The sequence below is a fragment of the Cetorhinus maximus genome, chromosome 25, assembly GCF_964194155.1.
Source record: "Cetorhinus maximus chromosome 25, sCetMax3.hap1.1, whole genome shotgun sequence".
NCBI lineage: Eukaryota > Metazoa > Chordata > Chondrichthyes > Lamniformes > Cetorhinidae > Cetorhinus > Cetorhinus maximus.
The window spans coordinates 34,418,477-34,657,911 of NC_135903.1; the positions used below are offsets into that span (position 1 = coordinate 34,418,477).

At 44.1% G+C, this 239,435-nt stretch overlaps 1 protein-coding gene across 6 annotated transcripts; it reads left to right on the forward strand.

Annotated features, from left to right (window-relative positions):
* Positions 1-21,284: 21,284 nt before the first annotated feature.
* Positions 21,285-229,955, forward strand: LOC144668049 (rho GTPase-activating protein 27-like). 6 transcript variants are annotated; one of them, XM_078529796.1, is made up of 18 exons: positions 21,285-21,616; positions 76,353-77,396; positions 171,602-171,994; positions 174,859-175,089; positions 176,855-176,935; positions 179,717-179,848; positions 185,881-185,967; positions 186,477-186,544; positions 190,290-190,377; positions 193,836-193,940; positions 194,936-195,034; positions 198,215-198,311; positions 200,263-200,391; positions 203,083-203,181; positions 206,105-206,182; positions 209,749-209,883; positions 217,374-217,479; positions 222,594-229,955. In XM_078529796.1, exons 2-18 carry the CDS (start codon positions 76,410-76,412, stop codon positions 222,790-222,792), a joined length of 3,114 nt encoding a protein of 1,037 aa, XP_078385922.1. In that variant the 5' UTR covers positions 21,285-21,616; positions 76,353-76,409; the 3' UTR covers positions 222,793-229,955. The 6 variants fall into 6 exon arrangements, with proteins under 6 accessions (XP_078385922.1, XP_078385923.1, XP_078385924.1 ...); XM_078529797.1 differs by having other exon boundaries at positions 198,215-198,308; XM_078529801.1 differs by lacking the exon at positions 21,285-21,616 and adding an exon at positions 117,324-117,398 and having other exon boundaries at positions 77,285-77,396.
* Positions 229,956-239,435: the final 9,480 nt, after the last annotated feature.

The following is a 239,435-nucleotide window of genomic DNA, read 5'->3' on the forward strand; positions in this document are numbered from 1 at the left end:
TATACAAACAAACAAAAATGATGGGCAGGAACTACTGGCCATTCAGGCTGTCGCACACAGTTATGTTGCCATATGTATCACAATACATATATTCCCCAATCCAACCACAGCCATATAATCTCCTGGAAGAGGCAACAAACATTAAAACTGACCCCAGGTCAGTTAGGAGGAAAGAACAGGAAAACTCCTCTTCAACCCCCCTTGGGCAATCAAAACTGGTTCAGGAGACCACATTAGCCCTGACTTATATACAGGATACTGAGCTCTTCTACAAGGTGACCTCAACCCAAGCCAGAAACAGGTCCAGCGTAAGCAAATCAACATTCATTGCACAAACTGACAATCTGTAATCATTATTCTCTAGGGAAAGAAGAGCCACCTAACATCCAATCTCGTTCTGCCCTTCTACAATTTGATAATATGATCAGAACAAAGAACAAAGAAAAGTACAGCACAGGAACCGGCCCTTCGGCCCCCCAAGCCTGCGCCGATCATATTGCCCGTCAACTAAAAAAATTTTTTTCACTTCCGGGGTCCGTATCCCTCTATTCCCATCCTATTCATGTATTTGTCAAGCTGCCTCTTAAACACCACTATCGTACCTGCTTCCACCACCTCCTCTGGCAGCGAATTCCAGACACTCACTACCCTCTGCGTAAAAAACTTGCCCCGCACATCTCCTCTATAGTTTTCTCCTCTCACCTTAAATCTATGTCCCCTAGTAATTGACTCTTCCACCCTGGGAAAAAGCTTCTGAATATCTACTCTGTCCATGCCACTCATAATTTTGTAAACTTCTATCAAGTTGCCCCTCAATCTCCGTCGCTCTAGTGAGAACAATCCGAGTTTCTCCAACCTCTCCTCATAGCTAATAACCTCCAGACCAGGCAGCATCCTGGTAAACCTCCTCTGCACCCTCTCCAACGCCTCCATATCCTTCTGGTAATGTGGCGACCAGAATTGGACGCAATATTCCAAGTGTGGCCTAACCAAAGTTCTAACGTATTCAGTTGAAATAACTGATCTGCAGAAAACAATCTACATCCTTAATTAATTTATTAACCTCAATCAAATCGCCCATAAGTCTAAGCTTCTCTGAAGTATAGGCATCCAGTTCCTTGAGTCTATTGAGGCAACCAAGATATTTTAAACTGGGAATTAATATTGCCCCCTCCACTGCACCCTTTCCAAAGCTGCAATATTGCCCACCATATGAGGACAGTCCACCAGGCACAGAATTCTGACTGAAGCTTACCCAAGAATAAGTGTTGCCAAAAATTTTTGCAGATTTCTGATCAGTTTAAAATCTACATTGCATGTGTAGGATGAGGTGACATATTTCACTCCCAACACATATGTCCATCTTTACAGTTTTGATAAATACCCTTGCAGTGTGTGTGAATGAATTAACCCCTGTAATAGAAATAAGTTTTAAAAAAAACAAATTATTGAGCTGTGAAATGTTTGAAGCACGCCGGACAATGGGAGGTGATTGGATTTGCTCAATTTTTACAAAACATTTTGGCAATCTCTCCAACATCCAACTAGCTGCTGCTAGTCTGTAGTCAGCTGGCGCCATCATTTGGCTGAAAATGATACCTCCACTTTGGTTGTCAGGATTGATCAGTAATTGGCAGATGAAGCACTAAATAACTGGTGGCACTAAATAACTGTTACCCAGTCACGCCTCTTAAAATTGGCTGCGAATTATTGGTGAGTTTACATCAGTAAACCAGCCAATCACATCTCACACTGTGTAGCTTATGCGAGGAGAATTACCTAAATGCAAGTTGTTGTCAAGCATACACCAATACTGGTTCCCTTCATTCTGACAGGTTGTCTTCACTTCAGTCTTTACATCTCCATTTGTGCAGTCTTTACATCTCCATTTGTGGCTGTGAGAAGAGCTTGTGGATTTTGACAACCACAAAATACAGCTAAAATATGAGTCCAGGGCAATGGTTTAATTTATTTCAATGATAGTTGAACATTGAATTGAATACAATTTCTTAGTGAGGTGAAATCATGAAAAATGTATGTGATTCAAAATAATGATACACCACATGATAAGTAACATGTGTGGTTTCCAGAAGTTCCCACAATATCTTGACTTTCATTCATTTTGCAGATGAGGGGATTATGACGTATAACGCACAAATCTTACAAGTTAATTGGTTATTTCTGAAAGTGGATGAAATTGATAGAAAAGGCTTTCCTAGTTACTGAGCCATACAGAGGAAGGATTGCCAGATTTTGATGCTTGTTCTATGCTGGGTTAGCTGATCTCAGTGGCTGGTATCCACCATATCTGAATATCAACTGAGTGTGGGTTGAGGCTCAGATATGATATCCCTTGCAATCTAACTCATGCCAACAGTCACTCTATAGACTGCCAGCATTTGTCTTCTCAAAGACAATTAGGGACGTGCAATAAAAAAATGCTGGCGTAGCCAGCGATGTCCATGTCCCATAAACGACTATTAAAAAAAATTGTAGAATTGTAACCCAACAAGCAGTCAATGCCTTTAGGAGTGAAGAGGGAGGACATAAAATTAGCACAAAAAAAAACTTGCACCAACTGATTTAGTTACAGTAGCATTTTTAGAGCAATGCAAATTAATATCAAGTCATACTGCCTCATCCATACCACTCACTGCTATAGCAAAGCAGAGTACTGCACATGTGGACTTAAAAATATCTGCATTCGCTGGTTTATGACACACAGTTAGAAGGCCATAAGGCCTGTTTTCTTACTCGTATGGCTAGGGAAGCAGTTTATCGTTCAATGTTGAGGTTAACAATCCATCCAACAGCTTCAGCTGATACAAGGTGAATGGTCGTGATGCCACCAGGAATGGAACCCTCATGGCAGGAGTTCAGATGTGGTCGATGGCCTAACTTGGATGGTCACAACCTGGACTGTTCCTCATGTTCCACTTGTGGAGCAAGGGGCCACACCTTGCCACACCATCCCCAAGTAGTTAAGGGTTGTCCAGATTTTCTGTGAAAGGTTGAAACCAGGGACTTTACCACTCGGGTCCATTACCAGGTTGCAGTTGGTGATGTTTGCTGCCCTAGGTAGTGCCTGACAGATTCTGTATGAGATTCGCCCTCGTCTTGACCTTGGCTCCGGTGTTCTGGAGGTGTTGCTGGTAGGTCAATGTACAGTCAAGAATGATGCCAAGGTATTTTAGCATTGGGTCATGGGTGAATGGTTGGCCACAGAACTGGTCATGAAGTTCCTCCCTGGCCTTCGGGGTCACATGGAAAGCTGGAATGACAGTCTTGGCAGCGTTTGGTTGAAGTCTCCATGTAGGCTCCTGAGAACATGGGTCTTCAGTGAGTGTGTTCTCAATGTCCTGGAGTTCTTTAGTCTGGAAAGCCAGGGCCAAGTCAGCAGCACATGTGTAGATCTGTGACTTTGTGGGAGGGAGGTCACTGGTATATATGCTGAATAGACCTGGTGTGAGGACTGATCCCTATGGGAGCCCAGTGTTGGTTATGCATGGGTGGCTGATTTAATCGCCAAGGTGCACATGGACCTCTTGCTTGCTGATCATGGAGTTGATAAATTGTAGGTTTTTCACACAGCGGGTGATTTTGGAGAGCTTCAGCAGCATGCCTGTGCACCACACCATGACATAGACACGGGATAAGAAAACAAAAGTGGTTCCGAGCTTCAGGCCTTTCTGGAAACCAGCTTCAATATGTGAGGACAGTGTCAGAACCTGCTCGGAGCAGATGTGGCCTGTGCAAAAACCTGCCTGTTGATTGGAGCTGGGTGGGGGACTGGTGCAGGGTGTGGGGGAGGGGGCTTGCTGCTTCCAAGGTAGGACTCAGTCCATTTAGCAGAAGGCATTCCAGGAGCTTATGTGTTTGTGAGAGCAGGGCGATGGGGCGGTAACTGTGTGGGTTGTTGAGTGCCTTCCCTGACTTGGCAATGGCCACGATCTGGGATTGGTGCCGGAGGTTTGGAATGGTGCCTGTACTGTGAATGTTGGGAAACAGCTTTGTTCGCCACTTCCTTCCCTGTGATTCAATGTTCTTCTGGAATTGTGGGTAAATCCCATCAACTCCTGCTGCTTTCCCTGACTTGGTTGCTGTCAGGGCGCCATCCACTTCCTCTTGTGTATAAAAGATTGAGAAGTCTGTCTGCTCTGGAACAGTCTTGAGGGACTGCATCAAGCCTGTTTTTACCCTTCGCTTATCTTCCCTGCTGGCCGGTATCTTTGAGTTATTAGGAGCTGTGGAGAGACGGCATCAGTGTTGATTTATTGATTTAGATGTCGGAATATGGAGTAAAATTTCAAAATGTGCCAATGATACCAAAATTGGAGGAGAGACAAACAGTCAGGGATTAACTTCAACAAGACGTAGATAGGCTAGCAGGATGGGAAGACAAGAGGCAGATGGAATTTAATGCCGAGAAATGCGAGGTGATGCATTTCGGGTGGGGAGAGGCAATATAGACTAAATGGTACAGTTCTAAAATGTGTGCAGGAACAGAGGGACCTAGGGGTGCATATGCATTGGTCTTTGAAGGTGGTTGGATATATTGAGAGAGTGGTTAGCAAAGCATATGGGATTTTGGGCTTCAGAAATAGGGGACCAAACAGGGGAATAGGACTGATTGGATTGCTCTGCAGGAACCAGCATGGACTTTATGGGCTGAATGGTCTCCTTCTGTGCTGTAAATGACTGGGGTGGATTTTACGGGAGGACGGATTACCCACGCCCCCATGACCTAAAAGTCCATTGGCACTGCACCAGCCAAAAACCCAGCTGCCCCACAGTGACAATATGCTGCAGCTTAATTGGTTTTGGGTGGGACTTTCGCCTCCATTGGGAGCAAGTCCTGCCTTAGAGAGCCGCTGGCCAATCTGATTGCTGGCAGCGTTGCTGTGCTTATCAGATATCCCTGGATCACTTGCTGAGAGAGCATCTGTAAATCTTTGTCTTTGCTGATCTCATTTCTAATTTGAGTCAGATTTGGTGGTGTTACATTCACTAGGTGATGGGTCTCTATACCTAGATTTTTTATCTCGTTTCTTCTGTGGCGTAAACAAAGACATTTGCTATCACCATCTCCCTGGCTTGTATTTCCAAGTGAAATCATAACTCTGAAGCCTCACGTGTATCCTTTGCAAGTCTTGCTGGTGCTCTACATAGATTTTCTGGTAGATCTGCTCTAGTGTGCGATGATCACTCTGCACTCTGAACTTTCTCCCATACGAAATTTCTCACATCCATACATGACTGCCAAAATCTCTTTTTCTACATTGGCATATATGGTCTCAGCTGATGCTAGAGCTTTGGATATGAATGCTGTTGGTTTTCCCTCTTGTGCTCCCGGTCTTTTTGTAGAACATCTACAGCAGAGTGACTGGTTTCTCTTTGTCATAGCAAGAGAGACTTGTCTCCTTGCACATTATTGTTTTGAGTCTGTTGGAACTCCTCTCGTGACTCCGATCACTGGTACTCAACATCTTCTTTCATCAACTTTCAGAGTTTTGCTGTATGTTCTGACGTGAGGTATGAAAATACTCATGTACTGGATCAGACTAAGGAAACTTGTCAGCTCTTTCTTGTCTCTTGGAACTTTCATCTCAGGAGGTAGCTGTGATTTTTTTTCAGGACTCAGCTTCACTCTGTCAGGTGTGCACACCATTCTGAACAACTGGCATTCTGTCACATTCACAATGCATTTGTTTGTGTTTTGTTTAATCCCAGTTTTCCTGGTTTTCTCCATAACTTCATATTGCTAGTATTCATGACTTTTCTCATCTACACCATAGATCTAGATATCATCAGCTATGCTGACTGCTCCTTTACATCCTTGGCACGTCGCTTCTACTTTCTGCTGGGAACTACACCCTGGATCATTTTAAGGCCAAAAGGTAGATGCAGGAATTTGTACTGACTAATTGATGTGTTGAATCTTGTCAACAGTGAAGATTCCTCGTCATGCTTCACATTGAAGTAGCCATTTCTGGCATCAAGCTTGCTGAAAACTTCTGCCCCTGCCTGTGCTGGCATCACCGAATCACACAGTGCAGAAGAGGCCCTTCGGCCCATCGAGTCTGCACCGACACGTGAGAAACAACTGACATACCTACCTAATCCCCTTTACCAGCACTTGGCCCATAGCCAAGTAGGTATGGGGTGAGAATTTCTGGCCCCGCCCACCACTGGGATCGTCCAGTCCCACTGACAGTTAATGAACATGTGGCTGGGCCGCCGTATCCCCACAGCAGGTCCCACCATGGTGGGGCCAAAAATTCTGGCTGTGACCTCTTCCAGTGTTGGAATTGGGATAGAGATTCCTCTTTATCGCTTGATTAAGATCTTTGGGATCCGGGAAATTATTAGCTGTCAATTTGGCTTCTCTCCTACTCCGATGGAATTTACCCAATCCATAAGTTCAGTGACTCTGGCAATCACTTTCTTCTCTTCCATCTCTTGCAGTTTTCAGTCAAGCTTTCCATTTAGTTCTTTTGGTACTTTACATGTGGGTTTCTTTGCTGGATCAATAGTGCTACAGTATTCAAAATCTTCAAAGCATCTAACCATCTCATCAAATCACTCTGGATACATTTGTACTAGATCTTCCTTGCTTCTAATTGGAGGGCACATTACAACAGGGTGTGCTACCTTCAACCCTCAGTGTCGCCTCCTTCACCTCATGGTTTACTGAGTTAAGCTGCAGCTCTTCGTTAACTGCTCAGCTCCAGGATAGCAGGACCATCTGTGGAACACACAGTTAACATCTTTTACTTTGTGTATCAGTCTGATTTGGGTTATTCCTAGCTGTTGAATCTCAGTTCCTCATATGCTGTTGATGTTGTTCAGTTTCAGAGCATCTTTCCTTAGGTAAACATTTTCTTTCAAATTTTCAGCAAACATCTCCTGGTATAGTCTGAGTGGGATGATGTTAACCTGTGCTCCAGTATCAATTTTCATCTTCAGATTTATGGTTGTGGGCTTATTTCTCACCATCTTCCTGATCTGAATGATTGTGTGAATTTATTTTCTCTGGGGCCTGACACATCCAGCCATTTCATGCAGTTGTATGGTTCCTCTACAAAAACAGAATTACCTGGAAAAACTCAGCAGGTCTGGCAGCATCGGCGGAGAAGAAAAGAGTCGACATTTCGAGTCCTCATGACCCTTTGGCAGAACTGAGTAAAGTTAGGAGAGGGGTGAAATATAAGCTGGTGTAAGGTGAGGGAGGAGAGAAGTTGGGGAGGGGGTGTGGTTGCAGGGACAAGCAAGCAGTGATAGGAGCAGATAATCAAAAGATGTCACAGACAAAAGGAACAAAGGGGTGTTGAAGGTGGTGATATTATCTAAGAAAATGTGCTAATTAAGAATGGATGGCAGGACACTCAAGGTACAGCTCTAGTGGTTCCTCCATCTGTTGTGTTGTCAAACTCAACAATCTTCTAGGGTATGGATCTTTTGGTTTCTTTTCCTTCTCATTTAATCTGTTGCTCTGCCTCTGATGACTCCTTTACCATCTTCTTTCTTTGTTCTGCACATCTTTTCCCAATGATTGGGCTTTCCAAAACCCCTGCAGTTTGATCCATATGTAGTGCATTTCCTTCTGTGAACTCACGCGGTCGTCCACAGCTCTTGCACATCTTTCTCTCAGTCTGGTGTGCATTCTTTTGTTGTTGTTTCACTGCATCAACTCATTCCTTTCTTGTGACTTAACTGAAGGCTAGTTGTTTGGATAATCAGCGCCTCCATTGGTCAACTCATGGCCTTGTCCTCTGGCAATGACTACAGAGCCACAATTTTGTGAGCTTGTACTTTGCAATCAAATCATTTTGTACTTCAGAATGTGCAAAGCCCTAAATAAGCTGATATATCAGCCTTTCATCTGTTTCATTGAATTTACTTGTTTTGGCTGCATTTTTCAATCTTTTTAAGAAATTGTCAACAGGTTCACCTGGTTCCTGTAACAGGCTTGGAAACTCATATGGTGGATCTAATGATTTGACTTTGGCTGGAGATGTGTGCTGAATTTTTCGAAAAGATTTTCTGGGTTTTTATTGTCATCCTCATTCATCTCCCACCTATTAAACAAATGTAACCCTTTCATTCCTGCCCACAAAAAGATGTAGCTGACCCTTTTCTCTTCACTAGTGCCTTTTAGAAAGCCACTGAATGTCAGTCTGCACTGTTGCTTAAACATCTCAAACTCCTCTATGACATGATCAGCCTTCTAACTTATCATGGGCTGTAACTGTGCATTCATCGCTGTGGCGTTGGCCACATATTTCATTTTTGCACGATTCAATCAGTTTTTCTCTCTCTGGCACTAGCTCAGGTTGAATTTTCTCAATCTAATTCAACATTAATTCTGTTTAAACTGTTTGCGTGTTACTCACAGGCACCTGCTGTCACCATATCATATCTTCTAGTTCCCGGAAGTTCGAAATAACCACACTTTAAACTCAAATTGCTAGAGCTTCAAGTGTATTTCTTACATCTCCCCATGTAGTTGGTGAATTAAAACATTGTTGCTTGGCACGTGACTGCAATACAGCAGTAAATGTGGCATCCACATAACAATTAGTTCCTAGCTCTTCATAAATAATATAACAGTAGACAACAGTCCAACCTGCAACTGTACAGACAAGTGGCCTTAGAAGTTGTTTGTTTAAGAAGGTGTACCTTGTGTGTTCCTATTTAAGCTGCAGCTTGTTGATAAGGGCTGTATTGAGGCTGAATTGCACATTTGCAGTGTGTTCCTGGTGTACGTGGAAACAAATTCTGGTCAGAAGTGAAAATGGGTGTAAAAGTGCAAAACTAATCATTATATAATTTTAAAAAGTAACGCATCATAAAACTTGCATTGAAATGGCAGTCGAATAAAATCATGATAATTGGAAAAATTACAAATAAAAGACTGAAGAATTAAACTGCGGTGAATGAAATGCTAGCTTCTTCTTCTTTTCTTTCTGCCTCAAGTATTTTTTTAACCTTTCCCTCACCGATATTCTCTCCCCTTTCACTCCAGTATTAGAAACTATACAGTACTCTATATTATACATAGGGTCACCTGACCTGGGGATTGAAGGTCAGATGGCGCAAGTTGGTGCCTGTCTTCATAGAGTTCAGGTACTGCAGATATGTGTTCATGTTAGGAAAATGTGTTACCAATAAAGTTAGCTCAGCTACAATGCCGACGGCCCGTGTGAATCACTAAAAAAAGAAACAAGAAACAAGACATGGTGTCAGAAGTAAACTAAAAGCACCAATGGTTTCTGAAACCACCAACAGAGCTCAGTTTGGAGGGCAATCTTGCCGAAAACTGGAGGAGATTCTGGCAGTGATTCGAGCTGTACCTCACAGCAACAGGCAGTGATAAAAAAGACCCTCAGGTACAGTCTTCCATCTTTCTTCACGTAGCAGGGGCAAAAGTCTTAAAAGTCTATAACACATTCACGTTTGAAAGTGATGAGAAACAAAATGACTTGAAAGAAATAATGGAAAAATTCGAAGCCTGCTGCAGCCCAAAGAAAAATATCATGTATGAAAGATGCCGATTCTTTACATGCATGCATGGCAGTGACAACATTAGTCAGTATGTAACTGAGCTGAGAAAATGAGCTAAATCATGTGAATTTAGAGAGCTTGAAGAATCACCCATCTGAGATAGAATAATTTGTGGGATCACAAATGACGCTCTGAGAGAACGGCTTTTGAGAGAAATTGATTTCATGCTGGAGAAAGCGATAAATATTTGCAGAGCGGTAGAGGGAATGAAATGCCAGATTAAACAGATGCCAGAAGATGATAAGCCACATACGGTCAAGCAGTTAGATGCGGTTAAACAGAAACGGTTCCGGGAAAGAACAAATAGACAGCCTGAAGGTAAAAAGAACAAAACTGCTAAAACATTTAAATGCAGCTGATGCAGAACAGAACATTTACCACATTGCTGTCCAGCCTACAGAAAGCAGTGTAAGAACTGTGATATACTAAATCACTTCACTAAGATGTGTAAATTGAAGAAAGTGTGCTTGATTGCAGATGATGACACAGACACTGAAACTGAATATTTCATTGATGCAGTAACAACAAATTCCAAAGATGATTGGAAGTTTGATTTAAAAATTGCCAACATGATGGTGAATTTCAAGCTTGACACAGGTGCACAAGCAAATGTCATTCCCGTAAGCCTGTATCGTAAGATAAGCAAAGAAAAACAGCTAACTAAAACAACGGTGAAGCTATTTATACAGATGAAAAAATGGCTGTAGAAGTCAAGTGCACACTTAAAGTGAACTAGAAAAAACAGTCTCAAGCACTTCCATTCATAGTGGTGAAAACTGATGCAAAACCCATTCTTGGAATTAAAGCTTGTGAAAATCTGAAGCTAATCAAGAGAATAATGACTGTCATCACTGGTGACATCCTGAGCGAGTATAAAGATGTGTTCCCGGAGCAAAAACAGAATTACCTGGAAAAACTCAGCAGGTCTGGCAGCATCGGCGGAGAAGAAATCAGTTAACGTTTCGAGCCTTCATGGCCCTTCGGCAGAACTGAAGCATAGTTAGAAGAAGGGAGAAATATAAATTGGTTTAAGGTGGGTGGGGTGGAGGGGGGAGACACATTGTGGGTGTGGTGATTGTGGAGATGAGCAGATAATCAAAAGATGTCACAGACAAAAGGGTCAAAGAGGTGTCGAAGGTGGTGACATTTGTCTGAGAAAAGTGCTAATTAAGAATGGAAGACAGGATATTCAAAGTACAGCTCTAGTGGGGGTGGGGTGGAAAGACTAACAATGTTTTAGTTTAGATTTAAAAATAATGGAAATAGGTGGGGAAAGAAGAATCTATATAAATTATTGAAAAAAAAGCCTGGGGGGGGGAGAAACAGGGTGGGGATGGGGGGAGGGGGAGTTTAAGATCTAAAGTTGTTGAATTCAATATTCAGTCCGGAAGGCTGTAAAGTGCCTAGTCGGAAGATGAGGTGCTGTTCCTCCAGTTTGCGTTGGGCTTCACTGGAACAATGCAGCAAGCCAAGGACAGACATGTGGGCAAGAGAACAGGGTGGAGTGTTAAAATGGCAAGCAACAGGGAGGTCTGGGGTATGCTTGTGGATAGACCGAAGGTGTTCCGCAAAGCGGTCGCCCAGTTTGCGTTTGGTCTCTCCAATGTAGAGGAGACTGCATTGGGAGCAACGAATGCAGTAGACTAAGTTAGGGGAAATGCAAGTGAAATGCTGCTTCACTTGAAAGGAGTGTTTGGGCCCTTGGACGGTGAGGAGAGAGGAAGTGAAGGGGCAGGTGTTGCATCTTCTGCGTGGGCATGGGGAGGTGCCATAAGTTGGGGTTGAGGAGTAGGGGGTGATGGAGGAGTGGACCAGGGTGTCCCGGAGGGAACGATCCCTACGGAATGCCGTCAGGGGGGGTGAAGAGAAGATGTGTTTGGTGGTGGCATCATGCTGGAGTTGGCGGAAATGGCGGAGGATGATCCTTTGAATGCGGAGGCTGGTGGGGTGATAAGTGAGGACAAGGGGGACCCTATCATGTTTCTGGGAAGGCGGAGAAGGCGTGAGGGAGGATGCGCGGGATATGGGCCGGACACGGTTGAGGGCCCTGTCAACGACCGTGGATGGAAAACCTCGGTTAAGGAAGAAAGAGGACATGTCAGAGGAGCTGTTTTTGAAGGTGGCGTCATCAGAACAGATGCGACGGAGGCGAAGGAACTGAGAGAATGGGATGGAGTCTTTACAAGAAGCGGGGTGTGAGGAGCTGTAGTCGAGGTAGCTGTGGGAGTCGGTAGGCTTGTAATGGATATTGGTGGACAGTCTATCATCAGAAATTGAGACAGAGAGGTCAAAGAAGGGAAGAGAAGTGTCAGAGATGGACCATGTGAAGATGATGGAGGGGTGGAGATTGGAAGCAAAATTAATAAATTTTTCCAGTACCCGACGAGAGCATGAAGCAGCACCGAAGTAATCATCGATGTACCGGAGAAAGAGTTGTGGGAGGGGGCCGGAGTAGGACTGGAACAAGGAATGTTCTTCCGGGCTGAATACTGAATTCAACAACTTTAGATCTTAAACTCCCCCTCCCCCCATCCCCACCCCGTTTCTCCCCCCACCGGCTTTTTTTCCAATAATTTATATAGATTCTTCTTTCCCCACCTATTTCCATTAGTTTTAAATCTAAACTAAAACCTTGTTAGTCTTTCCACCCCACCCCCACTAGAGCTGTACTTTGAATATCCTGTCTTCCATTCTTAATTAGCACTTTTCTCAGACAAATGTCACCACCTTCGACACCTCTTTGACCCTTTTGTCTGTGACATCTTTTGATTATCTGCTCATCTCCACAATCACCACACCCTCAATGTGTCTCTCCCCCCCCACCCCACCCACCTTAAACCAATTTATATTTCTCCCTTCTTCTAACTATGCTTCAGTTCTGCCGAAGGGCCATGAAGGCTCGAAACGTTAACTGATTTCTTCTCCGCCGATGCTGCCAGACCTGCTGAGTTTTTCCAGGTAATTCTGTTTTTGTTTTGGATTTCCAGCATCCGCAGTAGCTTTTAGCTTTTTGTTTTTATCTTTGTGTTCCCGGGGATTGGCTGCCTAAAAGGAGAACACCCCATCAAGGTTGATGAAACTGAGACACCTAAAATACACCCGCCCAGGAAAATACCAGCAATGCTGAGAGACCGACTGAAAGCAGGGTTGGACAGAATGGAGAAACTTCACATCATCAAGAAAATTGAAAAACCTATAAAGTGGGTTAATTCAACTGTAATTATAGAAAAATCAGATGGGAGTCTGCGAGTCTGTCTGGATCCCAGAGACCTATGCCAGGTGGTATAAAGAGAGCATTACCAGCTGCCCACAGTAGAAGAGATCACGTGTAAACTGGCTGATGCTAAATACTATTCAGCTCCTATCTCTGTACCTTCAACACACCATACGGGCAATACAGGTTTTTATGCTTACCTTTTGGTATAAGTTCAGCTCTGGAGATGTTCCACAGACCAGGGAAGCAGTTGTTTGAAGGGTTAGAGGGCGTGGAAAGCTATGTCGACGATGTGCTGGTCTGGGGAGTCTCACGAGAAAAACGTGACCACAGACTGAGGCAGGTGCTGGCCAGAGCTGGAGAAAGGCACCTCAGGTTGAAGAATGAAAAGTGCAAAATAGGTCTTCATGAAACCAAATACCTGGGACATGTGCTGGACCAGAGTAAAATTGAAGAAGTCGTGAACATGCCACCCTCAGAATATAAGAAAGACTTAGAGAGGTTTTTGGGAATGGTGACCTATCTTGGGAAATTCATTCCGAACATGTCAGACCAGACAGCACCTCTCAGAGAACTTCTACAAAATGATGCGGAATGCCACTGGGAACAAATTCACCAGGAAGCTTTGACCAGTTTGAAGACAGCAATGATCCAGGCACCAGTGTTAAAGTATCACGATGTCAGTCAGCTGGTCAAGATCTCAGTGGACACTTCAAAGACTGGCCAGGGAGCTGTCCTCTTGCAAAATGGGGCACTAGTGGCATACGCTTCAAAGGCAATGACTGAAGCACAGCAGCACTATGCCCAAAGAGAGAAAGAAATGCTAGCAGTTGTGTTTGGTTTAGGACACTTCCACCAGTTTGTCTATGGCAAAAATGTGGAGGTAGAGTCTGATCATAAGCCTTTAGAAGCTATACTTAAAAAGCCCCTGAACTGTGCACCACTAAGAATCCAAAGATTACTATCCACAGGTGGCAGTCACTCTCCAGGAACTCACCCAGTGTGCAAGTCTTGACATCAGACTCTTCCTCCACTTGGGGCTTCACAGCAGAACTGTGAACAAACACATTTATATTGTGGGTCACTGAATAGTGGTGAGGAACAGGATCTTTGATGAATAATTCTGCCCCTAACCAGGATGTGGAGGTAAATTTGAACTCCCCTGGTGTCAACTCCAGCTGACATCAGCTAACTCAGCACTAAGAGGGGACCTTCCTGATTTGTGTGTCTCAGGTGGGTTCTCACTGGATCTATTGGGGAACTATAAAACAATGCAACCTATCCTTGGATTCTAATACAGGGATTCACCATGCCTCAAAATCCTCAAGAGATCACACAGCCCTTTCAAAACAATGTCGTAGATTTTCCATCCATTTGAAATCAATCCATGGGTTCACTGTGAAACTCTGTTTTTAAACTTAAAACAAAGTCTGCTGCCTACCATTCATCTTTCAATGATGAAAGAGAAACTAACACTCAACAGTTACTTCCGACCTTACAAATCACACTGGAAATCTGACATATTTCACTCCATGCGTGTGTTTGAATAACTGTACCTTCCTTAGCTTCACAACTACGCATGGCCTGTGTCTGCATCCCTGTCAAAACAGAGCCAAGCGTTAACAAGCCGGTTGGTGGAGTAAAAACCGAGACATCAAAACCAAGTCAAAACCAAACCAAGGCAGTGGCATAGTGGTATTGTCACTGGAATGGTGATCTAGAGACCCAGCATAATGGTCTGGGGGCCTGGGCTTGAATCCTACCATGGCAGATGGTGGAATTTGAACTCAATAAATACTTGGAATTAAAAAAAGCCTAGTGATGACCATGAAACAGCTGGAGATGGTGGCGTAGTGGTGTGGTCACTGGACTAGTGTTCCAGAGGATCCAGGGTAATGCTCTGGTGACCTGGGTTCAAATCCTGCCATGGCAGATGGTGGAATTTGAATTCAATAAAGAAAATCTGGAATTAAAAGTCTGATGATGACCATGAAACATTGTTGATTGTTGTAAGAGCCCATCTGGTTCGCTAATGTCCTTTAGGAAAGGAAATCTGCCATCCTTACCTGGTCTGGTCTACATGTGACTCCAGACCCACAGCAATGTGGTTGACTCTTAAAATGCCCTCTAAACAAGGGCAATTAGGGATGGGCAATAAATGCTGGCCTAGCCAGCGACACCCATATCCCATGAACAAATAAAAAAAAAATCTGTAAATTTATAATCAGTGCCAATTAGCCTCGAGAAATGTACCCGAACAGTTTGGTTGCCATGCTGTAAAATTATTGTTTTTCCATCACTGCCTGTAACCTTACCTGGGCTTTTCCACTATTTTTGCCCTTCTCTTTTGTAATATACCATGTCCCCAGATTAAAATTGATTTCTGATCGACTTGTACAGTGCCATAAGGTTTGCTGAATATTCTCTGAAACCTCAGCCTTGATAAATCCTCTCCTTTAAGTGCTCAGAAAAAATTGAACTAATTGTAGTCCCTTCCAAGGCCGGGAGATGATCCCACATCACTGAAGGTATTTTTGGATATCTCCTAAACTAATTGATGGGGACTGTAGGCCACAGCTATTTGAAGTAAATTCTTCAGATGGACTGCCTACACTGGGGCAGATATCATTTTTCAGCTCAGTTGGTCAGCTAAGATTTTGTGAAGCATCTCATCAATTACTGTGTGATTTCTTTCACAAACCCCATTGCTAAAGGGATTTTCTGCATTACTACAATGTTCATATTCTCACACAGGTTGGCATTTTCCCCTACCCCCTGCCAAGTCAGTTAGGAATTTAGCTGGTGTTCCCAGTACAGTTCCTATCCATTTCTCCACAACTACCTTTTTCTCTTTACTATGTATTACTCTTGACAGACTGAATCTAGTAGCCATGTCTATGGAGTGTAAGAGAAAAATGTTTTTGTCTTTATCCCATTCCTTCAAATCCATTGCTACAATTTCATTAAAGTCTCTTGCTAATGGGAGACTCATTATGGACCATGATAGTGTCCTCCTACATTTTTTACGTACATTGCATTTCTCACTGATCTCTTCTATAAGTTTAGTATATTCATCATCCATTACTCCTGCATCCTTTATTATGATTTTTAACCTATCACAAGATGGGTGGGAAAACTGCCAATGTAGTTTTAAAACAATTTGCCTTTTTTCCTTCAAACTCCTACCCCCTGATGTCATCAACACTTCTTCAAAAGTGTGATGAGAAATGTTAAGAGGATACAATAATGTCCTGACTGTGTAAACTGTAAATCTACAGATTTTCCAAAAAGCAATTGGCTTCTCATGTTCCATATCTAATTTCATTTGAGCCTTTTCTTTAGATAGCTTATTCAACAGTAAGGACATTTTACTGGATACTACATCTGTGCTGATAAAATGGTTTATGTGGCTATTTTACACAAATCACCACTCTCTTTCGTGACTTTAACATGGACCTGAAGTAAGTAGAATTTTCATATTCCTTAACCTTATTTCAGTCTTTACTATTTAGAGAATCCAGGTAATGCTTTAATCAATCTACCCCACATACTGTGGATGTGACCCACTGCCTATCACAGCACAATTTAATGAGTCTACAACTAGAACACACATTACTGGATTAAAGCTTCTGGAAACCAATGCCATTCCTTCTGACTGATCAGTATCATCATCTTCCCCTTCCAAAACTTCCATGTCATCTGTCATTTCAAAAACCCTCTTATTCCGTTTTGGACAATTCACCGCATTATGATATTTCAAGACACATCTGAAACGTCTGTTGATGATTCCTCGGTTATTCCTGGGGTTCATTCTTCTGCTAAAGTTACCCAATTTCCTTTGTCTGTTAGAGCCACCAAAAGGCTCCCTATCCTCATTCCTTTTGTTTGTGGGTCGTCCTTCATGTTGATGCCTGTACCCCATATTTCAATGGTCTTGAAATGCTGCTAGAATTGAATCTGTTGTGTTAGCGTTGAAGGTCCCACTTGTGCCATGAAAGTGGCTGGAAATGAATGTTTCTCAAAATTTTTTTTAAAGCTTCAGACATCTGTTCCAAAAACATATCACTTTCTGAGAATTTACCTCCAGTCAAGAGCAGGAGCCTATCCATATTCGATACTTTAGCACAATCCAACCATTTGAAGGCAAACATTGAATTAGGGATCTCCAAATATAACTTCTGCAATCTTGTACATAATGTGTTAAATTCCATTATAGAATAACTGTCCATCCTCCTAAATTTATCAAAGTCTGACCATGCCTCATGTGCATTTAACAGATCATCTCTCTCAAAAGTTTTGTCCATAACTTTTAAGAGATTATCTAAACCTTCCACAGTATCCAAATGATGAGCCTTGAGCTCTGAAAATACTTTGCACTTGATCCTGCCTCTGGTGGGAAGCGAAAGTGCCAAGGCCATACCTTTCTTTTCCTTTGGTAAGGATGTAACCTGTGTCCATATATCCACTTCATTCTTCCATTGGTCACAAGGTTCAGCTTCACAGAGCAAGGGTGGAAAATCATACCCTAATACTTTACACTTGGTTTCTGCCATTCTTTTCCAAATAACTCCAATAACAGCATTCTGTCTGAAAATACATTTTAGTTTCCATTCTTCTCCTTTAGGCCAACCATCCTTTGCTACCAATGTTAGCAGGATCCAAGTTGGTTGGTGAAGTCGAAACCAAGACACAGAGCTTTTCCCTACACAAACACACGCACACTGTCCCAGATGTCCCTCATTTCTATGTGTTCCAAATACTTAATTAAACAAAGAGATAAAAGCAAAAAACTGCGGATGCTGGAAATCCAAAACAAAAATAAAAATACCTGGAAAAACTCAGCAGGTCTGGCAGCATTTGCGGAGAGGAACACAGTTAACGTTTCGAGTCCGTATGACTCTTCAACAGAACTAAGTAAAAATAGAAAAGAGGTGAAATATAAGCTGGTTTAGGAGAGGGTGGGACAAGTAGAGCTGGACAGAGGGCTAGTGATAGGTGGAGATAACCAAAAGATATCATAGACAAAAGGACAAAGAGGTGTTGAAGGCAGTGATATTATCTAAGGAATGTGCTAATTAAAGGTAGAAAGCAGGACAAGCAAGGTACAGATAGCCCTAGTGGGGGTGGGGTGGGGTGAAGGAATCGAAAAAGGCTAAAAGGTAGAGATAAAACAATGGATGGAAATACATTTAAAAATAATGGAAATAGGTGGGAAAAGAAAAATCTATATAAATTATTGGAAAAAAAGGGGGGGATTGGAAAGGGGGTGGGGATGGAGGACAGAGTTCATGATCTAAAATTGTTGAACTCAATATTCAGTCCAGAAGGCTGTAAAGTGCCTAGTCGGAAGATGAGGTGCTGTTCCTCCAGTTTGCGTTGAGCTTCACTGGAACAATGCAGCAAGCCAAGGACAGACATGTGGGCATGAGAGCAGGGTGGAGTGTTGAAATGGCAAGCGACAGGGAGGTCTGGATAATGCTTGCAGACAGACCGAAGGTGTTCTGCAAAACGGTCACCCAGTCTGCGTTTGGTCTCTCCAATGCGGAGGAAACCGCATTGGGATAATAATTAAACAATGCCTTTCACTTGTGTATCTTAACAACATAATTAACGTACTGTTAACACCAAGAACCACATCTGTCATGCTTATCTTTTTTCTTAGTATCTCTCTTTTTCTCCTTTTCATAAGAAAATCAGAATATGAAGGAAAGTGGAGATAGGTAGAAGATCTTATCGAATAGCGGAGGAAGCTCAAGGGGCTGCTCTTGCTACTATTTCTTATGTCCTTATTTTCCATTTCTGACTTTGAAGGCTGATATGGCTGTTCCTCTTGTTTTCTGTCACTGAAGACTGATAGTAAGCAATAGAATATATTTAAGGCAGCACTATCCTAATATTCACGGAGAAAATGAATGTGCTCTCTCTCTCTCTTTTGGTCAACCAAGTCTCTGACACTTGAGTAAATCTATCAGCAAGCTCCAGATTCTCTAAAGCAAGCTATTGCAACATCTATTCTGGCAGAGTTCCTACTTGTTTGATATAGAATGCACACGCTTTCCCCTTAGGGATATGTCCCACTTACCTAAGCCCAAAGAAATTAAACACAGGTTGGCAATAGCCAAAGCTTAGATTCCTACAATTATGTAGAGGGGGAATTTCCAAAATATAACTCATTAAAACTGCAGTTTATGGAGTGCTATAAGACTTCCCAGTGCCTCACCATCTAATGGTATCCTGCTCACTAGGGCACTGCCCTTCAGCAATATCTAGAGCCAAGTAGAGAAAAATTCCAGCCCCCAGTGACAAGTCTTCTCCTCAGGTCCAGCCAATGACCTCATCTGGCTGGTCAGTCTGGCTGGATGGAGTGCTGAGGTTCCTGTTAGGTCAGATGTTGCACAACTGAGTGTGCCATGGAGGGCTGGCTTGATTCTACTACTCCACCAGCAGTCAATTCAACATTTTGCCACTCTGCACAAACCTCTTGGAATCTAATGCACCAATCTTCCCTAGCAACAATGAGTTTTGCCAGGCGTTTCACTCTCAAGTGGGTAGATGGATTTTTATGCAGTAATTTGTCAAATTTAAACCCGACAGTAGACCCCAAAGTTTTAAAACATGAAAGTAACTTATTTTGGTTGTTCCTGTTCTTTGTACATTGGGTTATTAAAAGTTTCACTTCATTTTCATGATTAACTAAGAGACACAACACGAGATTCCAGCCTGGTGATAGAGGTGGATCCCTGTTATTTAAATGCTCCGGTGTTTACATACCAGCCATGGCCAGCACAAAAGTATTTGCCACCCTAAACAAAACTTCAGCCTGGCACCACCCCACCCCATATTCCAGGAGACGTCAGCAGAAGTAACGTCACAGAAGGCTGGCAGCAAGGTGTGAGAGGGTTCTACGGGGAAGCAAGTCCTGGGAACCTGGGAACGGGCTTAGGGGGCGAGTTAACAGGGTGATTCACCCCCCCCCCCACCCCCCCCCCACCCCCCCCCACCCCCCCCCACCCCCCCCCCCCCCCCCCCACCCCCCCACCACCATTGGGAACTCAAACTGGCTGCTGTGTGAACACACCTGAGCAACGAGTGGGCTGTGGGTTAAAGCTTTGCTGTTTAACTTCCAGTTGCAGTCAGTAATAGAAATAATGCAAGAACATTTGCATTAAACCTTAAAAACAAATCACTGGCCTGATCAGAAGTGAAGTGATTCATACCCCTCATGCCCATTGCAGTCGGACTAATGCTTGCTGCTTGCATCTTATTCCTCAATGAAATTCAAATCCCACCAATCCCATTGCAGCCTGCCAAAATACCAGCCAATCAGAGTCCTCCTGGCTTCTTTTTCAGCTTAAGGAGGTTTGAGTTTGATTGGGCAGCGCTGCACTGTATGTTGTGTCACCATGTGACAATGCCTCATGATGATGGGGGTTGGAGTTTCCTTCCCCTTGGTTACCGATGATGAATTATGGGACTGATATGTTTAAAACATTGGGTTTCATTTCTCATTAAAAAAAAAGCTGACAGTGTTTTGCTACCACCCCCCACACCCCCGCCAGTCTTGCTGCCCTAGGTGAATGCCTAGTTCGCCTAGTGGTAGCGCCAACACTGGAACCAGCTCACCTTACTCTGGCTTTGCCTCAATTGTTCAATACTTGTAACAGGATAATGGAAGGGGTGGTTGGGAATACATGTCCATTTTGGGTATCATAGGGGTCATTATTTTTCAGGAAGATTTAAATGAAGAGATTATCCTATATCTCACCGCTGGTTCCTCTGCCCAGTCTTCCTTGAACCTGAACGTAAGCTCTTGGGCAGCAGTTGGATCCAGGCCAATGCTCTGCATCTCTTGGCTGCCAACTGGAGTGTGGTCGACATTCACATCCCCCAGGGAACAGCACACCTCCAGCTGGTCATATCCAGCTGAATCTCCAGCCTCCAGGAAGAGTCATTAATGAAAAGGCTAATTGTAACTTCAACATTCATCGCAGTGGGTGCCCGTAATTTGCACTCACTCCTAGATCCTGGATTCCCTGTGGTGAACCAGCTGGAGGGAGCAGGATGTGTGTTACTGTCTGACAGGATCCTCCCCATAAAACAAGTATTAATCCAACGATCATAACTAATAACTCAATTTAATTATTACTAGTCAACTTCTAACCTTTATTTAAAAACTCATAACTATTAATTAACTTGGAACTTACTATAATGACTACTACTTAACTTCTAACTTATTAATTACAGTACTATTGCTCAACTTCCTACAATTAATTACAGTTAGTTTATACTTATTGTAGGCATGACTATTTTACATTACTGAAAACCTTTTACAATAAAAATTAAACTGATTTTTTTAAAAACTGTTAATATTAAGATTAATTACCTAGTTTGCAGAAATGCTGATAACCCCTCACCCCTCCAACCTTTGTCAGAATGAGACTGAAACTGGGCGACTGAGGAAGTTTGAGATTCAGCTTCAACAGGAAACCAGAGACAAACAAGTGAAGGGTAGAGAGTCACAGAACAAGTTCTGACCTGCAGAGGGAAAGGGAAGCGAGCGAGTGAGTGAGAGAAAGAAAGGCAGAGGCAGATCCGTGGGTCGACTGGAACGTGCCATTAAAGATCATCGCACAGCACAGACCTGCCAGGGGACACTCCAGTCCAGGGGGAGGTTACAGCAAATTTCAAGGGCACGCCGACCATAAACACTCCACACAGGGAGGAGAAAATGCAGGAATTCCAGCCACGTTCGGGAGAACCTGCTCGCTGGACTAAGGCGTTTGAGCACAGCCCTTTCCATAAGGTGTAGTAGATTCGCCTTAGAAGCTGAAATTTCAGGTAAAAACAAACTTAATTTTTTCGAATCAAAGGTTAATTATTTATAATTTGCCAGCCCGTTTTAACGAGTTCTTTTTTTTTGTATTTAAGAGTTACTGGAGGAGTAGTCTCTTTTTATTTAAAGTTTAAAAAGAATGAATGTTGATTTTTTTTGTGAGCTCGGAGTGATGTTCATTGTTTGGAGCGCAGATTGTTGCTCGTTTAAAATACAAGAGGTTTGGAAAGTGTTGTAGACTTGAGGAAGTGTTTCCGCGCCGCATTGTGATGGGTTGGTTGGCACATATATTTACATTAAGTAGGGCAGTGCTGGAAGTTTGAAATGAAGACATTTTCCATGAGCCTAGTTGAATTCAAAACAAACCGATAGCACTGCTTAATCAGGTCACCCAGGAAAGGCTTAAAGATAGTTACAAGTGACCTCATGTTTAATGCATAATTTATTTATAAATATAATTTAGCATTTTTAAACAAAGGAAATAAAATGATCTATTCATTTTGTGCAATTTTATCTTTGCAATTGATGCATAAATTGTTCTCATGCAATTTCATAGTAATATTTTATTACCAAGTCACAGTAATAGCATTGACAATAATTAAATCTTCAATGTGAACGCCTTTACACGTCATGAACTGGAGTGCACTGATGATTGCTGTGTCCACACTGACAGTTCCTGTTAACATAAAGTGCAAAATAGAGACAATACATATTTTTTAAAATAACTATTGGTGGGAGTGCTTCCAACATGATGTAATTTAAGGGTTTAAGTAATGACTGAACAGCCAACATCATGTTAAGTGTGACATTTTCCCTCCGAGCAAGTGACACAAGGTTGCAAGCCCATTCAGAGGTTTGAAGCTGTTTATCTTCTATTAAGAACGCCATCCGTCAAAGTAGGCACATTTTTTTATTCCAGAATGAATGATTGGTGCTCCAGTCCCTTGACATTCCTTCAGTCAGTTTGGTGTCACTCAAAAGCACTTTTAGATCAGTTACCTCCAGGAATCCATTTTCTCTGTATTTCAACTGATGTGCCCAGTATAAGCAGCATGGTTACAACTCCAGATTTTTTAATGAACTTTTTTCTTTAGTTGCTAATTTGAATATATTCTAAGGAGGAAAGTATTAAATATAACAGTGCACAATATGACAGTGCCGAGGCCTAAAAAAAAGCAGTGATTCTAATATGGTCTGATTTCTGCACAACATTTTATCAAATTTACTTTCTGTCTCCATTCAAAAGTGAATTTCTGCAAATAGCAGCATTCTTTAGTATGAAATGGGCAGAGTCTCTATACTGTTAGTATTCACTGAGCAATGTGGTGACTGCCTGATAATGTTATATTGACTCTTCAATTCAACATTTTGGGAGGCATTGTTTTTTTTAACCCATTACGTACAAAAGGAGAATTTATTACCAGATTGGATATTTAAGTAGTGAGACCCAACACCTAGTAGGTAAACGCACCATCCAGTATAGCACTAAATCTTATAGAACAAGGTATTCAATTCCTGGGCTATGCTCTGTAATCGATATCAACTAGGAGTGAAGTTCGGGGTGTCTCTTGGCAATCGGGTAGAGAGGAAAACAACTAGAGGTTCCTTGCTGGAAACTACGTATGGAGGAGGATTGGGTTTGGTTGTGATGCCCTCCATGGCCCAATAGCCTACTGACAATCACCTTTTTTTTGGCTCACACGTGAATAATGTCCACTTGGGTGAGGTAGAGGAAGGCTGCTGGTGCAACTGGAATCCTTGCCCATGAGTCATCACCTACAGAAGAGGAAAGGAGAGCACTGAAAATAAACACCAAATGTATTGGAGGAATGTTGTTTAAACCTACTTATCACTGGTACAAGTAAAAAAATATTGCTGGACATTGCTGCCAAGATACCTAACAGAACAGGGTAATATAAGTCAGAATACACTTTCCACCAAAAGTGAAGATGACACTTCTTGTCCAGGCTTGCCATCTTGGAATTCTTCCTGGATTTGGACATTAAAGTATCTTGTAGCTTTACCAAAAACCATTTGTTCCATCCCCTCTATGCTTCAACAGAACATCTGCAATCCATGTAATCTCCTTGATGGAAAATTCTAGATACATATTTCCAATCTCCAACATTCACATTTATTATTCCGTCCTGGCTTGCTGCCATCTGCAGATGATATTTCCTGTGGTCCCAGCAACTTAAGGAAATTATGTCCCATTGAACATTTGATCTGCTTGATCCTGCGTATGAATGTATAATTATTATACTTTTTTTAATGTAATATTTCTTCTCTGGACTGATCCCCATCTGCAAGGTGTGAAAGAGAGTTCCAATTATGATAGATACTGTCATTTAAAAAGGATGACACAAGATCACAGCTCTTTCAAATGTATTTGCAGACTATTGTGTTAAAATTGTTATAGATCCTCCTAGACTGTGCATTATAACCATCTGCATCAAAATAGAACAGAAAATCAATATGAAAGATTTTATGTGAAAATTAAATATTAAAGAGCTTTCAATACTCTTTAAAATCACACAGTACAAGAAGCTATGATTGCTTCTTGTAATATTTCTATTGAAATAATGAATGCTGCTGAAGATCCAATCAGCAAAGTCAGCTGATTACCCTGAAGCAGCTGTATTAATATGGCAGTTATTAACTGCAAGTGCTTCGAGAATCTCCCCACCGGTATTCCAGTCAAATTGGCATCCGTGGAGATGCTTCAAAGTCAGTTTTCCCTGATGTTGTACATAGGAGCAGGTATCTCCCTGAGTCCTGCTCTGCCACTCTTTTAGACAATGGCTGACCTGCATTGCAACTCCATTTACCCGCTTTTCGCCCACTGAGTTATGTTCATTAAAATAAACCTTTTACAGGTGAAAATTTTGAGTATAGCAAGCAGCAATTTCTAATTTATGAATTTGGGAGCAGAGTCCATTGTGATCTTTTCAATAGGTGTTTTTACATTGCAGCTTCAGTTTTTGGAGAATAGAAGTTATACCACAGTGACAGCCTGTCCACCTGGAACCCCATCCATCGCCTTAAACATTCACTCCTTCCACCACCGACGCACAGTGGCAGCAGTGTGTACCATCTACAAGATGCACTGCAGCAACTCGCCAAGGCTCCTTCAGCAGCACCTACCAAACCCACGACCTCTACCACCTAGAAGGACAAGGGCAGCAGATGCATGGGAAAACCATCACCTGCAAGTTCCCCTCTGAGCCACTCGCCATCCTGACTTGGAAATATGTCGCCGTTCCTTCGCTGTCACTGGGTCAAAATCCTGGAACTCCCTCCCTAACAGCACTGTGAGTGTACCTACACCACATAGACTAGCTGTTCAAGAAGGCAGCTCGCCACCACTTTCTCAAGGGCAATTAGGGATGGGCAATAAATGCAGGCCTAGCCAGCAATTCCCACATCCAAGAACAAGTAAAGAAAAAAGTGGGGGGAGTTTGGGGTGAGCGCTGTGAGCCAGTGCACCAGTGCACCTCCAACATTTTACACATGAGCAGTCTGTACTCCTTGAAATCTTATTTCTTTCAGAAAATAACATTTTGCGGGGATAAAGTGGATGAGTAATTTGAGACATAGCATCTAAGTACGGCATACTTAGGACATTTCTATCACTGGGATTTTGTTTGTGCCATGTCTGGGTATTTTGTAGATTGATCGATGGAACTGATGCTATGATTAGTCTCAACAAGTTGTTATCATATGTGACTACCAGAATGGCAGAAGGCTAGATGGACCTGGTCATTTTTCATCAAGCAATTGCTATGATATAATTTCTTAGGTCCTTTTAGCAGCCCTGATTTGATGCCGTTGCTTTGCTGAAGCAACAGAGAATCACCGTAAACCGTGGTTTACAGGAGTTACAGTAGATTGTGTGCTGGTGGCATAATGGATCATTCTCAGCTAGAAATGGAAGTTGTCATTCCTATTACTGTACATTTAACAACATCCATTTAAAGAACATGGTAGAAAAACATACTCCAAGGTGCTTCACAGCAGCAAGGAGAATGGATGCCAAACCAAAGAAAGAAGAGATTAGGGGGAGGCCTTAACATAGGGTCAAAGGGATGGGTTTTAAAGAGGGAGAGGCAAGAATAGTTCAGGAAGGAATTCCAGAGCAAGTTCAGGAAGCAATTCAAAGAGGGTGTTTGGCATTTGGAAGTATGGCTGTCAGCAAAAGGAAGGGGAGGAGACTAGAGTCAGAGGAGTGTAGAATTCGGGAGAGTTGCAGGCCTGAGGACAATGTAAAAATGTAAATTAAAGGCACTGAGAGCCAGTACAGATTAGAGAGAACAGGAGTTCCATGGCAGCTCTCCTTCGCTGTTTCTATAATGAACCTAGTGCTATGTTAGCACCACTGCTTGTCAATGGGCAGGTCTCACACAACAGGTGGTAGTGCCACAGTAAATTTTCCAGATTGGATAAGGCTAACATGAGCCTTACTGGCAGCTGGCCTTCGTGAATCCAACATGTTTACTTTGGTACTGCCACCAGCTGCATAAGAAGTGCACTTGGATCTGTTAACACTAGCTGACATGAGGGAATGTGCCAACACTGTAAATTGGGCAGATGCCACAATGTCAGGAGTGCCAACTCAGAAGTGCTTTTCCAATACAAGGCAGTCAAAACCACCTAAAACGCAAGTGTTTCCCCAAAACAGAAGCACTTAAGATTTCTCTGAATAGAATGGCGATTGAAAGTTTGTGGTAAACATGGTTTCACCACTCTCGTTGTTGCAGGTGTTTGCCATAGTTCAAGTTCAGGGAATTTGTATTATCACAAAAACCCTGATGGCCATTCCCTTTGAAAGCTTTCACTCCTGAACTGCTTTAGTTTCATCTCATTGCAGCCTGTTATCTACTGACCTTGCAACCACATGCAATCCATCCATCACCCAATCCTAGCCAACATAAAGACTTCAGAATACATTAACAGCCTATGTCCACGAGTCTACAGGTGACATCATCTTACTTCCACAATGTAGATATTTTCTGTGAAAAGTGGATATCATGCACCTTGTTGAAAGGCCTTGGGGTAGATCTTGTCTGTGCGATTGTGTAAAATCTTTTCCCACTGTTATTTCCATGTTGACATCAGGAGATGTAAAATGGGCAGCTGACTCGCTATCAGCCATTTTACACCATCACTAAAAGTTAACATCTAGCCCATTATGTTTGATCTTTCTTAAAACTACAAGGATGGTTCCTGTTGCTATGTATGAAGGCATCATAAATGAGGAGAAAAAGATTTTCCTAGTTGGTATTTGTAGTGCAAAACTCATCCAGAAGGGCTGTCCTATATTTTAGTACATTTACAATGGAGCTATAAATCCACAACAGTTTATATCCTCCTCCTTTAGCATGTTTGACAAGTTTACTTTGGGGCTGGCACTGGCTTCTCTCAACCCTCCACTGTTTCAGTGTAAAAACCACCTTTGTCTTCAGTTCTACCAGGTTTGGATCAATTCATAACAGTGAGAAGGGAAACCTGTAATAAAAAGAAAATGTTATCCTTTTGAGACAAATGCACCATCATCTTAAAAGGAGCAAGCTGTTGTGACCTAGAAAATGCAGTTGATTTATTTTTGGACATAATTTGTTTCAGTACTTGGGTATCATTTCTGGTTTTCTGTTCTCTTTGGGCGCTTCTACATATACGCAGGATATGCACGAGCTCCCACATTTGAAGAGATCTTGATGGAGATTTTGTATTGAAGCATTGATGAATGAATGTAAGATCAGTATATAAAAAAAAACTGAAACTGCTGGAGATACACAGCAGGTCTGGCAGCATTTGAGGAGAGGGAAACAGAGTTAACGTTTCAGGTCAGAGCTCTGATTATATGTCATTGGCTTGCAACGTTAACTCTCTTTCACTTTCCACAGATTCTACTTGTCCTGCTAAGCATTTCCAGCATTTTCTGTTTTTATTTCAAATTTCCAGCATTTAGCAAATAGCAGTGTTTGCCTAATGTGAGGTCAGTGTTTAGGGCAGGCATACTTAGAATCATTGGATACTCCATTAATGTTAACTTTTATTTCTCCCCTACATTATTTTCTCAATGTGTTGCTAAGATACATGTTGCATTGGTAACCACCTAGTACTTGGCCCAAGTGACCATTCTTTATGTGTGAGTGAGTGTTGGCTATTTGACCATGCGAGTCACCATGGCTGGGCGCAGTCTCCTCCTCACTTGAAATTCACATGTCCGCACCCTCCAGCAGGAATCACTGGATAGCAGTCAGGAGTGGCTAATTATTCTCCTCCCTAGCGCAGCAGTGCTGAGGCTAGTTTCAGCACCTGTACTGCCCGGAGCAGCTACCACAGCTGTGACAGGAGATCAAAGCTGAGGCCTGGCATGATTTGTGTGACAATGAGTGGCTTTCCTTTCTCTTTAATCCCTACAACCCTCCAAGAATGCTATGCTCCTCCAACACTGGCCCCTTGTGCATCCCCCACTCCCTTTCCCTTTCCACCATCATTGACAACCATGCCTTTAGCTATTTAGGCCCTGCAATTCCCTCGCAAAACCACTCCATCTCTTTGTCTCCTTTTATGATGCTGCTTAAAACATAGGAACATAAGAGCAGGAGGAGGCCAATCAGCCCAATGCTCCACCATTCAACTATATCATGGCTGATTGTCTACCTCAGTGCCATTTCCCCACACTATCCCCATATCCCTTGATGTCATTGGTATCTAGAAATCTATCGGTCTCTGTCTTGAATGTACTCAATGATTGAGCTTCTGCAGCCCTCTGAGGTAGAGAATTCCAAAGATTTACCGCCCTCTGAGTGAAGGAATTTCTCCTCATCTCGGCTCTAGTTGGCTTGTCCCTATTCTGAGACTGTGTCTCCTGGTTTTGGCACTCTCTCTGGCCCCAGCCAGGGGGAGCATCCTTTCTGCATCTACCCTGTCTAGCCCCTTAAGAATTTTGCAAGCTTCAATGCAACCAAGCTTTTGGGCACCTGGCCTGAAATCTCCACGCGTGGCTCAGTGTCTGATTTTCATTTGGTAACCCTAAGCACCTTGGGGTGTTTTACTTAAAGGCACTGTTTCTATGCAAGTTGTTTCTGTTGAGTCATGCGTGCACCAAGTGAATCACTGGAGGAGAGGTGAAGCTCCATTTGTTATGTTATTCATTGGGGCTAGGCTGAGTGGTGCTGCGACAGAGAAGACAAGCAGCCAAGGGCGTTCACAGCTGATGAGATGAGCTGTCAGTTAGTGCGACTGGAACACGAACCAGCAAGAAGTGGAGAAGTGAAGCAATTGAAGGAACTACGCAAATGTCCGGAGCTGACTAGGATCAGCTGTTCTCCTTATTGGTTGCTATTTACCTCTATGATTGGAACTGCTGTTGCCAATAATTCAGTTCTAAAGGTAATGAGGTAATGCAGACTGTGCTGGATTCAAACAAAGCTCAAACAATGATTGTCTTAGAAAGTGCTTTGTGCAACATATCACAGGGCAGGAAGCAATGTTCGAAATGCATCAAAGTAAAACGATGGTCACTTTCATAACCTCGGGGCAAATATTTTAGCACAATTAAGAACTAGTGGTATTTTCTACTTCAGCCTGCACAGCTGTCTGTTCATGAACGAGATGCCATTAATCAATGTGTTATCACACAAAAGGAATATTTGTGCAGCCCACGTGTAACCATATATATATTTACAATACACAGTAAGTTAAGGGAACTCTCAATCGCTGGATGAAAGGACAGCAAGGGCTGTGTTTATTTGTGCAAAATGGATTTCGGAGCAGTGAATGCAGAGTTGACATGAAACATTTTAAAGTTAAAGATTATTACTGGCAGTATTGGTAGGTGAACAATTAGGGCTTTTATGCGGTATTTATATGTCTGCTATTTTAACAGAGGCATTAACCACTTAAAAGGATCAGTTTAACAATAGTTTTAAATTATCAGACGGAATAATGTCCTGTAAATACCCTGCAAACATTTGCCTAGTGTAAGTTGCTACATTCAGTTCTGGACACTATGGGCTGAATTTTCATGGGGCTTGTTCCCACCTCCGGTGTATTTTCATGGAGCTGCAATGGCAGGGTGATGGCTACCTGCCTGCCACAGCCGGGTAGTCGATGAGTACGATTAAAGTGCCTACTGAGGGCACTCATCAGGTGCCACCTGAAATTTTACAGACGGCAGGCAGGTCCTTCACTGACACTGAAGCCCAGCCAGTGGTTGGGAGCAGCCTCCTGGTGGCAGGCCAGTGATACCTCATTTATTTTCCCCTCCCCCTCACAGTTGCCAGCTGGTTACAGCTGCAGCGGAAGGCCGCCCCGTGGAGGGAATTCCCCTCCAGAATGATGGTCTTGGCAGCTGGGGCCACTCTCTAATTTTAAACATCGAAAGGTCTTCAGGGGGCACCTCCATCTTGAGGTGCCGCCTTGTTCTTCTACCTACGTCAGCAGTGCCTACCTCTGACAGTGCGGCTGCTCTTCCTTCAGCGTTAGGGAAAGCGTCCTATTGGCCCTCCAGCTTCAGGAACCCACCTGCCACCCTTCATTCCATGGGGTTTCTGAGACCACCACTTGATTGGCCTTCTCCAAAACCTCCCTCAGGGTTCCCCTGACTGCATTTGGGTTTCTGACCTGAATTTCATCCCAACAGTGAGATAGGGACCCAGGAACGAAAATTCAGCCCCGTATCGCAGAAAGGATATATTGGACATGGATTGGCCGTGGCCCAATCTCATCCGAAAAATCTCCCTCTCTTCATGTAGCATTCTCATAGAATGAGCGTTGCTGATCGTCGTTTATGCTGTGATGTCACTGTGGGGCAAGATGAGGAGGTAAGCCCCAAGAACTACCTCAGCCAGTACAGGGATTGAGCCCAAGCTATTGGCGTTATTCTGCACTGCACTCTAGCCACCTAAGCTCCCAACAGAATGATACCTGGGCCAAAAGGGTTAAATTATGTGGGCAGATTGCGTGCACTAGGTTTGTATTCTCTTGAATAAAGAAGATAAGGTGCGATCTAATTCAGATGTATAGCTGATTAAAGGAGATGATAGGATAAATACAGAGGGCGGAATTTTACAACCCCTCCCGTGGGCAGCATTCTCCAGTCCCGCCGAAGTCAGTGGATGTTTGAACAACTCGCTGCATTTTCTGGCCCCGCTGTCTCCCCATGCCTTCCTTTTTAAGGATGCTTGTGCTAAACACATAACAACACAGTGACATGACAACCTGAGATACTCCAGTAAAATTCTGCCCAGAGAAACTGTTTCCTTTGGTGTGGAGTCGAGGTGGCATAACCTTAAAACCAAGCCATTCAGGATGAAATTGGGAAGCGTTTCATCCCACAAAGGGTAGTGTCAAGAAACCCTCTCCCTTAAAAAGCTGTTGAGGCTGGAGCTCAATTGAAAAATTTTGAAATTGAGATTAATAGATTTTTGTCAGGGAAAGATGTGAAGGGTTATGGAATCAAGGCAAGTGGGTGGAGTTTAGATGCAGGTCAACCATAATCTCATTGAATGGCAGGAGAGGCTTGATGGGCTGAATGGCTGACTCCTAAATTCTAGTCTTCCTTTTTAAGGAGTACTTGTAGCGCAGTGACATGATAGGACTGCCTGAGGTACTCCAGTCCAATGTAAATGTCTACTAATTATTTTGTGGATAAGAATTTCATCCCAGCAGTTTAAATAAAGACAGAGAGTAGTGACAAATTTGCTTTTGATGAGTTTAGGCAATAATTTCCACTGTTTGCTAATTTTAGTGTAAAAATTAAATTTGCGTATCAAATGAGTTTTGGCAGTTTTAATAATTTCTTTATTGATCATGGAGAGTTGAAAACTTTTTCTATTTTTTTGGCTGATTTTCACCTTTCCTCACCTCTCCTGAAGGTGTTGATTTCTTCCTCGGACAAAGTTCTACAGGCCCCAGGGGATGGGGCGGAGCCGTAAGATGTAGCAAGCCGGTCAAAAGTCCATTGACTTTGCCGGACTGTAAAATCTCACTGGCATAAAAGTCTGTACCAGGTGTTTTCTGGTTTCTCAGCCTATTGATTGACCTTTGTGTTTGAACCTTAGCAATGAGTGTCTGCAGGCAATTCAACCATGGGGAGCTTCGCAGCTGAGCTTGATCCCATCTTCATGTTCAAAATGGGTGCTGTGCAGTCTAAATTCTAGGCCCAAAACGCTATGGAAGCTTCAAGCACCTCATAGTCACTATTATTGCTATGCTTCAAGTGTTACTTTTCCCTAATAAAATCGTAATTGTCCCAATATAGTGTTCTCCAATTTCCATTCCCTTTGTTCACTTAGTGACAGAACCATTGCACTGAACAATTTTCAAACAGGTCATATCCTGGCTGACCTCCAGCTTTGGACACTCTGCTCAATCACAGGACACAGCTGATGCAAACAGTACAACATTGAACATGTAAATGCATTGGACTGTCGCCTTGTGTTTCCTTTGCTGGAAGAATGCTATCTTTTCAACTCACCTTTTCTTGGGTTGGCATTGTTATCCTTTCTATTTAAGAAAAGAGCTGACAGCGGGAAACTGTGCATCAGCTCTTGGCTATATTCTGCTGATCGGAAGCATCTTCCAAATTGGGAGAATTTTCAGATTATGCTAACATTTGAATTTGGCATTGTGTGTAAACATTTGAGAGCATCCATTGTCCAAAGTTGCCCATTTCCACCACTAAAACATTCCGCTGCCACTAACTCTGCTCAGACACCCTGTTCCACGCTTTGTCACTTCCTTGTTCGACTTTTGCAAAGTTCCTCCTCGGCTTGATGCTATCCAACTTATCCATAACTCTGACTTGTATTGCATTGTGTGGAAATTTGAGCTCACTTCAGTCCTCCCCTGGCTCCCCATTCTCAATGTATTCATGTCAAAACCCTCATTCTCATTTGCAGATTTGTTCATGGGCTGCTTCCACCCTAGTTCTGCAGTCTCCTCGAGTATCTCAGTTGACATGCTCCACTCTTCCAAGTCAGAGCAATATGTTTTTCCATCTCCCAGCTACACTGTCACTGTCATCATGGCCCTCCGCTTTGGAATTCTCTTCCTAAATTTCACTAGCTTGCTGCACCATCCTGCACCTTCACAAGCCTCAAAGCCTACTTCTTTACCCATAAAGAGATAGTTGCATGGACAACACTTTGCAACCAATGAATGACTTTTGAAGTCTAGTCGCTGCTGTGTAGGACATATAGCAGCTAATTTTGCACAAAGCAAGATCCCGCAAACAGCAATTAAATTAATGGCCAGGTCATCCTCTTTAGGTGTAGGCTGAAGGATAAATGTTGGTAAGGACACTGGGAAGAACTCCCTGCTCTTCTTCAAACAGCAGTCATGGAACTTACACATTCATCAGAGAGGGCAGAGAAGTCTCAGTTTAATGCCTCATTTGAAAAATCATACACTTGGTTACCTCCTTGAACCCTTCACGTGATCTCGCACTGCCTCTCATCTACCCTTTTGTGATTTTTTTAAATGTTAAAGGTATTATATAAGTGTAACGTACTGTTGTAGGGAGGTACACATTTCAGATTTACTGACTTTAATATTCTTGGCACCTACAATATCAATTTCATGTAACCAGCCCCAGTGTTCAGAAGAAGGGCTGTATTAAATATATCTTTATTTCTTCCTTTTTTTTTAAAGAAGTGAAATCATGTAGTTTCCTTCATCTGCCAGTTCATCTGAAACTGGAAAGGGTTAGCGACAAAGCTTTTTTTTGAATAATACTTGATTTTTATCCACCATTTTAATAGTTTGAAACAAACTTGTTTACTCCACAAAAACTTTCATTGCTTTTGTTATATCAACTGCGTTCAACCCTTTGGGATGATGACAATGGACATGAAATTGATAACCTATCTCTCCACCTGCAAAGTGCTAATACGATGGATTTGGAGTGGGAATGTCATTTTCTGTTGAATCAGGTTTTGTGGTTTGGAAGCCTTTAGCCATTTTTCTATTCTTCATGAAATCTCCAGTGTGTATTCCACTGTTGTATACAAACTGTAGCTATTTCTAATTTTTATTTATTCTAGTCAGTTGTCCATGGCAGGGGGTATCAACTGATGACATGAGACACATGTGGGGAGGCAGTTGTGTACCATCATATATCATGAGATCATGGCCTAACATGATTGCTGGGACTTGCATCCTTGCAGTGAAATTCATCATGCCATTAATGCACAGTCAGACTAGTGACAGGTACTAAGATGGGAAAGGGAAGAATCAGCTGTCAGCTACTAGAAGCCTAGGGTTACACAAGCCAGCAGCCCTAGAGTAATATGGAAGCAGCTTTGGGAGTGTCTCTGCAGGTTCTCCTGATGTGGTTAAAAGCTGCATAACACTAAACCAAACAGAAGTCACCAGGCAAGATTTCCAGCATAGCTCTGTCAGTGTAGATGTTAGGGCTCCACAATTACCTTTGAGGCCCCTGGAGTTGCGTTGGAGCTCCTGCTCCCCTCCTTTGTCCTGAAAAATGTGCATGTGGAGACATTGGGATGAGAATAAGATTGTCTGTGTCACCTTCATGGTGGAATATCCTAGTCAAGGTACTAGAGGTCTTGCTAGAGGTTGCAGGAGCCTGGTGGCTTAGGAGAAGATGGGAGAAAGTTTGGCATGGAGCATGAATTTAAATGCTATAGCAGCTCATAGCATTGCACCATTCAGGTGTGTCAGTTGTGCCATGGTTTGTGGTGCTTTTGCCACTGATTTAGAACTCCAGGACCTGAGCACAAAAGCCAAGACTGATACTCCAGTGCAGATGAGGGAGTGCTACCTTTAGGGTGAGATGTTAAACTGAGGCCTCATCTGCATGTATATTGTAAAAGATCCCATGGCATGATTTTGAAGAAGAGCAGGGGAGTTATTCCCAGAGTTCTGGGTAATATTTATCCCTCAATCAACATCACAAAAACAGATGATCTGGTCATTATCACATATGGGAGCATGCTGTGCACAAATTGGCTGCGGCATTTCCAAATTCAATAGTGATTATAGTTCAAAAGTACTTCAGTGGCTATAAAACACGTTGAGACATCCAGGTGGTTGTGAAAGTCGCCAAATAAATGTAAGTTTTCTTTCATTATTAATAAGATAAAGAGGTCTTTCAGTCCTTTTGGTAAATGGATTAAGTACTTGAGGGGATTTAAATGTTTTGAATGGGCTTTCATGAATAGGAGTGTTTTCTTTTACTATAGTAAAGGCTGTGATGAGGTCCTGTGGTGCAATGGTAATGACCCTGCCTCTGAGCCAGAAGCTCCAGGTTCAAGTCCCACTCCAAGACTTGATGGCCAAGAAAGGTACCTAAGCAGGTATTTAAAAGGCCTGCCTCAGTTCTCTGGGACTCTCTCCCAGCTGTATTGTTAAATATTAGGCTGGGACCCACCTGACTGAAAGCCAGGCCTGTCAATCAGGCTAGGTCCAGGAGGGGAAACCTGTCAATGATGTTAAACCCAGTCTCCCGGCTTCCCTGAACTCTGCCGGCCCTTCCCAGTGGATCAAAGGTTAAAATTCCCTCTTTATGTCAGCGAACTAGCTCTTGGAAATGCTCAAAAATGACAAACATCAATAATCTGTGCACTGGGTAACTGCCGCTTAATTTGATTACAGTACAGTAATGTTTTGGTTGATAATTTGCAGAATACCTATTTTAAAAACATAGAGTAGAATGTTTCTTTTCCACAATCAATGCATTTCTGATGAAGCAACAGAGGAAGACTGTTCGGCAGTTTCTGGTCAGAAGTAGATGTTACATTTCCTGATTATTGTTGTGAAAATAAATAATTGAAGAGTGGGAGGAAGCTACGTTTATCTCATTTCCTAACATAGTGTTTGCTTTTGAGGTGTGATGTAACATTGTTTTGTGAGGAGTCAAATGATTATGTAGTTTGCTAGCCAAATCTCATAGTCCCATAGATTAACATGTCTGCATTTATATTCTGCCAGTCACCATTACAACATCTTAGAATTCACACAATTACTAGTTGATTTTACATCTGAAGGTTAAACCCTCCCTGCTGGTTGAGTAAAAAAACTCTGGATTCCATCGGGAGAAGCGAATGAAAGAAAGGAAGAACTTGCACTTATGTGGGCCCCTTGTCCTCAGGATGTCCAAGTGTGGTTTACAGACAATTACGTTCTTTTAAAATGTTTTCACAGTTTTAACAGTTAGGTAACATAACACCAGTAGCCAAAATTTGCACAACAACCAGCAATGAAATAATGACCAAATAGTCTACCTTTCGTGGTTTTGTACATGCTTTCAGCTTCAGAATACCAAGATTGCTAATTAGAGCACTGGAAGTAGAGACTTGTCCCAATAGCTTGTGCAAAATGGGCTGTTAGATTGATTCAGTTGGTAGTACTGTAACCTCTGTGTAGTACAACCATGGCTAAGTATTGCACTGTTGCTGATGCTGCCTTCAATTGAGACATTAAACTGAGCTCCTGTCAACATGTTCTATGGTTGAGGTGAATGTTAAAAATCCCATGGTACCATCTGAACAAGAGTGGGGTGTTCTCACAGTGACCTGACCAACTTTCCTAACCAACACCAACACAAACAGATGAATTGATCATTCCTCCCATTGCAGTTTGTGGGATCTGGTTGTTGCTTTTACTTGAGTGACAACAGTCACTGCACTTAAGAGTAAGTTATCAACTGTTAAACTCTTCAGTGTTTCTTTCATGTGGCCATTTGCTACACAAATGAAATCTTTTATATAGTGATGGTGGTGAGGCAGAGGGAGCAGTGTATGGGAACAACAAGGCCATTGTAGGCAACTGGATTTCCATCAGTGCTTCTGCAATTCCAACAGGTGGCAATCCCAATCAGATACTTCTCCTCCACTGTGGCTACTTTTGGGTCACCGACAATGTCTTTCAGACATTTGAGGACTACTGATCGGCAGGACTATATCTGATTTTTCAGCGTCCTCCACACTTGAGAACCTGAATGGCATAGACTAGATTGATTCATGAATGTGCATCCCTACCCTTCCCTTATTTGAGATGGAAATCATATGACCAGGACGTATGGATGCATAGCCAATACTGGACCGTCCAGGGTTGAATCCTTACATCCACCACACAGCACAGCTACATGGCCAGAATTAGAATACTGGACAGCACCTTCTGAACTATCTGTTGCATTAATAAAGATCTTTGTGGATCAAATGTGTACAATGCTGCTGAGCCAAATTGCAATGTTACCTCTGTTGTTGGGGCAGAATTTTTCCATTGTCATGCGGGGGCAGGCCCTGCTCATCTGCACATAAAATGACGCGCGGTGACGTTGGGCGAGTGTCCTGATGTCACCACGCGCCATTGTGATATTTCATTGGATGGGTGTGTAATGATGTCTGACGCACGCCCGCCATTAATTAATGGGCCACTTAAGGCCCTAAAGTGTTCAAATGATGCTGATTTTTCGGTGCCCGTGCGATCTTCGGGTCGGCGCACGGTCACAATGGGCAGGCGGGTAGGACACATTTGTATTAACCTCATCCACGGGTGGGATAAGAGGGCTCAGTGGGGTCTCGAGTGTGCACAGTCAAGTGTTTATTTTTGAAAGTTTTTCAAACTTGCCTGTGATCTGCAATACTTCAAAACGCATACCAGCTGCTTTTTCTGGACTCTTAACCTTCAGGACAGCACTCTGCAGTGAGGAATCTTTTCTGGGCCTGCAGGTTTCAGGAAGCCTTCCCTTAGCCTGGGAATGGGAGCTGAACTCTCCACTGGAGGCAGCTCCTCTGAGGAGGAAGGGAGGGCTAGAAGGGGGAGGAGGCCAAGAGTGCACATTCAGCCTCCAGGGGAGCCACCTTTGGGAGGACAGGCGCAGGCACAAGGGACGCAGGGCAACAGGAAGTCCAAGGTGCAAGGGGCCACAGAAGACGGCACTATCCTGCTGCCAGGGTTTACAGGCAGCGACGCAGCTACCTCAATATGTTTGAGGTGCAGTGCCGAAGGAGGCTCCGTCTCTCAAGGGAGACAGTCAACTATATCTGTCTGGCCCTGAGATCTCTGCTAACTGCGTGGGTGGACAGCCCACGTCAGTGGCTCTGAAGGTCACAGTTGCCCTCAGCTTCTATGCCTCTGGCTCCTTCCAGGGCTCGGTGGGTGATCTTTGTGGTGTCTTCCAATCAGCTGTCCACACTTGTGTCAAGCAGGTTACAGACGCTCTGTTCGGACGTGCATTGACCTTCATCCACTTCCGCTGGGACCAGGCAAGTCAGGCACAGTGAGCCAGAGGCTTCATGGCCATTGCTGGCTTCCCCCGCGTCCAGGGTGCTATAGACTGTACATATGTGGTCATAAAGGGTCCAGTAGGTGGGCCCGGTGCCTTCGTCAACAGGAAGGGCTTCCACTCCATGAACGTGCAGATAGTGTGTGATCACAGGATGCTGATTCTACAAGTCTGTGCAAGGTACCCAGGCAGCTCCCACGACACCTACATCCTCAGACACTCCCAGGTGCCGGGGCTCTTCAGTGCTCCAGCCCGGCTGGATGGTTGGCTGCTGGGCGACAAGGGCTATCCCCTCAGAAGGTGGCTCATGACGCATCTCCGGCATCCAAGAACAGAAGCTGAGCAGCGGTACAATAGGAGCCACGGCCTGGACCGCTCAGGGGGCGCACTCCAATACCCCCCAGATAGTGGTTGAATGCTGCACTCTCCACAATCTTGCGCTGGAAAGGGGGGATGCAGTGGATGATGAAGATGTCGACACAGTGACTGCGGCTGCACACGATGAATCCTGCAGTGAGTGCGAGGATAAGCCAGGGAAATGCTGAGAGGGTTGACGCTGACCCGGGTATACTCCAGGGAGGCAGGGACACCCGGGAGGCTTTAATCCAACGAACCTTCAGCTAGCACAACACAGATGGACCTCCAGGACAAGCCTGGGCTGCAGGCTCCATACTCAACCCCTAAGCGCAAACTCTGCCAGGTTAGCAACAGTAACTAAGGGCCTTATTAATAAAGCTGAATGTCCAATAAAGCACTCAGTACAGTTTTGGAAACCATACACATGCAGAAAAAAAGAGGCACCCTCAGCCATGGTGACATATCTGAATTTAATGTGTCAAGCAAAGCAACTTATTCCAAAAAAAAGACAACAGTGTTAAAAATCAAATAAAATCATAATCGCCTCATCTCAGCCAACACAAAAGCACCAGTGAAAAACCCGTGGTGTGCCTAAGGTGCCTTATGCTTTTGTTTACAGGTGCTATGTCTTGGTGCTGCCCCATCACTTGGAGTGGCATCTGAGCCAGCCTGCTGACTCTGCTGTCCTGTTGGCCTCGATGACCTTGGCAGTCGTCCTCTGGCCCGTGGAGCCTGTGCTGGCCCCGCCTGGGAGGGAGCGGCCAGTTCCGCAGCTGGCATCTCCCCAATTGTCACAGCCTCACCGGATGATACAGTCACTGGGAGAGGGGCGGAGGAGCTGCCGCCCTCATCCGGAGAGCCCTGAGAGGTGCCCGCAGAGACAACAGGCAGCTGCTGCACTGACGTAAGGTTGCTTCGGACCTCCCTGCTCACCGTGGATGGATGTGCAACAAGCTGGGAAATTTGATGCCCACACCATCTCCCACACTGGCACCAACCACCTGAGGTCAATGCCGATGTGAGGGCTTGCTGGTCAGAGCGCATCCCCAGGAAGCCCTGACGGGTCTCCTGGAGGACCCTCTACACAAGAGTCACCACTCTCTCCATGGAGGATGCATGGTATTTGGACATATGGCTCATTATTTCGACTAGTGTCCGCATAGACTCCTCCACTAGGGAGACCAAGCCAAGGTTAGCCTCATGTATCTCACCCAGATGCTCCCGCACACCCGGCCGCATTTCCTGCACCTGCTGCATCGCGGACGACTCCAGAGGCACATCATCAGGCACCGACTGAGCATGTGCCTGGTACCCAGCAGTCCTCCAACTGCTGGCGCCATGGGCACTTTGTCTCTGCCAGCTCCTCCAGCAACTGTGAAGTGCCATCACCGCTGTGACCCGGGGCACTAGCCATTATTCGAATTCCCACCGAGGTGCTAGTATCTGCGCTGGTGCCTGCCTCACAGAGATGGTGTGACACTGGTGAGACTTCAGGGCCCTCAGGTGTGAGAGGGGGCATCTGCTACTCCTCCTCCCGGCCCTGCTCCGATGATGCTGAAAGGAAGAACAAGGACAGTGGATCACTTAACGTGGAGACAATGACAAAGTTCACCCCTGTCCCCCGGATCATTATGCGCTCAACCTTCCATAACCAATGGTTGAGCCATGTTGCAAAATTAAATCATTTAACATTCAGCAGTGCTATGGCTGTTGAGAGGACAATGCTGACCTCACTTGGGCAAAAATACCTGCCTATGGCACCCCAGCCTCACTGACACCAGTGGAAATGGGCGCATGGCGTCTCTCCAAATCCAGGGCCTCCTGCTCAAACCGGCTGAGAATCACTAACTGCGCCTGGCTGCCGCCAGTCCTCATGCGCTCTGCCACGTTAGTGCAAATTGCACATGGACTCTGTTCGTGCACGGCCCACCCCAACCAGAGTGGGACATATCAGGGCTCCAGAGTCTCCTCCCCCCGCTGCTGCTGAGCACTCAGACAAAGATGCTAGGCCCCCCCCCCCCACCTCCCGGACACATGCTGCCTACATCACATCAGGCACCACACGGTATATCCTTCCATAGCAAGGAGGCACAAGCACGTGGAGCACAGAGTGCAGTGGATGGCTCGTTGCCACGCCAACTTGAAGCTCCCCTCCCAGCATCTCATCACCCGGACTTGGACATGTCCTGGAGTTCTAAAATGGCGCCTAGGTGCAGCTCCTTCAGGTTGCCCCCCACACCAGTCATGTGGGACTCAGCGTAACACATGCTGCAGGGGAAAACACATCTCTTCATCACCCTCTCAGGCTGACCTCAGCATGGGCACTATCTGCTGGCCCACACAGCGAAGGACACATGCCGGCAATGATTCAATCCCGTCACGACACTTGGACTTGGGTGGAGGATGGGGGTGGTGGTGGGTATTGACAGCGGTGGGGGGGGAAAGCCAACTCGCTGGGTTAAATGCCCAGTGCCAACATGGTACTCACCCTGCCAGGGCGCAACAAGTTGTTGAAGTACTTGCGACACTGGATCCAGGCACGCCGCACCACATCGCGGAAGCTCACCACATCCACCACCTCCTCCCAGGCACGTTTCGTCATGTGGGGGATCTCCTCTTCCCGTCCTGGGGGACCAGCACCTCCCGCCGTGCTGCCACCTCCTTCAGGAGGGCAGCAAGGCAATCGTCTGAAAAACAAGAGGTACATTGCCTCCCCGCCCCCGCTCCCCCAGCCCCCGCCCCCCAGCCCTACCCTCCGGCCTGGCCTGCTCACCAGACATCCTCTGCTGTGGCCTTGCACTTGCCATTGTGAGCAGCCTAGAAGAGGCTGCCAGGTCGCCATTGGACCCGGTGGTCTGTGCACGCCTGCTGCTGCTGGCGCACCCCCACTATCCTCGGGAGTCGAAAAATGCACTGGGTGGGCCCTAATTGGCCTGTCCGTGTAAAATGGCGGCGCGGACCCGATCGCGGGCAGTGATCAGTCTGTGCCCGCCTGCTCCCGCTCCGCCCCCACCGCCAACCGGAAAATTCAGGCCTTGGTTTTCAACCGTCTACTCCCATAGCACATATCGCCAATGGTGGTTGGCCATATTGGAATGAATAAATCTGCCTGATGCTTTTAGACCAGAGTGGGGTAGTGAGCCTACGCCTCTGACGTCTGGGCTACAGCAGTTTAAATGATGTTACAATTTGGGATAATTTTCCACTACCCTTTGCTGGTTTGCCTGTTGAAATCAGCTAACACGGCGCTGGTCAGTATTTGAATCTGGAATCTTCTTGGCTGCGTGGCTCAGTGCTACTCCAATCAATGCCTTCAGCTTTGGGACTGTGGACCTCACAAGGACAAATTTTTATACAAATATGCTGCCAATAAGTTTTAAAGCATAGCTCACTGAGATAAGCGATGAATATCAGTACAGTGCAGATTCCCTTGGCCCTGTAGCTACTAGGATTATGGGGAGGTTTGTTGTAATATAAAAAAGAAAGACTTACATTTATGTAATGCTTTTCATGATCACGGGATGTCTCAAAACACTTCATAGCCAATTAAATATTTCTGAAGTGTAGTCATTATTGTAATGTAGGAAACATTGCAGCAAATTTGCACACAGCAAGATCCCACAAGCAACACTGTGTCAATGACCAGGTAATCTGTTTTTTGTGATGATGATTGAGGGATAAATATTGGCCAGGATACCAAGGGTAACTCCCCTGCTCTTCTTTGAAATAGTGCCATGGGATCTTTTACATTTAGCATGCAGACGGGGCCTCGGTTTAACAACACACCCTAAAGGCACCACTCCCTGAGTATTGCACTGGGACATCAGCCTTAGTTTTTGTGCTTAACTCCTGCTCTTTAAAATAGTGCCACCTTTTACTTTTACCTGAGCGGACAGATGGGGCCTTGGTTAAACACCTTATCTGAAAGATAGCACTCCCAACAGTGCAGTGCTCCCTCAGCACTACACTGATGTGCTAGCCTTGATTTTGTGCTCCAGGCCTGGAATGGCCCTTGAACCTAAAGGTGAGACTGAGAGGTGAGTCATCTGAGCCACAGCTGACAACTTTACATTTCTCTTTTAATAGAGCCAATATTGTCAACGCAATGGCACGTTTTAATGTAGTTTTTCTTTTCTAAGATGGAGACTGATTAGAAAAGAAAAAGGGACTGGTATTTTACACAACATCTTTATGTGCTTTGCATGACTTCAGGTTGCCCCAAAATGCTTTACACCCAATGAATTGCTTTTTGAAATGTAGTCATGGCTGTCTTGCAGAAAGGTTGTTGAGCGTTTATTCTGCACAAAAGACGTCAGTGTCGGTTTGCACACATGAAGGTTAAAATGCGGCTTTGGACAATTGCTAATTGCATGGCAATAAATGTACATCTGTACCTAGAACGAGTTGAGAAATAACTGCTGTGCAGATGAACAAAAAGTGGGTCAGGCATGCATTACTATATCAAAGTTTTAGCAAGACAAGACATCTTACAACCTTCAGCAAACCACATTTTTCTGCACCACCCTATATCGCAGACCGCACCATTCTTGATGGCTTTGAGTCCTGAGAGTTGCAGTTTGTTTGGTTTTATGCCACAGTTTTAAAAACTGTGCATTGCAACAACTCCATTCTAATGGTGCTGATCCCATGCAGGAATATTGCAGAGAAATTGAATCCTACCAACGTGACCGTGCCTGTAATGGACTAAGCAGTTATTCTCCTCCAAGTCAAGGCCCTGATTATTGCTGAGCCTAATTTACAGGAGTGCACTATTTTAACAGAGGTTGATGGTGGTTTTGCAACTTCACGTTACTTCTCTTGGAGAACAGTGTTTTGCAATGGAAGGATTTGCAGGCTGATTAATAGTCTGAAGTGAACACTCCTTCCATGGCCATGATCATCTTTACACCAGCCCATAGGCTGGGTAGACCTATACAGTGGAAGGGATCTATGCTTGTACAACCCATACAGTGACGGGCTTGGGGACAGGCACCCACACCCATGAGGTAAATATTCCCTGTTAGTAGATCTCAAACTGGAGTTCAGAGCTGGACTTACTGGCACACTCTGGTGTGAATTCTACCTCCTGATCCAATTAACTTAAGCATTTTATTAAAATACATCAACTGCCTACTAGCCATACTGAGATTCGAACCTTCTTATATACATTACCGTTGGGCCAAAACTCTGGAACTTCCTCTCTGACAGCACATTGGATGTATCTACACCACATGGACTGCAGTGATTCAAGAGCTCGCCACCACCTTCGCAAGGGCAGTTAGGGATGGGCAGCAAATGTTGGTGTTGCCCATCACACCACATCCACCTCACAAACACGAATTAAAAAAAAAAGTCATGTTTGATAAAGTTCAGGTAGACTACAGCTTATTTTTTAGTGTAACTCTGGGGCTGACCAGCAAACCTTTATTGGCTCTGAGGAACAACTGTTTCAAAATAGTGTTGTTTTATTCAGTATCCTATTTTAGGGCTTTGACTGGGTTTCCCATATTGTTATACATCAGGAGTGGATCTATTTGTTAATCAGTCGAATCAAAAGGAATTCTGGAGTTTTACATTGGCCGGGAAGCTCAGAATTGGAATGTCACTCGCTCCGCTTTTAATTTATGCTGAGGGGTTTGGGAGAATTGGTGATCAATCAGATACCTACAACCTCCGTGTTCTGCCTTTCCTATTCAGCTTACCTGATGCTGCCACAGCTGAAAACATATTGGGGAGTTGATTGATTACCATTGAGTTATGATCTGGAATGCACTACTTCAGGATGATGGAAGCAGATATTAATAATACTTTCAAAAAGGAATATAAATATATATGGAAGAAGTTTCAGGACTGTGGGGAAAGAGCAAGGGAGTAGGACTAATCAGGTAGCTCTTTCAAAGAGTCGGAGCAGGCACAATGGGTTAAATGGACTCCCTCTGAGCTGCAAGATTCCATGATTGAGGAAAACAGGTGAATATTCCTCCAGCCACATCCCAACATTGTGAATCAAGCTTTCACTAAATAAAGCGAGGTTGCTGGGCTGACCTAGGCTCAACTTTAGAGACGTTTGCTGGGAAGGTGTGTTTAATGGCAAGTCATGCTGGAGGGTTGCACTGCATTGATAAGAGATAGATGCTGAAGGGGAGCGGCTGGGAGAGAAGGGAACAAATGATAAAGAGCATCAAGCTTCAAGAATGAATTCTGCGCAGCCTTCATCATTTGGCGCTGTGATTTAAACCTGCTCTATCTGTGACGAGGACGTGCACTGTAGAATTGGACTCCAGCTACTCAGCATGTTGCCGTGTGGCAAAGTAACCAAACCACTTTGTTGTTCAACTATGGTCTTTTGATGCAGACGCTTGATGTAAATACAAACAAAGCAAGTTGCTTGCATCACTGATGCCAGATTTCATGTTATCTTTTGAATTCACTGCCTGATAACCGGCACCTTAAACCATCCTCAAAATTATACAGTTTCCTGAGAAAATCCCACAACAGAGGAGGAAGACTCGGGATCACCACTTGTCCTACCATCTTTCACCAAAGATTCGCTCAACACAAGAACAACCAAACTAATAAAAGTGAAAGGGACGTCTGTCACTAAAAGCTTGCATGAAAAGTTCTTTAATACTTAACACAAATTATATAATTTAAAATATGATCTACATCTTGTTCAACAAGAGATAATTTTAAATGTAGCAGTAGCCCACAAAAACCGCACTGTAAAAATGAACGCTGCAGTAGACTTTGCACCTGGTGTGGTCAGTTTTGCAGCCCATGATGCTTACTGAACTGACATGCATTAGTGATTCCATTCTCAATAGAACCTGTGCAGTGTTTCCTGATTTATTAATCTGATATGTAATAGTATTGATTGATAAAGGAGACCTGCATATATATGGTACATGTGTAGTGTCAGTGGGTGCTCTCTCACCTCTTGAGAAGAAGGTTGTGGAATCTAATTTTGTTTCTGAGACTTGAGCACAAAATCCAGGCAGACACTACATTGTCGGAGTTGCCGTCTTTTAGCTGAGATGTTAAACTGTTTTTCATCTCAGGTAGACATAAAAGATCCAATGGCATTATTTCAAAGAAGTCCAGGGGAGTTGTCCTGGTGTCCTGGCCAATATTTATCCCTCAGCCAATACTAAGAGTCATTATCACATTGCTGTTTGTGGGATCTTGCAGTGTGAAAAATATCTGCTATATTTCCTTCATTGCAACATTTCTACATTGGGTGTAAAGTGCTTTGGGATATCCTGGGTGTTGTGAAAGGTGCTATATAAATGCAAGTCTTTTGTTTCCCTTTATACTGTTCTCAGATGAGATTGTTTTGTTGCCAAAGACTTGGCTTGACTGACTGGGTGATATCTTGGCATAGTTGCTAACCATCTGCTTTTCAGGCACCTGATTGGCTTATACATCCCCTATTCACACTGTTCTGCTACTGAAACATGCCTCTCCTCTGAATGACTATTTCAGGTAAAATCCGTGTCTTACAAAAAAGCACCGTTGCTGCCTTGATGGATCAGGAGGGACTCAACAACATAAAAGAAAGACGGACTTGCAATTATATAGCAAAGTAATTTGCTATAATTACTTGACTGCAGGATGTCCCAAGTGCTTTACAGCCAATGAAGTATTTTTGAAGTGTAGTCATTGTTGTAACGTTTGTGCAAAAAGCAATGAAATATTGATCAAATAACCTGTTTTAGTGATGCTGGAGAATAAATGTGGGCCAGGACACTGAGGGAAACCCCCCTGTTCCAGAATGTGTCTCCTCCATAGTTGTAGCCTGCTGTGCCTTACACAACTTCAGTCGGTCTGGACATGGACCACTTCTTTGGAGGAGGATCAGCGTAGTGGAGACCTTCACTCTTAAGGACTTTTTAATCAATGCTGCAAGGGGCATTAGAACACAACCTGTCAATGGTTTTCTGTTTAATGTAATATACCTTTGTCACAGCTCCAACAACGCCCATCCAGGACCCTCCACCCCTTCCCGTCCCTCTGACCCCATCCCGCCTTCTAATCCCAGCCCCGGCCGTGTATTCACCATACCCCCTGACCTTCCCCTCTCTGATGCTGAACGTTCAGTGCTCAGCAAAGGATTTAGTTTCATACCCTTATGCCCTCACCTCAATGAATTTCGGGCTCGGCACGATGCTGAACTCTTCTTTCACCACCTTTGTCTCCATGCTCACTTCTTTGGGCAGGAGTCCTCTCCCCGTTCAATGGATCCTTTCACCTGCCTCCAGTATTCTCCGTCCACCTGGACCCCTCCCTCTGGCCTCTTACCTGCTCTTGATCTTTTCATTGAGAACCGCCTCCTCTTCACCATGGACGTCCAATCCCTCTATATCTCCATCCCCCACCAGGATGGTCAGAGGACTCTCTGCTCCTTGAACAGAGGCCTGAACAATCCCCATCCACCACCACTCTCCTCCATCTGGCTGAACTTGTTCTCTCACTGAACAATTTCTCCTTAAACTCGTCTCACTTCCTCCAAATAAAAGGTGTGGCTATGGGCACCCGCATGGGCCCCAGTTACGCCTGTCTCTTTATGGGGTATGTGGAACATTCCTTGTTTCAGTCCTACTCAGGCCCCCTCCCACAACTCTTTCTCCGGTACATCGATGACTGCTTCGGTGCTGCTTCATGCTCTTATTTGGACCTGGAAAAATTTATTAATTTTGCTTCCAATTTCCACCCCTCCATCATTTTCACATGGTCCATCACTGACACTTCCCTTTCCTTCCTTGACCTCTCTGTCTCAATTTCTGATGATAGACTGTCCACCAATATTCATTAAAGCCTACCGACTCCCACAGCTACCTCGACTACAGCTCCTCACACCCTGCTTCCTGTAAGGACTCCATCACATTCTCTCAGTTCCTTCGCCTCTGTCTCATCTGTTCAGATGATGCCACTTTCAAAAACAGTTCCGCTGACATGTCTTCCTTCTTCCTTAACCAAAGTTTTCCACCCATGGTGATTGACAGGGCCCTCAACCGTGTCCGACCCATCTCCTGTATCTCTGCCAGCACACCTTCCTCTTCCTCCCAGAACCATGATAGGGTCCCCCTTGTCTTCACTTTTCACTCCACCAGCCTCCGCATTCAAAGGATTATCCTCTGCCATTTCCAGTAGCATGATGCCACCACCAAACACATCTTCCCTTCAATCTCCATGTCGGCATGCCATAGGGATCATTCCCCCCGAGACACCCTGGTCCACTCCTCCATCACTCCCTACACCTCAACCCCCGCCCACGGCACCTTCCCATGCAACCGCAGAAAGTGCAACACCTGCCCCTTTACTTCCCCCCTCCTCACCGTCCAAGGGCCCAAACACCACTCCTTTCAAGTGAAGCAGCACTTCCCTCAATTTAGTCTACTGCATTCGCTGCTCCCAATGCGGTCTCCTCTACATTGGAGAGACCAGACGCAGACTGGGTGACCACTTTGCGGAACACCTTCAGTCTGTCCGCAAGCATGACCCAGACCTCCCTGTCGCTTCCCATTTCAACACTCCACCCTGCTCTCATTCCCACATGCCCGTCCTTGGCCTGCTGCAATGTTCCAGTGAAGCTCAACGCAAACTGGAGGAACAGCACCTCATCTTCCGACTAGGCACTTTACAGCCTTCCGGACTTAACATTGAGTTCAACAGCTTCAGATCATGAACTCTCTCCTCCATCCTCACCCCTTTTTGATCCCCTTTTTTCAAATACTTATTTTTAAATTTTTTCCCCCACCTATTTATTATTATTTTTAAAATTTATTTTCATTCATTGTTTTATCCCCACCTTTTAACCTATTTCGATCTTTTCTCCCACACCGTCCCCTCCCCCCCACCCCAGCCCCAGTAGGGCCATCTGTCACTTGCTCATCCTGCTTTCTCCTCTTAGTGTCACCATTATCTCCTCCTTTAGCCAGTATCGCCACCATCAACACCCCTTCGACCTTTTGTTTGTGACATCTTTTGCACTCTCCTTTTCCTCTCCTATCACTGGCCTTCTATCCAGCTCCACCTGTCCCACCCCCCCTTAACCAGTATATATTTCACCACATTTCTACTTCTCTTTAGTTCTGAAGAAGAGTCATACAGACTCGAAACGTTAACTCTGTCTTTCTCTCCACAGATGCTGTCAGACCTGCTGAGTTTTTCCAGCAATTTTTTAGTTTTGTTTCAGATTTCCAGCATCTGCAGTATTTTGCTTTTATCCAACAACTCTTTCTCCAGTTTCAGATTTATGGGAAACTCCTGTCATGCTTGGCCAAGTTCTCTTATCATTAAAATTAGTGGTGCACTGACTGTTTCTTGATATTCACAATTGTCATAAATGTTCAGTCATTGAATTTCACTTTTCCGCTAAACAATAATAGTAATTGTCACACGAAAGTTGCAAATGCAGCAGGAATCTGTGGTTGGCAAAAAAAGTTTAATGTGCCCAGATATGAATTGTAAGCAGATAGTCACTTTTGGGATGAAACCTCATACCAGAAACAGATGTTAATGTATTTGAATGAAGCTCCCCTCTTTGCCATTTTAAAGCAGACAACTATTAGCAGATATACGTACTTTGTACGAGCATGTTACCACAGAATAAAAAGGTAGAACCAGTAAAGGTGACCATGAAGCTATGGAGTTGTCATAAAAAACTCAACTGGTTCACTAATGTCCTTTTCAAGGAAGGAAATCAGCCATCCTTACCTAGTTAGCCCGTATGTGACTCCAGACTAACAGCATTATGGTTGACTTTTAACTGCCCTCCGAAATGATCTAGCAAGCCACTCAATCACTACTAAAAGGTATAATAAGAATAAAACTGGACAGAGTGCCCAATGTCAATCTAGGCATCAGATTTACTCACGGCAGATTTACTCTTTGCAGCAATATCTAGAGACCTGTGCCAAAGTTGGGAGGGATGATCCACAGACTGGTCAAACACAGCCCTACTTGCTGAATCATACTTAACAACCGATGTCCAAAATTTATCTATCACCATTACTGAGTATGTCGTGTCACACTGGCAGGACAGATGCACTGGAGGTGGCGGCACAGTGGTATACAGTTAGGAGGGAGTGGTCCTGGAAGTGCTCAACCTTGATTTCAGACCACACAAAGGGCTGTATTTTTGTGGAATTGTGGAGACTCTGCAGAACTTTAAAAAATGGCAGACGGGACCTGGATCCAGAAGTCCCACCCCATTTCCAAAAGTTCCCATTTTCGCAGGGGAAAGGGATTGGGGCATGACTCATACAGGCAGGAAACCTGAACTCAACAAGGTCTTTTGAATTCAGTGCTGATTTCATACAAACCCAATTTTCACTGCAGCAAGGGCCTTGGCCCACAGGGAATTTTTAGAGTAGACGTAAATGCTTGTGAAATACACTGGTAACCGGCCTTCTCTGGCTCTGGATCAGCAGAAGAGAGATGTCGAGTTGTGCCAACTGCCTCATGAGCACCTTCAAGAACCATGTGACTTCAAGTTGGCATACAAACTGGGCCAGTAATAGTCAGCCATTGCCTGAAACTTACCTTCATCTTGTTGCAGGTTAACCCATTTATTGCATGTTGCTGTGGAACGGCACTGAAGACAAACTCCTCTGGTCGCTATCAGCAACCACCAAAGAGGAGGTCGAGTGCTGAGTTGCATGCCTGTTGTCTGTGGCCTTGTTCCTGCACCTACATGCCCCTTTCCTTTCATTCTGCCCTGTCATATTCTATGCAAAACATCTTAATTCCCGGCTCATTCAGCCTTGATATAAAGGTTGTTGGTGAGTTGCCAAGTCCTTTTAATGTTTTCTGAAGTTTTGGCTCTACCCTTGGTACGCTCTGCTCCACTTCACTTGCCCCATCCCACCAAACATGACGCAACATTTTATTTTTTTTAATCTGTTCACTGGGTTTGAGGATTTCTGGTAAGACTGGCTTATATTGTCCATCCCAAATTGCTCTTGAGAAGGTGGTGATGAACTAGTTTTTTGAATAAAACAGGGAGGCTTGTTAGGCCATTTCAAAGGCAGTTAAGAGTGAAACACATTGCTGTTGGTCTTTAGTCACAGACAGGTCAGACAGGGTAAGGATGGCAGATTTCTTTCCCTAAAGGACGTGAGTGAACCAGATGGGTTTTGACAATAATTGGGTGGTTTCATGGCCACCATTTCAGATTGCATTTGATTAATTCACTTGAAATTCCCCTGGTGCTGTGGTGGGGTTTGAACTTGTGGGTGGGCTGGATTTTCATGTTGGAGTTGGGAATTGGGAGGCAGGACCAATCCCGCCATTGCAATCCCAACCCAGTTGCCAAGCTGCTGGGAGTGCAATTTTGTGACCCCAGGGTTTTAATTGGCATCAAGATGTGTCTGCCACCTACTTTGGCAGACCTGAGGTGTGAATGGAGGCATCCGACTTCAGAAGGGCATTCCCGTGTAGGGACAGAAGAATGCAGCACAGAGAGATTTTGAGCACTCTGACCTCCCCCCACCCCCGAAGCAGATATGAAACTTGCATTTAAATATCACCCAATAGACCCTCTAGACATCTCAAATCACCGCACAACCTACTGCCAATTTAAATGGTATTATTTTGATTTTTGGAAGGAGTCCTCATGGTGAAAGCCCACTTTCCTCTCCAATTGACACTTCCCCTCCTTCAAATATGATCTCAACTCCCCAATCTGTCATTATGTCCATGGCCTCCCTACTGAGCATCAGCAGCATTGAACTTAATCACTATTATATATCAGTGGAATTCTTAGCTACTATTTGCTTCTGTTAGAGACAGCTTATCTAACAAGCATGCTACTCTGACATTAGGGCAGCATTATCATTACATTCATACTACAATAACAACAAAATAAGAATTTCCCTTTTCAAATATTACAACGATTATTGGTGTAAATTAAAAAAAAAAAATCCTATTTGAGATTTTTCATACAGATCCAGTTCTTTGGAGAACCCTGACCTATTAACACTTTTTTTACTGGGAGCATTACTCGTGCTTTATGGCAGTCTTATTTTCCATGGATCAGCTTTTTCTGGACCCCATATTTCCCTCAAGTTGGTTATCATGACGTTTACTAAAACTAAGACAAAAGTTAAATTGGTTTGCAGCAGACGTGCACAACTTTCTTAATTCTCCTTTCATAAACGAGGCAAGTAGATTGCTACCCTGTTTAATATTTGAAATTAGAACAAGTATTCAGATGCTTAAATGGGACCTTAAACTATATAGGGCTAAGCCCTTTAAACTTTAAGAATCAATTTTCACTTGCCATTTCTAACAGTGTCCGTCTCTATGCCATGTTCTCCCACCTCCCTCCCCCTCCCCTCCCCTACCCCCGCATCCAGCTGGTTTGATTCCTGAGGGCTCCTGAAGTTTGGCCGCCTCAATTAAAACCCCCAAACCTACCTGGGGCAGGTTCTTAATGAGCCCACCATGATGTTAAGTGAGTCATTAATAGGCGCTAGTTCAGTTTCTGCCCGCACTCTTTCCCATGCTGCACAAAATGGTGCTGGGCAGGAATGGAGGTGGGATTCCCGGCTGCTGTACTCCGCGGTAATTTTTTTTGCAATCCTGCCTCCATGTGGTATCATTTCAGGACCGCAAAAGCTGGCCCCCTTATCTCCAGATTATTAGCTTGGGTCTTTCAATTACTCATCCAGTAATATAATCACTATCCTAGCAAAAGTATCAATCTTAGACAATTCTGAGTTTGCAATTGGACTTGTGAATAATAATGCAAAGTAGGTTAGAAGATAAAATTGAGCATTAGCATTCAGACAGATTGTAAAGTAGTAGCAAGCTAAAGGAAAACTGATTTACACTTAAAGACAAAAATCGACCCCATTCTAGTTTGTTGCTTGATGTCAACAGGGACAAATGATACAGTTCAGAATATCTTTCAGCATCCCACTTATTTTGTTCTCATTTTATTCCTTTGCTAAGTTGAGTTTGTTGGACATCTTCAACTGGGAACTCACCGTGATCCGCTTTTTGAGTATAATTCAGTTATCATACATAAATGGAATGAGTGATTGCTTTTTTCCAAAACAGTGTAGAGCTGATGCAAGGAGAATATTATAGCAAACCTCAGAAAGTAAGCGTGCTGCAACAGAAACTGAAATTAAAAATTGAACTTTGAGTAACCACACACAAGAAGGTGGGTGGGGGGAAGGAATGTAGGCAAGCTATGTCACCATTTTGACAAGGATTGATAGCTTGGCGATGTTCATTAGGTTCTGCTGGGTCAGGAGGATATCAATGGCCCAGACTACAAAGAGAGGCTTCTTGCAGGGTTGCTCTATGTGAAGCTTTAGGAGCTAAATCAAAAGGAAGAAAATCTGCACTAGTTTATGGTATTATTCTTAGTTATTTCATGCTTTTCCCCTTGATGGGTAGTTTGGTGTATGGATGGGATTTTTGAATCTTGTAAGCGTCCAGGAAAGGGCTGCAGGCTGCATAATCTGAACTGCTTCTCCTTACACTGTCCAAATGGTTAATTTATATCTTGTTCCAACAGCTCATTGTGATAATCACTTAATTACTGTGCCCCAAATTGCTATCATAGATTCATACAGCACAGGAGGGGGCCATTTGCACATCATGCCTGTGCCGGCTCTTCGGAAGAGCATCTCAATTAGACCCAAACCCCTGCTCTTGTGTCATAGTCCTGCAATGTTTATCCCATTGTTGTGAAACTATGCTTTATTTCAAAAATTGATTTTTTAATTTACTGGCAGGAAAGCTCTAATTATTTTTTTAAGACTAAAGCCGCATTCTAGCGACTTGGGATCATAGTCAAAGATGGCTGTACATTTGCATCACTGTACCTTCTGCATTCCAAAAAGTGATGAAATGGAGACAACCTGCCTGAAAAGCAGCACTAGGAGTAATTTGCCATTAGCAAAGCATCCAGATAATCACCTGAGTACTCAACTGGGTGGAGACAAACCATTAGGCATAATCACTTGGAAAATGGGGCCCAACTGAGCGAAAAATTCCCAGCCATTATCTAATCAAATTACAATTGGAATACACTAGCCATGACCTTTCTTGGATCACTTGGCAGTGGTGGGCGAGAGAAGGTCATGTGATGAGCCAACCCTTTATATGTTTTAAGCACCTCCTTACTCTGCAGTACTGGACAAGCAACTGAGATGTTGAAGGAACAAGACCCTGAGTGAGTTCTCTCTCTGCCTTTTGAGCCCTGTCTGCTGATTTTTGACTTTCCAAGTGTTGGAAACAGAAACTTTAAAAAGAATTCAACCCAGTGCTGTTGCCTCCAGAAGAACAGATAAATCATCTGTTTACAGCTTTAAACTGCCTTGATGTCAAAAGCAGAAGGAAAACCAAGTGAAGGCTGTAGGACCACCTAATTCAGCCTGGAGCCAGCCAAGTCACCAACCTTAAAGAGCCATATACTCCTTTAATTTTACAGGGCTCTAAAGTACTCAGTCTATCTTCCGCACTCTGTAATCAATTTGTGTGTGTGTGTGTGTATATGTGAACTTTGAGTGCATGTTTGTGAAAGTCGGAGCGTTTTGTGTATTTGTTGGTCACAGCACAAACAGTTAAACACCCAGTGAATTGGCAAGTATATCATTTTTACACAAAAATCCTGTTGTAGTCAAGCGAGGAAAGGGATAAGAGTCATTTGACCATTCAACCCCTCCTCACTTGATCATAACTTTTTATCCAGTTCTGTTTTGAAAGTTACTGTTGCAGCTGCTTGCACCATTCTTTCAGGAAGTGTGTTCCAGATCATAACTGATTGTGTAAAAAAGATCTCCCTTTCTCACCTCTGCTTCTTGCCAATTACCTTAAAGCTATTCTTATAGCTAGGAGAATGCATCCAAATGCAGTGATAGGAACGGAATAGATGGGTGATTTGGCAGACAATTAAAGGCAACTTGCAAGAATTACCTAATTAAAGCTGAGTAGTATTGTGCAATTATTAGAAATTATCCCATTTAAATATACATCTGGCAAAGTGAGTAGAGGTGGGGCATCTTTAATAGTCTTTTGTGTAGGAGTTCCACGTATGCTTGTGGTGATTGTTGCAGGTAGCATATTTAGAGATTTGAGAAAGGTGACAATTTGTTCCTAAACTGGCAATTGCTGGCTTGATATAACATATGTAAAGGATGAATCCATGATCCTGTGCTTCTGTAGGAAATTGCAGGCAATTTTCCATGCTTTTTCCATCCATTCATTTTAGTGGTAATGAGTGGAAACTTACAAATGACATTCCCACCCTTTACAAATATGCACATTCTGTGAGCAAGATTCCCCACTGCTGCACTGGATCACAGAATCATGCTATAGTTAAATATATGGTTTAAACATGAAATTATAAGCAAAAGCATAGCCCAATGCAAGAGTAATTACACTGCGGGATATATTTGTACTGAAGCTCAGTGGATTCATTTGAATGGAGGAATTAATCCATATACTCATTCATTAATGGGTTAATACCACCATTAAAGGATGGAAGACTTGGCTATATATAGTGTCTTTTGTGATTACAGGATATTCCAAAGTGCTTTATTCGGTATATTTCAAAGTGTAGTCATTGTTGCAATGTAGAGAAATCTGGCAAGCACTTTGCACACAGCAAGGTCCCACAAACAACAATAAGATAAGAACCAGATAATCTCTTTTAGCTGAGCAACACATAGTGGCCCGGACACTCGGGAGAACTTCATTGCTCATCGAATAATGTTATGGTATCTTTTATGTCTACCTGCAAGGGCAAATGGAACCTTGGTTTCACATTTCAATAGAAAGACAGCACCTCCAACAATGCAGCATTCATTCAGTACTGCATTGGAGTGTTAACCTGGATTTTAGACTCAAGACTTTGGAGTGGGATTTGAACCCACAACTGTGTAACTCAGAGGCAGCAGTGTTACTGATTGAGTCCTAAATGACAAAGTAGTGAAATACTGGGCAAAGGAATCTCTTAAGATAATGTTTTTTTTGTGCACAAAAATCCTGTTGTGTCGAAGCGATGAGGGGAAAAGAGCTAATCGACCATTTGACCCCTCACCCCAACATAACACCATCGAGTTATTCATCCAGTTCTGTTTTGAAAGTTACTGTTGCACTGCTCTTTCAGGAAGTGCATTCCAGATCATAACTGGTTGCGTTTAAAAAAAAGTGTCCCTATCTCACCTCTGCTTCTTTTGCCAATTAACTTAAAGGTATTCTTATAGCCAGGAGAATGCATCAAAATGTTATGTTGTTAATTCGTAGCCACATACTGCACAATTCTGGAGAGCAAGCATTAATGACTTGTAAAATCCTGAATGGGTAGCCACACATGCATGGGAATGTTCAGTGGGGCATATTTCATATTTTCTCACCCCACCTCCCTTTTTGGAAGGCAGCTCGACTCAGTGCCCTTTTTTTTTGCATGAGTCAAATCAACAGTCTGGATTTTCATCCTCGAGGTGGGTAGAGGGAGTTGGGAAAATTCATGGATCAGCCCGCCCGCCTTGGGGGTAATTGCCCGCAAGGACAGGATTTGCAATGTTGAGGGGTTGGGGCGGTGGCTTCAAGCTGTAGTCGGGCCAGCCGACCCGGGAAAATGTCTGGAAGCAGCCACAAGAGCAGCTGGGTGCTAAGGTGAGCTGTTTTAAAAGGCACGCCTCAGTGCTGTGGGACTTCGTCTCAGTTAAAAGAAAAACAGAGGCCCCCCCAGCCCTTGCCCCTCACCCCCACACATTCGCTGTGCCCCATCTAGGCCACTCCCCGCACCAACACCCTATTGCCCTCATGCCAAGCTATGCCCCCAAACAACCCTATAGCCCCTCATGTTCCCCATGCCATGGAATGCCTCCAAACAACCCTTATGGACACTCATGCTCTCCATGTCAAGCTATGCTGCCCATGTGCCCCCATGCCTCCCATGCCAAAGTGTAGTCACTATGCCAAGGTATGCCCCTCACCCAACCCCCTCATTCCCCCCATGCCAAGCTGTGGCACTTCTATGCCCATTCAGCCAGTATACCCTGTATAGAACCAATGAACCTAATAGCAACAGTTCCTCCTCCTTGTACCATGCCCTAAGAGGGCATTGGTGACCATGGACTTCTATTGGATTGGTCCATGATTATGCTTGACAAAGTACTGCAGCATGGCTAACCAGGAAATTCTCCTGCTCTTAATGCTTGCTATCAGGGGCATTGGAAAGATTTACAGGTTGATAATCAACCTTTTTGGCTACGTGATGAACACACATTCCATGACCATCAAGTCCTGAAGTGGGACTTGAACCTGGAGCTTCTGGCCCAGAGGTGGGGATGCTACCACAGCATCACAAGACCTCCCATATTGTGACGGTAGGATATATTTTTTAAAAAAAACTTCAAAAAGTCATTCATTGATAACTTTCCACTTTCTTAAAAAAAACTCCAGCCCAATAAAAGTGTCAATCATCCAGACCCTCCAACAGTTGAAACATCTTTATCTTGTGCAGCTAAACATTGTGAAATTGACAGCATAGATCAGGGAGCCAGAGCTGTCAATCAAGCATTTTTTTCCCCCAGGGCTCAGGGGCTTCAACAGGCTCGTGGATTCCTGGGCTCTCAGCCAAGCCTCATTACATATGCTTAGCTGAAAGCCCAGAAATCCAGTAGCGTGCTGAAACACCTAAGTCCTAGGTAAAACATTGCTTGGTTGATTCAAATTAAGTATACAGTAATTTCAGAGGACGCAAATCAAATATTAAGTTAAATTTTAGAAGAGCTATTACTGAAAGAATGAAAATTATTTGGAATAACCTGGAGTGCTAATAGGATAGGCTTCAATGATTGGAGTAATAAAGGAATGAGGTTCAGTTGGGCAACTAGGGTGCAAAAGCAATGGACTTCAGTGTGTCAGTTAGGATATTAGGAAAGTGCTTCAATGGGAGAATTAAGGTCCTTGAAAGCGATGAGTTTCAATGGGAGATTGAGATAACTGGAGGGATGAGCTTTGAACCATAGAAAAGTTACAGCACAGCAGCAAGAGGCCATTCAGCCCATCGTATCTGCGCCGGCTGAAAAATAAAAAAAATTAAAAAACTAGCTGTCCATTCTAGTCCCACCTTCCAGCACCCAGTCTGTAACCTTGCAGGTTACAGAACTTTAGGAGCAGATCCAGGTACCTTTTTTAAATGAGTTGAGAGCTTCTGCCTCCACCACCAAACCAGGCAGTGAATTCCAAACACCCACCACCTTCTGGGGTGAAGAAGCTTTCCCTCATGCTATTTACTGGAAGTTCGAATTTCTTTTTTTAAAGTTATTGGTCTCTACAAGGATCATATGTGTAGAAACTGGAATCTAATCCTTCTACCAATCACCTTAAATCTGTAATGGGAAATTGAGTTATTTGAGGGATAGTCTTTACTGGGGGATTCAGAGTACTGGAAGATTCAGCTTCATGTGGCCTTTCCTTACCTTTAAAATGCACTGTTGGTGCATGTCTATTTCTGACAGTAACATTAGGTGTTGATACTTGTCAGGATGTTCATAGTGATATTTCCTGTTATGTTTCTTTGTGGGTTGAACTACCTGCCAACATACACTAAGTTGTCAGTCCAATGTAACCAGGAAGAAGGCAGAGATAAAATGTGCATCAGAATCTGAGACACTTACACTGTTGCAAGTGTCTTTATTTAAGCCCATGTTATTTCCCACCTCAGTTTTTCTCGTATGCTGTCACTATTATGAATACATCAGAATCGCTAATGTTAACTATAAAGCATAGCTGATGTGGTTAGCATTTTGGATATTTAGCAAATTATAAATTATGGCACTTTGTTCACCACACTTTCTATCCAATATTCTGAGCAAAGATCAGATTTGTTGTGGGGGAACTAAGTTTGAATCCATGTATTTTTCCACCATCAGGATGTTTCTTGTTGCTTCTTTGGTCCTCAGCAAATCCAGTAAGGGCCCTAAAGTAAATTTCAGGAATGTACAACCCTGGCCCACAACCTTACCAGCTGGGATTCTCCATAATGGGCATCCTGACATTTCCCCCACAGTTTTCCTAAAAATTCCCTCATTCTACGGGCACAGTCAGAATTTTCCAATGTGTGCTGTAAATGGGAGAGACACCATGGGCACATTGTATTTTTGTGAATAGAAGGCTAATTATCAATGTAGATGTCAATGATAGTATAAATCAAATCTATTACTATGTTATGTTTTGGGACTGTCTTTAATTTAGGATAAAATGAAGGGAACCATGTGACCTGTTTGGAAGTCTGCCTAACAACAGATTTGGATCACATAGCTGTTAAAGATTAAAGGGATTCTGGGTTGTTTTGCTGGAAAGAAGGTGTAAGGTGTTCACACTTGGAGACAATAGCAATAGCAGCTGCATTTACAGGTTTAGGCTGCTAGTCTCAAGTCCCAGGAAGGTGTTGAAAATGTCAGGTGGTAACAGTTGTGCTTTAAACTGTTCTTTTACTTCCAAGATTAAAAGAAAAGTTAGAGTCTCTAGGGTAGCTAATCAGCATTTCTACCTGGATACAAGGCCCATGTGATTCACATTGCCATGGCGACGGGCTTTGAGAGGGGTAGGGTTTCTATGATATCCTTGAAAACTCTCAAACACAAGAGGTCTACCAGGATCTGGAAGAGAGGAAGCAGTTAGAGGTCGAGGGTTTCAAATGTTCAGGAATGGGGTGGGGCTCATGCTCAGATTAAAAAGGCCAAATTCATGAGATCCTAAAGTGAAACTGGAAGATTTGCCTTGCTTGCGCTAGAGGGAGAATCGCCAGGAAAAACTCCCACCGTGAAAGACAGTAAAGGAAAGGAATGGAAGTAAAATCTTGGGAACTAAGATTCACTTTGGGAAAATGACTACTTAAGGGACAATGTAAAGTACCCCTGTGAAGTGGGTTTTTCAGTTGTATTAAAAGTAGAAGGCGAAAGTTTTCTTCTGTATTTTAAAGAATAAATTTCCTACAGAAATAGTGATTAGTCAAGTTGTTTTTAATCTGTTTAATACAGTAAAGGTCTTAAAATGTAAAGTTATCAGTCTCTACAAGGATCATAAGTGTAGAAACTGGAATAAAACACTGAAAATACAGTCCACAATTTAGATACTACATTAATCATCCTTACATTTCAATTGTGTCCAGCCTACTTCTGATTATTCAAAGTTTTTTTTGCACTAAACTAATTGAATTAGCTGCTAATTTCAATCACCTGACTCTAGATCAAGAGGAAACTGTCTTAATTCCATACCCTTCTTGCCCCTGACTTAGCTCCTCTAGCATTTTACATTTAACACCCTTAGCATTCACTGTTCAAACAAAAACTTAAAATAGAAAACGATTAAAATCAATCCCAATTCTCTGATTCTTCTCTTGAAGCCGACGATTGCTGGAGGCCATTACTTTATAAGGGACAATGACCTGATTGAATCCCTCCCTGGTGGTTGTCTGTAAAGACTGCTTTCAAGAGTTGAAGTGGATCTGAACTGCTTTTCGGACCTTGGGCTCCAAAGTAGAAATGCCAACATTTGTGAATGATACTGTTATTGCAAAGGCCATGGACTGCATCATTGTGTGTCTCACTGACACTGCACTACTGGGACTCGTGGTAGTGATAGGGGACAGTATAGTCAGGACAATAGATACTGTTGTCTGTAGCCATGACTGGGAACTCCGTAGGTTATGTTGCCTGCCCGGTGCCAGGGTTAAGGATATCTCCTCACGGCTGGAAATGAGCTTGGAGTGGGAGTGGGAGGATCCGTTTGTTGTGCTCCATGTAGAAATAAACAATATAGTTAGAAGTAGAACTGATGTTCTGCTAAGAGTGCTTGCAGAGTTAGGGTGTGAATTAAAATGCAGAATATCAAAGATGATAATGTCTGGATTGTTACCTGAGACATGTTTTTTTTTTTTTGTAAAAATATACTTTATTCATAAAAAATCTTCAATCACATTCAAAACCATTTCAAAAACAACATTACAAGGGTACAATCCAGGTTAAACTTTTACAAAATGTATCACCAGGTGCATCAGTACAAACAATATTACAATCATTTACAGCCTTTCATTTTGATCTGTACAGCCCGAGGGGCTCTAAACAGTTCCCAGTCTCTCGGTGCGCTGTGGTAGAAAGGTCTTAGACAGCGACCCTTCCCCATTGCGCCTTTGCGGCAGCTGCCCCAAGCTTTAGTGCGTCCCTCAGCACGTAGTCCTGGACTTTGGATTGTGCCAGTCCGCAACAATCGGTCGGGGACAACTCTTTGTGCTGGAAGACCAACAAGTTTCGGGCAGACCAAAGCGCGTCTTTCACCGAGTTGATGATCCTCCAGCTGCAGTCGATGTTTGTCTCGGTGTGTGTCCCTGGGAACAGCCCGTAGAGCACAGAGTCCTGTGTCACAGAACTGCTCGGGATGAACCTCGACAGCAACCACTGCATCTCTCTCCAGACTTTCTTTGCAAAGGCACAATCCACAAGGAGGTGAACAACGGTCTCTTCCCCACCACAGCCACCTCGAGGGCATCGTGCAGAGGGGGTGAGACTCCTGGCGTGTAGGAAGGATCTGACGGGGAGGGCCTTTCTCACCACCAGCCAAGCTACGTCTTGGTGCTTGTTGGAAAGTTCTGGCGATGAGGCATTCTGCCAAATGACTTTGACAGTCTGCTCGGGGAACCATCCCACAGGGTCCACCCTCTCCTTATCCCTCAGGGCCTCTAGGACGTTACGTGCTGACCACTGCCTGATGGACTTGTGGTCAAAGGTGTTTTTCTGCATAAATTTTTCCACCAGGGACAGGTGGTACGGCACGGTCCAACTACTTGGAGCGTTCCGCGGCAGCGTGGCCAGACCCATCCTTCGCAACACCGGGGACAGGTAGAACCTCAGCACGTAGTGACACTTGGTGTTTGCGTACTGAGGGTCTACGCACCGCTTGATGCAGCCACACACAAAGGTGGCCATCAGTATGAGGGCGATGTTGGGCACGTTTTTTCCCCCTTTATCTAGAGGCTTGTACATCGCGTCCCTGCGGACACGATCCATTTTCGACCTCCAGATAAAGCGGAAGATGGCTCGAGTGATCGCCATCGCGCAGGAGTGTGGAATGGGCCAGACCTGCGCCACGTACAGCAACAGCGAGAGTACCTCACACCTGATGACCAGGTTCTTACCCGCAATGGAGAGGGAGCGTCGCTCCCACATGCCCAGTTTCCTTTTCACCATAGCCACTCGCTCCTTCCAGTTTCTAACGCATGCCCCGGTCCCTCCGAACCATATCCCCAGCACCTTCAGGCCGTCAGCCCTGACAGTGAAGGGGACAAAGGATCGGTCAGCCCAGTTCCCAAAGAACATGGCCTCGCTCTTCCCACGATTTACCTTGGCTCCCGAGGCCAGTTCGAAATGGTCGCAGATGTGCATCAGTCTGCGCACCGACAGCGGATCCGAGCAGAAGACGGCGACGTCGTCCATGTACAGGGAGGCTTTTACCTGAGTGCCTCCACTGCCTGGGATCGTCACTCCTCTTATGCCCGGATCCTTCCTGATGGACTCTGCAAAGGGTTCTATGCAACACACGAAAAGGACAGGCGAGAGAGGACAGCCCTGCCTGACTCCAGATTTAATCGGAAAGCTATCTGTTTCCCACCCGTTGATTGAGACTGCGCTACTGATGTTAGTGTAGAGCAGTTGGATCCAATTTCGAATTCCCTCCCCAAAGCCCATTTTGGAGAGCACATCCCCCATGTAGGTGTGCGATATTCTGTCAAAGGCCTTCTCCTGATCCAAGCTGATGAGGCAGGTATCCACACCCCTGTCCTGTACATAGGCAATCGTATCCCTGAGCAGCGCCAGGCTGTCAGAGATCTTCCTGCCTGGCACAGAGCAGGTCTGGTCAGGGTGAATCACCAATTCCAGAGCGGATTTGACCCGATTGGCGATGACCTTGGACAGAATCTTATAGTCCATATTCAACAGTGAAATGGGTCGCCAATTTCTAATTTCCTCCCTTTCCCCCTTGTGCTTATAGATGAGGGTGATGATGCCTTTCCTCATGGATTCTGACATACTACCGGCCAGGAGCATACTCTCGTACACCCCTAGCAGGTCTGGGCCGATCAAGTCCCACAGAGCCGAATACAACTCCGCCGGCAAGCCGTCGTTTCCGGGAGTTTTACTCTTCTCGAAGGACTCGAGGGCCTTAGTCAGTTCGTCAGGAGTTAGCGGTTTGTCTAGGCTCTCCCGCGTACTGTGGTCTAAGACCTCCGTGATAGAGGACAGGAAGGACTGGGAGGCCGTGCTGTCCGTGGGCTTCACGTCATACAGTCCGGCATAAAAGGATTTGCTGATCCTCAGAATGTCGGACCGTGAAGACTTTACTGAGCCGTCTTCTTCCTTCAGGCTGCTGATCACAGAGCGCTCTCTGTGTACCTTTTGGAAGAAGAAACGTGAGCACGTCTCATCCTGCTCCACGGAGCGGACTCTGGAACGGAAGATGATCTTGGAGGCCTCCGAGGCAAAGTGCGAGGCTTGCTGGCCCTTCACCTCTTGGAGCTCCTCCTTGACATCGACCCCCATCGACTGCAGCCGGAGCAGATTCTGCATCTTTTCCTGGAGTCGGGACATTTCCCTCTGTTCCTTTCTAGCTTTCTGGGTGCCTTTGCGGATGAAAAACCTCTTGATGCTTCCCTTGATCACTTCCCACCAGTGTGTCAGGGACTCAAAGAGGGGTTTCACGGTTCTCCAACCTTTGTAATCCCTCTTGAGCTCCTCAATGTTCTCTGGGGTCAGCAGTTGCACATTTAGCTTCCATGCCCCCCTGCCCACCCTCAGGTCTTCCTCCAAGTGGCAGTCCGCCAGTAGGAGGCAGTGGTCAGAGAAGAACACCGGCTTGACGTCGGTGGATCTGACTGTGAATGCACGGGACACAAACAGGAAGTCTATCCTGGAACGAATGGACCCGTCTGGCCGCGACCAGGTGTATCTACGCTGCGCTCCGTCTGCAGGGTTGCTGAAGACGTCGTGCAGCTTGGCATCCTTAACTGTTTCCATCAGGGATCTGGACGTAGCGTCCAATCTGCTTCCGGCCCTGCCGGATCGTCCAGCCGCATCGATGATGCAGTTGAAGTCCCCGCCCAGAATGACCGGCCTGGAGGTCGCCAGCAGCAGTGGGAGCTGCTGAAAAACCTCCAGCCGCTCAGCCCCTTGTGCCGGGCCATACACGTTAATTAACCGGAGTGGAGCGTTCTTGTACATTACGTCTGCTACCAGGAGTCGCCCGCCCACCACCTCCTTGACCTCGGAGACGGTGAAGTTGCCTCCCCGCAGCAGAATACCCAGGCCGGAGGAACGAGAGTCGTTTCCGCCCGACCAGATCGATGGCCCGTGGGACCACCATCGTGACCATTGCCTGTAGGAGCTGAGGTGCGGTATCGCACACTCCTGCAGAAACAACAGGTCAGCTTTGACCTTGGCTAGGTAGTCCAAGGTCGCAACACATCGCGTAGTAGATTTAATGCTACGCACATTTATGGATACAATCTTTAAACCCATTTTAAAGCATTTATTCTCCTACCAAACCCACTGTCTCTGAGAGTCCCAGACCTTTAGTCTGCTCCTTCATACCCGTAGTGAGCTCAAATTCCTTCACTTTGGATGGGCTGAGGTAGATCTCCTTGGCCGTGTTCTGCTCCAGTGGCATCTGGAGGTTCACGTAGCGAGCGGGTTTTGAGATGACCTTTGCTGGAGAAGCTTCTCCAAAACTCACCCCCTCTGGGGGGTTGCTGTTCCCGGCTTCCTGGAGCTGGGGTGCGATGATTGCCTCACTGCTCCCAGATTCCAGGGGCTGTGGTGCACTGGCCTCCTCAGGTTGCAGGCAAAGTTGGGGTGTGCTGGGCTCCTTGTTGTCTCCAATTTTCTGGAGCTCGGGTGTCTCGTCCTCCAACGCCCTGGAGCTTTGCCGCCTCTTCTGTCGGTGCCGCTCTGGCACTTCCTCATCCGAAGAGCTGCTGCCCTTGTCATCCGTGTCGGATGGGAGACGCCTCTTGCCGCTTCTCTGGGAAACGCCTTTGCTTCTTCTTCGCTCCCTCTTACTTTTCTTGTTCTTCACCGTCCGCCACTCCCCCTGCTGCTTTTCCACTGCTGCCTCCTCCTCCATTGATTCGCTGTCCTGAGGACTGGAAGGTTCAGGGGGTAGTGCTGTTGATTGGCTCTCTGTTGCCTCAATCTCTTTCTCCACCTTGTCTCTCTCTGTGTCCTCCTTTGTCCCGTTGAGCTCCCTGGGGGCCTTGGTGGTTGGAGTGACACGGAACATTTCTTCTGCTTCCCCCTGGTCGGCTTTGGCTGCCTGTGCGTAAGTACGGCAGCGTTTGGGGCAGGTCCTGTAGAGGTGACTTGCCTCGCCACACAGGTTGCAGCACTTGGCCTGTTTGCAGTCTTTTGTCTGGTGCCCTTCCTGTTTGCAGATCTTGCAGAGGGAGGCGCTGCAGTTGGCCGCCACATGACCACATGTGCCAATCATAGGGTCAAGCTCTCAGCAGAACAACTCTGTCTTTCCTTAGTGCAGTGCCAGTATTCCATTAATTGAAACCACTTCTTATGCAATAAATAAGTAAATTTAACAGCTGCAAAACATAGCAACATTATCAAGGTGTAACTCAGTATGCTTTAAATTTTTCAACTTCTTCAAAGACAAGTTTCTGTAACTCAGTATACTTCAAATTTTTCAATTTCTTCAAAGATAAGTTTCTTTGAGTTTTCCACTCATGCTAATTTTTTTGTTAAAACTTGATTGCAGGAAAGTATCTTGTTTATTCATGTTAAGGTCGTTATGGCTGTATGTGTGCGATGATATCATGAGGTAACACAGGCTTTGCAAATGGTGCCTTGGGAATCCTTGGATTCTTTCAAATTGCTTAAGTTAAATCTTAGCATCACTGCCTGAAAATTGCTGACTCATCTAGCTCATCTGGGCAAATATTATTTGCCCAATGTGAGAACAAAACCATGCCTTTGCAAAAGTATGTTACAAAGGCAAAACAGACTGAGACATCCAGTCCCCGTTGAAGGGTGGAGTATTTAATACTTTTTGGAAGCTGGAACTTGAAAGCAAAGCTTGCAAGTAAAGAGGTTGTCCACACACAAGTAGCATCTAGTCTTCCATGTTTGTACAAGCTATTGGTGACATTATCCGATTATTGCTTTCCTTTTGCTCACTCAGTTTGCGCCCAAGTTTTCATAATTCCTGAGAGCTGTCATCAGTGAAAACACAAAATGTAAGCTTGTGTTCCACAAGATCTCCAACAGACCCATTGCACAAGGAAAGTATGAGGAAAGCAGTCCTCACTGACCATTGGCCAGTGACGGTTTACTTGAGCCCTCTTCATGGGTAGTAATGCAAAATACCGTGGATGCTGGAACTCTGAAATCAAAATAGAAAGCGGTGGAAAAACTCAACAGGTCTGGCAGCATCTCTGCAGAGAGAAACAGGGTTAACATTTGAGTTGAATATGACTCTCCTTCAAAACTAATCTACTAAATGACAGCTTTTAAACAGGAGAACCTTGTAGAATGTGAGAAATGTTTGGTATTTTTTGCAGAAGTGAGTGCTAACTCCTGTGGAACAGAAACCTCAAGCACAGAATCCAGCATTTTGTTCCTCTTTTTTTGAAAAGTAAGTTTGAGAAACCTAGATGGAGGGCCAAAGCTCATAGAGCAGTACATATCACTAAGTTTGAAAAGAGAAAATGAGTAATAATTAAAGAAATAAATTTGTGTTTTAAAGTCTACACATTCTAAAAGGAAGGGAAGCCTGATAAGTCAAGTCTAGAGGTGACAAAGGTGAGGATGAAGGTTTCAGTAGCAGACGGGCTGAGCTGGGGAGGGGGTGGGTTAATGGAGAGAGTATGGGGTCAGCTCAGGGTAGAATAGGACAACCTGTTTCAACCTGAGACAATGGCTGAGGTTGGGGATGGAACAATCAGCAAGACTAAGGAGTTTGTGGCTTCAGTTTTCCAAATCAGTCTTCCAAGGTGAGAGTGACTGCCCTTGACATCAGGGCAGCATTTGACAGAGTGTGGCATCAAGTCGCCACTAGCAAAACTGGAGTCAATGGGAATCAGCGGGAAAACTCTCCACTGGTTGGATTCATGCCTAGCACAAAGGAAGATGGTTGTGGTGGTTGGAGTTTAATCATCTCAGCCCCAGGACATCACTGCAGGAGCTCCTCAGAGTAATGTCCCAGGCTCAACCATCTAGCTGCTGCTTCAATGACTGACCTTCCATCATAAGGTCAGAAGTGGGGATGTTCGCTGATGATTGCATAATGTTCAGCACCAGTCATGACTCCTCAGATACTGAAACGCGCTGCGCCCATATGCAGCGAGACCAGGACAATATTCAGACTTGGGCTGATAAACGGTAAGTAACATTCACGTCACACAATTGCCAGGCAATGGCTATCTCCAACATGAGAGAACCCAACCATCTCCCATTGGCATTCAACTGCATTGCCATCACTGAATCCCCACTATCAACACCCTGGGGTTTACCATTGACCTGAAACTGCACTGGACTAGCCATATAAATACTGTGGCCACAAAAGCAGGTCAAAGGCTGGGAATTCTGTGGAGAGTAACTCATCTCCTGACTCTCCAAAGCCTGTCCACCAACTACAAGGCACAAGTCAAGGAGTGTGGTGGAATACACTTCACTTGCCTGGATGAGTGCAGCTCCAACAGCACTCAACAAGCTTGACACCATCTAGGACAAAGCGGCCCACTTGATGACACCCCATCTGCAAACATTCACTCCCTCCACCGCCAACACACAGTGGCAGCAGTAGGTACCATCTACAAGATACACTGTAGCAACTCGCCAAGGCCCTTCGACATCATCTTTCAAACCTGCAATCTCTACCACCTAGAAGGACGAGGGGAGGCAGATGCATGGGAACGCCTGCAAGTACCTCTCCAAGCCACTCACCATCCTGACTTGGAAATATATCGCTGTTCCTTCACTGTCATTGGGTCAAAGTCCTGGAATTCCCTCAGTAACAGCACTGTGGGTGGACCTACACCATGTGGACTGCAGTGGCTCAAGAAGGCGGCTCTTCCCAAGGGCAATTAGGGATGGGCAGTAAAAATGCTGGCCTAGCCCACGTCCCATGGAAGAATAAAAAAATGTTTAACTGGAGGACCAGATATTAGACAAGGCAGTTTAACAACACAGAGCCACTAAAGGCATTGGCAGAGATGTTGGTGAGTTAGAGCTGGGTGTCATCACTGTGCATATAGGAACTGATAACATGTGTGTGGATGATGTCTCAATGGGGAACAGTTAGATGAGGAAGAGGAGGAAGTGTAGGGTTGAGCCAGTTCTGGTCTGAAACATTGAACAGAATCTGCTCAGCCTGAGAGACATATTTGGAGGCTGGGTGTGTGGGGGTAGTGGTGGCAGAAAAGGTCAGATAGTTGCTCTTTTTAAAGATGCTAACTAGCTTGAGGAGTGGGCTGCGCCGGAATCAGCAACCCACCGCATGGAGACGGACAGCCACTTAGGCGAATTAAGGCCCAACCTTAGAGGCCATTTTCTGAGCCCACCAGCATTTCCCTGCATATGAACAGATGAACATACTAAATAGGAGCAGAAGTAGGCCATTCAGCCCCTTGAGCCTGCCCCACCATTCAATAAGATCATGGCTGATCTGTTTCAGTTTTGAGTTCCATATCCCCATCTACGCTGAATAACCTTTGATCCAATTGCCTAACAAGAATCTATCTACCTCTGCCTTAAAAATATTCAGTGACCCCGCCTCCACTGCCTTCAGAGGCAGAGAGTTCCCTAGTCACACAACTCTCTTAGAGAAACAAATTCTCCTTATCTCTGTCCTATAAGGGCGACCCCTAATTTTAAAACAGTGCCCTCTAGTCCTGGGCTTCCTCATGAGGAACCATACTTTTCACGTCCACCTTTTTGAGACCATTCAGGATCTTATATACTTCAATCAAGTCACCCCTCACTCTTCTACACTCCATTGGAAACAAGTCCAGCCTGTCCAACCTATCCTCATAAGACAACCTGCTCATTCCAGGTATCAATCTAGTAAACCTCCTCTGAACCACCACCAACACATTTACATCCTTCCTTAAATAAGGAGCCCAAACCTGCACACAGTATTCAAGATGCAGTGTCACCAATGTCCTGTATAACCAAAGCATAACATCCTTACTTTTATATTCAATTCCTCTCATAATAAAGGATAGCATCCATTAGCCTTCTTGATTACAGGCTGCACCTGCATACTAACTTTTTGTGACTCATACATAAGAAAACCTAGATGCCTCTGCACCTCGGAATTTTGCAGTTGTTATCCATTTAAATAATACTCTTTTTATTCTTCCTGCCAAAGTGAACAACTTCACATTTTTCCACATTATACTCCATCTGCCAGATTTTTACCCACTCACTCAACTTATTTATATCTGTCTGCAAACTCTTTGCCTTCTTCGTGACATATTTTCCTACCTACCTTTGTGTCATCTGCAAATTAGCTACCATACTTTTGCTCTCCTCATCTAAGTCGTTGATGTAAATTGTAAAAAGTTGAGGCCCCAAGACAGATGCCTGTGGGACTCCACTAGTCACATCCTGTCAATCAAAGACCCATTTTTGCACACACTGTTTTCTACCAGCCAGTCAATCTTCTATCCAGACTAATATGTTACTCCCTACAGTATGAGCTTTTATTTTCCTCACTAGCCTTTGTTGTGGCACCTTATCAAATACTTTCTGGAAATCCATGTTCAGTACATCTACAGGCTCCCCTCTATCCGCCACACATTTTACTCCTTCAAAAAACTCCAATAGATTGGTTAAACGTGATTTCCCTTTCACAAAACCATGCTGACTCTTCCCTAGAGCTTTTCTCAGTGCCCAGCTATAACCTCTTTCATGATCGATTCTAACATCTTTCCCATGTCAGACATCAAGCTAACTGGCCTATAGTTTCCTGTTTTCTGCCTCCCTCCCTTCTTGAATAGAAGGGTTATATTTGCTACTTCCCAGTCTGTTGGAACCTTTCCAGAATCTAGGGAATTTTGGAAAATTTACACCAATGTATATACTACCTCATTAGCCACCCCTTTTAAGACCCTAGAATGAAGTCCATCGGGACCCGGAGACTTGTCAGCCTGCAGCTCCATCAGTTTGCTCAGTATCGCTTCCCTAGTGATTGTAATTTCACCAAGTTCTTCTCTCCCCTTCACCTCCTGATTTATAGCTATTACTGGAATGCTTTTCCTATCCTCCATAGTGAAGACAGGAACAATTTGTTCATTTCATCTTCCATTTCCTTATTATCTACGATTAAATCCCGATTCTCACTCTCTGGAGGACCAACACTCACTTTTCATACTCCTTTCCGGTTTAAATACCTGTAGAAACTCTTGCTACATTGTTATGACCAATGCAATTGGTAAAGCTGTGTTATTTAAAAAATCCCAGAGGGAAGCTTTAAACAACTGTCATAACCTATAATTTTAAATGTTATGTTTGAGATGTGGCTCTAAATTCAGGAATCAGACCACCAGTTCTTGAGGTTTTACATTAAACTAAATGAAACATTTAAAAAAATTTACACCCGTGTGTGTGTGTGTGTGTGTGTGTGTGTGTGTGTGTGTGTGTGTATATATATATATATATATGTGTATATATGTGTATGTGTATACACACACATGGCTACAAATTCCTACTATCATAACTTTTAAAAAAATCCCAAACTAATGTCCATTAAGGCAACAGCAACCTATAGACTTAACCAGGCACCAGGCAAAGCATTTTCACCTTACGAATTCAAAATGAGGTTCTTTTCACTTTGGTTCCTGTGGAGACAGTTGGAGGCTTACAGCTGCTGTTGATCTCACGTTGCCTCTGCCCTGTACACACAACACTGCTGAAGTTATACCTAGCACCACTCATTGGATGTAAATTTTCATTGTATCACCAGCCTCTTTGAACTCCACCTCTTCTAACAATAAAACCCCTTTCATAGTACCAATTTTATTAGTAATATACACATATGGCTTGGTAGCTGCTAGAAAGGCGTCAGTTTTCGCCCCATTTCTTGAATGCTCTATTCAAAAAATGCAAATACACTATCTCTCTTACATATCAAAACTAGTACACATCAAAGCACCTAGAATAGCTGGCTTTAATCCAATTAAGATACACCCACAGTTTAAACCTCTATTTTAAAAGAAAAATATTTTCCAATTATATTATATACATTAATAGTTTCATGACACTATCCATTCTTACCTTTCTAGCTAGCTTCCTCTCATACTCTAATTTCTCTCTTCTGATTTACCTTTTAGTCATTCTCTGGCATTCTTTATATTCTGACCAATCACCTGACCTGCCACTCACCTTTGCACAATTATGTGCATTTTCTTTAATTTGATGCTTTCTTTAGTTAACCACGGATGGTGGGTCCTCCCTTTATATTTTTCTTTATGGTAGGAATATTCTTATTTTGAGCATTCTAAAATATCCCCTTAAATGTCTACCACTGCTTCTCTATTGATCGGTCCCCTAGCCTAGTGTCCCAGTTCACTTCATCTAGCTCAGTTTTCCTGCTGACATAGTTGCCCTTATTTAAGTTTAAAATACTAGCCTTAGACCCGCTCCTCCCTTTCAAACTGGATGTAAAATTCAGTCATTTTGTGGTCACTGCTGCCTAGGGGCGCTTTTACTCTGAGGTCATTAATTAATCCTGTCACATTGCACAATGCCAAGTCTAATATAACATGCTCTCTAGCTGGTTCCAGAACGTGCTGCTAAGAAACTATCTCAAAAGCATCCTATGAACTCCTCACCCAGGCTACTACTGCCAATCTGATTTTTCCAGTTTGTATGTAGATTAAAGTCACTCATGATTATTGTCATCCATTTATCACAAGCACCAAGTATTTCTTCTTGTATACTTTGTCCTACATCATGGTTACTGTTAGGGGGCCTGTAGATCACTCCCATCAGTGACTTCTTTCCCTTACTATTTCACATCTCCACCCAAACCGATTCTACATCCTGATCTCCTGAACCAAAGTCATCTCTAACTATTGCACAAATGCTATCCTTGATTAACAATGCTACCCCTCCACCTTTTTTGTTGTTTTTTTGTTATCTTTGTGACATCTAATCTTGATTCTTTGTGCATTCTTAGATTTTTTTCTCCCTGTCCCATGCTGCCATTCTCCAACCCTCAATTCCCATATTGCTACTTTCCTCTCTTACCTTGTCTCTAATCTTTGATATACCACATCTTTCCACATTTGATCCATTGCCCCCACTATTAGTTTAAAACCCTCTCTACTTCCCTAGTTATGCGGTTCGCAATAACACTGGTCCCAACACAGTTCAGGTGTGGACCCTCCTAATGGTACAGCCCCCACTTCCCCAGTACTAGTACCAGTGCCCCACAAACCATAACCCACTTCCCCCACACCAGTCTTTGAGACATGTATTTTATGTGCCCTGTGCCAATTTGCACACCACTCAAGTAATAATCCAGAGATTATAACCTTTGACATCCTGCTTTTCAATTTAGTGCCCAGCTTCTCATACTTTCTGTGCAGAACTGCTTTCCTAGTTGTACCTATGTCATTGGTACCTACATGGGCCATGACAACTGGATCGTCCCCTTCCCATTCCAAGTTCCTCTCCAGTCCTGAGCAGATGTCCCGAACCCTGGCACCAGGCAGGCAACACAGCCGTCTGGACTCTTGCTCTTTGCCACAGAGAACAGCGTCAATCCCCCTCACTATGGTCAGTTTGCTCATCCACCCTGCAGCCCCCCCATTCTCATCCAAACGAGCTGAGAGAACCTCAAACCTATTGGACCATTGCAGAGGCTCAGACTCTTGCATTCCTGCCCTCTGACTCTCCTTAACCTGCCTCACCCACAGTCACACCCTCCTGTCCCTGACCACTGACCAAATCAGAAGACCCTATCCTAAGTGGTGTGACTGCTTCCTGGTACAAAACATCCAGGTAACTTTCCCCCTCCTTGATGTGTCGCAGAGTCTGCAGCTCAGCCTCCAGCTCAATGACTCTGAGCCGAAGTTCCTCAAGCCACAAACATTCACTTCGGAGGTGTTTGCCCTGGATCACAATGTTATCCAGGAGCTCCCCCATGCTGCAGCCTTGACACATCACCTGTCCTGCCATCCTTAGTGTGTTTTAAATAATTACTTAATGATATTAGTCACTTATTTATGTTTTTTTAATATACTTTATTAACTTTACCACCAATTTGTGTACTATTTTAAATCTTAGGGATAGAATAGAACTTACCCACTTACCACATACTCACCAAACAGCCAGCTCCTCTCCCTGTAGTAGAGCAAGAACCAATTCCTACAGGGTGAGAAAGATAGAAAAAGAAAACAAACACCTCCTTCCCCCTCCTTCACTAAACTTCCCCTCTCACCAAACTCCACGTCTTCACTCAGTTACCTCAGCTGCACTCCATCTGCCCTGGGCCCCTGCTGAGTCTGGAGCCCTGCGGAGGGCTGGGAGTGGGTGTGGGACTTCAGAGCCACCTCTGAAATTCTCAGAGGAGCCGCAAGAGTGGAAAGGCGACAGCTGTGGTCAGCATCAATGCTCTGGAGGGATTCCCCACCACACAGATGGCCGTACCAGCTGCGGGCCTCCTTTTATTTTTAAATTTTCCACAGGCATCTGAAAGTTTTATTTTGAGGTGCCCTCAAACTGCTCTTCCTTCCTCAGCAGCGCCAACCTCCCCCAGTGAGGCAGCTGTCCCTCTGCTTTGGCTTCCTGTGATGCTGTTCTGCCCACAATCCTTAATTGGATGGTGAATGCAGAGGCGGCCTCTTGATTCGCTGCCTCCCATAAGATTGCACAGGGGGAGACAAGAGACACCAGTGGGGTTGGGACCAAAAAAATGGTCCTGCATTTGGGCTCCTGTTGCCTGCAGAAAAATTCCGCCTGTTAATTCTTTCTTTTTTCACAGACGCTGCCTAACCTGCTGAATGATTCTATCCGTTTGTGTTTTTATTATAAATTCTTGGGGGGAAGTATAGTAGTGGTTGGTGGAATGGGGAGCTGTTCTTGGAGGTATTCTGGTTATGGTAGGATAGGTAAGAGTGGAATAAGTGAGGGAAAATATACCATGATCACAGTCACAGAGGATGTTCTTTGCGATTTAGTTTAAGGCTGATTCAGTGCTGCATCAGGGGCAGAAACCTGATTGGAGATATTTAAGCAGGGAGTTGTAGGTGAGAAAGGTATGAATCTGGGAAGGCAACAGCCTAACCAACTTTCCCCCACATATAAAATTCCCCAGCCCTATCAACATTTTCATGAATCCCTCTGTACCCTCCCTAGTACAATCACATCCTTCTGATAATGAGGATTAACTGGGGTTCCTGGGACCCATTTCCCTGTTTCTTTAGGGGAGGGCTTGGTAGCGTGGGTAGGAAAGGGAAAGGTGGTTGGAGATGGAAAAGCTGTTCTGATGGCAAGATGGGTTAAGGGGTGATTTCTTTGAGAAGGGATTTCAATTTTGAAAAGAATGACATTATCTGAGGAAGGGGAACCATTTACAAGAAGGGATTTTGGATGGTCAGCAGTTTTGTGAGAATGGAAAAGGGAGCAGATCATGAACAATATGATACCGAGAAGTGTCGAGGAACAGAGGGACCTTGGAGTGCATGCCCACAAATCCCTGAAGGTAGCAGGATAGGTTGATAATATGCTTAAGAAGAGATATGGGATATTTTCCTTTATCAGCCATGACATTGAATGTAAAAGAGGGAAGATTATGCTTGAAATGTATAAAAATGCTCAGGCCATTAGCTAGGATACAGTGTGCAGTTCTGGTCTTTGGAAAATGAGGTAATGGCCATATCTTGCTGTGAATAAAATTGCAAGACCACTGGCACTAGCCATTACTTATAGACAAATGGTGCAGCAACTTCAGTTGGGGGAAGATATGCGAGTTAAACTCAGATATCCAAATGTTGCTATCCAATTCAAGTTATGCCATGCTGCCATTTAGCTTTGCAAAATGGTATGTTCCTGCCTGACTCACTATTGAAATGCATTCAGTGCTGTGAAGTTGATGTATTTACATGGTGGATATGAATATAACTCGCCACAGAAAGTTAAGTCTTGTCAGTTCAAATCTAAAGCACCCTTTTACTGATGTGATAAGTATTCATTTCAGCCAATCAATCTTGCCGACATGAAAATGAAATATTAGATATTGGGTGGAATTTTACAGCCCTGTCGTGATGGGGGCGGGGCAGTAAAATACAGCAAACCGTTCAAAAGTGCACTGACTTCGGCAGCACTGGAAAATCCCACCTGCGAGAGGGGCCATAAAATTGCGCCCATTATTACCAGATATTGACGATATCAAGGGATATGATCTAGTTGAATGGCGGAGCAGACTCGAGGGGCCAAATGGCTTACTCCTGCTCCTATATTCTTAATACAAGTGTGGAGTCTCATTCCTTCAGCTTGAATTGTTGGAGATTTTTTAAATGTACAATTCAAAATTGTATTTATTGTTTTCCTTTCTCTTTTTTTAATTCTCTCCCTCTCCCGCTGTCACCTGTCTTAATCCAATCTTTTTTTTCTCTTCCCATTCCTGATTTGACATTGAATTCACCCCCCTCTAATTTACACTTCATTCTCAGTCTTTGCGCTGTTTATTTCACAATCCTTCAATCTAATTGATTATTGAGATGCACGGCCACATTATTCAAGTCCCTGTTTCCCTCACTCTGCTTTTATCAGCTCACTCTGCAACTAGCCATTCAAAACTTTTAAAAACCTAAACAAACAAGACCAAGTTGAGCAGCAGATGCCATTAGATGACCTTTTATCATAAATTGGGGCCCAGTAACTTTCTGAATGTGATTTTAGTCCTTTCCTAGTAAAAGTTTCATCCTCCAGTTAGAGAGAGTCCTGAACCCTGACAATATTACAAGCTATGCAGAAATTCATCCTCCTGAAGTTATGCTTACATGCTACCAAGAAATGCAAATAACAGTTCTGACAGGAGGAAGTATAAGACTGTCATTCCTAACAGAGAGCTGTGCACAATGTGTAATTGGAACAGCAGTGAGGCTGCCAAATAGCTGCAGTTTGGTCATGTTCCTCATGCTGCACACTTGATTTAGAGCACATTCTGAGAACTTATTCCCCCCCAGCTCAGCTGGTAAGTGCCTCACTCGGTCTGGCTCGGGGTTATGTAGATTCCCGGGTCCATCTGCCAGATTGTGCTAAGTTATTTGGTGCCAATGGGGCTGCTGGCAAAAGAGGTAATAGCTGTCCACAAATAAAAGGAAGATAAATATCAGCCAATTTCTTTTTGGTGATTCCTGTCTAGTGGCCCTTACTAGAAAGTGACTGTGTGTGATGTGGGTGTGTTTTTATTCGTCCATGGGATGTGGACGACACTGGCAAGGCCAGCATTTATTGCCCTTCCCTAATTATCCTTGAGAAGGTGGTGGTGAGCTGTTGTCTTGAACTGCTGCAGCCCATGTGGTGTAGGTACACACACAGTGCTGTTAGGGAGGGAGTTCCAGGATTTTGATCCAGTGACAGTGAAGGAACGGGGATATATTTCCAAGTCAGGATGGTGAGTGACTTGGAGGGGAACTTCCAGGTGGTGGTGTTCCCATGTGTCTGCTGCCCTTGTCCTTCTAGATGGTAGAGGTTGCGGGTTTGGAAGGTGCTGTCTAAGGAGCCTTTGTGAATTCCTGCAGTGCACCTTGTAGATGGTACACACTGCTGCTACTATCCACGGCGGTGGAGGGAGTGAATGTTTGAGATGGTGGATGGGGTGCCAATAAGTGGATGTGTGCGCTTGCACATGTGTGCGTAGATGCCAGTTGAGGATAGGACTGGGCTGAACTATGATGCTACACGTGGTTAAATATCTTGCTGACATTATTCACCCTATAGGTGCACACAGAGAGGATGGTTGCAAGGGTATGTTACTGGAGAACAACAACATCCATGGGATTATAACCAGCATCAAGATTTGTTGCAAAAGGTTATGAGCTTATGGCATAAGATACTGACTGATGTTTCTTTCTGTTACAGAGATGAGGCAACATTCCTGAAAGGAATCTTGCTGAAGACGCCTATACTGGATTGGAGATGTCTGCAGTCACAGAAAACACGCTTGTTCAAGTTGAATTTGACTATGAGTACATAAGGGATGCGAGACATGTCTCTATTAAGCAAAATGAACAATATATTCTTGTCTCAAAAACCAATGACAGTTGGTGGTATGTTAAAAAAGATGACCAATCCAAACCATTCTATGTGCCAGCGCAATATGTGAGGGAAGTGTCTACAGGGGAACCAGCCTCTCCTGGGGTCCAGTCCCTGAATGGATCTGACTCTCCTGAAAGCCAAAATAGAGGAGAGGTGATGGATACTTCAAAAAACCAGTGTGATGTTGAGAAAAATCAGCTGGTTCACCAACAACAACAACAAGGGCAGAATGTCTGCAGTTCAGATCCGATCCTAGAGAAAATGACGCAGACCAACTCGAGCCCTACCAAAGACAATGATCCTTCATTAAATCTAGTGGGCAGCAATAGCCCTCCGACAATGCATGGTTCAGCAAATTCTTCACAGGGCTCTAGTGTGGCACCACATTTACTGCCGTGTTACAGTGAAGTACACAGAGCCATTGTAAACAATAAAGAATCCGATAATCAAAAGTTCACCCCTGCCAAAGATTCGACATGTCAAAGCTCCACCATCAGGGTTCGGTCCAAGCAGCAAGCCAACCATACCCAAAGATTTAGCCTGGTAGGAGGGCTCAGTACAATACTCTTAGCTCCTCAAAGCCTTGAGAGGCTCAATATGGGAAAAGACATTAGCCCATCAGAAATGGCCGCCCCACCCCGAAGTGCCAGTTTCAGCCATGTGATCAGTCCCAAGAGACAATCTTCTGCAGGGATTGGTGCCGCGACATTGGGACGTCCAATAGCTGCAGAGAAAAAGGACCCTGCAAACTCTAAGTCCTTTCCACAAACACCAGACTCTGATTGCGAAAATGTTTACGAGTCAATACCAGACCTCCCGAAGCCGAAGTCCAAAGCACGGAAAGGAAAGGCCAATGATTCACCAAAGGTTAGTGCGCAGGAGAGAAGCATTGCAAATTTGGGAATAGTACAAATAAGCATTTGTGAATGTGTGTGATTTTGTAATCCATTTGAGGAAAACACCGATCATTCATTCATTCATTCATTCATTCATAACCCTTTTCGTTCCCTTTGCTCTTTTCTCTTTTTAGTCCTATTTTTCTCAGTTTTGTCCAGCTTTTGTTTTCATGATCAGTTTCTTTTGGTCAGCTTCTTCCCTGTTTCTGTGCTCTAATCCCCAGGCTCATCTCTCCTGGGAATAATGCCATGGGGATTTGCTTCAGTTTTTGGCTTCAGGCAGTATTAGTTGCATTTGTCGAAAAGTCCCAAGCATACATACAATCTTACTTCCGGACATCACATCATTAGAAGACCTTTAGTTCAAACTGCAGAGTAACACTGGAAATGGACAGGGGTTCTCCGGCTGCACGAGTTAGTAAATACTTTATTCCGGATTTTAAATCGTAAACAGGGCTCTGAATTAGCAGAGAAACTTGTAGAAATTATAAGTACACTCACAGGATTGCAATCTGCAGATGGAAATGTTTTATGACTTTATAAGAATTTGCTGGAAACTGCTAAATGTACAACCAAATTATTCCTCAACCAATTGCATTTTAAAACAAGTTAACTTTTCATTTGTCTTATTTGAAGGATTTTGCTGTGCCCAGGATTATTGCCAAGGTGCTGCAAGCTTGTTCACTCTATACTGTCCTGAGGTTTTTAGAGATTTGATAAGGTGCCATCTAAATGCAAGGCTTTTCTCTCTTTGTTTCACTTTCATTCCTCTTTCAGTAACCCTGTCTGCTGTCTTTATGTGGTCGCTTTGCCTTTTAGAGGAGGGAATGAGCTGGCCTAGGCCTGGGACCAAGTTGTAATTAGCTGATGGGCTGTGCTTTACTGTAAGGTGAGGTTAGGCATTTGAACAACCTGCACCTCTCTAAGCTGCAGTGCTGTCCCAGTATAACATATTCCATGCCCTCCCAGGTACCAGCGAAATCTGACTATTGGGGTACATGTATGTGAATGACTGACTGTTTATGATGGAGCATGGGATCAGAGCCTCTATAAGCACTGTATGTATAAGCAAGTATAAAAGTCAAGCACTGAATGATCAGAGCTACTCACAGTGTAACACCCTGCATCAATTGGTACAAATGATGAATTTAAAAAGGCTGCATTTAGCCAACACCACAAGTCCCATTCAGAATGAAGATGATTCCCCAGTCAGGCAAGTCTGCCCTGCTATAGGTGACTAGTATTGATTTTACAAACGTAATTTGTATTCTGTAACTAACTGCACTTTTCTGGAGAAATAATCCTGCTTTTATCAGGAGACTTTGCTGTAGTTCTAGCCATGAGCGCTGCATTGCTGTTGTTCATGGAGGCTCTATTTAAACAGACTCTGCTGTAAGGTCCTGCCTTGCCTCCAATTCGTTGGCTGGCAGAGTGGTGTTAATACTGCAATTTACAAAAAATAAATCTTTTTTTCTGGGTGAGAACTTAGATCACTTGCCTCCATCGAGTCCCACTCCCCTGACCTTTTACGATCGAATCTGTCTCCACGTACTCTCAGGCAGTGCATTCGCAATGGAAACTACTAGCTGTGTAAAAATGTCATCTTGTGTCACAACAGTGTGGTGCTGTTAGATTAAAACTCCATCTTCTCCCTGCTCCTTCTGAAGCATTATCGTGTTGATTTGTTAATTGGAACAGACTGCAGAGGGAAGTGGTACTGAGCAAACTGTTGGAGCTGCGGGCTGACAAATCCCCGGGTCCTGATGAACTTCATCCCAGGGTCTTAAAAGAAGTGGCGAGTGAGACGGTTGATGCTATGCTTCTACTTTTCCAAAATTCTCTGGATTCGGGGATGGTGCCATTAGATTGGAAAATAGCAAATGTAACTCCTTTGTTCAAAAAGCGGGGGAGACAGAACGCAGGAAGCTACAGGCTAGTTAGATTTACCGCTGGCACAGGGAAAATGTTGGAAGCTATTATTAAAGATGTTATAACAGGGCACTTAGAAAAATTCAAGGCAATCAGGCAGAGTCAACATAATTTTGTGAAGGGGAAATCATGTTTAACCAATTTATTGGAGTTCTTTGAATGAGTCATAGGGCAGAATTTTCCAGTCGGCATGCAGGGGCAGGCCCGACACGCCGACGTGTAAAATGACATCAGGCATACGTCCTGATGTCATCACGCGCCAATGTGACATTGTTGTTCGGTAGGTGCGTGCCCGCCGAAATGTAAACGGCCTGTTAAGACCATTAAGAAATCTATTGAGCCAGTTGAGACCTTGTGGTTGTCGGGCAGGCAAAGAGCCCAAGCGGCCTTCGCGTTTTTTTAGGAAACCTCATCCACGGGCGGGATGAGGTTTCCTGAAGCTTTTATTAAATAAATAAATAAACTTTCGTAGATATAAAAACATGTCCCCACTCGTGGGACATAGTCACATGAGAGGACATGTATAAATAAATTTTTAAATCAATTCTTTAATTATCTTTAATATCCATTCAATCTCCCTGTGGCAGCTTCCCGCTTCAGTGAGATGGCTCTGCTCTTTCGCGCCCGACTCTCCCTCCTCCCCCCAGCCTGCACGGGTAGCGCTGAGCACTACCGGCCGCATGTTAAGGCCCGCCCGCATAAAATGGCGGCGCGCAGCCGATTGCAGACGGCGATCAGCACCACGCCTGCTCCCACCCAGCCCCCTCGCCATAGGAAAAATCCTGGCTATAGATGCTGTGAATAAAGGGGAACTGTTGGATGTACTATACCTAGATTTCCAGAAGGCATTTGATAAGGTGCCACGTTAAAGGTTATTGTGAAAAATAAAAGCTCATGGTGTAGGGGGTAACATTGGCATGGATAGAAGATTGGCTAGCTAATAGAGGGCAGAGAGTTGGCATAAATGGGTCTTGTTCTGGTTGGCGGGATGTAATGAGTGGTGCGCAACAACTTTTTACAATTTATATAAGTGACTTGGATGAAGGGACCGAAAATATGATTGTTAAGATTGCTGATGACACAAAGATAGGTAGGAAAGTAAGTGGTGAAGAGGACATAAGGAGGCTACCAGGGGACATAGATAGGTTAAGTGAGTGGGCAAAGACCTGGAAAAAGGAGTATAATGTGGGAAATTGTGAAGTTGTCCATTTTGGCAGGAAGAATAAGAAAGAAGCATATTATCCAAATAATGAGAGATTGCAGATCACTGAGATTCAGAGGGCTCTGGGTGCCCTCATGCATGAATCACAAAAGGCTAATATGCAGGATACAGCAAGTAATTGGGTAAGTTAATAGAATGTTATTTTTCATTGTGAGGGGAATTGAATATAAAAGTAGGGAAGTTATGCTTCAGTTGTACAGGATACTGGTGAGACCGCACCTCGAATACTGTGTGCAGTTTTGGTCTCCTTATGTAAGGAAGGACGTAAATGCGTTAGAAGCAGTTCAGAGAAAGTTTACCAGACTAATACCTGGGCCAGAATTTTTCTGTTGGCGAGTTGGGGGGCGGAGCCTGCTCGCTGACGCGAAAATAACGTGAGATGATGTTTGGAGGAACCCCCGACGTCATCCCGCCCCATTTAAATATTCAGGAAGGCGGGCGGACAGCGAAATCAGCTGTCCGCCCGCCGACTTGTCAATGGCCAATTGGGGCCATTGACAGGATAATTAAAACAATTAAAGGCCCTGCCCGTCCAACCTTAAGGCTGGCGGGCAGGCCAGGAGCCCCAGCGGGCTTCTGTTTATACATGAAACCTCATCCACTGGCGGGTTGAGGTTTCATGTCTGTTCTAAAAAAACTTTAATAAAGTTTGTGATATTTATTAACATGATCCATCTCGTGTGACATTGTCACATGAGGGGGACATGTTAATAATTTTTTTATTTTTCTATTTTTTAAGTTTTTATAACACTTTCAGCACTCTCCCTGAGACAGCACTTAGTCTCAGGGAGATGTACACTCTGACAGTTGGGGAATCCCTCCCCCCACCCCCCCTCCTCCCCGCGCTTCCCGTCGGGTGGCCCGCCCACTTAAAATGGCGGCGAGGCCTGTTTCGGCTGCGGCGAATTGCCTGCCCGCTGCCGAGCCGGTGGGGCCCACCCACCCATCAAGGGCAAAATTCTGCCCCTGGAGTGGGTGGATTGCCTTATGAGGAAAGTCTGGGCAGGTTAGGCTTATAGCCACTGGAGTTTAGAAGAGTAAGAGGTGGCTTGACTGAAACATAAGATCCTGAGGGGCCTTGACAGGGGGGATGTGGAGAGGATGTTTCCTCTTGTGGGAGAATCTAGAGCTAGGGGTCACTGTTTAAAAATTTAAGACAGCGATGAGAAGAATTTTTTTTCTCTCTCAGGGGGTAGTAAGTTGTTGGAACTCTCTTCCTCAAAAGGCAGTGGAAGAGGAGTCTGAATGTTTTCAAAGCACAGGTAGATAGATTCTTGATCAAAGGGTGAAATGATATCTGGGTAGGCAGGAGGTTACAGTCAGAGATCAGTCATGATCTTATTGAATGGCAGAGCAGGCTCGAAGGGCTGAATGGCCTACTGCTCCTTCTAACTTGTATGTTCGTATGTATGCTTAAATGTGGATGCTTAGAAATGTGCAATGCAACAAAATACTATTAACAAATAAAAAATGTTTTGATATACCAATTTATAAACCAAGGTGACTGCTATTTAGTCAGAAGGTGATGAGATAACTCTGGATGAAGAATCATCTTAGTTCATGTATCCAGTCTCCCAATTGCAGCACCCAATTACGAATGACACCCCGGTGTTTGCTCCACTGTTCTGAGGGAGTCCATTCTAAGTGTTGATCGCTTTGTGTGTGAAGCAAAATTCCTGATATTGGTCCTGAATTTACCTTTTATTATTTGAAGATGAGTCTTCTTGGCCAGAATTTAATGTTCCTTCCCCGTGGTGAGTTTAGTGGCGGAAGGGGGCATTTAATTAGGCAGGAGGATGGCAGGTGGCGACCCCGCCACTTTCATGCCTCTGCCTCTACCCCGATACAGTCTGTCGTGGGAAGGCCCATAAATGGCCCTCCCCCCCCGGCCCTGCTGCCAACTGAGGCCCTTAGGTGGGCAATTAATGCCCACGTAAGGGCCTCATCCCGCCGCCATATTTATTAACCTGGAGGCAGACGAGAGCTCAATACGCAGTGAGCATGAAAAGCAAAACCATGCGGGATTGCTTGTGGGCCCTTGGGATGGGGTGGGCCTCGTTTTGAAGGCATTCAATGCCTGATCAAGGGACCTGGCATTAGGAAGGAGGATCACGGTCAAAGCCAACCCCTGTCCTTGCTGGCGCTCCCACCCTGCACCGCGCCCGCCTCCACCCCATGACCGCCCCCTCCTGCCATTAATCACCTGTGGCCTGGGATCCAGCGACAGAATCTAGGCCTTGGGTGGGTGCAGTACTGACAACAGCCACCACCTCCCAGGTGGCACTGCTGTTCAGTAATGCTGTCAGCCTTTGATCGGTCAGCAGACAGATCGGGGTCCATTCAGATGTGAAGGCTTTAGAGGGAATGCAGAGAAGATTTATGAGAATGGTTTCAGGGATGTGGGGCTCCAACTGTGTAAGTAGATTGGAGACACTCAAATTGTGCTGCTTAGAGAAGAGAGGATTGAAAGGAGACTGGACAGAGGTTTTCAAATGCTGGTGGGCCTAGACAAAGTAGATAGAGAGAAGCTGTTTCTCTGCTGGTACGTTGAGACCAGAGGACCAATTTAAGGTGATTTGTGAAAAAAAACCCACTGGTGACACCAGGAAAAATATTTGCGCAGCTCGTGGTTCCAATTTGGAATGGACTGCCTGAGAGTGCGGTGGAGACCGATTCAGTTGTAGCTTTTGAAAGGGAATTGGATAAGAACCTGCAGAAAAAAAATTTGCAGGGCTATGGGGAAAGGGTGGGGGAGTGGGAGTAGCTGGAGTTGCTCTGAGAAAGCTGGCACGAACTCAGCTGGCTGAATGGCCTACGTCTGTGTTGTAACCACTCTATGATTGTATCGCATACCCAGTTCCCCACCCCAGCTTTCTCACTGTGCATTTCTGCTCCACCCAGCTTGTTGTAATCTCTTCCCGAAGGGGCACTTAACAATTATCTAAAAAAAGCAGTCATAAATTTGAACAATGTCGTTTATTCTTTGGGCTTCATTTCTCTGTACAGCCTTGTGGAGAAATCCAACCTGACATGACACCTGGTTACCACCAGGGGTGCGCCATTTCCTTCTGATCAAAGTGCAGGGAATGGGATAATGCTGGAAAAGCTCAGCAGGTCTGGCAGCATCTGCGGAGAGAGAAACAGAGTTAATGTTTCGAGTCCAATATGACTTTTCTTCGGAACAGTGAATGAGGGCTCGGTAATCACACAGCAGCCGTCAATATGTCCCCTTGTTTTTTTTGGAGCCATGACAGGCAACAAATGAACAAAACTGCCTTGTTCTGGAAATTCTGAATTTAATAACTGGCATTATTTGCTCGCGCATGGGTATTTGAATAGTAAAGCAGTGCTTAAAGTACAACACTTCTTTGTTGTACTAGTTCTTAGACTTACCCAGAGCTTTTTGAAACGTTTCAGGAGTGTGGGCATTTCTGTTTATGTTCTCAGAAGATTTAAACTTTGCCAATTGAGAGTGCAGATTGTGCACATGTGCATGGAGTTCTCTTCTGGACCTGCATTCCCCCACCACAACCAGCCCGTTTTTAAACAAGGTACTGCCAACTGCGAGCTGTAAATCGAGCTCTGAATGTAATTGTGTGTATTAGCACTTGTAATGAAATTGTCAAGTTTGTAGATGATACCAAACCAGGAAGGACAAGTGGAGTCAGAGGCAACAGTTCCGGAATAACGGAATGAGTTAAACAACATATGCGAGTGGGCAGATGTTTGATGCAGAAGGGGAAGTGAAATAAGTGTGCTGTATACATGGTGCCGAAATACCTCAGGATGAAGCTAAAACGCACTTGGGCCAGAATATTCCACTCGGCGCCTGGATGTGTGCCCGACACGCTCGAGCGTAAAATGACACGCGATGACGTTGGGCGAGCGTCCCGATGTCATTGCACGTTCGCGCGATATTTCGGTCGGCGGGCGCGTGTGGGAGTCAGCACCCCCGCCGACGGTTAAGCAGCCTATTAAAGCCCTTAATCAATTCATTGAGTACAATTTTTCGCTGCTTGTCCAATCATTCGTTAGCCTCCCATGATCAGGCCCCAACATGGATTTCACGCTGGTGGGCCAACTAACGGCCAGTCAGTGTGAAACACGGGCTGCCGCGCTGCCAGGGCAGGGGGCGGGAGGAGCGCGTGCGCAGACGTTCGCGTGGGCGCGCGCTAAAAGCTCCCTGGGGCCATGGGGCTGAAGATTTTCAGCACTCAAAACAAAGAAATGAAAAATATTTAAAATATATTTCCCTGCTTAGGTTGAGGGGACGTTAAATAGGAGTGCCAAATGTTTCTTTTTTAAATCACTGGTCGAAACCTCATCCTGCTCCATGGATGAGGTTACGCTAAAAAAGGTGCGTTTTAGCTTCATCCTGAAGTATTTCGGCACCATGTATACAGCACACTTATTCCATATGTCAAACTTTCCCTGTTCCTGCATCAAACGTCTGGCCGCTCGCATATGTCGTTTAACTTAATCCGTTATTCCGGAACTGTTGCCTCTGACTCCACTGTCCTTCCTAGTTTGGTATCATCTACAAACTTGACAATTTAATTACAAATGCTAACCAACATCCTTTCCATTTCTGGCGAAACCTCATCCATGGGCAGGAAGAGGTTTCGACCAGTGATTTTAAAACAAAAAACTTTTTGCGCTCCTATTTAACATTTCCCTGCTCAGGTTGAGGGGACGTGTTTTAAATATTTTTCATTTCTTCGTTTTGAGTGCTGAAAATCTTCAGCCCCCTGAAGCAGCCCCGTGCCCCCAGGGAACTTTCACTGTGCGCGCTCACATGCATGCGCGAACTCCTGCGCTTGCGCTCCTCCCGCCCCCCCTACCCTGGCAGCGCACGTTTAACGCTGGCCGGCCGTTAATTGGCCCGCTGACGTGAAACCCACGTTGAGGCCTGATCGTGGGCGGTGCTCGGCTTCCCGACCGTTCCCGGGACTGCCCACCACACCCGCCCGACCAGGGCAAAATTCTGCCCCTGGGAACGTTAGTAAATTTAAAGCAAAACATGTCTCGCCAACAGGCAGCATCAATCAACAAGTCAATTTGATGTTGACTTAACAGTGGAATTCAAGTCACAGGTGCTTGTGCTCAAATTTCAAAACTTGGTTGGACCGTAACTTGAAGAATACGTGCAGGTCACGACCAAGAAGCAAGAGCTGGAGGTGGTGCGGAAAAGAATCATGAGGCTGTTTCCAAAGTTATGAGGGCAGACATGACAGACCCTTGTGTCTTAACTTAAAAGTGAGGCAACGAGGTGATCTCATGTTAAATTGTTAAGGATGCAGAAAGGAAATTAACCCAGGCTGCTACTTTAAATTAAGATGCAGGTGTTGAACTGGTTCAAACTCGTAAAAGTTTGTTTTAGAATTATTATCAGGATGCTTTACTTCACACACAGGCTGCTCAATGCATGGAATTAACTTCCAGATTAGAATATGGAGGCAAAAAACCCTGAAATCATTTAGGGGGAAAAAAAATGCTGCAAGGGGTGAGGGTTTAGGATCGCGAAACAGATGAATTAAGATGGGACGAATTGCCTTCCTCATCCATAATTGTAAAATAAAATCCAGTTAACACTTTTTGTTGTGATTAATCTCTGACTTAATGTATATCTTTAGAACTTTTTCAATGTGACTGATCTATTTAAGACTTGTGTGGAACTCATCTGGGGCTGTTCAATGTGGTGCACATGTACATGTCTAAATATACGAAATTGATACAGAACATCTGTCTTCTTGACTGAGACAGATGCACATACTCCTGTCTATCTGAATGCCCGTATACCTTCCATTTATCTGCCCAACTGACTGAGACTGGTGTGCGTGTTCGTGCCCACCTGCAAGGTATCTATCTGGTACAGGCAAGGTGATCTTCCGAGAAGTGTTGATTCATTGTTTCTGTCTGCAAGAAGTGTGTCAGCTTCAGCAGAGCCCAAGAAGCAGGGTGATGCAGCAATACAAAACCACTTCAGTCTGTTGTGGAATTGCCTTGAACACAGGTCTCTGAGGAGTTTACCTGAGTTCACGAGGAAGTAGGTTGTACAAGCTTATTGAAGCAGCAGCTTCAATGGGCAAAATGACCCTTTCCCAATTCCGTATCTTTTAAATCTGCTTTTGTATTCAGCCAGTGACAGGGAGAAAACAGCATCATTCAATTAAAGCTTCCAAGTTTTATAAGATCGTCATCCAGGAGTCGTCCAGATTATCACATGTCTGCAGCAGCAACGTGTTTCCTGTGGAGTATAGACTCTGTAGTTCTTGTCTTTGAAAAGATAGATTGACCCTGAAGAGGATGCGGCGCCGATACACTTGAATATACCTGGGCTTTGGGGGGATAATTCATGAAGACAGGATGCATAGACTAGGCTTATATTGCCTGGAGTTTAGAAAGTCCATGGATGATTTGAGTGAGGTGTTAAAATGTTCACAGGATTTGATGGAGTAGATACAGATTTCCTCTGTGGGTGAGGTTGCCAACCCTCCAGGATTGGCCTGGGGACTCCAGGAATTGAAGATCAATCTCCAGGACACTGCTGTGTGTAACCCTGGAGAAAAATCATTGAGACATAAAGAAAATGATTTTAAAAAGACAACATTTTCTCTGAACATTTCTCTTTACCCGTAATAAAAGTATTGAATATGGGGGGAAAAGGCTGTTTGGCGGACAGTCAAGATCATCCAATTGGGAAATGAATTTCTTTGCTTTCCAATTGGTGTTGGAAGATGGTATGACACAAGGATGGGTGCATTGGCTGACGAACGGCTGGAGTGTGGGGGCAAGTCACACGATAAAACCTCCAGGAATGGATTTAATCACAGTTGGCAGCCCTGTCTGTGAGGGAATTGAGTGGACAGTCTTAAAGTTAGAACTAGGCCATTTAGGAGGGAAATCAGAAAACACTTCTACCTAGCAGAAATCTTGAAACCTCTCCCCCCAGATGTCTATGGGATGCTGGGGGACAATTAGAGCTTTTAAAACTGAGACCAGTCAATTTTTTGTTAGCTAGCGAGGTACCGAGGAATGTGGAGTTCGATGGGTAAAAGGAGCTGAGGGTGTGATCAGCCATGGGTGGAGTTGCTTCACCCCCTCCCTAACACTGTCACTTCCCCCCAGTCCTACAACTCTCTGAAAACTTTGTGTCTGTCTAACTCTGACCTCTTGTGTGACCCTACTTCTTTCAATCCACAACTGGCTGCTGGGCTTTCAGGTTCCTTGGTCGTAAGCCCTGGAATTCTCTCACTAAATCTCTCGGCCTTTCTCTCCTCCATTAAGACGTCCCTTAGAGCCTACCTCTTGACCAAGCTTTTGGTCATCTATCCTAATGTCGTCGTTTTTGGCTTTGTGTCAATTTTGGCCTGGTTATCCTCCTGTGAAGCTAGGGATGTTTTACCACAATAAAGCCGCTTTGTAAATGCAAGATTTTGTTGTTGTGATCGTATTGGCATCTACATGCACGCCCCTGTGTGGCCCTAGATGTTTTGGAACCCTGATGTAAATTAGCGCCGAGATCCTGAGGCAGCCGTTCAGAGATTTTCCCACTGGTCGGGCAGGCCCAGGACGGTCCGAGACTCAGACCGCCACCCGTGATCGGGCTCCGACCGCGATTTCACACCCAATTAACGGACAGCCAGTGCGAAACGTGCGCTAAGAGCCTCAGCGCTGCGGGGGTGGGGGGTGGGAGGGGCGCGAGCGCTGAAGTGTGCGCATGCTCGGGGGAGCACCCACGGAGCTGCCTCAGGGAGCTGAAGGTTTTTAGATACAAAAATAAACTTTTTACAAATGATATAAACATGTCCCGACATGTTACTCAGTCACATGAAGAGGGACATGTGAAAAAAAGGATATTAAAAATTTGTTTTTGTATTTTTTTAAGTAATCGCTGGAAACCTCATCCGGCCCATTGATGAGGTTTTGTTAAAAATTCAAAGGCCGCCTGGTCTATTCGCCTGCCCGCCAATCGCATGGTTGAGTGGGCAGCGAAAAATACAACTTAATTGCTTGCTCCAGGGCCTTAATAGGCCTCTTAATTGTTGGCTGGTGCACGACCACCTCTTGCATGTGCCTGCCAACCGAAATGTCGCGAGGAGTGCGCGATGATGTCGGGCGAGCGTCCTGACGTCATCGTGCACTATTTCACTCCCATTCGGGTCAGGCCCCCACCTGTGGGATGAAACGTTCTGTCCATAGTGGCCAATCTGTCGTGGCGTGTGTGTGTCTGTGTGCGCGTGTGTGTGTGTTACTGTGGACCACATAGAGGTTGGGGGTGTGGCAGTAAACATAAAGGGCTGGATTTTCATGGAGTTGGGAGACACCGTGACCATTTAAAGATGGCAGCTGGAACTGGAGTTACGAGATTCCTGGCCCCATGCCCGGCGCCCTTAATTTTCACCAGCGTAGGATAAGACTGCGGGCTGATGGGCTGATGTGGGTTGCGAGACCGTACCCCGCACTCCTGATCCGGCTCGCTCCATTGCAGAGATAGGCATCTTCTCGCTCTGCACAATTTTCATGCAGTTGGGCCTACTTTTCAAGAAAAATATGTTCAAATGGTCTTACTCATACGCCCATGTCAACCTATGCCTGTCTACCCAACCCCATAGCTGTTCATACCCCCCATGCCAAGCTATGCCCCCAACCTGCACCTGATGGCCCCTCTTACCCTCCATACTAAGCCACGCTCTTCCACCCATCCCATGGACCCTCATGCCCTCCATGCTAACCTATAGCACTTCCATGTCCATTGCCCTAGAATACACTCGGTACAGAACCAATCAACTCTATAGTAACAATCATCATGTATAAAGCTTTTGAAAAAATCATTCATTCATAAAAATTTATTTTAATACAACCCTATAAAAGTGTCAAACATCCAGACCCTTTAAAGTATCGATAGCAGGAACTGCAAGCACTTGAAAGCTCTTTATCTTGTGTAAATAAGAAATGTGAATAGTTCAGAGTAAGAGCTGTCAATCAAACAATGCTTTCCCTAGGGCACTGCTGTTTCAACAGGGTAATGGAGGTCTGGGCTGTTAGCCAAGAATGCATAATGAGGCTTGTGCAGAGTCTGTACTGGGTGAAACAGCATGGAAGTGCCATAGGTTGGCATGGAGGTTCTCTGAGGCCATGGGAGTGGTGGGTGAAGGGGGCGAAGGTTGATATGGAGCATATGAGGGGCCAGCCATGGGAGTGGGTGCAGGGGCATAACTTGGCATGGAGGACATGAGGGACCGTGGCGGCTGGGTGGAGGGGCATTGATTGACATGGAGGGTATGGGGGCCATTGGGGGTGTGGGTGGAGGGACATAACTTGACATGAACAGTCTGAGGAGCTGGGGGTCTGTGGGAGGCATGAGTCGGCATGGTTGGGACATGGGGCGTGTGAACGGGCATGAGGTCTAGAAGGTGATTTTGTTTTATTGTACCTGGGAGGATGTCCCCGAGCCCCAAGATGGGCCTTTTAGCAGCCCACCTCAGCACCCAGCAGCCCCTGTGGCTGCCCCTGAACTCCACCTGGGGGGTGGTGAGCCTGACTCCAGCTCGCACTTGTGCCTCGCCAAAACGACAATTCCACCTTTGTGGACACTCTCTCCCAAGGTGGGCGGGGGAGAGCCAGGAAATGTCCCAACTCCCGCCACCTGCCTTGAAGATTAAAATCCAGCCCAAGGGATTTAATGTGTATTTAGGTCATCCTTCCAAAATAAATCAGGCTGTAGTGTGAAAGCAGTTTTAGATTCTTATGTTTATGCACCTGCCTGACTTTCAGTTACACCGGAACAGTTGGTATTTACTGATGGAAAGTAATGAATACTTAGTATAGAATACTTATACAGACATTACTTCGTATCCGCATGATCTAAGTTTTTCCATTTCCACTTAGCCTGCCTAATATTTTAAATTAATATAGAAATATTTTAACACCCAGCTCTGTCTGATCCTGCTTACAACCATGTTAACTCTACATTGTCAGTCTTGGCTCAATGGTACCACTCTAGCCTGTAAATCAGAGGCTGCAGGTTCAAGTCCCAGGCTTGAAACTTGAGCACATAATCTAGGCTGACTCTTTAGTGGGGCATCTGAGGGAGTGCTGCACTGTCTGAGGTGTTGTCTTTTATGAGAGGTTAAATTGAGGCCCCATCTCCCCTCTCAAGTGGACATAAAGATTCCCATGTCACTATTTCGAGGAAGAGCAGGGGAGTTCTCCCTGGTGCCCTGGCTCATATCTGTCCCTCAACCAGCATCATTAATTATCATATTTCCTATATTACAACTACACTTCATTGGCTGCAAAAGGCACTATACAAAGGCAATTCAGGAGAGCAAGATCATCCCCAAAAGGCCCTATAAGTGCAGTTCCTCGGTTGCTCCACTAGAGGGCCCCCATTGTGTGATGTAGGAAACGGTCCTGAGACAGTTTGGCCTCCCATGGCCTGTGCGGCCTTCCCTACAGCAGCAGCTTAAACAGGGAGTGGGACGTAGCCTCTGGCTTTCACTGAAAATTAGATGTACTCAGAATGTGGACATTCCAAAACTCCAGAAAAAGACCCAAAATCTCATGGAATAAGAACAGAATTTGACTTAATCATCATTACCCCAAACCAAAGGTCAAAGATTATGTTTTCCACAGGTATTTTGAAAATTTCTTCAAGATTTTCTCTTGTGCTGCTCTTTCGTTGGCATAAATATCTTTGCCATATCACTCAATTTCAGGATGAGTTCAATCTGTGTAAAGAAAAAGAAACATTTGCATTTATGTAACACCTGTCATGGCCTCAGGCCATCTCCAAGTGCTTTGTGACCAGTGGAGTGCTTTTGAAGTGCAATTACTTTTGCAATGTAGGAAACGCAGCAGCTAATTTGCAGGATCTCACAAACAACAATGACGTAATGTCCAAATATTCTGTTTTAGTGATGGTGGAGGGGTAAATATGGCCTGGAACAACAGGGGGAACTCCCCTGCTCTTTTTCAAATAGTGACATGGGTTCTTTTGTTTCCGCCTGAGAGGGCAGATGGGGCCCTGGTTTAAAATATGATCCGAAAGATGCCACTTCTGCCAGTGTGGCATTCCCTCTGTACTGCACTGCACCAGGCTAAATGTTGTGCTCGTATCTCTGAAGCTGAAGTAGAGCTGTGCTAACACGTGACCTTATCACTCAAGAGGTGGGAGCACTATCAAGGCAGAGATTTATGTGGAATTAACTGGTTGAGTTTTCAAACTGTGTCACTTTTGAAGTGGTCATTGAATCATGTCAAAATTCATTAAATTCTGACAGGACTTCTAATGTTTTCCACCTTTTTAATCCCTGGATAATTTAAATAGGTTTTGTGTGATCAAAAGAAGAAACAACTGGTGATTTATGCAGCCCCTTCACACCCCAGAAGGGTTTTACAGCCGTTGGGATATTAACGTGGATGATAAAGAAGCAGTGTTGAAAATGTTGAACAGGACTCTAGTCTCACTAGGCAAGAATAAGCGGCATTGCAGGTGTGCTGTGAAAGGATTGTCAGATATGCCTGATTAACGACCGCAGATCTTTTTTTTGTGCTTCCGGTTTTCACTCATTCATTATCATGTTGCCTCCGAAGTAAATATTGAGAAAACAAGTCTTGTTTGGCTTTTTAAAGTGCAGCGTGCATCCATATGCTGAACAATTACTTGTTGACTCAGAGGTCTGTGCCCTTAGAGAACCATGCCCTGGAAAATTCCTAAAAGGGTTGTCATTCAGGAATTTGAGTTCTGTGTGAATTATTAAAGGAAGGAATTTGGCAGAAAACAGCTCCTCCATTGCACTGGAAAGCCTGGTACACCAGTGATTGGGTAGAGTGGTACCACGCCTTACAAACTGGGAAGGGCAGGTTCACTGCCTGATCACTGAGTTCCTAGAATCTTAGAATTTTATAGAAGGAGGTTATTGGGCTTATTGTGCCAGTTCTTCAGAAAAAGCTACCCTATTAATCTCAGTAAGTGTCTGTCCATTACTGAGGTTGAATTTGCCCTTAAACCTGAGCAGTATTATGGAAATACTTACCTCGGGTTATCTGATCTTGCACTGCAACAGCTGGGGCGTTACAACTAACCCCCCTTAGGGAGTCATGACATATCCTTGTTTTTTTATTCAGTAAAGCTAAAAACCACTACTGTGTTGATTAGACTGAAGGTAAGAGCTGGCTTGGCTCTGGTAATCGTTAATAAGCTCCCATAGTTGAATAGTCTGCCAATGATCATAATCTTGGCTTGCACATGAAGAGCAGCCAGTTGAACAAGACTTGGGGCCCACTGCCCCTGGAACCAGAATATTGGACAGTGCCATCAGGACAGGAGGGCCAAAATGGAGGGAAAAACAAATTGGGTAGGGGAAATAATTCTCAACTTGCCAGTACTCCTGGTGCACTGAATATAACATGGATTTAAATAAATGTTGGGTTTAAACAAAAAAAGGAGTTAAAGAAGGCTAGAAAGCCCTGGAACCTGCTCTGCCAGTAAATAAGGTCGTGGCTGAATCTCTGCATTCACTCCATTTTCCAAACCTGTTTGCATACCTCTTAACTCTCTTAGTGCTCAAGAATCTATCAATCTCAGCCTTGAATATGCTCATTGACTGAGCATCCACTGCTCTCTGGAGTCAAGAATTCCATAGACTCAGAACCCTGTGAGTGAAGAAATTTCTCCTCTTCTCAGTCCTAAACGGTCAACCCCTTATCCTAAGACAAATGGCCAAATTTTCATGGGTCGGACCCAATACTAGCCTTTAAAAATGGTAGGTGGGACCTGGATGTGGTAGTTCCGCATGTCGCTCATCCTCTATCGAACCTGTCTGACTTTCATTCCATCCATTTCATCTGAGTGGATTCATTTGGAACCACTCTATCTGATTGAAGGGGTTAGTGGACGTGTGATACAGGACATGTGAACGCTGACTCCCTTGGTTCTTTCACACAAGAACTGGTCATATTCTGTCTGAGGCAGAGATCGCCCTGCACAAGAGGTGTCCTCCTGGTAATTCAGGGTCATTATGGTCTTCTGGACTAGTGTTGATCGCCAGGGAAGAATTTTCCAGGTTTTCGCCACCTCTAGTTAGCTTGTTTCTTGTAACCTGTCTTTTTTTTTGCCTGTCCTAGGAGATTGCAGTCATGGGCAGGTAGGAGGTGTATGCACTGTGATGCATAAGTTTGTCACAGCTGTACCCAACAGGCTGAATGGCCCATTAGGTATTTTCCTGTCCATCATTTTTGTATGTCGTTATTATCACCCAGGCCATAATTGAGCCCCATGGGATCAATATATATGCTGCACTTAGGAAGCTCTCTTCATGTTCTTTCCAGATCCCTGGCCCATTTATGTGTGTGTGTTGGAGGAACTTTCAAATAACATGATCAAAATTCCCTTTTATTCGTTCAGTCACAACAACAACTTACATTTTTAAAGCGCCTTTACTGTCGTAAAATATCCCACGGTGCTTCACAGGAGTGTAGTCAGACAAAAGTTGACACCAAGCCAAAGGTGGGGCTATTAGGACAAGGAGTCAAAAGCTTTTTTAAGGGCAAGAGTGAGGTGGAGAGGATGGGGAGAGATTTAAGCGGGAGCTTCCGGTGTTTAAGGCCAATTGGCTGAAGGCGCAGCTATCAATGGGAGGGCAAAGGGACTGGGGGAATGCATCTGTGGAGGAGGAACGCAGAGTACTCGGAGGCTGGAGCAGGTTACGGAGATACAGAGGGGGAGACCACGGAGGGGTTTGAAGACCCAGAAAATAAAGCCGTGCTCTCTCTATATGTTACGTGCCATAAATAAACCTTAAATTCTGCCTGTGTTCTTTTTCCTTCAGTCAACCAGTCTGCCATAAATCCCCTGGTAAGTTACTTTGAACATTTGTGATGATGATTTTATATGGCTGCGGTAAATCTGTGTCAAAGATAAAAGGCAGTGAGATGGAAGGGACACCCCTCTTGAGTCACCCCTTGGAAACATTCCTAGCTTTCGCCCTGTGAATGGTGCGACCGTGTACCATTCTGCTTGTTGGAATGCCAGCCTTTTATTGTCTTCTTCAAGAGCTCTGGGAAGTTGAATCACATTAAGGGTGCAAAATAAATGCAGCTTGTTGTGAGGTTTGGGAAACTGAGTTGCTCAGACTGTTTTGGGCTCTGTTTACGAATGTTTCTCTTGTTAACGGTGTCTGAAATGTAGGAATGTAGCTAAAGAATTCAAACAGTTAAGATTGTCTGTTGTCTGAGCAGCCACTGGGAAGTTTGTTGTGTCACATAGCTTTTTACTGCAGGTATAAAATCTGAAAAAGCTGTTGTTCAGAACAACCCCTGGAATGCACAGTAACAGGAGTCAGGTATTCAGGCACTTGAGCCTGATTGCAATTCAGTTGGAATTCAGTTGGATCACGGTCTATCTGTACCTCAATTCCATCTCTCCACCTTATATCTCCACGCCCCCTTCCAAACAAGCATCAGCATCTAAAAATAATATTAAAGCGTCATTGCAAAAGACGAGGCAGAATGTTTGTGATTGGATTGAAAGAATAAATCAGTAAGGAGTTGATCACTTAGACAGCCATTACACCACCCCACCTGCCAGAGACTGGTACCTGTAGAATGCAAAGGGCAGCTTGCAAGACCTGAGTTATGCCATGGCCTCTGTGTTCCAGTGCTGGAGGTCTTGTAGCTCAGTTGGTAGCACTTTGTCATAAAGAAAGACTTGCATTTATATCAAATCTTTCAGAGCCCCTGCACATCCCAAAGCACTTCGCAGTCAATGAAGTCTTTTTTAAATGTAGTCACTATTGTGATGTAGGAAATTTGGAAGTCAAATTGTGCACAGCAAGGTCCCGCAAACAGCACTGTGATAATGACCAGATAATCTGGTCATGTGATGTTGGTTAAAGGATAAATATTGGCGAGGACATCAGGGAGATCTTCCCCATTCTTCTTTGAAACAGTGCCATAGGATCTTTTAACATCCACCTGAGAGAGCGGACAAGAATAAAAACAGAAAGTGCTAGAAATACTCAGCAGGACTGGCAGTGTCTGTGGAGAGAGAAAAACAGAATTAACACCTCGAGTTGAATATGACTTTCCTTCAGAACTCAGGCAGGGCCTTGATTTAATGTCTCATCCAGACCTGAGAGGGCAGGCAGGTCCTCAGTTTAACACCTTATGCTGCCTCCGACAGTGCAGCACTCCCCTGGCGTATCAGCCACGATTTCTGTGCTCAAGTCTTTGGAAGAGGGACTGTCAAACCCACAACCTTGTGGCTCAGAGGTAAGAGTGCTACCAACAGAACCCCAGTTGTCACACCAATAATCATTTAAAAGGAACTACCACAGGGTATATTTGAGGTGAATAGTTGGGATTCATTTAAGGGGAGTTAGATAAGCATATGAGGGACAAGGGCAAAAAGGGCTAAGTGACTAGTTAGATGAGGAAGATTGTGAAGTTGTGAATGGAGCACAATGTCAATAGGGATTGGTTGGACCAAATAACCTGTTTTTGTGCTGTTTGTTTTATGTAATTCTATCTAATCCTGGAATAAGTTTAATTGGTGGAGACAAGGAGAGAAAATTGAAAGGGTTTGTCTGGTGGCAGCTCCCTTTACTCAGTGCTTTAGGCTTCATGCAGGAAATGTGGCAAACTGATATTGTCAGGTTAAAGTTAAATCATTTGGCTGCCTGGTCCCTATGCTATGGAATTTCCTCTCTAAGCCTCTCTGCCTGTCTCCTCCTTTAGGTCACTCCTTGGGACCTACTTCTTTGACCAAACCATTGGCCACCTGTCCTGTCATCTCCTTTTGTGGTTCGGTGTCAAATTTTGTTTGGATGCATTCGTATGAGGTGCCTTGGAACATTTCCCTGCGTTCAATGTTTTTTATTTGTTCATTGGATGTGGGTGCCGCTGGCTAGACCAGCATTTATTGCCCATTTCTAATTGCCCTTGTTCAGAGGGCAGTTAAGAGTCAACAACAGTGTTATGTATATAGGAACATAGGAACAGGAGTAATCCATTTAGCCCCTCAAGCCTGTTCTGCCGTTCAATGAGTTCATGGTGGTTCTGTGACCTAGCACCATATACCTGCCTTTGCCCCATCCCTTAGATTTTTGTTAGTCAAAATTATTAGCAACCTCAATTTTAAAATTAACAATTGATCAACCATGAATTGCTGTTTGCAGAAGAGGGTTCCAAACTTCATGTGGTCTTCCATATGTTGTTGGGAAGCTTTTTTATTTGCTTGCCTGAGTGGGTCGATAACCAGTGGTCAAAGAGTTTGGAGTAAAGAAGAGTTTCCTAATTTCACTCCTGAAAGGTCATAATGCCACCTAGTTCCTAGACGCCGCCACCCCCCCCCCCACCTCCCCAATCAGCAGAGATAACTTCTCTCTATCTGCCCCATCTGTACCCCATGGAAAATTTTGATCAAATTGCCCTTAAACTTTCTAAATTCCAGAGAGAACAACCCTATCTTGTGACTCTTATCTCTTTTGGCAGTTCTTCGTGGATGAAGGTTTTTAGAAAGGTTGTACTCGTCAGTTGCAGGCCCACTGGTGGTTAGTCAGGCCTATCCAACACCAGTAGATCCTCCCACAGCGGGTACTGGTGAAGGTGTAGTTGCTGCTGGGGGCTGTTGGCTATATCCTTCCCCAACTTTTGTTTTTCATGCTGGCTCTTTGCTCAGTCTCAAAGGTGTCTTTAGCCCTCCCGCTGTGGCATCTCCAGGCATCACGACCTGTGTCGTGTAAGCTCTAGTTTAACTCTTGAAGTCCAGGTGGTATTCTGGTAAATCTATGCTACACTCACTCCAAGGCTATTATATCCTTCCTAAAGTGTGGTGCCCAGAACTGTTCGCAGTAATCCAGGTGTGGCCTAAGGGCTTTGTGTAGCTGAAGCATGACTTCTACCCACTTGCAAACTATTCTTCTAGATATAAAGATCAACATTCCATTGGCCTTTCTGCTTATATTCTATACATGTTCATGACATTTTAATGACCTGCACACCTGTACTTAACTGTGTTTTGTTATGCATCAGTAACAACACCCAAATTGTACAGAGCAAGGCCTCACGAACAGCACTGGGGTGAGCAACAAGTTGATTTATTTTAGTGCTGTTAGGAGAGCGAATTCCCAACCTTGGAAGGCCAGTAAATGCTGAGAAGGGAGAGGGAAGATCAGTCATTCCACCACAGTTGTTAGAGGTGTATGTATCCATGTACATTTTTTTGGATCTGAGTGGCATAGGAAGGTGATGGGGCCCTTGCATAATGTTGGCTGTGATGATTGTTAGTCTCCCGTATGTTGTTGGGAAGCTTTTTACTTGCTTGGCTGAGTGGATCAATAACCAGTGGTCAAAGAGTTAAAATCATTGGGAAAAGGTGTAGAGGGGAGTTGGGGAGACATGTTTTCACTTAGAGGCTTATTGGAATCTGGAATGTTTGACCTAAACACGTTGTGGAAGCAACTTCCATTAGTAATTTTAAAGGAGTTAGCTAGGTAGTGGAGGTTGAAGAACTTATGGACAAAAGGTGAAGGTTTGGGACTCCATGATTGCTCTGTCAAAGGGCCAGCACAAAAGCGATGGTCTGAAGCTGTAAGTTCCTATGATGATGAGAAGATGGGTCAATCATGACTTATTAAAAGACATTAGAATGCTGTAACCTTTGTTTCTACAATAGTTGTCTATGCATTGCTGTAGTTAAAAGTTATATGTATTCATCTATTACACAAAGAACTAACCACAACACTTTTTTTTTTGGTCCTTCCTTTTTCCTCTTGTCTCCTGGGAAACTTGCTGTGCATGTTTTCACAGACAGTATCACGTCTCCCACATAGTCACATTTCAATGGTGAGCTTGGACAGGGAATGTTAGGAGGCTATTTGACCATGAGGGTCATCTCAGTCAACCATTGGTTGGGGAGTGATAAGGGGAGTTAACATTGGCTGATCTTCCTCTATCCAGCCAAGGGATGCTTGATGCCAACTAAGGTGCCTTAACTACTTCCATGGCTGAGGTTAATTAACTGTACAAATAAATAAAAGCAAAAAACTGCGGATGCTGGAAATGCAAAACAAAAACAGAAACAGAAATACCTGGAAAAACTCAGCAGGTCTGGCAGCATCGGCGGAGGAGAGCACAGTTGACGTTTCGAGTCCTCATGACCCTTCAACAGAACTAAGTAAAAATAGGAAAGGGGTGAAATATAAAGCTGGTTTAAGGGGTGGGGGTGTTGTTAATTAACTGTACACAGCTCAGGGACTGAGCCTGGGGCCTACTCATATTACGGATTATTGTCACACTGGCCTTTATTCTTACACATTTCCTCTCTGGGGAGGTGGTGGGGGGTTTCATGAAATTCAACCCAAGGTCGTCTGCATAAAATTAGATTAATGTGGAATAGTGATAAGGAGCTTAGAGATGTCAGAAACAAGTATATTCGCATTTCCTAGTTTCTATAGCAGCCAATGACACACACATCGTAAGTAAAGGATACCTGAGAAGCATGAGATGGAAAAATAATTCTTAGACTAGTAAATGCCCGTAGGTGGGAACAGGCTTGGGTGGTGCATGATTGCTATGCGTACACTGCATTCCTGAACTGCTTATGGTATTGATCAGGTTTGGAAATGCCTAGCTACAATTGTGCTGCCAGCTCTCAGTGTGTGCTGTCAGTTCTGGGTGTGCACTGCCATGCCCACAGCTCAATATCCTCTACAGCTTCCTCCCTAGCAGGAAGTCATGGCCAAAATCAAAATTTTCAGCCTGACGCTGAATCTTTTGTCAATACATCCAGAGGCATTAGATGTGTCACCACAGGATTCAGTTGGGAAAGTGGTACATCTGCGGCATTCAATGAGTAAAATCCAGGTTGAATAATGTGTAATTTAAATGAGCAATGTTATCCAAAATTGGGGCCCTTGAATATTGACATATGAAAGATTAGGCTATGAATGCTTGTGTCCCTATCAAGTACCATTTTTTGCCTTTATTTTAAATAGGCTTGCACATAAATTAGGGAATTTTATATTGAAGTATTTAGCATTTGAATGCTAATGCTCAGAGTCTAATTTTAATATGTTTCTATACCAGCAAAATGCAGAGTAAAGGAGTTAAAATGGATTATGTGCTGATAAATCGGAGTCGTGTGGGAAACAGCCACAATGGGAACAAAGACCCAAAGCTGCTGGTCTGGGGCTAGCTGGACATTAGACCTCATTTACATAAAATGGGCAAGTTTTGAGCACCAATTTGGCGTACAGTAGCCATTAATACAAGTTTGGAGCCTGGGATAGGGGGAGCGTTCCTGCTGGAGTCGGGGGGAGTGTTAACGAATAAAGTTAACGTACCTTTCTTCGGTGAGGACAGAGGCACTGCAACAACCGTTGGATTGAGAAGTATCTATGAGGGGATGGTTTGGAATACGTCATCCAATTTGGATGCATCCTCCTGCACCTTGATCATATTCGCATTAAGTCACGTGGAGTCAAATTAGTTGCTAAGTAATTTTGTAGATCTTCCAGATTGATAATTTTAAAGTTGACTCCCACCTCCTTGGGTTGGAGGAGTTGCAGATAGTGAAGAGGATTGTCAAAGGATACAACGGGATATAGATCGGCTGGAGACTTGGGCAGAGAAATGGCAGATGGAGTTTAATCCGGACAAATGTGAGGTAATGCATTTTGGAAGGTTTAATACAGGCAGGAATTATACAGTAAATGGCAGAACCCTTAAGTGCATTGACGGGCAGAGGGATCTAGGTCCACAGGTCACTGAAAGTAGCAACGCAGGTGGATAAGGTAGTCAGGAAGGCATATGGCATGCTTGCCTTCATTGGCAGGGGTATTGAATATAAAAGCTGGGAAGTCATGCTGCAGCTGTATAGAACCTTGGTTAGGCCACACTTGGAATATTGTGTGCAGTTCTGGTCACCACATTACCAGAAGGATATGGAGGCGTTGAAGTGGGTGCAGAGGAGGTTTACCAGGATGCTGCCTGGTCTGGAGTTTATTAGCTATGAGGAGAGGTTGGAGAAACTCGGATTGTTCTCACTAGAGCGACGGAGATTGAGGGGCGACTTGATAGAAGTTCACAAAATTATGAGTGGCATGGACAGTGTAGATAGTCAGAAGCTTTTTCCCAGGGTGGAAGAGTCAATTACTAGGGGACATAGATTTAAGGTGAGAGGAGAAAACTATAGAGGAGATGTGCAGGGTAAGTTTTTTACGCAGAGGGTAGTGAATGTCTGGAATTCGCTGCCAGAGGAGGTGGTAGAAGCAGGTACGATAGTGGTGTTTAAGAGGCAGCTTGGCAAATACATGAATAGGATGGGAAAAGAAGGATACGGACCCTGGAAGTGCAAAATGTTTTAGTTGACGGGCAATATGATTGTCGCAGGCTTGGAGGGGGTATTCCCATATTGCTCTCCCTTTGCTGGGTTTTGCTGGGTTTGCTTGGAGGGCCGAAGGGCCTGTTCCTGTGCTGTACTTTTCTTTGATCTTTGTTCTCCTCCCCATGAGGAAAACTAAATTATAGACATTGTCACATTTGGCATGGCCCTCATTTCCTAAGTTAGCATTAAAATAATGGGTGAAAAGCAACAAATAGACCAATTAATGAATGGACGGTTCCAATTTATTTTAGTCACATTGCATTTTTAAAATAGTTACATGAGGTGCATTCATTAAGACACAAAATGGACAGACTGGTGGGTAAACCCAGCAAAGGGAGAGCAATATGGGAATACCCCTGTAGCTCTTACCTTGGTTGCTGCTGTTATTTGAGACCAGAAATGGAATTAATGGGAAATTAAGGGCAATAAGATTGTCATTCATTCTGGCTAAAAGACTGTAAAGCAAAGGAGAAGAAGCTTTCTACACCAGTCTGTCTGATACCCAACTCACACATACAAACGTCAAACCCACACGAATGATTGCAGATAAATAATAACTGTAGGGTAAATTAAACTGCTGTCAGATGTGTGATCCTTTTCCAATGTCCCACCTGCATGATCCCTTCTATGTAAAAACCACTGCTGCTTTTTTGCTGAGTGAAAACTGCCTATAACAGAGAGAACAGCAAACTATCTGCTCTTTGTTCAATGAGTATTACATGTGCTCATTGTGTATACTCCATGGTCTAACCTCTGAAACCAATGCCCTTGTACATCCGCAAACGCCCTCTGCTTTCCCGGCAAAAGGTGATTCATTCAAAATGGGCTTTCAATTTGATGTGAGAAAATGATGGAGATATGAGTAATATTAATGATGGAGAATAAGAGCATATCAACCAGCACGATGTTCTCTGGGGCCTCGGACCACAGGGACAAGCTACATTTAAGAACCTCGGTACCACGGAATGTGGAAAGACAAAGCAACTCTTCAAGTTTACGCCTTCCATTGTCTGTGCCCAATCATCCAACATTGTCTCCACCCAACTTATTTAATGGCTTGAGAGAAAGTTCCGTGTTGCTTCCTAATCCCTAAAGGTATTCTTCAGAATATTTATCTATCCATACATACTCCCCATAGCCTGCTGACCTCTACAGATGACAATCTAAGGTTTCATAATCCCTGCAGTACAGAATCAACTGTATCCCATAGAAAACTGGACGACAGTGGTTCAAGAAGGCAGCTCGCCACCACTTTCTCGGGGGCAATTCGGGATGGGCAATAAATGCTGGCCTAACCAGCGACACCCACATCCCACGAACGAAGAAAAATAAAATTGGATCATTTCAGGCCATGTTTAACCAGCACAAGTTTAGACTGTGATCCTGAGAGATTGTTGATTTGAGTTATTCTGGGCTTTATAGATAGAGGCATAGAATACAAAAGTGAGGAATTACTGGTGAACCTTTATAAAACACTTGTTAGCCTCAACAAAAACAAAAATACCTGGAAAAACTCAGCAGGTCTGGCAGCATCTGTGGAGAGGAGCACAGTTAACGTTTCGAGTCCGTAATGACTCTTTGTTTTGGATTTCCAGCATCCGCAGTTTTTTGGTTTTAACTTGTTAGCCTCAACTGGAGCATGGTTCCCAATCCTGGGCACCACACTTTAGGATGGGTGTGAAGGCTTCAGAGAGAGAGTGAGTGTAAAAACAATTCACAAGAATGGTTCCAGGGATGAGGCAATTGAGGGTAGATTGGAGAAGCTGGGGTTGTTCTCTTCAGAGAAGAGAAGGTTTAGAGGAGGTTTAATAGAGGTGTTCAAAATCATAAGAGTCTAGACAGAGTAGATAAGAGAGGAACTGTTCCCTTTGGGACAGGGCTCAAGAATCAAAGGACACTGATTTAAGGGGATTGGCAAAAGAACCAAAGGCAGCATGAGGAATAGCTTTTTACGCAGAGTGGTTAGGATTTGGGAGCGAGTCCCTGAGTGTGTAGTGGAGGCAGATTCAGCCGTGGCTTTCAAAAGCACCTGAAGAGAAAAAAATTTGCAGGGCTAGAGGGAAAGGGCTGAGGACTGGGGCTAGCTAAATTGCTGATACAGAGAGCTGGTACACACTCAACGGGTCGAATGGCATCCTTCTGTCCTGTAACCAGTCAATGATCCTATGAAACCAAATTCCCAACCAGATTACCTTAATCACCCGTGTTAGTGGAGGAATCTCTGATATTGCAAGTTTACTATCAACTACAAAAATATTAAATTTACAACTAATACCAAGTTATGTCCCCACTGCTGTGCCTAACCTTTTCAGTGTAGGAGGGACAAGAAGATTGCAGTCTGATTTTTCTGCTTGCGAGGAGTCTGACACTGTTTGCTCAGGAATCTGTCATGGTGATGTATACACTTGGAGAGATGAGACTAGAGAGATGAAGAAAGACCAAAAAATGCCTGCAACAGAGCCAGCATGAAGCACGCACCAATTTTATTTAAGACTTTTTGTTTTCGAAAATGATGTAGTAAGTGCTCTTGTTGAACCTCGAGGTGAAACTGGACGTGGGCTGGGAGTGTGCTCCAGAACTAACCACACCCGTGGCCAAGCTACAACAGTACAGCTACAACACTAACATTTACCTGGCAATGTGAAAAGGTATGTCCTGCTCACAAAAAAACAGGACAATTCCAGCCAATTACTGCTCTATCAGCCTACTTTTGATCTTCAGCAAAGTGACGGATAATGTCGTCGACAGTGCTATCAAGCAGCACTTACTCAGCAATAGCCTGTTCACTGACCCTCAGTCTGGATTTCACCAGGGCCACTCAGCTCCTAATCTCAGTCCAGCCTTGATTCAAACATGGACAGAAGAGTTGAGGTGAGAGTGGCTGTTCTTGACATAACAGCAGCATTTGACTGAGGGAGGCATCAGAGAGCCCTGGCAAAGTTGAAGTCAATGGGAACCAAGGAGAGAATGCTCCACTGGTTGGAGTCAAACCTAGCACAAAGGAAGGTAGTTGTGGTTGTTGGAGGCCAATCATCTCAGTCCCAGGACATTGGTTCAAGAGCTACTTGGTGTTTTCCTCTGCCCAAACATCTTCAACTGTTTCATCCAATGGTTCACTAATGTCCTTTATGGAAGGAAACCTATCGTCCTTACCTGGTCCGGCCTACATTTGACTCCGGACCCACAGCAATGTGGCTGACTCTTAAATGCCCTCTGAAATGGCCTAGCAAGCCACTCAGTTGTAACAAACCGCTACAAAGACACAAAAAAGAAATGAAACCGGATGGACTACCTAGCATCGACCTAGGCACCAGAAATGACAACAGCAATCGCAGCCCTGTCGACCCTGCAAAGTCTTCCTTACTAACATCTGGGGGCTAGTGCCAAAATTGGGATAGCTGTCTCACAGACTAGTCAAGCAACAGCCTGACATAGTCATCCTCACGGAATCATACCTTACTGAAAATGTCCCAGACTCCATCACCATCCCTGGGTATGTCCTGTCCCACTGGCAGGACAGGCCCAGCAGAGGTGGCGGCACAGTGGTATACAGTCAGGAGGGAGTTGCCCTGGGAGTTCTCAACATCAGCTCTGGACCCCATGAAGTCTCATGGCATCAGGTCAAACAATGGCAAGAAAACCTCCTGATGATTACCATGTACCACCCCCCATCAGCTGATGAATCAGTGCTCCTCCATGTTGAACATCTCTTGGAGGAAGCACTGAGGGTGGCAAGGGCGCAGAATGTTCTCTGGGTGGGGGACTTCAATGTCCATCACCAAGAGTAGCTCAGTAGCACCACTACTGACCGAGCTGGCCGAGTCCTAAATGTCATAGCTGCTAGACTGGGTCTGCGGCAGGTGGTGGGGGAACCAACAAGAAGGAAAAACATACTTGACCTCATCCTCACCAACCTGCCTGCCGCAGATGCACCTGTCCATGACCGTATCAGTAGGAATGACCACCGCACAGTCATTATGGACGCGAAGTCCCGCCTTCACATTGAGGATACCCTCCATCGTGTTGTGTGGCACTACCACCATGCTAAATGGGATAGATTTCGAACAGATCTAGCAGCTCAAGACTGGGCATCCATGAGGCACTGTGGGCCATCAGCAGCAGAATTGTACTCAAACGCAATCTGTAACCTCATAGCCTGGCATATCCCCCACAATACCATTAGCATCAAGCCAGGGGATCAACCCTGGTTCAATGAAGAGTGCAACAGGGCATGCCAGTGGTGCCTGTGTTCCATGGAAGAATAAGTTTTTTAAAAACATGCAAAGCACGGGATATCACACTGACCATCTGTTATACACTCTGCTTGATATTCAGTACCATTGACTTCTATGCACCATTGTATAATGGGTGGAAAATATGGATTTGGATTTCCAGCATCCGCAGTAGCTTTCAGCTTTTTGTTTTTGTCTCTGTGGAAAATATGATTTTGCTTGTTTTCCATAGACTGTCAAGCCCAATTTCACTCCAACTGACAGAGGTCTTTTTTCCTACATTGGCCCTGGGAATGTACTTAGGGCTGGATTTTATGCAACCCAACGCATTGGGAACCATGGCGGGCGAACCTGCTTAATCGCAGGAGAGGCCCCATGAATTGTGAAAATCTCCCTCTCAATAATGAGCCAATTGACATCCACTAACCCCTGAGCCCCACTGCAATTTAGTGATGACTCAGGGATGAAATGGAGGACGCACAGTTCTGCTGTGCCCTCAGAAGGCCAGCCAGCAAAACCTGTTAGGGTTTGCCAGTGGCATGCTGGAGGCTGGGAGCCCCTCTCTGTCAGGCACTCTGTGTCAGATCCGGCATCGGGCAGAGAGGGGTTGCCCACCCTTGCCTCTGACCACCCCCCGCTGCAACCCCAGTCCTATCTTCGCTCACAGGTCGCCTGGGTCCTTCCATGATCCGTGGCCCTCAGTGGGTGCAGTGCTGGCAGCAGCCACCGCTCCTGCTGGTGGCATGTGGAGCTGCCAGCCACTGCTTAAAGGGTAGCTCTCGGCCAGCGGGAACTCTGCCGCCGGGGGCTTCAATCACGGGAAAGGCCCGACGGCGGCCGCTGGTTCCATTGAGCTTATTCCACAGAACTGACAGGGATTTTCCGCTGGTTCTCCAATTGTCGATGAGAACCCTTCGTCCTGACAGAATCCTGGCTTTAACCTGGCTTTTATATGCCATTTTCACCTCCACTGCCCTGGTGGGTAATGATCACTTGTGTGAGTCAGAGTTAGTTATAGATACATAGTAAGGAAAAGAACATTCTGCCAGAACAAATGAGTAGGTCGGTAACTCAATGGAAAGTGCACAGGAAGCAGCTTTACTGGGATGTTTCCTAGTTCTGCTCAATGTCTGGATCTCTTGAGAGCAACAGGATATCCTTCTCTGTTATTGAACCTTTTTAGAAAGAAAATGCACTGGTTTAATTAGATTTTCGGTCAGGCTTTCTAACCCCCCCGTTTAAGAAATAAAAATTAATAAAATAAAAGTTAAGGTAAGGAAAGGTAACTTCTCATTTCCGTACTTTTCCAGAACATGCACTTAGACGTGAAAAGAATATTCAAAATTTTCTCCTTTATTTGTAATGGTTTGAAATATGGGGACAATGGAGGCTGCTCTCTTCATTTCAGTGGAAATGAAAATCAAGAGAATTGCATTGCTATTATTCTTACTATTTAAGATTTATTTATTTATTTATTCGGGTGGCTGAATCGATAATGCCCATTTTACACTAAGTCACATTGTGTTATCGATGCATTTTCCCAGTGATTTCTCCAGCCTGGCAGTTGAATGTTATCTTTACGAGCTTTATGTTCATTAATCCACTTCTGATCACCAAGTAAATTCATCTCCAAATAATCTAAAGAAGGCAGCCACTACCTGAACTGTTTTCACTGTTGCCATTTTGCCCTCACCTGAAACTCTTTCGAGTTATCAACAGTCACAGATTGCAATTCTTTCGAGTACAATCACAGTTCTTGGTTTCCGGGAGTGGGACATGAACCCACAACCCTCTGATTCAAAAGCGAGGGTGCTATGAACTGAGCCACAGCTGACACCTCTTGCCCTCACCTGAATACAAACTGATTTAAGATAGGAGATTATGGGTAATCTAATTGAGGCGATTAAGATGATGGAAGGATTTAATGGAGTCATAGCAGCTATATCCTGTGGTGAGGGGAGTCCAGAACAAGGGGGCATAACCTTAAAATTAAAGCCAGGCTGTCCAGTGTGATGTCAGAAGGCACTGCTTCACACAAAGGGTAATGGAAATTTGGAACTCTCCACCAAAACAGTTTGAGGCTAGGTCAAAACTGAGATTGACAGGTTTTCATTAGGCACGAGTATTAAGTGCTATGAAACCAAGACGGTTAGACAGAGTTAAGATACAGATGAGCCATGATCTAATTGAATGGTTAAATAGGCTCGAGGGGCTGAAGATCTAAGTCTCTTCCTATGTTCCCTCCTATCTTTATATCCACATCGGTAGTTACAGTGAAATCGCGATGAGTCAAACCCAGATGACTCGAAATTCCGGTTATGGCAAAGTCGTCGACCATTCCCACCAGCAAAATAGCAAATGCCATAGAACGATGCCTGTGATAAACCGAAATTCCACATTGGTCACTCCGGATTAGCTGAACCTGCCTAAACTTGCCATACTGCCATGCTGACCAATCAGAGCCGCCTTAGACCGTACAAGTGAAAAATCATGGCGTGCTGAGCAAACCATCATTTGGCATTGGGATATCCCTGTGAAAGGACAGGCAACACCTGCCAGACAATCGTGGAAACAGACGTGGAGGTGGACACTGCTGTATGGTGCATGACAGAACTGACAGATGATATCATTGTAGATGCATAAGTTTTTCAACCAAGGACTCCAAGGAGGCCGATGAGCCTGAAAGGTCCGATGAATGTTTGCTCACCTGTTTCTCTAGCCAACGCTACAAAGACTGTAGGGGTGTTCCGGGATTTCGCATTGCAGCACGAAAACAGCGAAAACATGTTTGACTAACTTGATGACATGGCAGACACAGCACGCTAATCAGATTACAATTGTGGAGTCTTTCCAGAGATAATTCTTGACCTTTTACAATGCAAACCCCCAGCCTTTGCAAGGTCAGGTCATTGTAACAAATGTGAACAAATTGAATAAGGACTTTCACATACATAAAAGCAAAATACTGTGGATGCTGGAAATCTGAAACAAAAACAAAAGTTGCCGGAAAAACTCAGCAGGTCTGGCAGCATGTGTGGAGAGGAAGACAGAGCTAACGTTTCGAGTCTGTATGACCCTTCATCAGAACTAAAAAGAAATAGAAATGTGGTGAAATATAAGCTTTTTAAGGGGGGGTGGGACAGGTGGAGCTGGATAGAGGGCCAGTGATAGGTGGAGGCAAAGGAGAGATTACCAAAGATAAACGGAAGGTCAAAGGGGTGTTGATGGTGGTGATACTGGCTAAAGGATGTGCTAATGGTGACATTAAGGGTAGAAAGCAGGATGAGCAAGTGACAGATGGCCCTAGTGGGGGCGGGGTGGGGGGAAGGGATCGAAATAGGCTAAAAGGTGGAGATAAAACAATGGATGGAAATAAATAAAGTGCCTAGTCAGAAGATGAGGTGCTGTTCCTCCAGTTTGCATTGAACTTCACTGGAACATTGCAGCAGGCCAAGGACGGACATGTGGGCATGAGAGCAGGGTGGAGTGTTGAAATGGATGGTCTGGGTCATGCTTGCGGACAGACCAAAGGTGTTCTGCAAAATGGTCACCCAGTCTGCGTTTGGCTTCTCCAATGTAGAGGAAACCGCATTGGGAGCAGCGAATGCAGTAGACTAAGTTGAGGGAAGTGCAAGTGAAGTGCTCTTTCACTTGAAAGAAGTGTTTGGGCCCTTGGACGGTGAGGAAGGGGGAAGTAAAGGGGCTTCTGCAGTTGCATGGGAAGGTGCCATGGGAGGGGGTTGAGGTGTAGGGGGTGATGGAGGAGTGGACAGGGTGTCCCGGAGGGAACAGTCCTTACGGAATGCCGACGCGGGGTGAAGGGAAGATGTGTTTGGTGATGGCATCATGCTGGAGTTGGCGGAAATGGCGGAGGATGATCCTTTGAATGCGGAGGCTGGTGGAGTGATAAGTGAGGACAAGGGGGACCCTATCATGGTTCTGGGAGGGAGAGGAAGTTGTGAGGGCGGATGTGCAGGAGATGGGCTGGACACGGTTGAGGGCCCTGTCAACCACATACATACTTTCACATACATACTGTGTGGTGTACAGTAAATATGAAAATAATCAAACCGCAAAATATCATTGCCCATCACTTTTATTTCTTCACTTCAAAAGAACATTATTGTGGTCAGGGTAAATGTTTAACACTGATGTTAATGAAGAATATTCTGCATTATTCAGTCCATGAATCTTTTTCCTCATGCATGGGATGTGGATGTTGCTGGGAAGGCCAGTATGTGGTGCCCATCTCTAATTCCCCTTCAGAAGGTTGTGCTGAGCTGCCTTCTTTAATACAACTGTGTGACTTGCTGGGGGCAGTACAAACACATTGACGTGGGTCAGGATTTGGATATAAGGCAGACTGTATAAAGGATGGATCTGATGGATTTAAGGTAGACTGTATGAGGGACAGTAGATTCCCTTCCCTAAAGTGACTACAATAGCTTTCAACGATAATCTGGTAGTGTGAAGATTACCATTACTGATATTAGCTTTTTGTTCCAGAGTTATTTAATTAATTAAATTTAAATGCCCCAGATGCTGTGGAGAGATTTGAATACATGTTGCTAGATGGTTAGTCCAGCTCTCTGGATTACTCATCCAGTAACATTACCTATGTACTGGCACTCCACTTGTAACCACTTAGTGTTACACAGAAACAGTTTGTTCATGATGTGTTGCCAGCTGAGTCTCCTGTCGACATGTACCCCTGTTGGTGATTGGCAGGACTTTGTAAGCTGCTGAAAGGCAGCTGCTCATTTTGACACACAAAGGGCAGAAGAAATCTGGAATTCACCCCCACCACCCGCCAAGGCTGTGGAAGCTGGGCAAATTAGTACTTTCAAGACTAAGAATGACATATTTTTAATGAGGTAAAGTTAACAAGGGATACGTTGCAAAGATGGTTAACGGGGGTTGAGATACTGATCAGTTAGGAACAAATTTAACGACCTCCTGATGTTATGCCGTGCTTTTAACTGAAGTTCCTACACGTCCATATCAATCAGCATATTTGAACCAAGTTGCACTTGTTCTCACCAATACAGTCCGTGAAAAGAGCAGAGCCCGAGTACATCTTTTCTGGATGGCACCTGCTCAGCTGGTTGGTCTCCCAGGTTGAGAAATGACTAGACCCAGGTCCACGTACCACACCTTGATACGGTAGTTCAGTGGTGTAACACTCTGTTGAACTGTGGTTACCTTAATCAAAGAGATTTGTTTGTGGGCACTTGAGCGAAAAGACGATGGCAGGGGTCTTGTAATTGTTTTGCCAAGATTGATTGCTTCCATGCAAATTGCTGGCAGGGCAGTGTTTGTAGGTCATAACTAGCTAAGCAGCAGGTCATAACCTTCTCATGGGCAATTAGGGGCGAGTGGCGCCTTTGAAAGAATAAAATCTGCTAACGTGGCAGCAGGTTTCATTTAGCTCTGCATCTGAACGGAATAGTTTTAGGCTGGATTACAAAACCTAGCCATTGAATAACATATACTGGTTGTTTGCTGGGATGGGGTGGGAGGGTAGTGGTTTATCTTACGATGAAAGGTTGGGACAGGCTGGGCCATTGGAGTTTAGAAGATTGAGAGGTGATCTTATCAAAACGTAAGATCCCGAGGGGACTTGACAGGGTGAATGCTGAAAGGATGTTTCTCCTTGTGGGAGCGACTAGAACTAGGGGCACAGTTTAAAAATAAGGGGTCTCACATTTAAGGTGGAGATAATAATTTTTTTTTTCCCCAGAAGGTCGTGAACCTTTGGAACCCTCTTCCCCAAAGAACAGTGGAGGCTGGGTCAATAAATATTTTTAAGGCATAAAAATATGCCTTAAATAGATTCTTGACTGACAAAGGAGTCAAAGGTTATTGGGGATAGCCAGAATGTGGAGTTGAGGCCACAATCAGAACAGCCATGAATGGGGTAGAACAGGCTTGAGGGGCCAAATGATGAACTCCTAATTCCTATGCTCATATAAAGTGCTTTACTCTGCAGGATGGCTGTGCCTAAATCTTTTATAGGATATTATGTCTTGTCCAAAACTTTTCACGTTTTGGCGTACATTCTCTCTGCTAAAAGTCAGTTGCTCCGCCAAGACAGGTTGGTTGGCTGCAATGTCCCAAATGTCAACTTTCTCACATGATTTTTGTTTATTGATGGCCTACTTCTCAATTTAGAACCCACACATATGTCCATGTTGTTATTTCTGAGTCTGTAACAGTCCCATGCTCCACTCATCTTCTTAATATAGCATTAGATATGACAGATGAGGACATTCAGCATTTTCTTTTAAGTTCTGTTTTGAGTTTATAAAGTACCTTCTACCCTGTGTTGTGGCTTTACAGGGAAATGTCAATGTGGCGCACTTCCTCAGCTGTTTGAGCCTGTTGTTCCAGAAGACTACACAACGACAAGGCTGTCTGCACAGTTACTTCCCTCTCAGTCGGAACAGAAACTAATTGTTGAGCTTGTTTGATTTTTTTGAAAAGTTTTAATCTTTTCATTGTCTGTTTTGCTCTCTGCATCACCAAAAATCAAAAAATACCATAGTCCCGCACTGCTTTTTGTGCCTGTAGCTCACAAACCTTATTTATCGTACTTTGTGCCTTTACATACATGCATTGTAGTCCTGTTTGCATTCCCCATAGTCCTTCAAAAATCGCTGTGTATTCATTTTAGTTGCTGTGTGTGGGATCTTCCTGTGCACCAACTGGTTGTCACCAAACGACAAAGCCTACACTTCAAAAACAACTTACACATCCATCGTGTGTTGCGTCCCTGGTGCCAGGGTAAAAGATATTGTGGAGGGGGTACTGAATATTCTATACAGGAAAGGAGTGAGCCAACAGTTGTGGTGTACGCGTGTCGGGTCCTAAGGCCACATTTTCAGGAGCTGAGGAGGAAGTTAAAAAAGTAGGACCTCAAGGGTAGTAATCTCTGTAGAGTAAGATGGGGAGATCAATGCATGGCTTGAAGTATGGTGCAGGAAGGAGGGTTTCAGATTCTTGGGGTATTGGGACCAGTTCTGAGACAGAAGGCACCTATTCAAAGGGAACAGGTTGCACCTCAAAAGGACTGGAACCAATGTACTCATGGAGAGGTTCACTAGTGTGGTTGGACGGGGTTTAAACTAAATTTAAAGAGGCAAGGGGATAGGCACCAGCATACAGAAGTAGAAAAGAGAAATAAGGTAAATAAAGTGAGATTGTTGGACAGTATTAGAGAAGAACTATTACCATATTAGATAGGAGCAGACTAAGAAGGACTATGAGGGATGCAAAGACAGGATTACAATGCAGGTAAATAAATGCACCAAGTGTGGTAAGTAAGGTTTGTGAGCTACAGGCACAAATAGCAGTGTGGGACAATGGTGTAGGAGCAAAATGGCTTAAAAAATGGTGAGGACTGGGTGCTTAATATACAAAGATATAAAGTGCTTAGAAAAAATAGAGAAGGAAAAAAGGGAGATAAAATGGGGGTAAGTTGTTTTTTTTGTGTGACTACATAGTTAAATGGATGTGTCTGTCGATGTGCGGCTTTGTGCGTTTTTGTTGAGTGGGTTGGTGGGTGGCTGTATAGTTGGGAGAGGTTGATAGGTAAACAGAAGTGTAGGTGGGTCAGTAATGATAAGGGAAGACATTGTAATGTTGGAAAGGGAGGATTTCTTTGAGGGGAATAGGACAGAATCCATTTGATTAGAGTTCAGAAGCTGCCTGGTGTATTCTATAATTCTCAAAATAGTGAGAGAAAGAGATAAAGGAACAAATCTGTTGGGAAATCACAAGAACTATAGACTGGTGATACTGGAGGCACTTTAATTACTCAAATATTGATTGGGATAATATTAGGCTTAAGGCTAAGGAGAGAGAGGAATTTCTGAACTGTGTTCAGGAGAACTTCCCTGATCAGTATGTTCTCGGCCTATATAGGAAGGAGGCCTTGCTGGATCTGCTGCTGGGAAATGAGATGGACCAAGTGTCTATGGCAGAACATTTGGATAACAGTGATCATCATAACACAACTTTTAGATTAGTAATGGAGAAGAGCAAAGCACAATCTAATATAGAACTTCTAAATTGGAAGAGGGCTAATTTCAACGTGATGAGAAGGATCTAGCTAGCTAAATGTAACCAGGAACAACGGGTGATATTTAAGGACGAGATGCTTCAGGTATTAGCTAGATACATTCCAACAAGAGTAAAAGATTAAGGATCCAAAACCAGGGCTCCTCGGATGATGAGGAGGATAGAGATTATGGTGAAACATAAAAAGAAGGGTGTATGATGCATGTCAGGTGAATTCTTAATTGAGAACCAGGTCAAACACAATAGGTTGAGAGGAGAGGCGAAGAAGAAAATACAACTGGCAAAGAGAGAGTAAAGTGAAATAAATAGAATGGCAGTCAACATAGGGGAAGATGCTGGTGTAGTGGTAATGTCATTAGGCTAGAAATCCAGAGGCTCAGGCTAATGCTCAAGGGACATGGGTTCAGTTGGCAGCTGGTAGAATTTGAATTCAATGAATAGAATCTGGAATATAGGGAAAAATTTTCCCTCCTTTTGGGGGGGAAGGGGTGGGGGGGTAGTGCCGGAGCGGGAGCGGGCGGGCGTGCCTCCAATCGGTGCCCCCAATCGGGGGTGCACCGCCATTTTACGTGAACGGGCCAATTGAGGTCCTCCCAGAGTGACTTTTGCCCGGAAGTGCTATGCGCTCCCTATGCGGGCCGGGGGGGGGGGGGGGAGGGGGAGGGGGAGGGGGGGGGGAATTCCCTCAGCCATGAGTATGCTCTCTCCCTATGCGTGCGAAAGAGTGCACAGATCTCCGAGGCTAAGTGCTGCCTCAGGGAGATCGGCTCGGAATTAACATTTGTAATATAAATGATAGAAAAATTTCCCTTGACATGCCCCCTCATGTGACACTGTCATGAGTTGGGACATGTCCATAACTTTTATTGAAACCTTTATTAAAAATTTAAATACCCTCATGAAACCTCATCCCACCGTGGATGAGGTTTCATGCTTTTTCCGAAGCCCGCCAACCTTAAGGTTGGACGGCGAGGTCCATTAATGACTTTAATTAATTTTTCAATGGCCTCAATAGGCCGTTGACAGGTTGGCGGGTGCGCAGCTGACTTGGCTGCGCCCCTGCTGACCTGAAAGTGGAAATGACGCGGGGTGATGTCGGCGTCACTTTACCCGCGTCATTTTACGCGTCAGCAAGCGGCCCCCCCCCCCGCTTGCCGACCGGAAGATCCTGCCCGTAAAGCTAGTCTCAATAATGGTGAAACTATCATTGATTTTTGTTGTAAAAACCCATCTGGCTCACTAATGTCCTTTAGGGAAGGAAATCTGCCATCCTGGTCCGGCCTACATGTGACTCCAGACCCATAGCAATGTGGTTGACTCTTAAGTGCCCTCTGAAATAGCCTAGTAAGCCACTCAGTTCAAGGGCAATTGGGGATGGGCAACAAATGCTGGCTTTGCCAGCGATGCTCATATCCCATGAATGAATGAAAAAAAATAAAAGGGAACCCAAAAGTCTTCTACCAGCATGGAAATAATAAGTAGGGAGGAGAAGGTGAAATGGGCCCTAATAAGGACAAAGAGGGTGACATATGCTTAGAGGTGCAGGGCAAGACCAGGATACTTAATGAGTTCTTTGTATTGGCGACTTTCAAGGAAGAGGAACCTAACAAAGGATCTATGGCAGTGGAGATAGGCAGATCATGTTTGACTAATCTAATTGAGTTTTTAAATAAAGTAACAGAGAGTGTTGATGAAGGGAATGCGGTGAATGTTGCCTAAATGGATTTTAAGAAAGCTTTTGACAAAGTACCACATAAAGGCTGGTTAACAAAATTGAGGCTCATGGAATAGGAGGGTCAGTATACAATTGGGTAAAAAATTGGCTTAAGGACAGAAAACAGTGAGTCATGGTAGACGGTTATTTTTCAGACTGGAGGATTGCAGACAGTGCTAAATATAAATCTCAAAATTTGCCGATGATATCAAACTTGAGAGAGGAGAGGGGAGATTTGATAGAGGTTTAATACAAGATTATGACAGGCTTAGATAAAGCAGACAAGAAAAAACTCTTTGCATTAGCTGATTGTACAAGGCCTTGTGGGTACAGATTTAAGATTTTGGGCAAGAGATGCAGGTAGAAATGTCAGAAAGAACTTTTTTTACGCAGCAAGTGGTAATGACCTGGAACTCGCTGACCCCGAGGGTGGTGGAAGTGGAAACAATCAATGATTTCAAAAGGAAATTGGATGGGCAGTTGAAGGAAATAAATTTGCAGGGCCCCAGAGAACAAGCAGGGGAATGGGACTGACTGGATAGCTCCACAGGGAGTCGGCATAGACTTGATGGGCCAAATGACCTCCTTCAGCGCCGTAAATTTATGACTATATGACTCTATGAAGTGCTTTGGAACATTCTAAGGACATGATGCGGTGCCATAGAAATGCAAGCTCACCCTTCTTACTTTTACTCTAATCATATTGAACCTGCCTTTTAGACAATTAATGGCTCTTGTTATGACAGGAAATTCTGGCCATTGTGCAGTTAAAGATCCCATTGCACCATTTAAACAAGAGCAAAGAGTTCTGACCAACATTCTTCCTTTAACTAATTCCACAAATAATAGATTGTGTTGCTTAGCTCCCTGTTGTATGTGGGTTCTGGGCAAACTGGCTGCTACATTTGCTGGCAGAGCAGTTGCCACTGATTATCAGAAAATTAAATGGAACAGTCTGTGTTTCTGAAGAACGTGATAAGGAAGGGGTGGGTATGGGGGTTGCAGAAGACATTGTTGTATGAGTATAATTTATTTTAATATAAATCACCTGGATTTATATCAGTCCTTATTCCACAATTCAACTCCTTATCAACTTCAAATCCCTTCATAGTCTTGCCGTGCCCGATTTCTGCAACCTCCTCCAGCCTTGTAACTCCTCCTGCACCCTTCAAACCTGGCAATGCAGTGTTAAATGGTCTTTAGGAAAGCCTTTGACAGTTAAGGTGCCACTTGGGAATGACTGGAAACAAGTAATGTGTGTGGAATTAAAGGAAGAGTAGCAAATGGGATTCACATAAGGTGATGTATTTTAGTGAGAAAAAAGCAGGAACACATTCTCTGAAAGGAAGTAGAGTGGGGAAGAACAGAGTGATTTGGGGACACACATTCACAGAACATTAAAGGCAACATATATGATTGAAAATGCCGTAACAAAACAGTTTACATGTTTTCTTAGGTTTTACCATAAGAGATATAGACTATAAAATCCAAGACATAATGCAGAAGCTAGATAAAATTAGTTTGAGTACTGTGTGTAGGATTGGACTCCCACCTGATTGGATGGTAACTGAGGTTTTTGAGTGGGTGCAGCACAGGTTCACTGTTTGAGGAAATAGAAACATGAAGGAGGATTTGAAAATGTGCAGTTTTTTAAAAAACATACAAAAGGTTTTGATTACAGGGTAATATGATAGAAGTGTTTAAATTATGAAAGGATGGAACAAAGCTAATACAAGCGGATGATTTCCAGTTATTGTGAAGCAAAGAAATGAGGCCTAGATACAAAATTAAATCTGAGATTTAGAACAGGAGGCAGGAGAAACTTCTTCACAAAGGGTGGTGAGGTAGTGGAATTCATATCCCAGATTAGTGGTTGAGGCAGAATCTATGACAACTTTCAACAGTCTTTTGGATAGGTGGATGAAGGAGGAGTTGGAGGTTTATGGGAACAAGGTGGGTGAATGTGATTAAAACATTTTTTTTTTGCATGGAGCACAGTCTGGTTGGGCCTTTTTATATTTCCATTTATTTCTATGCATATGTGTGACCAGTAAGTGAGGCTCCTCTGTGATTGTGGACTTATAATATCAAATGTATATGGCTTAGTTACATACCCCCTTGGCAGCCATGCTTACAGCATGTCTGTGTGACATGCCCTCCTTAAACCTCTCTGCTTCTGCACCTCTTTTTCTTCTTTTCCTCATTCCTCAATGCAAACTATCATCCCAACTTGAACGTCCTTTTCTCCCACCATAGTCCTTGAATGTGTTGTCGCCTTCCAAATCTGTTCCCATCTTTCCTGGAACTCTATTTTGAATCCCTCTAAACAGGTTTCCACCACTGCCAAAGTACCAAAATGGCACTTATCAAAATCATAAATGACATCCATTATGACTGTGACAAAGGTAAACTTTCCCTTCTCATCCTTCGCGAAATGTCTGCAGCCTTTGACATAGTTGACCACACCATCCTCCTCCAACGCCTCTCCACTGTTGTCTCACCTGGCTCCATTCTTATCTATCAAATTGTAGCCAGGGAATTACTTGTGGCTTGTCTTCCTCCTCCTGCATCATTACCGCTGGTGTCCCCCAAGGACCTATTCTTAGTCCACTCCTACATGTTGCCCATAGCCAACATAATCGAAAGGCATGGTATTACTTTTCACATGTACGCTGACAACACCCAGCTCTACCTCACCACCACTTCCCTCAATTCCTTCACTGTTTTAAAAATTATTAAACTGCTTCTCTGACATGGTGAGCAGAAATTTCCTCCAATTAAATAATGGAAAGACGGAAGCCACTGTTTTCAGTCCCGGCTCCAAACTCCATTCCCTAGTTACCGACTCCATCCCTCTCCCTGGCCATAGTATGAGATCAGCCATGATCTTGTTGAATGGTGGAGTAGGCTCGAAGGGCTGAGTGGCGTACTCCTGCTCCTAATTCGTTTGCTCGTATTAAGCCAGTCTTTGTAAAACTTGGTGTCACATTTGATCCTAAGATGATCTCCTGATCTCACATTTGCACCATCACTAAGACCTTCTGCATAACATCGCTTGACTTCACCCTTATCTCAGCTCAGCTGCTGCTGGAACCTTCATCCATGCCTCCATTTATCTTGACTCGACTATTCAAACACAGTCCAGGCCAGTCTCCCACATTCTGCCCTCTGTAAACTTGAGATCATCCAAAACTCTGCTGCCCTTGACTTAACTTGCAGCAAGTTCCATTCCCCTATCACCCCTGTGTTCACTGAGCTACATTGGCTCGCAGGCAAGCAACAACTTGATCTTAAAATCCCTCCAAGACCACACTCCTCTCTATCTCTGTAATCTACTCCAGCCCCACAACCCTCTGAGATATCTGTGCTCTTCTAATTCTCCACCACGGGTGGATGTGCCTTCAGTTGCCTTGAGCTCAAGCTCTAGATTCTACCCCCCCACCCCCTACTATAACTCACTGCCTCCCTACCTCACTTTCCTCCTTTAAGACACTTCACAAAACACACCTCTTTAACCAAGCTCTAGGGCATCTAACCCAGTATCTCCCTTTGTGGCTTGGAGTCATACTGTGTTTTATTATTTTCTCATGAAGTGCCTTTGCATGCTTCATTATGTTAAAGGCGCTAAGTTGTTGATGTTGTTTAAGATCTTCCTTAACATCCACCTCTTTGGTCAAGCATTTGGTCACCCGTTTTTTAGTCTGATCTTCTATGTCTTGGTGTTCATTTTCTCATGTCTCTGTGAAGCACTTGGAGACATTTTATCGTATTGAAGGTACTACCTGAGCACAAGTTGCCCTTTGTTAATCGACAAACCAATCTCACTTTGCACTCCAGACACATCAGCGTTGTACTCCGTAGACATAATCTAACGGATGTTCTTTTGAATTATTACTGAGTTGAATGAACAGTGGCCAAATCTGCAGGCCATTAATGCAGAGACAGTGCATATATTTTTGTGTTTACAGGTTAATTAATACCGGTCCGTTGATACTCCTGTGATAAGCACAACCCAATGCTGCTACTTGCAGCAGAAAAACAGGTTTTGCAGGTCCCAGCAGTCGACATATTCAATTTAGATTTTACATGATAGTGTAGACTTGCTACCATGTAACTGATAGCCCAGAAATAGCTCGGTTAATTAGCCAGGAAAGCAGAAGTTGCAAAATGTTATGGTGTACACATGTGGTCAAGGCTGACAAATGGCTTGAATGTCCATAGCAGTGCTTTGGGAGCTTTGTAAAACAGTATTTAAACTCCCATACGAAGTACATTATTGTGGGTATACCAAGTCTAATGCCCTGTATTAAATTGGAGAGGGAGAATACTGCCACAGGCAGCTTTCCTGATGGCTCCATAAGAAATGTCTGCTTAATGTACAGCAGAATCTCACCGAAAAGGAAGATTGCAGGCTCAGTATCTGGCGGTGGATGAGTTAGGTGGTCTCAGTTCAGGCAGCTGTCTGCCACTGCAGTGGATCCTCATGTCCCCAAGCTTGGAAAGAGTAAAATTCACCACATTTGTTGCGAGTGCATATGTTTACTATTTGGTGAATTAATAGCCCTGATGTGAACACTTGTCCCCAAGGAATATTTGATGCTCATTCAATGAACTGAACCAGCTCTCAAAATCTTGGACAGATCTTTAACATTTAAAACAAAAACAGAAACAGAAATACCTGGAAAAACTCAGCAGGTCTGGCAGCATCGGCGGAGAAGAGCACAGTTGACGTTTCGAGTCCTCATGACCCTTCAACAGAACTAAGTAAAAATAGGAAAGGGGTGAAATATAAGCTGGTCTAAGGGGGTGGGGGTGGGGTTTGTTGGGACAAGCAGCCAGTGATAGGTGGAGATAACCAAAAGCTGTCACAGACAAAAGAACAAAGAAGTGTTGGAGGTGGTGATATTATCTAAAGGAATGTGCTAATTAAGAGTAGAAGACAGGACAGATAAGGTACAGATAGCTCTAGTGGGGGTGGGGGAATACTGAAAGGTAGAAATAAACAATGGGTGGAAATACATTTAAAAGTAATGGAAATAGGTGGGAAAAGAAAAATCTACATAAATTATTGGAAAAAACAAAAAGGAGGGGGAAGAAATGGGAAGGGGGTGGGGATGGAGGAGAGAGTTCAAGATCTAAAATTGTTGAACTCAATATTCAGTCTAGAAGGCTGTGAAGTGCCTAGTCGGAAGATGAGGTGCTGTTCCTCCAGTTTGCGTTGAGCTTCACTGGAACAATGCAGCAAGCCAAGGACAGACATGTGGGCAAGAGAGCAGGGTGGAGTGTTGAAATGGCAAGCGACAGGGAGGTCTGGGTCATGCTTGCGGACAGACCGAAGGTGTTCTGCAAAGCGGTCACCCAGTCTGCGTTTGGTCTCTCCAATGTAGAGGAAACCGCATTGGGAGCAACGAATGCAGTAGACTAAGTTGAGGGAAGTGCAAGTGAAATGCTGCTTCACTTGAAAGGAGTGTTTGGGCCCTTGGACGGTGAGGAGAGAGGAAGTGAAGGGGCAGGTGTTGCATCTTCTGCGTTTGCATGGGGAGGTGCTGTGGGAGGGGGTTGAGCAGGAGGGGGTGATGGAGGAGTGGACCAGGGTATCACGGAGGGAATGATCCCTACGGAATGCCGCCATGGTGGGTGAAGGGAAGATGTGTTTGGTGGTGGCATCATGCTGGAGTTGACGGAAATGGCGGAGGATGATCCTTTTAATGCGGAGACTGGTGGGGTGATAAGTGAGGACAAGGGGGACCTTATCATGTTTCTGGGAGGGAGGAGAAGGCGTGAGGGCGGATGCGCAGGAGATGGGCCGGACACGGTTGAGGGCCCTGTCAACTACCGTGGGTGGAAAATCTCGGTTAAGGAAGAAGGAGGACATGTCAGAGGAACTGTTTTTAAAAGTAGCATCATCAGAACAGATGCGACGCAGAAGATGCAACACCTGCCCCTTCACTCATTCCAGTTATCAATCTAGTAAACCTCCTCTGAACTGCCTCCTATGCATTTACATCCTTCCTTCAATAAGGAGACCAAAATGGCACACAGTATTCAAGATGTGGTCTCACCCATGCCCTGTATAACTGAAGCATAACATCCTTTCTTTTATGTCCAATTCCTCTTGTAATAAAGAAAAGAATTCCATTAGCCTTCTTGATTACATGCTGTACCTGCACACTAACTTCTTGTGATTCATGCACAAGAACACCTAGGTCTCTCTGCACCTTGGAATTCTGTAGTCGTTCACCGTTTAAGTAATACTCTGCTTTTTTTATTCTTCCTGCCAAAGTGAACAACTTCACATTTTCCCACATTACACTCCATCTGCCAGAGTTTTGCCCACTCAACTTATCTCTAAAAAGTCTGCAAACTCCTTATGTCTTATTCACAACATACATTCTTACCTATCTTTGTGTTGTCTGCAAATTTAGCTACCATGCCTTCGCTCCCCTCATCTGTGGGACTCCACTTGTCACACCCTGCCAATCAGATAAAGATCCATTTATGTATACTCTCTGTTTTCTGCCAGCCAGCCAATCTTCTATCCAGGCTAATATGTTACCCCCTACACTATGATATTTTATTTTCTGCAATAACCTTTGATATGGCACCTTATCAAATACTTTCTGGAAATCCAAGTGCAGTACGTCTACAAGTCTCCCTCTGTCCACCACACATGTTACTCCTTCAAAGAACTCTAATAAATTGGCTAAACATGATTTCCCTTTCATTAAACCATGCTGACTCTTCCTGATTACCTTGAACTTTTCTAAGTGACCAGCTATATCCTCTTTAATGATCGACACTAACACCTTCCCCACAACAGACATCAAGCTAAGATATATATCTAATCAAGGTCACCTTTTAATTGCCCTTTTTATTAACGTGTACTATAAAGTATTGTTCTCATCTCTAAAATACAATTCTAGATGTTCAGATTGATTTTCCTGATCAAGCAACACCAGTGCTTTAAGAGGAAGTGCTCCAATATTTGTTGTCCCATCTGTCTAGACACAGCTATTTATGGCCACTCAGTCATATCAGTGGGTAGTCTTGCATTATCATATGAGATCTAAAAACGGAATGTCTCCGACCAAAACTTATAAGCCTGATCCTCCTACTACACATAATCATGCACATTTGGAGGCTTGTGTGTCCTGGGTATAATATAAAAGAAATAGTGCAGAGAAGGATAATGAGTGTGAGATACGACGTATAAGGGAAATGGGTGAAAAGGGTCATTGAAGTCTAGGGAGAGGAAGATTACAGGGAGATTTCATGAAGATAAAACATGAGATGTTTTAAGGAAAGCACTGAACTTTACTTTAAAAGAAATTATGCTTTGTAGGATCAGAAGTTGTGAATATAAAATAGAAAAAAGAGGCCTAAAATTGAATTTCTTACAGGAAAAAAATCTTCATATAAAGGGTGATAAATGTGTTGAATATATACCAGGTAAAGTAGGAAAGGCAGGGTTTAGCGATGTTGAAATTGAAGTTATAGACTATGTCGTTAGGATTCAAGAGAAAAATGAGCTTTGATGGGCTCAAAGACCATCTCTTGCCCTACAGTTTTCTTAGGAGTCAGAATGATATCACATAGGATCATAAAATATAGGAGCAGGACTAGGCTATATGGCCTCTCAAGTCTACTCCGCCAGTCAGTAAAATCATGACTGAACTTCTATATGAACTCCACTCTCCTTGTCCCCATATTCCTTGATTCCCTCACTGTACAAGCATATATCGATCTCAGCCTTGAATATAATAATCGGCTGAGCATCTGGAACTCTTTTTATAGAGAATTCCAAAGATTTACAACATTCTGGTTGAAGATATTTTGCCTCATCTCAGTCCTAAATAGCTGACCTCTTATCCTGAGTCCATGAGACCCAGTTCTAGATTCACTGTGCATGATTTTCTTCAGGGATTTGATAATTGTAGGTTCCTATTGATGCTGGGTGAGAATATGGGAGGGGGGAGGGGGGTGGCTACCCTGCCAACCACTTACTGTCTGGTTCACATCTAAAAGGAAGACCACTTGAGCAAAGTGCTGGGGGTGCCACTGCCACCCATAGAGCCATAAACATGGTACATGATCTTGTACAGCTAGATCTTATAGAGGAAAGGTGGCAAGGTTGGTATTCTGGAAGCACAAGACCAAATGGGTTAAAGTTCCTTCTTTATCTGAGCCTCTATTCTGACATTCTAATCATGTAACAGAGCAAAAGTTGCTGGGGACAGGAGAGGAGGGAAAGTAAAGGAACTCATTTTGTTATTTGAAAACATGCGGTATTTTACAAACAAGAAGGAACACACTCACCCTGGACAGTTAGTAGTTCTCAGTACCCTTCCCCAGCCCCCTTTTTAAAAAAAAAAATCATCTCCTCCCTATTTTTCTTCCTATTTTGTGTCCTATTGGCTTGATACTGAGCCGCTCCCTCGTTAAACCTCCCTTTTTAATGCCTTACTGGGCCCCGTTACTATACATATTCTTGGCCCTTTCCCCAGATCTTAAGATTTGCCCTTTCTCCTGAATTACTGGTTGAAATGTTTCCTCACTGCCCTATTTCCATGACGACTTTGGCACTGTTTCAGTTTGAATGAACTCTGTAGAGCATTCTGACCCAGAACCTGTTACAGTCCTTCACTGGTAGTCAGCTGTGGCTCAGTTGATAGCAATCTCTCCTCTGAATCAGAAGGTTATGGCTTCTAGTCCCTCTCCAGAGACTTGATCACAAAAATCTAGATTGATACTCCAGTGCATGACTCCAGTGAGAGGTGTCCCACTGTTGGAGGTGCAGTCTTCTGGATGAGACATTAAATTGAGGCCCTGATTATTTCAAAGAGCAGGGGCGTTACCCCTTGCTGTTCTGGCCAATATTTATCCTTCCGTCAACATCACAAAAACAGATTATCTGGTCATGATCACACTGGCATTTCAGGAAGATGGCTGTGCATAAATTGGCTGCCACATTTCCTACATGTGACTGCACTTCATTGACCGTTAAGTGCTTTGGTATATCCTGAGGTTGTGAAAGGTGCTACATAAATGCAAGCCTTTCTTTTTCTGTTTTTACACATTGGAACATTCATGCACAAAATGGTGGGACATGGATCTGAGGAGAGAAAAAAAGTTAGACCAGAACCAAACTTTTTGAAAACTAACTTACAGGTGATGGAATTTATTAATGGTTTTAATTATCATGTTGAGCGCTGTCACATTCCTGAGTTCTTTTTATACTAATGATAACCCAGTTTTAGTTTTAAATTATTGCATCCCAAAATTACTAGATAGGAACAAACTGATCTTGCATGTGATGCTATCCTTATAGGCTTGTTTTGATATTTATGTGGAAACCAGCCCAGAAATTAGTATTGGCTATGCCTATAGACAATGCTTCACATATTTAATTACTTTCCTTTCTAACGAGGTGTATAAACCAATTTAAAATTAAAAGGGTTTTATGCTTATGTTAAAAAAGCAGATGGAGGAATGTCTAATTAACCCATTTAGTACTTATCCACTGACGTCGCTTATAATAATTTCTAGGCCCTTGTTTGTGTACAAAACGTTGACTGTGTTTCAAAAAAAAATTGGAATGTCCTGTGGAAGGGAAAGGCGCTATCAAAATGTAAGCTCTTTATTTTTTTTTATCTGTTTTTATTCATAAACCAGAAGTGGCATGAAGGGAAATGTTACAAATATTCAGCGGACTGTTCGGACATTTAGGCAGCATACCTGGCTGGCTGCCATTTGCTGCTAGGGCTGTTGGGGCAAATGCCTCGATTTTAATTGAAGACATCAGCGCTGAGGTTGATGGTCACCACCCATCCTGTAAGGTCCAGGAGAGTTTAACTCCCAGGCCTCATGTAAGTGAGAGCCCTGCCCAAGATCTGGTGAAAGTCGATACTTGACCAATGGTTGGGAGTGAAAGTTTGGGCAGCAGGAAGCCACAGCTGGGCAATCGAGTATTGGGGTGATCCGGAGGTGATCTCAATTGTGGGGGAATGGCCCGAAATTCCTTTGTGGGACTCAGAGCTCCAGACCTGCAGGGAAACCATACAAAATTAACCTTAGGACCACATGTGGCCTGGTTCCTCATCAGCAGTTAAAATTACTTTGAGGTCTGAATGATGTTATCAGACCCCAACTATTTAATGGTAATAACATCCCTGCCTGCCCCTGGATGGTTGAAAACCCAGTAGTTAAAACGGTGGCTGGCGTGAACACAGCAGGAAGTGCCTGAATGCCGTATTATCCAGCCATCCCGGTACTAATACCAACTGTTCAAATCAGCCCCCTTATCTCTGATTGGCAGATTGAACTCCAACTGATCATCTTGGTGTTGTGAGAGTTAAGAGAAGTATTTTCAAAAGCAAATGCACATTACTGTGACAAAAAAAATGCCAGATAGCATTTAACTATGAAGATAAAGAAAGACTGAGGGAATTTTATTTTCTGGATGGAGAGGAAACTATCAGCTTTATAGAGGAGTAAGAGTTTAAAGATTGCAAAGTAACAGTGGGAGCTAGTTCAATGCTACAATGGCAAAAACCTTGGGCTTGGATTCTTGGATACTGTAAACAATTGCAATGCAATCATTCAGAGGATGCGTGCCGAATTTACTCCCCTTTTCACATAAAGCACGATTACTGTTTTGTGTTTCCATGTCTACCATTAGCTGCCTGCTCCCTCAGTCTAGATGGTGAATGCCAGCAGGCACTCATCCAAATGTCATTACTTCATGGTCATTTGGTCAAAATGGCAGAACTCCCTTCCTAACTGTAGTATATCTGAGTATTTTGGTGTTAGGTCAATTTAGTACTGAGGTGGAATCTGATGGTACATCCTAATATTTGTCATTGGTAGCATAGAAGGGAACAAGGTCTCTCTGGCTGTTTTATTTACAGTAGGGATCATTTACAGTGGAGTACATCTGTCATTGAGAAAGTGTTAGGAGAGCACAAAGTGGTCTTTGAACAAAGAGGACCAAATGATAAAATTAGCCAACAGTACGCTATTAAATATCATAAGTCAGCAGATTATGCAAATGTGGATGTTCGTTTGAGATTTCCCATGAAAACTGATTCCTTTTTAGCTACTGAGTTACCTGTAAATTACTTTACATGCACAAAAGACATGCCAGTGTCTGCCAGAGAAATTAGAAAAGAAACATGCAAGGAAGTGGTGCTCAGTAAAGTGCTCAATTATGTCATGAATGGCCTTCCTAAAGAGCGTGATGGTGAGAAGTTGCAGGAGTATTTCACATGTAGAAGTGAACTGAGTGTGGATCAAGGCTGTCTCCTATGGGATTTAAGAGTCTAGACCACCAATGTTTAGAGAGAAATTGTTAGAGGAACGTCATCAAGAGCACACAGGGATAGTCTGTATGAAAGCAGTAGTAAGAAACTGTTTTTGGTATCCAAAAGTAGATACATAGAGGAGTTGGTGAAAAGTTGTGACGTGTTCTCAGAATGAGAAACAATTCATTCTGTGGTCAAACATAAGAAAACTGGGAATGAGTACAAGTCGATTTCTTTGAGGTGGAAGGGAGAGAGTGCTTTGTTTTGTTAATTAGCTATAGCAAGTGGATATTTGTTGAATCTATGGTCAATACCACAAGTGCGAAAACTATTGAGGCTTTGAGAAGTTGGTTTGCAATTTATGGGTTGCCAGAGTTATTGATATCAGATAATGGTCCGCAGTTTTCATTAGAAGAGTGGAAATATTTCTGGGTAAGAATGGAGTTAAACACAATCTTATGGCACCATATTGCCCAGCTTTGAATGGTGCTGCAGAAAGAAGTGTAAAGATTGTGAAGGGGTCTTTGCAGAAGTATTTGTTAGCTGACAAGCTAAGCAGTAACTTCCATGTCTGCCTTAACACCGATGAGACAATTTTCTGTTCTCTTACAGAAAGCTCCACAGTCTACAACAACTTGCTCACCTTGCAAGTTGGAGTTTAAACATGCTCCTAGGACAATGTTTATTTTGCTTAAGCCTGATGCCACTAACAACGTAAGAGACCAAGGCTCCTTTCGTTCCGTGGTCAAACTCAAGAAAACTGGGAAGGAGTACAAGTCGATTTTTTTGAGGTGGAAGGGAGAGGGTGCTTTGTTTTGTTAGCTAGCTATAACAAGTGGATATTCGTTGAATCTATGGTCAATACCACAAGTGCGAAAACTATTGAAGTTTTGAGAAGTTGGTTTGCAATTTATGGGTTGCCGGAGTTATTGATATCAGATAATGGTCCGCAGTTTTCATTAGAAGAGTGGAAATATTTCTGGGTAAGAATGGAGTTAAACACAATCTTATGGCACCATATTGCCCAGCCTTGAATGTGCTGCAGAAAGAAGTGTAAAGATTGTGAAGGGGTCTTTGCAGAAGTATTTGTTAGCTGACAAGCTAAGCAGTAACTTCCATGTCTGCCTTAACACCGATGAGACAATTTTCTGTTCTCTTACAGAAAGCTCCACATAGACATAGACAACAACTTGCTCACCTTGCAAGTTGGAGTTTAAACATGCTCCTAGGACAAGGTTTATTTTGCTTAAGCCTGATGCCACTAACAACGTAAGAGAAAAGCAAGACAAAGTGAAGATGAGTCATGATAGTTCTGACATGAAACTACTGGTCAGAGGTCATGGTGAAACACCACTGAGGTGAAAAGGAGAAGTATGTGTTTGGAGTTGCTGTGAAGAGACTAGGGACATTCACATATCTAGTGAAGATTGGAGAGAGACTCCATCAGTGTCGTCTAGATCACTTGCTTGAAAGAGGAAACCTGACAAAAGGAGAGCATGAGAAACCTTCTATAGTCCAAATTCCTCGTACAGTTCCAAGTGAAATTCAGAAGGAAAGTGAATGTCACAAAGAGACTGAAAGCTTCCCGGTATCACAAAATCCACTGGCGGAGCAAAGTGAGTCAGGGTCTTTGATTAAGACAAATCAATCAATGTCACATTCCCAACCATTAAGTGGAGTTGGTCGTCAAAGTCAAAGCTTAGGTTTGACACAGTCAGAGATGTTGAGAGATCAGAGTCAAGCTAATGGAAATGGAAGGAGATACACAGACAGAGAGAGAAAGAAACCATGTAGGTTAATTGAAAGTATGTAGGAGGAAGAAAAACGTTGGTCTTTTCATTATTTCTTGTAAAATGATATATTTTATTATACGCATAATGGTGCCATGAATTTTTTTGTTTTACATAAATATTACTCTGGCAATATTGTTATACATGTTTTGGTTGTGATGACAGTAAAAGCAAGTATGCAACCAAACCTGTTAAATTTTTAGGTATTCTTGATGTTGGTTTAGTCACACTGAATTCTGGGAATTTACATACACATACTATTTTATATTTTAATGTATAAGCTTTTTTTTAAGTGGGGAGGGAGTTTAGTATAATATCTGAGCATTTCCTTATGTTGCCCTCGCTGTTGCATTCCCTGTTGGGGAGGTGTAAATAAAGTTGTTCAATAATGGCTGCCTGCAGTTGAGCATGTCTTAATCTTACTCAGTGCAATACAAAACTTAACCGTGCAGTGAAGGTATATTCACCACATAGACTGCAGCAGTTAAAGGAGAGGGTTTCACCACCACCGTCTCAAGAGCAACTAGAGATGAACTTGACAGCGACACCTTCTGAGAATGAAGCAAAATAAAGCCCACATGATTATTTTCCAGTAGGATCAGGAACCTTTGGATGATGTTGGCCTTTATCGCAAGAGGATTTGAGTACAGGAGCAGGGATGTCTTACTGCAATTATACAGGGCCTTGGTGAGACCATACTTGGAATATTGTGTGCAGTTTTGGTCTCCTTATCTGAGGAAGGATGTTCTTGCTATAGAGGGAGTGCAGCGAAGGTTTACCAGACTGATTCCTGGGATGGCGGGACTGACATATGAGGAGATTAGGATTGTATTGGCTGGAGATCAGAAGAATGAGGGAGGGATCTCATAGAAACCTATAAAATTCTAACAGGACTAGATTGTAGATGCAGGAAGAATGTTCCTGATGGTAGTGGAGTCCAGAACCAAGGGTCACAGTCTGAGGATATGAGGTAGACCATTGAGGACTGAGATGAGGAGAATTTTCTTCATCCAGAGAGTGGTGAGCCTGTGGAATTCGTTACCACAGAAAGTAGTTGAGACCAAAACATTTTGGGCAGAATTTTGCCCTTGGATAGTGGGCGGGCCCCTCCGGCTCCACGGCGGGCGTACAGCCAACCCCCGCCACTGAAATGGGGCCTGCCGCCATTTTGAGTGGGCGGGCCAATTAAGGCCCGCCCAGCGGCCTGCCCGACAGGAAGCGCTATGCACTTCCTGTGCAGGGGAGGGGGGGAGGGATTCCCCATCTGTCAAAGTGCACACTGCTCCCTGAGGCAAAGTCCTGTCTCAGGGAGATTAGTGAGAGGTAAGAAAAGTCAAAAAATAGAGAAATATTAGAATTATTAACATGTCCCCGTCATGTGACAATGTCACACGAGATGGGACATGTTAATAATAAACACATAAAGTTTTATTAAATTTTTAAAAAATGGACATGAAACATCATCCCACCAGTAGATGAAGTTTCATGAATAATCTGCAGCCCGCTGGGGCTCCTGGCCTGCCCGCCAGCCTTAAGCTTGGACGGGCAGGTCTTTAATTATCTTACTTAGCCTGTCAATGGCCTCAATTGGCCATTGACAGGTTGGCGGGCGGACAGCTGATTTCGCTGTCCGCCCGCCTTCCTAAAATTTAAAGGGACCGGGATGACATCGGGGGTTCCTCCCGATGTCATCCTGTGTCATTTTCCCCTCGGTGAGTGGGCCACACCTCCAAATCGCTGATGGGAAAATCCTGGCCTGTATGTTTTCAAGAAGGAGTTAGATATAGCTGTTGGGGCGAAAGGGATCAAAGGATATGGGGAGAAAGCGGGAGCAGGCTATTGAGTTAGATGATCAGCCATGATCATAATGAATGGCGGAGCAGGCGCAAAGGGCCGAATGGCCTACTCCTGCTCCTAGTTTCTATGTTTTTCCCCCTTTCTAGAGCAGAAACATGGTCGCAAATTGCATTGCCATTGCTGCCAGCCTAGTTTTGATTAGTTTTGCAAGACACTGGCTTCATTTATGTCTCATTGGGAAAATGGCACCTCCAACTGAGCTGCACACCCTAAACGCTGCACTGAAATATCTAGATTATCTCTGGACTTCACATTGAACCGACGACCTTTGATCCTGAGGAGAATACAAGCTCTAAGCTAAGGTTGACATTATGATCAGTACAGATGAGAAGTCAAGTTTGGATCTTTCGGGCTTAATACCACACCACCAATCATCCAATCGTGTTTCAATTGTTCTGTCTACTTCGATGCTTCTTACATTTTTCATTATCTTAGGGGTTAGCTTTGGTCAGTGCTATCACTCTTACCTGGGATAAGGCACAGAACTGAGCACATAGGCCCAGATTTTTGTTCCCGGGTCAGGTGTACAGAGATGGGAGAATTCCCGGTTCTGCGAACCCAATCTTTAAAAATGGCCACCCGCAGGTCGGATTTCTGATGCAGGCTGGATTGGAAGCCGGGTCTGCTATGCCTGGAACAAGTGTGGACGCTGCTGGGTGCAAAGGTGGACTGGGCAGAAGGCCTGCCTCTGTGCCGGGAGCACTGTGTTTAAACAAATAACAAAAAGAATAAAACAAAAACAGCCCTCCAGCCTTCACCTCTCATCCAACCCCCTCACCACTCCACACCCTCCCTGATGCCAACACTACCAACCCGTCATGGCCCCTCATACCCCCATGCCAACTTAGTGCCAACTAATGCCAACCCATGCCCCCAACCACTACCCTTTGCTCTTACCCGCTCCATGCCATCTAGTATCCTTGGACAGTTCCTTGACAACTTTAACAGTTCATAGACAGTTCTTTAACAGCTTGACAGTTCCAATAAGTTTGTGTGTAAGCAGTGCCTAATCATGTTCATTTTTAACAATACCAAAGAGTGCCTTACCTTTCCCAAAGATGTCCTGAGATCTTCTCCAAAGGGGTATCCAAACAAATTCACCAAGTTCAGACCTCTTCTTACCCTGTTCTAATTTTCACACTTTGGGTTTCACAGTACTGGCCTTCCAAAATCCCACTTCAGTATTGGCAGCTGGTGATTTAAATGCCAGCTGCCTCTGCAAATTGCGTATGCGTGAATCCCAGCCCAACTTCAGTCCCACCCTGGTGAAGATGGGAAATGACGGGTTCAGGGCTGGGACTTAGACCCAGGTTTTTGCCACAATTGAAAAGCTGTCCGTCATGGCGAAAATCCTGGAAATGGCCAAATATTCGAAGCCTCCCATTAGCTGATTTGTTCCCTCAGGCCTGAGAAATGCAGTTGGCCATTGTTAAAGTTGGAACAGAAGTAAATTCTTTGGCTTATAATCTTATTAAAATATTTAAATGAGAGGCCCATATCCTGAGAGCAGATCGGTCGCCTGCCCCTTATCCAGCCTCTATTGAACTGCAAGTGGGTGGATTCAGATTTTAAATTTATTCCAATTTAACTTCCGACCCTACTCAAACCTACCTGCTCTGGGGTTAAAATTATCCCCACTGAATCTGTCATTAGCACATCCAAAACAGATTAAAATGCATATGTCTACAGAGCGTGTAGTCTTGTCTTTACAACACCAGTATTTTGGCACAATACAAAGCCTAGTATTAAATTACTCCGGTTGAAAGCTGGCCTTATATCAATAACATTTTGTCATTAATTTATATTAATATTTTCTCTATATCTATGAATTGATTAATTAATCCATTCATCAGTGGTTCTGACGACAGGTCATTGACCTGAAACATTGAGGTGAATTTTCCCGCTGACGTCAAGAACACAACATCAGGAGCATTTCCCGTTCCTGACCCTCCTGGTGTCTGATCTTAGGGGAGGCCACCTCCGCATTTTCTATCCAAATAAAGGAGGCCCAGTCAGATGACCCACAGCACTGGATGTCTGGCAGCCCCACCGAGAGAGGTTGGTTGCTGCTGAGGCAGAAAGAGGAGTGTGAGGGAGCCTCAAGGTGGAGGTGCTCTCGCGTGTCTGCAGAAAATTTAAAAATAAGGAAGGCCAGCAGTTGTGCAAGCCTCAAAAGAGCCTATCCCCAAAGCCTGTCCACCATCTGGAAAATCCTGAAACCCCCCCCGCCGCAACCTTATCTAACAGCACTGAGGGTGAGCTTACAGCTCTGCAACAGCTCACAAGGCAACTCATCACCACCTTCTCAAGGGCAATTAGGGATTGACAAATTCTGTCCTTACCAGTAATACCCGTACCCCATGAATGAATAATAAAGAAAGATGAGTGATAATATATAATTCTCCAGCAATAAATCATCCAACCTTGGTAACAGGGTAGGTAGACCAGTTGTATCTGTGTGTCTTGCATTCTACTGTCAGGACAGCTGGCACCTCTTGTGACCTCAATATATTGTGATGGTTCAGCATTCCTTTGAAGTTTACACAAAATAGACTTGTGATACAAGCATGCCAATGTTTTGAAATGGTTTGTGCCAATCACCACACAGGACACACCCATTGTCATTCTGTTAAATATAATCCCTGGTGTGGTATCAGAAAAGCCATGCTGTCTAATGCCATCCAATTTTGGAGGGGTGGCCAGGGGGTGTGGTGGGCAAAGGGAGACTATTTCCAAGAACAGAAAGCCCCCCCGTTGCCTACTGGAGGCCTTCAGAGTCTGGAGATTCAACAAAGAATGGAAGAGTTGCGGTTATACAGCACTTTTCATGGTCTGAGGACATTTCCAAATGCTTTACAGCCAAATAAATACTTTTGAAGTTCAGTCATTGTTGGGAGGCAGCAAATGCGCAACCAATTTGCACCTAGCAAGGTTTCACAAACAGCAATGAGATAATGACTAAATATTCAGTGTTAGTGATGTTGATTGAGCAGTAAATATTGGCAGGACACTGGGGGGGGGGAAAAACTCCCCTGCTCTTCTTTGAAATAATGCCAAGGGATCTTTTACATTCATCTGAGAGGACTGGCTAGAACTGCCAAATCTCCAGCATTGTCCTGGAGCTTACAACAATTAATCCTCTGGACACTTTTGCGAGTGATCCATTTTCTTTGAACACTTTTTTGTTTATTAATTATAAATCCTGTGGGGGAAAGGTTGTTTGATTGGGCAACTCCCATGGCCTTAGGCTTGGTTAGTTCTGCCTTTGTGTAACTGCGACTGACATTGATAAAAAAAAATCAAAGGCTCACTGAAGTCAAACAACCTCCCTTTCAATGCTCTGCCGAATGAACTAAGCACTTCCTCATTGAACTCTGAGTACATTGAGGGATTTCCTAAACACTTTCGGGCCCCTGAGTGTGTATTTTAATTAGGTTGTTATCACGGCTTTAAGAAATGACTGGGCTCCTCCCATTCAGGTGTGGGTAGCGTTGCACCTGTGTCACAGGCTCTGCAGTCATGGAAGGGGCGTGAATATAACCAGCCATGCTGTGTACGCTTAAAACAGGGGAGGCAGTAAAACTAGATTGCCTGTGTAATCCACTTAAACGCCAGGCATTCAGTTGGAAGCAATCCAGAGGTTTAAAGCACCTGCTCCTCACGGGGGAGAGAGACAGAATTTGTAGCATAAACCCAGCTGTATTAACTGAAGCAGTGGAATTGCCTTCAATCACAGCAGGTCTCAGTAGTTGGTAAGGATTTCTTTTTCTTCCTTCCTGTTCTGTTTTCCTGGGTTATTGATTGGGAGATTTTCAAGGAGAGGAGTTTGTGTGTATGTATGGAGGTGGGGAACCTGGGTGTGGTGCACTCTGTCGTTGATAGTTTATGTGGAACTTGTGTAGCTATGTAGTGTTTAGGACTTAGAGATTTCTGGATCGGTTAATTTTTCAGTCGCAGTTGTGAGCTGAAATTATTTCTTTTTAGCTCCTTTTCCTGCTCTGACCTGCTCGAGGAAGTAGCAGGCATTTTAACAACAGCTGTCCAGTTGTGAGATGCAGTTATGGATAATACAGCTCTTCCTCTCAATCTAGCAGCTTTGGAGTGACCAGGGCAACAGAGGCAGAATTAACGAGTCGAAAACACAGTCAACAAATGCCAGCCTATATTGTTAAACATCGGTAGATTTATGAGGCTTCTCAAAATCTGTGTACTGTGTAAGGACACACCGATGGTCAGACAGAGGGAGCACAGCTTATCAAAAAGCAAAATGAAAGCTGGCCTCACTCTGAAACCCCATATTCTGAAATACAACTAGTACAGCTAATGTAAATAGATATATGTCATATACAATATGGCACTGCTTTCAAAGTGACACCGTGCTCTGTGAAAATTACATCACTGATACTGAGCACCCATTTGGTAATTACAGTTACTGCGGTTTGAGTAAGTTTTTCTATCTGGTCATCTTTTCTCTCTGTTTTTTCCTGAATGTATTGATTCATGTTTCTATGTTGGTTCTCTAGTGCTTCAACTAGCCATCTTCCATGTATCAGTGACAGTCTTCAGAATGAATTCTTGGAATATGGGCATTACTGGCATTTATTGCCCATCCCTAGTTGCCCTTATCAGTTGGTTGCTAGAGGACACTTAGGAGTCAACTACATTACTATGGGCCTGGAGTCACATATAGACCAGACCCGGTAAGGACAGCAGGTTTCCTTCCTTAAAGGACATTGTTGAAGCCATTGTTTTTTTTTTAACAAAAACCTAGCAGCTTCATCAACTTCATAGTTATTTTTACTGATAACAGCTTTTAAATTGAATTCAATGCTGAAAAGTGCCATAGTGAACCCACGTTCTCTGGATTAGCCCAGTAACATAACCACAGTGCAGTGGCCTGTCATGCCATTAAACAATAGAAGGGTACCCTGTCTGAGCTAATTCTGCTCTCACAGGCAGACTTTACAACAGGAAGGGTTGAACAGTGACAGGGTGAGATGTCCTCTGCACAGTGTGCAGCAGTCAAAAACACACTTTATAAAATATAATTCTCATATAGCACAGGGAAGAACTGTGCTACACCTTGGACAAAAACAATTCTTGACTGTGGGAGTGCTGTAGTATTAAAGATGCTTTCGGATGGGAGTTCAATGGAGAACTCTGTCTGCCTTCCCAAGTAAATGTATGATCCCATGGCTGGAGTCGCAGTAGGCTTGTAGTTGCACAAGAGGCTGGGAGAGAAAGTGAGATATTGGCTGACCCTGTATGGTAGGGGTCGGCTGCCTTAATGACAGTTGCAATATCTTAAAAGTCCTAGTGCTGCAACTCAAATGCCAATAATAATAAAAAAAGGGAGAGATACATTTCAACATTTATAAGTTATTTTAAAAAAAATTGTTAATGATACTTCCACAACTGTAATGTTAAAAAAAGAAACAAGGCATTCGATTACCATCAAAATGGATTTCGTCAATCAAAGTCAGGAGCCACATGAGTCCTTAATGAGCCACATGTGGGTCTGGACCTGCAGGTTCCAGAGCCCTCTGCATGGAAATAAAATTGGAACTAAGCACCTAGAAAGGGCCGGGGAATATGTAGGAATAAAGAAATGCAAATAATTATGGAAAGGGTGGTAACTGCATAGTCAAATAATTGGCATACTCCCAGTTTGATGGTGTCAGTTCAGGCCTAATGTCATCACTCCTCCTGGGTAGTAGTTCCATTTTGACCTCTTCTCCAACATTGTATTCCTGAGTTATATGGGGGACGGAATTTTACGGCCCCGTTTCGGCGGGAACGGGGCGGTAAAATGCGGCGGGGCTGTTATAAATGCCATCGACGACAGCGGGAATATAAAATCACGCTGTTGTAAAATTCTGCCCTGTGAGTTGCGATGCGGAAACCCCTATAGGTATTTAGATTAGCTGCTCCGTCATGCCCAAACCCAACATTGCAGATATTGAAGAGGCTTCAGTAGTTTAGTGTGCAGGAGAATTGATGTCTCTGTCTGGCTGCCAGACTCTACATAGGAAGAGGAGGAGGCCATTCAGCCCCTCAGGCCTGTTTGACTATTCAATCGGTTCACGGTTGGTCTATATCTCAGCTTCACTTACCTGCCTTTGTTCGATATTCCTCGCCCAACACAAATCTTATCAATCTCATTGCTGAAAATTTGTACTGACCCAGCACCCACAGCCTTTAAGTTCCTGATTTCCATTTCTTTTTTTTGTGGAAAAAAAGTGCTTCGCAATTTTACTCTTAAATGACCCAGCTCTAATTTTAAGATTATATCCTCTGGACCTTGACTCCTCCACCAGGGAATAGCATTGGACAGCACAATTGTTGTCCCACCTTTTCACGGGTCAACAGTTTGAAGTGATTGATTTACAGTAATGTCAGCATAGGAAGCAGCATCTGGTTACTGTTCTGCATGGCAGAGTACAGAAGATTTTAATACTATAAAAGCTGTTGGCTTACACAGCCCTCCAATTACTAAGAAATAACTTTTATATCTGCTCTGGAAATCAGGTAGGAAGATAGAAATAGCATTTCTATAGCATCACTCATGACCTCAGGACACCCCAAAAAGCTTTTCAGCCAATGCAAAACTTTTGAAGTGTAGCCACTGTTGTAATCGTCATTTATGGCACAGAAGGAGGCCATTTGGCTCATTGAGTCTATGCTGGCTCCCCACAGAGCAATCTCACTCCCTCACTCAATCCCTGTAACCCTGCAAGTTTATTTCTTTCAAGTGCCTATCCAATTTTTGTTTGAAACCATTGATTGTTTCCGCTTCCACTACTGTTGTGGGCAGTGAGTTTTAGGTCATTGCTACTTGCTGTGTAAAAAAGTTCTTCCTCCCTGCATTTCTTGTCCAAAATCTTTAAATCTGTGTTCCCTAGTTATTGTACCATCAGCTAATGGGAAGAGATTTTTCCCCTGTCCACCATAAGCCTGTTATAATCTTATAAACCTCTATGAAATCTCCCCTCAGTCTCTCAGTTTCTCCAAGGAGAACAAACCCAGTCTTTGTAGCCTAACCTTGTAATTAAAACCCCCAGCCCTGGAACCACTCTGGCAAATCTCCTCTGCACCTTCTCAAGGGCGTTCACAAAGTTCCTAAATTGTGGTGACCAGAACTGGGTGCAAAACTCTAGTTGGGGCCTAACCAAAGATTTGTAAGATTCAGCATAACTTCCCTGCATTTGTATTCAATGACACTCTCTCAATATGTCCTGCCATCTTCAAAGAATGATGCACATGCACCCAGCCCCCCCGCCCCAAACCAGGTCCTTCTGTTCCTGCGCACAATTTAGAATTGTGCAATTAAGTCCGTATTGCTTCTGTTTATCCCTTCTGCCAAAATGCATCACCTCACACCTCTCTGTATCGAATTCCATCAGCCACTTGTTTGCCCATTCTGTTAGCCTTTTTATGTCTTGTTGCAGGCGATTCATGATGGCCTTACTGTTTGCCACTCTTCCGAGTTTAGTATCATTGGCAAATTTTGAAATTTGACTCCATATTCCCAGATCCAAGTCATTTATATATAAAATCAAAAAAAAAAGCAGTGATCCTGATGCTGACCCTTGGGGAACACTACTCTCTACCATCCTCCAGTCTGAAAAACAACCATCTACTACAACTCATTGCTTGTTGACATTAAACCAATTATTTATCCAATTGAACACTGACCCTCCTATTCCATAATCTACAATTTTGTTAACCAGCCTTTTATGTGGTACTTTGTTAAACAGTTCCTTAAAATCCACGTAGACGACATCCACAGCGTCCCCTTCGTCAACCTTCTCTGTTACTTCATCAAAAAGAAAATCAATTAGATTAGTCAAACACGATCTGACATTTCAGTGCTGGCTCTCCTTAATTAACTCAAACCGCTCCAAATGCCAGTTGATTTTTTTCCCTGATTATGGATTCCAAAACCCTATCCATCGCTGATGTTAGACTAACTGTCTTGTAGTTAGGACTGTCCTTGCACTCTTTCTTCAATAAGGGTGTCGCATTTGCCACGCGCCAATCCTCTAGCACCTCCCCCATATCTAGGGTTGATTGAAAGATTCAGGCAAGCCCTTCCACAATTTCCACCTCCACTTCCTTTAGCAACCTGGGATGCAAGCCATCCAGACCCTAAGCATAGCCAGCCTTTCCAGTACCACCATCTTTTTGTTTTTCACACTATCCATTGTCTCCACTTCTATTGATATTTTGTCAGATTCCTCTTTCTCAGTAAACATCAATACAAAGTACTTATTAAGTATTCTAGCCTTGCCCTTCACCTTTCTCCCTTGTTATCTTGGGAGCCCTGTTTTTGGCTCCCTTATCTTTCATCTTTGTTGACTACCACCTTCTCAAGGGCAATTAAGGATGGGTAGTAAATGCTGGCCTAGCCAATGACCTCCAGATCCCGTGAAAGAATTAAAAAAATATATACTTAGCCTGTACTGAAGCATCTTTGCTTAAAGATCACCCATTGTTTATATTAGCGTTTTTCTTGTCAGTCTCTCCTTTCATCTTATCCTGGCTAGATCCTTTCTCATTGCATTGAGATTGTCTCTCTTCCAATTGAGAAGTTCTGTACCAGATTGTTCCTCGTCTTCTCCATTACTAGTCTAAACCTTATGATATCATGATCACTCTTACCCAAATGTTCCCCCACAGATAATTAGCCTGAATTCTAACACCACAGAGAGCGCCTCCATCATGGCAAAAACGGTGGAAGTGGCTGAAAATCCTACGCCCCAGCCCGCGAACACGGCACTTCATGTTTTCAGGCGGACGGGCCAGAGTTTGCGCATGCATGGTTCATGGAGGCAGCTGGCCATTTAAATCATCAACTGCCTCCACTCAGTTCTGATTTTTGCATCCCTGTAGCGTGAAACCTGGAGTATGCAGATTAGGTCTGGTAAGAGCAGGTCTAAACTTTGGAGAAGTAAGCCACTCCTTTGGATCTAGTCCCAGGGCACCTTAGAGGGAGGAAGGAGCCCTTTAGAACCATAGAAAAGTTACTTCATAGAGAGAGACCATTCAGCCTGTCTTGTCTGCGCTGGCCGAAAAGGAAAAAATAAAAAACCAGCCACCCGTTCTAATCCCACTTTCCAGCACTCGGTCCATAGCCTTTCAGTTTACAGCACTTCAGGTGCAGATCTAGGTACCTTTTAAATGAGTTGAGGGTTTCTGCCTCCACCACCAAACCAGACAGTTAATTCCAGACACCCACCACCTTCTAGGTTAAAGAGTTTTTTTCTGATGTCCCCTCTCATCCTTCTGCCAACCACCTTAAACCTCTGCCCCCTGATAATTGACGCCTCTGCTAGGGGAAACAAGTCTTTCCTCTCTACTCGATCCAGGCCCCTCGTAATCTTGTACACCTCAATTAAGTCACCCCTCAGCCTCCTTTGTTCTAAGGAAAACAACCCTCGCCTATCCAATCTTTCCTCATAGCTGCAATTTTCGAGCACTAGCAACATTGTAAATCTCCTCTGTACTTTCTCCAGAACAATTATGTCCTTCCTGTAATGTGGCGATCAGAAGTATACACAAAATTCCAGCTCTGGCCTAACCAACGTTTTATACCGTTCCAGCATTACATCCCCGCTTTTATATTCAAATCTCATCCAATAAAGGAAAGCACGCTATATGCTTTCTTCACCACCTTATCCACCTGTCCTGCCACCTTCAGGGACCTGTGGACAAGTATACCAAGGTCTCTCACTTCCTCTACCCCTCTCAACATCCTCCCATTTATTGTGTATTCCCTAGCTTTGTTTGCCCTCCCCAAATTCATTACCTCACACTTTTCTGGATTGAATTCCATTTGCCACTTTTCCACCCACTCAACCAAACCATTGATATCACTCTGGAGTTGACAGCTATCCTCTTCACAATCAAATGCATGGCCAATTTTTGTGTCATCTGTAAATTTCCCAATCATGCCTCCCACATTTAAGTTCAAATCATTAATATTTACAACAAACAGCAAGAGAACCAACACTGAGCTCTGTAGAAAGCCACTGGAAACCGCTTTCCATTTGCAAAAACATCAGTCGACCAGCACCCTATGTTTCCTGTCACTGATCCAATTCTGGATCCAACTTGCCACATTCCATTGTACCCCATGGGCTTTTACTTTTCTGACCAGTCTGCCATGTGGGACTTTTTCAAAATGCCTTACTAAAATCCATATAGACAACATCCACTGCACTACCCTCATCAGTCCTCCTTGTTACTTCCTCAAAAAAATTGTTTAAATTAGTATGACCTTCCCCTAACAAAACTGTGCTGACTATCCTGATTAATCTGTTCCTTTATAAGTGACAGTTTATCCTGTCTTTCAGGATTGATTCTAATAATTTTCCCACCACTGAAGTCAGACTGACCGGCCTATAATTGTTTGGCCTATCCCTTGCACTCTTTTTAAATAATGGTACAACGTTCACAGACCTGCAATCCTCCGGTATCTCACCTGTATCTACTGAAGATTGGAAAATGATCCTCGGAACATCTGTTATTTCCCCCCGGCTTCCTTTAACAGCCTGGGATACAATCCAACCAGCCCTGGTGATTTACCCACCTTCAAGGATGACAGTCCCTCCAGTACTTCCCCTCTCATTATCCTTATTGTATCTAACATTTTGCAGTGATCCTCTTTAACTAGAATGCCTCTCCTTTGTGAAGACAGAGACAAAGTACTCATTAAGAATCCTGTCCATATATTCTGCATCCATGCATAAGTTAACTTGTACATCTCTGATAGGTCCTTTCCTTAGTTATCCTCTCGCTCTTGAAGTACTGATAAAACATCTTTGGGTTTTCCTTGATTTTACCTGCCAATATTTTTTCGTATCCTCTCTTTGCTTTCTTAGTTTCCTTTTTTACTTCATCCCTGTACTTTCTATACTCCTGTAGGCTTTCTACAGTATTAAGCGTTCTGTGATTGTCATAAACTTTTTTTGTTTGCTTTATCTTACCCTGTATGCTTCCAGATAACCAGGGGGCTCTAGATTTGGTGGTACCAGCCTTATTCTTTGTGGGGACATGTCTGCGCTGTGCCCATAGAATCTCACTTTAGAATGCCTCCCACTGATTTGTCACTGATTTTCCTTCAAGTAGCTGTGTCCAGCCCACTTTCGCCAGATCACTTCTCAGTTTTGGAAGATTTATCTTCCCCCAATTTAGAACTTTTACTCCTGTTTTACCTTTGTTCTTTTCCATAATGATGCTAAATTTAACTATTATGGTCACTATCTCCAAAGTAGTCAGCCACTGCTATTTCATCCACTTTCCCTGCTTTGATGGAGGTCAGGTGCCCTTTTGGATATGTCAGGTGCCCTTTGGAAGTATTAAAATTAGGCATAAATGTGCGTAAAAAGTGCATAAACTCATTACCATCAAGCACATTGGAATTGTCAACAGACCTGTCAAAATCAACTGTCAGAAGCACCAGTTAAAGGGAGCTGTCAGAACTGTCAAGAGGACCTGTCAAGACCTACTGTCAGAGGGAGTTGTCAAGGCATCTAAAAGTCCTGCCCTTTAAATGTTTGAGAAAAAAAAATGTCTTGACTGTTTTTTAAAACACATTGTTTGGTATGGGCACATGTGCATAGGTTGGCATGAAGGGTATGGGTGGTTATGGAGTTGGGTACAGGGCATGTGACATAGAGAATATGGGGGGGTTATAGAGTGGGTGGGCATATCTGGTGGCATGGAGGGTATGGGGTTCGATAAGAGGCATGGGTTGGCATGGATGGGGCATGCTGAGTATATGGAGGGGTGAGGGCTGGAGGGATATTTTTTGTTTCATTAGTTTCTTTAAAACTTTGCCAAAGTGCTGGAGCACAGAAGCAAGCCTTCCGCCCAACCTGCTTCCGCACCCAGCAGCCTTTTCACTGATTGCAGGGGCTGTGGGCCCAACTCTCATTTCACTTCACTCCCCCTGTCCCCCACTTAACGGCCCCAGAACAAAAATCCCAACTCTTCCAGACCACGTTTTCCCAGGTCAGGTTCACAGAGCTAGGAAATGTCCCAACTCTGCGCTCCCGATTCAGGAGCGAAGATCCAGGCCTTAGTCCATTTAGCCCAGCTCATTTTAGGAGCATCAGGAACACCAATGCCTCCTTTCTAGTTGGGCCAGGAACATACTGATAAAGGAAGTTCTTCTGAATGTACTCAGTGATTCCTTCCCCTCCTTATCCTTAACTATAATATTATTCCAATCAATATTTGGGTAATTAAAGTGCCCCAGTATCGTGTTCTGCACATCTGTGATTCCCTTGTAGATTTGTTCTCTCTCTCTCTTTCTGTCACTATTTGGAGGCCTATAGAATACCCCATGAAGCGTGACCTAACCTTTTTTGCTTCTCAGCTCTAACCAAAGGGATTCTGCCCTTGCCCCCTCAAAGACATCCCCTCTTTGCAACACTGCAATGGCTTCCCTGATCAGTACTGCCACCCCAGCTCCCTTTCTTCCTTCGTTTCCTTCTCTGAACGCTTCAATGTAGGAAGATATGGGAGCACTTTAATAAAGTGCAGTTCCTGTGAAAACACAAGCACAGAGGCAAAGGAAGGGTTAATGCCCTTTCGTCATAATCTCTTTGTCATCTACAGAAAGTACACAAGATTGAGATACAGGTCGTTTCAATGAACAGTGTTGGAATCCAGTATAAAGAAAGTTTGGTTCCACTTCAATAGACGTTGATTGTGTCGCAAACTGAATGGATTTTTTTAAATTTAAAGGTGCATTGTTTTGAGGGTTTCTGTTGTACAACAGAAATTGCTGGCCATAGAGAGATTAATAGGTATTATTATTATGGTCATGGAGTCTGAACTCAGTAGCCCTAAACCTGAAGAGAAGTACGTTTTTTGTCAGTTAATATAAATTATCTGCCTCTTTAACGCATGAGTTTATCTGGCTCTTCTCCTCCTCCCCCCCTGTAGTTTTCTCCCCTCCTCTCTAGAAGGCCCAGCAGTTGACTCTGCATGCTTCCTGCCCTTTCTCTCCTAAGCATCCAATCTGGGTAGTCAGTGTTGGCTGGTTCTTCGACCATAGATTGGATCATTGCTTCGCTCATTCCTGAATTCACCTGCCTTCCAGCACTTTTCAGGGGTCATTGAATAAGGTGCAGGTGCGGCAATGCCTGGCTTATTTTTTTATCCCCATTCGTATGGTTAAGCCACGGGTATTGAGAGCAGCAATTCCATCCTTATCACTACCTAACTAACTGAGCACAGAATGGAGTTTGAACTTGTGACTTTGTTGATTTTGTTTGGTTCTGGCCTACACTCTGCATCTACTGACTGAGTGGCTGAGGGGCAGCATTGATGAATAAAATTAACTTTTTTTTGCTTCATCACAACTTAAAAAAAGAAAGAACTTCCATTTATATAGCACCTTTCACAAGGTGTCCCACCGGATGTCCCAAAACACAGCCAATTAAATATTTTTGAAGTTTGGTCATTGTTGCAGTGTAAGATATGCAGCCAATATGCAGACAGCAAGCTTGCACAAACTGCACTAAGATAATGACCAGGTCATTAGTTTTTAGTGGTGGTGTTTGAGGAAGGAATATTGACCAGGGCACCTGGGAACCTCCACAGCTATTCTTTGAAATATTGCCATGGGATCTTTCACATCCGCTTGAGAGGTTTAATATCTCACCCAAAAGCCAACACTTCTGACAGTAAAGCACTCCCAAGTGCTGCACCAGAGCAACAGCCTAGATTTTGTGCTCAACTATTTCAAGTGGGATTTAAATTCATAACCTTTAGAGTCAAAAGTAGGAGTGCTACCGACTGAATCACAGCTGACACCTACAAAACATACACCTTTAACGTGGCAACTTTGGTAGAGGTGAATGAAAATACAGAGCAGTAGGTGCACCAACCCTGTATGTTTAAGGAGTTTACCTGTATTTATTTGCAACGTGTGTTTTAACATTTGGCTTGCTATAAAGTCCCTCAATAAATATTTTATTCTTCTTCACCATTGCTTAATTTAACCATTTTTCTTTACTTTGCTGATTGACCACATTTGCCAATGAATCCTACCCTTTGTGATTAAAAACAAATGAGTGTAAATGCTGGAACAAAAATGCAAAAGTACTGGAAAGAAATGTAACCTCTCCTCAGAAACCTGACCCAGTTGTTGTGGTTGTACCAATACTTGGGGAAAAAAACAAGTGCTTCAGGTTTTGCTCTCCAGCTCCGTTGTAAATGCTGCTAAAAACTGGCAACCAATAGGCCTAATTCTCGATAGGTTATCCACTGCGAATTTAAAATTGGGATATAAGTAAGCTGTCCCTGCAGCCTGCTCTGCCTTTTTATTTGATCATAAACTGACCTGTGCTTCAGCTCCATTTACCCACCTTTGATCGCTATCCCTTGTTATCATTACAGCACTTCAAAAGTACTTCATTGACTGTAAAGAGCATTATAATGCAAATATGTTAATCCCAGTCTTGAACGTTTAATTGATGCAGCATCCACAATCTATTGCTATAGAGAGTTCCAGATTTCCACGACATTTTGTGTGAAAAAATTGCTTACAGATGTCACTTCTAAATAACCTAGTTCTAATTCTGAGATATACCCCTTTGTTCTGGATGCCCCCCCCCCCACCCTAGCAAGTCCCTTTCTCATTTTCAAAATCCTTAATAACCTTCTAAACTCGGGATTGCGAAGAAGATTTATACAACTTTTCCTTGTATTTTAGCCCCCTTGAAACCCTGACACCATTCATGTGAATCTGTGCTATACCCCATCCAAAAAAAGCCTTGCATTTATATAGCAGGTTTCATATCCACAGGATGTCCCAAAATACTTTACAACCAATTAAGTACTTTTGACGTGTGGTCACTGTTGTCATGTAGGAAACATGGTAAGCAATTTGCATATAGTAAGCTCCCACAAATAACAATGTGATAACAGGCAGATAATCTGTTATTGGAATGTTGATGGAGGGATAAATATTGGCCAAGGCACCAATGATAACTCCCCTGCTGTTCGTCAGAATAGTATTCTGTATCATTTACATCCACCTGGGAGGGCAGACAGAGGCTCAGTTAAGTGTCAGGAAGTGCTAGAAAAATTCAACAGGTCTGGCAGCATCTGTGGAGAGAGAAACAGAGTTAATGTTTCGAGTCTGTATATCAAAATATTAACTTTTTTTTGAACTGCTGTGGTTTTCCAGCATTTGATGTTTTTATTGCAGAATGCCAAAATCCATAGTACTTTGCTTTTATCTCCGTTTAACGTCTCACCTTCAGAATTTGAAGCTTTTGATTGTTGTGCTCAAGTCCTGGGGTAGGGACTTGAATCCACTACCTTCTGACTGAAAGGCAAGAGTGCTACCAACTGAGCCACAGCTGACCGAGACCGATGCATCATTTCTGACATCAGGTTCAAAAACACAAGGCGATAAGAAAATTAAAACTTAAGTGAGCAAATTATTTGTCGTTAGTTTTACGTGAGACCAGACATATAAAATTGGTTGACCTCAAGGTGATTGGAATGGGGGAAGGCTATGGCCTCACCGAACCACCCAATGATCCTGTCTATGTATTAGAGTTCACTTGCAGGGAAACATTGGCTGGAATTTTCTGGTGCTGCCAGCAGCAGGTGGGATGGGGAAATTTGGAGAGCGGCCAAAAGTAAATATATGCCTGCCGCAATCAGGACTGGAAAATCCCACTCATTGTGTCATACATAGTTATACCATTGTTGCCATGTAGCTATGCTATGTGGTATATTTACAACAACTAACATTGATATCGCGCCATTAACATAGTGACACATCACAAGAGATTGGGTCTTAGCCAGCTGGTTGTTTCTTCTAATACATATGTGAAAACTCAAGGGCTAATTTAAAAAAGAAAATGTTTCAGTAAAGCGAATGATTTGGTCTCTCTGCTCTTGTTTGCAGTTTTGAAGGTCTTCGCTCAGCAGACTAAGTGGTGAAGAAGTGTGAAGGTGGTATCTGGTGTCAATAACTATAAGCGGATGTGACTCCACTGTTAAATATTCAAAAACACAAGCATGATCTCAGATAACTTGCAAGTTCTTGAATGTTCTGATGTGCTATGTATAAATACATCCCCTGTTCACGGTGAAGCATTGAGTGCGGTAGCTGTGTAATGATGCATGGCAAACCCAGACACTGGAGGCCGTACCAAATTAGTCACAAAGTTGTTCTGTTCCTTTTTTGTCCCTGACCACATATTAAAGCGATAGGCTCAGGAAGCTTCAAGCTTCAGTGCACTTTTTTTGCTTCTTGACAGCACAAAGGTTCCGTGTTGCTGTTTATGTCCTGATCTGAAATCTAGCCAGGAAGTGACGCCACAGTCAGATGTGACAGTTAACCTCCTTTTATAGTGTTGCAATGGGCTCCACGATGTAAGGTGTTTACTGCCTGAAATCGTGCATTCAGTTGACATGGCTGATGTTATTTCCATGGCGTATCAAGGTTCTACGAATATGGACCACTACTTGACTTCTGTAGCCTATTCACAGGTAAGCGAACCTCCAGACTCACAGGGCACGACTGGCCTTAGGTTGCCCTTGTGCATTTGCCCGTTTTTCAAAAGCTTGCAACTGAAAGCACTTAAAGCGCTGGCAACTGTCAGCTTTGCGGACAGCTGCTTCCCTTTTTCCCTCCCATGGCTTCCTGTGCATCTATGCAGAAGCTAAGTACTCTTCAGCATTTTAGAAATGCAATGAACCAATTATTGAGGGGGTTGGTGTGCAAACAGAAATGACTTTATAAGAAGCTTGTATACACACAACTAGAGTGAGTTTTTGCTCTGTAAGTTTTTAGAATAGGGATAGTATTTGAAACGTATTAGATCCTGAGAGGCCTTGACAGGGTGGATGTGGAGAGGATGTTTCCTCTGATGGGAGAATCTAGAACTAGGGGTCACTGTTTAAAAATAAGGGGTCGCCCATTTAAGACGAGATGAGGAGAAATTTTTTCTCAGAGGGTCATGAGTCTTTGGAACTCTTCCTCAAAAGGCGGTGGAGGAAGAGTCTTTGAATATTTCTAAGTCAGAGCTAGATACATTCCTGATAAGCAAGGAGAGGGGTGGGGGGGTGAAAGGTTTTCAGGAGAGGTGGGACTGTGGAGTTGAGCTTACGATCAGATCAGCCAAGATCTTACTGAATAGCAGAGCAGGCCCAAGGGGTTGAGTGGCCTACTAGTTCGTATCTTTAACTTGCACTGAACAGCATCTATTGTTAATTATTCTTTTGGTGCTGAGACTTAGATATTTCATGAATCAGCAGCATCTATCTGCAAACAGCATTAGGACTGAGTGTGAGGGGGTAGGACCCACCTCTACCTGGTCCACTCCAATTGGTTTCTTCTGTATTCTGGGAGGGCATTGATCTATAAATGCGAAAACTTCTTTAGGCTGGTTACTGGGCCATGACTCTCCGTTTTGTTCTACTTTAATAACAGTAACCAAAGGTAAAATGAAAGACGTGCATTTGTATAGCAACTTTCACTAGCACTTTACAACCAATGAGGTACCTTTGAAGTGTAGTCACTATTGTAATGTAGGAAACACGGCAGCCAAGTTGCGCACAGCAAGCTCCCACAAACAGCAATGTGATAACGACTAGATAGCCTGTTTTGTGACGTTGATTGAGGGATAAATATTGGTCAGGACACCAGGGAGCACTCCCCTGCTCTTCTTCAGAATAGTGTCATGGAATCTTTTGCATCCGCCTGAGAAGGCAGACAGGACCTCAGTTTAACATCGCATCTGAAAGATGCCACCTGTGACAGTGCAGCACTCCCTCATTACTGCACAGGAGTCTCAGCTTGATTTTTGTGGTCAGGTCTTGGAGTGGACTTAAATCCATAACCATCTGACTCAGAGGTGAGAGTGCTACCAACTGAGCCACAGCGGACACCTAACACTTTTTTCTGGCTGAGCCTTCCTTGACTTTACTGGTTTAGCAATGTGTGGCATGATGAGTGTTGGTTATCAAATAATTTAGATCAATGGGCACAAGTTGCACCAATTTTCATAAAGAAAAATGATACAGAAATTGAAATTGCTCATCTTTCGGGCTGCTGGAGGTGGCACTCGAAATAGGAACCCCTGATGCCAGGAAACTCCTGGTCGGTCTGGGAAGATTGGGAATCTTACGGTGGGATTATCAACCTGATCTGTAACAAAGGCCAGGGTTTTCTGATCCCACCAGCGGCAGGCATCATCATGGATGAAACCTTTGGCTGCTCTCCAAATTTCCCATCCCACCCATGACAATGCCCCCTGCTGGCGGGATGGGAAAACCCTGGCCTTTGTTGCAGGTCTGGTTGATATGAGTGAGGCAGTGGAGGTTATCTGGAGTTCAGCTGACACACTCATGTCTCACCGCAGTATGTTTACAAAAAAGACTGGGTGAATAATCGAGGAAGGTGTTTTGTTGGGTTGTCACTACCTGTTGGGTGTACTGCTTAGACTCCATTAAGCAGCCTTGTAGAAGTTACCAAGAAGTTTTTATTAACATTACTGAACTATATACATATTTACAGTAGATGGCACCGATCTGGAGAGGACTCCAGAGCATGTCCTTACATATCACTACCTAGCTCTATACAGCTGAACTAAACTCTAGGTCAGGTGCCTTCTTACATCACCAGTGGGCAGGACTATACTTAGTCCCAGGTTAACCCTTAATGTGCCAGATCCTTCTATTACATTTCCCCCAAGTCTTGACCCCCTGGATATAGACTGAGAATAGTTTACTTACAGTTTGATTCAAGTCTTGTGTTGTCATAAGGCTAGTGTACTTAACTTAGGTGTTGCATCTATAACCATGCTAACTCTAAGCAACTTCATGATTAACATTACAACATTAACAGCATGCGTTAACAGAGTTCGACCCTTTATGTACTGGATCTTTCTACTACAGAAAGGGGACACGGTGCTGTTAGTTGTAGAATCACAGTAAGGAAATGGATGGATGGGTGGGTTAGATGGACCAATATCTACTGCAGCAAACATTGTTCTGACTAAAGCACAGAGGACACTGGTTGTGCAATGTAAGCAAAGCAAAGAAAAAATCCTCTTCCAGTAGGATATCTCAAAAGCTATGTTGAAAGGCTCAATATTTTCAGCCACATTTGCAGTTTAACAGGTGTCATATGTAATGAGTGGCAGATTATTGAGCATGGTTTCTTGAGTTGTATTGAATTACCACACTGTCTCAGGTCAGGGTACGCTATGCAGTGCACAGTGGACACCACTTGGAGATACATTATTAGGGAGTTGGGGGAGGTTCTTGCACAGTTCCGTACATTTTGGCGTTATTCAAACCACAATACAGAGCATACAATCTCAGAACTGCCTGAAAGGTCAAACTCCTTGTCTGGGGGAGGTTTCAGGCCATCCAGGATGTCCAGAGGACCCATTTGGGAGTTGGATGCCTCATAGCCTGCATTAACCTTTGGCCTGCTGGAATGGACAAGGGAAAATTAGATATTAGACGGGCCAATCAGTGACGAAAGGCTATTGTTATGTTTAAAATCTTCTTGTGGCCGACCTGTGTTTTTGTAAACTCCTTAAGGGCGAGTTGGACTATCTGGGTAGCTCTTACAGAGAGTTGGCATGGACACCATGGGCCAAGCTCTGCCTCCTGTGCTGTAACCATTTTAATATCAATGACTATCTGTGAACAATATCAGCGATTTGGAACAGGCTGCTTGTTGGTTCGCTTACAAAAAATACTGCCTCCTATGTTCAAAGATGTCCAAAAGTCAGTCTCCTCCAGTCGTACAACTTATAACCCTCACCCTCAAACTCTCTCTTCTGTGACGTTGCTGCCTTGGGCATCAACTCTTTCTTTCCCACCATTAGTGGTTGTGCGTTCAGCTACTTGGGCCCCACACTGTAGAATTGTTTTCCCAAGCCCTTTGCCCCTTTAAAACCTCTCTACCAGTGCTCCTTGTTTCAGCTGCCTCTTTGTAAAATCCTTCAGGATATTTGACTATATTCAGTGTGCTTTTTAAGCATAACTTGCTGTTTTACCTGAATTATTGCCTCTCGTCTATGCTCCAGTCATTCCCTACCTGATAGCGTCTAATGGATTTCTGCCTTTTTCTCCAGCACTAAGAAAGTGCTGATCAAAGTTACGATTGACGTCCTGTGTCACGGTCTCGCCACCACCTTCTACAGCGTCAACCACTCCATCCTCTGCGAATGCCTCTCCACAGCCCATCTGCTATGGCACTACTCTTTAATGATTCCACTCACACCTGTGAAATTTGGACATTGCATCGACTCCATTGATTTCTTTTCCCATGCCTGATTAGTCACCTCTGGTGTAGGCCAAATCTCTACCCCTTGTTCCCTCCTCTTCCTTGTTTATAAATTCACCCTTGATACCACCAGGTAGAAACAGGGGGTAAGCTTCTATCTATCTAATAGAATACACAACCTTGTTTTCCAAATTTCTCCATTGATCCCTGGGCCTTTGCTGTTCTTTCCAGTTGCCGGATCAACGTTAAGACTTAGAAAAGCTATAACTTCCTCTAACTAAATTTGGTAAAACTGTAGCCAATGATCCCTGTCCTCACCAAGCTCTACTGGGTCCCCGTTGACTTAAAGATGTTTGTTCTTAGCTTCAAATCCTTCTAGAACATTGCCTTGCACTATTGCAGCAATCAATTTCACTAAGTGCTCACCACACTGAACAGTCACATTGCACAAGTTATACAAATGTAATGTGCTGTAATCATTACAGGTATTCCTCACTAGCTCTCTGTTCAAAGTCAAAATCCAAAGCTTGCTTGATGGCCACTGTGGAACACTCCAACCCACAGTGCTACAGAGTGATAGGACACAAGTCTGCATCTATTATTTCCTCACATCATTATTCCATGGGAACTTTAATGTGCAGAGATCCAGCATTTCTTCACCACAATGAGGAAAATCTCTATTCATGATAATCCATTGGGTCATTGTTGTGCCCTAGCAACATAGTTTACATTCTGATTGGCTGGGTCAGTTAATTTGATACCCACCAACGATTCAAAAATGCACCTCCTATGTAACTCAGGAATACCGTGTTGGAGAAGGAGGTGGAAATTTATATGGGAGACCTTTTAGAAATGGCCGAAGATTTCAGCAATTGAGCTTATTGTAACTATAATTAAATGGTACCGAGGCTAAAGTGAAATTTTGTGGCGCGTTTAAAGAATGTCTTCAATTGAAGGATTTTGGCAGAGACACCCAAAGGAGGAAACAGAGAATTGAAAGGAGGCTGAAAAGAATATCTTTTACTGAAATAAAGCCTCAGATTTTCCTGGACAAAATGTAGCAAGTAAGAGATAGACGGTTGGGTACCCATGAGAGGATGTTTCTGAAGCATGTCTCGTGTGTCATATGGAGCGAGGTGGCATTATCACTCTTACCCCCAGGACTGCAGACGAGCATCAGAAAGAGTTCAATGAGCTGATTGTGGCAGGGAAGGTGGTACATTGGCTGCTGTCTTGGAAAGCCACGGGATGAGAAGGGAACGTGCTCCGTCGCAACCTCTGTCAAGGTCTGTGTCCGGTAAGACTGTGAATGGGGCAGAGGCACATGGACCAGCAAATCTGCTGAGGGTAACAAGCAAAAGGAAGGCATGGCTGCAAAGTGGCTGGCTAGCTTTATTCTGAGCATTTTTGAGTGGTGCCACTCTCACGGCTTGTATGTTTTTTGTTGTCACTTTGTCACCAGTGCAGTAAACACAGAACAGGAGATAAATGTGGTGTGTGGTTAAAACATGTTTGAACGGTTCTGATGACGCCATAGCGGTGAGGATAAAGCTGCAATAGTTTCAAATGTTTTGAGAATCATGGGTGTTTGAAGCTGTGCTGCTCAAGGTTTATGTTTTTGTTAATATCCCATAAAGAACCCTTTTACCAATTAACTACAAATAATAATCAGCCTAATTCTTTTCCTAAGTGGTTGCCTGAAATTGAGAGTGAGAATGTACATTTTGTGTGTGCTGAGTGAGAACTGCTTATATGGGAGATTTGACTTTTGACCAGAATGTGGCTGCTTTGTTCAGATATGGAGTCGTTACCGTTGATTATACTTTTTACTGCACAGGAACATTTTCAGTTCTTTGTTATTCTCTGGACCATGTGAAGTTCATAGAACTAATGGGAAAACTTGCCTTTCTCATCCTTAAGACATCAAAAAGCACTTCACAAACAATTAAGTACTTTTGTGGTATTGTCACAGTTGTTATATAACGAAACATGGCAACTTATTTGCACACAACAAGCTCCGACAACAACAGTGAGATTCAGTGATGTTCGTTTTGAAATAAATGTTAGCCAGGACAACTTTGAATCATGCCATGGAATCACTTGCATCCCATCTGATCATTTAAAATTAGATATATTATGCACATGCTCATGTGTTTTGATTTGATAGCTTGAAGGTTACTTTATTTGCACCATTTCTTTACCCTTCATTTGATGGACGTCTGCAACACCTACAGTAAAAATATTCTTACTTTTCCATTCCAACCTTTACTTGCATCCCAAATAAGGGTTGTCTCCTCAGCCCTTCACTGCATTGTCCCTCTTGGCCATATCTGTTTTATCTTACCAAGTGATTTTTTTTTCTCCCAGTGTTGACCATCACAGTTTTCCTGTTCTTCCACTGCAGGCAGAGGCAAATTGCACATCAACATTTCAGCATCTTCATTCCTTCTGCCGGTTCACCTCATCTAGGGCTGATATATGCATGACTCATAACTGAAGCAGTCAGAGAATTTGTTCATTAAATCAAAGTCCAGTGTGAGTTATAACCATTGGGAACTTGTTTTGGAATAAAAATAAAATTTCAGTGACCCACTTATGTAAAGACATCATTACACCATTGGGCCATTAATTAGTTTGCTATGCAGTTGTATGAGCTTAAATGTCTAAATGCTCACATTTTATGACATGATAACGCAAGCAGGCTATCAGTTTACTAGTGTTAAAGCTGTAACTTGGTGGTTCATTTATACCATACACCTGCTTTCATTACAATCAATTGTGAAATATGATTCAATCCTTCAAATATAGCCTGTGGGGTGAAATCAGAGACCTGTGTGAATGTATAAGTGTACAATATACAAAACAGCAACAGCTTACATTTATGTGGCACCTTTAACATAGTAAAACATCCCAAAGAGCATTATCAGGTCGTCTTCTTATCGTGTCCACGGACAGTCTATACAAGGCCCAGCCAGAACTGGACGCATTTTTGCGCCTTGTTGTTGAATTCGGCAAGATCTGCAACAGTGCAGGGTTCCTCCAGCGATAAGCATTGCAGGAGATGTTGCATAGTCTGTGGCTCAGTTCCACATTCACAAGTTGTCGGGCAGGTTGTATATCCCCATTTGCTTAGTGACACCTTTGAACGACCTACACCAGTCCTAAGTCTGTTAAGGCACTTCCAGGTTGCCCAGTTGTAATTAGCTCCTGGGGGAAGGCTTTCATCCGGTAGAATTTCCATCGCTGGGGGTTGTTCGAGACTGGCGAGCCGGTCTTTCCACAAGGCGATGCGGGCTTCAGATGTGGTTGATTCTAATGGAACAACACTGTTCATGAAGCTCTTCCTTGACTTTAGGCGGCTGGGTGTAGGTGTATGACCATGTAGAGGGTGTCTCTCATCTGATGTTTGACGGAGTCGCTCTTTCTTGCTGGCTACCGTTCTTCTTATATCAGGGGGAGCGATACCCGCCAGGATATACAGGCTATTGGTGTTTGTTGGTTTTAAACAACCTGTGATAAGTCGGCAGCTTGCATTCAGAACGGCATCCATCTTCTTAGTGTGAGTAGATCTTTCCCATGCAGGGCAGGCATATTCGGCAGTGGAATAGCAAAGAGCAAGTGCACTGGTTCGCAATGTTTTCGAGCTTGCTCCCCATTTTGTGTTAATGAGCTTATTCAGGATGTTGTTTCATGCGCTCACTTTTGCCTTTGTCTTTTAGATGTGGCTCTTGAAGGTGAGGCATCTGTCAAGGGTGACCCCTAAGTAGACAGGGTGCTCGCAATGTGTCAGTGTTGCTCCACACCAGGTTACTTTAAACTGGCGTTTGGCTTCACAGTTTCTGAGGTGGAATGCACAAACTTGCGTCTTTGATGGGTTTGCGCGAAGGTGGTTTTCTTCATAGGATGTTAGTCCCTCCAAGGCCTCAGAAAGCGTTTTCTCCACGGTGTTAAAATCAGTGCTTTGGGTCATCAGCATATATAAAACGGCGTGTGACACCGTCTATAGGTTGGTCATTCGTGTAGATGTTGTACAGCAGCGGTGCAAACACGCTTCCCTGAGGAAGACCATTCTTCTGAATACGCCACCTGCTGCGCTTCCCACCTAGTTCAACATAGAACCGGCGATTCTGAAGCTTGCTTTCTAACAGCTCTGTTAAGTGAATATCTTTTGTCATCTCTAGGACCTTGCAGAGGAGACGTCTATGGTTCACTGTATCATATGCTGCTGACAGGTCTACAAAAACAGCACCTGTTATCATCCCTTGCTCAAAACCGTGTTCGATATGTTGTGTGAGGTTGAGCAGTTGGCTTGTTGTTGATTTGCCGGGGCGGAAACCTGCTTGCTCTGGAATGATCTTCTCATCTACAGTTGGTGCTATCCTATTGAGTATCAGGTGTTCAAACAGCTTATTGGTGTGGCAAAGCAGTGAAATTGGCCGAAAACTCTTAGGATCTGAGGAATCTTTTCCGGGCTTTAATAGTGCTATTACATGTGCCTTCTGCCAAATATTAGGTAGCTTGTGTGTTGCCAGACAGTGGTTGAACAATTGCAGGAGCCAGGTGAAACGTTGTCATCGATCTAAAGAAAGAAACAGGTGACCAAATTCTTGGTCAAAGATGTGGTTTTATATAAAGTCTCGGAGAGGTGAGAGAGGTGGAGAGGTTTGAGGAGACAATTCTAGAACTTAGGGCCCATATGGCTGAAGACTGTAGAGTTCCTTTTTCCCCATGTCTTCAATTTCTCCTATAATCTTCACAGGCTTCTAAAAACTAAGCTTGGCTTGAACAAATCTATTCAGGAATTTGCCTCAGTTTCTAACTTGCATTATAGGCCTTGGCTTCTAGACCTGTGTTTTTTTTTGGTAAAAGAACAACACAACCCATGCATCTTCTATATTCATGAACATTGCCTCTATCAAGCCTGCTAATGTTCCTATTGGGACAGACAGACTGCATCCTTGCCATACAGGTCCATTGTGTAGCAGTCCTGTGCCATCTCATACCAATTGCTTCTCTTCAATAACAGATTCTGGGTACCTGTGTAAGTCACCTTGATATGACAGCAAACTTTTTTTGTGTGTCTTAGCAAGTGGCATAAATAACTCTTGTTTTAACATGTTATACAAAATAATAAACAATCAAAGGGATGAGTATCTGGTACATGTTGGCTCCCACATGGATTGAATTTATACTCGCACTGTGTTAAAATTAGCATAGCACTACTCATACGCACACAATATATATGTGTATAGATTCTAAAATGATCTGTATATCAGTTGATCCTTTATTTAAGGACCTGAATGTCACCTATCTCTGTCTGTAATTCTTGATATGCTTCCCTTCTATTTTTAATAGACTTGTCAGATGCGTATTTCCTTTCAAATTGTACTAAAGTTCAAAGTTGTTTGGTTGCATTGGAACCTTGTTCACTTCCTCTTGCACTTATGATTTTTAATTTCCTTAAGCCTATTACTTTCTTGCCATCTATTTCAGTTGATATTTCAAGTGTATTTTTATGTCCATTTAGGTGAGGGACATCAGTGGACTTTGATATTGAGGAGTTGTAGGTAAACTGCAGCATGGGAGAGAGGCAGAGCAAACCTCTAATGATGCTAATTCCCCAACAGTTCCCCTCAGCCAGCTATGCATGCTAATCTTTCCTGCAGTCGTTCATGGGCATGTAATTCAGCTGCGAGGATAAAGAACCTGGATTGAATAGATTAAATGTAAGAAACTGAACTAAATAAAGGCCAGTGTTAATGCAACTGTTTACATAAAAAGTCCACTGCCCCCAAAATTAATTCAGTAGATGAAGCATTTTGAGAAAAAGACTTGCATTTATTTAGTGCCTTTCATGACCCCCCAAAGCAGTTTACAACTAATTAAGTCCTTTTGAAGTTTAGTCACTGTTGTAAATGTAGGAAATAAGTCGACCAATTTGACACAGCGATAATGATCAGGTACTCTGTTTTAGAAGAATTGGTTGAGGATTAAATGTTGGGCAGAACACGTTTCTTGCTCAAAATAGCACCATTAGATCGCTTACATGCACCTGAGAGGGCAGACAGAGCCTCAATTTACTGTCCCTTCTGAAAGCTGTGCCAGTCCTTCAACACTGCAGTGGGGTGCCAGCCTAGATTATGCACCTAAGTCTCTGGAATGGGACTTGAACTCACAACCTTCCAACTCAGAGAGTGCTACTGCTGAACCAAAGCACTTTGATATGCTTAGATGCCATGCTAAAGACACTCTTCATTTTGAGTATTTTTTTTAAAATCAAATTGGGTACACTGTTCTCCTTTAACATGGAGTGGAAAACAGCCCAATTAACACTGTGCTCAAGTGATGATCTGTTATGAGGGCATGCTGTTTATTATCCATTATGATACCGAAATTGAAGTCAGCAGTATGAATTATATATATCTATGATGAAGAATAGTGCAACCTTCAGTGTGTAGCAGAGGGGTTACAGAACTGCAAAAGTAAGCTCATTTGGTTTGTGCTTACTGTGGTACAAACATCATGCTGTGTGTTTAGATAAACAATAAGTTTTGTGATTAACAGATCAAAATATCTTAAAATATATTTTACTTCCAGGAAGCTAACAGGCTAAGTCTGGCCTGTGTTGAGTTAACTGATCTCAGTGAGGGCAGTGGTGAGTTTCCACTAACTGACCACAGTGGCTTCAGATAGATAGCAAATAAGGTAGCAGCTGGGATCCTGTTTGGGATCAATAACTAGTGATCGTTTCGCGAAAATCTGTGTGAACATCAGAAGATAACAAACTCTGCACTGCAGTGTGGCCTTCAACTTTGCATTTTGGAACTCTTGTAGAGTCTGCTGATCACATTTTCTACAAGATTTTAGGATTAAGCTAACGCTTTCCCTTCCCAAGGTTAACCTACATTTTCTCAGCAGGTAAAATGTAGATATTTGCAAACCTGGAACAAGGCTGTTCCTGTGTTTCTGTTGAAATGTATTTCCATATAATTTCATTGGCTTTCAAAGGTTCAGCTGATCATTCAGCAGAAGAAATGATCATGAATTTTAACTCTTCGTTGAGGTAAATTAACATTTTGTGTCCAGTTTGTTCACTTTTAAAGTGCTCTTTTTCTTTTATGAAGTTCTGTCACTGTTGTAATATAGGAAATATGGCAGGCAATTTGTGTACAGTTCCCCAAACAGCAATAAGATAAATGGCCAGATGATCTGTCTTATATTGATGTTGGTTAAGGGGTAAAAATTGGCCAGGACATAGAGGGGAACTACCTTGCTTTTCTTTAAAATAGTGCCAGGGAGTCTTTTACATCTACACAAGAGGGCAAATAGAGCCTCAGTATATTGCTTCCTCCACATGACCATCCCCAACAGTGCAACATTCCCTCAGTCATACACAGGCATGTTTGTCGAGTGGTACTGAAACCTTTGTGTTTCTGAGTCAGAGATAACAGTGCTATCACTGAGCTATAGCTAACAACTGGCAGATTGCAACCAGATCAAGTAGAGCACAGGCAATTACAAAATAAAGTTCTCTCTGTGTTAAATATACTTGAACCACAACAGAGAAGAATACATTTTATTGTGGTGCGAACTTTTAACACACCTTATATCAACGTCCCCAAGGTGTCTCTGAATGTAACATAGATAAAGGGCATGTGCAAGGTTATTACTCAACCTCCAGTGAGCAAACTAATAATACTTTGCCAACAGGTAACATATACTGAATTAACCTTTGATACCAGTAGAAACCACTTGGTTTGAAAATGGTACTTGATCTCCTGTGCCAATTTGCTCAATTGTAGAGGAATAAAAGTGAGACATCAGCTTAGCTTGGAACTGTTGGAATTTTAAATTGAAACAACAAAACGTCAAGGGAGATGGTTTCAAGATACAAAATATGGGAGAATGCTTTGTATTGTTAAATTTGAACATGTACATTTTTTTCCAGCAATTCTTAGCATGAATACTATGAGAGTTTTGTTATTTGATATCTAATTATAATGACTTTTTGAAAGAAGAAACCTGCACTCCAGAATCTTCTGGCTATTTTCGGAGTATGACATTAAAGCTCACTTAGTCAATACCATGTATTTGTTATGTTTTTTTCATTCATTTGCTGGATGCAGGCATCGCTAGCTAGGCCAGCATTTATTGCCCATTCCTAATTGCCCTTGATAAGGCGATGAGCTGCCTTCTTGAAACTCTGCAGACTCAGTGATGTAGGTACACCCACAGTGCTGTTTGCGGGGGAGTTCCAGGATATTGATTAATATTGTTTAATGTAGAGAGAGAGAGAGAGAGAGACAGAGAGACACAGATATGGTGGAATTGGTGGCATAATGGCAATGTCACTGGGCTCATAATCCAGTGGCTCAGGCTAATCCTCTGGGGGCATAGGTTCAAATCCCACCAAGGCAGCTGGTGGAATTTAAATTCAATTAATTAATCTGGGAAACAAAGCTAGTTTCATGGTCACTATTACTAAGACCATCATCAATTGTTGCAAAGATCTATCTGATTCACTAAGGTCCTTTAGGGAAGGAAATACGCCATCTTTACCCAGTCTAGCATACATGTGACTCCAGACCCACAGCAATGTGGTTGAATCTTAACTGCTCCCATTTCAAAGGTAATTATAGATTGGCAACAAATGCTGGCTTTGCCCGCATCCAATGAAAGAATAAAACAAAATCCTATTGTTTCCACTTGAGTACAAACCTGGCTACAGATTGAGTTGCGCTCTGAAATTGGTACTTTTTGCAGTTAGAAAATGGATACAACATTGACAAATGTCATCGCTTTGTTGTTTATAAGATTCTATATGAAGTCCCCACAAGGAATGATTCCACTTTCATTCTTGTAGTGTTGTTTCAGTATCTTGTTGTATCATTTGTCTTTTGTGCATAACTTAATGTCTGGAACCTTTCGCCTAGTTCCTCTTTGACCCTGATGTCATCAGTGGTTCTGCAGTAGTTCACTCACCTCTGACTCAGAAGATTATGAGTTCAAGTCCCACTTCAGAAGTTTAAGCATAAAATGGAGGCTAATAGTCTGGTTCTGAAGTGTCGATTGAATGAAACTTTGAGTTGAGGCCTTGTTTACCCTCCTGTGTGATCCCAAGCCTCTATTTTAAAGGAGAGCAGGGCAGTTCTTCCCTGTGTCCTGGTCAATATTTATTCCTCAACCAACATCACTGGAAAATAAAACAGATGAACTAGTCATTATCACACTGCTGATCATGGGAGCTCTCCGTATGCAAATTGGCTGCCGTGCTTCCTACATTACAACAGAGACTACATTTCGAAAGTGCTTCATTGGGTGTAAAAAGTTTGTGGGGCTTACTGAGGCCATGAAAAGCAGATCATTTCTTATCCACAGTAGGTGCACCCATCATTCCAAGTTCTCACTAGCCTGAAGCTGCTAGAAACTCCATCGCCTGGTGGTCTTCTGGGTCGCCTCTTCCTCAGAGAAAACTGCTCTCTTCAGCCCTTTATGTTAAGGTATAAAAATGTAAGTAAAGATTGTCCTCTTCTACACGGGTTCCTGGGCAGAATGCACCTTCCGCCACCCCCATCCACACCCCAGGTATGGCTCACTTCCACTCTCCTGGAGACCAGCTCACCCACTCTCACTGGGCGATCAAGCCTCCAGACACATTCTAATGCCTGTGATGCCAAGACGTTTTGCCACCATTGGAAGCAGTCGCCCTTTGTTGCTGTGTCCTGTCCATATGGGAGAGATGCTGAGGTCAGAGGCAGCTCAAACCCGATCTGGGTTATCCCTGAATTAACAGGAAACCACAGTTTGTGCCATGGGATCAGGAAGACGTATTTTAACTTTGCTGATGCATGACCAGTGATGTCTCAAGCATGGCATAAGACAGATAATATTTGACCTAATAACAGGAAACAGGTGGCAGTTCTAAATAAGAATGTTTCAGACTAGAAAGTGGTTACAAGTGAGAGACTCACTTGTGAATCATATTCTTGAAAATCATATTTCGAATGTAAAAAATAATGCCTTTAAGAGTACTGTTTTTAAAAAAAAAGATCCAAACCTTAAAAAAGAGGTAAAGAAATAGTGAGAAATAATACAATCAGTTTAAGAGTTATTTAAACCCTTTAAGTAATTGGTAAAAACAAAAAACTACTGCGGATGCTGGAAATCCAAAACAAAAACAGAATTACCTGGAAAAACTCAGCAGGTCTGGCAGCATCGGCGGAGAAGAAAAGAGTTGACGTTTCGAGTCCTCATGACCCTTCAGCAGAACTGAGTAAAGTTAGGAGAGGGGTGAAATATAAGCTGGTTTAAAGTGGTGGGGGGGAGGGAGAGAAGTTGGGGGTGGGGGGTGTGGTTGTAGGGACAAGCAAGCAGTGATAGGAACAGATAATCAAAAGATTTCACAGACAAAAGGAACAAAGAGGTGTTGAAGGTGGTGATATTATCTAAGAAAATGTGCTAATTAAGAATGGTTAAGAGTGTCCTGCCATCCATTCTTAATTAGCACATTTTCTTAGATAATATCACCACCTTCAACACCTCTTTGTTCCTTTTGTCTGTGACATATTTTGATTATCTGTTCCTATCACTGCTTGCTTGTCCCTACAACCACACCCCCTCCCCAACTTCTCTCTCTCTCTCTCTCTCTCTCCCCCCCGCCCCCCACCCCAGCTTATATTTCACCCCTCTCCTAACTTTACTCAGTTCTGCTGAAGGGTCATGAAGACTCGAAACGTCAACTCTTTTCTTCTCCGCTGAAGCTGCCAGACCTGCTGAGTTTTTCCAGGTAATTCTGTTTTTGTTTTGTTCTTTAAGTAATTGGACCAGTTTGGAGGCAGATGAGGTTTATTGCATAAAACGTTAGATAATTTGTGCGAAAGGTTGGGACCAAAAGAGAGGGCACGTGCAAATAAAATGGGTGCTGCTCAGTAAAAGGGTCCAAGAGTCATTATATATATCAAGCTACAAATGGCAGTCTAGTATTCAGCTGCTGTTTAAGGAAAAGACAGTTGAAATACTGAATTATATTACTCAAGTACAAACCTAAAGGAATTGTTTAGATCGCTCTAGAGAACACTGTGTGGTTCTGGTCACCTAACCACAGGAAGAATATTGTTGCCCTTGAAAGTGTGTGGAATCAGCAACAAAGATGTTTCTGGATTTAAGCGGGTGAGAAAGAAAGGATTAAGGAAGCTGAGCTGATATTGTTTGGAAAGACGTTTCAAGGTGATCTAACTGAAGTTTCAAAGTCATCAATAAATTTGACCTGGGCGATATTGATGTTTATGTTTCGAGGGAATGGGTTAATGAATGTTGACATTTAATGCCTCCTTTATACGCTCGTGAGGAATTGGCCTGTGACTGGAAAGCGAGTTCACTGTTGGGAAATGGCATTGCCTGCCTATGCACAGTGGGGGCTGGTGAAATATTTTACCACATTGCAGGCATAAAGGGGAGTTAAAAACAGAAATTGAAAACATATTGGTATTTTAGCCCCTTTGGTCTCTATAAAAACAGGTGCGAGGCAGTATGAGGTGACTGAGTATATGTTTTCCCCCTTTTACTGAAGAGGAAGTCCCAATCCTTACGGCATAGTCTATCTGTGTTCATTTCCATTTATACCTCAAACTAATGTTACTTTGGAAAACAAAATATTGCAGATGCTGGAAATCAGAAATCAAAATGGAATACGCTGGATGCACTCCAGGTCAGGCAGCATCCACAGAGGGAGAAACAAAGTAATGTTTCAGGCCAATGACCTATCATCAGGACCCAAACTTGTTAGGGATGAATAGTTTTTAAGCAAATGCAGCGCCAGAGTTAGCGAGTGGAGGAAAGAGGAAAAGGAAAGACCTGTGATAGGGCAGAAGCCAGGAGAGATCAAATGACCAAGTGGGTGATGGTGATTCCCAATTGGGGTAAATGGTTGCAGCAGGATGGGAGAGGAGGAGAAATACATGGAAAATCTGGCAAAGAGAAGATGGTTCCGGGAATATAGTGGGGAAAGTTGGGTTAGACCCTAGAGGTACAGACCACCCTGCAGGCTATATCTCAACCGGGATCCCCCACCCCAAACACCAGTCCACACCCCAGCGACTGTAAGAATCCTGAGTGTAACGAGTTGATGTGCAGATAGCTGGGCCTATTCACTTTGCTGGAAATCTGGCAGAAAGTTGGAGGGTTGAGATTTGCAATTACTTGACTAGGGGCCAGTCTCGAAGATGGGAGATGTTGAAGAAAGGGAGTGTTGAGGACCTTGGCTGCTTGTGGTGGGGAAATGGGGCTGCTTGCCTGTAAGACAACTGAGGAGAAGGGCTATTGTTCTAGAAAAAAATGTTACATGTCATAGGCCTGGGATTGCTATTAATTGCCCTGTAATGGATTACACTCACTTGAGTGGCATTTTAAAATGCAATTTCCGTGCTATCATATCCTGCTGGTGTTCTCTGTGCTCAGTTTTCCTATTTCAATAATAATAGAAAATGCGACATCTGATTTCGGTGCAATGGAACATTCCAAACATGGTAAGGAATGAAAGGAAGAACAAGTTACCAAATCCCAAGTCCACCTCGTTCTTTTGTCTGGACACGTTACACTATCTCAGTTAGAAGATGGAAAACCCAGAGAAAATCAAGGCTGGTTGTCATTTCCACAGGAATTGGTAGGCAAAAAAAAACTGTCCATCTAGTTCACCTTCTATCGCCTTGATAGCAAATGATACAGCCATAATGGAGTTGTTGTCTGATCATAGCAATTAATCTCTATCAATCAGTTAACAACAGATCCAGACATGGTGTTAGGAAAGCTTCAGTGATGGGGAGCCTTGAGAATCTTAGGTCCAAAGTCACATGCTCTTCCTACTTATGCTTAGCACATGCCATCCATCAAATTTCTTATCTACTGTATCCCAAAATATTTTCTGAGAGAAATCTATCTAATTTGCATTTCAATTAATCAGTTCCATGTGTGGCCACCATCACCCTAGGGAGGCTGCCCCATAGATTGTCCACTTGCCCAGATCTTGCTGGGGCAGGGCATCTTGTGATGTGTCTCCTTAGGTAGACATTTTTCTGCATCCTTCAGCTCAAAATATTTTTACTCTGTAACAGGCTGGAAGTCCAAGTTGATAACGGAGCAGTGAAAGCAGCAGGGCACAACTAATGAGATTTAAAGGTTGAGAAAGGAACAATGGAATGATTGAGGAGGAGGATGAATTTGAGCCAATCAGGTGCAAAAAGAAAGAAATAGCGGGAAGGGAGGATTTAGAAAGAGAGCGAGAAAAAAGAGCCAGAAAGGAAAAGTAAGGGAAAAAATGTTTGACATTTTTAAATCTCCAAGAACAATTTACCATCTGAAGCAATGAGATGCCGCATTTGCTTTCAATTGCCACCCCTCCCTCACCCATCAGATGGTCCATCTCTGACACTTACTTCCCTTCCTTGACTTCTCTGTCTTCATTTCTGGGGATAGACTATCGATTATTATTCACAAGCCCACTGACCCCCACAGCTACCTCAGCTACACTTCCTCACACCCTACTTCCTGTAAGGACTCCTTTCCATCCTCCCTGATTCTCTGTGTCCGTCACACCTGTTCTGATGATGCTACCTTCCACAACAGCTCTTCTGACCTGTCTTCCTTTTCCTTGCACTTCTAACCTCACCCTTTCCCCTCCCTCTCAGAACCATGATAGGGTTTCCCTTGTCCTCACGTTCCACCCACCAGCCTCCATATTCAAAGGATCATCCTCCGTAAATTCTGCCATTTCCAGCATGATGCCACCACCACACACATCTTCCCCCCTCCCCATCAGTATTCCAAAAGGACCATTCCCCCACGACACCGTGGCCCACTCTTCTATCACCCCCCCAGCACCTCAACCCCTTCCCCTGCAAACGCAGGAGGTATAACAGCTGCCCTTTCACCTTCTCTCTCCTCACTGTCCAAGGCCTCAAAAACTCCTTCCTGGTGAAGCAGTAATTTACTTGTACTTCTTTCAATTTATTCTCCTGTATTTGCTGCTCACAATGTGGTCTCCTTTACACTTTGCTCAGTCCGCAAGCATGGGCCCAACCTTGCTGTCGCTTGCCATTTTGTTAGGAACTAGAGAGAGTTTAAATAAGTTATATTTGTGCTTGTGGGTGTGAGGAATAAAGTTTGATTTGTATTTCTGTATTTGTGTGTTTAAAAAAGGGAGAGCTTGAGTTTTAGTTTCACTTTAAAAATGCCTGAGTCCTAATGAGATTTTACTACTCTTGAAGGGGAGTTAAAACAAACAAGGTTGGAAAAAACTGTGCTGTTGCCTAGTGACAGGGCTCCAGAGAGAGAGGCCCCACACAGACACAAAGAAACCAAAAGTTTCACTTCAGTTGGTCATAATGCTCTAAGGTGAAGGGAGCAGTTTACGTCTCTCTCTGGCTGACATGCAAGCAGATTGCTGAGGAAAATAAGTCTAAGAATCTTAGATGAGTTGCTCTAAAGTTAAAGCAATAGTGAATGTCAAGTGAGTCCTGGATCTCAAAGGAGATGCCAAGCTGTCAACAGTCAACTGGGAGAGGGAACTGCAGGGAACAGGTCCTGAAGGAAAAAGAGAGAGGCCCCAAGAAACCCTTTAAGTTAAGTCATAGGACAAGGACAGGAATTTGGAACAAGGTCCTGTTCAGTAGAAGTGAAAGCAAGGAGCAGAGGGCAAGGCTCCAAATTAAAGAGAGGAAAGCTGCAGGAAGCATACTGCAAGCAAACTAGGCTTGCAAAAAGCCAGAAGATCCAAGGGGATGGCTGAAGGTCTGTAACTCTCTACAAGGGCATGTGAAGCAGTGGTGTTCTGTTGACACAGCTGAGTTTGAGAGAGAGTGCATAGAAGGCGAAGCTTCAGTGCACAAGGCGATCCAGGGGAGAGGAACATCTGAAGGAGAGTTCAAAACCCTGGAGGTGGACCCTTGTGGAAGGCATCTGAGAGAAAGCGCCATTTGGGAGAAGACTCCAAAACGGGTTCTTTGAGAGTGGAGATTTGAAACCCTCATGTGAAAGACTAAGTTCAGTGAGACCAGTTGGCTCACCCGTGTGATAAGCGTCTGGGGGGAGTTGAGTTGATCCATAGTATCTGTTTGAGGTGGCATCGGTCACTTGGTTTCAGTGTGTGGATGTGTCTGACCACAGGTCGCCTATTGGTTTACATGGATTGTATGCTTACCATGGACATGAGAGTATAAGATAGCTTTTGTAACTTGTGTTACCCTTAAGAATCTGTATGTAAAGGTATAGTTGTGGGTGAAGGAGCTTTGTAATATAATTCATATGTTCTTGTTTAATAAATGTTTTATTCTTTTGTTAGAAGTTCATCAACTAACTCCTGTGACTCTGTTCAGTAGCTGCCCTCTATGTTTCTAAACAAAAAATAAAAGTTAGGATCTATCAAGTCAGGTTCCACCCAGGTATCTGACTTGTCCAGTAGTAACATCAGCCGGGATCATAATTTTAATTCACCATTTTGCTCTCACGCCCACATTTCTGTCCTCAGCCTACCACAGTGTCCAAGTGAAGACCAGTTTGAGAAACAGAAACCTTCCAATTAGGCATTTTACAGCCTTCTGGATTCAACATTGAGTTCAACAACTTTCTAAAAATTCATTCATGGGTGTGGGATTCACTGTCTAGGCCAGCATTTATTGCCGATCTCTAGTTGCCCTTGAGAAGGTGGTGCTGAGCTGCCTTCTTGAACCGCTGCAGTCCATGTAGTGTACGTATACCCACTGTGCTGTTAGGAAGGGAGTTCCAGGATTTTGACCCAGTGACAATGAAGGAACGGCGATATATTTCCAAGTCAGGATGGTGAGTGACTTGGAGGGGGTCCTCCAAGTGGTGGTGTTCCCATCTACCTGCTGCCCTTGTCCTTCTAGATGGTAGTGGTTGTGGGTTTGGAAGGTGCTGTCTAAGGAGGCTTGGTGAATTCCTGCAGCACATCTTGTAGATGGTACACACTGCTGCTACCGTGTGTCGGTGGTGGAGGGAGCGAATGGTTGTGGATGTGGTGCCAATCAAACGGGCTGCTTTGTCCTGGACAGTGTCGAGCTTCTTCAGTGTTGTCGGAGCTGCACTCATCCAGGCAAGTGGGGAGTATTCCATCACACTCCTGACTTGTGCCTTATAGATTGTGGACAGACTTTGGGGAGTCAGGAGGTGAATTACTCATTGCACAATTCCTAGTCTCTGACCTCTTGTAGCCACAGTATTTATATGGCTAGTCCAGTTCTGTTTCTGGTCAATGGTAACTCCCAGGATGTTGATAGTGGGGGTTCCGTGATGGTAATGCCATTGAACGTCAAGGGGCGATGGTTAGATTCTCTCTTGTTGGAGATGGTCAATGCCCGGCACTTGTGTGGTGCGAATGTTACTTGCTACTTGTCAGCCCAAGCCTGGATATTGTCCAGGTCTTGCTGCAACAACCACAACCATCTTGCTTTGTGCTAGGTATGACTCCAACCAGCGGAGAATTCTCCCTCTGATTTCCATTGACTCCAGTTTTCCTAGAGCTCCTTGATGCCACACTCGGTCAACTTCAGACCATGAACTCTGTGATCTATTTTGAATAATTTTTTTGCCCAAATGTCTACATCTTGTTTTGCTTTCAGGCAGAGCTGGCTTTTATTCTGCTCTAAGCACCGACTCTGGACCCATGTTTCATTTCTTCACTACAACCACTACCACTCCCTTTGTCTTTTGTTCCGTGACGTCTTTGGTATTTGACCCACCCCGCCCTCTAACTCATCCCTCATCTTCCCTTTCGTTCCCCTGACTCCCTCCCCCCAATCCCTTTCAACAGCATAAATCCATCACATTCTTATCTCTCTTCAGCTCTGTAGAAGAGTCATATTGGACTCAAAACATTAGTTGTGCTCTGTTCCTGCCTCCATAGATACTGCCAGGCCTGTTCAGGTTTTCCAGCACTTTGTTTATATTTCAGACTCCACAGTTTAAACTATTCAGTTTCAGGGCTAAAGAGTTTGATTGGCATTGCATTATCAATTTTAAAAAAATTTACATTTAATTGCCAGACTTAACGCTCTGTGACATGTTTATTGGGCAATTAATGTGCATATCCAACAAGTTCTTAAAAATCCCAAGAAGACAACAGGCTGTTAATATTCTGCCAATTATATTGTGAAGGTTAAGAATAAGCAGGTGGTGGGTATTGATTGATTTATTGTCTTGAGCCCAGGGGTTGTAAATTAGTTAATTTGGCCATTTGTTTTAGTTTGCTCAAAAGAGTATGAAAAGGGACTGCTGGGACACTGGGATGATAGGTAGGTAGGAAGCAGAGATCTGTAATACTGCATCCTGTGAATAAAACTACTATTAAGAAAAGGACCTGTGTCTGGTTTATAATTCACCGCATGGCTTGGATCCAAATATGGGCAGGATGTGTGAAGCAAGTAGTGATAACAATGTAATTCAAGCAGAAGGCCCTGGAGAGTTGCAATTCAAAGCATATCTCTTAATCCCCTGACCGTCCTGGCTGATTTGCACATTAATCATGTCATTATTTTTTGAGCATGATCTAGTCCATTATTTCCACAAATTAGTTTTGAACATCCCATACATATTGATACTCCTGGTGATATATTTAGGCCCGATAATTGTAAGATGAATACTAGGTGATGAAGGGTTAATACATTTGCCTGAAATATCTCTTTGGTATTTTAGTAGGAGCACTAATACAGTAAATAGGTTAATACCGTCACTGACAAGGAAGCTTAAAATAACTGCCAGACGACTGGAAAAGCTTTGTATACAAGTAGGCATGTGCTTGGCATTTTGCAAGAATAGCTACTTACGTTGGGAAGAGGGAAAGCTGAAACTTTGTGTGGCACTTTGTATAGAATTACGCAGAATCTACAGCACAGACATGCACACTCATCCCAGCTGGTCTATGCTGGCCTTTTTGCTCTCTATGAGCTGCCTCCCATCGCTTTTCAGCTAACACTATATTCCCTGTGACACTTGCATGGGTGATGTTAAACATACTTTTTATCTATCTACTTAGCATTGAGAAAGTAAAAGATTCTGGTTCTGTATTGAGATTGCGATGCTTTTGCGGTACTAGAATACATCCTGACTTGGAAATATATCGCCGTTCCTTCACTGTCGCTGGGTCAAAGCCCTGTGGGTGCACCTACACTACATGAACTGCAGCCGTTCAAGAAGGCGGCTCACCACCACCTTCTCGAGGGCAATTGGGTATGGGTCTAGCCAGTGACACCCATGTCCCATGAATGAATTTTTAAAAAAAATTTGCCATTTTAGTCATGTAAAACACGTAGAACCTTTCTATTGACAAGAGAGAAAACAAATTTGAACAGTGTCCTTCACAACTTTGTGCTAAAAATGAAGACTCAGTGGATTTGAATGAAAATGTTTTAGAGAAGCTGTCAGGTGACTTAAAAGAATACATCAACGTTGATTCTATAGGTGAAGACTATGATAACAGTCCAGACCCTGCAGAGTTTTAACATATTCCAATGGGCAATGCCACTGCATAAAATAAGACTCAAGAAAGGAGCAGTTATGAGGTTGCTAGGAAACTTGAATCCCTAAACAAGGGCTTTGTCAGGGATCAAGGTTGGTTGTTAGGAAGCTGTTTCCTTCGATGATCGATGCGGAAATGACAACAACAGATTTCACTGAAGGAGAGTGTTTAATTCCTCGTATAATGTTGGACCCGGTCAGATTTAAATCTGCCTTTTCAACTCAGGAGAGAGGATTTCCCCACTAGACTTTCATACTCTATCACTATAGACAAGCCATATTCCTTAATACCTTTTGGATAACAAAAAAAAACAATGAATCTCAAAGTTAAAATTGGCAATTGGTCAAGCATTAATTGCCATTTGCGGAAGAGAATTCCAAATTTCTGTGTCTAGAAGTGTTTCCTAATCTCATTACTGGATGGTCTGCCTTTAATTTGTAAACAACGACTTCCTAATTCTAAACTTCCCAGCCAGCAGAAATAGTTTTTCTCTCTCTCCTCTACCTGTTTCCCTTAATATCTTGAAACGTTTGATTAAATTACCCCACTGGCCGCTGAATAATGATCACCAATTGTAGGCCAGGGCGTGGAATTTTCCAAAATGCTCTCCAATGCTGCCTGAATTGTCGAAGAGAAATTTCTCCCCACTTTGAGTCTTATAAAGAAGCAAGAAAAGGAACGGTATTCTAAAGTCAGAATTTTTCGCTTGTCAAGCGGGCGAGTGCCCGACCCGAACGAACATAAAATGACGCGCAATGACATCGGGTGAGCATCCTGAAGTCATTGTGCACTCAAGCAGTATTTCGGTCAGCGGGCACGCACGGGAGTCAGCAGCGCGCCCGCCGACAATTAAAAGGCCTATTAAGGCCATTATAGTAATAATTAAGTTCAATTTTTCGTGGAAAAGGCCAAGTGGCCTTTGGATTTTTTAGGAAACCTTATCCACAGGCGGGATGAGGTTTCCAACGGCAATTAAAAATTAAATAAAAATCTAAACATTTCATTAATAACATGTCCCTGCTCATGGGCAGGATTTTCCCCCCCGATTGGGGGTGCGCCGCCATTTTACGTGGGCGGGCCAATTAAGGCCCGCCCAGCGTGTTGTCTGCACGGAAGCGCTGTGCACTCTCTGGGCGGGGGTCGGGGGGAATCCCTAAACCTGAGAGTGCGCTCTTTCGTGCACACACGCACTAAGGAGTGCACTCATCTCCCTGAGGCTAAGTGCTGCCTCAGGGAAATCGGCTCTACAATAAAAAAATATTAAAAATAGAAAAAGAAATCCCTGACATGTCCCCTCATGTGACACTGTCACGTGAGTTTGGCCACGTCCATAATTTTTTAAAAAACTTTAATTAAATTTTTAAAAACCTGCATGAAACCTCATCCCGCCCGTGGATGAGGTTTCATGGTTTTTCTAATGCCCGCCAGGGCTCCCGGTCTGCCCACCAGCCTTAAAGTTGGACAGGCAGGTCCAGTAATTTCTTCAATGACATTGACAGGTCAGCGGATGCACAGCTGATTTTGCTGCGCCTCCGGCTACCTGAAAATTTCAATGGGGCGCCCTGGCATCGGGAGTTCCGCCCGACGTCATCCCGCGTCATTTTACACGTTGGTGAGCAGGCTCCGCCCTCCCCACTCGCTGACGGGAAAGTCCCGCCCCATGTGACAGCGTGAAATCGCGGTCGGGCCCCGTTCGCAGGTGGCTCTCAGCACCCCAACCACCCCCCGCTGAGCCCGCCCAATGAGGGCAAAATCCTGGCCTAAGTGTCTGAAATTGTGAATTTGTTTTCCTTTTTCCGTTGTGAAATTTGGGTGACTATTTTAACTCCAGTAGTAGGAGAGCTAGGAGAGCAATTGTTTGTTCTAAAGACAGGGTAATCTGCTGCAAGACTCATTGCATCTGCCCCTTTGTGCATATTACATGATTTGAACAGTGCAACATCAGTAGTAGATCAGACACCTGCTGTCTTCAAAGGCTGTATTGAAAGGGTCCATGGTTCACATTGGTGGGTACTGCTGTGCAGTCCTTAATGAGTATTAAACAAGCAATTGGATATGCTGCTTCAGTGAAAAGGACAAGCTACTGAAAGCTACCGACTTTATTCCGTGAACTCTGGTCACTGCCATCGATCCCAATCTCATAAGTTGATACCAAGGTTCATGTGAATAGCTGATGATGTTGCTGTAAGGATATGAACCCAGTGATATCTTTGCGTGCTTAATGCATTTATATATATTCCTCTATCTGCTGATTTAATGGAAGTATTAATGGCTGCTCATGGCTTCAAAAGCTCCTCCCTGGCCTCTTTCAGATGTGTAAATATTATCCATTCCTGGTGATTCTACTTGCCTTGCACCATTTCCCTCTGTATTAGTCAGGCAATGTTGTCTTTTTGTTGAGTCACTGATCAATGGTGAAGGCAAGTGTTATGCAAGTGGAGAAGGCCGTTCTCAGGGTCCCCTGGCCAACATTCCTCTGTCAACCAGTATCAGGAAAAGCAGATGAACTCATTATTCATACACTTGTTGCTTGTGGAATCTGCAATTTGGCTGTTATGTCTGTTGCCATAACAAGTGTGACTATTTTTCAAAAGTGAGCCAGAGGCTAGAAAACACTTTGTGATGCTTTGAGGGCACCGTAGGTCAATCCAAGCTCGCTCTTTCTTTAATTAAGTTATAAAGTTACACCACTCTTGTGCATCACTTGTATGTGCTTTAGCCAAAGGTTCATTTGTGAAGTGGTGTGGGACGTCCTGAAGTGGTTGAACGGTGCTATTGAAATGCAAGCTCTTCCTTTTTGTTTCGAAATAGATTCGGCTGAGTCTCATTTTTGTTTTATTTATTTATGTTTTTGAAGGAATTTGAAGAAAAACCTGAGATAGTGTACCAGAATGTCACAGAGCTGAGGCAGCAGCTTGCAGAGGAACCGTCAAGTTTCAGCAATAATTCAACCAATCAGCTGGAAGAATGGGAAACGCATACTGACCAAACAACTGGACAACTCTTCTACTACAACGTGGTGACTGAAGAGACCACCTGGGACTCTCCGTTTGATAGCTCAGACAAAAAGGAGCCACAAAGCCCACATTCCCGCACTTCCAGTACGAGCAGCCCCTTTGTGGGATGGGAATCGCATCTCGATGAAGTTAGTGGTCAGCCCTACTACCACAATCCTGTAACTGGGGAAACGACGTGGGAACCACCAGATCAATCGGAGGAAGAAGCAACAGATCTCATGGACAATCAGAGGGTATGTGACCATCTCAGTTTTGCTGGAGGGCACATAATTCACCAATTTGCGCTTCTGGCATAAAATCTCACCCACTAGGAGCACAGAATTGGGAACTTGGGTTCAAAGATCGGCGGCACCCACAGCATTTTCCTTCTATTTGTTTTAATAGATGGAAAGTGCTGTGGGGCCCACTGAGCTTGGTGCTCAAACTTCCAATCTCCTGCCAGAAAAAGCCTAATGCCAAGAAGGCAGGTTTATAAAATAGATTGTGTGCACGCATAAATAACTGCTTTGATGGGATGGGGATGGGGCAAGCACCAGGGGCCGGACATTGGTAAATGTAATGACAGCTTGAAAATATTCAATAAGAGCAGAACTATTTCTAGGAACTAACAAGCCCATTGAACCTAACAGGCCCCTCACCTTTTCATATACCAACCCCAACCTCTCACCATCTCAACCAATCTCTTCACTCCTTTTCTATTTATTAAATCTGTCCAGTTTTAACTTGATTTATTTTTATGCTAACAACTTTAATGACCCTCCCCTGCCAACTTGCTTCACAAATCCATGGCACTTTTTAAATTCAAAGAAAACACTCCAGTTTATTTAATCCCCTAACTTCCTGACTCATCTCGATCTTTCACGACATTTGCCTGGAGTAACTTTATAAATTCCCTTCATGATCTTGTAGTTTTATGGCTGGATTGAGCTGTGAGGGATCGTCTGTATGCTCTATGCATTTTGTATTGGTTGTCCACCATTTTCTCTCCTGATAAAAGAAATAATTTTGTAATTAATAAAAATGTTTCTTGTATCTCGATGCCCTAATCCTCAAGTAAATCACTCGATTCCATCTTTTTGTAATTTATTGCTAAATATAGTAATGGCTCAGACGATAGAATTGATTTGACAAGTGCTGCTTTGCTTTGCCGCTCACATGAAGATTTAAATACCTCAGACATTCTGAAATAGGTATCTGGAAACCCTCAAAAGGTCAAGAAAGTGAAGCAATTTGCCTCTTATTTTGAGGTGGGCAAGAGGCAGTGGAATACAAAAGGGCAGAGTGACTTTGATATTTCTCCAATTATTTGGCACTTATTAGCTCAGTTATTGAGGACAGAAAAGCAGAACCCAAGTGAGGGCAGAGGCATATCAAAGAAACTGAAGAAAGTAAGAGCTTGTTTTTGTAAGTCTGGTTTAAACATCCACTCCCTTCACCATCAGTGTGTACCGTGACTGCACTAGCCACAGGATACACTGCAACAACTCACAAAGGCTTCTTCATCAGCACCTCTCAAATCCTCTATTTCCATTACCTAAAAGGACAAGGGCATGGGAGCACCATTACCCCCAAGTTCCTCTCTAAGTTGCACAACACTGTGACTCGGACACGCATTGCCATCCCTTCGTTTCTCACTGTGTCATATTCCAGGAAGCCCCTACCTAATCGCTCTGTAGTAGTAACTTCACTATGTGGGTGGCAGCCATTCAAGAAGCCTCATCACCACCATTTCAAGCGATGGACTATAATAGATGTTCTTTCCAGGAATGTCCACACTCTGAGAATTATTTTTTAAAAATAGTGTCTTACATGACCTTTATGTCCCAAACTGCCTCACAACCAATAGGAAACGTAGCACGCTTGTCTACTGTTTGAGGACACTACTGTCACATCTGTCGATGCCACCCTGATGGACCCAGCTGTCGAAGGGCTTCACATACTGGATTAGTTGTCCCATCAATCATTGTACGTAACAAGTATTCTCCAAAGAAAAAGCAGAGACATAACCCTCAATATTAAATATCAAAACCCAAAGTCTGATACCTTAGAACCAACATGAAAAAATGTCAGGGTCATTGTTAGTTTTGTCTGAAGTCTACTACATTGAACATAAACACAAGTAGCATTGACATGATGAATTCTGTTTAAACAAGCTAGAAACAGATGGAGCACAAAATGAATAACCTTTTATAAATGGGTTATGTCTATTTGAGACCTGTTCTAAAATTGTCTAAACATTAATGCCTGATTCTGGTTTCAGACTACCACATTCAACAGATTTAAAAGAAAGTTTAGTCTCGCTTCATACCAAGTTTTTAAGAAGAAGGCCCATCATTTTGACGAGGGCATCATGGGGTGGGTAATAAATGTTGGCCTTCCTATCAACACCCATATCCCAAGAATGAATAAAATTATTACGCCAGCTGTGTGACATAATTGTACCTATTACATGCCCGAGCTACAGAAAAGTGGTAGGAAAATAATACCTTCAGCTTGTCTAAAAATCCAATGCCCCAAAAATACCAGCCAGTGTCACACTAGATCATACAAATCAGGTTTGATTCATTACTTATGCTGAGTTAGTTGATCTTAGTTCCAGCAGCAGTTGAGATGCTTCATTTAGTCTCAACTTCCCTCAGGGAGGGAGGGGATTGGCCAACCATGTTCCTGATTGTGACACTTGCTGGAAATGTGGGTGTGTTGTCTGTGACTCTTCCGTGATGGAGCACTCGAGCGACACTTTAAAGGCTCAATGTGAAGAATGCCCATGTGAGCATCGTGAATGATGCCAGGATATTTGGGCACAGAAGGACGGTATGGGTGGAGGACAGTCAGTGTGTGTGAGCTAATATACCAACAAGAGGTACTGTCTTCAGAAGAGAATAGGAAACTAATCCCTTATAGATCGATAGAAATGGAAATTTGAACAGGAAAGAACTGTGCAGCCGGCGCCATAAACCCATCCAATCCCCAAAACCATCATTCCGTGTGTAATATTTGATCTTTTCAGACTATACTTATTTCTCTAATCGTTGTTAAGCAGATGTTTGATGTTTTATGGATGGTGAAAGTTCACCCCTGGATATTTTCCTTTCAGCCTCCCACTCCAGAAGAGGATTACCCGGAATTTATTGAGGGGAGTCCTCCGGGACACTCGGGTCATGAGCGGCGGCCTTCCCTCTGGTCGCAGGATGAATACAGTGAGCCGCAGTCACTAATGGACTCGCCATTATACCAACCGATAGGTCCACACACTCCCCCAGGCTGGTCCTGCGAGATGGACCAAGATGGACAGCTGCTTTATACCAGTGAAGTGACCCAAGAAAAAGTACGAATCACTTTCCTGTCCTTGTGCAGCTGTAGTGTACCATATACCATGTGAAATTTGTCATTTTCCATTCTGAAGGTTTTTTATTTCCCAGAGACTATGGCCTAAAAATGACAACATGGGAGACCAGCATAGCAACACTTCATGCAATCATATACCTTACTGTGCTACCTTAATTAACCCATTTAAAATAAATGGCTCTATGCATCTGTTAAACTAGTGGAGGAAGGAACCTGAAACGATTGCATTAAGGGTTGCTATCTATTTCAAGCACTGTGCCTCTTAGCCAGTATGAATGGTCAAAGCTGTACGTCACTTATCCACCAGTTACTGCTGATCTTCCCCTGTTGTTACATTGACTAATCGGTCAGATCCACCCTCTGCTCGAGAAAATTCCCATGGCAATTTCCAGGTAATCTACTGTGGGTAATTTCTCAATAAGTATTTAGTAATGAGGCCTGTTTGTTGAGTTTTTTGAGAGACTGTCTTTATGTGTAGAGATTTGAATATAAATTTTACAAATTCATGCTTCTGACATAGTGTCAACAGCTTGAGGCTTTGATCTAGAAGTACACATTTGTAAAATACACCCTTGTGTGAATGGACCATTAACTACAGAGAACAAATGTTACGCCCTCTTAAATGTCAGTAGGGAATGGAAAGTTCAGCTCACTCCTGGTTGACGTTATCATACAATCATAGAATGGTTACAGCGCAGAAGGAGGCCATTTGGCCCCTCGTGTCGGTGCCAGCTATCTGCAAGAGCAGCTCAGCTAATTCCACTCCCCTGCCCTTTTCCCGCAGGTCTGCCAATGTTTTCTCTTCAGGTCCTTATCCAAATTCCCTTTTGAAAACCTCAGTTGAATCTGCCTCCACCACACTCTCAGGCAGTGCATTCCAGATCCTAACCACTCACTGGGTAAAAATGTTTTCCCTCTTGTCACCATCAGTTCTTTTGCCAAACACCTTTAACTGGTCTCCTTTGATTCTCGGCCCCTCCGCCAATGGGAGCAATTTCTATCTACTCCGTCCAGTCACCTCCATGATTTTGAACAACTCTGTCAAATCTCCCTTCAACCTTCTCGTCTCTAAGGAGAACAACCCCAGCTTCTCCAATCTATCCACGTAACTGAAGTCCCTCATACCTGGAATCATTCTTGTAAATCATTTCTGTACCCTTTCTAAAACCTTAACATCCTTTCTAAAGTGCAGTGCCCAGAATTGAGCACAGGATTCCATTGGCGGCGGAAGGTTTTACAAAGGTTCATCATTGCTTCCTTTCTTATGGACTCCATGCCTCTATTTAAAAAACCCACGAACCCGTGTACCTTTCTCACCACTCTCAATCTGGCCCGCCACCTTCAACAATTTGTGCACATATGGACCCCAGATCCCTCTGTTCCACAGCCCCTTTAAAACTGTGCCTGTAAATCAAACACTGATTAATGAACCCCTGCCTGTACGTTTGAATGTGCTTGTGAAGAGCACTGCTTTAAAACATGCAGAGCCAGCAGTATAGCTTGGTGCTGCCATTACACGGCATTCAGAAAGCTGTGTTGCTGTCATAATGTGCGGCAGCATTTAAAATCTCCTGGGAGCAGTTCAGTGACTTAGTTCGCTTTTCCGTATTAATCCAGAATCTTGGAATTTGTGCTTTTGATTTTATAGTAATTCAAGCATTGGCTTTAGTGGTTAATTCTCGGCAAGATTGCCACCTTTCCTACTAGAAAAGTGACCTCGATTTGTATTGTGTTATTCCTCTCAGTGGATAAGGCACGTTGACTCCAATGGCAAGTTTTATTATTATAATCCAGAAGGAACCAAATCTGAATGGGAACTTCCACAGGTAAGGAATCAACAGAAATATTTGAAATTGTGCTGCAAAGGAACTTTGATTAATTACTGCATCCTTAAAGAGACAAGGTACTTTATATGATCACTTACGATGGTATCTAAAAATAAAGCATTTCATGAGGGTCAAAATTTTGGAACTCCCTTCCTAACTGCACTGTGGGTGTACCTACACCACATGGACTGTAACGGTTCAAGAAGGCAGCTCACCACCACCTTCTCAAGGGCAGTTAGGGATGGGCAATAAATGCTGGCCTAGCCAGCGATGCCCACATCCCATGAACAAATAAAAAAAAACCCTTTTCATACAAGAATGAATCAAAGCACTTCACTTCAACATTAATTGATTGACTGTATAGTCATTACTGTTTTGTCGACTGACAGTTTGTATTCAATGTGAAAATTTATGGCAGCACATTACTGTGTATCTGTGCTTAGTCGGAGCATTGCCGCTGCTGAGCCAAAACATGCAGGGTTCAAATTCCATTCCAGACAGTCTGAGTGAGTTCACACTCGGGTTGACATCCATTGGGGAATACTTGCATTTAGTGAGTCTGGGTAATCCTCATTGTATGGGTTGTGGGAGCACATAAAATTCCCCTGCTGCTTAGGACTAGCCTTTCCATGGGCTGATATAAAGATGTCTCCAGCCATCAAAGGAGCATTTATATCAAAGCCTGTCAGATTGTTCGTCAGCCTGAGGAGTCGTCCATTACATCCCGCTGTTCACTCTAAGGGAAGTATGTGAAGATAGCCAAGCAACAGTGGTATATTTAATGAGGTGATGGGTGTTGGACATTTAGATTCATGGCAGATTTGTAGCTTGTGCACTGGGAGTATCAGTGCCCATTAGTGGGAGACTAAGTATAGCAAGAACTCTTACTATAACAAGGAGAGCACTTCATAAGGTCACTGAGACAATAAATAAAGCGATCAGAATTTTAGGCAGAGGTGGCGGCCCCATACCCCCCCTTCCCCCTGCTGAAAATTCCAGAGTAAGGTGGCCTCTGCATTAATTAGCCAATTGAGGGCCTCGATTGGTCCAAGGGCAGGTGGGTGGTCTGCCCAACGCTTCCCTGCTGCCAGTAAGATACTAGTGGAGGAGGGTAGGCAACAGGCATGGTGCTCCCCTCCCGCCAAGCCATACAGCCTTCCCCTGGGAGGGGCATAAAATTCTAACGAATGAGTCCAAATTATAGTTTATTGCCTTGTTTAACTGGCGCTTCATATTGCCCAGTGTGATGTGTTTTTGAGTTGCCATTGCAAACTCCCCAGAATCCAGTCACATTGTTGGTTGGATTTCTCTGGTTTGGGCTCTAATGAGTTTGCAGATTGTGCTTTGGTTTTTCACTAGACCGTAGGGATCTTACAGTAATGGCAATATATTTTAATTCATCTACTATAAGATTGGCATGGATTGCTGTGAGGAATGGCCACAGCCTAGACAGATTCCTGTCATATCACCATGCAGTTTAAGGGGCTGGGATTGGATCTTCCAGGACCATCACCCAGATTTCCTAGGGTTTGGAATAGCAACTGACCGGTGCTGATTATCTCTCACTCAGCAAAAGCCCCTGAAGGTAATTTCAGACCTTAATTGTCAGATATTTTGGTCTTAGTGATTCAATCCAGTCCTGCCCGGTACTCTTTTCTCCTTGTGCTTGTTTAAAAAAAGTCCTATTTTTTTAACCAGATTTTGTATCCAATGTTGTCCTCACTAATACTGATTAGTTTGTAACTATAGTCATTGTTATCATTTGGGAACTATTGATTTGTTGTGGTTTTATCCACTTATTGTTCTGGCTTAAAGTTTATTTTAAGTGTTATGAAAATCTCTCCTCCTTGCGTCAAGGCATTGACTCCTTGCTGGAGTACCGTTCCAAAGGTGCTACTCACCTTCCAGTACAACAACTGTTAATGAACTTCGGCGATAAAGCCCCATTTAACCCCTTGCACCGCCCCCCCCCCCACCCCTTGCCAACCAATAGGCAGAAGATGGACACAGTTAAACTGAGGACAGTCACATACCTAATTTGATCCCACTGCCTTCCCTCTATGTCCTGATGTTAACCGGTTACATTGAGCAGGACACCCGCAGGAAGGAGGTGGAGTTCTTCCCTGAAGATGCCAATCGGATCTTGATGATGCAATTGGGATCTGATGGCAATTTTGGCCAGAGATGGGAGTGAGGGAGCAATGATGGTTTTGTGCTGGAAGGGGGAATCAAGGGCCTGATGAGGCCCAGGCAGCTAAATTGTAAAGTTTAATCCAAGGCTTCCTTTTGAGCCTGGAAAAGCAGGACTGTTGTCCTGGGCTTTACAAGGAAACTGGGCACCACGGTTGTGACTCTCAGGTCCCTGGTTGCACCTTCCTGCCACCAAATTCCCGCTCCCACCCAACAGCCTGCTGGTGGAATTGGCTGGGTTCAGCTGGGACTTCTGGAAATTGAGGCCCAGCCGTTAAGATCAGCCTAGTCTGCATCTCCATGGAAACCCCGGATTCGCTGCTTCACTTCAGTGCTCATGCACATCATCCATCACCACCCCAACACCTCCACCCCACCCCCTCCACCACCCCCATTGCCTCTTGTAACTGGAGTGGCACCCTTTTCCTTCCACATGAGGAAGGTTTATCTGTGCCTTCAGAGGGGGTAATTGAGAAATTAGTGTTTCCCATTTACTCAGACCATAACATAACATGTAACACGTACAACTCTTTAGGTTATTTTCCCCTGTTTGTACAAGAGGAATAACTGATGTTTTCACCCCTCCTCCAGTATGGAACTCCTTCCAATCGACTTAGTGGAGGGAATGGAGTGGACCAAGAAGGAAATTTTGTTTTCTCAAACTGGCGTCATGGCAATACACTGAAGCCAGTTCTATCTGTGCGCTTGGATACTGAGGAGAAGGTGAGTACAGTGATGAGTCTCTGCATGGAGCTTTGCAAGTTTTTAGCCTTGGGAACCCTTATTGACTGGGTCTCAGTGGTACAGTTGGGTTAGATGCTGACCTTTCACCTCTGGCTCCTGGGTTTAAATCCAGACTCAAGGTGGAAGACTGTTTTGTCTACTTGCTGTAAGAGTTCTATGTGGGTTTAGTCCAGTCAGACTACAGCGCATGGGAATTTTTGGTCGCTGATGGGGATTGATGGCCACCCACCTCCATGCCACTGCCCCCAGAGGTCCCAATTAAAAATATATTTTGGAAGTGGGGAATGGGCTAAAATCTAAACTGGCATTTAGCTATTGACAATCCTGTCCCTAGTATGTGTGATGATGACCATTTTTACTTAGTGAAGGCAGTAAAGGAGCCAAATTGGGGTAAAGTTGAATATTTGGAGCCAGGATGGAATGTTCTCTTTGAATCTGGTACATTTGACCTGGGGTTAGACAGTGTAAAGTTGTCAATTACCCAGCGTGATTATTCACACCATGATGAACAAACATAAGCAAATGGATATGCTAAAATATCTTGACTGCATTCCCTATTGCTGGGATATAACACAGACAGGCATCAGGATAAGTGTGTGTGGGACCTTAGAGCAGTTTTCTTCACATTTATGTAAATCATAGGATCATAATAAATCGGAGCAGGAATAGGTCATTCAGCCCATCGAGCTTGCTGTATCAATTCATAAGATCACCGGCTAATCTGATTGTGCCCTTAACTCCACTTTCCTGTCTATCCCCACCATACTGCACACCCCCCCCACCCCCCCTCGGACCACCCCAACGTAATCTAGAGAATTTTGGAAGATTACAACCAGTGCATCCTCTTTCTCTGCAGTCACTCAAGATGTTAGGATTCAGGCCATCACTTGTCAGCCTTTAGTCTTCCTAGTAATCTTTTCTCTAGTGATAGCGATCGTTTTAAGACCCTCCCTCCCTTTTGCCTCTTGATTTTCTACTATTCTTGGAATGCATTTTGTGTCATCCTTTGTATCTGTGAAGACAGATGCAAAATACTTGTATAAAGTCTCAGCCATTTACTTGTTTATCATTATTAAATCCCCAGCCTCGACCCCTAAGCAACACTTACTTTAAGCTACCCTCTTTCTTTTTATATACTTGTCGAAACTTTTACTATCAGTTTTTATAGTTTTTATTAGTTTTCTCTCATACTCCAATTCCTTCCTCTTTTTATTATTTTTTCAGTCGTCCTTTGCCGGTTTCCAAAATTTTCCCAGTCTTCCGGGCTCCCACTAACCTTTGCCGCATTGTGCATGTTTTCCTTCAATCTGATGCCATCCTTAGTTGAGCATGGATGGTGTAACGAAGACAGCTTGTCCTTTCTTCTACAAGCTCTTAGAAAAGGATGCAGATTGTTATCCTCTGACCTAATTAAGGACTAGTCTTGCGTTCTGCTTTTAATTCGTCTCACCAGTTCCCCTGACAAACGTTGTGATTTATGCTTCCTTCATGAACCATGTCAACTTCTGCAGTCTGACAACTTCACCATTTTGTCACGTTATACTTGCACTGAAAACTGGCTGCTGGTCAAGGGCCAGTCGTGGCCACATTTCAGATGAACATGTGCCAGTGTGTCAGTCTGGTTGGTTCGCTTCACACCACCCTCATCATGACTTTACCTCAGTAATATCATAGAGCAGCAGGCTCATGTACAATGCCAGCTGCACCAGTGAGATCACCATGTTTACTGGGTCAGGGCCAGTTCTGAGGTGCAGACTGCCTTCTGCGGGGAGCTGGTCCAGGGCTGGTCAAGCTCACTTTCAATCCCTTATAATTATCAGGCATAAAAAGCTTTTCATTGCTCTGGTGGTGGTTACCAGTCCTCCCGGTAAGTTCCCTCCCTCCATTCGACGAACATGCAGAGAAGTAACTCGTGCCAGCCGCAACTTGGACCTCCTCATCCATGGAGACCTTCAAGAACCACCACACCCCCCTCCAACTCACCACATGGCTCTACAAAACCCCTTCTGGATATGAATCAAACATCTCCAACTCCATAACACTGATGAAACCTGGAGGGAAGCTTGGCATTAAATGGGTGCTAATTGCGGCAGGACGGGAAATCCATCCATAGGCTTTCCCACGATGGACTAAATTAGGGCAGTGGTGGGAAGGCGGCCAGGTCGCCACCCGCTACCCTCCTGCCTCATTAAATGACTCCCACCACCAAACACGCAATGGGAGAGGAGGGCATTCACTTCTGCTCTTTGGGTGGAATAAATAGGGCCACTATAAATAGGTCTCATCTTGCCATCACTGGGGTTCCCCCATTGGCCGGCTCGGGGGCTCGCCATGCAGGAACCCCTTTAAAGCAAACCTCATCAGAGTTGCTTGTGGACTTCTGGTGGGGGTTGAAAGGTACTTAGTGCCTGGTCGAGGGACCTGGCATCGGGAAGGGGGGCCCGCTGAGAGCCAGCCCCCTGCTGCGGACCACCCTCTTCCACACAAACCCCACTCCGCCACTTCCCTCCCACTATCACTCACCTGTGCCTGTGCCCCCTCAGTGATCCTCGGGTGGGTATAATACGGCATCAGCCACCACCTCCCCGGAGGCGCTGCCAAGCAGTGAAGAGCTGCTGGCCTCTGATTGGCTGGCAGCTCTCGGCAGGTGGGTGGGTGCCCCCAGGGTCCTTGATCCTGGGGAATGCCCTCCACTGCCCAATTAAGTGCCCAGTTGGCACTTACTGTGGAAAGCCTTCCCGAAAAGAGGCAACATGGAGGAATCATGGGTTTTAGCATCATCAAAAGTAGATAAATCGACAGGCCCAAATGAAGTGTATCTTAGGCTGCTAAGAGAAGTAAGTAAGGAAATAGTGGAGGCTCCGACCATAATTTTTTAATCCTCTCCGACTGGTGTGATGCCGGAGAATTGGAAGAGTGCTAAAGTTGTACCAGTGTTTAAATAGGAAGGAAGGGATAGGCCAGTTTAGGTCAGTTAACATCTTTCGTGGGCAAACTACTGGAAAAGAAATTCCAAGGGACAGTGTAAATCATCATTTAGAGTGGCATGGATCAATCAAGGTCAGTCAGCATGGATATTCTAAGGGAAGTTCTTGCCTGCCTAACCTGAATGACCCTCCTTGTTGCCTTCTCAAAAACTTCAATGAGACTAGTGCATTTGAATTGAATTTTGACAGAACTTTTGACAAGATCAGACATAGTGGACTGATCAGAAAAATAAAAGTTTCGGGATTCCAAGGGCAAGGGACAAGTTGACTGAGTAGCAGGAAGCAAAGGTAATGGTCGGCAGCTGTCTCTTGTGACTGGAAGACTGTTTCCAATGAGGCTCTGCCAAGTTCAGTACTAGGTCCCTCGCTTCTCATGATATATGCAAATGATTTTGGCTTAAGGGTAGGGGGCATGTTTGCAGATGATTCAAAAGTTGGCCGTGTAGTTGATAATGAGAAAGAAAGTTGCAGACACGTTGATGGGCTGGGCAAGTGGGTAGAAAAGTGGCAAATGGAACTCATTCAGAAAGTTTGAGGTAATGCATTTGGGAGAGGCTAAAATGGCCAAGGAATACACAATAAATTATTGGATGGTGAGAAGTGTAAAAGAACAGGAGGACCTTGAAGTACATGTTTACAGATCCCTAAAGGTAGCAGGACAGGTAGATAAGGAGGCTGAGAAAACATACAGAATACTTTCTTTAATTAGCCGAGGCATAGAATATAAGAGCAGGAAGGTTAGACTAGAACTATATAAAACACAAGTTAGGCCACAGCTAGAGAACTACATATAGTTCTGGTCAGCACATCACAGGAAGGATGTAATCATGCTAGATAGAGTATAGGGGATATCTACAAGAATGTTACTAGGACTGGAGAATTTTAGCTATGAGTTCAGATTGTATAGGCTGGAGTTGATTTCTTTGAAGCAGAGGGGGCTGAGAGGAGATTTAATTGAGGAGCTGAGATAGAGTGACTAGGATGGACCTATTCCTCTTAGCAGAAAAATCAGTAATTAGGGGCATAGATTTAATGTAATTGGCAGAATGGTTAGAGGAAGTTGAGAAGAAATGTTTTCATCCAGAGGGTGATGAGGGTCTGCAGCTCATTGCTTGAAAAGGTGGCAGAGGTGGAAACACTCATCCACTTTAAAAGAACACTCGAATATACACTGAAGTGCTGTAACCTATAGGGCTATGAGCCAAAACTGGAAAATGGGATCAGGCTGGACCACTCCTCTTTGGCTAACGCAGATACGAGGGCCGAATGGTCTCTTTCTGTGTCTGAAATTTCCTGTTTCAAGCAACAGCTCAAGACAGATTCTCTGGTTCATGTTCCTTTTCAAAATGCTGGATCAATGGATTTACTTTTATAACTTTAGACACGCTACACCTTGACCATTTAACAACTTGCATTTATTTGGGAACTTTAAAGTAATAAATCATCCCAAGGAGCATAATCAGACAAAAAAAATACGTCAAGCCAAAGAAAGAGACATTGGGCCTGATTTTAACTCTGTGCAAGCGGGTGGGTTTGAATGGGTTAAAATCGGGCCCATTAGGCGTAGTGTCCAAAGGTGAGGTTAAAGTGGAGGGTATAAGGAGCCTGTTAAAAGAGGAGAGAGAGGAGTAAAGGTTTAAGGTGAAAATTCCAGACCTTAGGATTTAGACACCTAATGGCCTGGCTACCAATACTGGGATGAAGGAAGGGAAGAATTGACCAGAGGCCAGAACCCTGAAGCCACCCAAAGTCGATTCTGTGTAGTTCTAATTTCTCAGAGCATTTCAACTGAAATGCCAAGAAGTCAGTGAACTTGGGGGCTCAAATACAACCATTTAATTGATCAGTTACTGGCCTGAATTGGGTTAGAATATTGGCAACCATTTCTGAACATTTAAAGAATGTTATTTTTGTGCTGTGTTTGGTAAGAGATGGTGCAATTTCAACAATAAATTGTTTTAAAATGTAAAACATGTATTGGGACTATCCCATTCGAACAAGATGTACACTTATGTATGGAAAATTGAATTATGGGTCATCCAGTTAACAATGAATTCAAATTGTGACTCAAATATAGGCATATAAAAATGGACTTTGAGTCAAACTCAAATGATGCATACCATTGAGTACAGTCATTAGGTGATCAGTATTGTGTGATGTGTTGTAAGACAAAATATAGTAGATACAGAGTAAGAGTAAGATTTTATTTTCCCTAAAATGCCTGGGATTATGCAATGATATATATATTTGTCCACTGTAGATGGAAAATCTAGCCCATGCTGAATTGGGTTAATGCCTAATTATTGTTTTTGGTGCTGTGTGTGTGGAATTTATTCCAGGGCGTTTCAACAGAACTGTCTCACATCATCCCCCTACTGAGTTTCTGAAGAGAGTTGAAAAAATATACTTTAGTGAATCAAAACACCCTCAAAAATGACAGGAATAAGGCGGCAACACAGTTCGTTCCATTTAGTCCCTGACATTCCCACTGTGCGACTTTGCTAAATACTGGACATATCACAGAGACTACAATGATTGTGTTCTCAGAGATCCCAGGTTTCCAAGCTGACCATTCATGAGATTTCAATCGTGGTCCAAATATACAGACAAATATTCTCCCATTTTTTTTGTTATAAGAAGTTTTGGTATATTTCAGTTGGTGAAGGATGATGCTGCAACCTATCTTTACTCAGTCTTAGATTTATTTACAGAGTGAAACATTACAAGCATATACCTCCTAACTCAACCACCCAAAGTTTCAGTGAGTGTCTCTTTATATGTGCTCAAGTGAAACCCCATTTAAAACCCTCTACCTGCGCATATTTAAACATACAATCAACAATCATCCCCAAATGCTCTCAGGATTTGACTAGAGTCCTTAGCTTTTGGGACCCTCGCTTCTGCCCTCCCATACCCTGTTTCAAAATTCCCACAAGCAGGTACAAATTTGCCATATGATGTGAACATGAGCAGCTGACCGAGAGCGGTTTTGATATGAATTAACTTCTCTTCTGTTTCTTTAAGGCATCATTTGTTACTCACAGGCGAAATGCGTCTGACTTCAGTGCCGAGCTTGCACTTGGGAACCGTGTTGAAATTCTGCTCCCACACGTTAGTGTTTCCTGTTTGTGAGAGAGGCCATATCATTCTTCACACTGATGCACTTTTACACTAATCCCATTACCCATGTATGACATGCAGCTGCATCCCCATCAAAGCATGCTTTATATGCATGGTATTTTCAAAGGGATCCTGTCTGCTGGTGACATCTTTTTACATCTCTGGATTTTTAGCTATACCTGGTTCTTTTCTAAGTGTAACCTCTACCTTGTGCCTGATGCCTTTTCAAGCCATTAATGTGCTGTTGCCTGGGACTATCATGCAGGTTCTGACCATTTACTGCAGGAATGTTTTGTGGCTTGAGGAACATTGCTGCTGATGTATTGAGCTTTCATTTATCTCTTGCCTGTAGCTATTTTCTGTTCACCAAGTAATGCAGCTATTCACTGGGGAGTTTGGTGCAGCAAAGAAAAGCATGGGACTGGACCTTTTGGCTGCTTTCCTTGCTCTGCATTTCAGCATGTACTCACTTGCTTTTTTTTTTGATATACATTGTTTAGACTCAATCACTGGACAAAGCTGGAATTTTAAACAAAGCCAAGGTGGCAGATAATGGGAAGCGCATCAGGTAAGAAGCCTTTCTGAGTTGGCTCAAAACTTTTGTGGGGTTTTGTAGCTGCACCAGCTCTGGAAATAAACTCATGGCTAAATTCACAGAAGTTCAGGTGGCTTTTATGATAAGCGTGCTGCTATTAAAGCGCTGTGACAGACTCTTTCCTTCCTGCATTTCCTTTTGTCAGATGTGTCTCTATTTCACCGTGTAAATAAGGTCAGTTGAAGACAAAAGCAAATTCTTTAAAAGCATGTTTTTTTTCAGTTCTGTGACATGAAACTGGGTGTATCGATTATTCCATAGATTTTTTATTTTATTTCACTCTTGACATATTTTATTTTGACACTCACCTAATTAGGTGGAAAAGTGGCAGAATTTTTTTTAACCTGAATAGCACATAGTTTTAAAATGGTATTTTTGACTTTTACATTTATAACCTTCCTTTCTCATAGATTGCAACCAACATGTCTCTAATACCATAAGGGTGACACCATGCCAAGAATTCCTTTACGCGGAGGTGTTTCAAATAAAGACTACATTACTCCAGGCTTTACCCCTGTTCCTCAGGGCTTTATTCCTGTAGTAGGGATTTTACTATCATAGCTTGGAACTTTAAGTCTGATACACAGAACTTTACACCTATCACTGAGTGGTTTTACTCTCATTACTCGGGATTTTGCACACATTAGCCAGGGCTTAACCCCACTCTCCATTTGCTCCTGTTACTCAGAGTTACTCCCCGCACACAACTCATTGTTGAAGTCTTTATTTCCAATACTTTTGGTTGGTTTGTAGCCACCAAAAACATGGGGCCACCTGGCCGACCATAATCTTTGATACCTTCACCTTGAAAGTAAAGTTCGAGGTAGATAGTCTGGCTCTGGTTTTCTAGCTGGGAGACTGGCTTGTCAGTGGGCAACCTCAGGGAAATGTCAAACAGTGTGGATATCAGTGATTCTTGTAGGGAAGCTTAATGCAGGAAATGCTGATTGATTATTTTTCTGTATGCTTCAGTATTCTTCACTAATTTTCTTCTCTCCAATCTTCTCCCAAAGACAGTGCTCCTTATGGCATTATATATGCTGGCGGGCTGTTATTCATATGCGAGCATTGGCTATTTGAACATATGATTAATTACAGCCAAGCCCAATTCTGCCTTCATTCGATGTCCCTCACTTCTAACAGGGAGTAATAGGTATTGTTTAGAATTGAGAACCTGGCAGAGATTAGCTACTTTGCAACAGATCAGGGATCAAACTTGGAACCTTGCTGGTGTGAATGGCTCAGTAACTCAATGACTAATCCCACTGGACATAAGGAGAGTGAGGTACATGCTCCCAAATAGCAACTTGTCTTAAACATTGGCTTAACCACCATATTGAAGTCCGATCCCCACACAACAAAACTGTCCCTAGTCTGGTAACTGTGGCCCAACTGTTTTTTGTCCTTTCACTGGATGTGGATGTCACTGGCTAAACCAGCATTTGTTGCCCATCCCTAATTGCCCTCGAGAAGGTGGTGGTGGAGCCACCTTCTTGAACCACTGCAGTCCAGTGCGCAGGTACACCCACAGTGCTGGTAGAGAGGGAGTTCAAGGATTTTGAGCCAGCGACAGTGAAGGAACGGCGATATAGTTCTAAGTCAGGATGGTGTGTGGCTTGGAGGGGAACTTGCAGGTGGTGGTGTTCCATGTGTCTGCTAGGGTAAAGTTTCACAGTAAAGGCAAGCTATCCCATGAAACCTTAAACCCTCCAACACTAAATATATTTCGACTGAAGTTAGCATTTCACGTGACAGAGAGATAACGGGCTGGATAGTGTCCCCATTGGGGCCAGGAATGGAGGCAGGTGGGAGCTAAAAATAGCTGCAGTAGCTGGCATGTTGGTTTCTCAGCTCCATCCCACCCCTGGGCCATTTTTAGGGAGGCAGGATCAGGCGACCAGTGGGGCTACCTGCCTGCATGTGATGGGGGCCAATCATGGTCATTAAAAGCCTAATTGAAGCCAATTAAAGGAATTTTCTAGTCAGTCTCCAGGCTCCGCAGACAGTGGAGGCCAGTTTAGGTGCCTGGAGGTGGGCACCCAGCAGCAGGCTGGGTGAGGGGGGTCAGCGCTCTGAGCAAGACCTAGAGGCCCTCCTTACCTGTCAGATTGTAGAAGCAGATACAGACTGCCCTGAGACTGCTTAATATATTTCCTTATTAAAGATTTAAGACAGTTGGAAAAAGGGCACCTCATATTGAAACACCCTCTCTCTTACTAATACAGCCTTGTGCTCCTCTGAAGTTGGAAGACCTCTGATTGGCCCTCGAGCTCTGAGGACCCTCCAACATCCTTAATAGGATGGCAGATTTGTCTCCAGACCAATTAAGAAGGCGTCCCTATGAAAATCACAATGAGTGACAGTTTCCCTGTGGGACTGGGTTCCACATCTGGAAACAGTCTCCATTTCTGTTTTCTGCTCTGGGAGGAACAATCTAGCCCATCACTGCACAACCACATTTTTATGTAGACTGTAGGATTTAGTTCTACTCTTTAGTGTCCCAGCAAAGAACTTTGCGCAATTTGTGGTAATTTTGGTCAGCAGGGGCACAGAACACCTGGTTTTAATGCATGAAAATTCATGCCTCTCCAAATCAGGATACTGACCTTTGTGCCTAGTTTCCTGATGTACACACCTTTCTTCTGATACTCTGCGCTAGGCATGTTAACCCATAAAACCTATCCCTTAATCCACATTGCTACTGTGCATGCTTTTATTAATGAACTTTGATTACTGCAATATATCGTAATCAAGGAACTTGCAGGGAATTGCTGCTGTCCCTCAGTAAGTGAACAGCACTGTCATCCAGAGTGAACCTTCAAGGATGTGCAGTTCACAGGTACTTGGATCCTCTCCATTCAAGATTCAAAAACAAAATATTCCGATCACCAAGCATTTTTCATTCTGCGTAATCAGGACGTTTCCATTCAGTAAGTCCTGGAGGTTGAGTGCTGGTGATTAACCGATTAGTCTAAAGCCACCTTTGAGTATCACCAACATCACATGATTAGCTGCACCCTATCCACTCTAATTAATACATTCCAACACTCCTAAATACCGATGGGGTTTCATCACTTTAGTTAACCTGTTAAACTTCATTCAGTTGCACTAAGTTACAGTAGCCCAAAAGATTGATTTTCCAATTTCCCGCATGCCAGTAATGAAAGTTCTCCAGGGACCCGCCATTTTCCATTATACACTTGCAACCTTGAAGTGATAATTTGGAAAATCTAACTCAAAACATCCTTCAGGAAAGATCAGGGAAATGGAATTCAAGTGGATGGCTCCAATGCAGAGCCAGCACTGCTGCAGGCTCAATTGTCTCCTTCTGTGCTGAAATTTAAGTCATACAACAATACTTCATTGGGTCCCGTTCAAAAGTGTAAACCTTGCCAAGCACTCAAGAACAGTCAATATGTCTTTGGGTAGGGAGCAGGAGGAGGAGAGATTCCTTTCTTTGCTCTGTATTGGTGTATAACCAACATAACATTCATGATTTTACTAGAACCAGCAGCCAAAAATAAATCTCCCCTCCCCCTGCGTCTGACAGGAGCTGTTTAAATCGAGGGTCTCTCATGTTCACTCATGCTGACTCCTAGACTAATACTTAAGATAGCTGTTCAAAACCTGTCAGCTTGATTAGCATTGTGCTTCTCATTTCTCATTGTGTGTTTAAACATATCACACAAACTACATTGACCTTTGTGTTTTAATTTAGGAAGAACTGGTCATCCTCATGGACTGTGCTGCAAGGTGGAATTCTGACGTTTTATAAAGATCCCAAGAATCAGTCTGCAGGCAGCCTGGTAACAAGATTTCATCTGGAATATCCCCCAAACGTAAACTGTGATAGGAATAGTGAATCTGATAGGAGTCATTTTCAACTTCACCATCTGGACTGTAACCTGATAGGAAGGATTGGCTGGCCGTTGTCAAGCCCACCTGATTATTGTTGCATAAATTGCATTGCCATTATCAATATCAGCAGCTGGATCATCAACTTGCCTCTATATAGCACCTGTAACATGGACCAGGGTAGGGGGGAGTTGGTGGTTTCCCTTCCCACTATCTGTGAGAACACATCCCCGCTGATACTGCCGTGCACTTTATTCAAGGAGTCCAGGTTACTGTGGCAACGTACACTTTTACATGCATGTTGTAGCCTGGAGCCATGGATAGTATTGGGAAAGGCTCTAACATTCTTTCCATCACGTGACTGACAAGGAATCTTTCCCACTCTTACCGCCTATGTGTGTTGGAAGGATTTACAGATTGATAATCAACCTGTTTGGCCACATTATGAACACATAATTCCGTTTGCCATCAAGTCCTGGGGTGGGACTTGAACCCAGAGTTGCTGGTTCAGAGGCAGCAATGCTACCCGCTGCACAACAAGGCGGCTACTTCCTGCCCTGCAGCCATTTCATGCTCCAACAAGCATTAATTGGCTGGAGACGGGACTTCTGCCCCCTCACTCGGGAGGAAGTCCCACCTCAGAGAGCTGCCGGCCAATCAGATTGGTCGGCAGCGCTCTAGTCCCTGTAGCACCAGAAGCTGCGGTGGACAGGACACGGACTGCATGCAGTCCCTGGAGCCTAAGTCCCGGGAGACCAGGACCAGGTAAGTGTGGGGGTCTCAGGACAGGGAAGGGATGTGAGGCCCAGGGGACTGGTCAGAGAGGGGGTTGGGCTGTCGGTAGAGAGACCAGGAGGGGAGATGAGGGAGCCCCCGCAGCGGTCAGACCTTATCAGGGGATGTCCAATGTTAAAATGAGGCTGTTGATGGAAGTAACCCCCGCCCCCTATATTTCCTGCCTAAGGCCTGAACCCGGTTTATTTTCAGGCTTCCCCCGCTCCCAGAGCTCCTCCCGCCAGCCTAAAAATTGAGGCTGGGCTGCAAATGGCCCTTAAGTTGTCAATAGTTGGCCTCAAATGGGGAAAGGGCAGGTGGGCCAATCTAGGCATTGCCCAAGCAAGTGTAAAATTGCAGAGGTCGAGGCGGGTGGGAATCCGGTGGGAAGGCCATTCGAGAAAGTTTATACTCTTCCCTCACCCCCCTACCCCACCCCTGCAAACCCACCAATGGGGGAAAGTAAAATTCTGCCCATAGAGAAGAACTTCAAAGGTGCTTCGCAGGGATGCAACCAGACAAAGCTGAGGCAAAGGGGGTATTAGAGGGGGGACAATTACAGCTTACTCAAAAAGACGTGTTTTAGGGAGAAGATTAAAAGCGTTCAAGGGAGGTGAAGAGATATTTAGGGAGGGAATTCCAGTGCATGAGACCCAAGCAGGTGAAGATATAGCTGCCAGTGTGGGGAGAAGAGGGAGTGGGGGACAGGGGAGATTGCACAACAAGCCAGAGTCAAAGGAACTGAGGCATTGGGTGGGGGTGGGGGGTGTAGTTGTAGGGCTGTAGGAGATTGGAGAAATAAAGGCGGGATTCTGTGGATTTAGCCAGGAAGATGGGAATTTGAGGCATTGGGAGACCGGAGGAGCCGATGTTTGGATAGTAATAATGGTGATTGGAATTACGTAGGATAGAATATGGACAGCAGAGGTTTGGATGAGCTGACGCTTATAAGGGTGAAGGATGGATGGTTAGCCAGGAGAGCATTGGTATCATTGAGTCGGAAGTTGACAAAGGGTTGAGTGAGGCAGGGATGGAGTCAGGCAATATTAAGGAGGTGGAAATGGGCAGCCTTACAATGTAGATCACAAGGAGTTGAAAGTTCACTAAAGGACAGGTAGCCTGCTGAGATTAGGGACATTCGGTTCAGAATGCAACATTGGCATTCCACTTCACCAGGTTACCAGAGCAAAGTTAAAAATTACTTTTTGGTTTCAATTGAGCTTTTCCCATGTTGTATTTTCTGTTTCCCATTTTGCAATGGATTAACAGTTATACCTTGCCATAGATATAAAGATAACATTTGATTTATGTTATGAACCTTTTATGAGACAAGGTGGAGTTAGTAGCCATGGTGCCCATATAGAACATGATTCTCAATCATCATCATCAATCACTCTCGGAGCATATAAAATTGGAGAGCAGGAAAAGTTGGTCCAACAAGCCTTCCCCACACTGAAGACTCTTGGTTAAACTCTTCCCCATACTATGATGGCGAGAGCATCATGACTGAAAACTTGTTCCCTCATGACCACGTAATCCGTTGGGAAAATCAAATAAACTCCGGACCAATAAGGGAAAATTTAATACATTAATGGTTAAAAAAAATTGAACTTGCACCCAAAATGGATGGCATGTCAGCAGAGTGATTGCACATTCCTGGCACAAAGCCAAATGCAGTACCTGGTCTCATCTTGATGGGCTGCAGGCACCAAGCGGGTATCTGGAAGCAGCTTGTTGTTATCAATGGCAGCAATTGGGGCCAACTGTGATGCTCCTAGAGACCCTCAGGTAGGGTCCGGTGGGGGGAGGTGATACTGAATAGGGGTGGCCCTGGACTGGCAGTGGCCCACAGTTGTTTTGTGGTTCTAGGAGGAATACTAGTTGACTACACAAAACACACAACATTTTCAAAGCCTTTGGGCTATTTTTCAGCAGCCTCTGGTGACCCCTTTAATAACTGCTAGTTAAACTTTTCCAGCTTCCATTGGAGTTTGTACCTAGAAACTGTCCAATTACATATCAGGATCCTACAATCCTCAACTAGGTGGGTGCCTTGGCCAACTAAACTTTGCCTAATGCAATTCTGGGATCAATCAGGCATGGAAGATCATGACGTGATTTTGGGCCTCATTTTGTCTGTTTTAGGCCCAAGAAGTGGGCTCATTGATATCCAGTATCACCTGTAACACACTTACCAATGCCACATTTGAAACATAAGTGTTTACACCATTATACTATTATATACCACACCCAACTTTCCTCTCCCATTGATGTCAAAGCAATTCTGGTGCAACCAATCATGGTGACCAATTCACTATCATCCACTTTACACCATTGTCCACAAGTAAAATTATCCTCAATTAGAAACTGCTTAATTCAGACACACCTCAGGAAAAAAAAGCACCCCTTTCTCAGATCAGGTCAGGGACATCCAACAGTATTCTGCAGGCAGAATGTCAAAAAGCTTGGTGAATCATTCAACTCAATAGGTAGGAGGTGACATGTTAAAATTCACAGCTTTTTCATAAAAGCAATGCACCATCCTGAAGAGAGGGTAATTCACACAGAAACAAGTGACAGGATGGCAGGAGTTGAAGTTCAGCCTCTTTCATATCTAATGTCTCTCTTTGCCTAGAAACAAGCAGTTGGCCAATTCGTACCTGAATATACGGTGGAGCTGAAAGGAGCAAGTATTGGATGGGCAACAAGGGACAAATCGAGCAAAAAGAACGTGTTAGAGGTGAGGAGGTGCGCTTTTCATATAAAGGGTGCAAATGATCCCAGTTTTCATTGAAACATTTGCCCAGCAAACTGCTAAATGAGAAACAGGGACCTTATGAAAAAGAAGAGATTAAAATGGATTTTTTTTTGTCTGTTGAGTTGAAGGCAAACATCTTTGCCTAACACTGGCAACCTTTATCCTCCACTTTCAGGCTGCATCGGAAACATTTGTTTTAAGGTTAAAGTCTCTTTTCCAATCATGGATTCAGACATTGGGTATTCATCTAAAATTCCACCCTCAGTTCTTTGGGCAGACCGCTGTCCTTAATTGAATGGCTGTTCGGAGAACTGTGCTGTGCCTCAGTAGCCAAAATGTACGTCAAATTCTTTCCTCTCGTTTGGGTACATTCACTTGTCTCAAACTCCCTGCAAGCAGCCACTAAGAAAGAGCAGGTTGGAAAAATGGGTACAACTCTTTAATGCTGATTCCCTGATTCTGGTTTCCCCGAATGTTTTTCCTGATAGGGATTACGGGACCAGTGAGTCTACCCTCTTGCTTTTTATTCAGGTCTCTCCTGGCCATGAAATGCAAAATTTTGACGTATATTGGAACCAAAATGTTTCCCACAGAAATATAAATAAAACTGTATGATTAATTTTAGATGTGCTATGGCAGACGAATGACAAGATTGCCCCAGTTTTTTGTACCATGGCTCTTTTCCCTATTCCTTTGTAAGGTTCTAGAAAGAGATTCCATAGTTGTCCAGTGCCTTATCCAACTGACCATTCTCAATGTGCAAATGAGGATGGTTATTGGGCTATTCAGTACTGTGGAGAAGGATTCACAGCTGAAACTGATAGGAGATGCTTTCCAGTGATCAGGAGTGGGAACGTCAAAGAATTTTCCCCTCCTGTACTTGAGTGTTCAACACAAAGTAATTCCTGTGTTGCCTCCAGACAGGTATCTCAGCTTTATACACTCAGGATAGTAACAGTATGTACTTCTATTTTCAGTTGAAAACCCGAAGGGGTTCAGACTACCTCATACAGTACGATACAGAGTCTGTTATCGGGGACTGGTATAAGATAATCAATGAGAGTATCAATCAACAGGTATGTGACTGAAAATGAAGCAAGACATCTTTTACATACAGTGAATATTGTGGGCAGGGAATAACCACCAGAAGTGTATTTACTGTCTACAAGTCAAAGGAAAGCGTCTTTTAAAATCTCCAAGAGCCCCACTAGAAATGATTGTTACAGGCCATGTATTTGCTTGTTGAGAAATATATCTCATATCCTTCCCTCCTGAAGCCCTGCCAATTAAGGTCCCCTCCTCCCTCCCAACTGCTCTATGATGCAGGGTGCTCGTGTGTTCAGAAGCTTCATTGATGGGAGGTTGGTCTGGAGGCCAATCCTGGGAGCACCTAGACTCTCTTTGAGTTTCAAATGTTAGAAAAAAAATTTGTCTTGTGCCTTTGACTCTTTCCCAGCAGCTATGATAAACTGCAAGCTGGTCGTCAAGGCTACAGTTTAGAAAGTCTTAGTAGTGTTCAATAGCTTGAATTAATTAGAAAAGTATCTTTCCAGAAGTAGCTGGCACTTAGATTTTCCAATTTTGTAAAATTGGAACATATTTATGATGTGCAACAAATAATTTTTTTAAATAATTCATTCTTGGGGTATGGGTGTTGCTGGCAAGGCTTGAATTTATTGCCCATTCCTAAATGTCCTGGAGAAAGTGGTGGTGAGCCCTTGTTTAGAACTTGGCTTTATTTCTAGAGGGAGTGAATGAATATTAGGGAAGTTATACCAAAACTGTATTGAACCTTGACCACACTTAGAGTACTGCATGTAGTTCTGGTCGCATATTGCAAAAAAGGTATAAAGGCACTGGAGAGGGTGCAGAGAAGATCTATAAGGATGATATTAGAATGAGCAGATATACATATCAGGACAGGATTGACAGACTGACTCTCTTTCCCTTTGAGAAAAGAAGGCTCAGGGATGACCTAATGGAAGTATTTAAAATAAATATAGATTTTGATTAGAGTGGATACAGAGAGAATGATTCCTCTTGTGGAAAAAACGTAACCAGAGGATATTAATATAGGATAGTCACCAAGGAATCCAATTCAGAAGAATGCTTGGGCGGAATACGATGGGGGCAGATGGCATGGCCACCCCCCCAAACCCCACCCCCTGAAACCCCATAGGCGTGGGGCTGATTAACAAGTGGGACTTCCTCCCCTCATTGAGGTGGAAGTCCCGCCCTCTGGAGCTGCCAGCCAATCGGATTGGCTGGCAGCTCCATCAGTCCTGGTAGTACCAGGAAGGTGTCAGTGGCCACTGCCGGGACTGCTATGAAGATAGGACCCAAGGTCATGGATCCCCAGAGCAGGTAAGTCCAGGATCCTGGGCTGGGAGGATTTAGGAAGGTTGGGGAGAGGGGCAGTGGGGGAGATGGGGCATGTTTAAGGGAGGGAGTGGATAGGAAGGGAGTGGTGGTTTAGTCTTAAGGGGTATGGCATGGGCAGTGCATTGTCAGGGTCAGTAGGCTTGATAACAACCCTAAATAACCCTTAATTGTTCATTTTAATATGGTGGGCAGGCTGCCGATTTTGGTGCCCGCCCCCATGGGAAACATGTCCGCCTGGGCCACATAAAATTCAACCCCTCGTCATTCAACAGAGAGTGGTGAGAATTTGGAACTCACTACCACAGCGAGCAGCTGAAGTGAATAGTATCAATGAATTTAAGGGAAAACATGACAAGCATACGAGGGAGAAGGGAATAAGTGGTTACAGTAGTAGGTTTAGATGGGGAAAGAGAGGGGGAGGCCGAAGTGGAGCATGAACACTGGTGTGGACTGGTTGGGCCAATGTCCAATGCTGAGCCCATGTGGTGAAGGTGCTCCTCAGAATGCTGTTATGTAGGGAATTCCAGCATTTTGACCCTGCGATGTTGAAGAAACAGGTGTTATTTCCAAATCAGGATAGTGTGTGACTTAGAGGGGAACTTGGAGGTAGTGGTGTTCCCATGTGCCTTATGTCCTTGTCCCTCTAGATGTTGCAGATTTGGGAGGTGTTTTTGCACCTTTGATCCTGAATGACCTCCCAGCTGCAGGATTGTTAATATTTTTATCTGCTTCTCCTCATTTGTCTATTATTATCAAACATGGCAGGCATAAGGCAACACCTGCCCCTTCACTTCCTCTCTCCTCACCGTCCAAGGGCCCAAACACTCCTTTCAAGTGAAGCAGCATTTCACTTGCATTTCCCCTAACTTAGTCTACTGCATTCGTTGCTCCCAATGCGGTCTCCTCTACACTGGAGAGACCAAACGCAAACTGGGCGACCGTTTTGCAGAACACCTGCGGTCTGTCCGCAAGAAAGACCCAAACCTCCTTGTCGCTTGCCATTTTAACACTCCACCCTGTTCTCTTGCCCACATGTCTGTCCTTGGCTTGCTGCATTGTTCCAGTGAAGCCCAACGCAAACTGGAGGAACAGCACCTCATCTTCCGACTAGGCACTTTACAGCCTTCCTGGCTGAATATTGAATTCAACAACTTTAGATCTTAAACTCCCCCTCCCCCCATCCCCACCCCGTTTCTCCCCCCCTCCCCTTTTTTTTCAATAGTTTATATAGATTCTTCTTTCCCCACCTATTTCCATTATTTTTAAATCTAAAACTAAAACCTTGTTAGCCTTTCCACCCCACCCCCACTAGAGCTGTACTTTGAGTGTCCTGTCTTCCATTCTTAATTAGCACTTTTCTTAGACAAATATCACCACCTTCAACACCTCTTTGATCCTTTTGTCTGTGACATCTTTTGATTATCTGCTCCTATCACTGCTTGCTTATCTCCACAATCACCACACCCTCAACTTCTCTCTCCCCCCGCCCCCCACCTTAAACCAGCTTATATTTCACCTTTCTCCTAACTATGCTTCAGTTCTGCCGAAGGGTCGTGAAGACTCGAAACGTTAACTGATTTCTTCTCCACCGATGCTGCCAGACCTGCTGAGTTTTTCCAGGTAATTCTGTTTTTGTTTTGGATTTCCAGCATCCGCAGTAGCTTTTAGCTTTTTGTTTTTATATATATAGGCATAAGGCTGGTCCTGGCCTTCAGGCAATTAGTAGAATGCGAGAATAGGTGTAGCAGTGGCAGAGCGTGTCCTCATCCAACATCCTGCCCATCACAGTGGCTAACTGAAGCTGCTCCATAAACATGTGTTATTCATGAGTATTGGCATTGACTCAATGATTTCTCTTTTGATTTCTATTTAAGTTGGACACAGTCAGCCTAGATGAAGTTGATGCTGTTTCCGACTTAGCCGGACCTGAGAAATACAACAGCAAGGATAAGGATGAGAAGAGAAATCGTAGTAAGTCTCTCCAAGAGTTTGTAGAGTTTATTTATTTGCCAATAGCCTTGATGGAATGACAGACTGATTTCCGATTGTCATATCACAGAATTAAACTTGACAACCCAAAAAACCAATCCCCAGTTCCACAAGTGGACAGATCATCTCCTCTCTTCCCTCCACTATCTTCTCACAATGTTTGGAAGATTGCTTCATTAGGTCTGTGCTGCTGGATATCCACAGCCATTTTGACAATCCACTCTGTTTCTCTCCTGGGAATTTGACAAGTGTGGCAAGTGCAGATCCACTCTTGACCTTCCTCGTTTTTTTTAATCCGTTCATGGGATGTGGGCATCCCTGGCTAGGCCAGCATTTATTGCCCATCCCTAACTGCCCTTGTTCAGAGGGCATTTTTAAGAGTCAACCACATTGCTCAATACTGGTACGCAGCCAGTTCCCATTGACAATAATTTACCCAAGGGGACATAATTGCTTATTGTCTGGAATTTGCATTCAGATTTTTGCTGATTTTTTTTATTATTCATTCATGGGATGTGGGTATCATTTATTGCCCATCCTTATTTGCCCTGGAGAAGGTGGTGGTGAGTCGCCACTGCTGCCATGTGGTGGAGGTGCACTCAATGGTGCTGTTAGGGGGCAAGTTCCAGGGTTTTGATCCAGCGACAGTAAAGGAACAGAATGTCGTTCCAAGTCATGATTTACCTCAGAACTGCTATATCACAAGATCAGTTTGGATGAAGAAGGCCCACCAGCTTATTTGATCGTGGTCTCCCACAATGCCAAACCTTCCGTCTTTTCTTCACCATGTCCAGCAGTTTTTCCAATGAGTCCAGTATCCTGGTCTCATCTCACTTTTCCTGGTGATCTGTTCCAGCTGTCATTCTTATCTAAATCCTTCCAAAAACATTCCCCTCTCTCCATCATAAGGTTGGGGGTTTAAGTCCCTCTTTAGAGGCGTGAGCACAAAATCAAGGCTGACACTCCAGCGCAGTACTGAGGGAGTGCCGCACTGTCGGCAATGCCATCTTTTGTACGAGACGTTAAACCAAAGTCCTCGTCTTCCTTCCCGGGCGGGCATCAAAGATCCCACAGCAATATTCAGTGGGGAGCAAAGCAGTCCTGGTCAGTGCTTAGTCCTCAAACAACTTTACTAAATCAGATTATCTGGTCATTTATGTCAGTGCTATCTGTGGGATCTTGCTGAATGTATTTTGACTATAATTTTTCCCTAACTTGCAACAGGAACTGCACTGTAAAAATACTTAATTGGCTGTGAAGTCCTCCCCACATGCCGCGACATCCCATGGGATCCCAGGACTGAGCTTTGAATACTGGAAATTTGGAATGGAAACAATAATTAAATCAGGAGCAAATGTTCCCTGTAAAATTGAGTTGTGTATGGCCCACTTATTTTGGTGCACAATCTTTTTACAAGGCTGTGCACACCCATTATTTCTCAGCGAACCAGGGTTGCGCAGTACATTTCAAGCTACTGAATAGCCGTGCACGCACCCAGCTTAGTGCGGACTTTGGGCAGAAGAGTCTGTAACCAGAGGGCAGGGATTTACGTATTGACAAAAGTCCTAGAGGGGAGATGAGGTAATTGATTTTACACCAGGCGTTAAGTCTCGAATGCATTGACTCAAAGGGTGGTGGAAGCAGATTCAATAATAACTTTCAAAATACTTTGAAGGAGAAAATTTGCAGAGACAGTTCCTTGAAAGGGCTGGCAGAGACACGATGAGCCAAATGGCCTCCTCATGTGTTGTACGATTCAATGAATAAAATGCTGGAAACACAGCAGGTCGGACAGAAAATCTCCACCTTGAAACATCACTTGCTTTTTGACGCTGCAAAGATTGGTGCAGCTCCCTGGCTTTGAACCACCTTGCTCCTGCTGTACTGGAAGTGATGTCAGAATTAACTCTTCCTTTTGACCTCTTTACTTCAGGCACTCAGAGGAACTCCGTGGGCAACACTGTTGATGCTGCAGATCACAAGAAAGTGAAGACCAAGTTAATAAAATTCCTGCTGCGGAGACCAACCCTGCAGAGTGTGAGGGAAAAGGGTTACATCCAGGGTAAGGGAGAGACCGTGAGGCTGCATAGCAACAATCGAAGGGCACAGGGGATTCCACAGATCACCCATCCCTGCCAGCCATCTTGTTTTAAATAGAGCACCCTGACAACTGAGAAAAGAGTGCAAAATTGGCATAGTCATTGAGTGATTCTCACCCCCAACCTTACTGATCTGTCTTCGCCTTGTCACCACGTTGCAGCTTGAGGGCTGTGCATTCGTCTTTGGACAGGAAAACCCCAAAACCAGCCAGTCTGCAAGGTTTCACAGCCCTGCCTGTTTACAAATTAATCACTGCGCTGTAGTGAGTTAATGGGCAGCATTTGACATCCTGTCTCAAACAGATGAATAGAGGACGTAAAAATACACACAACCATAAGAACTACAGAAAGCAAAACATGTAAACATTTATACTTTTTTGATGTGCCTCATAATCTTTCAGTAAATCCGTTGCTTTTTGTTCCAACTTCCCATATGTCTTTGCCCACCTTATAAAGTCGCAGGAAATAAAGCACAGCAGGAGGACATTTGGCCCATCACACCTGTTCCCAATAAGGTCTTGTGTTGCTATGGAAACACTAGGAAAAGCACAACACAAAAGGGAGCAAAACATACCGGAGAAAAATAATTTTGGTACAGGAAATGTCAGGTGGCTATCATAAAAATGTAAGTGTATAGGAAGTAGGAACTGGAGAAGGTTGCCATTGTAGGATTCGAACTGATATCCGGAGACTATTAGCCTGGGCCTCTGGATTCCTAGTCCACTGACATTACCATTATGCCACTGCCTCCCCTCATGTTAATGTCAAGACACTATTAGTGTCTTTATCATATTAATGCATGTAGGTACGTTAGTATACAATCACCCACCATGTTAATATAATTGGTGGGTTGGTAAGTGTATATTATGAATATTAATGTAGTCATATACATTGGCCCATAACTTCCAAGCTCCCCAGTGTCAAGTTTGGGGGGTTACCTCAAAGATGTGCTGGGGAATCCCTCTGGAAAGTCCCCAGGTAAGAGCCTGCATTACTGTGCTGCAGATCACAAGAAAGTGAAGACCAAGCTAAAAAACTTCCTGCTGCGGAGACCAACCCTGCAGAGTGTGAGGGGAAAAGGGTTATATCCAGGGTAAGGGAGAGAGCGTGAGGCTGCATAGCAACAATCGAAGGGCACAGGGGATTCCACAGATCACCCATCCCTGCCAGCCATCTTGTTTTAAATAGAGCACCCTGACAACTGAGAAAAGAATGCAAAATTGGCATAGTCATGGACCGATTCTCACCCCCAACCTTACTGATCTGTCTTCGCCTTGTCACCACGTTGCAGCTTGAGGGCTGTGCATTTGTCTTTGGACAGGAAAACCCCAAAACCAGCCAGTCTGCAAGGTTTCACAGCCCTAGTGTTTCCATAGCAACACAAGACCTTACTGGGAACAGTCCTCCTGCTGTGCTTTATTTCCTGCGACTTTATAAGGTGGGCAAAGACATATGGGAAGTTGGAACAAAAAGCAACGGATTTACTGAAAGCTTATGAGGCACGTCAAAAAAGTATAAATGTTTACATGTTTTGCTTTCTGTAGTTCTTATGGTTGTGTATATTTTTACTTACTGTAAAACTTACTTACCTTACAAGTGCACACTTCCTTTGGGCAATTGCGCTGCGACGGGAACCATCCGAAAATTCGGTTTAAATTGCAAACTTCGGATGGTTCCACCGGCGTTATACCAATAGTTACCCAGAAAAAGTTAGAAGAATTAAAACCCTTTCTTACTTCTGGGTAATTATTGTAAAGATCCAGACTCGACACCGCCCCCCCCCCGACCTGCGACTACCCCAAGCCTCCTGACCTCCGATCCCCCACCTGCCCCATGAAATCCCCCTCCTGGGACCTCTGACTCCCACCCAGCCCTCCCGGACCTCAGAGCACCCCCCCCGCCCCATCCCACAGTACACCCCCGGACATTAGACCCACCCCATGACCCACGACTGACCTCCGCCTCCAACCTTAGACCCCCTCACCCCATCCCCATCCCCCCACGCACACAGCAGCTCCAACCGACGCCCCCACCCCTCAAACCCTATCCACTTACTTTAGACACTTTCCTTCTCCCTGGCCTGTTAATTTCACTGGCCCTTTCGACTTTCCTGCTTTATGGCAACATGTGCTGTAACAAAGGGGGTGTGACCTCCTTGAATACGCTGGAGCTACACTTCACTGGGGCCTGCAAGGAGTCTTTAAATACAGGCCCCAAGCAGCTCCGGCAAACGGAAGGGTCAATGTAATTTTCAAGACCAGGTAGGTAGGTATTTATTTCTTCAAATTCCTGCAGGCCAGCACTTTCTGATGCTAGTTTGAAGATGGAGCCAATTATTTTGAATATATATGAATTGTGGATTAAGTACACAAGTATGTGTACATTTCTTATGTTAAGGTAACTATAGTCTGATTTGAATAAATCAGCCTTATTAATGTAGTTTGGAATGTGTACATGTAACCGTATACGCTCTGTGAGATAATGTACCATTGGTATATCTGTAGAGTTTACAGCACTATCTCTGGCCAAGCTTTAAATGCTCTGATGCTCATTCACTTCTCTGGCTTTTCCAATTTCGGTTGTGTTAGCCCAGAAAGGCTGCTGTGGGTCTTTTAATGGTTAGAGGCTCAGCATTATGCACTTGTGTTTTACAGATCAAGTATTTGGCTGCGTTTTGGAGGATCTGTGCCAGCGGGAGAGCAACACTGTGCCAAACTTTGTGGTGAAGTGCATTCAAGCTGTGGAGGAACGAGGTAATGGTTTGGTATTCTGTCATTACCAGTGGAAGGTGCATGTTTCAGAGATATTTCTGATTGCTGTCAATGGAATATAACTTCAGCTTCATTACTCCATTTTTAATTTTACTTGCTGGTCTCCCAGGGTGGTAATCAACAGAAAATAAGATCTCATCTTTCTCTTCCTGTAAGAACTTTTTTGCTGTCTTCCACTTTCAAACTTTTCCTAACTCGCAAACATTTTCTATCTAACTCCTCTCTATCTCTTTCTATCTCCACCTGTTTACCTTCCATTCCTTCGCTCTCTTGAGATGGCTCACAAATGTTTTTGTAGCACCTCCGTATCCATTCTCAATCTCTCTTCTATCTGTAAGCCCTTCCTTCCTGTTGTCTGCATTCCGCCTGTGTGTTACTCACACTACCCAAAGCTGCAACAGCTGCAGGCGTGATCTTGCTGCTTGGTAAACGCAGAAAAAGGAACCTGAAGTGGGGCCTGAGCACTCGGGTGGGAAGAGAAGGATGGGGGAAAGGAGTCAGCATTGACAGGGAGCAGGCCTGCAATAGCCAGTATCATTGCTTTGGGCCAATTGGTCTGGTGGAGCTGTGGCTGAACCAACGATGGCCTATCAAGAACCCGGTGAAAGAGATCCAGGAAATGAGGGCCTGAAAGGAAGTACTTGGCCAGATACTGGGTTGCAAATGATCGATTGTGCCAGTAGGGAGTAGGAAATTCAGGGGGGAAAGGGGGAAGTGACAGTCCAGGAAGGTAGGAATAGGACTAGGGGTAAAGATGGGATACTTCTGTTTATCTATTCTCAGCAAAAAATAACAAGCTAAGCACAGAACGTTTGGTGGAGTAATAGGCTCTTTGTATTAAGACAGGTTTATCAGCTAATTCCCAAGCGCTAATCTGGCTGCTTGTAAAACACTGAGCAGCACACTTAGTTTCCAGAATATTAGCCAGCTTTACTAGTCATGATGCCAAGTGAACTCATCACTCATTTCACCCTCACGCCACAGGAGCTGAAGCTGGAAGAGGGGAGGCCCGACAAGGAACCTGGAAGAGTGACTTCTAACAGAAATACAAAATTAGGCTTTACGAGGTTGGCAGATCATTTTGAAACCAGGAGGAAGTGGTGTGACATCCAAGGCAGCTACAGGGTAGCATAAAACCAATGAGTTCAGTCTTTCTGATATCCATTTTTAAATTTATCCATGGCTTGATACCAGGTGGGCACTCTGACAGCATGGAGATGGTCATAGAGGCGAGGGACATGGTGGAGCTATCGAGCTGGGTTTTATTAGCATGTGTATAGAACTGACCCATTCCCTGCAGGTGATGTCACCAACAGGAAATGGCCAAAGGTTAAACCTTGGCGACTCCAGAAGTGACAGCGCACGAACAGGAAGGGAAGCCAGAGTGAAGCTGTTTGGAAAAGTAGGGGTGGAACCTTGCACGACCAATGTCGACATATGCTTTGCCTGGGTGACACTTTTGGGATGTGATGGAAAAGCTCCGTGCTTGACTTGTTTTCTAAATCTTATAAATCTTACCTAGTCCTAAAGCCAAAACATGCAAAAACTCAGCCAGTCTCCTGATCATGGATTATTACTGATTATCAAGAATACATCTAATGAGGAATTTATGTGGTGGTTCTATCTTGGAGAACATTTCCTCTGTTTGACCCAGGTTATGCTAAAGCCCCACCATCACTGCCTAGATTAACAAAGACCTATGTACGATTTTAACCTGTGAAGATTAGAAAAGCAATACATCATTTAAGTGGAGAGAGATTGCAGAACTTGGTGGTGCAGAGGGATCTGGGTGTCCTGGTACACGAATCACAAAATAGTATGCAGGTACAGCAAGTGATTAGGAAGGCAAATTGGCATTTATTGCAAAGGAATGGAATATGAGAGTAGGGAAGTTTTACTTCAGCTGCACAGGGTCTTGGTGAGACCACATCTGCAGTGCTGTGTATAGTTTTGGTCCCTTCATTTGAAAAAGGATGTAATTAAATTAGAAGCAGTTCAGAGAATGTTCACTGGACTCATTCCTGGAATGAAGGGTTTATCCTATAAAGAAAAGTTGAACAGGTTGGGCCTATATCCACTGGAGTTAAAAAGAATGAGAGGTGATCTTATTGAAACATATAAGACATGAAGGGATTTGAATGCTGGAAGGATGTTTCCTCTTGAGGGAGATCAGAATAAAGGACTCAGTTTAAAAAATAAGAGGTCTCCCTGTTAAAATGGAGATGAGGAGAATTTTTTTGTCTCTGAGAGTTTTTAGCCTGGAATTCTCTTCCCCAGAGAGCAGTGGGGAGTGGAACATAGAACTTATTCAAGGCTGAGTTAGATAGATTTTTGATAGAGGAGGGAGTCACGGGTTATGGGGAACAAACAGGAAAGTAGAGTTGAGATTATAGTCAGATCAGCCAGGATCTTATCGACTGATGGAGCATGCTGAAAGGGCTGAATGTCCTGTTCCTGCTCCTAAGTCCTATGTTATACCAGAGAGTGATCGGAATGTGGAACATAACATGAGTGGCTGAGGCAGATACCATCGAGGCATTTAAGGAGATGCTAGATAAATACATGAGGGAGAAAGGAAGAGAGGGATATGCTGAGGAATAGGCTGAGATGAAGAAGGGAGGGAGGAGCCTTGTGTGGAACATGAATACTGCCGTAGACCAGTTGGACTGAATGGCCTGTTTATGTGCTGTATGATCTATGTAATTAGTACAGATTATATTTCTGGTCCCTATGATATTTGCAGTTTACTTTGAATTTGGTACTGAAGCATAATAATATGGTATTGTCATTCTTTGATATACTTTTGTAAACCCTTCTGGTCTGTCATCACCAGGATTCTCTGATTTCTGTCTGAAAACTGTGCCATGTAAAGACTTCTCAATGACCTCCTTTTCTCTCCTGTTAGGTTTGGACATCGATGGCTTGTACCGAGTCAGTGGGAATCTGGCTATCATACAGAAGCTACGTTACACAGTCAATCACGGTGAGAGTCCATTGCATATTGAAGAGCTTGTTGAAAACTACATCAACATCTTGTAATTAGGTAGCATCTTTAACATTGTAAAATCTCCAAAAGCACTTCACAGGTGCTTAATCAGGCAGAATTTGACACCACACCATGTAAGACGACATTAGGAGAGGCGACCAGAAGCTTGAACAAATTGGTAGCTTTTAAGGAGCATCTTCAAAGCAAAGAAAGAGGCGGAGAGGTTTAGGGATGGAACTCCAGAGCTGAGACAGCTGAAGGCCTGGCTGCCAATTGTGGGATGATGGAAATCAAGCATGCACAAGAGGCCAGAATTCAAGGAACACATAGTTCTAAGGCTGGAGAATGTTCCAGAAGTAGGGAGAGGCGAGGCCATGATGGGATTTGAGGACAAGAATGAGAATTTTAAATTTGAGGCATTGCTCAATGGGTGTCAGTGTAGGTCAGAGAGCACAGAGGTGTTGGGGAACAGGACTTGGTGCGAACTAGGATACAGGCAGTGGAGTTTTTCTGTTTTAGTATCTCGCTCGCCTTGATTCTTGAGTGAATGTTAAAGGGAAGTTCCCTCCCTTTTTAAAGCATACTTTCAAATTATTGTTTTGGTTTAAAGCCCGCAGTCCACCAGATAGAGAAGGAAGATTAATGGTTACAGTCAAGTGAGGCTTGTTGTATTTGAATTTTGATTCGTATTACAGTTCTAAATGATGCAGTCTTGCAAAGTTTGATAACTCCCAGCAATTCAATGGGAAATTATGCAGTCATTCGTCCCTACTGATTCACATGCCTTTCAGATCTAGCTAAAATATTTCCAAAAGTGATAGCACTGCCTAATGGGCCTCAGATAAAAGAGTCCACTGGAAATAATGTAAACAATTCATTTTATGTGAAGGCCACATTATCTAAATGGTGAAAACATTATTGTTGAAAGGAAGCTTGCAAACCAGAAAGCAGGTTGGTTATGTTACTGGGCTAGGATTCCAGAACCCGTGAGATTAACCCCGTCATGGTAGTTTGAGAATTTGAATTCAGTTTAAATAAAAAGTGTCAGCGAAAGTAACCCATGAAACTATCAGATTGTCATTAATAACCCAATTAGTGCACTAATGATTTGTCTTTAACTGGTTTGGCCCATATGTGATTGCGAAATGACCAATCAAGCTACTGGGTCCTAGGGGGTGGACAGCCAATGCCCACAACTAATGTCCTTTAGGAAAGGAAATCTGCCATCCTTACCTGGTCTGGCCTACATGTGACTCCAGACCCACAGCAATGTGGTTGACTCTTAAATGCCCTCTGAACGAGGGTAATTAGGGAGGGGTAATAAATGCTGGCCTAGCCAGCAACACCCACATCCCAGGAATTAATTTAAAAAAAACTTTACAATTAATTTCTTTTTAATGTAAATGTTTCTTTGAAGCTTTTAATATATTATATATACCACGACCCCAGCTGTTGTGTCAAGACCAGCAGGGGCACTTATGGACTCCTTCAACATCATCTCGGGAGTACGGCAAGGAGGTATACTCTCCTCATTCCATTCCACTTGGTTATTGATTTCATTATGAGGAAGATGACGGTGAGTGCAGACTTTGGCATTCCGTGGCAACACCACCTATTGACAGACCTGGATTGCGCAGGTGATATCACCTTGCTGGCCGAAAAATCACACATGCTCCAAGACATGACCACTAGTCTTGAGAATAGCAGCACCAAGGTTGGTTTGTACATCAGCTGTGAGAAAACAAACAGAATGGCGGATAGATGGCAACAAGGCTTCCACATCACTGTCGAGCAACAGATCATCAAGGACGTCGACCACTTTCCCTACTGAGGAAGCAACATCTCCAGGATGGGTGATGTAGAGATCAATGCCCACATAAGAATCAGAAAATCAGCATCAATCTTCCAGCGGGCTCCACACGGCCTGGACAGCCAACACCATCAATATGGCCATGAAGCTGCAGTCGATAGTAATACAAACTCCAATCTATGTCAGTGAGTCATGGAAGAGAGTAGCAAAGGTGTCACGTCAGTACGATGTCTTTCACCAGTGCTGCCTATATAAGATCTTGGGCATACGTGGAGAGACAGCATGACCAATGAAGAAGTACAAAGGACTGGTCGGAGGAGGGTGCAGTATATCACGATGGGGAGATGGCTGAAGCTGGAAGGACAAGTATTTGTCTTCCCGGATGTAATGCCAGAGTGGCATTAGAATGGACACCACCAGACAAGAAGAATATGGGGCCAGCCAAAGAAGACCATGCGAAGTACATTTAAGGAGGACTTTCAAAAGTGGGCACTGCCTGGGCTGCAGAGAAAGGGCTTGCGACAGACTGGGGCCAGTGGCAGAGTCTTGCTGCCATTGTCCAGCATAGGACCAGAAGAACTAGGTCTAAGTCTAAGTAAGGGCTGGGTTTTCATCCTGAATCCCTTAGAAAACATTGTTTGATTGACAGATCTGGCTCTCTTATCTATGCTGCCAATCTCGCAATGTTTATTTACAAAAGGTTAAGAGGTTTCAAGTGCTTGCAATTTTTGCTATTGATAGTTTATACAATCTGGATGATTGACACTTTTATTGGGCTGTAGTAAAAAGAAGTTTTTTTTTTAAAGAAAGTACAATGTTACCAAGCTCTTTTTACACTTCCCTCTGTCACTATAAGGTTCATTGTGTATCGTAGGTGAATGGGCATATAAGTGCCATAGCTTGGTATGGAGGGGCATGAGGGGCCATAGGGGTTTTTGGGGGAGCATACCTTGGTATGGGGGGGGGGCTTGAAGGGCCCCTTTGGGTTCCCTTTAGCAGACTATGGTTCATGACACCTCTGAGGTGCCATGAACAACGACTCTTTGAAAATCTGGCCCGACTCCATGTAAATTGCAGATGACTAGGACATGCCAGTTCCCACAATGGAGCCGGTGAGGTCAGGAGTGCCGAGTGTGGGCTTTTGACCCAAACCAGCCCCACCCTTTAAAGGCACTCCAGAAAACCGGACAACACGGGAATGGGGTCAGGACTCCCGGAACCAGGACCTGCCACCCACTTTTAGAGGACTCCCGAGTTATCCTGACTGAAAATCCTGTCCTAAGTAAATACGTGTATCTTAATTTTGTTCTAATTTTCTGCACACCTGGCAGTTGTACTGACTCATACAGGAATGCCAGTCCCTCCCCCAAGTGGCCATTCTTTGTGCAAACTTTGGCAAGGAGGGTTGGAAAGCTACTCGACCATATACTGAATCACAGCTGGGCTGGACCTTCTCCTGCCACATGCACACACATACATTCCAGCATTGTGTTACTGGATAACAATTGAGAATGGAAACATGACATATCTTCCAACCGGAATGACCCCATTGCTGAGATCAACCAGCTTAGGGATTGCTCAGCACCATGCAGGATTTGAACAAAGGAACTGCCCAGTCTACCTTAGTAAACAGCAACAAATGAGGATTCAAAGAGTATTGATGAGGTTGAGAAGGGTGAGCCTTTATCACAGTGGTGGCTCTGTTGAAGCTTAGTTTGTTAATTCTTTCCTTTTCCTTTCCATCTCTGCACAGATGAAAATGTGAACCTGGAGGATGGCCCATGGGATGATGTCCATGTTATCACTGGGGCCCTGAAACTCTTCTTCCGGGAGCTGCCTGAGCCACTTTTCCCATTCAGCCATTTTGAGAATTTCATTGCCGCAATGAGTAAGTAAAAGTGGAATGTTTATCTTTGGGGTAACACTGTCCATCTTAGCTCCCCAGTTGCTGTTTTTGTGAACAGGTTATGGATATATTAAAATGGGTAAGTTGCCTGTGACATTGCCCATGGCCAGTTGATGATTATAAGTTTTTTATGTATATATACAAGATGGTGGCAAAGCTGGGAGAGAGGTTTCAGTATCTTAACAGGACCAACTAGTGACCAGAACCTGTAACTATGGGCAGAACTTTCCGTCCCGTGGGCGGGCGCGTGCCCCACCCGAATGGGAGTAAAATAGCACGCGATGATGTCAGGTGAGCGTCCCGATGTCATCGCGCACTCAGGGCTGCGCAGGTGCCAGAGCGGCATCCGCCTTTTATTAAGTGGCCACTTAAGGCCCTTAACAGTCTAATTGAAAAATTAATTTTTCCTTGCCCATGCGATTTTCTGCTCGTCGCATGGGCAAAACAGGCAGGCGGCCAGCCAACATTTTCACAAACCTCATCCAAGGGCGGGATAAAAAGGATCAGCAGCATTGCCAGCGTCAGCAGTGAGGAGTTTTGGAGATTGGTTGCTTATTGGTACTTGGCAGGTTCATCTCTGTTCGGGACTTCATTCTTAGCATTCCCAGGCTTCATTGCGGGGCTCATTGCTGTCTGCCAGGCCCCCAGAGGATTCAAACCGTGTGGACCCTTCCAGGCATCAGACAGCCTTCCCTTACCCTGGTAACGGGGATTGTGGTCTCCGCTGGAGGCACCTCCTCTGAGGAGGAAGAGAGAGGCAGAAGGGAGAGGAGGCCACGTGTCCCTATGCAGCTTCCAGGGGAGGGACCTGTGGGAGGAGAGGCGTGGGCACAAGGGGCACAGGGCCAGCAGGTAATCTAAGGTGGAAGGGGCAGCAGAAGATGCTACTGTCCTGCTGCCAGGGTTTACAGGCGGCGATACAGCTACCTCAATATGTCCGAGGTGCAATGCCGAAGGAGGCTCTGCCTCTCAAGGGAGACAGTGACCTCCATTTGCCAAATGATTGAGCCTGAGATCAGCTCCGACTGTGTGGGTGGACACCCCATGCCAGTAGCTCTGAAGGTCACAGTGGCCCTCAACTTCTATGCATCCGGCTCTTTCCAGGGGTCAGTGGGGGATCTGTGTCGAGTCTCCCAATCAGCTGTCCACAGTTGCGTCAAGCTGGTGACAAAAGCTCTGTTCAGACGGGTACTGACCGTTATTCTTTACCGTATGGACGAGGCCAGCCAGGCTGAGCGAGCCAGAGGCTTTGCAGCGATTGCTGGGTTCCCCCGCATCCAGGGTGCAATCGACTGCACACATGTGGCCATCAAGGCACCAGTGGGTCAGCCGGGTGCCTTTGTCAACAGGAAGAGATTCCGCTTGATGAACGTGCAGATAGTGTGTAACCACAGGATGCAGATTCTGCAAGTCTGTGCAAGGTACCCAGGCAGCTCTCATGACGCATACATCCTGAGACACTCCCAGGTGCTGAGGCTCTTCAGTGCTCCAGCCTGACTGGATGGATGGCTGCTGGGTGACAGGGGCTATCCATTGAAGAGGTGGCTCATGACACCTCTCCGCCATCCAAGAACAGAGGCAGAGAAGCGTTACAATACGAATCAGGCCTCCACAAGGGCAGTGGTAGAGACAACCATAGGTCTTCTCAAGATGTGATTCTGATGCCTGGACCATACATGGGGAGCACTACAATAGCCTCCCAGAGCGGGTGTCACTGATGGTGGTTGCATTTTGCACCCTCCACAATCTGGCACTGGCAAGGGGGGATCCACTGGAGGAAGAGGATCTTGACACAGCTGCACAGGCCACAGAGGATGAGCCCAGTAACAATCCGAAGATGAGCACGATGAGGATAATGCTGAGGGCATGGAGCCAGATCTCGGTAACCTCCAGGGAGGCAGGGACACCTTGATCCAACGTTCCTTCAGCTCGGCTACCAATGATCAGCTTCATCCACATGCCAGGGCTGCCTCCTCCACCCCAGGTGTCTGAAAGGACCCTTTCATTTGAACACAAAGAGCACTTATTGCCTGTGCAATAAAGTTCAGGGCCACCTACATCCAGCATTACAGACTGGCATACCCTGCACAAATAAAGTTAAAAGGGGAAGCATACTCAGGCCATGGCGACAAAAACAAAATTGATCTCATTTTGACAATTTCAAACTATTTACATAAACTTTTCTGGTCTTCATTCCCAGACCAGTAGAGATAAAGTAAACATAAATGAACATCAAATCACCCATGACCTGTCCCTCTTGTGCTCATGGTGCCTCTAACATAAGTTTGCGAGTGCTACGTCTAGGTGCTGTACCCTCGTTGGCACTGGCATTGGAGGCAGCCTGCTGACTCTGCTGTCCTGTTGGCCTTGATGTCCTTGGCGGTCTTCCTCTGGCCCGTGGAGCCTGTGCTATCCCTGTCTGGGAGGGAGCGGCCAGTGCCACGGCTGGCATCTCCCAAGTCATTGCAGCCTCGTCAGATGCCACGATCACTGGCGGAGGGGGGGAGAAGCTGCTGCTATCATCCAGAGCACCCTGAGAGGAGCCCACAGAGACAACAGGCAGCTCATGCACCAACTTGAGGTCGCACTGGACCTTCCTGCACACCATGGATGGACAGGCACCTAGCTGGGATACTGGGTGCCTCATCCATCTCCCACATGGACACTGACCACCAGAGGTCAGTGCCTGTGTGAGAGCCTGCAGGTCCAAGCGCAACCTCAGGAACCCCTCATTCTGTTCCTGGAGCTGCCTCCCCATGAGAGTAGCCATTCTCAATGGAGGAGGCAGTGTGCTCGGCCATGAGGGTCAACACAGTGCTCAGGCTTTGAATGGACTGCTCCATCACAGAGACCATGGCATGCATACCCTCATGGATCACCACCAGATCTTTCCACACATTCCGCTGGACATCCAGCATCTGCTGCCTAATAGGCGACTCCAGGGGCCCATCATCAGCCTTCAACTCAGCATCGTCCTGGTCCCCACCAGTCCTCCAATTGCCGGCGCTCTGGGCACTCTCTGCCTCCGCCTGCACCTCAAGCGATTGTAAAGTGCCCTCACCAATGTGCACTGAGATACTAGCCGCCATTCTAATGACCACCAATGTGCTGGTGCCTGCTTCAGAGAGCGGGTGTGACGCAGGTCCAGATGACGCCGGTGGTCCTCCGGTGTCGGCCTTTCGGGGTCTAGAGATTGGACGTCTGCTGGCGAACCTAAAAGGGAGAAGAAGGACATGTCATTGGTTAAAGTCATCACACTGTCACTGTGCATGCCAGGCACCCTGGTGAGATATCAGAGACCTGCATCATGGTGCCCTCGGTCTATCATTGATCAATGGGGACTCCAGGTTTGAAGCTCACATCAATGAAACGACTACAGTAGGATGGTTGCAGAAGCCAAAATTCTCAGCTCTGGCACTCCCGCCTCTCCACGCCCGGTTGCACATGGGAGGTGCCAGCTCTCAAGCTCCAGGGCATCTTGCTCATACCTCGAAAGGATCAGGAGGCTAGCGGGGCCTCCATCAGCCCGCGACCTTTCTATATTGTTGTGGGTAGTCTTCTCCTGAGGAGCATTGATTAGTCCACTCTGTACATGTAGCCCCATTGCAGCCTGGCCAACCCCAGCTGAGGAGCACCTTGCAGGGCACATCTGAGTCATGGCCCTCCGTCCAAGCTGCCAGGGCTCACCTCCCTGACCAGCACCAGCATGATTTGACAGTTGGCACTCAGGCTCTAACACTCCTGAAGTCCAAGGTGCGGGGGATGGGCAGACCTTAACACTTCTGCACACTGACCCATGCCAACATGGTACTCACCCTTCCTGAGCTCAGCAGGTCATTGAAGCACTTCTGGCACAGCACCCAGGAGTGCCCCGCCACATCACAGCTGCTCACCATTGCTGCCACCTCCTCCCATGCTATCTTGGTGAGGTGCGGTGGCCTCCTCCACCCATCCGTGGGGACAAGGATGTCCCTCCTGGCAGCCACCTCCTCCAGGAGGACGGCGAGGCACTTATCAGAGAAGCGGGCGGCCGAGTGGCCCATCCGACCAGCCCTCCCGCCTGCCGTGCCCAGCTTCACTCGGGTCCATTGTGCCGGCTCAGGAAACGTCCCCCCCGTGATGGCCTTCCAGAGGCTGCCTGGGTCGCATTTAAACCGGTCGCCATTGGACCCGGCGGCCAATAGGAGCCCGCCCCCTGCTCGACCCTTCCAGGCCAGTGCGGAGCCGCGTTTCACGTTGGGCGGGCTTTAATTGGCCTGCCAGCATGAAATCGCGGTCAGGACCTGATCGCGGGCGGTGGTCGGTTTCACGGCCGCTTCCGGGCCCGCCCAACAAGGGAAAATCCTGCTCTATATTATGACGGTTGACATTGCAGTCGGAAAGCCTGAAGAAACACTGACAATGAGAAGCCGGATTTGTGGATAATAAAGTATTGTGCTACAAAATATCCAGTAATATACAAATATTGCTTTCAAAATACAAAATTGCTTGTTTCCTTGGAGATACCTATGGACCAGAGAGAATTGAGTTTGGGAGGGTAAGGTCAATGGGAACTGATTGGTTGCAAATAATAAAGCACTTAACACTATGGAAGCAGTGTGAATAATTGCATCAAGATTTCCTTGTTCTTGTGCTCCAATCCCCTTACAATAAAGGCTAATGCCCTATATGCTTTCCTTTTTGCTTGCTGTATCTGTATGCTAACTTTCAGTGACGTGTATGTAAGGGCACCCAAATCGCTCTGAACACCAACATTTAATGGCGTGTCATCTTTTTAAAAATATTCTACTTTTCTGTTCATCCTGCCAAAGTGGATAATTTCACGTTCATCACATTATTCTCAGAGCTGCCACCTTCTTACTCCCTCGGTTGACCTGAGTATATCTCTCTGCACCACTCTCACCGCTCACTCACCCAGCTAGTTTTAAATCATTGGCAAACTTGGATACTTTACACTCAGCCATTGTTAATGAGATTGTAAACAGCACATTTTCAGAATTTGAAACTAGGCTGACCAAAGGTTGGGTTTGTTATTCATTTAGCTTTTTATCACCAGAATTGGCAGTTCTATCAAATACAGTTTATAGCTTAATCCATTCTTTTTCTTGGCTTGGTTTAAAATCAATGGGTGGAGATCCCAGGAAATCTGGTTCTGTACAGGCAATCGCTTGTTTTTGCTTATGTTTACATAGACACAAAAGCCTTAATTTTATGCCAGCGGGATTTTATGGTCCTGCCGTAGTCAATGGAGTTTGGAATGGCTTGGCCCTACCCCGATGGGGCTGTAAAATTCTGCCCAAAGTATCAGGTTGTAACAGGTAACTGAAAGCTGTGGAAATCGGTATCCAAGTGTGCAAAAATATCAACAAAATAGGGATCCTGTTTGTTCATGCTTTTGGTCAAATGGCATAATATCTCCTTGTGTGACTTGGTGTCAAATTTTGTTTGATAACTCTCCTGTGAAACATCTTGGGATGATTTGCTATGTTAAGGGTGCTATATAAATACAAGTATAGTTGTTTAAAAGTGCTGACATGGGTTTAGTTTGACTGTACTTATTGGCTGGTTAAGGTTACCACTGAGAGGCTGTAAGATCTCCATCAGAGTGGAGTCATGTATTGTGAATGAGCCATGTACTCCTTTTAAAAGGGATCCTTTACAAAATTTAACAAATCTTTTTAGAAATTAACCTTTTACTCAGTACTGAAAAGAGTAGGATTTGAAAACATAACGAGCAGCCAATATCGATATACCACAATCCAATAAAACCTTGCAAGATTTGCATTGTAATGGAGATAGGAAAGGATAAAGAGAATGCTTTGTGTGGCTGAGGTGGCATTGCATGAATTTTATAGCACAGAAGGAGGCCATTCTGCCCAATGGGCCTGTTTCTGATCTCTACAGAGTCCCATTCCCCTAGCTTTCCCAGCACGCTTTTAAGTTTAAACAGAAAATGCTAGAAATACTCAGCATCTCAGGCAGTATCTGTGGAGTGAGAACAGAGTTAACATTTCATGCTGTTGTCCTAACAACTCCTTGGGAGTGGGCTTAAATACAGCCCCTTGTGTTCCTTTGTTGACAACCACCTATAAACTGGATTGAATATGAAAGATGACCCTTACTTAGTGTGTTGTGAAATGTAGCTCGTGGTTTTGTGCTCAATGTTTCCATATGCGCAAGCACTTGAGTTAATGTTAAGCTGCAATCAACTGGACTGTAACAAAAACAAAAATACCTGGAGAAACTCAGCAGGTCTGACAGCGTCTGCGGAGAGGGATACAGTTGACATTTCGAGTCCATATGACCCTTCATCAAAACTAAGACAAATTGAAATTAGATGAAATATAAGCTGGTAGAAGGGGGTGGGACAGGAGAGCTCGGTAGGGGGCCAGTGATAGATGGAGGCCAAGAAGAGACTGCCAAAGGTGTCATAGACAAAAGGACAAAGGGGTGTTGATGGTGGTGATATTATCTAAAAGATGTACTAATGGGGACATTAAGGGAAGCAAGCTAGTGGCAGATGGCCCTAGTGCGGGTGGAGTGGGGGGAAGGGATCGAAATGGGCTAAAAGGTGGAGATGAAAGAATAGATCAAAATAAATTTAAAAATAGGGAGAAGAAAAAAATATAGTTGTAAAAAAAGAATTATAAATTATTGGAAAAAGGGGGATCGGAAAGGGGGTGGGGATGGAGGAGAGAGTTCATGATCTGAAATTGTTGAACTCAATATTAAGTCCGGAAGGCTGCAAAGTGCCTAGTCGGAAGATGAGGTGCTGTTCCTCCAGTTTGCGTTGAGCTTCACTGGAACATTGCAGCAGGCCAAGGACGGACATGTGGGCATGAGAGCAGGGTGGTGTGTTAAAATGACAAGTGACAGGGAGGTCTGGATCATGCTTGCAGACAGACCAAAGGTGTTCCGCAAAGCGGTCACCCAGTCTGCGTTTGGTCTCTCCAATGTAGAGGAGACCGCATTGGGAGCAGCGAATGAGTAGACTAAATTGAGGGAAGTGCAAGTGAAGTGCTCCTTCACTTGAAAGGAGTGTTTGGGCCCTTGGACGGTGAGGAGGGGGGAAGTAAAGGGGCAGGTGTTGCACCTTCTGCGGTTGCATGGGAAGGTGCCGTGGGAGGGGTTTGAGGTGTAGGGTGTGATGGAGGAGTGGACCAGGGTGTCCCGGAGGGAATGATCCCTGCGGAAAGCCGCCAGGCGGGGTGAAGGGAAGATGTGTTTGGTAGTGGCATCATGCTGGAGTTGGCGGAAATGGCGGAGGATGACTCCTGGACTGGACTATGTTGTCATGCATTTCATCTGAACCCTCATCAGTCTGACTTTTGTAGGGCCTATCAACCCTAAAAGAGTATGGCAGAAGAAAACATAACTGTGGCAAAAACTGAGACAAAGTCCTCTATTTCTCCCTAAAAACTGGATTGAATGTTCCTGCCCCTTTTTAAAATGTTTCCTTTTTTTAAAAACAGAACTGGGAGATCCTGGTCAGCGTTTGACATATATGCAAGAGTTGATCCGCTCACTCCCTGTACCCAACCATGATACCATGCAAGTTCTCTTCAGACACCTGTGCAAGTGAGTACCAGCCTTCACTCTGGATAAAAGCAACGAAAGTGAAGTTCTGCTATTTACAAGTTTCTGCTGCACCTCAAGCCTTTTGCGTCCTTTAATTCTCTTTGCTAGTGCAACAGTTTAACACATCTGCAACGAGGATAGGTGTCTCTGGGAAATGGACTCTGATGGTTGCTGACGCCAGAACCAAAATAAACTTTAGAGCGGAAAAACTTCATTTGAATTTTTAAAAATTATTTATTCATGGGATGTGGGCTAGGCCAGCATTTATTGCCCATCCCTAATTGCCCTTGAGAAGATGGTGATGAGCTGCCTTCTTGAACCGCTGAAGCCCTTATATTCCTTATAGGCTTTCTAGCGATTGTGATACAACTGAGTGGCTTGCTTGGCCATCTCAGAGGGCATTTAAGAGTCAACCACATTGCTACGGGTCTGTAGTTACATGTAGGCCAAACCAGGTAAGGACAACAGATTTTTTTCCCTAAAGGGCATTAGTGAACCAGATGGGGTTTTACAACAATTGAGGATAGTTTCATAGTCATCATTAGACTTCTAATTCCCAGATTATTTTTTTAAAATTCAAATTCCACCATCTGCCATGGCGGGATTCGAACTCCGGTCCTGAGAGCATTACCCTAGGTCTCTGGATTTCTCGTCTAGTGACGATATCACTACACCACCACCTCCTCTACGACAAGCTCAAAGTGGTTGTTTAAAACTCATCTACTCCCCAGATCCCTCCAGCCCAACCCTTTCCAGAAACACCATTCAACTATTGCTCGAACCTATTCAAAATGTTTCTGTCATCCTTTTTAACTTATTCTATATTTTTAATACACTTTGTGTCAAACAGCTGCATTTTCTATTTATTCCTAACTTCTAAATGATATCCTTTAAGTTTTTGAACCCTTTGTCAGTGGATGTCCGTTCTCTTGGCCAATTTCCTCAATCTCCTTCATTGTTTCGAAAACATCTTTTTTCAATAAAAACTGGCGGACATAGAAATACGTCAAAACTGTGACACTTAAACAGAGCATGAGGCCAGGGCAGTGCATGCAAGGAAATAATTTCATTTACATTTATCCACCCTGTTTTCATTGCCCTTCAAATCTCTTTCCTTCCCAATCTTCTCTCGAATGTTGAGATAAGTTTCTATCTCAGCCACTAAACCTCGAAATAAATCCCAGGAACAAGGGCGACTAGCGCTGTCCTGCAAAGTTCTGAGTTGAGTAGTCAACTATTCACTCTTTCTTTATTTAAGACTTATATGTTGGGATGAAAAAAAATATTCTCATACCAAATCTGCTAATAAAACAAAGATGGGCAGCATTGTGTAAGCAGTGTAGATGGAAGCATTGGGGGGAAGTGGTGGCATAGCGGTATTGTCACTGGACTGATAATCTAGAGACCCAGGGTAATGCTCTGGGGACCTGGGTTTGAACCCCACCACGGCAGATGATGGAATTTCAATTCAATTAAAAGAAAAACCTGGAATTCAGAGTCTGATGACCATGAAACCATTGTTGACTGTTGTTAAAAACCCATCTGGTTCACTAATGTCATTTAGGGAAGGAAATCTGCTGTCCTTACATGGTCTGGCCTACATGTGACTCCTTGACTTTTAAAATGCCCCCTGAATAGGGCAATTAGGGATGGGCAATAAATGCTGGCCTAGTCAGTGACGCCCACATCCAATGAAGTAAAAAAAAAACATTATGAAGAGATATTGACAGGTTAAACAGATGGACAAAATTGTGACTGTAGGAAAATGTAAGGTCATCCACTTTGGACCTAAAACGGATGGAACAGGATACTTTATAAATGGTAAAAAACTATAAACAGTGGAGGTCCAAAAAGGCTTGGGTCAAGGTACACAGATCATTGATGAACAGGTGCAGAAAATAATCAAAAGGCTAATAAAATGTTTTTATCGAGATCACTGGAATACATGGTGATTGAAGTTCTATTTTAGCTATACAAAGCCCTGGTTAGACAACACCTGGAAAACTGTGGCTAACTCTGGGCAGCACACCTTAGGAAGAAGTTGTTGGCCTTGGAGGGAGTGCAGCATATATTTACCAGAATGTTACCAGGACCCCAATGGTTAAATTATGAGGAGAGATTGCACAAACTTGGGATGATTTCCCTGAATTTAGAAAGTTCAGGGTGATTTGATTGAAGTTTTTAAGATATTAGGAGTACAGATAGGGCCAATAGAGAGAAACTTTTTCCACTGATTGGAGAGCGTGGGATTGATTAGGGGGTATAGTTTAACAAGCAGAGCCCAGGAGTGAACTTAGCAAACATTTATACACACACAGGGTGGCAGCATTTTGGAAGTCCCTTCCACAAACGTCAATAATTTTAGATCAATTATAGATTTTAAATCTGAGATTGATAGATTTTGTTAACCAAAGATATTAAGCAATACGGGGCACAGGCAGGTACATGGATTTAGGCCGCAGGTCAACCATGATCTTATTGAATGGCGGAACAGGGTCAAGGGGCTAAGTGGCTTCCTCCTGTTCCTATTTTCTTACGTATCTAAACTCATTACCCTTGGTGTGAAGAAGTGTCTCCCAAATTTTGCTACATTTAATCTTATATCTCTGGCCCATCGTTCTAGATCCCTGAACTAAAGAAAACAATCAGCTTTGATCTGCCTTTTTCTAGACTTTCATAGTTTTAAATACTTTTATGATGTCTCCCACATTCTGCATTGTTCAAATGCAAAAAGCCCAGCCTTTTCTCTGAGCTTTGATTCCTGAGATCTGGTATCACCATTGCTACCCTACCCTCCCAAAGGGAATAGGTAGAATCAATCCACTGGTGATCTATACACAATCAGGGCATGGCCAACACCTTAGGTAGTGGTAGCATCGTATCACTCTGGTTTGTGCTCAGACTAAGTTTTAAAAGAGGAGGGTTTGTATTGAGAATTCTTCACATGCTTCAGGAATTTCTAATGTATATATTTGAGCACATAATCTCGGCTGACACCTCTGCAGTATTGAGGGAGGTGCTGTCTTTCGGATGTGACGCTAAACCAAAGACTCATCTGTCCACTCATGAATGTAAAAGATCCATTGGCACGCTTTGGAAATGAGCAGAGGAGTTCCCCCGCCTATTGTCCTAACCAATATTTATCCCCCAACCAATATCAAAAAAAACAAATTAGCTACTCATTACCTCATTGCTATCTGTACAACGCCGCTGTGCGCAAATTGGCTGCCACATTCCCTACTCTGCAACTGTGACTGACCTTTTTGCTTAAAAAAAACTGTATTTAATTGGCCATAAAGTGCTTTGTGTCATCCAGAGGTTGTGAAACACATTATAAAAATGGAAGCTTTTTCTTTTACTCCAGCATTCCGAAGCAACTGTTAGATAGCTTTCCATTCCTTCAACCACATAGTCCACTAGTTTCTACATGTACTGTGATAACATCCAGAGTTTCCGCCAGAGTTTTCCTCTAGAAATGCCTTGTTGGTCATTGGGTAGGTGAGTTACTCGTTGCATGATTCCTAGTGTGATGGTGTACTCTGCTTGCCTGGATGAATGCAGCTAAAACAACTCTCCAGAACCTCAATATCATCCAGGACAAAGCAGCCCGCTTGACTGGCACTCTACCCACAACTTCCGACATCCACTCCTTCGACCACCGATACACAGTTGCAGCAGCGTGTGTCATCTACAAGATGCACTGCAGCGACTCACCCAGGCTCCTTCAACAGCACCTTCCAAACCTGCAACCTCCACCACCTTGAAGGACAAGGGCAGCAGATAGATGGGAACACCACCACCTGCAAGTTCCCCTCCAAACCACACACCATCCTGACATGGAAATATATCGCCGTTCCTTCACTGTCGTTGGGTCAAAATCCTGGAACTCCCTCCCTAACAGCACTATGGGTGTACCTACACCACATGGACTGCAGCGATTCAAGAAGGCAGCTCACCACCACCTTCTCAAGGGCAATTAGGGATGGACAATAAATAATGGCCCAGCCAGTGATGCCCACACCCCATGAAAGAATAAGTAAAAAAAAAAGCATACATCTTCCTGACATTCATGATCCAGGCTTGCTCAAGAATAACCACTTCAGTAAGCTATTATATTGTGGCCCTTGGCCAGTCATCGTGGAGCTATTCATAAATCCAGCTGAGGAGAGAAATGGGATTTTAAACAAAAGACAAATTAATTGATAGTTCTGTCAGTAACCCGGTGAAGTCATCCAGTCGATAACTGATTTCTGGAGGTCAGGAGAGTGCCAAGGTCAATTCCCAACCTGTACTGTATTAGCTCATCTTTAAGGTTAGGAAAGGTTTGATAGGGTAGGCATAGAGGAGAAGCTTTGAATTTGTGGGAGAGGCCAAAACTAAGGGCCATAAAAATAAGATAAAAGCAAAAAACTGCGGATGTTAGAAATCCAAAACAAAAACAAAAATACCTGGAAAAACTCAGCAGGTCTGACAGCATCTGTGGAGAGGAACACAGTTAACGTTTCGAGTCCGTATGACTCTTCAACAGAACTAAGGAAAAATAAGTTGGTCACGAGATAAATCCAGTAAGGAATTCAGAAGAAACTTCTTCACCCAGTGATTGGTTAGAATGTGGAGTTCAGTACCACAAGGAGTGGTTGAGATGACTAACATAAGTGCACTAAAGGGGAAGTTAGATAAGCACAAGATAAGAAAGAGTAAAAGGTTATGCTGATAGGATTACCTGAAGTAGGGAAGGACGCTCATGTACAGCATCAATGCTGGTATAGATCAGCTGGGGCTGAATGGCCTGTTCCTGTGCTGTACATTTGATATAATCTTAGCCAGGTATTACATTTGCTTTTAGTGGTCCAGGGTTAAGTGGGGAAAATCTGCCATTCGTCCTTCTCCGGATCATTAACCAACGGCTGCTGCTGATAAGGGCTTGGCCATCCATTGAGGACTGCACTGGGCTGTGAGAAAAGAACTTTGATGCCTGCTACATCTAGCATGGGGCTGGCTTATGGCAAATCCAAGCACAATTTTTGTTTTGATGTATTTTAGGATTGAAAGATGGAGACATAAAATGAAATATAGCTTCCAAAGTTCTAATAACCTCCTTCACTCTCTTCCAGTGTGATAGAATGTCGCAACCAGAATCGGATGAGTTCTCAGAGTATGGCAATCGTGTTTGGCCCCACCCTCCTGAAGCCTGAGACAGAGACAGGAAACATCGCAGTCCATATGGTCTACCAAAACCAGATTGTAGAGTTCATTCTTAATCAGTACCAGCACCTTTTCGACGAAAGCCGGGAGTTACCTGTTATTAGATGAGCAACAGGCTGGGGCAGTGCAGCCCCCACACAGTGACTGGTGTGTATATATGTGTGTATGCAAGTGCTTACATAGAATAATAAGAGCTAAAGGCGTCTGCAAGCATTGGACCTAGCAGACATGGCCTGATGCGAAAAGAAGGAAGGTTGTTCTTCAGGACATGGTCTGACTCAACTTGAAGACTATCAAAGGAGAAGCATTATTCAAAGTGGGTCATATTCTTAGTGGACGACGTATTGGGCTCTGAGGCTTTGTGTGAGTGGGGCCTTTCCTTCTGCTGGACAATTCCGCTTTGCTGCCATGCCTGTGTTATTTTTTAACTGTTCAGAGATCCTTGTATCTGGATCCAGGAAGAGATGCCATGCTTATTTCAACTTGCTCCTGGAAGTAAATTTTTTGCAGGATATCTTTGACTGCAGCTTTCACTCTGCGATTCATGGTGGCCCTTGGAATTCTGCCCACCCAGGAGTAATTTGGGATGAATCAGCACACAGCACTTTAAAGTGTGCTTCTCTCTCTGTTATCCAAAGCATTTTTAAATAAGATCTGACATCAACAATAAGAGCAGGATCCAACCCCCAAGGCACTGGATGTTCATGTTTATCTATTTCTATTTATTGATATTGTATTTAATTTTTTTAAAAAAAACACATTGAAATGAGGAAAATGTAACCCTGTAGATTATATCACACATGAACAACTGAAACCTGTGGAGAAAGGTATGTCGGAAATGATTTTCCTTGGGCTGGTGAGTCAGATGGCCATACAAACTAGGGATTGCACTCATTGAGCTCAATACACCACTTTCTTGCAGCAAGATAATGGTGTATTTTACTTCAAAACTTCAACCCAAATTATTATACACGACCAAGAATGTTTCTGACTATGGGTAAAAATGTACAATTGGGAGTAGGCAGTATGAAGTGGGAGGCTAGGAGATTAGAACAGGCATTGTAGTGAGTTATGAATGGTCATCCCATTGTGTGTTTTCTTTACTGGGTAACTCCTGATGTGCTCAGACCAGTTGGCCATCAAGGTAGTTATTTTTTCCAACTGGGAAACCTAGATAAAGGGCCAAAGCCCATTGTGCAGAATACCAATATTTTGAGAAAAGTAAGAGGTAGAATGAGGTAAATGAAGTAGTAATGGTCAGATGATGTCAAACTTGGGTTTTAAAATGATATAAATGATAATTTATAATGATAATGTAGGAAAAGGAAGAATGAAGAGGTAACAAATTCCAGCTTTCCGTGGCTTTGGAAAAGAATGAATTTGGAGTAGCAGACAGCCCAATCTGATCTTTCTAAGTTCTATGACTTTATCTCAATGTTAGCCCATTTGAAATAGTGCCAATTGGAAAGGAATTCTTAATCATCAAACGTTAAGGTTGTTGATTAGGGCCAATTTTCCGACTTTGCATTCCCGAAGAGATGCATCACCCACCAACCAGGAAAATCGTGGGTACTTTGTTTTAATGATGGTGGAATGAACTTGGAATATTGCTGATGTCTATCTGATGTTGGAGGAAAGCGATGACTGGATATTCTTGGTGATATGGCCAGAAGGGGGTCAGTATTGTTATAGGATTCAGTCTCCAGGTATGTGAATCACCCAGAAGGTCCCTTATAGGGAAAGTGACTGTAGACAATCTCAGAAAAGTCACAAAGAGAAGCCGGACAAATGAGGAAGCAATGTGGAGAAAAATGGGAGCATTTAGAAGAGGAAACAAACATACAAAGCAGTGCAGAGCAGGCTGGAGTGATGTAATAGAGGTGTGTAAGTTTTTGAGAGTTCTGATACAGTACATGAGAAAAAGTTGTTTCCAGAGGCAGGAGGATCAGTAACCAGAGGACACAGGTTTCAAATAATTGGCAAAAGAAGCAGAGGGGAAGTGAGAATCATTTTTTTTTTAATGCATTTTGCGATCTGGAGAAGGCAGTGGAATCAGATTCAATAGTAATTTTCAAAAGGAAAACGATATAGGTATTATCTATATACTCAAAAATGCAAAATTTAGGGAATGAACAGGATAATGAGGTTAATTAGATATTTCTTTCAAAGAGCCAGCATAGACACAATGGGCAAAATGTCCTTTTTCTGTGTTGCAAGATTCTACGATTCCCTGGGGTTAGGGGTTAAGGCCTTTGATTTACCATTGGAAATGGCAGTTGCAAGGGTGTGATACATTGCGGGCAAATGTAACATGTGCGGTATAACCTGCAGTGAGTGTTTGAGTACAACAGCAGGAATGTGGCATCTCCAACAGTGTGATTGCATGTCAGAGATCAATTATAAAAACAAAATACTGTGGATGCTGGAGATCTGAAACAAAAACTGAAAGCGCCAGAAAACCTCAGCAGGGCCTGGCAGCATCTGTGGCAGGAGAAACAGAATTAAGGTTTTGAGTCCAATATGGCTCTTCTTTGGAACTGAGTGTCGAAGAAAAGTCATATTGGACTCAAAACGTTAACACAGTTTCTCTCTCCACAGATGTTGCCAGACCTGCTGAGTTTTTCGATCGCTTTCTGCTTTTATTTCAGAGTTTATATATAAACGTCAGCTGTCATGCTCATATCAGCTTTACTCTTTTTTTTAAAAAAGCCTGTTAAGACTGTCAGACAGAAGTACCCCATTCAAGATGATTACAATCCAAAATGTAAAATCCTCTAATGGCTCAGTTGGTGAGTTCACCGCCTCATGTGGTACTGAGCCCCAGAAACCAAGAATGTCACATTGGCAAGGAGTATCTTTGATTTCTCGTGCTGCACGGAGAAGAGGTGCCAGGCATTGGACGTCAGCTTCCCCACAGCAAGTGGAATAAAATTGCAGAAGAGCCGCATGAGGAGCAGAACATGGGGATGGTCCAGGAAGGGAGATAATTAAGAGTCTTCCCTAGCCTGAGAAAACAGTGCATAATGATCTCCGAACACCCAAACCTGAAAATATTAGGAGGCAAAGCTCAAGATAGTCACTATGAGAGCAGGACAAATTTTATTGACGTATGTTTTACTGACAATATTAACGGGACCCATCTGTTCCATAATTTCTTAATGCTGATCTGCTCACAGAGCTACCCATTGTGCGGTTAGGAGAAGTGCAAAGTGTTTATGAGATTCACACTGAGGGGTTAAAGGGAAAAACTGACAGGTGGAGCAAGGAACACTTTGGGGACCTACCTAACCCACCCGCCAAGATCCTCCTCCGCCACCACCATTCAGTTCCCTGCAGAGGAGCATTGGCAGGGTCTATGGAGAATGTTACAGTCACTCACTCCTTCTTGGCCAGTGTCCAGAACGCATTGTCAACGTAATTTCCTAGGAGAGAGGTTGAAGTCGATCACAATGTTGAGTGATGATTCATTTGTTGACACTGTAATCGTAACAAGTATCCTGATTGTTCTCAAAGTATTCCTTTGACAGCTCCTGACCCCAAATATAATCTCCTGACCCCAAATATAATCTCCTGACTGCCTGGTTGCATTAGATTCTCTATGACATCTTGTGAGAGTAGATGTTATAAAGATGTGCTCATAAAAATTATGAGGGGCATAGATAGGGTAGACAGGAAGGAACTTTTTCCCTTGGTGGGGGAATCAATAACCAGGGGGCATAGATTTAAGGTAAGGGGCAGGAGGTTTAGAGGGGATGTGAGGAAGAATTTTTTCACCCAGAGCCTGGAGGGAATCTGGAACTTACTGCCTGAAAGGGTGGTAGAGGCAGAAACCCTCATTTAAGAAGTATTTGGATGTGCACTTGCGATGCCATGGCATACAAGGCTAAGGTACTAGTGCTGGAGAATGGGATTAGAATAGTTAGATACTTGTCTGACCGATGCAGACTCGATGGGCCGAAGGGCCTTTTTCTGTGCTGTAGACCTCTGTGACTCTATAACACGGAGCCATGCACTTGGGGAGGGGAACAGGAGTTTGCATGACAACACCCTCAATTTAAATTAAAATGAATTGGATGAAAATATATTCTATTAGGGACAGAAATAGTGTTGTAAGTTCCTGATGGGCATCTGCAGGATGACACTTGGTGCTGGGAGCACACATTCAATATTTACCCCGTAAGGTATATCAGATATCCCCTAATAGGTTTCCTCCGAATTCTTTTTGCTCACACCTTACAGTTTGAGTTAACTGGAACTCTACAATCTCAGGGCAGTTCCTGTACAATGCAATGCCCAATCTGCAGACCCAAAAAGCAGGGTCACTGAACTCTCAAAATAGTGGAGCTGTGTGTGCAGATGTTTCCATGCATACTCAAAGTCATCTGTCTTCCTCATTGACTTTAAACAGAGCAGTTTATTTGACTGCATTGAGGTGGAGTGTTTATTATACTTCCTATGAACTCCACACAGTGTGAGGCTACCTACAAGAACTAGTTTGGCAACTAGCACTCTAGTGGGATCAAAACTGAGAACTTCACCCTGACTCCAAACTATATAACCCTTTCATCTTTAACCTATTCAAAACCACTTCTGTTCATCTGGAACTGGTAACATACCCAAAGCCCTAGGCAACATAGTCCACCTACAGAATATCCTGCGTCTCTTCCTCCATTTTGTACAACACTATGATTGTATTGTCTGGAGAGCAGTGAGCAAACGACTTAAGCATAGTTTAGGATGCAAGGAAGTTAGATTGAAGACTCACGGAACTGAGAATTTGCGCAAAACAAATGAATTTTTGGCAATCTGGCTAAGATTACCCCACTAAAAAGGTTCTTTCCAGGTAAAGTAAAGCCCATCACAAAATTCAAACTCTTATTATTTTTAAATGGGAGCTGCCTTACCCACAGATTATAGAGTTATTATATGATTGTGACTTTAACTTGCGCTCTGCACTATTTTTTGCACGCTGTTTAACGTGTTCATTAGACAGTAATTCCTTGTGCTTGTCATTTTAACATCGTTGTTAAGCAACTGTGTTAAACTTGCACGCACCATTTTTGCATAAAACAGCCTGCGTTAAAAAGGAGCTGTTTTGAAGCAAGAGGGTTGCTAAGCAACGGCATTTAACGCGGCTAACACAGAAGCTGTGCATTTTCTTGTGATTAATCTTGTGATTAATACTTACTCCCAAATCCCATAAAATTCAAAGGCCTATTTCCATTAATCTGCGATTGCTTCTACTTCATAACGACTGTCTGTGTTTATTTGATGTGTATTTCTTTTGTTACTTTTAAGAACATAAAATTTTGGAAGAATTGTAAATAGCTTAAGAAAAAGATTCAAAAGTTATGTATATTATTTAAAACGACTTTAAATGAAACCAAATTAAGGTTCTGGGCTTGTTATTTTAAGAGAGTAGACACTGACTCTTGCTTCAAATGCAATGGATATTGACAGCCTCCACTCTTAAGTGGAGTGTTGGTGTTAAACCTTTTAACCTTTAACTATAGTGCTGGGCACTTGGCAAAAATTAAAGCGTGAAATCCCGTTCTCTTAATATATTGAATTTAAAGCCTAACATTAAAATACCTAATGTAATAAATATACAGTGTTAGCAAAGGGGAGAGTCTATTATGGTGCTTCTAAATGCTCCCTAATAGGCCATTGTGTGGATCTGAGCTGGTATAGGACAGCAGGGCCTAGGTTCAATCCCTGGTCTCTCACAATGTGCTACACGCATTGTAATTGGACTCAGTGCCTATGGGCTGGGGAAGAAAACTCAACTGAGGTTCCTACTCCAGACCGATGTCCATTGACCCCTGCTGAGAAAGTGCACATTTGAACATAAAGGTGAGGACATCAATGGGGCTCAGCAGAAAAACACCTCCCACAGTTGCACAATTTTTCCCACAGTCAATGCGATGATTTCCTTGGGCGTTGGATCCATACCACAGGAGAACGAGGATGGAAGTTGGGAAAATATAGGATTGGGTGCCCCAATGCTGCACTTGTATGGCTGATTTTCTATGGTCCAGGCCTGTCAGCAGCCATGTCATGTGTGCTCAGCTCAAAGGCAGGCCCTTGGCTGATTGTTTGCTGATGTTTCATCCTGAGCCATTTTCTTGGCATTTTTGTCAGTGGTGGTTTGCCATTGTCTTCTAGTCTCAGGGGCAGGGCAAAGAGGGAGGTCCCAAGTCTGTCTCAGTTGGAATGGGAATTGAATCCAATGCTGTTGGCGTTATTCTGCGCCACACGTGAGCCAACTGAGCTAAGTAGCGCCATCCAGTTGGCAGTACATATTGGAAAATAGTGGGCCACGTGGTCATTATCTCCCTATATAATGCTGCCATTGGATGGGGCTCCATGCAATTGAGTATCTACCCTCATAACGTAAACATCAGCATCCTTTGACACTGAGCTGAGCTTCCATTCCACCTCTGGGTGAAAATCATTTCTTTTCAACTCTGTGACATTGTCCATTTACACCTCTCCCTCAGCCCTCCATTTCTATAACCCTTATCACTCTATCCTTACCTCGAGGATTCATGTCCCAAACGGTCTCCTTGTTGTCCTTGATGGATCTCGAGATCCATCCCCACGTTTTCAAACCCCATCCACTATCCCCAATCCCTCCTCCCCACCCCCCCACCCCTCAGCCTCACCCAACCTGTTAAACTTCTCCAACCAAAACACTCCATTTCATTCACTTGGAAGGCTGTCCTTATCCTCTACTCATCACTAACAGACTACAATGTTCCTCAGTCACTGCACCTCAATCCTCAGGAATACTCTTTTGAAACCATTGCACCTTTCCTACCTCCCACCCAGCTCCTCAGACCCTCTGAAAAGCCTATCGTTTGATTATTGTGCCTTCAGTCTCTCCCTCAACAAATTCCTTTACTGTCTGCTTAGTCAGCCCCCTTGTGAAGTTTCTCGTCACCTCTTTCCCTTCTGCCTGTCTTGCTTGTAAAATGAGATGCTGCCTTGTCCTCTTAATTTGTATATCTCTCTCTCCCCCTATGTAAAGTGCACAGAGACTTTTCTCTATATAAATAGAAGTTCTTGTATATATTTATATATAAATAAGATTCTGTTCAGGAATTGCAGCTTTGCCTCACCTTTTTCTATTCTGCCAGTTGCCTCTCTGGTGTCTCGCTGCTGTTATGTGAATGATTATTAAATGAAAAATGGAATTATTGGAGCTTTGTCTCACAGGTGAACAAAATGTATACATGAGCATTTTTCTTTAATAAAGAAATTGAAATGTTGGCGGACTGTTTAAAGTTTTAGCATTTGTTTTAAAGTTAATTCATTGTTTTTAGTCTGCTAACCAGATTGGGGGGTGGGAAAAAGGACTTGCATTTATTTGGCACCTGTCATGATCTCAGAATATCCCAAAATGCTTCAAGACCAATGAACTACTTTTGGTGCAGTCACTGTTATAATGAAAGAAATGTGAAAGCCAATTTGTGGATAGCAGGCTCCCATAAACAGCAATGAGATTATAACAAGATAATCTGTTGATGCTAGCTGAGGGATAAATATTGGCCAGGACATGGCAGATAACTCCGCTGCTCTTCGTTGAATTGGTACTATGGGAACTTTTTTTTCCCCCCACCTGAGAGGGCAGATGGGGGCCTCAGTTTAACATCTCATCTGAAAGACAGCACCTGTGGCAGTGCTGCACTTCCCCAGTACGGCATTGGAGTGTTCGGCTGAATTATGTTCAAGTCTCCGGAGTGGGTGTTGAAGCCACAACCTTCTGCCTTAGAAAAAAAGAGTAATACTGACTAAGCCACAGACAGGGTATTGGGCAGCCTTTATTATCTCACCCACATAATATCTTAAACACCACTGAATGTTCATTTGCTATATAACCATGGTGGGGGTGGGGGAAGAATCACATGAGCTTGAACCCACCTTTGCCCCAATACCCACACAAGCACAAGTGCTTCAAGGTGGCAGTGATGAGGAACAGAAGTCCTAACCAACAGCTTTTTCCCTAACCTTGGGTACTGAGGCTAATGCCAAGTGCCTTACCAGTAACCTGGCTCAGATCAGCCAACTCAGCACAGACCAGGGAACACTGGCATCACACCCACTGTAATAACTTTGACAGAAGGAGAGCTCAGCTGTAATTTTGCATTGTAACTTCAGGCTTCTAATTCATTTCTTCAGAGCTTGTCATTCCAAAACTACAGCCAGGATCTGGTGTGTCACTAGGCAGGTTCCTGGCGATGACAGTGATCACAAGGTCCACTACCAGACACTCCACAGATTGTGCCACCAGTCATGTTACCCAGTGTCTGTTATTATCATTGTGGGTCTTAGATGTGGTAGTTATGGACCTGGATTTACAGATAATGCTGGAGGCTAGGCAGTTGATAAACTTTACCCTTTATTGAACATTAGGCTAACTATCTACAGACTCAGCACGAGGCTCCACATAGAACTCAGTCGCTCCATGCTCTGTTGTCATGTGATCTTATATCACTGATGATGTAGACTATGTATTTACATATTTAACATTAGTTAACGTTAACCCTTTATACTACATCTCCCCCAAGTTCCTGACTCTAACAAACATCCCAGGTGTGTTCCTGGTGATAACAATGACAACAAGGTCCATTACCCAACACCAGGCCAGTGCTTCACAGAGTGTGGCACCAGCCATATTACCCACTATTTCACAGTATATGTCATCTCTGTTGTGAGAAGGCCACTCACATTTATTGTGGGCAGGGTGGCCATATTTCTCTTCATTAAACGTTGATCCTGGCTATCACTCTGACTTCTAGTTAACAGCTTACCCTCCCAATGACACTTCATTCAGTCTTTTATTTACTTGAGATCTCCAGCAGATGTCACTGTGTAACACCATAGATCCCTGTTCCTATCAAGTTCACAATTATTGCGGGGATTCATTCTGACGTGAAATAAACGCCCTCCGAGGAATCCTCCTGGTGAGCTATTTTTCAGTACAATTATTCTAGAATAACTCTCTTATAGTTGGTACTGTAGTTTGGGGAAAATTTTAATTGCACTAGCTGTTAACACCTCTGAATAATTTTTAGGCATAAGTGGATAGATTCTTGGTAAGCAAGGGGGTGGGTGATAGGTTATTGGTGGTAGGCGGGATGCAGATTTCAGATTACTATCAGATCAGCCATGATCTTATTAAATGGCGGAGCAGACTCCAGGGGCTGAATGGCCTACTCCTGCCCCTTATATGTTTTAATGGAGAAATATAATACTTGTATCTGACATATATACACATTAAAAATGGTCAATTGAAAATAAATGGCAGACCTGAGAAGAATGGGGGCTTTAGAGCAAAAACCTTAATCATGGAGCTGAATGGAAGAGGAAGGAATAATGGAAATTAATCAGCTTACTTAATTGGTTCAATTGCTACTGAGCAGTCGCTCTGCCTCAAGGCAGCCAATCAGAGCTCAGGCCAAATTGCTGGGGGAGTGAGGTTTGGCTAAAGAGGTGGAGCTTAAAATGATTGCCAATACTACCACCTGCCTTGCAATGGGATCTTACTGAGCAGAGGCCTTCAGGCTGAAGGGTGTGGAGGACCCAGCATCATCTAGAAGGCCCACTTTCACAGGACAGTTATGGGATCGGGAGTAAATATGGGCTTAGCAAGCCAGGTCCGCATTCCCAAAATGATATATTTTTTTTAAAAATTGAGTATATAATTTTTGCGAGAGGATTCCTGGAAATGCAAATTGGAGACCTCCTGGTCAGCCTGAAATTCATGGAACCGGGATTGAGGGGAGAGGGGTGGAAATCATGGGCCAGGGATGGGAAGTTTTACAACGTGTGCGCCTGTCAGTTTTTGTGGTATTGTTTTATCTCTTGTGGGCTTTGCTGTTACAGTCTCCATGGTTTCCAGATATGTGTCCCCAGTGGCCAGACTTCCCAACAGGAGGAATTCACAAAGTTAGCCCATATCTAATGCGAATCTCTGATGGGAGAATATCCAGCTGAGCTGGGCAGAAGAAGAACTAACATGTACATTGTTGCAAAGTATGCTGCCCTGTTTCTTAACTCCTATGTTCTTAATTTGTTCTGTTCCTAAAAATCACTGGAAATAATATGAGTGGCTAAATACTTACCTTGCTGATAAGTCATTATTTTGCCTGCTGTATTAGTGCAGGCATTAACACCTCTGTTAACATAACAGTCAAAGTTACATTGTACAAACGCATTAAACGCAACAATAAAATAAAAGCAAAACACATAAAGTGCTGGAAATACCCGCAAGATCTGGCAGCATCTGTGGAGAGAGAAACATTCTGAGTCGAATATGACTCTTCTTCAGAACTGCATAAATGCAACTGTAATTTGTGGGCTTTATTCTCACTGATAATGGTATCGTACAAATATAGCTTTTCATTTTTGTAGCTCCTTCAGGTATATCGTACTATTTGGCCCAACAGCTGCCTGCTTACATTTATCGTACACACGTGACACCGCCCACCCTCCTTTATCCAACTTCATAAACATATATTTCTATACTTTTCTCCCTCATGCGTTTATCAAGCTTCCCCTTAAATGCACAGCTACATTAGCTGATAGACAGCTGCATCGTCCAGAGCTCAGATCACTTTCCATCACGGATTTGATGTGGTTCTCAGATTAACTCCAGAGGAAGTGATGGTTTATTTATGTTCACAGCTTGAGGCTTATATGTGAGATGATGAAGAGTGCAAATTCCAACGTCATTTCTCTTTATCCTTCATTTTCTTCTTTCCTACAGGATGTGGGCATCGCTGGCTAGGCAAACATTTATTACCCAAGCCTAATTGTCCTTCTATCCTTGTTAAAATGTAATGCTTCAAAATAGACATACACATCACCAAGCTTGTTAAGCAACACTTCCCAGGTTCATCTGAAAAAGCCGGAAGTGAAAGCATGGCAGGAGCACTCTCCAGGAGCAGTCCGTTGGGAATGAGGATGACTTCCTCCCACTCCTGTCCGATGGGTTCCGAGATGGCTGATAAGTCCAATGCTCGATCTGCAGACTTTGCCACATGCAGGGCAGCATGTGCTTGAAGGGTGTTGGGTAGGTGGGCTGTTTGGAGGTTTAGGCACTCCCTCCGACGCCTCGACTTTGCCTCTGCACGTTCCTGACAAGTTCTCTCAATGTATTTGGTGCCTGCCTGGATGAGCCTTTGCCATTTTGGTCAGTCACAAGTCACGTTCTCCCATGAGTCAAAGGGGTCAAATGCTTTTAGGACATCCCTAAAGCAGGAGCATGATGGAAATACTGGAGGCAGAGCATCACACGGCCGGAGCAGAATATCCATTGGACATTCTCCCGGTGTCTTGTCTAATTTTCCTCCCATGACTAAAACCACTGAAAATAAGATCACTCATTTCATTTCCTGTTTTTGGAAGCTTGCTGTGTGTAAAATGATTATCACATTGGCCTGCACTACAAGAAAGAACCTCCATTTATAGAGCACCTTTCACAACTCCAGCATATTCCAAATGCTTTACAGTTGATGAAGTACTTTTGAAGTGTAGTCATCATTTTAACATCGGAAAAGCAGCAGCCAATTTGCACACAGCATGATCCCACAAACAGCAATATCCCACAAACAGCAATGTGATTATGACCAGAGGATAGGGTCAAAATGCATCTCTGGCATTGATGCAAAATGGTTGTATTGGGTCAGCCACCCATTGTATGCTTTGTGTTCAGTCCCATTGACTGCACTGACAAATTTCTGTCCCATCTGTTCCTTTTTTTGTGCTGCTGAGGGGTAAATATTGACCAAGACACCAGGGAGAACCCCATTGCTCTTCTTCAAAATAGTTCCATGAAACCTTTTACATTCACCTGAGATGGCTGAGGGGTCCTCATCCGAATATCTCATCTGAAAGATGTCTTCCATCAGCAGCGCTTTGTTCGTGAATGTAAGTTATTTCTTCCTCTATATTTGAAAGATAGCTCCTTCACAGTTTAATATCAAAGGACCTAGACTTATCTGGGCTTTGCAAACATCGCTTTTGTAATGTGTCATTACAAATGTTAATAGGCCATTACCTTTTCGTTCTATTGTGCTATGCAGTTTGATGAATGATTGTTACTCCCAGCACAGACACTCTGGCTGACTGCTGGAGGCCTAAGCAAACTGCACAGGGAGAATATGTTTAAGAGACAGGAAATGCAGGGGGCTGGGGCAAGAGGTGAAGCCCAACACGATACAGCTGGGCTGAAGACAGTTTGTCAGGTGGGGGAGGGGAGTCAGCTTGGGGGTGGAGTTGAAGCAAAGTTCAGCTTCTTTCCATGGTTCCCTGCTTGTGATATTACATAGGGATATAAACTTATTCTGAATGTAATTGTCACTCAGAAACTATTGGCAGCAAGAAATTATGACGACTTGTGTGTGTGTGTAGAAAACATCTTGTATCAAAAACGTTTTTTGATGAAATAGATATCCAATATGTCAGACTAGCTTATATAGGATATGTTAATGCACTCTCTCGCTGTAGTTAAACTAAACTTCAGCGTTTGTGGGCAACCTTGAGAGCAGAACAACAGCTTGCATTCACCGTTGACACAGCAAAACTCAAGCACTTCCCAGGAGCATAATCAGACAAAAATTGACCCTGAACCAAAGGAGGAGATATTGGACAGATGACCAAATGCGCAATCAGTTCTTATGAAAGGTTATTGACCTGAAAGGTTAACTCTGATTCTCTCCACAGCCGCTGCCTGACCTGCTGAGCAGTTCAAGCATTTTCCGGTTCCAACTCAGTTAAAGAGGCAGGTTTCACTTTGCAGCAGCCAAAAGACATGAAATGCAAACATGGATTGAATCCTTCAGTGGCTCAGTGGGTGAGGGTAATGCCCTGAATGGGGAATGAATTGGAAAGACCGTGCATCAGGTTTGATTCAGGCCTTTGCCAGGCTAATTGATTTCAGTCTGGATGTTCAATCTACTTCAGTAACTTGGGGGAGAGTAGCTTCAGGCTCAGCTCCAGAACCAGCCGTGGTTGAATAGTTTGCAAGCAACGTTTAAGCTCAAAATATGAGAATGGGGACGCTTACGTGAGACTAGTACAGGAGCGTCCAAGCTGTTTAGTCTGTGGAGCCTCAGGTGCCACAGGAAGTTGGGGCTCCTTTATTGGAGGGTTGCAGTGAGAGTGAGACCTCTGCTGGTCATTGTGGCCTGTCATTAACTCCAGGTCATTCTCCTGGGCCACGGGATAAGTTCTTTGCCAGGCAGGAACACAACAACCAACAAGAAACCCATTGCTATAGGGCCAGGTAATCATGGCAGCTGTGCAGAGGAGCCTCGACTGTCGACACCTTTGGCAATCTGTTGCCAGGCCACCAACTCTGTCCCTCTCCCTGGCAACTCTCCCAGGCACAGCCAGCCTGTTTGCAACCTCAGTTTCCATTTTGGCTCTGAGCTAAGCTTCCAACTCCACACCCCCTCCATCACCGAGATCTCCTGCAACATTGTCCATCTCCGCCCCTGCCTCAGCTCACTTCCTGCCAAAACCATCACCCAAGCTTTTGTTACTTTCAGACTTGACTATTCCCGTGTTTCCCTGGTCCATCCTCCACTCTGGATAAAGCTGAGCTCAATCCAAAGCTCTGCTGCCTGTTTCCTAAATTGCACCAAACCCTGTCCATCTAACAGTCCTGTCGTTACTTATCTACATTGGCTCCCAGTCCATCATTGCCCCAGAAGTAATATTCTCATTGTTGTGGGCAAAGACTCCGTGGCTTCACCCCCTTATATATTTAGTAATCTCCTCCAGCCCTACAACAATGTACTTTACTCCAGTTCTGGCTTCTTGCCCACTCCATGCTCCCATTGGCGATTGCGCCTTCAGATGCTTAGGCCTCTCAATCCCTCGGTCTGTCTGTCTTCCTTTAAACCCTATGGCCGTGGTTTTTCTGGCCCCATCATGACTGGACCCGCCGCAGGAGATTCAGCGACCCAGTCAAAAGTCCTTTGGCTTTTGGCGGGACCTGACGATTATGGCAGGGGACAGGGCTGCAAAATCCCACCCTGTGTCTTTGACCAAAGTTTCAGCCACCTGTCCAAGTGGCTTCTACTTCGACTGAGTGCCAATTTTATCTTGTCTGATTCCGCACCAGTGAAGCACTTTGCGATGTTTTACTCCATTATAAGTGTTGTTTGTTGTTCCTGCACCTGAAGAGGTGGAGTTGAGTTAAAAAGCAAAGAAGATCTTTGAAGAGTTGATTTTGACCTCAGCTGTGACCTCTTGGCACCTATCACCATCACCTCGGGATCTACCAACATCTTTCTCTGGGTGGAGGGCGGGGTTAGCAATGATAGTGGGGAGAAGCAGGGAAAAGGACAGCATCTTACCAGGTCTTGACTCCTTGCCAACATTGTGATTGCAACAGACAAGGAGCAGCTGGCAGCCGTTCAAACATGGGCAAGGTCAGGGTGGGGGCAGGTACTGTTAAAATGGAGCAGTAGGCCACTGCTCCTGATTTTGGCCCATTTTTTTGCACTCGTCTACCTGCTCTAAGGCAGGGGAGCAGAGGAAAATACCACTCTTAAATGCTTTAAGTTGATCAAAGTTATCAGAATGGCCAATATGAGCAGAGGGACCAATAATAAACACCACTGAAGGCCCCAGATTCAATTCTCGGTCTGCGTTGAGTTAACTGACCTCATCCCCTTATAGCATGTGGGAACCCTTAAACTGGCTTCACCGCTCCTGGGTGAGGCAGGGGGCTGAACATCTGACAAGGCTTTCACTCCTGATCACAAACAATTACCTGCATTAAAAGTCTGAGTGTGCACATACACACACAGAGTGACAATAGAATCAGGATTTGGGCGTGACAACATCTGAAGCACCTGCAGACACTCGCTGGCTAAAACAGAAAGATGAAACTGGTATTTATATAGCACCTTGCACAACATCAGGATGTCTCAAAGTGTTTCACAGCCAATTAAGTATGTTTAAAGTGCAGTCACTATTGAAACATTCAAGGCTATGGGCCAAGTGCTGGTAAATGGGATTAGGTAGGTAGGTCAGGTGTTTCTCACATGTCGGTGCAGACTCGATGGGCCAAAGGGCCTCTTCTGCACTGTGATTCTGTGATAATGTTGGGTGGAATTTAATGAGGGTGATGGGGGGTGCTGGAAGTCTGCCACCAAAACTGGCGGCAGCCCTCTCCCCCGCTGGCCTGATCTCAGGGAACTCGGAGGGAGTTAAATTCCTAATTGGTAGCTGCCTGGAGTGCGGGCTCCATAGGGGATGTTTAATCCCAGGAGCTCCCCCAGCACGATGGAAATCCTGTGCCCCGCCATGAGCTGCCAGCCAATCAGAGGATAGCAGCTCTCCACCACTGGCAGCACCTTCAGGAGTGGGGCTGCTCCGGTAATACAATTGAGCCTACACCAGGTGTAGTAACTGAAGGTATAGCCTCTCCTGCTGTCTATCAGGGGTCACGTGATGTTCTTGGAGGCTCTGACAAATGACCCCTGAGTGTGGGTAATTCAGGGGGCGGGGCTTCCTGACGAGGGTCCTGATCGAGAATGTTGCATCTGAAAAACTCTCTGTAATAAAGTCGATCTTTTTCTTGTTGAAACCTGTCCGGACGTCAAGTCATTACACGAGGGATCTCTGGAGAAAGGTAAATGAAGGAGGGATCGGGGTAACAAGGAAGCGGTTGCCAGCGAGGGTGAAGAGTGATGGGAGGAAAGGACAAGGAGTGGCTCTGGACTGGCCCCATCCTTTCCTATGTCAAGTCCCTCAGTCGGACACCTTTGAATGAGGGACTCACCCCTACCCCACCCATCACCACTAGGCCGCAGGCAAACCTGACAGGGCTTGCTTGTTGGTCTCCCTTCATGGCGAGTCCCCCGCCCGCTGTTGGTTGTGTAAGAGGTGGCAAGATTATGTCCTTCACAGGGCATTAGTTACCTACATAAGGGCCTCAATTGGTAGCCAGGCGGGAAGGCTGACCTTGGGCCTTTCTGCTTAATCAGGGAGGCAGGAGGGGGTTGGGTCCCTACCTCCGAACACACCTCTGGGGGAGGCATTTAATTCTGCCTGTGGAAACACCTGAGTCCCCACATGATATAGAGCAAAGTATTGGAGAGCTTCTGACATTTGTCAAACTTCATCTCCAACAGGAGGCAGTGCCTCCAGCAGAAGGAGGGGGGAGCATGGTAAGTTAAAGGTGGTGATCTGAGTTACTATAAAAGGCCTTGAATGGGGTATTTGGAGTCAGTGAGAAGCAGAGTTGGAACACGTGTCCTATAATCAAACTTGGCTGTAATCACCTTCAACAGGGCATAGATCGGCTAGCAGGACGGGTAGTCAAGTAACAGATGGAATTTAATACAGAGAAGTGTGAGGTGATGCATTTTGGCAGAAGGAAGAGGGAGAGGCCATATAGACTAAATGGCACAGTCCTAAAGCGTGTGCAGGAACAGATGGTTGCTGTGAATGAGGGATTTTAACAAGGTTAGGTTGGAGAAACTGGCTTATTCTCCTTGAAGCAAATGGAGTTGAGGATTGACGTGTACAAGATGGTGACAGGTTTAGATGAGATAGACAAAGAAAAGCTGCTCCCACTAGCCGCAGGCATAAGATCCAAATGAAACAGGTTTAAGGTTTTCGGCAAGAAATACAGGAGGGATGAAAGGAAGAACTTTCTGTGTAGTGAGTAGTAATGACCTGGAACTCGCTGACCACAAAGTGGAGATGACCAATGATTTCAAAAGAAA

What these genes read in the sequence shown, in the direction of transcription:
- LOC144668049 (XM_078529796.1), top strand. Translation starts at nt 76,410, where the DNA reads ATGTCTGCAGTCACAGAAAACACGCTTGTTCAAGTTGAATTTGACTAT. An exon ending in GTGAAGTGACCCAAGAAAAA is followed by an intron (nt 175,090 to 176,854) that starts GTACGAATCACT and finishes TATTCCTCTCAG; the next exon opens with TGGATAAGGCACGTTGACTC. An exon ending in GCTTGGATACTGAGGAGAAG is followed by an intron (nt 179,849 to 185,880) that starts GTGAGTACAGTG and finishes TGTTTCTTTAAG; the next exon opens with GCATCATTTGTTACTCACAG.